The 243,949-nt window shown below is 51.7% G+C and overlaps 7 protein-coding genes and 1 long non-coding RNA gene across 27 annotated transcripts in view; 4 read left to right on the top strand and 4 right to left on the bottom strand.

Moving 5' to 3' along the window:
- The window catches only part of LOC123788052 (uncharacterized), an 11,182-nt gene extending 7,314 nt beyond the window's left edge, over positions 1-3,868 (top strand). Inside the window, exons 4-5 of the long non-coding RNA XR_006778405.2 lie at positions 1-2,079; positions 2,267-3,868. The exon at positions 1-2,079 is cut by the window's left edge and continues 2,470 nt beyond it. This is a non-coding gene — a long non-coding RNA (uncharacterized LOC123788052). The remainder of the gene's footprint in view (positions 2,080-2,266) is intronic.
- Positions 1,036-18,191, bottom strand: WDR31 (WD repeat domain 31). Of its 2 annotated transcripts, none has more exons than XM_045791132.2 (10): positions 18,108-18,191; positions 11,525-11,668; positions 10,956-11,085; positions 9,421-9,495; positions 8,519-8,663; positions 8,082-8,182; positions 6,797-6,864; positions 5,647-5,788; positions 3,862-4,024; positions 1,036-2,154 (listed from the first exon to the last, which is right to left on the bottom strand). In XM_045791132.2, exons 2-10 carry the CDS (start codon positions 11,635-11,637, stop codon positions 1,994-1,996), a joined length of 1,098 nt encoding a protein of 365 aa, XP_045647088.2. In that variant the 5' UTR covers positions 11,638-11,668; positions 18,108-18,191; the 3' UTR covers positions 1,036-1,993. The 2 variants fall into 2 exon arrangements, with proteins under 2 accessions (XP_045647088.2, XP_045647087.2); XM_045791131.2 differs by having other exon boundaries at positions 11,525-11,665.
- A 7,725-nt stretch (positions 18,192-25,916) lies between these two features.
- BSPRY (B-box and SPRY domain containing) lies at positions 25,917-39,651 on the top strand. Of its 2 annotated transcripts, none has more exons than XM_087869460.1 (6): positions 25,917-26,126; positions 29,457-29,555; positions 32,302-32,532; positions 33,214-33,236; positions 36,872-36,996; positions 38,204-39,651. In XM_087869460.1, exons 1-6 carry the CDS (start codon positions 25,950-25,952, stop codon positions 38,728-38,730), a joined length of 1,182 nt encoding a protein of 393 aa, XP_087725586.1. In that variant the 5' UTR covers positions 25,917-25,949; the 3' UTR covers positions 38,731-39,651. The 2 variants fall into 2 exon arrangements, with proteins under 2 accessions (XP_087725586.1, XP_045647086.2); XM_045791130.2 differs by having other exon boundaries at positions 33,211-33,236; positions 38,204-39,647.
- Positions 39,652-40,508: 857 nt separating this feature from the next.
- Positions 40,509-44,165, bottom strand: HDHD3 (haloacid dehalogenase like hydrolase domain containing 3). The gene is made up of 2 exons (XM_045791129.2): positions 43,916-44,165; positions 40,509-42,552 (listed from the first exon to the last, which is right to left on the bottom strand). Exon 2 carries the CDS (start codon positions 42,402-42,404, stop codon positions 41,649-41,651), a length of 756 nt encoding a protein of 251 aa, XP_045647085.1. The 5' UTR covers positions 42,405-42,552; positions 43,916-44,165; the 3' UTR covers positions 40,509-41,648.
- A 9,591-nt stretch (positions 44,166-53,756) lies between these two features.
- Positions 53,757-64,224, bottom strand: ALAD (aminolevulinate dehydratase). 3 transcript variants are annotated; one of them, XM_045791125.2, is made up of 12 exons: positions 64,070-64,224; positions 58,569-58,756; positions 57,316-57,366; positions 56,734-56,830; positions 56,260-56,395; positions 56,064-56,147; positions 55,875-55,963; positions 55,534-55,589; positions 55,360-55,447; positions 55,187-55,273; positions 54,553-54,682; positions 53,757-53,913 (listed from the first exon to the last, which is right to left on the bottom strand). In XM_045791125.2, exons 2-12 carry the CDS (start codon positions 58,679-58,681, stop codon positions 53,852-53,854), a joined length of 993 nt encoding a protein of 330 aa, XP_045647081.1. In that variant the 5' UTR covers positions 58,682-58,756; positions 64,070-64,224; the 3' UTR covers positions 53,757-53,851. The 3 variants fall into 3 exon arrangements, with proteins under 3 accessions (XP_045647081.1, XP_045647082.1, XP_045647083.1); XM_045791126.2 differs by lacking the exon at positions 64,070-64,224 and adding an exon at positions 59,712-59,734; XM_045791127.2 differs by lacking the exon at positions 64,070-64,224 and adding an exon at positions 59,639-59,659.
- Positions 64,225-68,784: 4,560 nt separating this feature from the next.
- POLE3 (DNA polymerase epsilon 3, accessory subunit) lies at positions 68,785-71,444 on the bottom strand. The gene is made up of 4 exons (XM_045791124.2): positions 71,239-71,444; positions 71,043-71,128; positions 70,583-70,701; positions 68,785-70,309 (listed from the first exon to the last, which is right to left on the bottom strand). The coding sequence occupies exons 1-4, from the start codon at positions 71,302-71,304 to the stop codon at positions 70,137-70,139; spliced, it is 444 nt and encodes a 147-aa protein (XP_045647080.1). The 5' UTR covers positions 71,305-71,444; the 3' UTR covers positions 68,785-70,136.
- A 212-nt stretch (positions 71,445-71,656) lies between these two features.
- On the top strand, positions 71,657-90,792 carry C18H9orf43 (chromosome 18 C9orf43 homolog). Of its 4 annotated transcripts, none has more exons than XM_045791122.2 (14): positions 71,657-71,920; positions 74,590-74,742; positions 74,845-74,995; positions 77,656-77,734; positions 79,809-79,909; positions 81,825-81,891; positions 83,062-83,225; positions 84,168-84,318; positions 84,695-84,755; positions 85,045-85,115; positions 85,342-85,429; positions 88,095-88,174; positions 88,856-88,922; positions 89,131-90,792. In XM_045791122.2, exons 2-14 carry the CDS (start codon positions 74,592-74,594, stop codon positions 89,451-89,453), a joined length of 1,554 nt encoding a protein of 517 aa, XP_045647078.2. In that variant the 5' UTR covers positions 71,657-71,920; positions 74,590-74,591; the 3' UTR covers positions 89,454-90,792. The 4 variants fall into 4 exon arrangements, with proteins under 4 accessions (XP_045647078.2, XP_087725585.1, XP_087725584.1 ...); XM_087869459.1 differs by having other exon boundaries at positions 74,543-74,742; XM_087869458.1 differs by having other exon boundaries at positions 73,208-74,742.
- RGS3 (regulator of G protein signaling 3) lies at positions 88,907-219,554 on the top strand. 13 transcript variants are annotated; one of them, XM_087869455.1, is made up of 24 exons: positions 88,907-88,922; positions 104,040-104,220; positions 118,794-118,844; positions 120,697-120,755; positions 121,794-121,888; positions 122,827-122,895; positions 131,041-131,101; positions 132,249-132,339; positions 132,954-133,009; positions 139,746-139,827; positions 140,642-140,747; positions 141,550-141,901; positions 142,731-142,770; positions 147,538-147,734; positions 149,963-150,046; positions 155,161-155,272; positions 161,029-161,072; positions 167,151-167,273; positions 204,271-205,203; positions 213,056-213,120; positions 216,412-216,513; positions 216,905-216,966; positions 217,607-217,773; positions 218,591-219,554. In XM_087869455.1, the coding sequence occupies exons 2-24, from the start codon at positions 104,118-104,120 to the stop codon at positions 218,774-218,776; spliced, it is 3,240 nt and encodes a 1,079-aa protein (XP_087725581.1). In that variant the 5' UTR covers positions 88,907-88,922; positions 104,040-104,117; the 3' UTR covers positions 218,777-219,554. The 13 variants fall into 13 exon arrangements, with proteins under 13 accessions (XP_087725581.1, XP_045647064.2, XP_045647066.2 ...); XM_045791108.2 differs by lacking the exon at positions 88,907-88,922 and adding an exon at positions 92,497-92,615; XM_045791110.2 differs by lacking the exon at positions 88,907-88,922 and having other exon boundaries at positions 141,550-141,742.
- The last annotated feature ends 24,395 nt before the right edge of the window (positions 219,555-243,949 follow it).

The following is a 243,949-nucleotide window of genomic DNA, read 5'->3' as shown; positions in this document are numbered from 1 at the left end:
TCTGTGTACTGTTTCTGGGCACCTGGCCAGGAGGATCTCCTTGGAACCAAAAAGTTAATAATGGTCTAGAAAATATACAAACAGGGTCACGGTATATGAATTTCTAAAATGAACTTTGTGACATCATGCAAAGACAAAGGAGTGGAAAGGAAAGTATTCTGGCTTTGAGCTGGGCAGACCCCGGTTCAAATCTCAGTTCTTCCTCCTCATTAGTACGGTGGTATCCCTGCCTGTCAAATCTCAGTTCTTCCCCTTCCTACCTCCGTATGTAACCTTGGGCAAAGGACTGAATGTCCCTGGGCCTCAGCCCCCTCTGTGACACGGGAATAACGAGGACTGTAGTGAGAATAAGCGTATCCAGCCGGCTGCAGGTGCTCAGGGCAGTAGCTACACTCCCCCTACCCCCTTGTCCTTCCAGAGCTCAAAATCCGTAACTAAAGCTTTACAAGTAAGACCTAAGGAGAACGGGCGACGGAGTGTGTTTAGTGAGGAAAGAAGTGTTTAGTCCAGCCAGAGAGCAATAAATAACTGTGGTCACCCTTTGTAAGCACCCACCACCTTGCCTGGCATTTAATACAGTTCTACTTGGTCCTCGGGACAGCACCGCAAGGAACGTATGATTTAATTAGTGAGGAAACAGATTTTATAACACCCGAGATCATTCAACTGAATGCAGAAGTGGAGGTTCAAACTCGGATCCTCCCACGGGGAAGCCAGCCCTATGCGGAGCAAGAGGGACACAAGGACCACGGCCGTCAGCTACTGGTATCGGGGACAGGCAGGGGCTGGAGAAGACAAGTGCGAAGTCTTTCTTTGGCTGGGACTCATGGGAAAGGGAACCTCCAGGCCTCTGCTGCTTTATGTGTGGGCTCTCCTGAAGGCAGGAGGGACTCTACCTTTCCGGAAGGAAAATGGGCTTGTGAGCACCATGCTGGGGACAGGTGTCCTGGGGGCCACAGAGGCCGGCCTGAGCACCGAGTCCCTCCTCGCCAAAGGAGACTCAGTGGCTGGCCTACAGTTGAGTCCATCCCTCTGTTCTATGTTCTTTTTTTTTTTTTTTTAAGATTTTATTTATTTATTTTAGCGAATCTCCAGTGGACTCCCTGCTGAGCATGGAGCCCGACGTGGGGCTCGATCCCATCACCCCAAGATCATGAATCAAGCCGAAATCGAGAGTTGGGCACTCCACTGCCAGAGCCACCCAGGCGCCCCTCTGTGGTCTGCTGCTGTTGTAGGCTCCCTTTCGCCTCACACTGGCCATCCCCAAGAAGGAGTTTATATAAAATGAAATGAAAATATTAAAATGTACAAATGAAATTTTTTTAGCCTTAATTTCTGGAACCTCTCCATTTTTTTTGTGCACAGAACAGGTCTGACAGCTAGGATTCGGGGCCAGGCCCTGCGGTCGTCAGCCCCTTCAAGCCACCTGGCGTCTAATCTTCACGCCGCCTGAGCACTGGTCTAGGACAAGCCACTTGCACTCCGCCGCTCCTCCGAGTAGAAGCCCTGACGTCTTTACCTTGCTGAGGAGCAGTGACTCGAGCTGAATGTCATGTCTACAACCCAAGCCCTCACCGGAGCTGCGCTCCCCTCTCCCGTCTGGGTAACTGTGAGGCCACCTGAGCAGTGTCTCTCCCCCCTGCAGCTTTTTCTTCTGTGGACACATGGCATAGGTCCGTCCGATACACTCCACCCCATGTTCAGACTCACACTCATACCTACAGGTCATCATTTGGAGCCTTAAACTTTGTTTTTGAAGAACAGTCCCGACGCTGAACACTGCAGGTGGATTTCCCTTAGCTGGAGAACCTCCTGTTTAGTCCATGTGTCTAAACTGCACCTGGGCTTATACTGGCTTCTGACCCTGATATACCTTCTGAGTGAACCTAAGCAGAGAATCCCACATCGCCCTCCCCGCAAGATCCCAGGGAAACACAAAGCCGCACTGAGAAAGGATGGGCCACGGTTTGATATCGTCTGGTGTCTCCTGGCCTCAGAACGCCGCCACTTCCCGCAGCTCCGGCCCTCGGCTGTGCTCCACTCTGAGCAGGTGGATTCCTCTGCCGAAACTTGTACACAGTAAGGAGACGGGGTCGCCAACAGCCAGGGAAGTCAAAGGTCCTGACCCATCCAGGGACAAGGTGAACAGGCAGGCTGGGGAGAAAGAGGGAACCAGCAGCTCAGGCCAAGGGCGCAGTGTCATGGAACACGAGGTCTCGGTGAGAAACGCGTGTAAATGAGTCGTGTGCCCTCCTGTCTAACCCAGGTAAGAGCCGCATCCCCTGCTCCAGAGGACCGTGTACCCACGGGGAGGCCAGACTCGGGTCGGCGGCGAGGCTTCAACGCCAGAGAATGGCAGGCGGACCAAACAAGGTAGGTTTCACTTAGAAGCCCCTTCAGACAGTCGGGGCCTTGCCAGCAAGGACGTGGGGACACATCGCCCTCAGTTCCCACCCGCCCAGAGAGCAGAGCAGGGCCAGGGCAGAGGAAACCAGACACGATGCTGGTCTTCAGCTGCTGGCCCCTGGGGTCTTGCTCCTTCAAGACAGAGGAAGTTTGGACCTGAAGGGGAGTCTGGGGGCCTCCGCTGACCCGGTCTCCCTCCACCCCCATCTCAGAGGCCACTCTTCTGAGAACCACAGGCGCGCCTGGTGGGTAGGTCAGCACGTTCAGACCTTGCTCTCCCTCGTGTCAGGCTTCTGAGCATTGACCTTGACACCAGCTGCTCTTCCGGCCTCCCACAGCTGCTACACAGGGCAGCTGGAGAGGGCACGACTTGCTGGGGGACGGCAGGGCTGTCCTCCCTACTGAGGTTTGGCTAGACATGATCTCACATCTTTTCTCTGGGGGGGGGCTACCCTATCCTCCCCTGCTGGGAGCTGACTTTCTGGAACATTACTGTAGGGGGATTTGTTATGAAATTCTCTAAGTTAACACTATTCCTGTGTCTGACAGAACCCCGGGTCTAGCACAAAACAGCATGGAGCCAGTGGGGTGCTGGTAAGGCAGCTTTCTGGAAGAAAAAAACAGCCACCTTTACTCGCAGCGTTTGCCACATTTTGTGGTGTAAATACTCCCACTATGACCAAATATTCCGGAATATTTAACAATCAGTCAGTAGCAGTGGGCTCTGGCATACTTCATTAAGGATTCTGGGGTGCTGTGTTCCCTAAAACATCTTTTTCTCTGGTGCTTTGAAGTGTCATGACCCAACTGTGATCTCGACCCTTAACTGCAGCATCAAAACAGGGCCATCTTGCTGTCTCTCCTTACTCTACCTCGCCCCCACTACGCGCTGAGACTCTCATTTTAGTCCTTAAAAAAATCAATTTGAAAATGACAATCCTTGTTCTCTTTGCCAGACATTTTGAGCACCACACGTTAAAACCTAATGGCGCCTGGGTGGCACAGCGGTTAAGCGTCTGCCTTCGGCTCAGGGCGTGATCCCCGCGTTCTGGGGTCGAGCCCCACATCGGGCTCCTCCGCTATGAGCCTGCTTCTTCCTCTCCCACTCCCCCTGCTTGTGTTCCCTCTCTCTCTGGCTGTCTCTATCTCTGTCGAATAAATAAATAAATAAAAATAATGAAGAACTTCAGGTAGAAAGAATACTAAGAGCCAAATATATCTGAGCTCTCAGGAACAAGTCCGTACAACGTGGTACCATGGCTCATGCAGTGATGGCTTCTAGCCAGAGGTTCAACAGAATCCTGGTATCTCAGTGTCATCTCTTAACCACTAGGGTCCTGGAGAGTGGCAGAACATGGCTGTCTTTGTATTTGCTGAGCAATGGAAAGAAAGAGTTTCGAGGAAGCTTTTAGGACTCCGTGCGTCTTTGAGAAACACCACCAGCAGGCTCCTTACCTCCAGTATCTTGGTTCCAGATCTTCACTTTGCAGTCGTGTGATGAGGTAGCAATTATAGGCATCGAGGCCGGTGCTCTTGGTAGAAAGACACAGGATGCAACAGTCTGGAGATGCCCCTTATATTCACATATTCTGTTCCGCGTCTGCCTTAGGTCCCACAGCTGCGGAGTGATGACACAGGCTAGCTCATGCACACACATTTCTCTAGCTTCATGCACGCTACCCTCACTGATTGCCACCTCCCCACCTTCTCGTGACCCTCCTATTCCCCCCACTTACCTACTCATGTCTCTACCCCTCGTCTTCTCCATCCCATCCACACACCCAGTCACCCAGCCGTCCAGTGATTGTTTTAAACACCAACGATCTCAAACAACCCTGGCTAAGGGTGTGGCAGGAGGGCTGCTGCCTTCCTCATTAACGTCCTGGTTAGGGAAGTGAAAGCTCCAGCGTCTACAGCATGATGGGACAGTATGGGGTTGCCTACTTCTTTTTTTTTTTTTAAGTTTTTTATTTGTTTTAGTCATCTCTACACCCCATGTGGGGCTCAAACTCATGACCCCAAGATCAAGAGTCTCATGCTCTTCTGACTGAGCCAGCCAGGCGCTCTGGGGTTACCTACTTTCTATGACAGCTCGAGAGCTGCCTGACATCAGCCTCTTGGCCTCTGTGGGTTCCGTGGAGACCCCACAGTTGGGAGCACCTTCTCAGGAGTACACAGAGGTACAGACCTTTTGATTTATTGCCTGCATGCTGAACCTTGGTATATGAAGACGAGACTCTCCAACAAAGGAGGTGACGGTCCTGCCAATCCCACTCTTGTTGACACGATCAGACCACAGCTAGAGATCAAAGTTCACGGAAGAGAGCAAACTGAACTGTGTCCAAAAAATAATGAAGTCACTGGACACCATGTCATTCAGGAAAACAACATTCAGAGAAGAGAGCGATCTGAATCGTGTCCGAAAAATAATGACATCAGAGGACACCTCGTCAGTTGTAGGAACTGGAAATGCTTAGCTTGGTGAAGACATACTACATCAACAGCCTGGGATTCAACCCCTCAACCTCCACTTACTAGAGGTGCGCTCTTGTGCAAGAGATTTCAACCTGCCGTGCCTCGATTTGCTCATCTGTAAAATGGGAGTGATAATGAACCTAACTCACGAGGTTGTTGTAAGGATTAAATGAGATGATGCATGTAATGTGCTCAGGCCAGTGCCTAGCATGTTTGGTACAATGGGAGCTGTAACTGGTCTAGTTGGACTAGATGCCCCTTTAACTTGTATTCTACAACGAGGAATCCGAGGTACTTTGGAGGAGCCAATGCAATCTAATCCACAAGTACTTGCGAGGAAAGGTATATGGATAAGGGTTGGGGTGGGCCGTTGACCAACACCGGAGCCTCGGACTCCCTGAGGAGCTTGAGCCTTCTTCACTGTGACCACAAGTACAACAGGAATACACTTGGCTCTTCGAATAGTCCCACCCCTTTCTAAGCTCTGCTGGGAGCAGGGACGTTCACAAGCTGGTTCTGTGTTTAGCACCTTCCTAACTTGACTCCCATCCCATCCCTCTGTCTACTACCAATTCAGAGCCCAAGGCTAATGGAGATGTCTTGAGAGATGCATCTGGAACGCAAAGGCTCACTTACAGTATGCACTTGGAATAGGCCTGAGCCAATAGTAGAGCTGGCCTGTGGAGCCCTATATAGACAGAGGTCAGAGGAAGTACTTTGCTCATCAGCAGCCAGACCCCAGACACCCGCCCCCCAGTTTCTTACCGTGGCTTCGCAGCCTTCCCCTCCAAAGCCATTGCTGCAGGAGATACACTTGTGTCCGTCCTCACTGACCTCGCAGTAGGTCTGAATATGCTGCTTTGCGGGAAACATATGAGCTACCTGCAGCCCCCGGCTGTCCCATAATCTGCAAGAAATGACCGCAGGAAAGGAGTCTGTGGTAAATGTGTCTGAAATACCCACTAACACAAGCCTCGGCCCTTTGCTGCTTCGGCCGGTCAGGGGGAATGTCACGATTTACCTAAAACCAGGAGTGTGAACCAGATCAACCTTGGAGACTCCAAAGCTGCCAGGAAATAACCGAACTGAATGACATCTGACTTCTTTCTATTTTAAGATCCAGTTAATAGGAATTTAGACCACACACCTTAACTCTACAAGTTAATTTGTTAATTTGGCCCTTTTGGGATACTGCTTTCAAGGGACAAGAGGATATTTCTGTGCCTGTGACTTAATTTTTTTTTAAAGATAGTTACTATGATCCAGAGGAGCAGTCACCATTCCAGAATCAGATACAAAAGACCTGCAGGCCTTGGCCCACCTGGGCCGTGGGGTGCATAGGGGAGTGTTTTATTCGGCCTCTCGTCTCATTTTCACCACTTTACCTCCTTCTTCCTATTTTCTAAGTAGAACGAATCTCTTCTGTGATTCAGAGTGTCTCGTTGTGCTTTCTACTCAAGAACAACTGACTTCATTTGACTCCCCTGACAGGGATTTGGACCCATTGCCCCAGACAAGGCTTCCCCGAGGGCTGGGTGACTGAGAACATCTGGTGTCAAGCAGGGCTGGCAAGTGGAGCCAGGCAGCTCGAAGGGTGGGACAAGCCAGTGCCGGGGCCTGAGGTCAATCTGAGTATGTTCACACAGGGGGCGAGGGTGGGGCCAGACGGAGTCAGCTGCTTCAGAACCATCCAGGACAGGGCCCTTTTCCTGGCCCGACCTCCTGCCATTCAGCCTCTACCCAGATGGTCCAGGGGCCCAGGTCAGAGAGACCCCAGCCCCAGCAAGGGGCAAAGCGACAGAAGGCCCTGGGAAGGCACAGCAGTGTGGAGAAGCAGAGGGGGAAGGGAGTCAGATAAGCATGGGAACCACAAACCTTCACCAGAAACACCTTCACGGCTGCTCAGTAAGCCCACCTGATGGTTTTATCTTCAGAAGTCTGTAGTACGTATGGTTCTTGGGGGACCCAGCACAGGTGAGTGACCTAGAAAAAGCAAAATTTTCAAAACTTCTCCATACCAAGTCATTCCTCTACGGCAATTCCTGTAAACTGTGCTAAATAGCGTCTCTCCGCCACTTCTCCAGGACGCTGACGCGTACCTTTGACTTGGAGGGAGTCTGTGCTTTGCAGATGCCCAGCAGTCACACCCTACTGCCATGCCCCGGATCAGCAGCAGCAGTGGTGGCAGCCGGGCCAGTTGTGAATTCCCGAATGCACGCAGGCGCCCACACATGTGGTGGGGCACGGCTGGTGCGTGGCAGCTAAGGAGAGCAGCCCCCGTTCTATGGTGGGACCGCTGCAACCCTGGTCTTAGGCCTCACAGGGTTCAAGAAGTGTTCTTTCTTTTCATCCCTGTAGCCCCCTGCTGGACAGGCGTGAAACAGTTTTCAAAACAGCCCAAGATGACAGGATTTTCTTCCAGCAACCTCCATAGGTATGGAGGGCATAGGGCGAGCGTACCTTGCCACAGACAGTTGTATTCAAAATTGGAAAAGATGACCATGAGTGTTATTTAATGACCACTAAAGGAACATCTATCGTGTCAGGTCATAGGATTCTCTCCATTTGATAAATGAAGACACCGACATTCTAAGTGACTTCCTTGGAGTAACACAGCTAAAATGTGATGGCTCTTGGGGCGCCTGGCTGGTTCAGTTGGTAGAGTATGTGACTCTTGACCTCAGGGTTGTGAGTTCAAGCCCCATGTTGGGTACAGAGATTACTTTTAAAAAAAGTGATGGATCCATAACTTGAACCCAGGTCTGACTGACCTCAAAGGCTGTGGAGTTTATATGCCAGTCTGCTACCAGAAAACACTGGTCTTCATAAACAGCAAATTAAACATAAAGCAAAGGGTCATGCTTGTTTCTCTGCGCATAAGCTGTGAGATCCTGGAGGAGAGGGACTGTGTCCTTGGCCACTAACCCTGGTCCAAGCACAGCAGATAAGGAATAACTACACTTTGAGGGAATAAAGGAGGACACTATGAACAAGTGGAGGTGTTCTTTGGAGCAGAAGACTTTAAAGAGATCATCCAGCCTGATAACCCCGAGAGGCCAGGGTCTGACAGTTCAGGGTGAGCAAGAATGAGGCCCCAAGCCTCTACTGCCTGGTGTGTCTCCTGATCTCTCTTCCAGGCTCTTTGCCTCATCCCATGCCCCCTTCTGCTGTCCTACTCTCTACCGACTTTGAGTTTCTACCAGGTTCCTGGAGATGGAAGCTCTCTCCACGCACTGTCCGGTCCCAATGTCCCACAGAAGCAGGGTGTTGTCCCGGGAGCCAGTGCACAGCTGTGAGGAGTCTGGGGGAACAAGGGAAAGATGGTCCATGAGATGGACCTGGCACAGGGCTTTTCAGAAAATACAATGGCGGTGGGGTGGGGCGGGGCGGGGTGGGGGGCACCTGGGTGGCTCAGTAGGTTGAGCGTCTGACTCTTGGTTTTGGCTCAGGTCTTGAACTCATGGTCGTGAGATCGAGCCCCAAGTCAGGCTCTGTGCTCAGCGGGGACTCTGCTTCTCCTCTCCCTCTCCCACTGCCCTTCCTCCCACTCATGCACTCTCTCTCTCTCAAAATAATTAAGTCTTAAAAACAATTTAAAAAGTACGACGGTGTTGGGTAGAGGTCTGTCTGACTTTACCTGGACTCAGAGCCAATCCAGTGACCACCATGGCGTGGCCAGAGAACTGCTGCCTTGGCTGGGAGGGGCCACGCAAGTCCCACATCATAACCGTCCTGTCTCGAGAGGCGCTGAAGAAGCGGCTGGACCCGTGAATACAGGCTATCTGTCCAAGACAGAAAAGGCTCCGGTGTGCTTGTTTGATTGGACTTGGAAGTGGGCAACGGGCCCGGGCTGTGGGCGTCAGAGCCCATCGGGCTGGGAAGGCACTGCATGCGGGCGTCAGCACCCTGCTCCGCGCTGTGAGTGTGGCTGCTGCCTGGCTTCCTTACGATGGAGTCTGTGTCTCCACTCCGATTTTCAGTTCATTGAGGGGGGATTTCAGGGAAGGGAGTTGTAGAGACTGGCATTCTCTATCATCTTTGCTGGAAGCTCACTCTGCCCTGTAACGCTCTTTTAACAAATTAATTTTTATTTAACCGTTGTTGGCTTTTTAAACATTTCCCCAACTAGACTCGAAGGTTCCCGAGTAGAGAGATTTTATCATTTATTTATTTATAAATTTATTTATAATAAATAAAATTTACCACTTATTATTTATTTATTTTTCTAGCTACAGTCAGCACACAGGCAGCCTTCAGTACCTGTCCCTGTTGAGTTAGGATAGGCAGGGGGAATTCTCTGTTTATCACCTCAGCTTTAAGCGCTTAGTGACAAAATAAAAATCATGTCTAATATGCCTGTAACAATAGCTAAGGGAATGGTTTGCTCTGCTTTTCCTTGAGGAGGGCTTCATGGCATCAAATGAAGCCTTTGCATTTTGTTAAGACGGAATATCCAGTCACTCTTACTATCTAGAGCTCTTGGATACTCCTTTATTCAACTCCAAATTCCCTCCACGATAATGATCATTTGATAATTACCTTAGTGATCTCTCGTTCGTGTCCTTTGAGCCTTCTCACGGCATTTCCGGTTTTCCAATTATAGGCCACCACTGTCTGAGGAGAGTCATTGGAGTCATTAGAATCTCTGTAATATTTTAAGTAAATTTTTATTCAACTGAAACAAGCCTTTACTTCATTATCTTCCTAATTTCTCCCTCTCTGTCAAGGGTCTTGCATTTGGGTTTTATTGTTGTAACCCTCATCCTGTCCCCCTACATTGATTTTCTTTTCTTTCCTCCTGACAGGTGCTCTGTCTTTTTCCAAGGCAATGGGCCACTGCTCTGAGCCTTACTGACGGGTTCAGGAGGACAGTCCCCAAGGGGAACGGGCTCGACCTGAGGTTCTGGTCAGAGATGCTGAAGTAGAATTCTACATGGGATTAGAGTTTTTTCCCCTAATTGGGTTGTACTTTTAGTGTATTTTTTAAATGTTGCCATTTAAAAAAAAAAAAATTTACTGGGTGCCTGGGTGGCTCAGTCAGTTGAGCATCTGACTCTTGATTTTGGCTCAGGTCATGATCTCATGGCTCATGGGATCAAGCCCCACAATGGGCTCTGCGCTCAGCAGGGAGTCTGCTTCTCCCTCAGCCTCTCCTCCTCCCCCCCTCCCGCTCTCTCTCTCTCTAAAATAAATAAAATAAATCTTTAAAAAAAAAAAGAATCCATGAAATACAGTATGAAATGAGAGGAATTAAAAGAATCAACATTTTTGCTACTAATGTCCTAGCTGTGAGTCCTGTGATAGACGCAAATATGGGGGGAGAAGCAACCAGATTCAGTGACAGTGGGAGGAAGGACAGAAACACAGAATTATAATACTCGCCAGTGTAAAGATTTTGAGAAAAGAGCAGCATTAAAGAGACTGGAAATCTCATTTTCTTTTAAATGATTATTTATTTATTTATTTATTTATTTATTTATTTATTTATTTATAGAGGGGGAGAAAAAGAGAGAGAGCACACAAGCAGGGGTGGGGGGCAAAAGGAGAGGGGGAGAGAATCTCAAGCAGGCTCCAACTCCCCACTGAGCATGAAGCCTGATGCGGGGCTCCATCTCACCACCCTGAGATCATGAACTGAGCCGAAATCAAGAGTTGGCTGCTTATTGACTGAGTCACCTGGAGACCCCAAGAAAGTCTCCTTTTGATGACAAATAGCTCCTGTGTCTTGTGTGGGTATGAAAATGGATTGGTCAGAATAATACTTGCCATTTATGAAAAACATGGTGGACGGTCTGGCACATCGCTTAAGATCTTACCACCTAATCCTCACAACTGTGCTGAGAGGCTGGCATTATCATCCCCGTTCCGTGGATGTGGAGACCGAAGCCCACGAACAGTAGGTGACTGGCCCAGAGGAACAGGAAGGGGCAGAGCAGGGACTCAGAGCCAGTCTTCCTTAGTCTAAAGCCTGTGGTTTTACACCACTCAACGCTAAGCTGAGTAATATCTTCCTTCCCAAATATCTTCCCTTCTCCACAGTAAGCTGGTTCCCTGGGAAGCACTGCAAACCCCACCTTATCTTTTCCTCCAGAGACACACAGGTCTGAGTTCAAAGCAGCCACGACAGAGACACTATCCACGTGAGCTGGGCTATACTCCGGACAAGCTTTAGTTTGAATTCTCTCTTCTGTAATTCCGTCGGGCCTGCCAAAGAGAGGATGGCAAATGAGAGGCCCACGGGTATGGAGTGCAGGGGGGCAGGGGAAGATGAGGTAGGAGGGGCCAAGCTGAGGAGAAATCTGGAAAAGGAGTACAGAAGGAAGACCCACGGCCATTGCCAGAAATGGGATCATTAATGCTGAGCACGCTGAGAACATCTGAAGGACCAGAATCCGATAAAGGGGAATCCTTAAGTCAAGAAGCCAGGAGTCTCTGCCCACCCCAGAGCGTATTCCCAAAGACGCCAGGCCCCTCTGAGTGGCTGCAGGCACCAGCCCACCAGCTGCTTCTCATCCAAAAGAAAACAGACCAAACTGACTGTCAGGGAAGGTCATCAATAATCGCTCTGGGCCTTCTCTTTCTTTAGTAGAGACTTCTAATGCGCCATGATAAAACGTGGGATCCCAAGGTAGGATGGCCGTACCTGTATTTGTAAGTGCTGTGTTTGAGTTTGCTTTGCAGTTTCCCCATCCCTGCACAGAACCTCCACGAATTGCGAGAAGGAGCTCGTTGCAGATGGCAGCCGAGCGGCAGCATCCCCTGCGGCTGCTGGAAGTTCTCGTCCCTGCTTAGTAAAAAGAATACATACTGTTCATGTTAGGCATGATAATGGCCGTCTGGGGACGTAAAAATAAAGCCTTATTTATTTATTTATTTATTTATTTATTTCTTTATTTATTTGGCAGAGAGCGAGAGAGCACAAGCAGGGGAAGCGGCAGGCAGAGGGAGAAGCAGGCTCCCCGCTGAGCCGGCAGCCCGATGCAGGACTGGATCCCAGGACCCTGGGATCATGACCTGAGCCGAAGGCAGATGCTCAACCGACCGAGTCACCCAGGCCCCCCAAGCCTTCTTTTTTTTAAAGACTAATTCATTGTACTCGATTGCTTTTCCTCTTTTCCTTGCCTCTTCTTATGGCCCTCGGAATGCACCCTCCCATAAAGCATTCGCAGATCAGCAAAAACAAAAACAAAACTAATTTTAAAAATACAAAGTGGTTTCTTGGGGCACCTGGGTGGATCAGTAGGTTAAGCAGCTGCCTTTGGCTCAGGTCATGATCCCAGGGTCTGGGATTGAGACCCGCGTCGGGCTCCCTGCTCGGCGGGGAGTCTGCTCTCTCTCCCTCTGCCTGCTGCTCCCCCTGCTTGTGCTGCTCACTCTCTCAGTCACGTAAATAAATAAAATCGTTTTAAAAAACACAAAGAGGTTTGTTTTTTTTTTAAAGATTTTATTTATTTATGTGACAGAGATAGAGACAGCCAGCGAGAGAGGGAACACAAGCAGGGGGAGTGGGAGAGGAAGAAGCAGGCTCATAGCGGAGGAGCCTGACGTGGGGCTCGATCCCATAACGCCGGGATCACGCCCTGAGCCCAAGGCAGACGCTTAACCGCTGTGCCACCCAGGCGCCCCCAAAGAGGTTTTCTCAACAAGTTAAATGTAGAATTACCATATGACCCAATAATTCTGCTCCTGGGAAGATAGCCAAAAGAATTGAAAGCAAGCGTCCGAACAAAAACGTACACATGAATGTTCACGGCAGCACCGTTTACAACAGCCAAGAGGGGAAAACGACCCAAATGTCCATCAATGGATGAATGAACAAACAAAATGTGGTATAGCCATACAATGAGTATTATTCAGCCATAAAAAGGAATAATGTACTGAAACATACTATAACATGGATGAACCTTGAAAACATCATGTTAAACACAAGAAGCTAGACACAAAAGGCCACATATTGTATATGCCATTTAAAGGAAATATCCCTGGTGGGAATCTATATAGGGAGAAAGCAGGTTACTGGTTGCCAAGGGCTGGAACGATGGGGGAATGGGATGGCTACTCTAATAGGTACAGAGTTTCCTTTTTGGATAACAAAAACGGGCTGGAACTAGACAGTCGTGATGGCTCCATGACATTGTCTGTGTACTAGATAAGAATAAATGTTATGTTACACGTATTCTACCACAAAAAATACTAGGAATGTGTATTTGAAACTAAGAAATAATTTTTACCAGTAAAGCTTCTGGAAAGAGCCTTAGTTATTCTAAAAGTTCATAACCTTCCTAGCTTGCCGGTTTGTTTTTAAATAATTTCATGTGACACTTCTCTAAATCGGTGTGCCACATTATGAGGTTATCTGTAGTAAGAATGAGATATAAGGGGCACCTGGCTGGCTCAGTCGGTAGAGCATGCAACTCTTGATCTCAGGGCTGTGAGTTCAAACCCCATGTTGGGCATGGAGCCTACTTTAAAAAAAAAAAATGAGATGTGAGAGCTGATGACACTAAATGAGACAATACAGGTAATGACCTAGACCAGTAGTTCTTAGTGTGATCTGAGGACCGATGGGGATTCCTGAGACCCTTTCAAGGAGTATGCCTCTCCCTCTGCCCTTCCTCCCTGCCCCCCCAACTCGTGCTCTATCGTGTGTGTGTGTGTGTGTGTGTGTGTGTGCGCTCTCTTTCTCTCAGATAAATAAATAAAATCTTAAAAAAATAAAATAATTATTATTTTGGGGGGTGGAAGGGGCAGAGGGAGAGGGAGGGAGAGAATCTTTTTTAAAAAAAATTGTTTATCTGAGAGAGAATGCAAGAGAGAGCATGGCAGGGGTGGGGGGAGGGAGAGGGAGAGGGAGAAGCAGACTCCCCGCTGAGCGTGGATCCCAATGCAGGACTCGATCCCAGGTCCCTGAGATCATGACCTAAGCCAAAGGCAGAGACTTAACCAACTGACCCAAGAGAGAACCCTAAGCAGGCTCCAAATCCAGCACGGAGCCGGACACGGGCTCAATCTCACGACCCTGATATCATGACTGAGCTGAAGTCAAGAGTTGGACGCTTGACAGACTGAGCCACCCAGGTACCGCTAGGAAATGAGTTTCATACAGGCATGACCAGCCCAGCTCCAGGAAGACTGGTCTACAGGAAGAACAGCAGCTAAAATTCACCGAATATTCTCAATGACACCATTAAAAAACAGTTTTCCAGAAGAATTTCAGCTTACATTTTGAAAAGCTGCCAGAATTGACCTCCGGACAAGATAGGTAACCATACAGCAGCACAGTGCGGTGACAAGAATGTTGTGTGTGGCTCCAAGAGCCCTGGGCTTCAGCCCCAACTCTGTCTCACCCCACTGTGTGTCCCTGGGTTCCTCCATTCCCTGCTCTGCACCTCAGCTTCCCCATCTGTCAATGAGGACACCAGATCAAATGATTTTTAGGAGACTGTGTGTTCCATGAGAGGAAGGACTTGCTCATACTCATCTCTGTACCTCAAGTGGCTTGCACAGTAGGGCAAAAACACGTCTTGTTAAGTAGTGTGAATCTAAGGTCCCTTCTCGTTCAGACATTCTCTGTAGTAAGTATCCAGGATAATTTTCAAAAATCTTGGGATGTTGTATTGCTTATAGACAGAGGTTGCAAAGCTTCCTAACTGCCAGCACAGCCCATTTTTCAACATTATCATCAACCTAAGGACAGATGCCATCCATAGATCTAGGTCACCAAAAACAGCAGATGCTAAAATTGGATTGGCTTTGCTTAACCCTGATTGGATTCTCAGCTGATATCTTCAGAGAGCCGTATTTCCCATCTGAAGAGCTCTCACAGGCCGTTCTAAGCAAAAGATAACTTTTAGAATTACTTACCCCCAAACCAATAGGATTTTCTTGGTGAGCTGCCATATTCAATACTTTGTAATGTTTATCCTTTGGAAAATAGTTCAGGCAGCAACTTCCTAATCTCTGTAATTACTGAAAAGACGCTTAAATTAATCTCTTTTCTAAGCATATGTTTGCACCGAAAGGAGATTCACAAGGTAAATAAAGACCTTGTTTAATGAAAGAGAATGCCGTGTAGTTTTCCCTCACAAAGAAAGAAATATCTTACAAAATTCCAAGATCATATAACTGGCACATTTCCAACAATTAATAATATGTCCGTTTTTATTTTCATTTATTTAAGTAGTTCTACACCCAACGCGAGGCTTGAACTTACAACCCCGAGATCAAGACTCGCACACTCTACAGACTGAGCCAGCAAGGTGCCCGGATATATCTATTTTTAAATATACAAAGTAAGGGGGCACCTGGCTGGCTCGATCATTAGCGCATGTGACTCCTGATGTTGGGGTTGTGAGTTCGAGCCCCATGTTGGGTGTAGAGATTATTAAAAGAAAATCTTAAATATATATATATATATATATATATATATATATCTCCTACTCTATTTTTTTAGATTTTTTAAAAAATTTGTGAGCCAGAGAGCAGAGCTAGAGAGAGAGAGGGAGAGAGCGCGCACAAGCTGGGGGTAGAGGCAGAGAGAGAGAAACAGACTCCCCGCTGAGCAGGACCCTGGGATCATGACCCCAGCCAAAGGCAAACACTTCACCCACTGAGTCACCCAGGCGCCCTATTATTATTATTTTTAAAGATTTTATTTTAAGTAATCTCTACACCCAATGTGGGACTCAAACCTACAACTCCAAGATCAAGAGTCACATGCTCCACCGACTGAGCCCGCCAGATGCCCCCAAAGTAGGATATATTTAAATCCTTAAATACATCATTAAACGTTTTTATTTTACTCATAGGACTTCTGTTCAAAAATTTTCAGAGCTGACCGCTACTGTTTCTGCGAGAAAGGCAATTTCTCCTGTTTAAAATAATACTTCAATAAGTATGAATCAGAATTTGAGATGGAAGAGCTTTTCAAAATCATCACATATAAACCCTTTATTTAAAGATCCGAAGAATCAGGGCAGAAACATTATCAGCTCAAAATTCTAATTCTAATCTGCAGTTCACTGCGGTCTTGGGCAAATCGCTGAGCCTCTTGGCGTCTGTTTCATATACGTAAAATGGAATAATATCTCTCACTGGGTTTCTGTAAAGATTAAAGGTAGCACTCACGATGTGCTACCATTTTTCTAAATGCTTTATATTTATTAACTCTTGATTAATTCCACAAGCCTCTGAGCTAGATGCCGTTACTATCTTCATTTTGCAGATGAGAAAAGTGAGGTGCAGAGATGTTATAGAACTTGCCCAAATTTACAAATGAGCTGCAAATCAGTGGCAGAGCTGAAACTTGAATGCAGGCAGCAGTCTCCGAGGCCTTGCTCTTGATGGGCATCGTGTAATGCATTTCCATAAAAGCTAGCGCGTGGACAGCCCTCAGCTGGCCTGGCTACCGGCATGATTGCTAGATTAACAGTGATAGCAACTGAAAGGAGCAATTTCTGCCAACTTCACCCTTAATACCACGGTTAACACACACATATTAAACATACGTAACAAATATACACGGAGAATATATGCAAATGGGTATATAAGTCTGAAGAATATTAAATTGAAGCCAATTATGTCTCCTGGCCAGAGTGATTGATCACATAAGGCTAAGAACTCATTAAGTTATATATTATATACCAAGGCAATTTAAAATCTCAACAACCAAGTGTACGTACTTGGATAATGTCCATGTAGTTGTGATCTATTATGACTCATCTAAGCAGTGAAATTCTATTCAGTTATCCTCTACTGTTTATACTGTGAACATGCAATATACTTGAGAGGAGGGACAGTGTCTTGTTCATTTTTGTATCTGACCTCTAAGCGTAGGCTGGGAGAATGGATGAAAGGCAAATATCTGTGGAATGAATGAATGGACAGCATGCTAAGGTGAAGTCTGTTTGGAAAGAAGCTTTTTTTTTTTTTTTTTTTTTTTTTTTTTTAAGTAGGCTCCAGGGTCGCCTGGGTGGCTCAGTCGGTTAACCACTGGACTCTTGGTTTTGGCTCAGGGTTGTGAGATCTGGCCCAAGTGGGACCCCTGCGGTCTGGCTCTGTGCCCAGCATGGAGTCTGCTTGTCCCTCTCCCTCTGCTCCTCACACCCCTCCTCTCCCTGCTCATGTTCTCTCTCTCCAACAAATAAATAAATCTTTAAAAAATAAAAAGAAGGTAGGCTCCATGCCCAACGCAGGGCTTGAATTCAAGCTACCCCGAGGTCAGGAGTCACATGCTCTGCTGACTGAGCCAGCCAGGCGCCCTGCAAGCTTTTTAAGGACCCAACAACATAAGGTTCCTTCAAAATTGCCCAACAACAAATCATTCAGGGAACAGTTACCTGGGCTCTGTCCCAGATTTCAGGTCAGGAAAGGCTGGAGAGGACTTGGAAAAGCCATAAACGCAGTTATGGCTTTGGAATATCCTCGTTGGTTCCAGAAGACACCAGGCCTAAATCTGAATCCCAGGGCCCATTTCTGCCCCAATTTGCTTTCCATAGACCTTAAGATACCCAGTGGTCACTCTAAACATAACTCAGAGAATTCTCTTTTAACTCTCCTGTGCAGTATTCCTTGATATACTCCAGCATATGTCCAATTGTTATTTTCCATGAAGAAAGGGGGACTCAGAGGGTTGTGATTTCCTAAGAGTCACACGAGGCAGAGCTAGGGTACCAGACCTTATTTCCCTGGTCTCCTGGTCCAATCAATGTTCCCTTAAGTGTTGATTTCGTATCTCTCTCCCTCTCCCCAAATCTTCTGCGCACAAGGTATCAAACCGAAAGCTCAAATACAAGCAAAGCCGCAGTGGAAGCACTGGAATATGATCTGATTCGACACTCTAATGGTACAGATAGGGGAAACTGAGGCCCAGAGTCTCCCAGGGAGTCAGCACTCGGTCAGAATGTCCAAGGTTGCCCCAAGTTTGGGGGACAACCTATGTACAGTTTTTCCTTCCAGTCTCTTAGATCACAGATGTCCCCCACTCTATCCATGTGGACTACCAAAGCTTATCTTCTATGTGAGGGGATGGGTAGGGTGGGCTGGGTACTTCACCCAAGATGGGCGGGGGTAGCACCACCCAACCCAAGGCCGGCCCTCGAACTCCCCGCTTTGACCAGGTGGGCGGCTGCAGCCAGCGAAGCGCGAGGGCTCCCACCTCCCCGCCCGCCCCCCACCTCCGCTGCACCCCTTCCCCCCCCCCCCCCCACCTCGTGCTCCATACCCACCGGGCGGGCTGGCCGGGCCGGGAGCTGAGGCCGGCTGCGGCGCAGAGTGGAGGGCGTCCGCAGCCACCACGCTCCACAGCCTCCCGCGCCTCCGCCCCTAGCAACGACGCGCGCGTCGCTAGGGAGGGAGCCCCGGCGAAAAGCCTCCGGGCTCTCTCCCCGCCCCCGAACCCCAGTTCCGCTCGCCGGCCGTCTCCCGGAGGCCGGGCCCAGAGCGCCCAGCCCTGGTTTCTGACTGGAACAACGCGGTGGTGAGGTTCCAGAGAAGAGGACGGTGGTGCCCAAAGACCGCGCCACCAGGGAATCTATATAATGCAAGAAAAGCGGTACCACCTACCACAGTAATAGTCACCGAGGAAGTACTGAATAAATGTCATCTTTTATATAAGTATTCACCCGGATGGAGGTGGTGGTATCTTTCTTTGGAGTTTTCTGTGATTCCACCCCGTGATCCCTCTTTTGGACACTTCCCCAGGTTCTTCCCCCCCCCCACACACAGTCCTATTCCTTCCTTCCTTCCTTCCTTCCTTCCTTCCTTCCTTCCTTCCTCTCTCTCTTTTCTTTTCTTCTCTTCTCTTTCTTTTTTTCTTTTCTTTCTTTTCTCTTTTCTTTTCTTTTCTTTTCTTTTCTTTTCTTTTCTTTTCTTTTTTCTTTCATCAAACCGTTACAGCCCAGCACCACAGCAAAGAGACCCCTCAATACCTTCTTGAGATCCACTGGGAAGACAGTTCCAGAAACTAACAGCAGCTGCAGGTACATTGCTTCCAGACTAGAGTCTATTCATTTCTGTATTCCTAGTGCACGGGGTTTGGTGTAGAGTAAGGGTTTGTTGAATGTTGAATGAATGAATGAACGAATGAATGAATGAATGAATGAATGAATGGGATCCGAGCCAACATTTCTCTTGCACCCAGAAGGGACCTGCTGCAGTGCTGATCTCCCAGCAAAACTGCCTTCAATGAAGACTTGTGGAGTTTCTGAAAGTTGGTTGCCTGTGGGAACAGGAGTAGGGGTGGTAAGAGAAAATTACCTTCACAGAGTATTAGGGCTGGCCATTGGGTCTATCTTCCAATGCAAAGAGGCAATACCCTCCACAGCATTCCTGATGGGGGTTCCTTTAGCCCCTGTTGATCTCCCTCGGTGATGATGCATTCATTACTTTCTGAGTCTGTCCTGTTGTTCCTGACAGGAGCTGGGATCTACCCCCACACAACACAGATCTTAGTTCAGAGCTGAAAGCTCTCCCTACAAGCTTAATCCCTTTGCCCACAACAACCTGGCAACCTTCAACCAGGAGAGACTGATTGTTTTGCGCTGAGTCACTGGGCTAGGCTCAGTGCAGCTACAGAGTTGACTTGCCTGATCCCTGCTGTCAAGATTTTCCAGCTCTGAGGATGCAGCTCTTCTAGAAGATGCTTTAGGCTTGAGGCACCTGAGACTCCCAAACTGGTATCTCTAGCCACACTTCTCCTTACACCTGTATATCCACCTGCTTTCTGTCCATCTCCACCTGGCTGTGACTCATACTGAAAACATCATCTTCCCCCCAAACCTGTTCTTCCTCTTTTCCCTCTGAGTGCTGGGCACTACCACTCACCAGTCAACCACGCCAAGGATCTTGGAGTCATTTGTAACTTCACTCTCTCTTCCTTGTGCCAGAATAAATCCCCAGACTTCTTAATTTTGCCCCTGAAATAGCCTTAAAAAAAAAATCTGTCCACTTCTCTCTACCCACCACCTTGGTTCAAGCCAAGATCATGCCAGAGTGTGAAAATTCTTTGTAGCTTCTGTTATCGGGGCTGGTCTTGTAACTTATATTGACCAATAAAATGTGGTGGAAGTGACATTGGCTACTTCCGGGTTTAAGCCTCAAAGAGCTTTGTAGTCTCTGCTCTCATCTTCTTGGACACACTGCCACCATGGGAAGAAGTCCAGTCTAGTCTGTTTAAGACACATGGCCCATCCGATAGCTAACACCGCAGGGTCAACATGTGAGTGAGAATATCTTAGACCATCCAGTCCTAAATGAGCCATCAGATGACTGCAAAGACACTAGTAACCATCAGAAGAATAGCCCACCTGAACCCAGCCCAATTTGCCAACCCACAGAATGGTGATCAAATAGACAGTTGTCCTTTTAACCCACTAAGTTTTGGGGTGGTTTGTTACAGACAAGAAATAATATTCAAGATTAAGTCCAGGGACGCCTGGGTGGCATAGCGGTTGAGCGTCTGCCTTCGGCTCAGGGCGTGATCCCGGCGTTGTGGGATCGAGCCCCACATCAGGCTCCTCCGCTATGAGCCTGCTTCTTCCTCTCCCACTCCCCCTGCTTGTGTTCCCTCTCTCGCTGGCTGTCTCTATCTCTGTCGAATAAATAAATAAAATCTTTAAGTCCAAATTCCTTCCCTAGGTCAGTAAGGCTTGGTCTATATCTCTTTAGCCTCTCTCCCACCTCTGGTACCCACACTGTAGCTTTCAATGGGCTAAACTACTTACAGCTTCTTGGCTCACCTCGCTGTTGCCTTTGAATCCTTGCACATGGTGTGTCCTCTGCCCAGGGCATCTCCCCTACATCCCCTCACCTGTGTGTCTGCTAACTATGCATCCTCAGCTTAGAGGCCATCTCCCTCTCTACCCTCAGAGCTTCCCTAACCCTTCCCTCCAGGTTGAGTTAGCTGCCCTTCCTTTGTGCTTCCAAGGCCCCCACACTTGCCTCAACATAGTGTGATTTTCCATTTACTGGTTTCTCTCACTTGATTCTGAGCTCCAGAGGGCAGTGGCAGAGTCTTCTTTACACCTGTATTTATTGCTGGTGTCAAATACAAGGTCTAGCATAGCACTGCAAGAGAACTTTCTGCTATGATGGAAATGTTCTATGTCTGCATTGTCCGATATGCTGGCCCCAAGTCACATGTGGTTACTGAGCACCTGAACTGTGGCTAGAGTGCAACTGAGGAACTGAATTTTAAATTGTAACTTTTTAAAAAGACTTATTTATTTATTTATTTATTTATTTATTAGAGAGAGAGCGAGATAGAGAGCAAGCACCAAGCGGGGGGCAGGGATGGGAGAGGGAGAAGCAGACTCCCTGCTGAGCAGGGAGCCCCATGTGGGGCTCGATCCCAGAACCCTGAGATCATGACCTGAGCCGAAGGCAGACGCTTCACCAACTGAGCCACCCAGGTGCCCCTAAACTGTATTTAATTTTAATGTAATTTTGGTAGGCTAGCGACTGTGGTACTGGACAGTAGCACACAGTAGATGCTCATTGATTTATTTTTTTTAAGATTTTTTTTTTCAAAGTAATCTCTACACCCAATATGGGGCTCCGAATCATACCCCCAAGATCAAGAGTCGATTGCTCTACCGCCTGGGCCAGCCAGGTGTCCCACATTGAATATTTTTGAATGAACAGCAAGAAGGATGACCATCAGAGATGGCCAATTAAGATACAAGGTAGGATCTATCGATGTAAGCAGCGTAACTTGTCCCTCCTGTCAAATGGGCTGCTCCCACGAGCCTCTGGAGACGAATCTCATTCATTCGGTCCAGACTGGTCAGGCCCAGGCAGAGAGAGGACCCTCTCCTCAGGGGCCTGGGCTTAATCACGTGGGAACTGTGCGGTCTAAGTTTGTCTGCACTTAGGCTGCCAAGCCCCTCCTAAAGGTGACAGTTTCAGCTGTTTCTGTCACACAGAAAAGAAGCCACAGGGTTGGTAGTCTTCTTGCTACTCCATACAAGAAACCATACAAGCCCTGGTCAGATGACTTCCAGCCCTGACACCAGAGACTTTGGTGGCCTCAGGGTCTGAGGAGGAAGGAGGAGTGGGGACAGGGTGAGGTGGGATCAGTCATAGGCCAGGGCCTCTGGCCGGACAGACAGAGGAGGGCTGGGTCTGCGGTCGAAGAGCAGGCCTGACAGAGTGTAAAGGCCAGGGAGGTACAGTCCTTTCCAGTAGACTTTCCCAAATATTCACTACAAAAAAGTTAAAAAAAATAATAACCCAAACCAAACAGCATAAAAAGACAAGTCAGAAGGTAGGTTACAGGGCAGAATGTACAGACAGTCCCTATTTTATAAAAATAAATACATTCTGTGGGGCGACCTATCGGGTGGAGGCTGGTGGTGAAAGGATTCACCCAGGGCAGAACAAAGGAGATAGAAGTTTTAGAAGTTTTTCGAATATACTGCAAGGGGGCAGCAGGCAGGACAGCAAAGGAGGGACTGTCTGCCAGGAGGCAGTGGGGGGTAGGGGGGCTGCAGTTACATGGCGTGAGGAGGTATGGGAATGTATGGAATTTTCCTGCTTTGGTACCTGGGCCCAGTTGGAAGTAGCCCATTGGTTAGTTAGGGCCTATGGGTCTTCTGAGGTGGGGCGCTTAAGGAACCTGTTTGCTTTCCGCTGGTGGTCACTGTGGGCCCTTCTGCCTTACTCAGGTTTCCGTTGCTCAAGCCTGCTACGTAAAAGCTTCCTGGACACGTTCCCACCTGTGTCAGGCGGAAGGGGCTAAAGGATCGTCCACATGTCTGTGAGGATCTGTAAATATATTTGTAGCACCTTTTCAGAATGCAAATTGTGTATGGTCCCTTGGTGAGGGGGCGAGCAGAGTTCATGGCCCTTGCTCCTTGCCCTGCTTGGAAAACTCCTTCCCCAGATCTTCTCACGGTTTGCTGGCTGTCTCTATTCCGTTGTAGTGCTACTCCTCCCGGAGACCTCCTCCATGGTCCTTTCTGGATCAGCACCTCCCTCAAGCCCTCTACCTATATGCTTGAGTAGTTTTCATACAGCTCTTCTCACTTACCAACATTATATGACATGTCTGTTTATTTTGTTTCCTCAAGAGAGTAGACTTTGTTCTTGACGGTTGTATTCTCGGCGTCTTAAATATGGCCCGGCGCGTAGGTAGATGGTCAATAAATCTGTTGAATGACGAAAATGTAACAAAAGTGTCCATTCTTCTCTGTCCCCAGCTCAGGGCGTTCTAAGCAAGCCCCAAAGTTCAAGTACAGCCCTCACCTCCCACCAAGGCTCCAGAGGTCACTTTAGGGCAGCAGCTTTCAAACTCTTTGACCTTGACTCTCAATAGGAAATACAAGCCCAGTGCTCACGCGTGTCCATGTTTATGTAACTGAAACAAAAGCCTGTACTAGGAGCAATGTTTTCTATTTTTTCTTCTTTCTTTCCTTGTTTTGTTTTGTGTGCTGGTCTCCACGCCTTGAATAGACTTCACTCCCTGCGAAAGGGTCATCCCTGCCTTAAAGCGGTGTTTCTAGAAGTGGTCAGAGGGCTCATTTGCAGTCCAGCCTCAGGGCAACTGCTACACTGGCGGATTCCCAGCTCCACCCCAGATTTAGTGACTGAGAATCTTATCTGAAAGTGTGACTGCTTCGCAATTCCTCTTCCTAGCGGTGCTGGGTGATTCTGAAGCCTGTGAAGGCCTGAGAGCCGTCACTTGGGAGTTTCTGAATATCCAGAGGCCTCTGGTGGGGACTCGTGTCAGGCACATGCATGTTTAAGAGAAGGGGCTGATTCTTCAGTTCCAGCCCAGCTCAGCCCCTGAGTGCCAGAACAGATGATCCCCACTCTATTTATTTTTTTTAAAGATTTTATTTATTTATTTATTTATTTTTGAGAGAGTGAGCATGAGCGGGAGGTAGGGGAAGGGGACAGAGGGAGAAGCAGACTCCCCACCGAGCAGGGAGCCCAATGCAGGACTGGATCCCAGGACCCTGGGATCATGACCTGAGCAGAAGGCAGACGCTTCGCGGAGCTGGGCCACCCAGGTGCCCGATGATCCTCATTCTATAAAAGTAAATGCGTTCCCACCTAAGCCCCTTGCAATTCCTAGTCCTCGCCAGGAAGTCCTTCTGGTGATTTTGCTACTGCTTCCCTGACTCCAGCCCTCCGAGGGCCACTGACTGCTCCAGGGCCACACCCAGTGAAGGGGCCCCACTTTCCCCAAGGACCTTAACCCCTCCTTCCTCCCCCTGCCCTCCAGTCTCTTTTCCTTCACACAAAATCACTTCTGTTTTCTTTGCTCCTACCAGAAGGTTTGAGAGCCCTCCCCACCCCCAGCCCTTAGAACAAAAAAATTCTAACCACAATCTCTAGTTATGGTGGCCCATTTCCAGCCCCACCCCCAGAAGAGTGTAAATGCCATTATGAAGCCTTCACCCTCCCACCAGAAACGACTTTTGATGACTTTTTGATGCCAGGAACGCTGCACTCCCCTTGCCAAAGAACCTTACACAATTTACATTCTGAAAACCTGCTACAGATTTACAGATCCTCACGCAAACAATAAAACATTTCTTAGCCCCTACTGTATACCATACACCCAAGCTCAGCACTTGCAGACAACATCTTGTTTAATTCTTGAAACAGTCCTCAGAGGTAGACAGTATTCTCACCCCCATTTTAGAGATGAGGAGACTGAGGCCCAGAGGGACTAAATGATCTGACCCAGGTCCCATAGTTTTCAGTGGCAGAGCTCTGGGGCTGTCCTCACCCTCAGGGGCTGAAGCTAAAGGGGCTGACAGAAGGGAATCTTTCTCTTCCCTTTGTGCAGTTGTCACTTAGAGGGACCTCGGGGTACGGGTGCCTCAGCCCCTAAGTACTGCAGGATGTAGGGATGCTTCTCTTTAGGGTTTGGCTTTCACAAGTGTTCAGTCCCGATGAATTTAGAATACCCTCTGACCCCCAAGGCCTGGCCCCTTCTCCTTTTGGCTGAGTTCTCTCCTCAGGCCTCTGCCAAGACCTCCTAAGATGGAGTTTGGGGGCTGGGAAACATGCTCTCCTTGTATGCCCAGGCTGGCTGGACTGGCGCCCCAGTGGAGGGTTTAATCTGGGTTTAGACTGACTCATGAGATCCTAAGAAAAAAAGCCCCAAGGCGGCGCCAGCACATAGCACCAGCGGCTTTTTCTGGGGGTGGCTGTTCCATCCATGTGTTTACTTGCATATTCGCTTTTCTTCAATAAACATGCATTAGGTTTTTTCAATACCAGTATTAAAAAAAGTTTCAAATGAGGAAAATTTGGTCGTAAATACTTTGGGGAAATCAGCCTAATACAAATGTTCCTCGTTGGACCTTAATATGCAATGAAAAGCATTATTAACCATATGAGCCACAAATCAAACTTCCTGAATTCCAATCTCATTGCTACCAATTAGTAACTGTGACTCCTTGCAAGTTACTTAACCTCCATAAAAACGGGGACCATTAGTAGTACCTTCCTTGTACCATTAACAGACGCTTAGCAATTGCAGCCGCTGTCTGTGCTCCGGATCCTGTTTAATCATTTAAGCCCAAGTCCGTGGGGGCAGGTACCCACGCTATCCCCACTTTACAGCTGAGGCCACTGAGGGTGCTCTGCCTGTGAACAGATACATGGGATTTGAACCCAGGCAACCTAACGCCAGAACCTATCTTCAAGCTACTTGTCTAGAGCTGCCTCTCCAAAAGGGCTGTTGTAGTATATGAGAAAACGCTTTAAGGCGCTTAGCAGAAGTCTGGCACTTAGTAAGTGCTCAATTAAGTTTCCTACGGTCACATTAATACTTGGTGTTTTATGTTTGTCATAAAATTAACACGCATACAGGGCGACTTAATTCAGCAGAAAATCACAAAGACAGCCGAAGCCGGCGGACCCTGCGCGGAGGTCGCGGCGGGGACCGGGGGCGCCAGAGCGAGGGACGCCCACCCTGCGGCGGAGGCAGGCGGGCAGGAAGCTGGGGTGGCGGGCGCGCGGGGCCGCGGGTCGGGGCCCGGGGGCGGGGTCGGGGAGGCCCCGCCCAGCAGTCACCTGCGACAGGTGGAGCGCGCGGCGCCGGGCGCTCGGCCATGTCTGCGGAGAGCGCGGGGCCGGGGTCGGGGCCGCTGTGCCCCGAGCACGGCCAGGCTCTGAGCTGGTTCTGCTGCTCCGAGCGACGGCCCGTGTGCGCCGCCTGCGCGGGGCTGGGCGGCCGCTGCCGGGGGCACCGCATCCGCCGGGCCGAGGAGCGCGCGGAAGAGCTGCGGGTGAGCGGGCGGGGGCCCCGGAAGGCGGGAGGGGGGGGTCTCCGGAGGGAGGGGACGCCGGGGTGGCGCGCCGAGAGGGACCGGCCGGGGACCCGGCGGCCGGTCCCGGAGCCCAGGCTTCGCGGTGGCACTGGCTGTGGAACTAGGCGGTTAAGGGTGTGGCCTCTGGAGTCGTGGGGACGTGAGTTCGAATCCCGCCGCCTCCCCACCTCCCTCGGAGTCTCGTAAGTCTCTGAGCTCAGCGCCCTCATCTGTAGTTGGAGGGCAGTAATAGCGCGCGTTTATTGGGGTTGTTGTGCGACAGACAGAAGATAATGGGTGAAATGCTCTTTAGTCTACCACATAGGGGCGGATCCAGCTGCCCCCTCTTCCTCCGTTGCTTTGTTGGCGGGGGGCGGGGGTGTTGAGAGCCGGGCCTGACCTTGGACTATATGCGGCTCCACTGCTCCAGTTGCCCGGGACGACGTGTGTCCCACGTCCCGCCTGGTGGAAGCTGACCAGAGAGAAAAGCCGGCCTTCCTCCCTCCTCAGCCCCTGGGCTCAAAGCCCCTCCCCTCGTGCACCCTTCAGGCTTCCTGGTAAGGTGATTTCTTTTCCCTTTCGGGCTTGGCCTTGACTGTACTCCAAACTGGTTCCACCTGGGTAAACGGAGGGGGCGGGTTGGATCTCAAGAGGTTCCTGCTGGATCTCTTGGCCTAGAGTTCCTCCCCGCCTCCACTCCGGCTTAGCTCCAAGCAGCTCACCTTCATCACCAGGCGCCCCTGGTCCGAAACTGGGGAGTCGAAGTTACCCTGGGCCTTCCTCCCTCCTTCCACCCTAATTGTGGTCCCTGGGGATTTCCTTGCAATTTGATTAAGCCGCTTGATTTCCCCAACCTCACCTGCGTGCTCTGCCCACCTGTGAGGCCTGAGGGCTCTCCCTGGGGACTCAGGCTGCAGGGTAGTAAACACACCTGACTGGCCAGGAGGGATTCACTTACTCAGTGACACCTGAAAGCTCCTGGTTGGCCCCACGTGTCACCACTATCCATCATCAATAGTGTCGATGAAAATGAACTTGGATAATGTGGCGTAATAAACTTGAATAATGGATGGAAACTTTGCGAGCTCCAGAGCACTTCAGTATCCATCATCTCCCTCCATCCAAACCAAACTTTTGAAGTGATAGCCTACCTCCATTTTACGGATGAGGAAACTGAGGCCCAGAACCGGGCGGTAACTCCTCTGAGGTTTCTCATATTCAGGAGCTGGACCAAGGGAGTCATTGACTTGGCCCGAGAAAACCACCTCTTAGCTTCAGTGGAGAGAGGAAGTGGTGCTAATGGGTGTGAGAATTCAATAAAAACCTTAAAAAAAAAAAAGTTGCCATCAGAGCTGAATCTGAGTGGTGGAAGGGGGTGAAGGCGGGGGCAGGGTGGCAGGCCTGGTGCTTGATTCGGAATGCAGTCTGCCCAGGGCGACTTCCCTGAACCCTACTGATGCCCTAAGCACGGTCATCTCCTTTGCCTGGAGGGAGGGTGTTTTTTTTGCCCTTTTCTCCCTCTAATTTTGAGTATATTATGGCATTTCCACACTCCTTCTGCTATCCCTCTAGCCAGCAAAGGAATTTTGCCCCAGGGCAAGATGGTTACCATTCACCAACTCCTCTCTTACCTTCTGGGTTCCTGTCCTGTAGTTGGGCTCGGTTTCCTTAGTCCTCCGGCGTGTGGTGATCACAGCGTCCTCCCAGTCAGCTCAGTTCTTTCACTTAGTATTTGGACCAGTGAAGTGTCAGACGAATTCCCGACTGTGGGGCGGGAAGGATTTGCAGGGGCCTCCTAGAAGAGGAGCCCAGTTGCCTTTTGGCAGATGGCACCCAGGCAAAGCTCTGAGGGGAAGCAGTGGAGAAGCTGTCGGCTAGGAAGGAGTCCAAGTACCTGGAGAAATGGAGTGGAAAAGCAGGGGCCTGGCAAGTCACTTCTCCGTGGGCTTTGGCGTCTTCAATTCTAAAAGTCTCCCCTGCTCTCCGGGGGTCCGCTCACAGCTCTGGCAGATGTGAACCGCGGAACCTCTTGTGGTCCCAGAAGTGGATGTTCATTCAACAAATATTTATCCAGGGCCTCTATGTGTGGGAGACACTTTCCTCTAGGTAGTGGCCCACAGCCGACAAGTCAAAGTCATGGTGCTCGTGTTCCAGCGGTGGGGGAAAGATACAAAACAAGTAAACACACCCGTCATGTAAGGCCGAGGAGTGATACCTGCAAGGGAGAAAAATAAGCAAAGTTAGGGAATGGGGTGTGGGAGTAGTCAGGGAGGGCTTCCGAGGAGGTGACCCTGAATGGAGTGGGGGAGAAGACTTGTATATACGTGGATATACCTGTTTGTATATCCAGAAGACTGCTGGACGCAGAGGAAGCAACAGGTGCAAAGACGCTGTTGTCAGGACAAGTTTGGTGTGTTTATGGGACAGAAAGAAGGTCAGTGAGGAGAGTGCTAGGAGGCGACATTGGAGCCACAGGCAGAGTCTCTTCAGACAGGGCCTTGTTGGCTAAAGTGGGAAGCTTGATCTCACTATGAGTGTGCTGGAAAGCCACTGGAGGGTTTTGAGGAGGGACATGACCTGACCTCCTTTCCTGACACAAGGTGGCCGTGGCTAACTGTGGGGGCCAAGCCCAGTTAGGAGGCTCTCATAGCGGCTCCTGTGAGAGATATTGACCATCAGGGGAGAATAGCAAGAGTGGAAGAGACCAGAAGTGGCCAGAGGAGAGAGAGAGAGACTGTGGAGTCAGAGCTGATAGGACTCACTGAGGGATTAGATACATGCAAGTTTGGAGAGTAACCCCGGGGGTTTGGGTTGGGGTAATGAGCTTGATGATTGCTGGTGCTGTTTAAAGGGCTAACTTAGGGAAGGGCAGTTGGAGAAGCCATGTTCTTCCGCTCAGGTGTGGAGAACCAGGGGGCTGGGTCGGAAGGAACACTCAGAGTGTATGCAGGAAAGTGATTATCACGGGGGCCACGGATTTCAGGAGAAGGAGGGAACTGAGGCCACAAGGTGGGTGATAGACACTGAAACGTGGTAAGACTAATGTATTGGTGACTTCAACTAAGCTGAAGAATGGTTGGACTGGAGAATCTAGAGTTAGTAATTTGGAAGGATGGGAGTGGTGGTCAGGGTGTGTGTGCCTTGAAATGAAGATTTTGGAGGTGCCATAGTTTTCAGTAATAACAAGGTCTGGGATGTGACCGTCGATGAGAGTGGCTGAGGTGGGATAAAAGGGGGGGGGGGAATCATTGGAATGGAATGAATGGACCAACGTGGATCACGACGCCATGGGTGTCCTTTGTCTTGCAGAACAAGATCGTGGACCAGTGTGAGAGGCTGCAGTTTCAGAGTGCCAGCATCACCAAGTATGTGGCTGAGGTCCTCCCAGGGAAGAACCAGAGAGCAGTGGTAGGTAGTTCTCCTTCCTCTCCACTCAGGACCTCTCCTAGGAGAAGACTCCAGCCTTAGGAGCATGGGCCAGTCTGGGATCCCTTCCCAACCTCCCAGACTCACGGTGCTCCTAGCAAAGCCGGATGCCCAGGAAAGTCGGTTTCCCATCGCTCTGAGCCGTGGTTTTACCGTCTGGGCAGAGAGGACCATTCCCGGTACCACACTGGGGCAAATACTGCTGGAAAATGACTTTCTTGGGATAAAGGATCAGGAAGGGTAGGCTTCCTCCACCATCTACGTATTTCATGGTCAGCCCCTGACTTATAAAATAACCTCTGGACTTTGACGTGGAGTATTCTTTATGACAATCTTACACAGTAGGGGGCAGTCACATCCCTGTTTCCAGATGGGGAAATGGGTCGCCTAGAGGTTAATTGACTTGCCCAATATCCACAACCTCCTGCCAGGAGGGCAGATTTTATTTATTTATTCGACAGGATAGAGACAGGCAGCGAGAGAGGGAACACAAGCAGGGGGAGTGGGAGAGGAAGAAGCAGGCTCATAGCGGAGGGGCCTGATGTGGGGCTCGATCCCATAACGCCGGGATCATGCCCTGAGCCAAAGGCAGACGCTTAACCGCTGTGCCACCCAGGCGCCCCTATTTTTTTCTAGTAATTTCTAACTTAACTTCATTATAGTCTGTATATCAGTTGTTTGAAATTTGTTGAGACTTGCTCTGTGCCCTAAAACACAGTCGCTTTAGGTAAATGTTTCACATTCAAAGCTTCTCTATCCTTACTAATTTTTTATCTGCCATATTCGCTGATATTCCCTTGCCAGCAAGGGGCATTTATAGTTTCATATCATGCTGTGGATTTGTCTGTTTTTCCATAGAATTCTGTCTTTACTGGGCTCTTAAGTTTAGAAGAGTGTAAAATTCTAAAAGAAATCTCAAGCCGCATTCAGGGCAATAGAGTCTCAGCTCTCGATTACACCGGGTTTCAGTTTCCTTTCTACGTTTGGACTCCAGGGGCTTTCCTTTATGTAGCTGCCAGAGCAGCTCGACTTTTCAAAGGATGCTGTGGGCTATTTTTCCACCATTTCTGTGCTTTGTTTTAGGACAGTATTTAGTTTATTCTGGTATATCTTTGGAAAGGGAGATTTTTTTTTTCCTCTGCTACGCTTTTCTGGGAATGAGTCAAGAAATGTGTTGAAATTGATTACAGTCTTCTAGTGAGAGAGTATCTGCTGCATCTTGGGACAGGGTCTGTTCTCGGTCCTGATCACAGACATAGTACAAACGTGGCTACAGACACCCACCCGGCTGGGCAAAACAGCAAGGTGGGATAGAGAGAACAGTAGCTAACGTTGTTGAACACTTCTGTGCTGGGCTTTGCTCTGTTTACTGTGTACGTAATAACTCGTTTAATCTTGCACAATAACCTCATGAGGTAGGTAATAGAGAAGATCAATAATGTATTCAACGCCCTGCAGAGAGCAAGTGGGTCAGCTAAGGTTTTACATCCAGGCACCGTCTGTCTCTAATGCCTAACTTCCTGGGGCGCCTGGGTGGCTTGGTTAGTTAAGCATCTGCCTTTGGCTCAGGTCATGATCTGGGTCCTGGGACCAAGTCCCCTCATCGGGCTCCCTCCTGAGCAGGGAGCCTGCTTCTCCCTCTCCCTCTGCCCCTTTCCCCGCTCATGCTCTGTCTCTGTCTCTTTCTCAAATAAATAAGTAAAATATTAAAAAATAAAATAAAATAAATAAAGCCTAACTTCCTAACTAGTGTGTTATGTTGGCTCAGGGAGCACTGAAGTTGGAGTCAGAACTAATTCCTGGGTTCACTTAGGCCATTCAGTCTCTTCCTCTCCCCTGGGCAAATTGTGGGTCTCAGTTTCTTCTGTAAAGCAGGGGTCATTACCCCCTTCACTGTACAGAGCAGGTCTGCACGGGCAGGGCACAGAGAAAGCTGCTGGCTGTCCCCGACGTTCCGGCACGAAGGACAATGTTCTACTCTACCTTCTCTGGCAAGAGTGCAGGTGTTTCCTGCAGCCTTCGGGGAGGATTGATTGTCAGATGGCATTGGGGGAAACAGAATCGTGTTGGACTGAGAGTCAAAAGAACTGGGTTCTAGTCTCAGCTCTCACTGACGTGGCCTGTGTGCGCTATGAAGAGATTTTTGACTTAGTCAGAAGAAACTTTCACCTTAGTCATTCAGTAAATATTTGAGTCAGACCCTGTGCTAATTACTAGGAGACCCACATTAGCTTCATTAGGAGTGGATGGCATGCCCCTTGAAACGAATAAGAATTCTACCATGGAAGCCATTGGAATGGACAGATTTAGGAAAGACATAGTCAATATCAGCTGGACTACTGTTGGCACAGATCCTATTGATGGGGATGAATTTGTAGGCTCTTTCACTCTGCAATTCTCTAATTCTCTGACCTTGGTCCCTTGGCCTTGGTATTCTTGACTATGAAATAATTGATTCTAGTTGATCTCTAGACTATGCCCAGCTCTTCCATTCTGTGATCCTGGCTCTACGAGATATGACCTGGATGTCTGAATCTCACATTTCTTTACCCTAAACCATATTTGGGAACTCTTAAGGCCTGGATGGCATAAGCACTGTTCCTTCCATTACTGTGCCTGTGGCAGACATGGCCAATCAATCCCAGCACTCCTTTCCACTGAGACCAAATCCCCTTAATCTTGACTGGGGCTTCGCTGGGACCCGATTCCCTGTGTTATCCCTCATCAGAGCACGGCCAGCGCGGCGCGGGAACTGGTCATCCAGAGGCTAGGTGTGGTGAGGAGTCTGTGTGAGAGCGAGGAGCAGCGCTTGCTGGAACAGGTGCATGGCGAAGAGGAGCGGGCCCACCAGAGCATCCTGACGCAGCGAGTCCACTGGACTGAGGCGCTGCAGAAGCTCGACACCATCCGGACCAGCCTGGTGGGCATGCTCACCCACCTGGATGACCTCCAGCTGATTGTAAGTCAGGCAGGGGTGAGGACGCAGCCAGTGCACCAGGCTTGCGGGTGGCAGGGGTCAGGGTGGGCTTCCTGGATGAAGTAACGGGGACGCCGGTGCCTGAAAAGATAAAGGGGAGCGGCAACGTTAAAGGAAGTGAGCTAGAGATCGGGTTCAGAAGCGTGCAGAGGGAGGGAACTGACCGGGGCTCCTTACTCTTACCACCCAGAAACTACTGTGGGTAATATTTTGGTCCGTATTCCTGCAAAGTACTTCATACAGAGATGCAGATACTTGTGGTTTTTAACGGGACGGTCTGATGTCCGTGGACGAGTAACTACGCTCAGCAGAGAATCCGAATGTGGGACAGCCGAGCCGCGTTGGCGTTCAAGTGAGGCGGTCTGCATCGCTGCCCTAGATCGTGCATTCCCCGAGTCCCACGGTTTCCACGGACAGCACATTCCGTCCTGAACCCGGGCCCGGCCGCGGGCCGTGGGAGGCAGTGACCCATTCCGAGTGCGGGTGAGGAGGTGTGCGAAGAAGGACCCAGAGAGCTTTGTTTCGGCTCTTAAAGCAGGAACAGAACGCTTTATTCTAGAGTCCGTCCACGTGGCCCCCTCCATGCCAGCTGAATACATTCGTCCTGACTACCTGCTGAGTTCCTGGTACTAAGCCTGACCCTGTTTTCTTTTCTCACAGCAGAAGGACCAGGAGATTTTTGAAAGGTGAGTGTGGCCCGTCGTTTGCCTGGGCAGCCGTGGAGACCATGGCCCGCGGGCCTGTCGCTAGTCCACCACCTTCAGGCCCTGCTGCTTCCGGCAGAGAGCCCAAGGCCGAGAGCCCAAGACGTGCCATGCTACCCGGACCTGCCCCGCAGCCACGCTCCCCGCACTGGGGTCTTCTGAGCCTAACTGGGAGAACAGCTTGGCGAACCCTGCGGAAGGGTAGCGAAAGAAACACTTAGCAATCAGAGGCTTGCCAAGGGCTTTCTGAAATGTTATCTTGCTGCAAAATAACCAGTCCCCATCCCACCCACCCCCATCTACGGATGAAAATACCAAGGCTTAAAGAGGGACGTGGACTTGCCAAGGCCCCAGCCCACACCTGACACCTGCCCTACCACTGTCTTCTCTGCCTCAGTCCCCCTTGCTCTGGGAAAGACTCTTGGAAACCTAAGTCTGCATTACCACCCCCCAAAATTTGCATTTTAATGAAGGAATAATAAAAGTGCTTCACCAGGCTCTCCCTGGCTCCTGAGAGGCTGAGAGCCAAGAGCCTGAGCAGTGGCCAAGAGCATGTAATTGGCCAGGCAAAGAAATTAAATTCTGGAGAAATAAACATCTTCTGTGAGAGATTTCGGAGCTGTATCTGGGGAGCACAGTCCATTCTTCTTGGCTATTTTTATATTTAAATTTCAACAGTAATACATGTGCATGAGAGAAAGAGAGAAAATGCCACTAATATAAAACCATTGAAAATTTAAAATGTCTCTGGGCGCCTGGCTGGCTCATTTGGTAGACCGAGTGACTCTTGATCTTAGGGTTGTGAGTTTGAACCCCACTTTGGGCATAGAGACTACTTAAAAAAAAAAAAATTTTTTTTTTTTAATGTCTCCACCACCCCTTCCCAATCCTATTCCCTGGAGGTGATCAGCTTTAAAAGTCAGATATGTATCTTATGGACTTTCCTATGTCAATAGAGTCCTAGGAGAGTATGTCTGGGCTTGTTTACCTCTAAAAAAATATTTTTTTAAAAACACAGTTGGGATTGTCTTAACACTTGCTGTTCTATAACTTGGCAGGCTCTCTGGGAATCTCTCTGACTCAGGATGTATAGATTTGCCTCACTCTTTGGAGAGTCTGTGAGGGCTCCCCCAGTATGGACGCCTCGAACTTGATTTTATAGTCTCCTGTAAATGCTTGGCTTGTTCCTCCTTTTCCCTCTTCTAATCTTTCCACACTTCCGCTAGTCTTCTCTTTCTCCTTTACCTTCACGTTCCTCTAAAGCCATCCTGTCTTCAACTTCGAGCTGTTCTGATTTTTGAAAAAAATTTGATCTTTAATTTTTTTTTCTTATTTTAAAATATTTCATATGCAGAGAAAAGTTGCAAAAAGAGTATAAGGAGCTTCACCTAGAAATCCTGATTGTTAGTATTTTGCCATATCTGCTCTCTCTCTCGGTCTGTTTGTCTCTTCCTCTCTATTTAACAAGTGAATATATGGCACTTATTTTATTTGAGAGTAAGTTGCAGAAAGCAAGACCTTTTATGCCTAAATACTTCAGCATCTTTCTCTCAAGAACAAAGACAATCTCTTATACAACTACAGTGTCGCTATTAAGCTCAGGAAATTTAGTGTTGATATAATACTATTATCTAAAATATAGTCCATATTCAAATGCTGCCAGTTGTGCCCACAAAGTTCTTAATGGTGTTTGGTGTGTTTTTTGTGTTGTGGGTTTTGTTTCCTGATCCATCTGGAATTCCTGATTTAATTTGGAATTTATTCCTTAGCCTTTTAAAACAACAATAACAACAAAATACTTTTTTTTTTTTAAGAATTTATTTATTTGTCAGAGAGAGAGAGAGAGCACAAGTAGGGGAGCAGCGGGCAGAGGGAGCAGCAGGCTCCCCGCTGAGCAGGGAGCCCGATGTGGGACTCGATCCCAGGACCCTGGGATCATGACCTGAGTGGAAAGCTGCCGCCTATCCAACTGAGCCCAGGCGTCCCCGTGAGTTTTCCCTTCTGAACCATGAGGTGCTGGACCAGCTGGTTGTCTGGACTGTAGTGTCTGCAATTGGCCTGGGTTGGCCCAGCGCTGCTGACATGGGTTCCTCTTTCCTCCCTGCCTGATGGCTGGGGCTCCTCCAGCCCCAGCTTCAGTGCTTTGGGAAGATAGCAACAGACCCTCTCTTGTCCTGACCACAAAGAGCCTTTGTTACCAGAGCCTGCTCTCAGCTTTTCTAGGGCTCTGGTCACCTTGCTCTTCCCAAGCCAGGACAATCAATGACAGTCTTGCAAAGAGCTTGCATCCATGAGATGTGCCCCACCCTCTCTCCCTGCTCCTTCATTATGGGCAGAACCAGGAGGTTTGGGGATGAGAGTGTGCTCTCAGAACTGCTACCTGATCTCAGCCATCTCAGGGTAGAGGGGCTGGGAAAGCGCTTTCTCAGAACCCAGTTCAGAGGTCTGCAAAGCTCCCTCATGAACGCTTACTTTGCCCTACACCCCTTTGATTCTTTTCATTTTAGACCAAGAGGAGATTATGTTGAACAGTGCCTGGACTCCAGACTGGATTTGTTCGATTTTTGCATGGAGGCAGGACTTGAACCCAGCTCCCCTTTTTAGCTGAGTGCTTTCTCTGAATCTCTGTTCTTTCCTGTCAGATGGGATAACAGCTATCTTCCAGGTTATAGCAAAGATTACATAAGATTCTATAGAAGAACCTGGATACTTTAATAAATGGTAATTCTCCCCTCCGAGGCATCTTCTGTTCCCATATTCCCTGCAGCCGCACCCAGTAACCCGTGAGCTAAGGAGAGGTAGCTAGTGGGAGCAAAGCGCTAGGACTAATTTATGGTTGGGGTGATAACTGATAGTCCTTTCTTGTCTTGTGGGATCCCTCAAGGGTATTTGCATTTCTTTTCTTTTCTTTTCTTTTCTTTTCTTTTCTTTTCTTTTTTTTTTTTTTTTTTACAGATTTTATTTATTTGTCAGAGAGAGAGAGAGCACAAGCAGGGGGAGAGGCGGGCAGAGGGAGAAGCAGACTCCCTGCCGAGAGGAGAGCCCAATGCGGGGCTCCATCCCAGGACCCTGGGATCATGACCTGAGCCGAAGGCAGATGCTTAACCAACTGAGCCACCCAGGCATCCCGGGTACTTGCATTTTAAGAGCAGAAGAGTGGCCGTACCTTCTTACTGAACCAATAGGCTTTGCTGCAATAGGTTTTGGAAGAAGGCGAGATTTTCTCCACACAGGATGGGGGAGTGGAAAGACTGGCGCATAAGAGGCTTAGGTCCTGTCCCTGCTCTGCTGTTAACTTAGAGACCCCGCAGGTTGTTTCTCCTACAGAGCAGACCAACTCCATGTTCTAATACTGGCACCAAGTATTTACCTCTCTGAAAACTGTCTGCCTTGCTGGAATTAAGTCCCCTGGGGGGCACAAGGGGAAAGTCCAGCTCTCTGTTTGGCTCAGACCTCCTTTTAGGGGGCTCCTGTGTGGGGCCTGGCTGCCAATCTTGGTGTCACCCTCATGGGAAGAGGATTTTACTTCTGTCCCTTTCCCATCACCCTATATGGATTCAGATCCATTTCCAGAACCTTCCTGAATCCTGTTTTTCTTTTTTTCTCCCTTCCACAAGGACCGAGGAAGCAGAGGGCATTTTGGATCCCCAGGAGTCGGACAAGTTAAACTTTAATGAGAAGTGCATTCGGAGCCCACTACTTACCCAACTCTGGGTGACAGCGGTTCTCGGGTCCCTCTCAGGTTAGGAGCTGTTAGAGCCCAGCACCAGTGGGAACAACTGGGCGGCTGGCTGACTGGCTGGGGGGTGCTGCCGGGTCACACTGGGGAATAGAACATCTGGCACCGTGGCTAAAACAAACAGTGATGCCAGATGCAGGCTTGTCAGTGAAGCCAAGGTTCTGGACAGGCCCGGGGTGGCTGGCCAGGTCCTTCCCGTTTCCAGACCAATCTGCTCTGTTGGCTCTGAGAAAAATCTTGTTTCGGTAAGTCACAGCTCTGTCCTGCCCGAGTGGGACAGCTTAGTAGTATTTCCTGGAAACCGAGTTTCTCCTTAAGATACAAGTGCTGGCCAACTGGAGAGCATCTGGAGCGAGAATTGAGCTGCCTGGTTTCGCCTCACTTACTTACCAAACAGTGACTCAGACAGACTGTGGCCTGGCCTCATGCGGTGAATGTGACACGGTCTTCTCCCTGCAGGAAGTCCCACTTAGTGCAGTTCTCCAAGCAGAACCCCCCAAGCTAGGTGGGAGCTTCTGCTCCTGGTTGTAGTGTTTGCACAATTCAGAGAGGTTAGGGTAATGGACTGAACTTTTCCTCAATTTTAACCCTCCTCCCTTGCGTGTTAGCCTTAATTTTTAAATACAAGCTCTAGCTTGTCTGCTCTGGATTCTGTTATCAGAGAGTGCCTGATTTGCCAGCAGTCCCATTTAGTGAGCTGGTGGAAAGTATGGATCTGATGCTTCCTAGCTCCCGGGCCCATGCCCGTAGGACAGATATGATCTGGAGGCCGCAGATAGGCCCCAACTGGAATGTGCTCTGATCGGTGCTGGATGCTAGACCTGGGAACAAAATGCTGGGTCTTCATTTTGCCCTGCCACCAACTAGGTGTGTGACTTTGGGCAACTTGCTTCTCCTCTCTGGGCCTTCCTCCTAGTTTACAGGTGAGGGTCTTGGACGAATAATCACTCTTGTTACCATGGCCACCACTTCCTGAGCACGACTAATGCAGGCACTTTAGATGCACCATCCCGTTCGGTCCTCACGTCCACCCTGTGATAAGTCCGATTGATCCCCACTTTACAGATGAGGGTACTGGGGCTCAGAGAGAGTAAATGGTTCGTGTGAGGTAACACTGCTGGTGAGTGGCGAGGAAGCCCCTTGCTGCCGGACAGGACCAGGTTAGGGCTGACGGTGGGCCTTGGGCAACTCTGAGAATTCTTCCTGGCAGGCACGGAGGACGTGCGTATCGACGAGAGGACCGTCAGCCCCTTCCTGCAACTGTCAGATGATCGAAGGACCCTGACCTTCAGTGCCAAGAAGTCCAAGGCCTGTGAAGATGCCCCCGAGCGCTTTGACCACTGGCCCAATGCCCTCGCGGCCACCCCCTTCCAGGCGGGGCTGCACACCTGGATGGTGAATGTCCAGAACAGTTGTGCCTACAAGGTGGGTGTGGCCCTGGGCCAGCTGCCCCGCAAGGGCTCGGGCAATGACTCTCGCCTGGGCCACAACACCTTCTCCTGGGTCTTCTCCCGCTACGACCAGGAGTTCCGTTTCTCCCACGCCGGGCAGCACGAGCCCCTGCGGCTGCTGCGCTGCCCCACGCAGCTGGGTGTGCTTCTAGACTTGCAGGCGCACGAACTGCTCTTCTATGAGCCGGCCTCGGGCACGGTGCTCCACACCCACCACGCGCCCTTTTCAGGGCCCCTCTTCCCAGTCTTCGCGGTGGCCGACCAGACCATTTCCATCATCCGCTGACCCGTGGCCACCGGGCGTCCTGGTCTACTCCCCACCATGCCTCCAGGCCGCGTTCCTACCCAGTGTCTTTTCCCCCCGATGTTGCCTCTGCCCGATGGGCAGCTTTGGGAGGGGTAGGGATCCGTTTCTGGTCTGGGTTCAGCTGTGACATGCTGGGTGTCTGTGGGGAGCTTAGTCTCCCAAACCCACTGGGCATCTGCCCCTCTGAGGCCGTCTTGTCCACCACGTCACGTCTGGCAACCAGCGCTGTGCCTGGTGCCTACAGATTATGCAATAAATATTTGGCAAGCGAACGGACGGATGGAAAGGAGCCTGTGTGTGTGTGGTAGACTCTTCTGGAGAAGCACTGCCTTCCAGCCCTCTGCCCCCTCCCCCGGCTTCAAGCAGGTCGAAGTGGCTCTGGCAGAAAAGCCTGGAAGCTTTCATCTCCTCAGTTCCATGCTTCTCAGTCCTTTTCCTGACACGGCACAGAGAGAACATCTCTTTCTAGCACACAAGAACCACCTGAAAGGGATTCAGAACTCCTGTGAGGCTGCTCTTGGCCAGAGGACTCTGGGCTGGGTGCGGGGTGCTGTGTCCCCCCAGCAGGTCCAGCCTGGCGGCTCAGAAGACAGAGGAACGTGTCTGGAGGTTACCTGACTGCAACGCCCCCATTGGCAGCTCTGCCTCGAGCTTGACAGTGGAGCTCAGCTGTGCCCACCCGTGGTCACAGGGACAAACCGCCCCCGCCCCCGGCCTGCAGCTCGTGCCCCCCTCTCCTGACATAATGTGGAGACCTGGAGTGAGGGCTTCCAACCCCAGAGAGCTGAGGGAGTATGAGGGCCAGACTTAGGGAACATGTATGTTATTAAAGGTTTTAAAAGATTGGAAAGTTTCTTCCATGTTCTTTGTGGGAAATTGGGCAAATCCCCCAAATGCCAGCTCACATTTAAGAGGTGTGCTTGCTGGGAAAGAGAGATCTTCCTCACCCTCCTCCGCATTTCCAGCTCAGCATACACAGCCGAACGAGCACCGAGACGGTTCTGGGCCCTGCATTGCTGGAACCGGGGGCAAATCCCTTCCTGTTCTCTGAGGTCACAGTAGAACAGTGGTCCTCACATTTCTCTTTTATTTAGGAACACAGTTCAAAGCCAATCTTACCTACAACTTCAGGCCCCTGGGCTCAAAGATGGGGGCCAGAGCCCTCCCCACTCTTAAGTTTGCTCAGTAATTTACTCCAAACACTGGGTAGATCAAATCCAGTCCACAGATCGAATGGCAACTTTTTTGGTTGAGATGACTTCTGAGGCCCTTGCAGCTCTGAGAACACAGCTCACAACCCACATTATCACGGCCTGATACCTGGGAATTAATGTCCGAGGCAGACAGACCTGGAAGAAGTCTGGCCATCTGAGAAGGGCCTCTCTCCCCTCACAGGGACACAGTCTCTGCCCAGAATCCTGGGCCAAAGCCCACCTTTTCCACTCTGCACCTGAAGCTCCCCCCCAACAATGCTCCCCAAACTGCCAATCTAACTCCCCACGGTAGCCCTCAGTCCACAGTTCATGGGCCTCCTGACAGGAATGCGTGTCTTATTCTCTCTGCCCACCTAAATGTCACCACAGTTCGGGGCCACTCTGGAACCCTCCCTGGCGGTTGGCACCGGAACAAAACACCATGTTATGTGCCTGGCAGTAGGCAAGGAATAGAAGAGTCTGGTAAATACCAAGCAGGTGTGAGAGGATAGGAGTGTGAAGAGGGGAGAGGCAGGAAGAGACATGGAATTTATTTTTTTTTAAGATTTTTGTTTATTTATTTGACAGAGATAGAGACAGCCAGCGAGAGAGGGAACACAAGCAGGGGGAGTGGGAGAGGAAGAAGCAGGCTCATAGCGGAGGAGCCTGATGTGGGGCTCGATCCCACAACGCCGGGATCACGCCCTGAGCCGAAGGCAGACGCCCAACCGCTGTGCCACCCAGGCGCCCCGAGATATGGAATTTTTAAAACTCAGCCTACTTCTTCAGTCTCGTCATTCCCCCCATGTGTCCTACATTCCTGCCACCTCAAGCTCCGGTCCCTGTTCCCTGTGCTCTCCTACCTCCGTGCTAACACCTATGACTGGGGTGCCCTTCAAAACTGACCTGTAGAACACCTTCCCTGTTCTCCCGGGATCTCCACTGCACTGTCTTAAGGGACACAGCCCTCTCCTGGCAACTTAGTGGTCAAGCCAAGGGCTTTGGACTCAGGCAGTCCTAAACTGGAACCCTGGCTCTCTCACATACTAGCTGTGACCTCTGGCAGCCTCCTTCTGAATCTCTCATTTGTAAAGTGCCGGTCCCACTACCTCTGTCCGTCACGTAGCTCTGAGGGTTATATATGCACATAAAGGACCGACACCTGGCAAGCATGAGTGAGCATCTTCTTGTGACGTAATTATGGCACTCATCTGAAATCCTGTTCACACTATATAGTCGTAGAGGACATGTCCCCACAGCACAGCTTAGCACCCCCATTTCCAAACTAAGGTCCTCTGATCTCCTGCTACCCACAGGGAGTTGTAAAGGCTTCAGGGCCCGACTGAGGGGCTCTACAACCTGTCTCAACCCTAGCAGTTTCTTGCTTTTGCTGCTTGGCATCCTGGGGTTCCAGTCAGCTCTCCCACGACAAAAGCGCCCTCCTGCTAAAACAAAGTTCGACCGCGCCTGATTTTGAAGCTACCTGGGCCCCAGTGACTCTTGTAGGTGGGGGGTGGGAGGGCTGGGAGGGACACAGGTGTGGCAAATAAACCACCGCGGAGGCGTGGAGCGGGGATCAAACCCCGCATTCTCGGCTTTATAGTCAGATCCCATTTGGACGCCGCCGGGAGACGGGCAGAGGCCAGTTCTCAGGAAGGAAGCAGCTATCTCCAGAGTTTGCTGGAGCCACTTCCCCCATCAGACTCAAAGTCCCAGAGGTGAGCCCTCCAGGCGGTCAAGGGCAGGCAGGAGATGGGACAGTGAGGGGAGGAGGCATTCTTGGGGTACAGAACCCTCGACTGCAGGGTCCAAAGGCTCTGGGCCAAGCACCAGGAAGCTGCGCATACCTACAGCCCGTGCCCCCTTGTAATCACAGTGGTAACTGTCCCCAACGTGGGCCGCTACTGCCGGGTCCACTTGAGCAAGCCGCAAGGCCTCGTGGAAAATACGGGGGTCAGGCTTGGGCCAGCCGGCAGCCTCAGAGGTCAGCACAAAGTCAAAGTGTTCCCGCAGGCCCAGCCCCCTCAGGATAGCCTCCAGTCGCCGGTCGAAGTTGGAGACCACGGCCAGCCTCAGACCCCGTTTTCGGCACCCTCTCAGGGTGGCCTCGGCCCCCTCCAACACCTGCCAGCTGCAGGGCTTACAGAAGTCCTCATACAGTTGGTCAGCGATGGGGGCCACAGCCTGGGCATCTCGAACCCCCGCTAGGCGGAAGGTCTGCAAGACCACATCCAGCCACCACTGGCGGGAGGTGAGGCCCTGGCTCAGGCCGTAGTTGGGGAAGCTGTGGCTCTGAGTCCTGTAGGCCTGCCTGAAGGCGTGTCCCAGACGGGCGGCCTCCACCTCTAGCCCGTGGGCCCGGGCCTTGGTGGCATATTCCTCTCCCACGGGGTGGCGGAGCCTGAGCAGTGTGTCCTTCACGTCCCACGTCAGCAGTCGTATCTGCAGCCGATGCGCCATGGGCCTGTCGGAGGGGGGCAAGTCCACCCCAGGTCTGCCAGGGCCTAAAGAGAAACTGAGCCAGACAATACCCCCTCCACAACCTAAAGGTCTTCTCTTTCCAGGCCTTGTGGGTCAGAGTTGTGGCACTTCCTCACAGCAGAAGATCCTGGAATGAGACAGCAGTGAGGTGGCAATTCAAGCCTTACAGACTGGGTTCAAATTCTGACACTTCCCACTAACTGTGTGACCCAAGGAGTGTCACTCTCTGCATCTCTGTCTCCTAAGTGAAGAGCACAACATGCCAACCTCACAAGATTGCTGCAGTAAATGAGATCATCCATTCATTCCACCAATTTCTGGCACGTACTATGTGCTAGATGCTAGGGAACAGGATAGATTTCCAGCCCTCCTGGCATTTACAGGCATTAAAGAACAGCAGACACAGATATGAGACAAAGAACTATACAAACACTGAAGTATAACAAGGTCAGCATGTGCCATAAGGATATAAACCCAGGGATACCATCTCATTTGTGTTGAACTTCCTAAGTGAGTCAAGCTTCGATGGAGATCTGAACGGCGATGCAGGAAATGGCGGTGGTTAAGTGTTCCTGGCACTGGAAACAGCAAGTGCAAAGGCCCTGAGGTAGGTCAATGTCACGTCTGCCGCTTTGGGTAGACAGGGCCGCTGTGGCAGGGCCTTGTAGATCAAGGTAAGGAAACAATTATGCTTACTATTATACTATTGTTAATAATGCCAAAGACCTTGCAGACCATGTGACAGACCCCTTGTTTATCAGGGAAGACTGAGCCAGAGAGGGGCAGACACTTGCCTAAGGTGAATCAGTGGCACAGCCAGCACCAGAACCCAAACTTCCAGACTCTGGCCAGTGCTCCCTTCCACTGCATCATGCTTACACAAATTTGGATTTGAAAACAATCTGATTTGGGCGAATCAGCACAGCACAGGGCCAAAGGTAGACAGAGCAGCCTGGTCCTGTCTCTAAGCCTCTCTGAGCCCCAGCTTCATCTTTACTGGAGGTAAAAAGGTCTGCCTAGGTGGAGAGCCAATGAAAGCATTACTGAGTCAATGCACAAGAAACAAGTCCTCAGCCTGTTGCCCAGAGGCTGGGTGCAGCTTCTTGCCCCACACAGTTGATTCTAGGCAATCTCAGGCTCTCTAGCTGAAACCCGAGGGTCGAGAGTTCAGAGTACAGCCAAGCTGTCCTTGAGGAAGGGAAGTGGCTGGTGAAGCTGGGGACAAAGCCATAGGGGAAGTCTGTCAAGGACATGAATTTAAGTCCATCTGGAAATTAGGGAGAGCCATCCAAAGGCCCTGTCACTTTACTGATGGGTAGATGGAGGCCCAGCGAGGGGCGGGAACTCGCCCAAAGCCACGCAGGGAGTCACTAGCAGCTAAAACTAGAACAAAGAGCTCTGGCTCCCGACCCACAGCCTTTTCCGTTTCTGGAAGCCGGGGCTGAGGCCTCTGGGCTTGCAAGCCCGAATTTCTCGGCGTTCCTCCTCACCTCCAGGGCTTGACGGCAGCAAAGTCCAGGTAGCCCGCTGTTAGAGCTAAATCTCTACAGCTGCCGTTTGCAGCGTGACCTCCGGCGTGACGTGGCTGCGGCCGGCCTCCCTCTGGCCCCTTCCCGGCTCCGGCGCGCTCCGACCGCTCGGCGCCGACCCCGGACCCCCAATCCCCAACCTCCCGGACTCAGGACCCAGCTGACCCGCAGGCAAAACCCGCGGGAAGGAAGCCGCAGCCCCAGGCAGGCTCGGGAATGCCGCGCAGGCGCTCGGCCACGCCCACGAGGCCGGAGGCCCGCCCCTCCTGGCCCCGCCCCTCCTAGCCCCGTCCCTGGCCCTCCGCCTTCCCGGTGCCTCCTCCCGCGGTTCTCCCCGCCTCTCCCCCGCCACAGTCCTCTCCGCTCCCTCACCGCCTCCCCTCCCCCGGCGCCCTCGGTCACCCGCCTTCCTGGTCCTTTCCGTCCCCCTCTCTGCCCGAGCGTGAGACCCCACACCCTCTCACTGCCCGTCCCGCTCCCCCCGCCCCGCACCCCGTATCTCTGGTCACCTTGCCCACTCTTCTCTCTCTGCCTGCCCCGCCCTCGCCCTCGCCCTCGCCCTCTTTGCCTCTCCCCCCAGGCTGACTTGGGAAGAGGGGCAATCTGGCTCCCGGCCTGGCTTGCTGAATGCTGTGTGGACTTGGGCAAGGCGCTGCCTCTTTCTGGTTCGAGTCTCCAGTCGGTACTAGGAAGGAATTGCTTTCATGGAAACTTGTCTTACCCAAGACATTTTGCTGAGGGTAGAGTCCTCTGCAGTAACCTAGCTGGTTTTTTTCTTTTGATATAAAAATAATCATCTTCAAAAATGTTTTAAAATACAAAGTGTACAAAGTAAAAAGCGAAAGCCCAATCTTACTTCTCATTGGGCATCTGTCTGCTCTATGCCTGACGGTGGGAAAAAAGACAGGATTCCTGCCTTCATGGAACCCGAGAGGGGCACAGACCAAGTAAATACACAAGAGTTCAGATAGTGATGAGAGCTATGAAGGCCATAAATCAGGATGGCGCCACGAGCAGTGCCGGGGCCTCTCTGGGTGAGGTTAGGGGAGGGGCAAAGATCTGAATGGCAGCCAGGTGAAGATGAAGGGTCGGTGCCGCAGGTGAGCAGCGGGCAAGAGCAAAGGTGCTGGGGCCCCAGCCTGCTTACTGAGCAAGGGCAGTGGCCCCGGGAGGTGGGGAGACCAGGAGGATGGACCTCGGGGCCCCACTCCCCAGGGGTTGCTGCGGTGGCACTTTGGGTCATTGTGCTATTTTCCTAGGAGCACACGAACCTGCATATATTCTTTCTTCCTTCTTGCCCTCCCCTCTCCCTTCTTTTTAAACAAAACTTCCTCCTATATTGTAAGACTGGCCTGTTCATTTCATTCAGAACCACATCCTCCTCATTGGGCCCAGGCCTGGGAGAAAATACAAAGTGCAGAGTCACAGACCTCAGGCCAGCAAGGGAGAGCTTGACTCCAAAACTCATCCCAAGCAGGATTCCTACAAGTGGGAGTGGAAAGGGCGAGTGGGAGGTCCGAGGTCCAGCTGCGTTTCACCGAAGTCCAGAAAGTTTGAGATGGTTCAGGTTCCAGGGTCACCTAAAACCCAACTCCTTAGGTTCTGGTCCCAGCTCTGCCACCTGACTTTCTGTGAACCCTTCATTGAATTTTTTTTCCTCTCTGGGCCTCAGTCTCCAATCTGCAAAATGGGGGGATTGAACAAAATAAGTTCCAGCTGGAGTCCAGGCCACTTCTAAGTTAATTTCCGAGGTAACTGACTTTGTCCATGGAAGCTCAGTTCCTCCATCTATAAGTAGAGCATGCTTACATCAAGTGAGAGCACATGAAAAAGCTCTTTGAGAAGTAGATGATTCTTTTTTTTTTTTAAGATTTTATTTATTTACTTGAGAGAGAGAGAGAGCACACAGAAGGAGAGGGAGAAACAGATCCCTGCTGAGCAGGGAACCCGCTGTGGGGCTGGATTCCAGGACCCTGGGATCCGGACCTGAGCTGAAGGCAGACGCTTAACCGACTGAGCCACCCAGGTGCCCCCGATGATTATTTAAAAAAAAAAAAACATTTTTTTTTTTTTTTTAGGGGCATCTGGCTGGCTCAGTCGGTAGAGCATGGGACTCTTGATCTCGGGCTGTGAATTTGAGCCCCACATTGGGCATAGAGATTACTTAAAAAATAGTAATAAAAAAATTTTGTATTTGAGTATAGTTGACGCACAGTCTTACATTAGTTTCAGGGGTACAACATAGTGATTCAACCTCTGTATACACTGCTCACAAGTGTAGCTACTGCCTGTCACCATACAACAGTATTATGATTGCATTGACTGTATTCCCTGTGCTGTGACTTTCATCCCTTGTGACTTTCTCACTCCTTACCTGGAAGCCCGCATCTCCCGCTCCCCTGCACCTGTGTTGCCCACCTGTCCACCCCCTGGAAGATGATTCTTTTCAGGTAGTTGAGTCTCCTGCGAGGTTAAGGGTTTTGTTTGGTCACGTAACTATTTCAGCCCCGGGTAGCTGTTGCACACGGTGGACGAGTCCATTATTTTCCATGTGAGTGTGCCCTCTGGAGTTGTGGCTCTCATTGGACTGTTTGCCTTTTAGGTTCTGTCTTTCTTTCTCTGGAAAACCTTTCAGTAGAGATAAAGAAGCCTTGCGCATCACAGAAAAGCCAATGACAGGTCCCCACTATTCTGAAAACAAGCTTCGTTTTGATTTGCCAGTTCAAAAACGGGTACGCTTGGGGCACCTGCCTGGCTCAGTCCGTGGAGCGTGTAACTTTTGATCTCAAGGTCATGAGTTCAAGCCGCACACGGCGTGCAGAGCTTACTTAAAAAAGATGGGTACACTTAATGGATATAGTTTCCTCCCTAAGTGAGAGGACAGAAATCCTCCTTGGAGGTTTTCATCCCTTGATCTATCCTGTGTGGACTCTGAACTCGTGACTGGAGACACCTGGCAAGTCGATATACTGAGCACTACCTGTGGTCCATTTCTCTTGGAGGAAGCCCAAGTTTTTTATATGAGGCCTTCGTCCTTGAGAATCTCATACTCTCATACATAAGTAAACCCAGGCTGGGGCCGTCAGACACATCTCTCTTTACTTTAAAATTTTCATTTACTTACTTAACACGTTAAAATATTTCTAGAGAAAAGTACAAACAAGTGTACATGTCCTTGAATTTTTACAAGGTGAACATACTCATACAGCCAGAACTCAGACCAAGAAAAAGGATTTCCAGAACCCTAGAGACCTGGTCGTCTTCTGCTTGCTTACCCCACAAAGGGTAGCCATCGTCCTGACTTCTAATTACATAGTTGAACTTGTTTTCGAACTGGATTAGAAATGGAATAATACAGCATACACTCTTTTGTCTTGCTTCTTTTTTTAAAAAAAGATTTTATTTATTTTTCGATTAGAGAGAGAGCAAGAGAGAGCACGAGCTGGGGGTGGGGGATGGGGCAGAGGGAGAGGGAGAAGCAGGCTGAGGAGGGAACCTGACACAGGGCTCGATCCCAAGACCCCAGGATCATAACCTGAGCCAAAGGCAGGCACTTTACCAACTGAGCCACCCAAGCATCCCTGTCTTGCTTCTTTTGCTCAAATTTTATTTGTGAGATTTATCCTTGTTGCTACGTGTACTTGTAGGCCATTCATTCTCCTACTTGTAGCATTTCATTATATAAGCATAGCACATTTTATTGTGTGTTTTTTAGAATTTGCTTTTTTAAAAAATTTATTTCAGAGAGAGAGAGAGGGAGAGGGAGAATGAGTGGCGGGAGGGGCAAAGGGAGAGAGAGGGAGAATCCTTAAGTCAACTCCCCGCTGCTCAGGGAGCTCCACACAGGCCCGATCTCAGAGATCATGACCCAAGCAGAAATCAAGAGCCAGACGCTTAACAGACTAAGCCACCCAGGTGCCCTATATTGTGTGACTGGGTTTTTAAAGGATTTATTTACTTATTTGAGAGAGAGAAACATGAGTAGGAGAGGGAGAGAGAATCCCAAGCAGATTCCACGTCGAGCACGAAGCCTATGCAGGGCTCAATCCCATGACCCTGAGACAAAACCAGGTTCCTCGTGTGTGTGTGTGTGTGTGTGTGTGTGTGTGTGTGTGTGTGTGTGTTTAAGTAAGCTCTACACCCAACATGGGACTTGAACTCATGACCCTGAAATCAAGAGTTGCATGCTCTGCTGACTTAGCCAGCCAGGCACCCGACATTTTACTGTTGATGGGTGTTTGGGTTATGTGGTTTTAGTTTCCTGCAAATATTAGAAAGCACTGATAGGAACGTTCTTGAGTATGTGTGTCTTTGGGTGAACGTAGGCACACATTTCTATTAGGTGAATACCTGCATGTGGAATCACTGGGTCATGAACTATACGTACGTTCAGCTTTAGCGGATAGGGCCAATTTTCTGGGTGGTTGTGCCAGTAATGTCTGAGAGTTCCCGAAGCTGCACATTCTCAACCATTGGCCTTGTCTCTTTTTAAAACTTTAGGCACTCTGATGGATGTATGGTGGTATCTCACTGTGTGTGTGTTTTTTAAAAATATTTACTTATTTTGGGGGGGCGAGTGGGAGGGGCAGAGGGAGAGGGAGAGAGAGAATCTCAAGCACACACCCTGATGAGCGTGGAACCCAACCCAGGGCTCAATCTCATGACCCTGAGATCACAACCTGAGCCGAAACCAAGTCGGACGCTCAACTGACTGTGCCACCCAGGTGCCCCTCATTGTGCTTTTATTATTTTTTTTAAAAAGATTTTATTTATTTATTGGACAGAGAGAGACACAGTGAGAGAGGGAACACCAGCAGGGCGGGTGGGAGAGGGAGAAGCAGGCTTCCTGCTGAGCAGCGAGCCCGATGCAGGGCTTGATCCCAGGATCCCGGGATTGTGACCTGAGCCAAAGGCAGACGTTTAACGACTGAGTCACCCAGGCGCCCCCTTCATTGTGGTTTTAATTTGAATTTCTCTGTTGACTAATGGAGAGAATGCCTTTTCATATATGCATTGGTCATGTTTTTATTTTTATTTACACAAATAACATGAATATATCTTTGTTAGCTATAATACAGGAGTACAAAAATGCATCCGAAGCTAAGATAACACATAGAAAGCTGAAGTCCCCCTAAAACCAATCCCTTCCCCAGGTTCGAGCACTGGGCGTGGAGTTTGGAGACCTGAATCCCAGCCTTGGTCTGCCATTGGCTTGTGTGAATTTGAACAAGTTCCCTTTCTGGGTCTGTCTCTCATCTGTATAATCAGCGTTGAACTAGATGGTCTCTAAAGACCTCTTTGATGTCCTGACCATCGTTTCTGTGATTACAAAACTTCATGTGGTGGGGTGGCCATTTGGCCTTATCTCTACCCTACCCTTTTCCCTTAGTAACTAAACCCCTGAGTTTTAGCCGAGCGCATGGCTGCCCCACTAGACTCTATCTCCCAATGTCCCTCACACAACTAGGTGTGGCCATGTGACTAAGTTCAGACAAGGGCACATGGACAGAAGCGTTATGTGCAACTTTTGAGTTGCACTGTTATAAAGAAGCGTCATGCCCTCCACTTGCCATTCTCCTCTTTTTGCTGACTGAAGAGGGGAGCTAATGGTGGAAACTGGACTCGCCATCTTTGACCATGAGATGGAAGCCGAGGTGTGTGGAAGAGGACAGAACAAGGCAGGAGCCAGGCCCCAGCACACCATGTAGCTGACATGGTCTGGACCGCTTGGAGAGAAACATTTCCCTCTCAACTATCATTACTTTGGCTTGTTATGACCACAGAGCTTGAATCCTGACTAATACAGAGTAACTGGGGAGTAACTTTAAATCGGGTGTCAGGGTAGGTTTTTTGAGGAAGCAATGAGGAAGCCAAGATCTTAGCAATAAAAAGGAGACTGCCACACAGATTTGGGGGAAAAGCATTCCAGGCAAAGGGGACCACTGCTGCAAAGCTCTGAGACTCCACCAGACTTCTGTGTAATGTAATGAGGCAGATCTGGTCAATCGTGGTGCCACATCGCACATGCCATGGGTTACAGTGACTGAAGAGGCTGGTCATGTGACCTGAACAGGGCCAATCAGAGACCTCCAGAGATTTGTCACGAATGATGGGAAAAGATTTTTCTTTGGGATTCTAAGTCATAAGGGTCATGTAAGGATCGTGTGGCTGTCAAGTGGCAAAAGTCCATCTTGGAATAATTATAGCCAAGCTGAGGCAAACATGTAAGAACCAGGAACGACACAGCCTTCACGACAGCCTTTAACCCTAGACCCCTCCACACCTGACCTTACTGAAGTCCAGTTACGAAAGCCAATCATTTCCTTTTTTGCTACTGACCTGGATTTCTGCAACTTGCAAAATATGTGGAACAACAGAATATGGGGTGCTGTAAGTCACGGGCCCTAATTCATGGCACCCGCAGAGTCCATGTGGGGTACGGGGCAGGGGGCAGCTCAGGATTCCTCCTTTCCTAGTTGGGCAATTGGTAGCAAAGTGGCTGGTTAAAATGCCTGTTTGTTGGACCAACCGTATGCCCCACTGAGGTTGTAGTTTTAGGGATCGTAGTAAAAAAGTGAGATCGGTGGAAAGTATTGGCTATTTGTTGCGGCCTTCAGGAAGGTCCTACAAGAAACAGACAAGCTACCATCCAAGCAGGCACATCAGAGGGAAACAAAGTCAAGTTTCATTGAGAGGCCCTGAATGCTCACCAACCGACGGTAATGCTCGGCAATCTGAGCACAGGCCTCGCCAGTGGTGGAAGCTGCGTTCTCTCTGCACAAGGATAGAATCTCCACCAGCGAGAGGAGGGCACGCAGCAGGAGACTGGGACCGTGGAGGAACTAGGTCACCCAGGACCACGCAAACCCTTCCAGCTTGCCTGCCTGGCCGCTGTCTCGGTGCACAAAACATGGCCGGGCGTGAGCAGACGCTAAGCTGGCACCTCCGGTGACAAATCCTGACTCCAGGGGGCGCCACTTCACATAGACCATGATGCCTGAGGCAACTCTGCCCTTGGTGGACCCCATTAAATAACAGCATCCTGTTAGATCCCTAAGTTGGCTACTGTTTGTTGGGAGATGGTGTGGCACAGTGGTTAAGGGTAGAGGCCTTGGAGTTGAACTATGTGGATTCGAATTCTGGCTCTGATGGCTCAGAATTCTGCCACAAACCAGTTGAGTGGCCTTAGGTGTCATAAGCTCTCAAGTTACAGCTCCCGTCATTGCAAACCCAGAGCCAAATTCAGGCCTCCCGCTCTACCCTCTCTTCCAAGCTTTCCCATCTTAGTAAATGTCCCACCAGCCACCAGAGCTCAAGCCAAGTTCATCCTTCTCATCTAATCTAACTCCTTCGTCCCCACTGTCACCACTCCAGTCCAGGTTACACATTTTCCCATCTGCAGTTCGCCAGTGCGGTCAAGTGTGTTCATAAAACACAACATCAGAGCGAGTCGTTCCACTGCCTAAAATTCTTCAAATGGCTTTCCCTTCTCTTGAAATAAAGTCTGGAAAGGCTCGCCATCTTCTGTAAACATGGCTTTTGAGCCCTGCACGGTTTGGGCCTGGTCTCTCTCCCTTTCCAGTTCAGGCGTCTCTTCCTTCGTCCTCCATGTGCTCCAGCCACACCCACTTTGTGTTCTAGCTCATTCTAGATGCAGAGTTCCCTCTCCCGGGAATGCTCTTAGCTCGGTTGCTCATCCTTCAGGTCGAGGCTTAAATGTCAGCCTCTCAGGGAAGCATTTTCTGATCCTTCGAACCCAATCAGGTCCTGGTGACCTCCTTCACAGCGCCTGTCACCGCGTCACTGGGGACACATCTGCCCCCTGGTCTCAGTCCACTTAGCGATTACTTCTAGCGTTTACGCAGGCGTTTGCCTCCTAGTTTGTACCGAAAGAGCAATGTCAGTCTCCTGTCCCTCTATCCCTACAAGAAGCTTGGTGATGATGGGTCTGGGATGGCCCTGAAGAACCTTCCCTTCCACACTAACCAGAAATGAGCTCAGGGACTGGGGGCTAAGGGGCCAGGAGACATGAAGCCAAGAAGCTCACATGGCCAAAGGTTCTGGTCTGGTCAGAGCCCTGAGGCCCATCCGTGGCTCATCTCCAGTTAGTCCTCTGGGCCTCCAGGTGGGAGTTCCAGGCTCAGGCTCCTTGGAAAGTGAAGCTTTATGCCTCTTCAAGCCCTGATTTTGGCTGGCTACCGCCCAAAATGCCGAGGACAGAGTGAGATCAGGTCTTCAGGTCCGCTGCAGCTCTGCCGAAGACGCCTGGGAGTCGGAGGGGACTGGTCTGACTCCAGAAGCGGCTGGGAGTTTGTAATTCTACATTTTAAAATGGATTGTATTGTTTTAAGGTTTGAATTGAGCTTGCTTTGGCCCTAGATTTGGGATTTGTCACTTTGCGGATGGCAGGTAGACTTGCAAAGGCCCTTAGCTGGGGCCTTGACTTTTTACTAGGGGAGACACAACGTGAGTCTTGGAAGAAAGCACTCTTCCAAGGGCTCAAGCTAGAAACCTATGAGGGCATTCTCGTTTCCTCCCATTCCCTGGACTTCCGGCTTAGGCAAAACCTGCTCATTCTGTCTCCAGAACGTATCCTGAATACACCTACTTCCTCCTCTCTCCACTGCCACCACCTGGGTCCAGGCCACTGTCAGTGCTCTGCAGGGTCCGTAAGAGCCTCCTGGCCAGCCTTTCTCACTCACCCTTCCTTTTTCGCCCAGAAGCAGAGTGTGGGAACGCAGAACACACATAACTTCTAGTTAAGATCCTTCAGATCGCTTTCTACCCAATGCAAAGTAAGACTGAGCTTCCTACAAGGTGCAGAGCCTACCTTTCCAACCTCCGGTCCCATCACCCCCTCCTCTTCCTCACCCCCTTCCCAGCAGCCCCGCCAAGCTCCTCCCACTGCAGGACCTTTGCACACTTTGTGTCATTCTTGTGGCTTCTGATGCACTTCCGTCTGCTCTCTGGAGGGATCCTTTCTTGTCCCTCAATCTCAGGGAGGCCTTCTGGACCACCCACTCAAGAGACACCCTTGGTCGGTTATTCTGACTCAGACCCTTTCTTTCCTTTAAAGCACTAATTATGATTTGTAATTGCTTTGTTTTCTTATTGTCGTCTGTCTTCCCACTCTCCTTGCATGGATTCCACACAGAGAGAGACAAGCTGCGATCTGTCCTGCTATGCCCCAGAACTCAGCACCATGTCTGGGCACCGAGCAGATGTTCTCAAAACTTCTCTCTTCGACAGAAAAGCCTTTTTGGTGGTGGCATCTCCAGCAGTCAGGAACTCTTATTTGCTTCTGAATTTTGATCCTCAGGCAGCATTTCTGCTCATTAACAAGTTCACTCTTCTCTGGGTAAATGGCTGAGAGCAGAACAGATCTCAGCAGCCTGGCAACGTGGGCCTGTGTGGGAATCACCTCCAGTGGAATTGAGGCAAATCTCAACTCTAAACCTGAAGATGTCATTCTAGGTCTAGGCCCCAGCTCTGCTGCCAGAGGCCTCGGGCTTCCCAGAGCTTCTCATGATACAAGATGCAACTTGCCTTCTTCCTCTACCCCTCCTGCCCCAAGCCCCTCTCTGAGGCCCCGCCACCTGTGCCCTTACCTCCTGGTGGCTTTCAAGCTGGGGCCACGCCAGAAGAAGGAGCTGGGGTGGTGGAGGTGAGCCTCAGGGCTGAGCCCGGGGAGGAATGGGGAAGCCTGGGGGAGCCCAAGAGGCTCGGGTGGTAAGATGGGTGGCAGAAACACCCGGGGCTGCTGGGCGCCTGCCGGCATGTGAGTAGGAAGAGGGCATGAGGGCACAGTTCTAAAGCAGCATTTACTTTGGTTTTCATTTCTCCAAGGCCCGGGGACCTTTTAAAAGTTCTAGCTCTTGGTCTTGTGCACGGTCCCCGTCACTCCTCCTTCAGCCACTGCAACAGCTGAGGCGTGTAGTAGGTGATGATGACGTCGGCACCTGCGGGGGGACAGAAGCGGGAAGCGGGGAGGGGCCGGGCATCAGCTCGGGGCACACACTGCCAAGGAGGGGGCAGGCGGCTACCACGAAGAGCCACAGCCCGTGGGCGTCACGACAGAAGACCGAGCCCAGCTCCGGTCAGGTATAGCTCTGTGCGCTGTGTGACCCTGGGCAGGTCATTTTCTCTTGCTGGGCCTCAGTCTGCCAATGTATAAACCGCACAGCGCGAGAAATGAGTACGTCGTCAGGGCCCTTCCCATGCTGTGTGCACACTAACACCACCAGCTCCCACTTGTGGAGCGGTGAGCACAGGCCAATGACACGTATCATCTCATGCAATTCTCCAGACAACTGCGCCTCGGGTGTTTTATGCCCGGTTTGCAGACGAGGACGCTGAGGTTCACAGAGGTGGTTTGGCTAAGGTCTCGACACCAAAAAATGACAGAAAGCTCTGCTGTCTTCACCGCTGCACGTTTTGTTCTGCAGCTCCACCCCCCCTCCTCACCCTGGGTCTCTTTAGATCACCGGTATTCCCAGGTGTAAGACTCCAGGCTGTCTCCTGACTTTATTTCCCTTTCTGGGCAAAGTGCCCATCAGCCCCATGGCACAGGTCGGAAAACCCCAACCCTGCCTGTTTACCTGCACGGCGGAAGGCGGTCATGACCTCCAGAACAGCAGCCTTGAGATCAAACGCCCCGGCCCGGGCTCCGTGCCACAGCATGGCAAACTCTCCAGAAACATGGTACACAGCAAGAGGGAGCTCAGGGTGCTGTGGAAAAGCAGTGGCGGGTGGACAGGTGGAAGCGTGGAACCTCTGGGAGCATCTTGAGCCCCGTGCCCTGTGTCACTAACTGCTGGCAGCTGGGCCCGGGTCTTTTTTTTTTTTTTTTTTAAAGATTTATGTATTTTAGAGAGGGGTGGGCAGGAGCAGAGGAAAGGGGAGAGAGAGAATCCCAAGCAGACTCCCCGCTGAGCGTGGAGCCCAACGCTCAATCCCATGACCCCTAGACCATGACCTGAGCCAAAACCAAGAGTCGGACGCTCCACCGACTGAGCCCCCCAGGCGCCCCAGCCCGGCCCACTCTTGAACTGTGAAAGCACAGTGGCTCAAAGGCTCCGGCCAGCCCGGGGGCAGAGACACGGGGCAGGATTCCTGCTCAGGGGCAGGTCGCTCTGAACTCAGAGTCTGCAGTCTCTGAGTCTGAGATCCCAGAGTCTGCGGACAAACTCTCACCTCCCTGGCTCCCTGCTTGTCTCTGCTCTGCCTGCTCACCTTGTCCTTCACCTCCCGCACGATGTCCAGGTAGGGCATTCCTGGCTTCACCATGAGCATGTCGGCTCCTTCCCGTACGTCCCGGGCCTAAGCGATGAAATACTGTGTGGGGAGTGCCCAGGAGGCAAGCTGGGAGGGGGACTGGCCGGTGGCCTTGAGCTCCGGTCACTCACCACGGCTCGCAGGGCCAGGCCTCGTGCTCCGGGCGGCAGCTGGTAGCAGCGGCGGTCTCCGAAAGCTGGGCTGGACTGAGCCGCATCCCTGGGAAGCAGAGGCATCAGGGGGGCTCCAGCTTTGGGCCAATGGGTCAGGGGTTTGAAAGTAGACTCCTGCCAATCCCCACTCACCGGAAAGGTCCGTAGAAACAGGATGCGAATTTGGCGCTATAGCTCATCACTGATACCTACAGGGAGACAACAGGGGTCAAGGTTCGGGCAGCCCTTTTCACATGTCCTGGGGTAAAGTGACAGGGAGAGGAAGGATGTAGGCTGGGAAGCAGAATGCCTGCGGTCTAGTCCCATTAAAGCTCTGGGCCTTGATTTCCCCATGTGAGGTGCGGAGGTGGAGGCGGATCTGTCAGGGCTGTTTTCACTTCCGTGATTCTCAGCAGATAGGGGGCAGGGCTGGTCCAGGCTTTCTCCTTACCTTCCCACACCCCACCCCCTCCCCGCCACACTCCACCCCCTACCCTGTTGCCAAGTCCATGGGCCATCAGAGCCTCCTTGATGGCTTCCACACGTCCATCCATCATGTCCGATGGGGCTACCACCTGACATCCTGAGGGGCAGAGGGTGGCCTTCAGAACTCTGGGACCCTCCTAGCCACTCTGCCACCTCCCTGACCCGGAGCTGCTCACCCCTGCCGGTGGCTCACTCACCTGCCTTGGCATAGGCCAGGGCCACTTCTGCCAGCCGCTGGCGGCTCTCCTCAGCCTGGAATGCCCCATTCTTGCTCAGGAGCCCTGCAGGACAGACAGTTGGGTTTGGGGGAGCACCTTGGTCCCTGGCCCATCCCACCTGAAGGAGAACTAGGAGTGCAGGCAGCAGCAGGGCTGGCGGAGGGAGGGAGCTCACCACAGTGACCATGAGAGGTGTAGGGGCACAAGCAGACATCACAGGCCACCAGGAGGCTGGGGAAGGTCTTGCGCAGCAGGCGGATGGCCTCGATAGCCGGGGAGTCCTCGGAGTCGGCTGCAGAACCCCGCTCATCCTAGTGGCAGGGGGAGGACAAAGAGGTACGTCTGCTACGTGAGGCCCTCGAGAGGCAGGATGGCCAGACCTCACAGAGCATAGCTCCCTACATGAGGTAGCAGTAGGGACTGTCCCCATTTTGCATAGGGCACTTGACCTGCCCAGTCAGGGGGTCATGGCCCTACTTAGCTTCCTGTCCCTATGCAGGTGCTGTCATCAGGCGGGGGCCATGTCCCCTCGCCCATGCCCCAGGGCCAGCTCAAGGCCGTAATGAGGGCACAGTCCGTGTGGGAGCTCAGCTCACCCTCTCCCGACCCTCCCTTGTCCTCCCCTCGAACTCTGCTTCCGATTCTCCACCTTGGGGACTCTGCTGGGGACTCCAAAGACCAGGACACAGCGCAGGCCCTCTTCCACCAGGGGCTTCAACATCTCTTCCAGCCGGTTCACGCCATACCTGCATTGGCCGGGGCGGGGGCGGGGGGGCGCAGAGGGGCTGAAATGAGGCAGGTGGCAGGCAAGGGTCCCTTCCACCCCTCTGTTAAGAGCCAAGTTGCACACGGCACCAGGAGGGCTCAAGCCCCACAGTACAAGGAGGGGTGGGAATGCACCCACCAAACAGATGGGAAAACCGAGGCCCCCAGAAGCAGAGCTATGGAACTTGGCTGCAGAAGGCCCCTCCAAGGTTCTTACTGAACTCCCATTTGCAGTTCAGCTCTCCTTTGCAACAGACTCTGCTATGATGTCTCCGGTGATGAATGGGTAGCTTATTCCTTTCTGAGGCTGCCTCTTCTATTCTGGAACAACTTTGGCCCTGAGAAAACCTACTGAGCTAAAGTGGGTTTCTCCAGATCTTCTACCTCCGGGGTCTGCTTCCTGGCCCCTCCAGCTGGGAAGTCTCTCCCTCCATCCTCCTCTGGCCCTCCCCACCACATCTCCTACCTGGCCACTCCTGGGAGGCTGTCGATGGGCTGTACGTCATCAGGAACGTCCCTGCAAGAGTGGAGGTGGGGGTGGGTGGGCTATGGACTGGTAGCTGTGGGAAGGGCCAGTGGTGAGGGAGTGACTGGGAGGGACGGTTGGGGAGATGGGAAGGAGTATGGAAGTGGGGATGGAGGGAGGAGGTTGGGGTTCTGTCTGGTTCCCTGCCTGGCCAAGCCCAGGGCCTGAAATAATAGGAACAACAAGACTGACAGTGACAACCGAAGGAACAGGACTAGAAGAACACTAATCATACAAAGGAGTCAAGTGGCTACGAACTTGGGATTCTTTTTTTTTTTTTTTTTTAAGATTTTATTTATTTATTTGACAGAGATAGAGACAGCCAGCGAGAGAGGGAACACAAGCAGGGGGAGCGGGAGAGGAAGAAGCAGGCTCATAGCTGAAGAGCCTGATGTGGGGCTTGATCCCAGAATGCCGGGATCATGCCCTGAGCCGAAGGCAGGTGCTTAACCGCTGTGCCACCCAGGCGCCCCGGGATTATTTTTTTTTATAATAATTTTTTATGATGTAATGTTAGTCACCATACAGTATATCCTTAGTTTTTGATGTAATGTTCCCTGATTCATTATTTGCGAACTTGGGATTCTGAAGTCAGAAGGCCCTTGCCTGCAATCCCAGCCACTTCCGGGCTGGGTGACCTTGGCCAAGTTGTACCATGTCTTTGAGCCTCATGCCCTTCATCCGTATATGGGTGGCCTCGTTCATTCATTCAACGAATGTTGAGCGCTTATAACGTGCCAGGTACTATTTACTCTCTGGAGATACAAAGTGAACAAAACAGACACAAATCCCTGCCCCCGTTGAGAGGACACTCTAGGGGACACTATCCATTCTTTCCTCATAATGCATGTGCGCTGCTTAGCATAGTACCCGGTACACAGTAAGTGCTCAATAAATGTCAGCCCCTGCTAATATGAATAATCATGACTGCCACCTCTTACATGTACATAGCTCTTGACAATCTACAGAACAAACGCCTTCTCAGCTTCTGTCTTATCACAAAAGCTCAGGATGGCGGGCCAGGGTTATTATTCTTATTTTCCAAATGGGAAGACTGAGTTCTTTTCAAGGTTTGTTTGGATCCTAAGACTGTTGTCCTGAACCCACTCTCTCTTTCACACACACACACACACACTCACACACATACCCCGCCCCCAGCAGATCAGAGGCCTGGACCATTCCTGGGGACTCACGTGACGAAGATGGGGTAGATGAGGTTGGAGGCACTGAGGGGCGTGGCGGCTGCCTGCCAGGCGCGAAGCAGCGGGTGGAAGTAGCCGCTGTGCAGAACCGACTGGGGCTGCATGGTGGGCACGGCGGCAACGTGGCAGCCAGCTGGTGGGGACCGCAGGCTCGTGGGGCTTCGGCTGCGCGCTCAGCTCTGGTGGGGGGCGGTTAGCAATAGGAGGCAGTGAGACACGGTCCCTGTCCCCAAGGGATGGTCCCGTACCCCCATGCTCTTTCCGATTCCTGCCTCCCCTGCTCTCTGGCCAGTGCTCCCCCATAGCGCGGCTCACCAATCCCTGCTGGTCTAAGACAAGGTTAAGTAGAGGAAGGGAAGTAGGTCCCCTGGGAACTTTCCTAGCTATCGGAATAGAATAATCTAAGATTTCGGCTTGTATTTTCTATGGTCTCTCTCTTTTTCTAAAATGACATTTCTCCAGCAATTCGTTACAATTTAATTTTTTTTTGTATTTTATCAAAAAAATCAATCTGTGATGGATTGGAAATTCGTATGAGAAGCACTGACCTAGACAACATTTTTAAGATTTTATTTATTTGACAGAGAAAGAAAGAGAGACAGCGAAGGAGGGAACATAAGCTGGGGGAGTGGGAGAGGGAGAAGCAGGCTCCCCGCTGGGCAGAGCGCCCGATGTGGGGCTCGATCCCAGGACCCTGGGATCATGACCTGAGCCGAAGGCAGACGCTTCACTGACTGAGCCACCCAGGCGCCCCTCTAGCCAACATTTAAACTTTGTTTATTCCATGAAAAATGTGCACGTGCTTGGCAGAAATTTTAGATAAGCAGAAAGAGAAAAATCGCCTGTAATTCCACCTCTAGAGAAAAGCACTGTTAAGGCCTTGGTACACACGCTAAGAGAATTAAATGGCACGTGCCTGACAGAGAGACTGACAGACCCCTGCAGGGGGGGCCTCCGAAGCTCTTTTCCAGCCGAGCCCCTCCCGCTGCTCCCCAAGCACCAGCCACACTTGGCCGCTTTCTGATTTGCTCATCCTGCTTCCTTTACCTTTACCTCCTTACCCCCAATCCTACCCGCGGCCCAGCTTCCCTCTCCCGCTGAAGCTTCTCTTGCCCAGATCATAATCTCTCTTACATAACAGCTCTTTGTGGATCTATTTCATTTCATTCCGGGAGACGGAGCTTCTGCAGGGCAGGGTCCACAGTGAGCTCATTTCTGCACCCGCCCCCCACCCCCAGTTTTCTGCCACAGGGTAAATATTTAACTACATGAAGTACAAGACAACATGCCCTAAATGCCAAATAAGTGATGTCAGACAGAAGGAGGCTGGGACGTGCACACGTTTCTTGAGCACCTACTGCGTGCCAGGCCCTGCCGGGCACCCACACCCGGGATTTCTCCCCGAGGTGACACTGCGGTCTGCGCGGGTAGGGCTGATGGAGTGCGTCTCCAACAGGAGCTGCCTGAAGGGAACCATGAGCTCCAAGGCGAATCTGGAGGTGGGAAGAAGCTTGCTGGAAGAAGATGTGGGCTTCAGCTGGGTTTTCCGGGATGAGTGGGTTCAGCTTGGCAGAGGGAAAGGGGAGAATGTTCCCTCAGGAAGGGAAGCAAGGGGCAAAGGTGGGGAAGGAGGAATGGCCGTGGGCTGTCATGAGGACTGGGGAGGCAACGGAGGATGTGTGTACCAGGGAGGGGACAAGAGGAGGCCAGACTGAGGACAGGGAAGATGAGGAGGGGGCGGAGGATTGGCCGGCTCAGAGCCTGGCTTCAGGAAGATAATTCTTGCAGGCAGAGCAGAGCTGACCAAGCAGAGGAGCACAGGCACCCCAGGGGGGAGTGGGGAGGGGAGGAAAGGGAAGGGCCATTGTAGGCAGCCAAGAGGCAGTCTCTTGGGGCGGATGCTCTGAGCTTGTGTGACCCAGAGGGCAATGGAGACAGGGACAAGGCAGGAAGAGGGTTGGTTGGGAGCTGAGCTTCTGGAGGTGCCTGGGGATACCCAGCAGCTAAGTAGGGGGGAGAAAGGAGCCACCGATGTCTGCTGGTATGAATGGGACCTCAAGGCAAGGACTTATTCAAGGTTACACTTAGTTAAGAGGCTAAACAGCAGGCCTATAAGCCTAACATGTCGCCTCCCAGGATGGGAATGGGGAATGGGGGTCCCCTAGCACACTGATAATGCCTTTCTCTCCAGTCTCTCGGGTTCCTTTAGCTCCCTCCCAACCAGCTCAGGGGCCCATGTTTATCCATTCCTCTTCCTTGGCAGGGTTGGGGTTATCAGGAGCCACACAGGGACCCACCCTACTATCACATCCCCAGGCTGGCCACATCATCTGACACAGAGGCAAGTCAGGCCTCCCCAAAGATGTCCCAACCCCCAGATGAGCAATCAGTCATTCGGCAGATAGAAAGTCCTGAGTGCCCATTTTGTGCAAGATTGGCTGTCAGGTCTGCTAGGGGTTAGCTCAGCTCAGAGAGGTTAAGTCCTTTGCCCAAGACCACACAGTTGGTTAGTAAATGAGCCAGAATTTGAGTCTGTTGTAGACAATGAGTATAGGGTTTTATCCACCATACCCCACAGTCCTGCTGAACAAAAGATTCAGCAAGCATCTCGCTGCCTATACTATCTGCTTGTGGCTGGGAGAGATGGCGGACAGACAAGAGAAAAATAGACTGAGCGTATGTTATTTGCTGGGTACGGGACTAGGTACTTTTATATACAACTCATTTCACTGCAGGGACTGTTCCAACTTTCAGTGATAAGGAAACGGAGGCTCTGAGAGGTTAAGTGACTTGCTCAATGTCGTTCTGGAGAGTCAAGTCGGATTTTGAACACGCTTCTGATTCACCTCCCAGAGAACAACCTTTGTAGCAGGACCCTGGCTTCTGGAATCCAAAGCTGCATTCTACTGGCCTCAACTCCCCATCTGTTATAGAAGTCTGGGCGAGCACATGCTTCTGCTTATCAGAAGCAGCAGAGCAGGGCTGCCTAGGAGCTCTGCAGCCTGAATTTTACCATGGGGGGTAGGGGGGCAGGGTGGGGGAGGGGCAAGGGAGAGGGTGAAAGTGTGAAAAGGAGGCTTGACTAGGGCACGTCTACTTGCATCTGTTTAATTTTAGGGTTAGGGAGAGATCTGCCTTGAGATACAAGTGTCAATGCTGAGAAAAATTTTAAAATGTTGAAAATCACCAATTCTGTTCACCTCTTACATTCTGAAGTGGAAAAGGAGGTGCAGAGAGATGACAGGACTTGTCTGACATTGAGCAGTGAGTCAGGTGCAGAGCTGGCCTTGACCACGAGTCCCCTGCCTTCTAGCCCAGTGCCCTGTCACCTCAACCACACATGGTCATTCTGTTACAACAGAAACTTCACAGATATCTGTGGAAAAGAAAAATGGCCCCCGAGCCAGAGTCGCCTGTTTGCAGAGCCAAATCCAGGCCAAGGTTTTGCTTTGCAAAAAGTCCCTCAAGACTGGGAGATTTCCACACACTTGGGAGGGCACTTCTTCCGAATCAAGGGAGCTTCCAAGCCACAGCTTAAATCCTGTGACACCTCACTGAAGACAGCAGCCAGTCACCACGGGACCCAGCACCTACGCTCACCCACATGAGAACAGGTTAGCTTAGCTGGAAGGCAGGACGGGGTGGTGCGGAAAGAACCTTGTTTCAGGGTCACACAGTCCCACGTCTGCTCTGTGTGTGACTTTGGGCAAGGCTGCTGGCCTTTCAGTCTTTATTTCATAATCTGTAAAATGGGAGTGATACTATCAATCTGGCAAAGCTGCAGAGACGAGATTAGAGACAGTCAGGAGGTACGTGCCTGGCACCAGGTAGCAGCCCAGTGAACGTGTAGCTACTTTTATCACCATTAGGAGAAGTGAGCTCGAAGTAGCCCCCCCACCCCCACCCCAGTCCACACAGCTGTGCCTTCCGCACCACACCCAGAAGGGAGAACTTTCACTCAAACCTGCGTGGCCGCAGGGTCTTCCAAGATATCTCAGGTGGGGTCCCTGCCTTCCAGCAGCTTCTGTGGTGAGGAGAAGTGATCACCACACAGATGCTGCAGCAGAAGGGGGGGGGGGCGCTAGATGCTACCTATGGGAGGGGACTGCGTCTCCAGGAGTCAAGCATGGCTTCATGGAAGACGCAGTTTTGCAGACTGATTATGAAGGTATCTTCTTCCTTAGAAGGCAACTTCCCTAATCTGGGAGTAACTAAGTTGGGCCCTAAGAGCTGCCATCGTGGGGAGGAGGGTTAGAAGGAACTGCAAGGCCTGAGCCACCCCCCACCCCCACCCCCACCTTCAACCATGTTGTGCTCTGCTGAGGATTTCAGAGGCTGTGCTCTTGGCACAGATGGTTGGGAGCTGCTGCCAGCTCTGGCAGGTCCCTGCTGCTAGCTGGGGAGGAGGCAGTCAGGAGCGCCAGCTAAGGTAGAAGGTGGCCAGGGCTGAGAAATCCAAAGCCCCAGAAAAGCCCAGGATAGCAACTGTCAGGCAGTTCTGAAAAGGGACCAACTAACTGCCTGTTTATTCAACCAGCATTTCCTGAATATCTACCCTGAGCCTGCCCCAGTGCTAGATACAGGGATTAAAGAGAAGCATGAGAGCCAGGCCTTGACCTAGGGTTTTGAAGAGCCCAACCTCTTCTGGGTTTAGCCATCTGGAGCTATAGGGAGTATCTGCCAGTTCCACAGACTCCTAGAACATCTTGGCTAAGAGGATCCTTAAGGCTTGTTGATTATGTCACTGAAGTGATGGTGAAACTGAGCTCAGAGACAGACACTGGCCCGAGATCAGGCAAGGGGTCCGCGGTAGATCTGGGGCTAGAATCCAGGTCTTCAGCAGTCCAGTTCTCAGTGCCCACCTTGATACTTTAAGTAAAGATTTCAAAGCTGCACTTAACAGCAGGGGTGGGCTTGCGGAGAAGTCTGGGTGGAGGGAGTCGGGGGTAAGGAGATAGAACGTTGACTCTGGACTCGGCAGCAGTTGGCAGCCTGATGGTTAAACGCATAGGTTTTGGAGTCTGCAGACGTGAGTTCAAATCCTCATTCTGTCACTTTCCAGCTGCGTGATCTCAGTTTCTGCACCTGGTAAATGGCGACCTGAACCGACCTCAAGGGGCTATTGTAGACTTAATGGGCAAATGGATGTGACTTTTGTCTAAGTCTAGCACAAATCAACTGTTACTGCCTCCACTTCCCTCCCTCACCCTTCGAGGCACTTTGGGCTCTGTACTAATGGAGAATGCCCTAGGCGTCTCCAAAGGAGTGGACCCCAGAGAGTAGAGGCAGAGCCCGGGGCCGACCCCGCAAGGGTACAGCCACGCGGGGACCCCAACCCCGGCTGCAGCAGGGCAACCTGAGTCCAAACAAGGGCTCCACAAGGACTCTGTGCCCGGTTGCACCGCCAGCCCTTCAGGCGTACGGCACACTGGGGCCTGGGGACAGCCCCCACCTCCAAGTCCGCCATCTCCCCGAGTCCGGCCCCCACTCACCTGCTTCCTCAAGGGCTCCCAGCTGCCGCTCCCGCCACCGCCGTAGCGCGTTCTAGTCTCTCGGGACCCACGTGGGGGCGGGGCGGCTCACCCGGAAGCAGCTCCCCCCTTGCAGCCCGCCCCCATCAGCGTGCAGGCCACGCCCCCTGCAGGGCACTTTGCCTGCGGGCTGGTCAACTCCGGCCGCGGCTCCGCCCACTCACCTCGAGGCCTGGCCAATCGGGTGTGCGGAAGGGCTGGCGGGTCCGCGCCCCGCCCCCTTAGGGGGCCAGAGCTCGGGTGGCGGAAGGCGCACCCTAGCCCACGTAGGGGCGTAGGGGCGGTGCGGGCGGGGTCCCTGCAAGTAGGGATCAGAGGCGGTTACAGCCCTGAGGTTCTCTCTACTGTCCTCCTCTTCCCAGCCTAGCGCATACTTGGCGCTGGTTAATTGTTAAAGAATAATTGGCTGTCAAGGACATTAAAACAACACCTTAAGCCTAACACAACAGCTAAGTCCATTTTTGCAGACTGAATATTTTAAAGCTGTTGAGTTCAGCACCAGGCTGCCTTCCAGGTTTTCAGAGAAAATTAATTCCAGAGTAATTACTCAGGGCCTGCTCTGTGGCGTGGATTGAGAGATGTGATGTGAAAGACGCGGGCACTCCGGAAAAGCTCTAAGTCTGACAGGGGCAGGAACACTGCGAGATTTGACTAGGTACACCTAGGATGGGTACAGTGTGAGATTTGCCTGAGGGTCTGTGCGGGGTTTGGGCAGAGTACGTGCAGGGACGGGAGGGAACTGGTGAGGCTTACGGGGCTTGGGTGAGCTAGTAGAATTGGGTGGGTGAAGTAGGGGTGGAGATCAGTACCCTAGCAAAGGAATGCCTTTATAAAGATGCATCAGGGATTAGGGAAGAGCTGACTTTGACTTGCTGAAGAGGCCAGTGGGCTGGCCTCTTTATATCTCGAGGTCGGTACTCCAAACCTGTTTTATACCTCTTTATGTTCCAAGTTAAAGAGGCAGAGAGGCTTAATGCTAGGGAAATACGACCTGCGTAATTTCCAGCTACTAGAGTTCTGATCTGTGGAATAAGGGAGATGGTGGAAATGAAGTCATTTTTTGTGCATTTAAGAGTCAGGGACAGTACCATGCATTTTGCCTTCACTTATCTAATTTTGTTGACAGCTATGTTACTATCCTCATTTTACAGACTGCGTGAAGACAATCTCCAGGGAGATTAAATAATTTGCCCCATATCACACTGGACTTTTCTGCAATGCCTGCTAGTCAGGTTCCTTCAACTCATAGTTTAGATTCCCTGCTCATTTCTTCCATGACACCTCTGAGTTTATTGGTAACTAAGCATAATTAGGACCATCTACCTCAAAGAGCCCAAAAAGAGTGAAAAATTTAAGAATGCTGCTGTTTGGTGTAATCTATTTTTCACATGTCTCTCTTATTCTTGGCGGAAAGATCTGTTTCCATTCTCTACCCTACCCTAAGTTTTTGAAAATAATTTTACCTTAATCTTTCAGTCTTATTCACAAAAAGTATTGTGAATGCAACAATATGAAAAAATCTTAAACATTATGTTGAGCAAAAGGAGCCAGACAGTAGAATACATATTGTATGATTTCATTTATATGAAATACAAAGCAGGCAAAATTCACTTGTGTTGTTGGAAATTAGGATAGAGGTTACCATTGGGGAAGATAGGAAGTGCCTGGAAGGGAGACCATAGGGGCTTATTAGGAGGTTGGTCCTGCTGTTTACTGATCTGAGTGTGAGTTACATGGATGTTTGTGCAAGTTCATCAAGCTCTACATTTATCTGCACCATTTAGTATGTTATACTTTATTATTTTTATTTTTTATTTTTAAAGATTTTATTTATTTATTTGCCAGAGAGAGAGAGACAAGCACCAAGAGAGGGAACACAAGCAGGGGGAGTGGGAGAGGAAGAAGCAGGCTCCCAGCGGAGGAGACTGATGCAGGGCTCGATCCCAGAATGCCGGGATCACACCCTGAGCCGAAGGCAGACACTTAATGACTGAGCCACCCAGGCGCCTCTATGTTATTCTTTAATAAAAAGTTAAAAAAAAAAACAAAACACAAAAAAACCAAACCAACCAACCCGCAAAACCCCCAAAACCTACTGAACTATTGTGAGTGCTTCCCAGGTAGTATATGGCATTATGCTAAATGCTGTGAAGTGCATAAAAATAGAGAGGAGTGGTTGCCAGGGGCTGGAGGGAGGGAAGCATGGGGAATAAGTGCTTGACAGGCACAGGGTTTTATTTTGGGGTGATGAAAACATTTTGGAACTAGATAGAAGTAGTGGTTGTACAACATTGTGAATGTGCTAAATGCCCTGAATTGGTCATTTAAAGATGGTTAATTTTATGTTCTGTGAATTTCGTCTCAATTAAAAGATAAAATTGGGGGTGCTTGGGTGACTCAGTCGGTTGGGCAGCTGCCTCTTGGTTTCAGCTCAGGTCATGATCTCAGGGTTGGCATCAGGCTCCACATTCAGCAGGGAGTCTGCTGAAGAATCTCTCTTTTCCTCTCCCTCTGCCCCTCCCCCTGCTCGCTTGCTCGCACCCTCAAATAAATAAAATCTTTTTTTTTTTGTAAGATTTTATTTATTTATTCGACAGAGATAGAGACAGCCAGCGAGAGAGGGAACACAAGCAGGGGGAGTGAGAGAGGAAGAAGCAGGCTCATAGCAGAGGAGCCTGATGTGGGGCTCGATCCCACAACGCCGGGATCACGCCCTGAGCCGAAGGCAGACGCTTAACCACTGTGCCACCCAGGCGCCCCTCAAATAAATAAAATCTTAAAACACACACACACACACACACACAAAACCACTGATTTTAAAATAAAAAAGATAAAATTGGTGCACTGAGTGCAATGCAGTATTTTGGAATGGCTACTGGAACAAAAAAAGAGCATTAGCAGAAAAACTGGTGAAATACAAATAGTTTGGTATTTGGTACTTTTTTCCCTCAGTTTTGAGGACTGTACCATGGTTACGTAAGACGTCAACATGAGGGAAAGCTGGGGGATTACATGGGAACTCTCTGCACTCTGCAACTTTTCTGAAAACTAAAACTGTTCCAAAGTAAAAAGTTCATTAAAGAAAAAAAAATAAGAAATAGAAGCAAGGCCATGGGCCACTAGAATAGGATCCTAGCTTTCATAAGTTAGTGGGAAGATCTTGAGCAAGTCACTTCTCTCTGATGAGCCTCAATCTCTCATCAGCAAAAATAGGATTAGGCTGTGAAAGTAATTTTCTAAAAAAGATTTTATTTGAGAGACAGAGTGCATGTGCACAAGCGGGGGAGGGGCAGAGGGAGAAGCAGACTCCCCACTGAGTGGGGAACCCCACACAGGGCTGGATCCCAGGACACTGTGATCATGACCTGAGCCGAAGTCGGCTGCTTCACCAACTGAACCACCCAGGTGCCCCAGTAATTTTTTTTGTTGCTGTTAAGTAATCTCTACACCCAATGTGGGACTCAAAACTTATAACCCCGAGATCAAGAGTTGCACGCTTTGCGGACTGAACCAGCCAGATGCTCCTGAAAATGTAATTTTGCATGGGTTAAAATGGTAACCTTCCCACCCTCCAAATCCAGATCAGAATCTCTAGGCTTGAAGGGCTGTGGCTTACATGAGATTCTTGCCTTGACCTAGTAAGCAATCTTCAAACTTCAGATACCATTACAGGAATGGTAAAGGTGCTTAGAAAAAACTGGTTGGTAACTTCAGATTCTTCCCAGGTTTTTTTTTTTTTTTTTTTTAAAGTAGTCTCTACACCCAGCATGGGGCTCAAACTTACCACCTTGAGGCAAGACTCACAGGTTCTACCAACTGAACCAGCCAGGCACCTCTTAAATTCTGTAGTTTTAAGTCATACTTCCCACTCTCAGGAAACATGGTTTTCTTAGGTAGTCAAAGTTTGGGAAGACCTAGCGCCATATGGAGGGAGTTCTTTGGGGATTCACTGACTGGGGACTTACAATGAAGTAGAAACAGACTGGAGTAGGTAAGGCAAGCCCTTCTCAAGCACGTTTTGCATACCAAGTTAAGTACAGATTTCATGGGAAGCAGTGAGGGACTAGAACATAGCAATGTTCCAGGAATATCTACTTGGCAAGCAGTACACAGGGGAAGCTGGGGCAAGCAGAGATGTGGCAGGAAACAGCTCAAAGGAAGCCACAGGAGTCCAGATGGGACTTGAGAGCTTAGCTGAGTGGTGCTCGTGGGAATTAAGAATGGATGTTTCTGATGTGGAGAAGGAAAAAGCCACCAGATCTAATGATTACTGGGGTTGCAACTTTATGAAATGTTATTTACAAATTCATGATTTGAAAAAGTTATGTGGATTAGAGGTAATAGAGCATTGTGGTCGACATGATGGAGGTAAAGGTTGTTCTCCCTGATAGGATTCCAGAGTTCATACTTGCAAGTATTTAGAACAGTATCAGACACAGCAGGGACTCAAAAAATGTTGAGCCACTGAGCAACTAGTAACACAGAGGGTGCCCGGCAGCCATGGAAAGCTCTCGCTGTGGCTGAAGAGCAGCATCTGCTGGTCATCCAAGGCAACGCAGGATCCCATATTTACAAAGATCTGGCCCAGTCCACATTCCAAAAACTAAATATACAGGGACGGTCAGTGAGTCCTCCCCAAAAGCCTACTATAAACAAGCAGGATGAAACAGGAGTCATCACTTTTAACAAGAATGTTCTTTATTTGTACAAAGCATAATTTTTCTCAACATTCTTCACTCATTTGTCAACAAACTTTTGACTGCATTCATTTAACAAATTAACAGTGTCAAACTACAAACATTTGACTACCTGTCAACCTCCAAGCGCTCAACTTAGAGACAAACAAAAAAGTGCTTGGAGCACCAAATATCAAGAGAAAAAAAAAAAAAAACTAAGAAGAACGGTCAACAGAGTTACTTCAGAAGCAGTTAAAGGGGATGGTTTTTTGCGGTGGGTATTAGATTCCTGAGCACCATCAGATTTCTGCACTTTGGGACATGAAGCACGTTATCAAAGTTCCTAGGTTGGCAGATGTGAGAAAAGGATGGAGAGAGAAAGTGGGAATCCGGAATAGAGGAGAGGCAGAAGAGAGACAGGAAAGGAGAAACACAAAGGGAGAAAGTTGTGCCTAGAAGAAATAAAGTTTGGAACTTGTCATGAATTGGGAGAATGAAAAACGAAAGTCACAAGCCTGGGAAATGGACTACAGGAAGCGAAAGCCTGGAATTTTATACCTCCCAGGAGGTGACCAAAAATCCTAAAGCCATACAGTGGTAGGCAGTGAGGTGCATCTAAGACTAAACCATCTTTATTTTTCCCCAGTAAGAGTGAGATATTGGTACACTCGCTTGACTAATTCCATTCTACACTGCTGATTTAAAAGCATATGTGCCCAGAGCGCAGCCACCCCAATGCCTACCAGGCAAGATAGAGGAGCTCCAAGCCAAGTGGGTCTGGAGGAATCAAAATTCAATTAATGTTACTGTCAAGTGAAGAGACAAGAGATTTCATTCCTTTCCCGTAAGCTTTTAGTAGTTTCCTAAAGCTAAACACATTCTGACCACTTTAATAAGCTAGTATTGCCAAATCCTGTACAATCAAAACAGGCTGACCATGCTCAAAGCCCCAATTTTTCCTGAGCTTTGACTACCTCTGTGATCTGGAACACAGCAGGCAGCATGGAAGTCATTATTACTTTTTTGGAGGGATGGGTGGGAAGGGAACTGGCGATTAAAAACCGCCTAAGCATACATATAAGTAAACAAAAGAGATCAAATTGACTAATCAAATTAGCCACTCAGAATCCCGCTTGCCAAAAGTCATTACCTTCAGACTGATCTGGCAAAATGGGATTCTGCTACTCTGACGCTCTGACGGAAGCGCTGATTTTGATAATTTCGTCAGTTTTTATTTTGATCTTCTCAGGCTCTTCTGGCTAAGACTACTCTCCCCAGCAGAGAAAAGCCTCTCACAAACGTACCACATTTCAGGGTGGTACCTTCCAAGGTGCCACAGTCTTCCCATCCCATTAGTTGTCCACTTCCTCCTCTTCATTCTGTTCTTCTTCTTCCAGCCTTTCCTCATCTTCATCGTTGTCCTCATCCCTGCTCTTGTCTTGCTCTTCTGCATCTGTTTTTTTGTCTTTGTCCTTCTTCTTTTGCTCGGAAGCTTCCTTTTTGCCTTTCTGCTCTCTCCTATATGCTGTAAGGAGGAAGGAGGGGGTTAGGAGGCAGAGCTGAACCAAACAGACCACAGCAGCTAACTCCCCTAAAGGCTGGGGCAGAGAAGGAAAAATAACCTGCTCAGCATCACAAATCAGATCTGAGATGGTGCCAACCGAACCGATTCTGAGTCAAATCCAATACTTACTTCCTGTTCTTACAGGGACCCAAGCTGAGAAGACTCAGGGCCAGGTGAGCAGGTCACAAAGGACGAACATCTTCTACTTGGCTGAACAAAAGAAAGGGTCATTACCTTCCAGAGCTTCTTTCAACGGGGTAACGAACCGCTGGAACTCCATCTCTTCCATGGCCGAGAGCACATCACTGGCATTCAGGGTCTTGCGTTTCCCTTTCATTGCGAAGTTGTTGGCACTGAAAGAAAAAGATTAAAGGCCGTCAGGAGGCTTTCAGACTCCCTCTTGCCAAGTAAGGGGTGAAAAGGGGCACCAGCGGTGCTATGGAAAAGCCTAGGTCATAGATGCATGGATTTTTGTGACATGTTGAGTCCCTCCCTTCCCTGTACGAAAGGGTAGTTTTGTTGTTTTATTTTGCTTCAGACTTTGCAAGAACTGGATGAGGGCTGTGAACCTTCCCCGCACTGAGATAGAGCACAATTGTTGGGGTTTGTGGACTCCAGGTCAAGGGGTTTCTTTGCGGCTGGCTCCCTGACGCCCCCGCCCCAGCCAAGCTCTGGCTAGCTCAGTCCGCCTCACCAGGAAGTGGCGTACAGCACGAAGACGCTAGCGGCGCGGGAGATGGCGCTGCGAGCCTCCTTGGAGATGTTGACACCGTCCGGGAGCTGTGAAAAAAGCGTGGGTGAGTAAACCTGCTGGCCCAAGACCTGCTTCTCCCGCTGCCCGCGCGTCCGCCCGTCCGCCCCTGGCCCATCCGCCGGCCAGAGCTGCTCACCGCCTCCTTGATGATCCTGGTGATGACAGCATTAGGCAGGTTTAGGTCCTCGGGCCTCTCCGCCATTGCCGCCGGCGCCGCGGCCCGCGCCTCCGTCTCAAGCCTCTCCTTCAGGCCGCTAAGGCGTCCGGACTTCCCGCGTCGGCACAGTCTGACCCAAAGAGGCTTCCGTCCCGCCCCACGTTGCCCACACTGCGTCCCACAGTGCCCCGCGCGCCATAGCCTCCCTCTTCACCCAGCCCCGCCTCCGTCTCGAGTCGCCCAAGCACCCGAACTTTACATGTCGCTACGGTTTTGGCCCTCCCGGGCTTCCGTCCCACCCCATCAGGACCCGGCGTCCCTTCCCAGGCTCGTTTCCCTGCTTCTTGCCGCCACCACGTCTGGAGACTTCTCATCGGATCAAGTGTGGCTCACTGGAGCTTCCGTCCCTTCCCCACAGTGCTCTGCGCCGCTGCCTGGCAACGGCTCTGCCTGGCTGCTAGCGGGGGAGACGGAGGCGTGGACTGAGCGGACGGGGCGGGGCTCTGTCCGACGTGGGGCGGGGCCCCGCCACCTCTCTCGCACGGCCCGAGGGGTCTCGTTTTCCGAGTGGGTTTCGGCTTTCCGGTAGTTTGGCGTGGCCTTTGCTAGCGGGGCCGTCCGAGCCCGAACTCTTCCACTTCCCTCTTCTGGAACGAAGCGGGTATCTTTTTTCAATTCTGTGGGACTTGACGTCCATCTTTAATCTTTTCAGCCCTCCCAACTTTGTAATAATTGCATTAAGGATAATTGTCGCCTAGAATTGTTGAACACAAACTCCTTTGCTAGTACAGCGCTAACGCTGGGGACATAGAAATGGGCATGACTAGACCTCGGGCCTCAATTCGGGCTGGTCAGGTAACGGAAGGGCAGCAAGCAGCCGGTTGTAAGGATAATGCGACATTGCATTCCATTAAAAAACAAACCCTGTTAAAATTGTATTTGTTTTTTAGTTCATTGACTTATGCATTATACGTCTTTTTCAGTCAAAAGAATTAGCATAGTTTTGCAGTGGCTTTTAAGTTGTATCATTTTCATGTTATATAGATAGAAATTGTCCTCAATCCCACGAGTCCTCAATCCCATGAGCACGAATGCTTTTTTTCTTGAAACATGTTTTCTCACGTCACCCTTAATCTTCCTGCTTTAAAAAAAAATTGTTTAGAGTAATTTCTACAGGCAACATAGGGCTGGAGCTCATGACCAGAGATCAAGGCTCATGCTTTACTCACTGAGCCAACCAAGCATCCCAATTTTCCAGCTTTTGACAGACATGAGTACAGAGAAATTCTTCCCTGTTAGGAGAAAAACTGCAAACACGATGATCAACGGCACCTGAAACTGTATTAGTTAGAGATTATAGGGTTTGGTGGGGGAACTCTCCGTTTGGAGAGAACAGGTCTGGTTTAAAGATACCAGGAGACACTCTTCTCCATCCAATTGCTGTGTAGTTGGAATTGGGACCCCTGTGTTGTCATATATATTGATCTTTAAGAGGAACCAGAAATCTGAACACTGTGGACTATTTCCACTTTAAAAAAATGGCTCAAAGTGCAGGCCAAACAAAACAAGTCATAGGGCAGGCGGATGCCTTACCAATAATTCGTTGTCTTTGGTCTAATTTATAAGGTCTTTAGAACAGGGACTTATTTTGTTCATTACTGTTCTCTATGCCTGCTCTGCTCTAGGCCAGGTCCTGTCACATATTTGGTAGTCAATGTGTTGAATAAAAAGAAGGAGAAATGGATACTGTCCTTAAAAAGGGGACCTGATGTCTGTCTTTAATCTTTTCACCCCTCCCAACTTTGTAATAATCGCATTAAGGACCAGGTGGTAGTGATTGCCTAAGATATTTCTAGAGAGAGAAAGATGATACTATTTATTGAGCCCCTATTATATATCATATGTAAAAGTACATTATTTCTCTTAATGCTTTTACAATCCTACTTAGGGATTTCCTGTCCTCTCTTTAAATGAGGAAATAAGCTGAGAGAGGTGAAATCACTTACCTACAACCATACAGCCAGTAAATGAAAAGCCAGAGACCTCTGATGTGATTGTACGTCTACTGATTTGCTGTTTGAGCAAACCCATTCATTGCTGGTGGGTATTTTAGCTGCATGTATGAGAATTGGAGCATATTGAAAAATGAAGGCCGTTTGCTAAAGGTGTGAGCCATCTAAAGCCATCTCAAGTAATTCTGTGTTTATATTAGTTCTGATTTGATAAGGCTTTTTGGAGATGGTGGTGTCTTCTCCCTAACGATTAATGAAGGGGAAAAGGAAAGGATGCTAATACTTATTTTGAACTATATGTCAGACCTTTTGATATCTATTAACTAATCTTTGTAATGATCCTGTGAGACAGGCTTACCCTCATTTTGCAGATGAGGAACCTATAGCTCAGATTGCTTAAGACCCAGGTCACTCAGCTACTAAATGGCCAAGTAGGAGACTTTCTGAAGTCAGTCTGCTCCCAAAACTCTTGCCACTGTACTTCCTGCTGAGATGTTTTCATACTTGCTTGCTATCCAGTCTTTAAAAAATTTTAATTATAGTATAGTCAACATACAGTGTTACAGTAGTGTCAGGTGTACAATAGAGTGATTCAGCAATTCTGTATCTTTCTCAGTGATCACTACAATAAACACACTCTTCATCCCCATCTCCTATTTCACTCTTCCCTCCACCCACCTCCCCTCTGGTAACCATGAGTTTGTTCTCTACAGTTGAGAGTCTGTTTTCTGGCTTGTATCTTTTTTTCCTTTGCTTTGTTTCTTAAATTCCACATGAGAGTTTTTGTTTTTTTTTAAAGATTTTATTTATTTATTTGACAGAGAGAGAGGCAGCCAGAGAGGGAACACAAGCAGGGGGAGTGGGAGAGGGAGAAGCAGGTTTCCCGCTGAGCAGGGAGCCCGATGCGGGGCTCGATCCCAGAACGCTGGGATCGTGACCTGAGCCAAAGGCAGACGCTTCATGACTGAGCCACCCAGGTACCCCCGAGCGTTTTGTTTTTTAAACTCCATATGGTATTTGTCTTTCCTCTGACTGACTTATTTCACTGAACATTATACCCTCTAGCTCCATCCATGTTGTCACAAATGGCAAGATTTCATTCTTTTTAATGGCTGAGTAGCTTGTTACCCAATTCTTAATTATCCTGTGACCATCATGTGTGTATATGGATGGGTTCAATAGAAATATTTTATACTTTGAGTCCAAATTAAGATCTGGACTGCATGGCTAATGTATAATGCGCTCTAATTGTGCGGTTGTTGTTACTTTAGAGGGCTAGAAAGCTGCAAGATTGGCTTTTGTCCTAAACCATTTGTAGCTATGGACTTGCCAGACGAGAGCCAGTGGGATGAAACAACCTGCAAATTGGCTATTTGTCAGCATCCACAATGCTGGGCCACGATCCGCAGGATTGAGAGGGGCCATCCTCGAATCCTGGCTCCCCCGTGCAAAACAACGCTGAATGATGAAGGTGAATTAGTTAGCCTTGCTTCTTCCTTACAAGATCCTTGAACTATTTCTGTTTGGCTCCCTTTTGACGGATTACATGTTTTCTTCTGGTGTGTTTTCTCAGACAAACTCCCAGTGCTCACCATTGTAAACATGACAGATTCCTGCATCCAGGCCAAGGGACTTGCTCACCGTCATTTATCAGGATTCACCTTTACCAAACCTTCCTCTTCACTGTGTCCAGGTTCAAAGTTTGACTCCAAATTCCAAGGCAGGTAAATTACCATGGGATCTTCCTTTATGAGCCTACTATCTCAGAATTCTGGGTTGACTTCCTTTATCCATATAGCAGACTTTGAGAAAGCTGGATTAAAAATAAAACACCAGTTCAGTTAGAGAAATGGTGACTAGGCAGTGGGAAACAAAAGGAAAGGATTATTTATGTTGTAGGAGTTGTTAACATAGGGGGCTAGGGTCACTGTAACAAAGTACCCTTGACTGTGTGGTTTAAACAACACAAATGTATTTTTTTCACAGTCTAGGGGCTAGAAGTCCAAGATTAAGGTGTTGATAGAGTTGTTTTCTTCTGAATCCTTTCTCCTTGGCTTGTAGGTGGCCGTTTTCTTCCTATGTCTTAACATGGTTTTCCTTCTGTGCGTCTTTGCCTTAATTTTCTCTTTTTTCTTTTTGTTTTTAAGATTATATTTATTTATTTGAGAGAGAGAGAAGCAGGAGTGAGGGGAGGGTCAGAGGGAGAAGCAGACTCCCCACCGAGCAGGGAGTTCAGTGAATGTGGGGTTCCATCCCAGGACCCCGAGATCATGACCTGAGCCGAAGGCAGATGCTCAACCGACTGAGCCACCCAGGCGTCCCATCCTCTTCTTCTTTTTTTTTTTAGTTAAGTTTTTAATTTTAATTCCAGTATAGTAAACACACAGCGTTATATTGGTTTCAGGTATATGATAGAGTGATTCAATGATCCTGTATATTACTCACTGCTCATTATGATAAGTGTACTCTTATTCCCTTAATTTCCTCTTTTAAATAAGAACACCAGTCATATTAGATTAGGGCTTGTCTGTATGACATCATTTTACCTTAATTACCTCTTTAAAGACCCTATCTCCAAATACTGAGGGACTCAAATTCTGAGTATTGAGGGTTAGGATTCAATGTAAGAATTTGGGGGGCACAATTCAGCCCACCATGGGGGGTATCTCATCAGCCCCTGCAGGTCATCAGAATACTGTGTCCACACACACTATCTTTCTTATCCTTTATTTTTAGGTATGAAACTATTTGTAAGCTCCCGAAGGCAGAAGTAATGGTTTCCTTTTGAATCTCCTGCAAAGCCTAGGCCTCCAGTTAGTGCTCGTTGATGTGGGAATCTAAGGGACAGAGATCTGCGGAAAGCTTAGACTTGTAACATTTGGAACTCCTGTGGTTTGCAACCAAAGCATGCCTAGTGGCCCTTGTACCTTTTCCTTTTCTCCCACTTGATATAAGCAGCCTTTGGTGGTTTCCGTTAGGCTAAAGACAGTATGGGAAAGGGTAGGACTACTTTCTGCTTCTCTAGGACTTGAACCTTGGGAAGAAGGTGGCCTCTCCCAGGCAGGGCCTATGAAGGGAAAGACCATGACCTCACTCGTGTAGTCACTCATTGAATTCACAAATATATTTTAGTGGGGGCCTCTTTGCTGGGCTCTGGGGATTCAGTGGTAAACAAGTTACAGTCTTTATCCCCAAAGGGCTTTCAGCCTAGCTGGGGAGGCCGAGAATTTTCCGCTTGATGGGTGTGGAGAGAAGGGCACTCCCGGGTGTGTGGAAGCACACAGGAAGGGTTCCTCACCCAGGGCATTGTCCCCTGTGCAGGTGGCACTTGTACCTGTATATGGAAGTGTGAGCAGTCTGGTGAACGTGGGAGGTTGCAGCCGGGAGGTGGCCATGAGGAGAGTTCTAGACTACGGAAATAGCATATGCAAAGGCCCGGAGGCAAGAGGAAGTCTTTAGGTATCAGGAGAAAGGCTCAGAGACAAGGCTAGGGAGCTGGCCTATAGTACATAAATCAGACTAGGGAGATGGGTCTTTATCTTCTACTTCTTTGCCATATTTATTCATTCCTACACTTAACATGGTTTTTAAAAAATAAGTATAATAGCAAGTGATATGAAAATGTAAGGGGACAGTGTTCTTTTTGGGGTAAATATGCATAATGTAAAATTTACCATTTTAATTGTTTTTAAGTGTACAATTCCATGGCATTAAATACATTCACAGTGTTGTGCAGCCATCACCACCATCCACTTCCAGAACTTTTTCATCATCTCAAACTGGAACTCCATACCCATTGCACAGTAACTCCCCATTTCCCCCTCCCTCCAGCTCCTGTTAATGTCTATTCTACTTTCTGTCTGTATGAATTTGCCTATTCTAGGTACCTCCTATGAGTGGAATCATAGAATACTTGTCCTCTTGTATCTAGCTAGCTTATTTCACTTAGCATATGGCTTCAAGATCCCCCTCTGTTGGAGCATTCATCAGAATGGCATTCCTTATTAAGGCTGAAAAATATTCCGTTGTACATAAATACTACATTTGGCTTATTTAACATGCTTTGAACACCTACGTCAAAGGTACTCAGCTTTTATTGATGGTGACGTAACTGCCTGTGGTTGGAGAGAGAGAGGCGTAGGCTCTGAGCTCAGTTTGCGGCAGCAGCTGGTTGTGAAGTGTGTGCGGTGTGCGGTGTCTGTTTGGGACTCATTCCAGAATAAACACACACACCTTAAGGAATTGGGGAGACCCTACATCCGTTCGGTAAGTATTAAGCCCCAGGTTTTCTGTGGTTAAACAGAAGCCTTTTCCTCACGTCACTACCTGTCATCCCCATAGCTCTTTTGTGTCTCTGTGTCATGTTTGGAAACTCATTTTTTAGGCCTCGGAAGGATTTACCTGACAAAGATTTAATCGACCGTACTGATAGATCTCCTAAAGTAAATCACAGATTAGAAAAGGTACTTCCGCAACATTTTCTCTTTACTAGTGGGATAAAATATTTGCCTCTGTTTAATGTTAAAATTCAGGATGACTGTAATCTGAATAATGACAATGGTAACGATCTAATATTGGGCCCTTAAGTATATGCTAGGCTCTGTACTAATGCCTTTACATGCTATACTGTTTCCAGAAATCCCAGACACCAGTGGGATTGATTTGTGGCTGTTTGGCATAGGTAGCACTGTGCTGTCTCTGTCCTGCGTACAGCATGTTCAGCTATTATATAAATCCTGTCATCTCATAATATGGGGAAATTAGAATGTCACACCTCAACTGGGCCTTCGGGTCATCTACTCTTTTAACTATGACCTACAGTAAGAAATACATTTTGCAACAAAATAGCATAAAACAATCCTTACCCTAATTACGAATGATGTACTCTGATATTTTCTTTTCTTTTCTTCCTTTCCTCCTTCCTTCCTTCCTTCCTTCCTTCCTTCCTTCCTTCCTTCCTTCCTTTCTTTCTTGACAGAGAGAGAGAACTCGAGCGGGGGAGGCACAGAGGGAGAGGGAGAAAGAATCCTAAGCAGGCTCCACACTCAGCACTCAGCGTGGAGCCCCATGTGGGGCTCGATCTCACAACCCTGAGATCATGACCTGAACCAGAATCAAGAGTTGGATGCTTAACTGCCTGAGCCGCCCAGATGACCCTCTATTCTACTTTTAAGCAGTGTAGACTACAGTTCACAAAATTTGATTCTATGACCTATGACCTAGTTGCAGTTGCAATTGAAGAACACTTCTGTGGTCTATCTCATATGTCTTGCAGTTGAGAAAACTGAGGCCCGCCCAGAGAAGGAAGTGATTTGCTAAAGCACATAGCTAGTTAGAGGCAGAGCTAAATTAGAGTTTAGGAAGAAAAACCCTTCTACTTATCTACAGTAAAGAGAGATTTACTCTTCTTTGCAATCTTACGGATGCCTTTTATTTTTTTCAAGAGACACTTCATCTTGCACTGTGACCTGGTGGAGGTGTAATGGACAGAGAGAGGGTAGATGTGTTTGAATGGACGAATGAACAAATAATTCTCTTCTTTGACCTCTTTAGAACAAGGGGTTAGATTAAATTCGTTTTAAGATGATTATTTGAATACTTAGTACATGCATGTGGTTCAAAATTCAAAAAGCATAAAAGGGTTTACAGTGCAAAGAAATCTCCCCTGTTTCCCCAAGCCGATCAGTTCCTTTTCATAGGACAACACTATTTTTTAAAAATTTATTTATCTATTTGAGAGAGAGAGAGAGAAAGCGAGCATGCAAGCAGAAGGTAGGGCAGAGGGAGAGAGAGAGAGAATCTCAAGCCAACTTCCCACTGAGCTTGGGAACTCAGAGCCCAAAGCAGGGCTCAATCCCAGGACCCTGAGATTATGACCTGAGCCAAAATCAAGATTTGGCCACTTAAGTGACTGAGCCACCCAGGGCCCCCCACCACCCTATTTATAATAGTTTTTTCCCCCTCCTTCCCTGTATGCTACCAGGGGTAGGGACTAGATAATTTATAAGGTTTTCTTGAGGACCACTGTTCTAATATCTTAAATGGCTGAACATGAAAAGTGTGACCTTAACTTTTATGTAGATGCCTATAATTGTAGACAGGCTGTAAAAGCAGAAAACTTGCTTCTGTCCCTACTAATTCCCTCCCTGTTTCCAAATTGTATTGTGTTATCCGAAGGGGATCTAAGTGTTTGGAGTAGAGTAGGCAGAATGAGTAGCGTTCCCTTAGGTAAACCCCAAGTTTCCCTCTAGGGGATATGGGGTAGGGAGTTGCTAAATGCCACCTTAATGTTACAGGGAGGCAGGGGGGACCATTTGCTTAAAATGCTCACTCTTGCAGAGTACCTCTTGGTGTCTGGTTTCTTGGGGGAATTGTTATGAAGACAGTCTGGGGATGAGAAATGTCTTTTTGTCATCTTCTGCACCAGCATACCCTTTTCATTAGCAAGATGATTCAGTTCTTAGGCCCATTCTGAATACTGTCAGGAGCTGGTACCTTCAAGCCATACATAGGCTTTATTTTATATCTTTCTCTTAGCTTTCGGTGCTGAATTTGAATGAGACACAACTTCCCAGCCCTCAAGATGTTAGAAATATGGTTGTAATCTGGATCCCAGAACAATCAGAGACACATGTGAGGTGAGTATTGTGTCCAGAACTTGGGGACCTTCCACCCTTGCATTCTGCAAGTCCCTCGTGCCCTGTGCAGGTCTCCTCTTTGTGATCTCCTGTTTAGCCGCCTCATTGCAAGTAACAGAAGGCCAGCTAGAGAAGAAGGTCGTGGTCTCTTGTATTGCCTCCTGCTCCACTGGGGTTCGATTTAATGCACTTTATGCTTCCTGTGGTGGGGGTTTTTCTACATCAAATCCTGCAGGCCAGTAAATAGCATGTAAGGTAGCACCTGTGTATTTGTGAGGTCTAAGAAGCAGATGCTTCCTATTAGTCTTTCTTCCTTTCTTTCTTTCTTTCTTTCTTTCTTTCTTTCTTTCTTTCTTTCTTTCTTTCTTTCTTTCTTTCTCTCTCTCTCTCTCTCTCTCTCTCTTTTTTAAAGATTTTATTTATTTATTTGAAAGAGAGAGAGAGATATAGAGAGAAAGCACAAGCAGGAGGGAGGGACAGAGGCAGAGGGAGAAGCAGACTCTGCTGAGCAGGGAGCCCCATGCGGGCCTTGATCCCAGGATCCTGAGATCATGACCTGAGCTGAAGGCAGATGCGTAACAGACTGAGCCACCCAGGCGCCCCTCTCAGTTTTTCTTCTTTTTTCCTTTTTTTTTTTTTTTTAAAGATTTTATTTATTTATGTGACAGAGAGACAGCCAGCGAGAGAGGGAATACAGCAGGGGAGTGGGAGAGGAAGAAGCAGGCTCCCAGCGGAGGAGCCCGATGTGGGACTCGATCCCGGAACGCCAGGATCATGCCCTGAGCCAAAGGCAGACGCTTAATGACTGCGCTACCCAGGCGCCCCCCCTCTCAGTTTTTCTTATTAGCCGTCCCCAGCTAGTGCAAATATTTTCAGTGAAGCACGTGACTCTCTGGTCTCAGCCCCAAGGCCCAGCTCAGTGGCACAAGATGAATGGCCTGTAGAACTTGTGTACAAAGCAGAAGGATCATTTGGTGAAGGCCCAAAGTCGTGCTAATACTGAGAACCATTGGAAGAAAGTGGTTTTCCTTTTGTGAGGCCTGAGGCTTTCAGATTCTTGTTAAGTGGCTATGTAGAAATGATGTGATTTAAGAATTTCTTAATTTATCTTTTAATGATCCAATGCATATTTTTTAATATTTAAAAATATTTAACTTTTTTAATATTTAAAAATATTTAATATTTTTAATATCCAAATGCACATATGCGTTTGTGTGTGTGTGTGTGTGTGTGTGTGTGTGTGTGTGTGTGTGTATGATAGAAACAAAAAACCCTTAAGGATTTACTTCCTTTCATTTAAAAAAAGCCCAGATGCGGGTGGGTCAGGGCTAGTATCTCAGCTCCACGAGGTCATCAGAAACCAGAACTCCTTCTGTTTCTCTGGTCATCCTCCTCAGGCCATGGCTTTCATTTTCTAAGTTGTCTCATGGGAGCTTTGAAGGTCTAAGTTGACAGCTAGAGCTCCAGCCATCATATCCGTGTTCCAGGCAAGGAGGTGGAAGATGACAGGGCAAAAAACACTTGAGCACGTCCTCTGTGCTAAGCAGTGAGAATCCAGTGAAGAACCAAACAGATTTGCTCCCTGTCCTCCTAGAATCTTGTGATGGTTGGGGGGGTGGGTAGCAGTCAGGCCTTACAAGCATCACCACACCAAAGTGTATCATTACTAATTTGGATTAATGCTGTGAAAGCAAATAACTGGATTGTAGGAGAGAATGGCAGGGAACCTAGTGTAGATGTGAGGTTAAGGTCTTGTTTTTCCCAGCTTCTGGGCAGTTGGTTCGTCCAGGCCTCCAACTGGCCATCTTGGAGTACTGAAGAGAGGATAGACATCTCCATGGTCATTATTCACAGATATCCTTGGTGCTTCTTTTTGAGATGTCTGGGAATAAATTGTGGTTGTTCTTATTTCAAGTCCAGCTGAGAAGAAACATATTCTTCCCAGCCAGGACTGGATGAAGAGAAGAATGAAATCTACAGTGGTAAGTTTGATGTTTTGGTCAAACCTTTATGAGATAACTCTGTAGAATTTTGTTTTGTTTTTCCTTTCAGGCACCTTCCCCCTTCCCCCATTTTTTTTTAAATGAATAAAATTTACGAAAGAAAACCCCTTTTAAGGAATAATTACCAAAGCATTTTTTGAAATTCAATTTTCCCTTTTATTATTTTTTGTTTTGTTTTTTATTATTAAGGTATAATATATTATCTGTTTCAGGGGTACAGGTCTGTGATTCATCAGTCTTACACAATACACAGCACCCACCACAACACATACCCTCCCCAATGTCCATCAGCCACCACATCCCTCCCCGAAAAGCATTTTCTTTTCTTTTCTTTTTTTTTTTTTTTTAGAAGATTTTATTTATTTGACAGAGAGAGACACAGCGAGAGAGGGAAGACAAGCAGGGGGAGTGGGAGAGGGAGAAGCAGGCTTCCCGCTGAGCAGGGAGCCCGATGTGGAGCTCGATCCCGGGACACTGGGATCATGACCTGAGCCGAAATCAGACACTTAACGACTGAGCCACTCAGGCGCCCCCACAGGCATTTTCTATTCAGAGACTCTCTTCCCTACCTCCTCCTTGTAGGAAGGTGAAGAGCATCTTGAAGAAAAGTTAGGAGGAAACCTTGGATATTCAGGGGGAGTTTTTGACAAATTAAAGACAAATTCCCAGTGTGATAGAGAGAGCGCTTCAGTGGACTGGGGGTTTTAATGGAGTTGGGTTTGTTATCCTCATGCCACCACTTATGGGTAAATGTAACCTTGGGTAAGTCACAGAGCTGGAAGGTTGCTACCTCTGTGAGAATAATGTCTTGGTCCACCTTGTTCATTGCTGAATCCCCAGAGCTAGCCCTGTGCCTGGCACACAGTTAGCAATAAATATTTGTTCAGTTTTGCTCAGTAAATGAATTCTTAACCTTTTTGGGAAAACAAAACAAAACAGTGAATCCCTGTGTGATCTGAATTCACCAATGGGATGGGGAGCCAGAGAGGGGAAACATCATGGCCTTCACAGTGCAGAGGAGGGGTTGCTGCTGGAGGGGGTCTGGAAACAGGGAGTTTGGCCTGCCAGGGTTATGTTTGGGAGGCTGGGATGTTGATGGGAAGCAACGGCACTGAGGAGAGCGCTTCATTTCTATCATTGCTTTTCTAGAAAGACCGTTTTCTCTATGGAAAGCAGAAAACAGAAACACTGCTGGGACCTCCAGGGGTGGTTGTGCCTCCCCCCTCACCAGCACACTTTATTGAGCAACTAAATGCGGAGTCCATACCTTTCTGGAACCAATTGGATAGGTTACCTCAGGATCTACTGAAGGAGTAAGTATCACGGAAGCCTGTGGGAGAGCCAGGGTACCTGCTCTTCTGTGAAGCAGAGAAGGCACTAAGTAGCATGTTCTTTCTGAGTAAGGAGGGGAGAAAAACTGACCCTCCGGCTTGTTCAGTGTGTTCTTAGACTTACCAATGTCCGGTGATGACAGCAATCACCGCCCTTTACCAAGTACTTACCACATGCCAGGCCCTGCGCTATAGAAGCACATGACGTCTGTGCTCTTATTTGAACCTCTGCTAGCCACTATTACTCTCTTCTTCTCCTCCTTCTCCTTCTTTTTGAAGTAGGCTCCATGCTCAACATGGGGCTCAAACTCACGACTCCGAGATCAAGAGTTGCACACTCCACTGACTGAGTCAGCCAGGTGCCTCCACTCTCTTCTTCTTATAAATGAATTATGGATAAATGGGAGGCAGAGGGGAAATGTGGCTTGGGGGGCGCCTGGGTGGCTCAATCGGTTGAGCATCTGCCTTAGACTCAGGTCATGATCCCGGGATCCTGGGATCGAGCCCCGATCAGGCTCTCTGCTCGGCGGGGAGCCTGCTTCTCCCTCTCCCTTCTGCTCCTCCCCCTACTTGTGCTCTCTCTCTCCCTCTCTGTCAAATAAATAAATAAAATCTTGAAAAAAGAAAAAAGAAATATGGCTTGGAGTGAGATAGCCTTTGGATTTTGCATTGAAACTTCCTGGCTTTGTGCATTTCGGTAATTTATCAAGCATCTTTATACTTCGTTCCCTCGTTTGCAAAATGGGATAAGAGCACCTGTCCTCAGTGAATTGAAAGCTATTACCTGATGAGCACCTGTCAGCATAAGCCTTTTCAGGCCCACAGTGGAAATTTATTCAAATTTGGAGCCCTTTTCATCCCCTTTTCCTCAGCCATGCTTTCCAAGAAGAACTGTTGCTGACTGACTATCTCTGTCCCCTTCAGCCTCTTGCCTGGTGAAGGGAAAACCATGCCTTCCCTGGAGATGAAGACACAATTGGCCATGATGAAGAAGAAGGCTCCCCTGGAAAGGAGCCGACCCGACAGTGCCATTTCTGCTTGGATGTTCTTGTCCGTACAGCGCCTCGCCCTGCAGGTGAGAGCTGGGGAGCCTCGGAGAAAGAGGTCTAGAGGCAAATCCAAACTCATTTCTCTTCAAGGCTGGAGGAATTGACTTCCCTTCTTTTTTCTCTCTACCTTTCCACTCTGGACCCAAGCCCCACAAAAGGGTTGGGCTCTCTGTAGGTGAAAGCAAATGCATGGGGAGGGGTTTGAAGAACGTTCTCTGTTTCCCCTGTGCTTTGTTCCCCGCTCCGTTTCCTCTCTGCAAAACCCCTGTTACAACGCTGCGCACACCCGGTTCTCAAACACTGCTCGTTGGCTACTTAGCTACCTGCATTTGAGGGATATGTTTTGGGAAAAGGAAGCACCTTCAGTAGAGCTTTCTTTCTTCTTCCTTTTTTTCCCTCCAGAGACCAGCATTGAGATATCCTAAACATTTGAAGAAATTCTATTACAACCCGAACACAGAAGGTAGGTTTTCTGGTGCTGCCACATCCTTAGGTACTGTCCTCCATCAGCCCACAGTTCTCATACTTGGTCTGGGTCCCGGTTTGTTCTGTTTGTGGCCACAGTCATACAGGATCCCATGCAGAACTCAGGAAACCGCGGTTTCAGGAGGCGGCCCCCCTCCCCCACCACAAATGGCTTGGTTCTGACAGAGGGGGTGTCACGGTGGTGGAACAGGGCCCAGCAAGCAGCCCCCCGCGGAAGGTGGGCGCTGTCAGGGAGAAGAGGATTGAGTCAGTGCTCCGGTCACCAGGTCACAAGAAGCAGCAGCAGTGGCAGCAGAAGGAGCAGCAGAGGAAGGTGAAAACCCCACCAAAGAAACAGGTAGGGTGGTCATGAGGGAAGCCATAGGACTGGCTGGGACTAGGCCATGGGGTGCAGCCTGGAATGGGAAGGGGTGGATGAGGCACGAGTCTCCCTGTTCTGTCTGGTTCTAGATACAGAGTTCCTGTCTACTTGCAGGCACTAACTTCCTGCTTTTAGACTCTTGTTGAAACGTTCTCTTCACTTCCAAAGATCTTAATTCAGTTCCTCCTCATGTGGTTTTCAGGAGGCTAAAAAGAAATCCAAGAGTGATCTGGGGAGCCAGGACATTTTGCATAAACGTTCGGGTGCCGTGGTGTATGGCCCACGCTATGGTAAGGAGAATATGGGCTTGGGAGGGACGGGATCTCAGGAAGTAGCTGAGGACTTGAAAAGCTGTCATTTTGGGACCTGCCTTCGTCAGGCATTCAGAATTCTCCTCGGAATGTTCTGGCTGGGCTGGGCTGCTGTGCCTCATCTTTCCATCAAATATTTACTAAGGAAGCAAGCTGGGCCAGATGTCCGCTTCATGTGGGCGTTCGAGAGATGACCATGAGCATGAGTCAGAGTCATTTTTCCTCAGGTCTTACTTTAGGAAAGGCAGAGTGGTTTGAGAATGAAGAGCAAGCAATGAGGCAGAAAAGAGCCAGGGCCCCTGTGTAGCCCCAAGAGGGGTCTAAGGAAGCAGAGTCCAGGGTCCCTGGCTTCCCAGCCACGAGTTAGACCCTGGAGGCTTAGGTTGAGATCAGCACATTATCTAGACCCCTCCAGGAGGCAGGTGGCCAGTTCTTGACAGGTGATCCTTTTCCTCTGGTGTTCATGCTGAAGATCAGAACAGGTAGCTCCCTTTTTGGAATCCTGATCACGTGCTGAGCGGAAGGATATCCTTACCCTGGTACCTCTGATGTTGATCAGTTTGAGTGCAAAAAGAAAGAAAGGGAGGGAGAAAGAATCCTCCTAAACCTTAGGACTGGACCTTGTTGACTGTTCCTCGTCAGAATTCATTCCCCCCCCACCCCAGGGCAGGGGAGGGCGCAGGTGAGATGTTTCCTCAGAAGAATGCTCCTTTCTCGGTTTATTTCCCATCCCACTGAGCTGTTGGATGCCAACAGTGGCTCCTGCCCTGCAGATCTAAGAAGCTTCCTGCAGATCTACGACCTTCACATGGGAGGTGGACAAAACCAGGGCAGTGGCCCAGGGTGGGGCTGATAGGTCCAAGATTAGTGCCCCTTCCAGGGTGATCAGCACCCCCTGAATTCATTCAGGTGCCTGTCATTCCTCTTCCTATGTCTCCAATAGGAGCATAGGGTGACCGGGTGCCTTTTCGAATTATGTACTTGGAGCAGTGGCCTGTCCTCATGGGGTGGAGAAAGGCCTTATGGAAGAGTTGATTTTTGCATGGGATATTGAATGTGTGAGAGTCTTCTGATACGGAAGAGAATTCCAGAAGTGGGAATAGCCTGTGCAGATGCATCTTGGAGGACTGTGGCTGTGCAGGGAAACGTTGGTTCTTTGCGGCTGTGGTTATGTAAGAGACAGCGGTAGAAGGTCAGGCTGAAGAGGTAGGTGGGAGCTTGTATAGCCTGCTAAGGTGTTTGACCACGGTCATGGCGCTCCATCCCCTGACTGCACACTGAAACCCCCGGGGAGCTTTTTTTTTTTTTCCCCTAAGAGAGAGCGTGAGAGTGTGAGCAGGTGCCAGAGGGAGAGGGAGAGAGAGAATCCTAAGCAGGTTCCACGCTCCCAGTGCAGAGCCCGACGTGGGGCTCGATCTCACGACCCTGAGATCATGACCCTGAAATTATGACCTGAGCCGAAGTTGAGTCACCCACCTATGTGGTGCCCGAACTTTAAAAGGAGCTTTTAAAACCCATATACCCAGGATGCACCCCAGACCTATTAAATTCAAGTTCTGGGTTGGGACATAGGCCTCAGTGTTTTCTAGAACTCCCAGTACTTTGAGTGTGCAGCTAAGGTAAGAACCAGTGCTGGTAGGGAGCCAACAGAAGTGTTCAGCCAGGGGGTTCCTCATTTGGCTTTGCTTTTTAGCGTAACACCTCTGATGGTAGCTTGGAAGATTTTTTTTTTTTTTTAAGATTTATGTATTTATTTATTTGACAGCAAGAGAGCAAGCATGAGCAGGGGGAGTGGCAGGCAGAGGGAGAGGGAGAAGCAGGCTCCCCGCAGAGCAGGGAGCCTGATGCGGGGCTCGATCCCAGGGTCCCAGGATCATGACCTGAGCCAAAGGCAGACCCTTAACCGACCGAACCATCCAAGAGTCCCAGAAGGTGTTCATTTAGAGAAAAGGAATTGAGAAAGGAGAGGATGAATGCATTTAGGGACTAGTTGGGGAAACAGCTGATGCAGAAGAATCCAAGAACTAGAGCTTTATTCAGAAGCCAGTATGGGGATGTTAAGGTTGGTGCGAGAAGGTAAGAGGAGTCTTCATACACTGAAAACATAGGGTCAGGGTTTCTTTCGCTGCCGTGATGTGCAGATCCCTGCCCCTTGGGTTTCTTGAAGGAGCCCTAAGTCTTTTTTATTTTTTCCTAAGTCTTTTCTTTTTTTTAAATAAGATTTTATTTATTTATTTATTTATTTGAGAGAGAGCGAGTGAGTACAAGCAGGTCGAGCAGCAGAGGGAGAGGGAGAAACAGACTCCACACTGAATAGGGAGCCTGATGTGGGGCTGGATCCCAGGACCCTGGTATCATGACCTGAGCCGAAGGCAGACGCTTAACTGACTGAGCCACCCAGGCGCTCCTTCCCTGTCTTTTAACATACACTTGACCTTAATCTCTAATTCTGTGAGAGATGGGGTCACAGTCCCAGGTGAACAGAGTCACAAATAAAGCTCAGAGGCCCATCTCCCTTTCACCTCCTCTAACCTGTCTTGTCCTAAATGAGGCGTCACTTGTAGGCTGGGGGTCAACCAGAAGCCCAGCAGTGGGATAGGAAATACCAATGAGAAGAGAATTGAATTGACTTTGTGGTCACTAGGTCAAAGAACTCTACTAAGTCGGAAAAGTGACAAAAAGCAGCCACAGCGGGCGAAGCCAGAAGGACCCACCTCGAAAAAGGTAAGAGTACCGGAGCCATTCTGCTAGGGCCCTGTTTCCGTTGCCTGTTACTGTATAACACCCCGCCTCAAAGCTGAAGCCGCAGTGGTTGGTCGTTCCTCAGGATTCTGAGGGGTGAGTGGACAGTTTTTCTGGTGTTGCTTGATGTCACGCATGCAGCTGCCTTCAGCTGGCAGCTGGGGTGGGGCTGTTAGCCATATTGCCTTAGTTCTCTTCCGTGAGGTCTCTTCATTGTGCCTCTTTTGGGCTTCTTGACAGTGTGGTAACCTTGTGGAAGTACTTCCTTGAGCGATGGGGCTGGAACTGGAGCAATGTCACTTCTGCCACATTTTATTGGTCCAAAAATCACAAGCCCAGCCCAGACTCAAGAGGAGGGAAAATGGACTCCATCTCTTTGTGGGAGAAGCAGCATGTGCTTTCAGGGCTGAGACTTGTTGGCAGCCATGTTTCGAGGCCGTCTGCCCTCAGTTGATAGCTGGGAATGGGGGAAAGTGGGTTCTGGCTTTATGCGGTCAGCCTGGAGGGCAAAGAATTTGTGATACAGGCTTCTCTCTTTAGTCTCAGGAGGTGGCATTTTGTCCTGTCCTTGGATGTTCATTTTTCCCAGAAATGCATCTCTTAGAAAAATCTTTCTAAAAGTCTTGATTCAAGTTTCCTTACACTTACTCTAATAAATTTCAGTGTTCCACAAGGAGGCCACAGATGGAATACTCTGAGAATTATCTGGATTCCTTCCCCGATAAGGATGGTAAGTTACTAGGGTGGAGGAACCTTAGTAAGTCTCTCAGGCCAGGGGGAGCTGAACCTGTGTTGACAGGGATGGCTACCTCCCTGGAGGCCATAGTCCTCATCCCTCAGAAGGGTCCTAAAGACACCCAGCCCTTCCTTTTCTGTCCTTCATTTGTCACAGTTGGGAGAGGGCTGCAGGTGCAGTTAATGGCTGGGTGTTCTTTTAGATCCTGAGTTATCCAAGACAGAACCCTCTAACAAGGACATCGGCGCTCAGGAATCCCAAGACAGGAGCTTAGAGGACCTTTCAGACGATTCATCTGAAAGAAGGTGGAACCCTGAGCTCAAACTCCTGAGGATTCTTCAGGCCACTGATGATGAGGATGAGGAGAACCAACTCTCTGGGTCAGAGAATGAAGAGTCTTTCAAAACTTCACAGGACAGCCTTATGCGAGAGCGGGATGCTTGGAATCCTGAGGACAGCGACCTTGGACATAGGGACAGAAAGGAGAGGGGACTTCTGCTCCCTGGAGCCTTTACCAGGACCTGACTGTAGGGATTCTGCTTTCTTCATTCACTTCTCCTTACCTCTAAAATCAGTGAGGGAGAAAAAGCCTCCCCCTTTTTAAAATGAGATTGTTTCTCTTTCATTAGGGACAGAATAATTTTAGTGATTAAACACAACTGCTTAAGGAAAAGACTCATTCTGTTTCTGGGAGGAGGGGAGAGATGTTTTCGCAGATGTGTTTTCTGGGTTACTTTGATCTCTCCTCTGAAGCTCTGAAAGGTTTCCAGTTACAGGAAGATGAGTTTTGGGGCACCTGGCTGGCTCATTCGGTAGAGTGTGCAACTCTTGATCTCGAGGTTGTGAGTTCAAGTGTCACGTTCGGCATAGAGATGACTGAAAAAAAAAAAAAAGGGAAGACTGTGTTCCTGGCTCTTCCTCTCATTCTCTGGAAATCGTTTCTTTTGGGGTTGGCACCCAGTAATCATTATCAAATAGCATTTGTATTGACCCGAAAGAGTCTAAAGCTCCAGCTTGTAAATGACCGAGTCTGTGGGAATGTTTCACAATGCTCATGAAGACTCAGAATTTCACAGTCTCAGGGGACCTTGAATTTGGTTTTTGGAAGGATTTTCTTTTTTTCATGTTTTTGTCCTTAAAAGTTTTTTTTTTTTTTTAAGATTTTATTTATTTATTCGACAGAGATAGAGACAACCAGCGGCAGAGGGAACACAAGCAGGGGGAGTGGGAGAGGAAGAAGCAGGCTCATAGCAGAGGAGCCTGATGTGGGGCTCGATCCCACAACGCCAGGATCATGCACTGAGCCGAAGGCAGACGCTCAACCGCTGTGCCACCCAGGTGCCCCTGTCCTTAAAAGTTTTTAATATAGAAAATTTTCAAAATTACCTTTAAGTCAAGAGAATAATATAATGGAACTCTCTTGTACCCAATAGGTTAGACACGGGCAATGAAGGCCCTTGACCTGGGCCCCTGGCCCATGAGCTGCGTTAAGACAGCTGGAGCCCATTATTCTCACCAGTTCTGCACCCAGGGTCAAGTCTCCTTCCCAGAAGTGAGCGCTGGGTGGAAGAAGAGAGCCCTAACCATTGGTACTCACGAGCACTTAGCCTCTGCCACCAATAGCCGGGGGTGGGATAAGAAATGGTGATATCCCGTCCCTCCCGAGGAGAGCAGCCCTCGGCCTTGGAGCTGGGGGAGGGAGCCCTGTGTTTTTGGGCAGCAGCGGTCTGGAGTAGTTTCTGTCTCCTTGAAACTGGGGTGGGGACGGGGAGAGCATGGCTTGAGGGTCATATAGCATAGACTCAGTTCCTACCAAGCTTTTGTAGATTTTCTTAAACAATTTGCTGTATGCTCTTAGGGCCATATTCAGAGACATAAACATATTTTTAAAAATAATTTTCATCAGTTTCACTGGACAGCAGTCTGCGAACGTCTCACACTCTTATGCCAGAAGTAGAACTCAGGCCTGGGCCTGACTTTTTTTTTTTTTTTTTTTTTTTTAAGATTTCTCTCCTCATTTTAGAGAGAGAGCACACAAGCAGGGGGAGCAGCAGAAGGAGAGGGAGAGAATCCGAAGCCGACTCACTGCTGAGCTCTGAGCACGGGGCTCCATCTCACGACCCTGAGATCATGACCTGAGCCAAAATCAAGGGTCAGCCGCTCAACAGACTGAGCCACCCAGGTGCCCCCCCCGGACATCTTTTTATAAGAGAAAGTTATCCCTCATCAATTATTTGGTTCCACTAAGTAGAGTTTGTACAAGAAAGGCAGATTAAATGTTAACTGTTTTTTAACATTGTCTCAAAACAGATCAAATTAGAAAGCTGAAACTGCTGCCTACTCGTTCTCTCTCCCAAGCCAAATCACAATTATGTGACATCTTTTGTGTTACTACACCGAACTATACTTAGCTGAATCTTGGTAGTGAGAAGAATCTGAGAGGTGTCATGTGGGCTGTTTTTCTGCAAATAATTATTTCCCGAATGTACATTACATTGTAGAATGACTTGTGTGGGTTAACTTAAACATTACACCTTTTTTCAACTCCTTGGTCTTCCCTCAGACCTGTCCACTCAGGCAAACCCGATTTCCAGTGGTCGGTAGTGAGGCTGAGGAGGGGGCAGGGCTGCACTTTCATTTGCTCATTTTATCTGAAGATTCAGAGAAGAGAAATTCTAACTATTACCGATTCAACTATGCACTTAGTTAAGCAACTCTCAGAAACTGGCACATTCTTCTCAGTTTTGTTGATAAGTACAAAGTTACCTTTTGAATCATGACATGTTTTGAATGAGAAGATGTTTGCTATTTGAACACTGGCCTTTGCTTCTGTTTTCAAAGGGAGGAAAACCATTTGTGGGCTGAAACCTGTTTCTCCTTTGTTATACTGATCCCTCAAGTCACAAATAGAATTTAGGGCAATATAATCTGCAGGCCACGTTACAGTCCTCAAGGCAGTTAATACCCACTATTTTGGTTGGTTCTCTGGCCAACTCTATAGATAGATGTGGACTGTCCCATTTTATTTATTTATTTATTTATTTATTTTTAAAGATTTTATTTATTTATTTGATATAGATAGAGGCAGCCAGCGAGAGAGGGAACACAAGCAGGGGGAGTGAGAGAGGAAGAAGCAGGCTCATAGCGGAGGAGCCTGATGTGGGGCTCGATCCCGTAATGCCGGGATTACGCCCTGAGCTAAAGGCAGACGCTTAACCGCTGTGCCACCCAGGCGCCCCTGGACTGTCCCATTTTATAGATTAGAAAACTGAGGCTCAGCATCCAGGACTGATGATCACTCATTTGGGGCCTTAGTGAATTAAGAAAAAAAAAAAAAGGCATCCTTTATACAAATCTACAATGATTACAATATGAGTGACACGCCTAGAGTTGGTCCACAACCTTCACCACAGGACCTGGTGGCCTTGCTGGAGAGGTTAAGTCATTTGCCAGGAATCAAAGGCCAGCAAGGGAAGGGGGCTGGGCTTAGAACCTGGGTCCTTGGTCCTGTCATCCACTGAACTCTGATGCCTCTCTGATTCCCTCTCTTTAATGCATGGCGGAGTCTGGGACAGTCTTCATCAGAAAGGAAGGATGAGATCACGTAGGAAAGAACTGACTGAAGGGAAGGAGCCCTCATGGACACTTTGCGTTAGCTTCCCAATGTTCTGAGAGAAGAGGTGCCAGGTAACTGTTGCTAACTGCCATTTCCCCACCATCTGTGCCATGGGCATCAGGAGGACTAAGGCCCAACGGCCAGGGGGCTCTAGCTAGGGTTGCTTGGAGAGCTGCTTTACGCATTTAAGCAGACAAGAGGTCTTAAGACTTAGCTAGTTGGAAGATTGTCCTAGGATCCTTATAAAAGGCTCTGGCTTCTTTTCTTCTTTTTCTCTCGTTCTTTGTGATCCCTGCTAGTGGTAGGCCACCGTGTTTGGGTCACCGTGTTTTCTGAGCACACTTCCCGAAGACACCTGACCCAGTTTGACCTGTGTGTGAAAGCAGAGTCAATGACAGAGTCCTCAGTCTATGTCCAGTCTCCTCCCTGCGGGGCCAGCGATTCCTCTGTTTTGGTATTAATCCTGACATCTGGGGCAACAGACTCTGTTCTTCGTTGTTTCTGGGAGGGAGTCAGGGTTTCAGCTGGAATGGCAGTGACCCTTAAAAAAAAAATCCATTTAGTCAAATGTGCCTAAAGGAATTGTTTGCTAAATTAAAGACAAAAATACCTCTGGCTGTTAGATAAGAATGATTAGAGGCCCTTGGGAATCCAGGGGAATCTGGGAAAGACTTTCTAAATTGTCTTTTTCAGTTGCCAGAAGGTACCAGGGAATGAAATTATTTTGTCCTTCTGTTTATACATTAGTTTAACAAACACCGAATACCTATTACGTGTTAGACAGTCGACCCCTAGATTATCTTGATAGAGAAAACAAAAAGTTCTGGGGAGATGAAGAGTCATTCCCAGGAAGATAGCTAGAAATTTTTCTGGCTCACTTGGCAAAGTTGTTTGGGACCACTAGGTGGTGATATTCCATTGTGAAAATGATACTCTTCCACGACTGGAGGCCTCTGGTTCTTTACTGAGGCCAGGGTTGGCACAGCCAAAGAGATTTCCTTGCTGAGTACATAGAGAAAAAACCCACATTTCACCAATGAGATACAGGATCCAATTTAAGCGCCCTGATGAATGAATTAGTCCTTGAACAATTTAGAATATCATTGGAAGAACTATTTCAAGAGTGTGACAAATTCTGGAACATACCCAGAGGCCTAGGATTTGGGGAAATTGGGAGCTATCGATGATCCTGACAGTCATCAGTTGGGCAGAGACTGGGGGAGGCAGCCTTTGATAGGTAGAAAAATGAAAAATTATCTGAGGGTCTTATGCTGTTTTGCATCTCCTAAATTTATCTTGATCAAATTTTGCCTGTTTAAAAATTCAGGGAGGGTGAAATCAAGAAAATCAGATTTTTTTTTTTTTTTTTGAGTCTATATTACTTCTAAGGATGGCCCTGTTTTGGAAGGGATCTCCGCAAATAATTAAAACTCTCTCTTGGCCTCCGGATCAAACCCAACCCCTTTTGCCTGTCTTACAAGCCTTGAGAGGTAGGTTTGTGGCCTGGCTGGGCCCTGCTTGTCTCCCCAGTCCCAGTCCTCCCCACTTCTCCCTGGTGATGTGCTCTAGCCATGATTTTTTTCTTTTGGTTCTAATGAGTCATGTCCTCTCTTCAGGCTTTAAAAAGAAAAAAAATTTTTTTTCTGTACTTTTCTTTCAACCTGTACAATTCTTTTCTTCCCCCTCTGCCTGACTATTTTCTACTCATTCTGTAGATCTCAGCTCACATGTTACTTATTTGGGGAAGCTTTCTCTGACCACTGGCAGGGTGAGGCTCTCCTCTTTCACTTTTCCTCTCCGGGCCTCTGTGGAGCTCACGGCTTGTCCGTCACCACCTTCCACAGCCAGACTGTTAGTTCTGTGAGTGGCATCTGTCTTCACTGTGTATCTTCAGCACCTAGTCGAGTGCCTGGCACATTATAAATGCTCACTAATGTATGCTGAATGAGCAGATGAATAAAAATCGTATGTGACTCATCTCTTTTCTCTAGGGTACATATAACGTAGTAGTGAGAGCTAGTGGTACACAGAAGGAACTATGGTGACAAGAAGAGAAAGGGGCACTTTGGATGCTACCGTCTGAAACTATTAGGTTTTGGCAAGTGGAGATGTTTGTGGGGGTAAGTGGAGGGAAGTGATGAGTGATGCAGGTGAGAGAAGGTGGGGGGATAAGCAAGGAGTGTCGGGTTCCGGTCTGGAACGAGGGGAAGGCAGGGCTGGAGACAGCTTGTTGTTCAGGGCCTTGCACGCTGGGCTGGGGAGAGTGGGCTCTCTATGAGAGCCATCGGTGGCTCTTGTCTAAGGGGGTGATAGGACTAAAGCAGTGCTTTAGAAATTGTTCATCTGGGGGCCTGTGGTGCAGTTGGTTGGACGTCCGACTCTTGGTTTCGGCTCAGGTCGTGATCTCGTGGTCACTGAGCCCCGTGTCAGGCTCCACACTCAGCACAGAGTCTGCTTCAGATTCTCTCTCCCTCTCCCTCTGCCCCTCTGGTTTGTGCCGTGCTCTCTCCTTTTCTCAAACAAATAAATCTTTAAAAAAAAGAAATTGTTAATCTGATGGCAGCCAAACACGAATTGGAGAGAGACCAGCAAGCCCAGCGAGATCAGTTAGGCTATCACAGAAGTCAAGATGGGAGGTGACCAGGGCCTGGAGTCTGTGGGCGGCGACAGAACGGAGACAAAGGGGCCTGGTGCAAAGGAAAAACTAACAAGAACCTGGAAACTAGAAAGCAGGAGTGGGGGAGGGGGAGGAGCCAAGGAATTTTCAGCCCGATTCAGTGAGGTGCTGTCAGTATCAGAAACGGGGAGGCCAAGAGGAAAAACCAGTTCAAGGAGAGAGAAAAGAATTCCTCCATCAAACCTTTACAATGGAGTTATGGCTTTGTATGCTTCTCGTTTATGGAAGTTCAATCAACGGACCGGGCCAAAAAATGAAGCACAAGTGGGAAGGAGTGACAGGGGAGTACAATGCAACGGGTGGGGGCTGTTCCAGCTCTGCCACTCAGTGAAAAGACAGCCCAGAGGGAGTGCGAGATGGGGAAGGCAAATTGGCCATTCCCCTTCTGATTTACAATACCCTGTGTATTTTATGGGTGACGAAGGGCTTATTTGAAGGTAATTTGGTTATTCACAATTTATGCCTTGTTTGTTGATTTTAGATCTGAATTTCCTGGCAAGATTTGACTTTTTAAAATGTGTGCCAGATGCTAGGGTGGGTAGTGGGCAGTTACCAAGAAGACCCATCTCGGTCCCTGCATTAGAGCTGTGCACCATCTAGTCGGGTAGAAAGATGTGGAAGCATGAGGGCTAGTTGAGGTGAGCAGTCAGGGAGGGAATGGGTGCAGAGAGGAAGAAGAGCGTTGGTTAGTGTGGCAGAGCAGAGGTGGCCGTGGGCCTGGGGTTGGAGAGAGATCGGAGTCCTCATCAGAACAGCACAGAGTAGCCGCAGGAGAGGAGATCTCGGAGGGAGGGAATCTAGAGGCGGGAAGGGGATTAAAGGGCATGGCTGGGGAACACGCCTCACCAGATGGCAGGAAGAGCCATAGAATAGAGGAATTATCAGAGAAGATGGACGACAACTATGGTGAGGCGAATGAAGACTGAGAATAGGCACTTGATTTTCATAATTAGGAAGTCAGTGGTGACCTCTGAGTGAACAGTTTCAGTAGAGTGGTGGGGGCAGAGGAAGGGGTCCAAGAGTGATCGGTGAGGATCTGGAAGCAACGGGAATACATGCTTCTTATCCTAGTTACAGCTCCAGTCAAACCCACCTAGATATCTCCCCCAGCTCCCCGTGAAATTTCCCTGGAGAACCTTTGGGACCTCTGTCCCTGGAATTCTTCCCAGCATGCTCTGCTACTGTCCACTGGAAGGGGCTCCCCATCATAGGACTCTGATCCAGAGGTAGGCTTTGCTCTGCATAAGCCTCCCGGTCCAGCCTGCCTGCAGTTCAGCTGACACACAGCCCTCAGCTCTGCTTGCTGCATTTTATACAAAACATATCTAAACTGCTCTCTGCCCTAAGTAGGATCCACAATCCCACGTGGTTGCAAATGCTAACTTGCTAATCGCTCCCCTGGAGTTTGCTGCTTGCAATTACTTTGTCAGAATTTAGACAAGGCAACATACAACAATTTATTCCAGGATGCAGGGAGCTCTGGATGCTTTTTGGTCAATGGTTCCTTACCCTAGTTAGAGTGTTCTTTCCAAGAGATTAAAATAGGAGGAAATGTATGTACCCATGTAGTTTACCATTTCTAGTGTTCTCTGCATTCCTTTGTGCAGATCAAGACTTCCAGATGGTATCATTTTCCTGCTGCCTGGAAGATTTTTTTAACATTTCTTGTGGTACGGGTTTGGTCAATGATCAATTCATTCAGCTTTTGGAAGTCTGAGAAGATCTTTATTTTCACCTTCATTTTTGAAAGGTATTTTTGCTGGGTAGAATAGGTTGGTGTGTGTTTTTTTTCCCTTTCAATAAAGATGCTGCTGCTTCACTGTCTTCTGGTGTGTGTTTCTGATGAGAAAGCTAATGTCATCTTTGTTCTTCTGCATGTAATCTGTTTTTTTTTTTTTTTTTTCTGGCTGCTTTCAAGACTGACTTTATTACTGATTTTAGGCAATTTGATCATGATGTGCTTTGGTGTAGGTTTCTTCATATTTCTTTCACTTGGGATTCATTGAGCTTCATGGATTTGTGGGTTTGAAATTTTCATCAGATTTGGAAAATTTTTACCCATGATTTCCTCAAATATATTTCTGGCCCCTATCTCCTTCAGGGGCCCGATTCCAATTACATATGTATTAGGGTGTTGGAAGTTATCCTGCGGCTCGCTAATGCTCTTTTTGTTTATGTTTTGTATGTTTTATTTTGGATGGTTTCTATTGCCAAATTTTCAAGTTCACTAATCTTTCTTTTTCCTGTAGTGTCTAATGTGCTTTTAACCCCATCCTGTGTATTTTTACATCTCAGATATTATATATTTTCACCTCTAGATGTTCGATTTGGTCTTTTTTATATTTTCCATGCCTCAACATGATTTTAAAGTGCTCCTTGAACATAAAAATACAGTTGTAATAACCATTATTATGTATTTGTCTACTAATTCTATCACCTGTGTCATTCCGGGATTAGTTTCTATTGCTTGATTTTTCTCCTTACTATGGGTCACATTTTCCTGCTTCTTTGCATGCCTCATAGCTTTTTATTGGATACCAGACATTGTAAATTTTACCTTGTTGGTTGTTGGGTATTTTTGCATTCCTCTAAATATTCTTGAGCTTACTTAGAAACATTTTGATCCTTTGGGGTCTTACTTTTAAGCTATTATTGGATAGGACCAGAGTGTTATTTAGTCAGGGCTAATTACTCCCCACAACTGAAGCAAAACCCTTCTGAGTCCCTACTCAGTGCCCCATGAATTAGGAGGTCTTTCCAGTCTGGCTAATGAGCATAAGAACTATTTCTGGCCCTGTGTGAGCCTCAAAGACTATTCCCTCTAATCCTTTTGAATGGTTCTTTCCCCAGCTTTGGGGTACTTTTCTCACACCCATGAGCTTATGAGCACTTATCTGAGAACTCGAGGGGACACTGTCTACAGATCTCTGGGGCTCTCTCTTTGTGCAGCTCTCGCTCTCTGACACTCTGTCCTGTGAACTCTAGCTGCCTTGGCCTCTTGAACTCCTCAACTCAGGGATCTGGAGTTGGCCTAGGTTCCCTCTCCCTTTTCGCAAGTCTCTCTGGGCAATAAGCTGGGGCAATCATCGGGTCACCTTGTTGGTTTTCTGTTTTTCAGAGATCCCTGACCTCGTTGTTTGAGGCCTAATATCTTGAAAATCGTTGTTTCATATTTTTTGTCCAGTCTTTTAGTTGTTTCAGGTGAGAGGGAAAATCCGGTCCCTTTATTGGATCCATCCCAAGATGTTACTCCATCTTGGCTGGAGACAGAGGTTTATATTATTTAAGTTCAGAAGACTTTTTGAGGCCCTACAGACCTCTTGACTGTGCCAGGCCAAGTTGCTTATTGTCAGGCCAGGAAAAGGACTGCCTCTTGAAAAGGGCTTTCAACATAACTACAAGGACACCGAGCCGTTCTAGGAGAGACTGGGGACTCTGCTTTTCTTCTCTGGCCTTTAAGTCTCTGGCTTTTATCTTTGGATTCGACGTACTATTTCACAATTCTCTGGTGGTGAGGGCTTTGGTCTCTTGTACTTTGAGAGCTTGTTTGGAGGTTCTAGCAGGGAAGTACAGCTGCTCATATACCCCTGACCGAATCACGGTCCTCCTCTATCAAAGACAGTGGTCCACTTTGACCAAGCTTGCAATTTTGGGGGGATGCACCTGGTACACAGAGCAGTGACAGAGGAGGGGGACACCTGCCTGGCCAGCCAGACCAACGGAATCAACCCTAGTGATCAGTGACAGAAGTCACAGCAAGATTGCCTTCACATCCTGGTCTCTTCTACTTTGCAACAGCACCTCTTGGCTCGCTTGGAATCTTGAATTTTTTACTTGGTTCCCACTTAGACTCTGTTTGTGTATTTAGGTCACCAAAAGCTGCTCCATCTGAGGCAAATTACGGTTTCTCAGTGGTACTTAAAGCAACCAGCATCTGCTCTTGCAGAGAACCACTAATCCAAAGATACCGTGTTCTACCTTAAAGACGAATTGCAGACATACATTTAAAAAGCAAATCCTGCATTTCAAGGGTGAATAAAATACCACTTTACAAAGCATTCCAGCTGGTTAAATTTAGGACGAGAAGAAAACATGACCCAAGAATATTCTCTGGCTTTGAGCCCAGGGTATTTTTCCTTTTAGAGTGAATTTGGTACATTTTCATTCATGTGGAGCTGTTGCCTCCCAGCATTTTATTCTGGGATGGAAGGTCAACAATGACTGCCTTGTTGCTAAATCCAATGGACACTTCTCAGTTATTAACCTACTTGACCTCTCAACAGTATTTGACGTGGTTGACAATTATTTCCTTCTTAATACACTCCCTGGCCTGCCTTCCCCCTCTCGTGCCTTTCTTCCCCTGCCTGTCTTTTCAGTTGGTACTCTCCTTGGTTCTTTCCTGAGCCTTCTTCTCTCATTAAACATGCTCCTTGGACTCTCCTATCCATGCCCATGGCTGTCCTGGGAATTTCTACATCCATGTGTCTAGCCTAAATATTTTCCCTGAGCTTCTTGTCAAGTATCTTCAGCTGCTCACTTGACATCTCCACTTGGGCAGCCCATGGGTCACTCAGTCTCACGTCAGCTCCTCCTCCCACATTCTCCATCTCTGTAAAGGGCACTTTTTTTTCTTAAAGTATATTTATTTATTTATTTAGTAATCTGTACATCCAGTGTGGGACTCAAACTCAATCCTGAGATCAAGAGCTGCATGCTCTCCCAATTGAACTAGGCAGGCACCCCTGTAAAGGGTACTTCTAAACATCGAATTTCTCGAGCCAGGATTCCGTTTTGCATTTTATCTACCAATCAGTCCCCAAGTCCTATTGATTCTACCTCTTTCCATGCCTTCCAGCCACTATCATCTTCTGCCTGGACTCCTGGAAAAGACTTCACCTAACAAGACTTTCTGTCTGTTCCTTTTTTTTTTTTTTTTTTTTTTTTTAGTACATTCTGTTTCCATATTTCCAACCCTCAGGCCACTGCTTTCCCCCATCCATTTTTTTTCTCACTCTGGCCAGAGTGATCTTTCTAAAACATGAATTAAAGCCTTTTTTGGAATCTTGCTTAAAATCTTTCGATGACTGCTCTGTGCTCTTAGGACAAAGCCCTGGCTCCCCCCCCTTTTTTTTTTTTTTGGTTAAAATATACAAAAACTCTTTGTTGTAAATTCCATATAGTGAATTGATTCTCACGGGATGCCTCCACTGATTTTTTCCTAACTCTTGCATCCATAGTCAACCTATAGTTTTAATTAAATGGTGTTTTGACAAGTAGAGTTGCATCCTAATCTAAACAACAAATCAAAACCAAACGAAGCCCTGATTTGTAGTACTTGCCGATTTCTTTAGTGCAAATACTCCCACCATGGTTGGTTTCCAGGTACCAGTGTGACATCACCGCACATGGAGTTGGGGAGAATTGCACAGTAGTGTATGGATGATAATAAAAAATGGTAGCATAATTAGGAAATCATGAGTTTTGAGAGTTTATTTTGAGTTTAATTGTTAGTTTACATAATTACTTTTAAGAATGACTGTGTTTAACAATCGGCTTGCAAAATCTTGAAAATGTGAATTGTCTCCAGCACATCACTGAGCACATCACGGCATTCACATTATAAATACGTATTTCCTAATATGGGTTGAAGTTAAAAAGATGAAAACTGCTCTGGAGACCTATAATTTTTTTAGGCCCGGGTTTAACCCAGTTTTTAAAAGTCTCCAGGGATGAAGTTGCATCGTCCCACATGGGACAAACCCATTTCCTTTCTACAGAAATACAAATTCTGAAACTTTCAAGAGGTATATTTTTGATAGTTCCTCTGGGTGACGTCTAGAGTTTCTGCTCACCCAGCACCCTTTCTGCTTGGGGTGAAGGATCAGTGTCTGATTTTCATCTGGGGAACCACCTTCCAAGCCCCGTTTAATAATACACGAAGCTCGTATGATGTTTACCTTCTTGCATATTACTTCCACCCCCACACTCTTAAGTTCCCTGCCACCCTGCTTTCCATCATTGAGTTCCTCAAACGAACAATGCTTCGCTCTCCTTTGCTGGCCTTTGTGTGTTTTGTTCTTTCTGCCTGTAACCCTTCCTTCACTTCCTTTGCTTGGCTAAATCATCCTTCAGGTTGCTTTCTTTGAAAAGTCCTCTCCGACTTCCTTTACCATCTCAGCCTGCCCAGCTCCCCAGACTGAATGAGATGTTAATCTGTCTTGCCACAGGTCAATATGGTGGTTCCTCTATTGTAATATCCATCCTATCTCTCATTAGATCATACGCTCTATCTTGTTCACTTCTAGAACCCCAGCAACAAGTGTAAGGTTCAGCACAAAATAGTGTTTAGCTTCATAAACATTGGTTGAATTTTATTTTATTTTATTTTATTTTATTTATTCATTTGACAGAGACAGAGCACAAGCAAGGGCAGCAGCAGGCAGAGGGAGAGGGAGAAGCAGGCTCTCCACCGAGCAAGGAGCCTGATGCTGGGGCTTGATCCCAGGACCCTGGTCCATGACCTGAGCTGAAGGCAGATGCTTAACTGACTTAGCCATGCAGGTGCCCCCCTTGAGTTGAATTTTAATGCATCAGGAGCCACAGAGGTCTCAGTCCCCTTTGTTTGTAACCTAGAGATTCTGAGCAGGAGGACTAGTAGGAAAGACATTCTATAGTGATTCTTTGGCTCGATTCTGATTTCTCCACTGTTTACTTAACTGCTTTGGCAACCTGATCCAGTTAACAACTCTGACCCTTAGTTGCCTCATTAATAGAAATGCTTGAACTTCCTGGAGGCAGATGATTTTTTTCTTTCTTGGGTTTACCAGTATTTTATGCATTATTAGTCAATTATACTGCCTCTCTTGTGTGATAATTATTCATGTTTTTGGGTACATTTTTATTTTTCTTACTGATTGGTCAAACTTCTTGATTCATATATACATATTTGCCATGTTTTATAAATATTTTGAATTCATTTTTTAATTTAAAATTTAAACTTTTTTTATGGCCATAGAAAAGCTTTTAATTTTTTTCAACCATTTTAAAATGTAAAATGCATTCTTAGTCCACTTGTACAAAAATAGGTGATGGGCCAGATTTGGCTTGCAGTCCTAGTTTGCCAGCCTCTACACTAATATGCTTATTAAATTTGAATGATCTTGCATTCCTAGAATAAATACCACTTGATCATGAATATACTGCCAGTGGTTTTTTTTTTGTTTTTTTTAAAGATTTTATTTATTTATTTGACAGAGAGCGCAGGAGAACACAAGCGGGGGGAACAGCAGAGGGAGAGGGAGAAGGCACCCCACTGAGCAGGCAGCCCCATGGTGCTGATGCTGGGCTCAATCCCAGGCCCCTGGGATCATGACCTGAGCCAAAGGCAGTTGCTTAACCAACTGAGCCACCCAAGCGCCCCATATTGCCAGCTTTGATTTGCTAATGTTTTAGTTAGGAATTTTGTGTCTATATTCATAAATCGGATTGGTCTAGCAGAGATTTCAAACTAGTTATAGGACAGAGATATATTTTACTTGGCCTCCAAAATATTTTACAATTTTTTGAATGAATTGCCTGTATTAAAAAATTGGGAGATATTAAGTGAAAAATTCGAGATTTCTGGCTTTTCTTTAAAAAAAGGAATGTGGCAAAACTGGGAGAATGTGGACCCAATTTTGTCACATTTTTAATAGAGCTGCTGTATGAATGTTTTGTATTTCATTAATTTCTACTCTTCTTTTTTAAAAGATTTTATTTATTTACTTGAGAGAGAGAGAGAGAGTGAGAGAGAAAGAAAATGAGCAGGGGGAGGGGGAGGGGCAGAGGGAGAGGGGGAGGCAGACTTCCCGCTGAGCAGGGATCCCGTCACGGGGCTCCATCCCAGGACCCTGGGATCACCACCCGAGTGGAAGGCAGGTGCTTAACAGATACCCCTGTCTATGGGGTATTTGCGCATGTACGTACATGGGAAGTTATGGTATGTATGTGTGTGTGTGTAGAGGGTGTGCGACGTGTGTTTGTGCTGTGTCTGTAGTACACTACGTACATGTGGAGTGTGAGTGAGGTGTGAGGGAGACATTGAGGCCCACAGCCCGGGGGTGCTAGAGTGCTCAGGGCCTGTCAGAAAGACAGGCTTGGTCAGCAGACTCATCTGCCTTCTTGGGGAAAGCAGGGCCATCACCGTGACCCTTTCTGGATGTCCCCTTTGGACAGTAGTGTGGGTGAACAGGCCATTTTTCCTGCAGCGCCTCTGCCCAGGTTCCCACTCACTTCTGCCCTCCCTCTTCTGAGAAAAGAGTGACCTCCCTCTTTAAGAGAAGGAAGGGTCCAGTGTTCTAAGTAAAGGGGCCTTACTGTTGATGGTGAAGGTGGTGGAGACGGTGCCACCAGAGGGGTCAGCTCGGGATCGGAATGGCATTGGGTTCTCCCAACTGAATAGGTTAGCTGCTGAGGGGGCCTTTATCCTGAGTGGGGGGGAGGTGCCGGTGTGGGCTTCAGTCTTTCCCTCCAGGCCACATTCAGATCCGCAGCTCTGTCCTGCTCTTCTGGGTCCCACCCTCCTGAGGGTGTGTCTGCACTTTGCTCACAGCTTCCTGAGCCCAGATTGTCTTCCCCAGTACAGGCTCCACAGTGGTCCCTGGCAGAGCTGGGAAGGGGCCACTGCCATCTTGGGCACATCACTCTCCCTTTCCCTGTGGACCTTCCTTTGCCTTGGCTCCAGAATGCTATGCTTTCTAACTCCTAGTGGGAATAAACACCCCTCTCGGGGGGTGTCCTCGGGTCATGCCTAACTCATGCTCCCATCTTGTTCCTGCAGGTCTAGAGCACCTCCAGCCTCAGTGTCTTTTCTGCATCCTGTGGTTTGAGCCTGAGGTTGCCCATTATCCCTGGATGGATGGAGTGGCAGGGCCAGCATACCTCCCCACCCAGAAAGGACGCCTGGACGCAGACTCCCCCAGCCAGGAGGAGAATCAGGCACGCTCAAGTCCAGGGTGCAGGTATGTCCACCTGTCATTGGTTGGGGCCAGGGGAGTAGGCTCGCTCCTGCTATGGGCAGTGTTCACGGTATGAGCTTTGGGGGAAGGGCAAAGCAGGGCTTCATAAAGTGCCAGGTTTCAAACAATCCACAGGCCTTTATGTGACTCATTTGCACTTGACCACTAGTTTGCTGATTTCAGGTCTCCTTCTCTAGCTTCTCTCCCTGCTGGTAGCCAGCTGGCCCTGTGGCTTCAGGTTTCCTTTCCTGCTTCAAGAAGGCAAGTCTGCAAGCTGCACTTGCTGTTGGCCGTGGGGCAGGATGGAGGGCAAAGAAGAACGGACGGAGGCTGGCCTTTGGGGCAGACGGGCCTGGGTTCAAATTTCAGCTTTGCCAACCTTGGACAAGTCACCTACCTTCTCTGCCTGAGGTTCAGATTTATCTCTGGTAAACTGGGGCTAATACTTCCTAGGATCACCATGAAGATTAAATGAGATGATGCGTGTAAATTGCCCAGCTCAGCCCCTGGTACTCAGTACATATAACTTGTCTCCCCACTTTCTCTCTTGCACCCTCCAACCTCGTCTTGAGTGGATCCCTGAGCCAGATATCCATCTGGCAACTTCCAACACCTCCCATTTTTAGATTTACATAAGACCAGCAGCTTTCCCTCCCACAGCAGCAACAGTCAGAGATTTGCAGAGCAGATGTCTTGGTGTGAAACTGTTCCCAGGAGGTGTCCCATGAATGTTTGCTGACAAAGCAGTGCAGGGACTGACCTCCCTTCCAGCTCTGCCTCCTGACACCTGGCTCTGGAGACTGAAAGCGCCTACCCTCCCTGCATCCCATGTGTTTCTGTCCCCTCAGATGCTGAGGGCCTGCGCTCCGCTTCACCACGCCAGGCTGCAGATGGGGGGCTGTGAGGTTGGCTGGAGCAAGCTGCTTTGGCCTGGACCTGTGCCAGGCTGCTCCCATCCAAGAGGAGGCTCAAGAGGCGGATGGAGAGAACAGAGTTTGGGAAGGGGCTGCAGCCAGTCCGAGCATGAACACTTTTCCAAACCCCACTGCACTGGGCCAGGGGAATGCTCCTTTGCGCTTGCTTGGGTACGGTGATTACAGGTCTGAGCTTCAAAGCATGTTACAAACCTGGCTAATTGCTGGCTGGGGGAGCTAGGCGAGCAGGCCAAGTCCGCCTGCATGCACGCCAGCGGCCGCGGGCCTCACCTGGGGCTGGCACTTCCAGCCGGGAGCCAGGAGCCCTGCTGTGGCCGCCCGGTCCTTCTGGCTCCTCAGCGAGGACTACCTTCGGAGCTCGGAGGAGGGGCCACCCGGGCTGCAGTTGCGGCCGCCGCCGTCGCGGTTGCGGCGCGGGCACCTCCTCCCCCCGGGCCGGCTTCGGATCGGTCAGGTGGAAACCTCCCCATTCAAACGGGCGCGGGCCAATCAGGGCCCGGCGCGCCGGCCCATTCAAACGCGCGCAGCAGCCGGCCTGGCGCTCCCGCCTCCGGGACACTGGCACGGGGCGGGGGCGGGTGAACCTGCTGCCTCGGTTACGGGGGAGCAACACAGACGCCTCGGGTTACTGGCGGTCCTGGCCGGCCGCAGCGGGGCCGCCATGGAGCGCTCCCTGCACCGCGTCTCCCTCGGGAGCCGGCGCGCCCACCCGGACTTGTCCTTCTACCTCACCACCTTTGGTAAGTGCCCGCGACGGCTGGCTGCCAGGGCGGCTTCACCCTCCTCCCAGCGCCCCGGAAAGGGCCGCCCCCACCCACCCCACCGTGATAGGTGCGGCTGGCAGCAGCGGGTGCCCAGGGGGCGCTCAGGGCCCGGGGGCTCAGGCTGAGCAAGCCGCGGGCACCACCTGCTGCCTGGCCAGGGGGGCCAAGTGCAGCTGCTTTTGCCTCACTTGGCTGGAATAATCACAACCTGGTTCATCTTTCAGAGACCTGGTTTGCACCGCTAGGGTTTCCCCTGAGCAAGCAGCTCAGGGTTGAATCACGGCCTTGTTACTACATCTGGAGATTTCCTCCATCCTCTTTCCTTTGGTTCAGGGACAGGACAGGTGCGGAAGGAGCCCGGGTGGCCTTGGCTCCTTGTGGGCTCACCTTGGAAGCTGCAATGTGACTGCTCCAGTGGATATCTGACCCACAGCAGATGTGGGAAAATTCTCTTCTCCAGGAGTGACCAGGCTCTCAGGAGGGTCGCGGGCCTGCTTGGGGGCTTGAAGTAGAAAGAAACAGGCAGTAGGCCCCTGCTCCCAAACCCCTTCCTAGCTCGCCTGGGTTCCCCCAAATAACAGCAGGGCCGCAGCTGCCCCAAGGGTCTGGGCCAATCCAGCCTTTCAAGTAGCCATAATAGCGATGAGAGCCCTGTCCGAGAGCACAGCCCTTCACGGCTCTGTTTCCTCACTGGTTCTGCAACTCCCTGTGGAGAGCCGGTAATATTTCCTCTGTGGAGGCTTGAGATCCAGAGAGAGGAAGGTCTCCCAGCGAGCCAGTGCCAGACTTGGTACCCGAGCTCAAGCCTTCTGAGACAACGTGTCCCGTACCTTTTTCTTTTTTTAAAGTTTATATACAACTTTCTTTATAAAGGTTGGGTAGTCCTGCAACATACAGGACTTTGCCCAGATTTCAACTACAGAACAGCCCAGGAGTTAGGCCCTCCCCGGCGTTCTGGCTCTCCTGTGCTCAGCCTTACCTCCATCAGCACACTTGCCTCCTCAGAAACTGCCTTTTTCTCTAGGAGCAGAGGAAGCAATAGGAAAGCAGTGGCTTGGCCACTAGCAGTGGCCTGTGATCTAGCATCCTGGACTTCACTGGTCTAGTTGGTGGAGCGTAACCATGGGAGTCAGGAGGTAGCCACCATTTCTTGAGCACTTACCATGGCCATGCCTTGTGTCAAGTGCTTTATCTCATTGAATCCCCCCAACCCTTAGAAGCAGTTCTTGTTAACCCCACTGGGATGTGGGAGTCTACCAGACAAGGAAGGTTTCCAGAGTGACCTGAATTGGTGGGGTTGGGGTGGTCAGGAAAGAGTGTGAAGGAGCCATGAGGCCCTATTACCTTAGCTGTGTCCTGGTTTAAAAGTAAAAATACAGCTCATTGTCTTTTCCTCCTTGTTATCTCCGTAAGATGGCTTCATTGTTGAAAACTTAGTGAAAAGAAGAAAGCGAAAAATCACCTGTACTCTGACTCCTCAGAAAAGACTGTTGTCAAGTTATATTTTGTTTATATCCTTCCAGACGTATTTCTGTGTATGTAGGGGTATGTGATGATTTGAAAAGAATCGAGACCGTATTGTATGTACAGTTTTAGAATCCATTTCTTTTCCTTACTGGTATAGTGTGACTGTTTCCTAGTGTCAGTCCATATTCTTCTACTGAATTAATCATCCTGCCAGATCTGGGAAGTCGGGGAGTGTCCAGACCAGCAGGAACTGGATCCTTCGCCCCGCCGTGGCCTCAGGGCTGGGTCGGATGGTTATCGGGGAGGGTTGCTGCTGGAACCAGTGACTGTGACCTGAGTGTGCCGCGGGCAGGCAGGAACCTGGTGGGGTGGGGAGCCTCCTGCTCTCACACAGTCTCCTCTCAGGTCTCTCCGAGGACACAGATCGACACTGGAAAGTTCTGCCCTGTTTCCTGCTTCAATTTTATTGCCTTGACAAATGCTGTCCCTCTTTCAGGCTGCTGATTTTCTTCATGCAGAGCGGTCTTTGCTTGTCTGCTCACGAATGAAGATTTGTATCAGTGGTTACCAGACCCGGTCTCTTGGCAGAAGCGCCTGACAAGTCTATTAAAAACACAGATTCCTGGGCTGCGTGGGTGGCGCAGTTGGTTAGGTGTCCGGCTCTTGGTTTTGGCTCAGGTCTCGATCTCGGGGTTATGAGATCGAGCCCTGTGTGGGGCTCTGTGCTCAGCATGGAGTCTGCTTAAGACTCCCTCTCCCTCTGCCTCTCACCCTTGCTCTCTCTATCTCTCTCTCCCTCAAAATAAATAAATAAATCTTAAAAAGAAAACAACCCATAGATTCCTAGGATCTTGATAAGTCTGGGGAGGAGCCTGAGAGTCTGTCATTGTAAGAAGCCACGGAAGTATGTTGATGATCAGCCAGGTTTGGAAGCTGTGGATTCAGTCAGCTTCGGTAGCCAGTGTGAACTCGCTTCACATGAAGGTCTTTGCTAAGTTTACCTCAGTTCATTGCCTTTTCCCCAAGCCTGGCAAGTAGCCCTTGGCCTTCAGGAGGGCGCTTTGCCCTGATAGAACCAGCCGAAAGTGGTGCCTAGCTGCTGGCTTACTGAGCACAAGCATTTAAAGGGAGCGAAATTTCCAGAATCTCTGGAATTCTGAGGAGACAAAATTGTTTTCCGTCCAGGGGGAGTGCTGTAGGTATACTTCGAGGTTTATGTATTGTGTGTGTGTGTGTGTGTGTGTACACGGGAACAACGCCTTGTCCCCCAGTAAGAGGCACATTCAAGTAACATTATTAGTTGTCACACGCTGCCTTCTAAGGAAGTGTTCTGGCTTCAGGAGAGCGGAGTATGTAAACCGGGCCTAGAACCCAACTCTTCCAGAGATGACAAATGCGTTTTCTGTAGAACGGATGCCAGGCCGCTGCTTGGCGTGTGGGGCAGCGAGAAGCCAGGCCCTGAACTGGAGGCTGGGATCTGGCCCCGCCAGCTGCCCCTGGCTGGCCGTGCGGCTCAGAGCCTGGGCCAGGCCCTGGGCTTGGCCGGGAAGCCCCTCCAACAACTTCTCAGGGGCTCATCATTTGCTGGTCGGGTCCTCAGCATTTACTGGCTTTCCTGTCATTTGGGGTCTGTTTGCTTGGGAGCATTTAGAAATTCTCAGTTTCTGGCCTGTCAAGAGTCCTTTTGCCTTGTTTCCAATTCCGCTCAATTTTTTATTTTTGTTTTTTTTTTATTGTTTTATTTTTTTAAAAAGATTTTATTTTTTTATTTGACAGAGCAAGAGAGTGCAAGCAGGGGGAGCAGCAGAGGGAGAGGGAGAAGCAGGCTTCCCGCTGAGCAAGGAGCCCGATGTGGGACTTGATCCCAGGACCCTGAGCTGAAGGCAAATGCTTAACTGACTAAGCGGCCCAGGCGCCGCTCCGCTCTATTTTTTTAAAACCCTTTTTATTATGAAATATAACACACAGAAAAGTGTCCCCCCAAATGACATGCGGTTGAGTGACTCATCACAAAGCATTATACCTGTGTAACTTTCATGGGGTGGAGGTGGGGGGCGGTCAAGATTGCCAATATCCAGAAACCTCATGTTCGACATGCAGATTTTTTCTTTATCATTCAGTTCAAAATAGTTTCTGATTTTCATAGTCCTATTTTCTCAAGTCTTTAGGTGATTTGGACGTGTGTTTCTTAATTTCCAGATAGTGGGGGTTTTCTGGTAATATTTTTATTCTTTGTTTCATATTTTGGTCAGGGAATATACTCTGCATCCTTTCGGTCCTCTGATGGCCCAGGATACAGTCAGTTTTTATAAATGTTCTGTGTGTACTTGAAAAGCTCCGCAGTAGTTGGGCGTAGCGTCCTTTGTGTCAGGTTTTGGTCGAATTTGCTAATTATGTTGTTCCAATGTTCCATATCCTTGCTGATCTCCCCCCACCCCGCACCCCCAAATTGTTCTATGAGTTACCAAGAGAGGTGTGTTAAAATTCCTCCTGTGGTTGTACATTTGTCTCTTTGTCATTAGAGTTGTCTTACTTTTATATATTTTGAAGCAATAGTAAGAGCATACAAGTTTAGAACTATTATCTTAGTAGTGAATTGAAACTTTTATTATTATGAAGCTTTCTCTTTATTTCTAGTGCAGAGAAAGTCTACTTTTCCTGATGTTAACGTAGCTACCCAGCCTTCTTTTGGTTAACAATGCATTGCCTGGCGTATCTTTTTCCATCTTATTTCCGTCAGTCTTTCTGTTTCTTTATGTTCCAGGTGTGCTGCGTCTCTTACAAACGGCAGGCACAGAGTTGTTATTTTGCTTCTTGGTGCAGACCTAGGATGATCTCTTCCTTCAAAAAGACATTTGCTTTGGGTGCCTGGGTGGCTCAGTCGGATAAGCGTCTGCCTTTGGCTCAGGTCGTGATTCCGGGGTCCTGGGATCGAGCCCCACATTGTCAGGCTCCTTGGTCAGTGGGAAGCCTGCTTCTCCTTCTCCCCCCCCCCCACGCTCCTTCTCTCTCTTCTCTCAAATAGATAAATAAATAAAATCTTTTTTTAAAAAAGCTATTTGCTTCTGTCAGGTGCTTGAGGTCACCAACGATCTGGGATAATTCTGATGTTGGGGATTGGGATTATCTGAGGTTGAGCTGCGGTCCCTTGAACTGCATCTCATCACGGCTCACGTATTCCTGAGGAGCAACCCTTTAGGGTTCTGACCCAAAAGGTCAGGGCTCAGAAGGATCCCACTCTTGACGGGCCCTGGTCTCCCACTCCTGCTCCTCTTGCCCTGTGAGGCAGACAGAAACTCTGCTCAGCCTCTCAGCTTCTCCGTCATCTCTCTGGAATTTGAAAACACCCCAAGGAGAGAATTAGCCCAGGAAAACATTAAACTTCATTCCACGGACCTCCCTCCCCCCAGAGCCTGCTCCGTAGTTCCTCTCTGTCTTGTATCTCCAAAAAGCTGCTTTTAATATTTTGTCCAGCTCTTCTAGATTTCTTCTGTGGGCCTGTCATCCCAGAAATAGAAGTCCCCTACCTGTGTTTTCTAATTTTTCTGAGTCATTTTTACTCTTTTCATCTCCTCTCCTTTCCTCCCTCCCTCCCTTCCTTCTGCCCTTCCATCCTTCCTTCCCTTTTCTTTCCCTCCATCCTTCCTTTCGTCCTGTCAGTGGGAGTGCCTATTCTTTGCCAGGCCCTCCACGTACGTACGTTAGTTCTCAGTTTTACAAGAACCCTCCCAGAACTGTATGAGTCTTCTTTCCATTGTACAGATGAGGAGACGAAGATGTAGTGATTCAGTATTATCAGTGGCAGACCCAGGGTCCAAGCCAGGTCTTACGGACTCCAAAACCCACGCTTTGCTCATAGTTCTTTCTGGGCTTCCTCCCTCGTGTTTTCTGTATTAGACTTGTTCTGCTGGAAAACTGTGATAGTGAAAAAAATGACACACTGTAAGACATAATGAAAATAAATCACTGACTTCATGGTGTGGCTTAAAGCCATCAGCAAGGATGTAACAGGTGCTCATTATTACAACATAGCATATTTAACTATGAAGAAGAAGTCTGTAATATGAATTAGGTAAGCGTGGAGAATCATTTATAAAATGTGGTGAAACTGACAATTTTGGAATTAAAGTCATAATAAAATCTAAAGGAACATCATGAAAGGGAAGGATAGGGTGAATTTTCTATATATTGTGGTATTGTACACAAATGTGTGTAAAAGAAAACCATTTGCTCTGCGGGGGAAGCATTTTCATGAACGTGCTGGGCTGTCTGTGGGTTACTGTGAGACAATTCCAGATTTTACAGTTGAATTGGTAATGAGTACGGTTTGAATGTATCGCAATTCTTTAGGGAGAACAATCAAGGACCTCACAAATGGAAGGCCTTTTCTTTCCTTAGTCATAATACAGTGATTTATCTTAGAACTGTGTTTTCTTAACAATTTTAAAAATTGAAAAATTGTCCCAGCATTGAGCTCAGGTTTATGTCACCTGGCTTTGGAGGGCAATAGGGGTCTATATTAATTATATATTGCTTCATAACAAAGTACCCCAATACCTATTGGCTTAAAAACCCCCCGAACATTCAGTATCTCCTGGTTTCTGTGAGTCAGGAATTTGGGAATGGCTTTGCTGGGTGGTTTTTGCTCAGGGTCTCTGCGGCCAAGAGGTTAGCCGACGTATGCTGGCGAGAGCAATCTATTCCTGGAAGGAAAAACAGCTTGGGGAGCCACATTTAATATCAGGTTGCACAGGAAGTGGAGAGTCAGAAGAGAGGAGTCGTAACGACCCGTCATCGTCTCTATTTCACCACTGCAGCCCCCTGCCCCCTGGGCTCTGCATGCCTCCTTCCACCAGCAGGCACCAGCATAAGCCAGGCTGTTTCTCCAAATGGAACTCAACATTCTCCGTCTTCGAAAGAACAGTCTCTTGAAAGGCTCCACAGGGCTGCATCCCCAGAGCTGGATGGCTCCCATTTCTCCAACACCCCTGCAGCCTGCCATTTCTCCTTTAGAGGGCAGAAAGTGAGATCGGTAAACATGCATACCCCTCTCTGAGCCTTGGTCAGGCTGCCCTGTGGGTCAGGCAGCCCAGGATCACAGAGACAGGGGTGCCTGGTAGCTGCTTGGCTCCCTCCCACTCTCCTGCACACACAGCTTGGGGTACAGACTCGTCCCCACAAATGGAGGGGAAATCTGTGAGTGTTGGTGGCTGGCCAGGCTCCAGGGAGACCCAGCCTCCGTTGTACATTTGTCCTGACATCATCCCCCTTCCTGTGGCTTTCAACACATGATAGCTCTAAATGGGGAGTTGCTTTTGAGGCGAACTGGGTTTTGAGATGACTGCTGCTTCATGCCAGCCGGGCAATTCCCTTGTAGATGTATTCTCTGCATACCCCAGGGCTCCACGAGGTCCCTCAAGGACATGTTCCTGCTGATCCCTGAGCCCAGCTATGGTGTGCAGCCCCCATCTTCTTGCTTTGAGTTCTGAGTACGCCCCTCCCTGGCCGTGTCCTGAGAGTCATCGTTCACCTTCCTGTGGTCCTCTCCAGGGTAAGGTCTGCCAGACTGAGTTTCTTGAGCTGGCTTCCATGCCCTTTTTTTCTACGGGGCCTGGTGAGTGTGAATCCCCCTAAGTACTGTGCGAGCAGAATCTGGGTTCAGTGCCTTCTCTGTGCCTTCTGAAGCTCACTCTTACCCAGTATGTTTCCTGTCACATGTGGCCCTATCTCTCCTCCCTTTGTCTCTGGGCCCTGACTCCCACATACTTCTGCAGCCTCTCTGGGTCCCCATCACCACCTCCCTTCGCAGACGGAGTGCCCAAATGCAGCTGCATGGGAATTGAGGGCTGTGCCCTCTCCAGGGCTCCTGAATAACCCAATGAGAATGGCTCCAGGCCCTTGAGCCTGGACGTTCCTGGGCACTCTCATAGACCACTCCCTGGCCCTGGGCAGAACGTGGGGATAATGACAAGATCGGAGATTCAAGGGGCAGGTGAGGGGCTTGGTTACTTAGATCAGCTGAAGGCCCCAGGTTGACTTCCTCTTTACCCAGTGGTTTCTTTCTTTAGACTTGGAGACATTTCTTTGAGCCTGCCCTCTTTGTGGCTTCCCTTGGCTTCTGAGCAAAGCTGTGGCTCCTGGTGCTGTGCCTGACGGCTCTCTCTGCTCCTGAGCCCCAGGGTTGCACTGGCAGATGCAGTGGTGCACAGGCGTGGCTCTGGAAGACCGGCTCGGTGTATAGGCCAGAGTGCTGGCGTTGGGGCAGCATTCGGGTCTCTCATTTGGGGATGCCTTACCCGGGTTGCTCGGCCTAGGGCAAGTCCCCTTCCATATCTGGGCATGACTGTTCTGGCTTCCAGTTGAGGAGTTTGGGCAAGATGACTTCAGGGCCCTTGAGACACATTCATTCGATGGAATGGGCCAAGGGGGGGAGGCAGAAGGGACAGCCGTGGCCAAGCAGGGTAGGGGTAGGGTCTCATTCTTCATTTTGCCCTTACCTGTGAGCCCACAGATGGGCTGGGGGAGGGTGTGTCCCTCACTGGGCCTGAGTCTGGTCTGCTGGGCTTGGTTTCTCTGCTGTACCTGGGTAGAGGGCACGATGGTTCTCCCCGAGGAGGCCTGCATGGCAAGGCCTGCAAGGGGAGCCGGCAGACTCCTCTGATTTCCGAGTCAGTCTTTGCTCCAGGCCCATCCTGTGCTCCAGCTCCACTTTTTGGCCTTGCCTATGCTCCTGCCCTAGTCATTGGGCTGTGGGTTTCCTGCGGGTGGGCACCTGGCCATTCAGATCTGTCCTTCCAGACTCAGGGCCCCATGCAGGTGCCTGGCTAATGTTTGTCGAGTAGAACTAACAACCATTTGTGCTAGGAGATGCCTCCCTCCTGATTTCTTTTTTCTTTTTTCTTTTCAAATTAACATATAATGTGTTATTGGTTTCAGAGGTAGAGGTCACTGATTCATCAGTCTTATATAATACCCAGTGCTCATTACACCACACGCCCTCCTTAATGTCCAGCACCCAGTTACTCCATCCCCCACCCCCTCCCTTCCAACAACCCTGTTTGTTTCCTACGATTAAGAGTCTCTTATAGTTTGTCTCCCTCTCTGATTTCATCTTGTTTTATTTTTTCCTCTCTTCCCCAACGATCCTCTGTTTTGTTTCTTAAATTCCACATATCAGTGAGATCATAGGATAATTGTCTTTCTCTGATTGACTTTTTTCACTTAGCCTAACACCCTCTAGTTCCACCCACGTTGTTACAAATGGCAAAATTTCATATTTTTTGATGGCTGAGTAGTATTCCATTCTATGTATATATACCACATCTTCTTTATCCATTCATCTGTTGATGGACGTCTGGGCTCTTTCCATAGTTTGGCTATTGTGGACATTGCTGCTATAAACATTGGGGTGCAGGTACCCCTTCGGATCACTACATTTATATTTTTGGGGTCAATACCCAGTAGTGCAGTTGCTGGATCGTAAGGTAGCTCTATTTTTAACTTTTTGAGGAAACTCCATACTGTTTTCCAGAGGGCTGCATGAGTTTGCATTCCCAACAGTGTGGGAGGGTTCCCCTTTCTCCGCATCCTCGCCAACATCTGTCGTTTCCTGACTTGTTACTTTCAGCCATTCTGACTGGTGGGAGGTGGTATCTCATCGTGGTTTTGATTTGTATTTCCCTGTCCATCCTGATTTCTGTGAATGGGCCGTCGGGTAGGTGATGGTGTTGTGCAGCTCAGGGGTTCCCACAGCTTTGGAAAGCCAAATATGTTCTGGCCAAAGCTGCCTTTGCACTGGTAATAGTTTCAGAAAAAATGTTTTGGGGTTAAACACAATCGCCTTTGGGTTCATGAGATTGAATCTGTGACTGCTGGCCATTTCTGTCTGTTTCAAACCCTTCTCCTAGCCCACACTGGATCTGGCACAGTTTTTGTAGATTTCTCATCTCTAGAGGGCCCCAAAGTGGTAATGGCTCAGATCTTGAGCTAATAATGCCACAGATTGTCTTGGCGCCTTTCCTGCAAGGACCTCCTCACCCTCCAGCATTATCTGATCCACACACAGCTTGGCAAGTGCAGTAGCCTCTGTTATTAGCCCCCCTCGCGGCTGGGGGGACAATCTGGCTCTGAGAGCAAGGACGGTAGTTGGGGCTGGAACTGGTACAGGCCTCCGGGCTTCTGAGATCTATGCCCTGGGCGGGAGAGCAGCAGGAATTTCTGCTGGGTGAAGAGCTGGACAAGGGTTTTCTGGAGTCTGAATTGCCTGGGTTTGCAGTTTAAACACCCCCAAAGTGCGAGGAGCAAGTGGTTTCCAGGTCCCAGGAGTTGGGGGGACTGCTCAGAATTTCCCTCCTTTCTATTCTCTGAACCTGCCTGGCCTCCCTCCAGCCAGCAGCAAAGCACAAGCCCAGCCACAGTCCCAGTTTCACTGGGAATGTCCAGAGATAAATAGTTGGGATGATGAGAGGACATCTCACTGTGCCATGGGGAGCAGTGGAAGGACTTCAGGCTTGAGATCTAGAGGAGAGAACCTGTAGACTGACAGCAGAACCATTTCTGGGTAATAAAAGGTACTGAGAGGCCACTTCTGGCTCAATATATGATGGAGCATTGAATAGTCAGAGTTATTGCAAAAGAAAAAGGGCCCCCATTGCAGGAAGTGAGCTCCCCATCACCAGAGGTGATCAAGCAGAGGCTGATGACTGTAAGATAGGGTTGTCATGGATGCAAGGGCTTTCTGGTTGCTGTGTGGGGTTGCTTCAGCTTGGAAGGCCCTCCCCCATCCTCCTTGCCTCCCCAGTACATGTCTACCAGGTGGATTGAGTTCACTGGTTTCTTGAGTTCCAGAAAGAGTCCACTGGACTGAGGAAAAATTTTCAACATGTCATTGAGGAAGAAGAGTATGATCCTTCTCTCTTCTGTCCATGCTGAAGGGCCACTGGGCATCTGTGAGGATGACTTGATGTTTTGTTTTGTTTTATATCACCTTTAAAAAAATTAGAAAAGCCAGGGGAAAAACTAACTCCTCATTCTTCACCTGCTTTCCAGCCCTGGCCCTTCCGTTATGTTCACATCCCCCCCCCCCCGCTTCCCTTTTTTTTTCATTTCCTCTTCATATTTTTAATTTAATTTTAATTTTTAATTTTTTAAAAAGATTTTACTTATTTATTGGACAGAGAGACAGCAAAAGAGGGAACACAAGCAGGGGGAGTGGGAGAGGGAGAAGCAGACTCTCCCCTGAGCAGGTTGAGGGGCTGGATCCCAGGACCCCGGGATCACGACCCAAGCCGAAGGCAGACGCTTAACAACTGAGCGAACCAGGCGCCTCTAATTTTTACTTTTTAAAAGATTTTATTTATAAATAAAGTGAGAGTGAGGGTGGGGAGGGGCAGAGGGAGAGGGAGAGAGAATCTCAAGCAGACTCCCCACTGAGCGTGGAGCCCTACTTGGGGCTTCATCTCGTGACCACAAGATCATGACCTGAACGGAAATCTAGAGTCCGTTGCTTAACTGACTGAGCCACCAGGCACCCCACTTCTTATTTTTAATTATAGCAGCGCTATAGTTCATTTAATTTGTATTGTTGAAACAACAATAGTGATAGATTTAAATTCCTCTTGACTTCCCTCTCTCCAATTCTAGAGGCTATCCCTGGTTTTTCATTTGGCATCCTTTCAGAACACACACACACACACACACACACACACACACACACGCAGAAATGTATGTCATCTGCATTGTTCTGCAGTTTGTTTGTTTCCCTTAAAAACTTATCACAACAATGTTCCCCCTGCCAGGACATACAGAGTTCCCTCATTTTTTTGGTAACAGCTTCTACTATTCCAAGCACAGCTAGAGATGGCTTATTTCACCATTTTCATACTGATGGCCCGTTCAGGTGTTTCCAGTTTGTCCTTATTTTAAACAGTGCTGGAGCGCCCTTTTTGTGGTGTGCGTTTTTTGTCTGTGATAGTGACCTGGAAGTCGAATCGCCAGGTTGAAGGACATGCACAACTGAATTTTAATAGATATTGCCAGAAATTACCCTCCATTCCACTTCCTCCCACAGGGTAAGAGAGTACCTGTTTTCTCACATTTTTAACCAACATTTGACATTATCCATCTCTCTTTTTAAAGATTTTATTTTATTATTATTGTTTTTTAAGTGGTGTGGAGCCCAAAGCATGGCTGGAACTCAGTGGCCCTGGGGGTCAAGACCTGAGCTGAGATCAAGAATCAGATGTCCCATCCAGGCTCCCCCTAAAGATTTTACTTTTAAGTAATGGCTACATCCAACATGGGGCTTGAACTTACAACCCTGAGATCAGGAGTTGCGCGCTCAACCGACTGAGCCAGCCAGGTGCCCCAACATTATCTGTCTTTTAAACGATCTGCCAAGCAGATTGATGGAAAATGGCATTTTATGGTTAATTTGCATGTCCCAGATCTCTGTGAGGTCGAGCGTCTTCTCGTACATTTATTGGCTGTTTCGTCTTCTCTGAATTTCCAGTTTATGACCTTTGTCTATTTTTCTTTTGTGTTGTCTCATAACCTTGTTTATGATCTCTTTAACTGTAATGGACATTTAAGTCAGAGTTGTCTATCTTTTCCCTTGGTGCCTCTGTATTTTGTGTCTTGCTAAGAAGGCCTTTTCCAAGCTTATACACATGCTCAGAGGCCCTTCAACACGCTCAAGTCCGGGCCTCCTCGGCCTTTAATGCTCCTGTGCCTCCCTGGGGATCTGCTTAAAGTGGAGATTCTGATTCAGTATGCCTGGGGTGGGCCTGCGATTCTGTATGCCCGCGGTCGGGTTTTCTTCAGGGAGGTCAGCATTCCTGCAACGGTGGAGGGTGGTAGGATCTGGTGGTAGGATTTGAAGGATCTCTCTGCCCACACCTGATCTCTTTTCTTTTGCTTTCCCCCCAAATCATTTGTTCCTGGTCCTTGTGTTGTTATTGCCTTTCCAGAACACAGCTAGCTGTCTGTCATAGTGGAGGGGCTGCCCTGACCTCCCCCTCGACCCCCTGACCCCCATGGACTCCTGACCAAGGCCCAGGATCCTTCACTCTTCAATCTGGGCTCATCTTGATGTGGATGCAACAACTTTTCCAGATGTCCAACAGAGAGAGCTCTCCAGCGTTAACCTGGGCTGCCTTGTAGAGTAGTGAGCTCCCCATTAGCAGGGGGGTGTAAGCCCAGGGTGGAGAGCCACTGCTGGCGGTATCGCAGAAGGGACTCTCGATATTGTGAGAAGGCTGAACTAAGTGGCTTCTGAGCTCCCTTTCAACCCAGAGACTGTATGGATCTTTGAATCCCTTCACATGAACAAAAGAGCATTCTCATCACTGCTACCCCATCTTTCACCCAACAAGGAGATGAGGTGAAGTTGCTTCTGTTGTTGTTTCCTTAGGTCAGCTGAAGCTGTCGATCGATGCCCAGGACCGGGTTCTGCTGCTCCACAGTGAGTATGGGGCCAGGCGATGAAGGTCCTATGTGCCACCCAGAGGATTTTACACTTAACTGTCCATTTATCCATTTGTTTGTCCTTCCACCCAGCACACACGTAGTTACTGAGCTTCTGCCGTGGCTTTTGCTGCCCTGCCTGTCTCTCCAGCCTGCGTGGCTCTTGCTGTTAAACTCTCCCTGCATCCCTTTTTCTGTCCAGTTACGTGTTCCCCCTTGAGGCCATCATGCTTGCTCATGCCTCTGAGCCTCTGCCCCCACTGTTTCTTGTGCCTGGAGTCGCCTGCCTTCTTTTTGAATTCCTTTTGAAAAATAACCCTTCCTCTGATTTTGCAAGAAACAGGCCTGCCTTCATCATCACGAAGACTCAGGAAGGAAGGCTCATTTTGCTTCATTTTTTCCCCTCCAGGAATCACCCCCCTGACCTACCTGAGTATGTTGTTTCCCCTTCTGTGTCCTTATCACAGCCCTGAGAACACTGCATCACTCTGGGCTGTCCGGGGGGTGCAGTGAGGCCGCAGCCATGTCTGCTGCACCTGCGTGGGGGGGGGGGTAGGGACAGGGAGACCCAGGGTTTCCTCAGGCCGGCAGCCTGCCCCCTGTGACCACACCCTCGAGAGGAAGGATGCACACAGGAATGGTAGCTAGGACACCAGGCAGCGTAGACCAGCAGGCGCCTGGGGTCCTCCGGTCCTGGCCTTGGGGGGCCCAAGGTGACGTTCCCAAGGACCATTAGAGGGGGGTTCTTTGTGGGCCAGAGCCTGACTCCAGCTGTGCAAACAGAGTTTGCAAAAGGCATCTTGGCCTCCACCACTTCATTTGTCCAGCACAGTTTGCTTTGGCTTCCCCCCAGTCTTAGGGCTCTTCATCCCTTCCAGCCTGTTCTCTCCCTCTCCTTTGGCTTCACAGGCTTCAGGCCTCAGCCTACGGGAGCCCCGTCCAAGCCAAACCCTAGGGCTCAATCCACACTGAACAGAAAAGAAAATAGCAAAGAGGCTCTGCTTCTGTCTTATTTCTGCAGACCTCAGGCAAACGGGCGGTGTGTACGTTCAGGACCTGGCCTGTGCCTCACCAGCCACCTATCCCTTGCCTTTGTTTATTATTATTTTTTCTCTAGCAAACCTTCCTTGAGCAGTTACTTGCTTGCCAGGCCTTCTACTCAGCACTTTAGACACATTATCTCATTTACCCAGCACACCTACCATGTGAAGTGGATGTTGTGATCCCTAACCCATTATTATCACTCCTCCATTGAAAAATTGCAAATTCAGTTGCAGAGAGACAAAGCCGCTTGCTCAAGCTCTTGTCTAGTAAGTGGGGAGCTGGCATTTGTGCTGGTCTGCGGACCCAGGGCCCTGGGCCCGTCTCTGGACCCAGGCTTTTGCCTCCTGTACTGTCCCATCCAGCAGCCCCAGCACAACCGATGGGGCAGGGTAAGTTCTCTAGCCTGGCCCCTCCGTCCCAGGAGGCAGTCTTGTGTGGAGGAAGGAGCACTGGACTGGGAGTCAGGAGATACGGATCCAAACCCTGCTCTGATGGCATTCGCATCGCTCTGATTGCTCTGTGACTTTGGGCAGGTTTCTTACTATCTCTGGGTCCCCCTATAGTCTCATCTTTCCCGTTAAGTAAGGGGTTAAACTCGATAAATTTGATGTTCTTTTGCAGCTGTAAGATTCAAAGCATCGATGACTACTGCAGGGTCTCAGTGAGGGTCCCGCCTGCGTGTGGGAGATGGTGGGGATGGACTAGACCAGAGGGGGTTCATAGCCAATGGCTGTTACACACATTAGGGGCTAGTGATAATCCTTCCCATGCATGCACCCACCCCAACATTTTCATTCTCTCTTTAGTTATAGAAGGCAAAGCCCTGATGAGCAGAGAGCCTGGCATCTGTGACCCTTACGTGAAGGTATATGATGAGCTGGACGGAGCGGGGGGTGTGGGTGGGGTGGGGGGCAGTGAGGAGTCGTGTCACTAGACCGTGTCCCCAGGTCTCAGCACATCTGTGGGCCTGGGGCCATTCGAGGTGGCAGGGACCACCTCATTATTTGGCCAGTAGGCATTTATTAGGTCCGGTGATGAGGTGCTGCGCTAGGATAGGCCCTCCCCTTAGCCCAGGTTGGTTCCTAAGTCTTCCTGCAAGAGCTGGAATCTTAGGGCTGACCTTGGTCATCTGTACAGGTGAGCACCGTGAACGTGTGGGTGATGGAAGTCCACAGATAACCCCAAGTCCTCTAATGAAAAGCAAAATTTTCACCCCTCTCCCTGACAAAACCAGAAGCAACACGGCCAGGTTTGGGTGGTGGATGCAAGGGAGTGTCTCTGAGGCCTAGAAGATCCATCTGAGTTGGGCCCTTGCAGTGAAGACAGAGGCCCCAAAGGGCGGAGGGCCTACTTCCAGCCAGAACCAAAGGCCAGGCACCTCCCAGAGTGTGGCAGCTGGGACACACCCCTCCCTACTCTCCCCAAAGCCTCCAGGCTGGGCAGACAGCCTGTGGGCAAGGACTTGGTCAGGAGCAGGGCAGGAGCAGAGACAGGGAAAGAACAGCTCGAGGGCGAGAACACGGATTTGGGGCCTTAGCAGAGGCTGACCCAGAGCTTCTGGTGAAGGGAGCACCGAGCAGCTGTGGGGACCTTAGGAGAGAGGCCGGTGCTGAGAGGAAGAGCAGAGATGGCTGAAGTACACCCCATCGACGGCTGGGCCTGTGGCTGCCTTGGCGATGTCACTCGCTGCGGGGCCCTGTCCAGGCTCCCTATCCCCGCATCTGACTCCAGCGCCTCGGCGGGGCTTCTGTCTGACTGAGGACTGCAGTCTGCCCTCTGCGGAGGCCGGTGTGAAGGACACGCCGGAAGCCTTTCACCTGGGGGTGGGCAGAGTCAGCTGCTGGGCTTCAGTGATTCCGTAGCCACGAGCCATCATCTCATGCTTACTTTTCTCCAATTCCAGATTTCTTTGATCCCTGAAGATAATCGACTGCGTCGCCAGAAGACGCAGACCGTCCCAGACTGCAGAGAGCCCGTCTTCCGTGAGCACTTCTTCTTGTAAGAGTCCGGGGCAACCGGGCACTTGAGGGGCGAGGGAAGGAGTGTTTATCTGGAAACTGCTCCGTTTGCCAAATCTAGAAGTAGATCTAAGCTGAAAAACAGTGACTTCTAAAGGATGTCTGTGTTTTCTCGTTCGCTTGTGTCCTTGCATCCCTGGCACCGGGCCCGGCAGCGAGGTCCATGGTGATAAGGTATCACTCGGCTGGTTGTCACAACCCAAGTGCCCAGCCTGGGGCTGGCAGGCCCTGACAAGTCGGTGGTTTTCCCACCATGCCTCGGGCCAGGCCTTCTCTTTTAGTAGAAGAATTTTTCAAGCTGAGGGATCCCTCTGCCCTGTAAAACTTGCTACCCTCCCCGGGCCTCAGCTTCCATAGTTGTAAAATGGGCTCATGAGAGTACCAACCTCAGAGAGCTGACCTGTGAAAGAGACCGTGTAATGCAATGTCAGCTGATTATTATTATTATTATTATCATCATCATTATTTCTTCCGCCCTCCCTGAACTCTGGGGCCAATGGGAAGGAAATGGCCATTTGGTATTCTGTTAGTGAAAATTAAGAATTCTTTGTTTTTTTTCAAACTGATTTTGCTTATTGTAGAAAAATAGATCAGCAAAGAGAAGAAAGAGACATGCCTCAGCTTATTTCTTTTCAGGTCTTTCATTTGTGTGGGTGTGTAGATGTCTTGGGGTGTGTAGGTGTTTACAAAAATGGAATTGTTCTATAATATTATGCGGTAACCTCCCTTTTGTCCTGAGCAAGGTAAACTCTTTCACGTATGTGAATACTCACCCCCCGCTTTTGGCGCTTGAGTTTCTTTAATCAGCTCCTTATGGGCTTTCAGGTTATTTCTAAATTTTGCAACTGTGATGGACTCTGTGGGTCCAGCCTGGAGCTCGGCCCTGCTAACACCCTGACCGTCTGGTTTGCTTTGCAGTCCCGTCCAAGAGGAAGATGAACAGAAGCGCCTTCTGGTCACTGTGTGGAATAGGGCGGGGGACTCCAGGTGAGGGGAAGCGCTGAGCTGGACGGGACAGCCTGCTCTTGGCCCCCAGGTGGCAGCCAGGCGGCCAGCAGGCAGCAGGGACGCAGTTAATGCTCTTTGGATGAATGAGTAGTAGTAGCAACGCTAAATCTGAGAGGCTGCAGCTCCCCCGAGTCCCCGTCGCTCCAGATGACGACGCGATGCCGAGGACCATGTTATTGAGCATTGGCTGCGCCCTGGGTGTCAACAAAGCACTGTGTTGGCCCCAGGGGACGCCAGGCAGCCTGCCTGTGGATTCTGCTCTCAAGGTGCCTGCTTGCAGGAGGGGACACCACTTGCTGCGTAGACACAGATTATAGTAACAATATACACAGGCTCAGTTCCACAGGAGTAGAAGCTTCTAGAAAAATAGGCCCATTTCTTTCTTAGTCATCACTGTACCCAATGCCTAACACACAGATGTTCTGTAAATATTGTTTGAATGAATAAAAGACTGAATGAGTAATAAGGACAGGAAGTATGGGAAGAGGGAAGTTCCTCGTGGGCTGAGGTGATCAAGGAAGGCTTCAGGGAAGAAATGATTTGTGAACTTGGGGCAGAGATCAGGAATAGGACAAGGAGAGAAGGTTTTGCGTGAGCCAAGGCCGGAGGCAGGACTGTGGATGCTGGGCTCAGGCTACCGCGAGGCCAGTGCAGAGATTTTCTGGGCGAGACGCCGAACAGACCACTCTTGCATGCTGCCTGGGACACGGGAGGCTGGGTGATCCTTAGCATGGGGTTTAGTACAGCCCAGGGGAGGAGTGCTGGGTGAGGGGGAAAATCGGCTGCCCAGCAGAGGGGGAAAGAGCAACTAGACTGAGTGCCATGGCCTGCAGTGAGCAGCAGGGGCTCACACACCTGGTGCAGCCGAAGGAACCTGGGGGACCCTATGGCTATGCATTTGTTGAGCCATCATAGAACCAGGTGGTAACTGCTCACCAGCTTAGACTGGGAAAATATTTTGGGGTTAATGCTTTTTAGTATCTTAAATGCTATAGCTGGTATGCTTTTTAAAATTGAGCCTTATTTAGCCTTCATAAGGAAGGATATTTCTTTTAATAGAGCATTTACTTTTTCTCATGGAACGGGGCTTATGGTGCTGTCGGCCTCATTCATTCAGCTGCCATTTCCTGGGTAGCAACGGCACAACATTGTTCTGGAGGCTGGGGACACATGGGGTCAATCAGAGACTCTCCTGCTCTCGAGAGGATCACTGATGGGGACTTGGAGGTATAGATGAGGAGAAAGACATCATACTGGTAACAGGAGCGACTATTTACTGGGTGTTGACTACAAGCTAGGGGTTGACAGTGTGTTATCTCAATTAAATCTTAACTCTTAAGGGGAGTATGTTTTTGCCTTAAGTTTTCAGAGGAGGAAATGGAAGGTAAGAAAGGGAATCACTTGCCCAAGGTCACATGGCCAGTAGGCAGTAGAGCTGGGGTGGGGACCCAGGCAATTAGACCCCAGAGTCTCACTCGCAACACTGTACTGCTTCCTGGAGTACAAGCAAAAGGACAGAAGAAAGAAGTATAGAGGGCAGAGCAGGGCAGGAGTGGGGAGGGGTCTCCAAACTCCCAGTGTTGCAGGGCGGTCAAGTACAAAGTAGGGACTAGCTAGAGATAAGATCAAGAGGTTGGTGTAAGTCAAATCAGTCAATTCTGTAGGTGTTCTTTGGAGTGTGGGCTTCCTCCTAAGGCCAGTGGATCTCAGTCCTGGATTTGCATCAGAATCCCCTGGGATGCTTGCAAAGAACACACGTTCCCAGGAGCCATGTCAGATGGATTCAGTCTGATCTTCGCGGGCAGAGCTGAGGGATCTCCATTTGTACAAGTTCTCGGGGGAACCTCGTGCCGCCAGCTTGGTGTTTGGGAAGCTGGTGGTGGAGAGATACTGAGGGGTGTTGAGCAGAAGAGAGGCAGATGCGTGTTCTAGAGCTTGGTAGGGCTTTGGAAGCCTGGGGAGGAGCTAGGAGATCCTTGCGGTGATCTGTGAGAGAGATGCTTTAGGGACGGAGAGGAGGGAGACAGACTTAGGGCAGATTTAGGAGATTAGATTAGTGGTACTTAGTGGTGGATTGGCTATGAGAGCAGCAGGTGAAGTCAGGGGTCATTCCTGAGTATCAGGCGGTGTCCCCAGCCAAACCAGCATGCCCTGGAAGGGAAGGGAACCATCTTTGGGTCCCCTGAGATGGAGGGGCTGGAGAGCAGCCAGATGGGGGATGTGTAGGGGGAGCCTTGCTGACACAGAGCCCAGAGGGAGAGAGAGGTCCGTGCCAAGGTATGGATGTGGGAGCCATGACCACTAAGGTGATGGGTTAAGTGGTGAGTAGGGGCGACTGCCTGGGATGACAGTGAGGGACAAGGCTCAAGGGACAGAATCCCGTCTTGAGCAGAAAGCCTGAAGAAGACAGAAGAGGAGTGTCAGAGAGATGGAGGGCGTCTGGGGAGCCCACGGGATAGAGGCAAGGAGGGGAACAGGTGCCGGAGGTGGGCGCCACGCTGGGATCGCCATGGGGGTCTGCCCTCCTGTGAGACTAGGACGAGCCAGGCAGAGGGCATCCCGGTTTTTGGAAAGGCAAGTGAGGCCAGGGGGAAAGTGAGTCAGCGCCCAGCGGGGCAGTGTGACACAGGCCGTGTCTCCACTTGTTGCCTATTTTGGGAAAGTGAGATTCCTTATTAAACCAAACACAGTGGAACTCATGGTCATGGTCCCAACCCAAAGCTCGAGAGGGACAGAGCAGGCGCGGGCAGGCCCGCTCTGGAACAGAGGGCCCCTCTGAAGCTGCCAGCGCCACGGAGGCCCACCCGGCCACCGGGAGGCATAGTGCTGCTCATCTCGGAGACAGAAGGCCTCTGAGCCGGGGGAGGCAGACAGACAGAGCAATTGCAGGAAGCTTCTGCCCTGCGGAATGCTCTCAAATCTCATTGTGCTTCTCCAAAGGACGGACACGCAACTTAGCAACATCAAAGACCATTACAGAAGCAAGGAAACAAACATTTACTGAACTCTTCTCTGTGCCAGGCACTTTACATACTTTATCTCATTTAATCCTCATAGCAACCCTGGGAGGTAGGCATTATTACTGCATTACTTCTCCTCCCTTCGGAGAAGAAGAAACCGAGGCTTATAAAGGTGAAGGGACTTGTGTGAGGTTATTAAACACTGAATGTCCACTGTGTGTGGACATTGCATAGCACGTTCCATGCATCATCTAGTTTAATCCTCACAACGCTGTATGAATAGGTAATAGTATTGTCACTCTCTGACAGGTGAGGACACAGGGGCACAGAGAGGTTAAGTAACTTGCCCGAGCTCATGCAGCTAGGAGGTGGTGGAAACAGGATTCAAATCCAGGCAGCGTGGCGCCAAACCTGTGTAGTCGTAACCACATTATAGCGCAGTTGACCGTCCGCACGCAGGTGATAAATGACTCCAAAGCTATTATCTTTCTGTGACACACTGTGTCAGTACACTTGCTCCTTGTGGCCTGGGCTGTTTCCCACGGCCTTTATAATGTGGTTTTACATAAATCATCCAGCTGAATGTGTGGCGGCTACATTTTGCAACTGATAGGAGATAAAAGGGAAGCCTCTGTTTCGTGACTTCTCGCGATCCTTCCAGCGATGGCTGTAAACTCACCTTAGGGGGATGAGATGGTCTACAAAGACGTTCTGGGGGAAATGCTGGGTGATGTCACCTCGTCATGGTGACAGAGTGGGTGCTGAGGGGAACCAGGCCTCAGGGCAGGAGATTTGACTTAACGCCAGCATCGCTGCGAGACCTTAGGTAGGTCCCTTCCCCACTCTGGGCCTCAGTTTTAACCGTGAAATGCAGTGAAAGACACTAAAATTTCTTTCAGCTTTCGGGTTCTGTGAATTTTCAAGAAATTATAGACATTTTCAAACATACGCCAAGATAGAGAATGTCATATAACAAGCCTTCATATATTCATTGTCTGGCTTCATCAATCAGCACTGTATGGCCAATCTTAGTCCATCCATGCCCCCTGTGCATTCTCCCCTCCCTCCTCCAGTGGATTATTTTAAAGCCAATCCCAGACATCATCGCATCTCCTCTATATCTCTTTCTCTAAAAGATGGCTTAAAAAGACAACCTCAATGCCATTATCATTCTTTTTTTTTTTTTTTAAAGATTTTATTTATTTATTTGACAGAGATAGAGACAGCCAGCGAGAGAGGGAACACAAGCAGGGGGAGTGGGAGAGGAAGAAGCAGGCTCATAGCAGAGGAGCCTGATGTGGGACTCGATCCCATAATGCCGGGATCACGCCCTGAGCCAAAGGCAGATGCTTAACCGCCATGCCACCCAGGCGCCCCCCGCCATTATCATTCTTGACAATGAACGGTAACTCCTTAATATCGTTGGCTGTGGAACTCGGCTATTTAAGTTTTGTTTGAGGCTATGGTGAAGGCCACACTGAAGCTTCTAGTATCAATCATAGCACTTTGTGGCCAGAGAACAGTCTTAGCATTGTAATGTCACACACCACGCTAAAGGAAGAACAAAACACATATACGCTTGAAACACATCATCTTTCATGCGAAGAGTAGGAACATTTATGCAGAGTGTGCTTGCTGTGTGTCATACCCTGTCCTGGGCATTCTAAGTGTTCTGTCTCCTTTAATCTACTTCCCAAACAGGACCTCAGTGCCAAGCACAGTGCCATCATGTTAGAAAGCTTGTGACCAGACATGGGGAAAGACAAAAAAATGAATGGAAAAATATGTGTTCGATTTAAGCCATCAAAGTAAAAATAAATTGAGATTACATGCTGTAACCTTGCAACAGAAATAGTTTAAGGCCCCTGAGAGAGAATGAAAATGCATTCCCTGAAAATAATGCATTTTTGTTTTGTAGTGGGTCTCTTACCCTCTGCTCAAAAGGTAACTGAGCCAAGTACTATTCCCCATGAGTGTGCCATGAAGCCTTACTTCTGAGCCTTTGGTACTGGCTGTTCCCTCTGCCCAAAGTGCTCTTCCTCTTCCTCTGTCTGGCTTAGCTCTTCAGGCCTTCTTCCAGCATCTCAGCCCTCGAAGAGATTTCAGCATTTGTTGCCTGCACTGTTCATCCGTCTGTCAATCTCAGCCTGTCAGTGATATCCCTTGTATTGCTGTCTTGAATTGCTATTTAAATTCCTGTTTGTCTTCTTTCCTTAATGCTGCGGCTCCTTGCCCAGTGCCTGCCAGCCAGCCACGGGCATGATGGATTCATCCATTTGTCAAGCCTTCACTGAGTGCACGGAGCCCTGAGCTCAGGGTTTAGCATTCAGAAGTCACCAAGGCTTGGCCCCTGAGACTTTGTGCTCGTGCAATTTTCAGGCAGTCTCTCGTGTGAGGACTAGTTCCCAAGTTTATAAGCTGACCCACCAGTACATTGCCGTACTCAGATTACGTGTAAAAGAAGTCTTTCTTCCTCCAAAGATTTTTCAAAAGCAGGCTTAAGGAGTAGCTAATTGAAGAACACTTAGACAGAGTTTCCTGCTTATGGACATTAATTGTGACAATTTACTTGGCCTGAATTAGCATGAAATCATTGGCAGCCCCTTAGCAGGAAGCAAAGCTCATGGGAGTCTATTAACCATTTAGCATTCTCTAAGCCCCAGGGAATGAAAATTCCACTTATTGAAGAGCAGGGGAGAGAGGCAGCCTTTATTACAGCTAAAGCATCATGCTTGGAGATTTAGAAAGTTACAGCCATACCCAGTGTGATAGGAAAGCTTGCAACAAGGAAGTGTGAGCACCTGGATACCAGCTGGGTTGCCCTTGAATGCATTGACAAACAAAATTAAATTGGTGGTGAGGACTTTGGTGAAGTCTTGACAAGGCTTTGCTGGAATGGCAACTCAGATCAGCATCTCGTGATGGTCAGTGTGGCTGGTAGTGCTGACTTGGCCATTTCCCAGGAGGGAGGAGTGCTTGTTTCTGGGGGTGGGCTGGAGAGATGGATGTAGAAAGGTCGCTTTACTGGGGGTGAGCACACTGTCCTCTTCAGGTAGATTATTAGTACGGCCTTGTCTGATGGGAGGGGGCAAGGAAGAGGGGGAGCTGCGGTGCCCAGGCTGCAGGAAATGAGGGCAGGGAGAGGGAGCAGGGGCGGTAGCCAAGGGACAGGAGGTGGGCAGACATGCCCAGGTGCAGAGTGTGCCTCTGAAGGGCAGGTGCGCCAGTTCCCAGGATCAGTCCCCAGCATTCGGCCACCCCACCCCGCACTTGACTTGGCTGCCTGTGAGAAGCCAGTTTTGTTTTGCTTGGAACCGTCAGGTGGTAAGCTGCCACCCTTTCCGGAGAATGCAAACAATATGTATTTATAGTGACCTGGTCCACTGGTCCTTGACTGGGGCAGCACGGCGGGTGCCCTGCAGGAGTGCCAGGATAGCTTTCTCTGGACTTGTAGGTCTGGATCCCACCTTAGACTTACTGTGTCTGGTCCTTGGGAGCAGGCTCTGGGGCACAGGACTTGGGTGGGCTATTCAGGGGGTTCTGTGGTGCCCCCTCAGCTAGAGCCCCTGAACCTCACTCAGGCTGCCCCAGACCAGGTTCTGGGGAGGAACATCTTCGGGGAGTTCACTACCCGTCTGGGCAGCTCAGTCCATCTTTGGCTTTGTTCTTGTGTCTTCTACAGTTTTTGCTCAATCCCTCCTCTATGTGGGTCCCTCAGATGTTGAAGGATTATGCTTCCATCTAAATACTCATGTTGTATCTCGATTAACAGCTATTAAACCAGTCTCTGGGACAGTCTGAGTTGGGGATGTGCTAAGAAAAAGGAGAACAGAAAAATGGAAAAAGCAGCTTTAGTGCTAGGATAGAGAAAGCTATGGTAGAATAGAAGTATTTTCAAATACTTTTATACTGTTTTTCTTTTCTGATTACAAAAGTAGTACTTGTTCCCTGTGAAAATTTGGGAACACTGAAAACCCAAAGAAGAAAACAAAAACTCCTCTAATCCCATCTACTGGAGACAACCATTGTTAATATTTTTTGTGGGCATCTTTCTCATGAAACTACAGATTTGTAAACTGCTTCCTTTTCTCTCCCAGTGACAAGATTATTTTTTGAATTCCATTAACATTAGCCTATGCCATCATTCCTGAAAGCTGCCTTGTATCAGTCAGTCCCTGATTGGATGTTGGGACTCAATGGTGATCAGTCTTCTGGAACTTTGAATTACTCTTAGCTACGGAGGATCTGACTGAACTCAGCCTCTTGCTGCAGTGTGACCCCCCACAAGGTCTGACCCTGACTCATGTCTACTTGTCCAGGTCAAGTTAGTCTCAGCAATTTTTGTGTTGATTGGGACCTTGATCTGAATGTCTTCAGGAACTGCAAAGGTCCTGCCTGTACCTGAGAAAAGCTTCCTGAACTTGAGGTCCCATAACTTTTCTGTAGAGCGTCAACCCGCTGAAATGCATGCTGAAATTCTCTGTGGGGCCTGGCTCTCCAGATCGCCCCAGTACCAGAACAGTTAATGCTGAGAGAAATAAGTCAGGCAGAGAAAGGCAAATACCCTGTGATTTCACTCCTATGTGGAATTAAGAGACAATACAAATGAGCAATAAAGGGGGGAAAAAAAAAGACAAAAAACCCAGACTCTTAAACACAGAGAACAAACTGGTTGCCAGAGGAGAGGTGGGGGAAGGGGAGGGGAGACAGTACCCTATCTTGATGAGCCCTAAAAAATGTAGAGTTGTTGAATCATTATACTGTATACCTGAAACTAATATAACACTGTATGTTAATTATACTAAAATAAAAAAAAATAAAAATCCCCAAAGCCTATGGGTAGCTCTGAGCCCCTGTGGTTGGTGGAGGGAGTACTGCTTTCCAATCTAGGGTGCATGGCTTTCCCACAGAACCTTACTACTAACTCGTTTTGTGACCTTGGGAAGGGGACCCACTCTGAGCCTCAGCCTTTTCCTCCGTGAAACGGAGAGACTCAGCCCTCTCCAGCCTGACTCACAAAGTTGAAAGGCTCAAATGAGATGATGCGGGTCCAGGTGCTTTGTAAACCGCGGTGAATCAGGCAAACCTATGTGGTACTCAGTAGTTGGCCTCTCGACAGAGCCTGGCGAAAAGGTGCTGACTCAAGCCTCTGTTGTTCTCCCAGACAGAATGGACTCATTGGCTGCATGAGCTTTGGGGTGAAGTCCCTCCTGACTCCGGACAAGGTGGGTCCCAGAGAAGCTTCTGGCAGGATCATCCCACCAAGGCCAGGCCTAGCACCGGCAGAGGCCTTTGTCTGGAAGCCCTTGGGTGGTGCTTCTGTCTCATTGGCTCCGTGGCCTTAATAACAACTCTGTTTATCGTCTGAGTGACCAAGGCTTTGGGTCCTCTTCTTGGTCCGTGCTCGTCAGAGATCAGTTGTCAGGCAGCCCCAAGGCCTTCCAGGGGCCTCTGGGCCTGGTGTCTGCCAGGCCAGGACACTGGCAGATCCCTCGGAGTTCCAAGCACTCCTGGGCTTGCCCCAGAGGAGAAGGAGGGCTAGGTTGTTCTCTCCTCTTGACATTACCCCAGGTCTCATGTTTTGGGGTCTAGCAAAGGCTCAGGGATGGAGTGAGCAGCACCATCTTCTATGGAGCTTTTGCTTAGGCTGAGTGAGGACTCTCGGGGATCCAGAGACCCATCCCTCTGGGTAGCCAGTCCCTTCTCCACCTCTGCACTGCCCCCTCCCCGGCTCCCCTGGAGGCTTCTGAGCAGGAGAGACAGAGACCTGTGCTCCTTTCCCACACACCCCAGGGGATGTCCTGGTGGCCTCTGCATGGAGTTGCCAGGTGGCCCTGCCACTTTGTGTCCTGGAAGTGAAGTCTGGGGTAGATGGCTGAGGACCTTTTATCCTGCATGTACATCCCAGATATCTTCTCTTGACTGCAGGGCTGGCTTCATTCCCTCTTGGGAGCAGCTCCCCACCAATGGGGACCACTCAGGAGCCTCAGGATGCCTACGTTCTGGCCTCCCCATCCCTCTTTCATTCCCTCCCTTCTGTTCTGTCAGCATTCATTGGGCTCCTACTGTATACCAGGGACAGTGCTAGGCACATTGGAGAGCCTAGGCACAGCCAAGTGGGGAGGCAAGCATGCAAGTAGACCGTTATTCTCCAGGCACAACAGGCTGTGGGAATTCGGCAGAGAGGAAGACCAACTCTGCCTGGAGCATCAGGGGAAGCTTCAGGCGATGTAGGCACAGCAGCTCCCGCTGGGGCAGGGCGGCTGGAGTGTCTGTCTCTGCAGAGACGATGCTCCTGAGGGGGTTGGTGGCTGCCTGACCTGTGTCCTTCGCCTCCTCTGTCTGAGCATGTCATGCCTTCCCTTGTGACAGGAAGTCAGCGGCTGGTACTACCTCCTGGGGGAAGACCTGGGCCGGACCAAGCACCTGAAGGTGGCCAGGCGGCGGCTGCGGCCCCTGAGAGGTGCGTGCGCACCACCTGCAGCTGCGGCCCAGACACGCTGCTCCACCCGCCCCCTTGGCTTCTCCTCCCCTCCCTTCCTGAGTGGTAGCACTGCCCCTGTGTTTTGTGGCATCTGACCTGCGGCTGCAGTCAAGTCAGCAGTCCAGGGGCTTCAGGCAGCATTTGTCCACAACACCTTGTTTTTGTGGTTGGACTTTCCTAGCAGAGGGTTCTAGGCCTGATCCTATGTGCTTCGGCTCCATCCACTCCAGCTCATGGAGAGCTGGGTTTCAGCAGCTCCTCGCCAGGCTCTGTGGTGTCGGGATCCGCCCCAGGTGGCCTTGCTGGCCTTGGGGTGTCCGCCTTAGTAGGCAGGGCAAGTGGGCCCCGCCATGAGTCCTGGGGCTCAGGACTCGGATTCTGTGTTCCCTTCTGTTCTGTGCTTCTCACACGCAAACCTGGCTCCTGATTCGCTGCTGAGCCTGAGCACGGGCACCCCCACATCCTGGAGACCGGCAGTGATCTGGACAGCCCCCTGGGCCCGGCACCCTGGCCTCATCCTCTGGGTGGTCTCTGGAATGGACTCTTACGGAATGCCAACAGACACTTTCTGACTCCGCTCTGTCATCTTCCAGACCCGCTGCTGAGAACGCCAGGAGGTGGGGACACTGAGAACGGGGAGAAGCTCAAGGTAGGTGGGGACAGGCCTGGGTAGGACTGACAGGGCCTGGACCCTGCCCCGGGCTCTAACTTGCTCCTGGTCCATCCCTTGGCCCAGGAGACCCCTAAACAGGACTGCATTTATGCCCGAGACTCGGGCTCACTTGGAGCTTGGAAACTCAGCAAGTCATGCATTTTTAAGGGATTATTTCTTGTGCTTTTCTCAGGTTACTCATGGTTAGGGCAGCAGTGGGGAGAGACCAGGCCCTGGCTCCTGGAGATGGATGCGTCTGGATCTTACTGACTTTCGATCTCTTGAATCCAAGTCTCCCCTTTTCCCCAGGCCCCCTTGGACCGCTTGCTTCCCCTGGTTCTGTGGCCGAATCACCTCAGCTTAGGCCTACTTCATGTCAGGGAGCAGCCGGGAGTCTGAACCTGAGACCCACGGTTCTTACTCCACTAGGGCTTTGAATCAAGAGAGGAACCTTCGCATAGGGATTGGGGAGGGGCATTCCCCCAAGTTCATGCCATCTCTCTGCGGGACCTGGTCTTCTCTAACAACTCAGAGAGGGAGAAAAACTCCCCAAGACTGAGATGCCTGTCTGTGCCAAGTGCTGCTGTTCCCCATTTAACCCTCACTGCCACCTCTGTGGCGGTCGTTGCTCACAGAGGTTGGGTTCAGAGAGGTTAGGTCCCTCCCCGTGGCCACAGCCAGGGAGCGAGGGACACAGGACCCCAGGCAAGGTCTGGCTGCCCCCTGAGGACCCTGAGCCACACTGCCTCCTGCACGTGGCCCACTTGGGAAGATACAGTGGTGCTGTTTCCCCTGATAACATCTTCCATAGAGGTGTATTATAACCTACAAAACGTTTCCCTTTCATTTACTCCGTTCATTCACTCACTCGCTCATTGTTTATTGAACATTCTCATGGGCCAGACCCTGTGCTGGGTGCTGGGGTAGAGCTGTGAGCAAGTCAGCGCCGCCCGCCCTGTGTAGTGGGGTAGCCACTAGCCACCCGTGGCTACTGAGCACTTGCAATGTGGTTAGTGTGACCGAGGACCTGACTTTTTCCCTTTATTTCACTGGAATTTACCTTGTATCTTGTCACTACCCTACTGGACAGCACAGTTATTAATCTATCAAAATAACTTGCTGTTACTGTATTCCGTGGCTTCCGTAGGAGCTTAAAACCTTCTAGCTTCAGGGGCACCTGGGTGGCTCAGTCGGTTAAGCATCGAACTGTTGACTTCAGCTCAGGTCATGATCTTGGGGTCGTGGGATCAGGCCCTGCATGGGGCTCCACCCTCAGTGTGGAGCCTGGTTGAGATTCTCTCCTCTCTGCCCCTCCCCCTGCTTGCACACACATGCACTCCCTCTCTCCCTCTCAAATAAAGAAATAAATCCTTAAACAAACCTTCTAGCTTCACTAGAGGAGCTGCAAAGACCTTCCTCCCTCTCTTTGTACTTGCTGAGCACAGGGAAGACAGTGACAGAGAGCCTTACTGGTGATTTGCAGGAATGACATGACCTGGACATCAACACCGAAGTTTCCAGGCGGCTTCATTCTGGATCTGCACACAGGCCCTGACCCGTGGGCACATTGTTCTGAGGCCCATTTGATTTTCCTGGGCTTGCACACTCAGTGATGTCCATAGGACCCAGCACAGTGGGGCTGGTTTTCAGAGGCTTGGTCGGGCTGGGGGAGAGCCCCCAGAGGTCACTTGCTGAACTCCCCCTTTGTGCACATGGGGGAGATGGAGGCCCAGAAGCCTGCATGACCTGCCCACCGTCACGGCAGCCAAAGCTGGGCTGTACCGAGGGACACTCTCTGGCCTCAAGGACACGAGTGGCTGGGTGGGGTCCTCAGGGATGGCGAGGTGGGTATAAGGGGCGCTGGGCTCACCAGGTACTGCTCTACAAGGCAGGGAACGTGACTGGGGTTCTGGTCCCAGTTCCACCGTACCGTACTATGTGACCTTAACCACTGTGGTCCCCAGTTTCTTGATGGGTAGAAAGAGGAGGCCGGGTCATTTGGTGATTGGCGTTCCCTCCCTGATGTGCCTTTGTGGGTCTACATGTCATCAGACGCTTAACGCCGCTCATGGCCAAGGAAAATGACTGTTAAGTAGCTTGTGAATGGCAGGCTGTTCACCAGTCTCCACATGTTTCACGTTCTCAGTTTTGAAATGGGATGTCTGAGTGCAACCCCCTAAGGCGTCCGTGGATCCTTTAGATGGTGTTAGTCCTCTGGATTTGCTACTGGGGCCGCTGGGATTTGCAGGGGGAGGTGGCGTTGTTAGAGAGGGGGCCGTGTTTTCTGCCTGGGTTCTCTTCCAGCCAGGGGTGTTTGTGGGAACATTGGAATCACAAAGTGGCCCATGGCGGAGAATGCAGCCAGAACAAAGGCGCCCTCTCCCCGCCGGGGCCCAGGGAATACTAACGAGTTGACAGGAATTTTAATATAAAACTCTCCCTCTTCCTTGTCATTCTGAGGTTTCAGGAAGCCTTCGGGCTTATCGTGCAGAGGCACACAGCACAGACAGGGCTTGGGGAGGTGAGAGGTGATTTCCTGCCATTCTTCTGCGGGGCGGGCTTCCCAGGGCGGTCATGCCAGGCTGACGGGGCGCAGTGCGGGCTCCCACTGCTGGGGGGAGAGCTGGGATTTCATGGGGCGGCAGCCGAGACAGGACCCGCAGCCATGAACCGCTTCAATGGGCTCTGCAAAGTGTGCTCGGAGCGCCGCTACCGCCAGGTGGGTGCTTGGCCCCTTGGGGGTGCCCCGGGGTGTCAGTGGCGGGGGGGGGGGGCTCACCTGAGCAGGACTTCTCTCCCCACGAGGCCTTCCTTGCTTCTTCCTGCTCCTTGTAGGTTAATCTCCATCTGGGGGGAGGATAGAGGCCGGAGCTGGCCCCAAGGTCCACCCTTTACCCACGGCCCCTCTCTAGGGGCAGACCAGGCCCAGCTCTGCAGCATCCTAGCCACGGACATGGTGCTGTCCTTGGGGAGATTATCTAGTTGATTTTCTGTGGTTTTTATCTGGGGGCAGTGTGGGTTTAAAAAAAGCATCTCAAGTCTGAGATGGGAAATGGCTGAGTAGCTGGGTTTTGTGTTTTTCCTAACTTTATACTTTCATGAACTTTCCCTGCTTCTAATGGGACAGGAATGCCCTGTCGTGTGCTGTCTGTGTGTGATTATGTGTTTTCACATGTTTTGGTGCGCACTTATACGTGCGATGGGATGTTCCCGTGTGTATGTATGTACACATGATTTCCTCCCTGGTAGCTGGGATGCCTTAGAGGTGTCCCCAGAGCCCCCCAGCTCCGGAGCCCGCCCTCCCAGAGAGGGCTCAGCCTCTCAGCCTCCAGTTCTGGGGTGTGGGGCAGAGTGGGAGGGATGATCCCTTGGCCTCAAGGCTTTTCTGGAACTGTGTTGGGCACTTCTTCTTATAAACAAGGAAGGGGGTCAGGGAGGGTGAAGGCAAGGGATGTCCAGATTTTGGGGCTGTCCAAGCTGATGGGAGCTCAGGAATGGTTCTGATTTTAAAAGAATAGAAAAGCCCCTCTGTGTGTTGTGATGGCCGGAGGAATGTGTGTCCTGACTCCTGCAGACAGCAGCCTTTGGTCCCAGGGAGATGCCCAGAGGAGCCTCCTGCACCGCGACTTGCCGCCACTGGACCCTGGCACCCTGGGACCCACCTGTTCTCCCTGGCATCCTCCCCAGCTCTCAGGGCCCCAGCCTGTTCTCCCGGCCTTCCTGGAGCCCTGCAGAACCCCTCCCATGACACCAGCAGCTGGGTGCAGGGTGGTGGGGTGGAGGGCACTGTTTGGGAGGTGGAGAAGTATTTGGTCACCTTGGGCCTGTGGGCCAGAAGAGAGGCACGCTGGCTGTCAGAGCAGAGCGAGGCACGAGTACGGGCAGGGCCTGGGGCTCTGGGGCTGAAGTTCAAGACGGATCCTATGCTAGGAACCAGCCCAGGGTTATGAGCACCAGCTTTTCGCCCTTCTTCAGCTGTGGCTCTTGGGCACATCACTAGACCTCTCTGAGCCTCAGTATCCTCGTCAGTGGAGTAGGGATGGTAGTGTCCAGTGAGGGACACCGGTGCTGTGAGGGACATGGAATACTGTGTACAAAGTGCCTGGTGCAGGGCCTGGGATGCACAGACAGGACATGGTCAATACACGGTGGCAGTTAGGGATGGGGAGGGAAGGCTAGCCGTGACAGAGGAGCAGAAAGCAGGCAGAAGGGCAGAGGTGAGGTGCTGGCCTGGGTGAGATCTGGGAGCAGTGACAGTCCCTGCCCTGGACAGGAAAGAGCAGGGACCACCCCCAGGAAGGAGCTGCCAAGGTCCCAGTGTTGGGGCCGGGCTGCTCCCCTCCCCTCCTGACCCTGACGCCCCGGGTCACGGAGGAGGGCTGAGAGCTGGGGGCTGCCACTTCCTCTCTTCAGGCCTCAGCTTCCTTCTCTGTGAAATGGGCATACTAAAACTGGTCCTGCATTCCCCTCAGGGCTGCAGCGATGATCCAGTTCTTTGGGCACTGTCCTCTCAATGCGGCGAGTGCTCGTGATGGACACAACTCTGCTTGCTTTATGCGGTCCCACCCCTCACACCCAGCCCGGAGGGGCGGGCGCTTGCTTTCTGGCACCTTCTCCTCTTCCCTTCCTTCCCAGCCCCCAGCTGGCTTGGACTGTTGTCTGGGCTGGTCCTTCTTACTTAGGCTGGTGCCTTGGAAGACAGATGGGGCTTGGGCCCACAGTCCCACCTGGACGAGGGGACCAGGGTATGGGAGGGGGAGGCTGTTTTGCGGGAGTCCACTTCTTCTCTCCGGATTCGACTCTGGGGCTAGTCCCCGGACTGCTAGCACTGAGCCTGTGGGCACGAGGGCCTGTTTGCAGAGCCCGCACCGCAGGCAGGGGGGCTGTGGCCCTTGCTGGGGTGGGACGGGGGAAGGTCTAGAAAGCCTCTGGAATCCCAGCTTCTGCCTGGGCTGAGGGTGGGTTGAGAGGCCCCGTGAAGTCCTTGCTGGTTGCACGGAGTGGACCGGGCTCCTGACAACTTCCCTCAGCCTCAGCCTGGGCTTTCCACACTCTGCAGTTTGTTTTTCTTTCTTTCTTTCCATTTTTTTCTCTTCCTGTCTTAGCTGCGTGTTTTCCCAGAATTCTTATGGGAACAGGGTATTTTCCTGCCCCCTCCCCCTTCCCCTTGTCTGTCAGATTTCCTGTTTTACAAACTCGCTTTGAATCCAGGCCCAGGGCTGGTGGGAAGCAGAGCCTCAGGGGCCTCCCCAACAGCCTCCAAGGGCCTTGGTCGCCCTGGGTCCCCCGGCCCTCCCCTTCCTCATGCCCGGCCTCTGGGACAGCTGGTAGGTGAGTGCCAGGCGCCCAGCCTTGAAGTGACAACCCCTTAAAGGAAGGAGACATGAGTCTCCTGACAAGGCCGCTGGCCCTTGACCTTTTCCAGCTTGCTGAGCTGGCTTCTTCCTCAACCAGCCTAGGACACCCTCCCTCGTGCCTCGCCAGGGCCCCCTCCGTGTCCATTTCTAGGGAGTCTCTTGGGACCCCAGTGAACCCCTCTTCTGACATTTCCTCCCTTAGGCCTATCACTTTCACACACCTGCTCTGAGCAGCCTGGAATCACTCTTTGGGCAGGCCGGGTCTTGGCCTCCTGTACCCCACGCACAGCCGAATGGGCAGTGCGCAGAGGGGGAGCGCAGCAGGGCTGAGCTGAACCCAGCCAGCAGATGGCATCGTGCCCTGCCAGTTTCCTGCTGCCGTGGGACGGTGCTGGGCTGTCCTCACGAAGCACTCGCTCAGTTCCTGTTGTGCACCAAGCTTGTCATCCAAAGTCGAACATGAAGAACTGTTTCCAGCTCAGTTCTTGCCCTTCGCTCCAGTGCACGTTGTGTCCTTTGCCTTGGAGACATCTGCAGATTCTCGTGGCCCTCTAGGAGCCAGGGATCAAGACAATGCCTCCATACCTCAGCAGAACCCGCATGCACGCAGTAGGAGCTCGATAATTGTGTGTTGCTTTGAAAAGAGATCCAGGTGGCAGGGCCCTTTCAGGGGACTTCTGGAAGTAGGGTTGTGAATCTGCATGCAGCAGGCACTGCGAGGGCACTGGCTAGTTCAGGCTTCGCCACGAGGCCTGTCTGCCCTTACCTGCCCCCTCCCCTGGGAGTCCTCCCTCACTGGATGACTTGAGGCCCCAGGAATGGACTGGCCTGAGAACCTAGCACTTGCTCCCTGACCCTTGTCCTGAGATTGTATGTGCATCCCTGTCTTCCCCCACCTGCCCTGTGCTCTGGGAGGGCAGCACCTAGGTGGGCTTTGTCCCTGGGCCCCCAGCGCAGGGCCAGCCCTGGGCAAAGCTCTGTGAACCCCTGGGGGAAAGAAGGAAGGGACTGAGGAGGCCGTGGGTCACAGGCAAGGTCGAGGTGGGCAGGTCCAGTGGGCTCTTTGGGCTGGACCATGTGTCTGTGGGGTCTGAGGAAGGCAAGGTTTGCTCTTCCCAGGCTCTGTCCGTCCTGGGCCCTTCTGCATCAGCCTGGATTACCTCCTGAGCTCCCAGCCTTCCTGCTTGGCCCATAACCCAGAGCTTAAGATGCCTGGGCCAAGATAGGGACAGCAAGGGCTGGCCAGCCTTCTTCTTGGCTCCAGCTCCCTCGGAGAGGAGGGTGGCTCTGGGGCAGGGCCTGTGGGCTTCCCAACCTTGGAGCAGAGGCAGCAGCCTTGTGGCTTCTGGGAGTAACCGCGCAGGGCTGTGTCCTAGATCACCATCCCGAGGGGGAAGGACGGCTTTGGCTTCACCATCTGCTGTGACTCTCCAGTTCGAGTCCAGGCTGTGGATTCTGGTAAGTGAGCATCTTGGTGGATGCCAGCCCCGCTGGCCTGCCATGCGCCAGCTTCGTGTGGGATCTGGAAGGGGAGCCCTGAACTGGAGCAGTGTCCTGGTTTTTCAAAACAAAAGAATAATATTTTAAAATGACCACAGATGAAACAGAGGTTTATGAAAATATATCCACAATTTTTCTTTGTTTTTATCAAAATGAAAATAGATTTTTCTATTTTGTTTCCCATTCACATTAAACAGGTACTAAACCTATATTTTCAGTAAGGGCTGCATGGGAAAATGAGAGTCATTTATGGACTTAATTGGGAATGGGTATTTTATTTTATTCCAAGCCTGATTAGCACTTAAAAATAGGCATTCCCTCCCTATTTTTCACAAAGACTTCTCCTTATCATGGAGGAGAAGTCAGGGCTTGGTGATCTGGGTGTTTCCTGCCCCGCCGTGCCTACATGGGGACGGGCGCAGGACTGGCGCTCAGTGAACGGTGTTGAAGGAATGAATGAAGTGTGTGAGCCTGGGAACAAGGAAGGGCTCTCCCGGGGGTGGGAGGCCCTGGGGAGAGCGAGGTGGGACCTGGCTGGGAAGGACAGACAGCTGAAGAGTGAGTGGGCAGAGGAGATGAGGGCGAAGGGATGCCTCTCTTCAAGGCCCTTGAGAGCCACCAAGGTCGGCCCCCCTGCATTTCACAGATGAGCAAACAGAGAGGGGGCAGTCTGCCCCTTGTTGATGTCACTGTGGCAGCCATGACTCTAGGCCTTTGGACAGTGTCATGAGCTCCACGGGAGACCTGGAGTGGCTTTTCTCTGTCCCTGCAGGAGGTCCAGCGGAGCGGGCAGGGCTGCAGCAGCTGGACACCGTGCTGCAGCTGAACGAGAGGCCTGTGGAGCACTGGAAATGCGTGGAGCTGGCCCATGAGATCCGGTGACAGGGGCAGCGGGTGGCTCTGGGCCTCAGGCTAATGGCACACCTCCCCCAGCCCCCAGCCCCTGGCACAAGGCCTCACCCTCCCCTCTGCACGCAGCTGTGAGCAATTCACTTTGCTCCTCAGGGAATCAGTGTCTCGGCCTGCAAATGGAAGGTTCAGGCTCAGAGCAATTTTGGATCCCAGGGCAAACAGCAGGCAAGAAGCTCTCAAACAGACCCTGCGGTTCCTGTCGCAGCTCCGGGGCGGCCTTTTCTCCTCCAGCTCATTATTTCTGTGACTTCAGAGCTAAGCCAGTTGTTTTTAAAGGATGTGTAGATGTTGCAAATGTTTCAAGTGCATACTTGAAAAATTATTCTTTAGAATGTTTGGGTCCCCTCAGTTTGGACCCACTGGGGTGAAACTCTCATGACCATTTTAGGTATACTTCCAGAATGACTGGGTGCAGGGTTGCACGCTCCTGGGTGCAGGCTTGCTTGCTCCTCCTTGCTTAGACTCGGCCGTGACCGATGTCACTAGTTGAGTTTGGTACCCTTGTTTAACCTGGCCTTGGCCTCAGGGTCCTTCTCTGCCACTGCCAGTCAGCTAGGGTTGACTGATCTAAGGGACACTTTTGCTGTCGCAGCTTGGGACGGCCCCTTACCTCCCTTCCTGCCCAACCGGTGGGGGCTTCTCTCCCCTCCCCCACCCCTCTTCTCTGCCCTGTAGGCCCCCCTCCACCTACCCCCCCCACACTGGCTGACTTTCTCCAAACTCAACTTCTTTGTGTCACCCCCGCCCCCTCCCCCCAACCAACTGTAGGAGCTGCCCCAGTGAGATCATCCTGCTTGTGTGGCGTATGGTCCCCCAGGTCAAGCCGGGGCCAGACGGCGGGGTCCTGCGGCGGGCCTCCTGCAAGTCGACGCACGACCTCCAGTCACCCCCCAATAAGCGGGAGAAGAACTGTACCCACGGGGCCCAGGCACGGCCTGAGCAGCGCCACAGCTGCCACCTGGTGTGTGACAGCTCCGACGGGCTACTCCTCGGGGGCTGGGAACGCTACACAGAGGTGGCCAAGCGCGGGGGCCAGCACACCCTGCCCGCGCTGTCCCGCCCCACCACCTCCACTGACCCCAACTACATCATCCTGGCCCCACTGAACCCTGGGAGCCAGGTATGGATAGCTGGTTGGGGGAAGGGGAAGGGTATGGGTCCCTGGCCTCGCACAAAACTGTGTAGGGAGCAGCCTGCAAGTGTTCAGGGAGGAGGCAGGGTGTGGTGTTAGCTTTGGCGGCCGGGCTGTTCTGGGGACGGAGAGCAGATGGGTCTCTGCAGCCCAGGGCACAGATCCAGGCCCACGGGTTGTCACAGGGAGGAAGATTTCAGCTCAAAAGAAGGAAGTGCTTTCTGCCAGTCTGTGCTTTTTCTACAGTGGGGAGTGGGCTGTGGTGAGAAGGGTGCGCCCCTGTCATGGGTGGGCATGCAGACACCGGATGGCACGGTGGGACGAGGAGTACGGGCACCGAAACGTTAGTCCCATGGGACACTCTGGGGAAACAGTGTCTTGAGGTCAAATAAGTTTGAGAAATACCCCAAACTCTCCTCTTGTGGGAGATTCCCAGTGCATAGTAGCCTACTCGAGGCTCTGAGGGTGTCTTGCGGGAGAGGGTGGTTTAACCCAGCGTTTCCCCAATTCCCCTGATGGCACACCCTTTGTGGCAGGGCTGGTAGTGTCCTACAGTGCCACCGTTCCCTGGAACGCACTTTGGAACAAACCGCCATCTAGAAAGCTGGGGACATGGCCAAGGGGTTACACTGGATGAACATTAGCGCTTTGTTCAACTCTAACATTCTAGAGGATTCTGGATTCTGTAATCCCTCCAAGCACTGCCCTCTGCTGCTTAGCGGGGGCTGCTGGGTTTGGTGCCCTGTGGGTGAGCAGCCTGCCTGGTTGTCCCTCCCCGTTCCCGGGGCTGAGGTGATTCTTCTGTCTTCTTTTGCAGCTGCTGCGGCCTGTGTACCAGGAGGATGCCATCCCCGAAGGTGGGTCTGTCCTCTGCTGCTGTGCCCTCCAAGCCCCGGAGGGATGTGGGGTCAGCTGTGTGGATCCCCAGCACATTGACATAGCTTCTCTTTCCCCTCCATACCTGTGCTCCCTCCCTGAGCCAGTGTCTTTCCTCCTTGGAGCCTGAACTGAGGAGGGAGAAGAGATCTTCCCAAGGCAGTCTAAGAGATGGTGTTCAGGATTTTAGCATTCGATTGCGACTCATTCCATTTTACTGAACAACCAATATATGTTTTAGGTGCCATAGGCCACCCGGACGGGCCTGCCCAGAAAGGGGGGCACAGAAGGCTCAAATAGGAGTTGCGTGACTGTGAACAATCCGTATCCCCTCACTGAGTCTCAGGGAGTTCAGTTTCTTCATCTGTAAAATGGGGCTGACAGTTCCCACTTCAGAGAGTTGTCAGGAGGGGTGAAGGAGAGACTGGTTGTGAGGAGGAGTGTGCCCACTGAGCGAGGCTACACAGAAGACAGCTGTCTTTCAACTGCAAGGGTGTCTTGGTACCGATTCTTCTCCTTTGGCGTTTGAATCCTGGCCCTGCGTTTTAAGAGCCAGGGAGAGAAGCTGAGCTCAAAACCAGGGCCTTCTCCCGGGACGCCTGAGATTCCAGTCTTGGTGCTGGAGCTGGTGGGACATTCCGGAAGGCCCTCCACATGCCTGCCGGGGTCCAGCCAACTCAAGTCCAGCTGGTATCTGGAAGGTGGCGACCAGCCTTGCCTGATGGTCCTATGCTTGAGCCCTTTCTCTAGTGCCTCCAGAACGCTTGCTGACTTCCTTCCTTGAGAGAGGCCTTTGCCCAGCTGCTTGCAGACTCACTTCCTTGCCGCCCTCCCCATCCGTAGTGTGGAGTCGATGCTGGCTTAGAGCGGGTACTTGGAAGAGCGCCTGTGCCTTTGGGGGGAAGAGGGCTCCCGTCAGGCTCAGAGCTGCTGATGGAAGGCATCTTCGTTCTCTCCAGGGTAGGCCATTTGGGTGGAGGAGCCTGGTCTGTTGGAAATACATCTTGTGTTCCTTCCAGAGAGGAGTCCGATAGTTATTCAACCCTGAGTTCTTAAAAAGCTTTTAGTCAGTGCATTAGGATAGAGTGGGGTGTCACTGCTAAATGGTGACTTCATTAAGGCAGGGCCTGGGCCGGCTCGTCTCTGCGGACCCGGTGCTGGACCCGGGGTGTGGCAGACAGCAGGTACTCAGTAGAATTTCAGCCGAGTGACCGAGTGAGGGAGGATGGCCCTGGCTGGTTGCTGCTAGGGTTTGAAGGCTGGTCACGGAGCACAGGAGCTGGAGAGGGCGCTGCCTGCGATGGGCTAGTGGTGTGGGACTGAATCCTTCTTGGCCTGAAGATGCCTCTCGGAGCCCTCCCATCCTGGATCCACATTTGGATTCCCCTCTGAGAATATAGTTTTGAGTGAACCAAGGACACAGTCATCTAAGCTGTGGAGAAAGAGGGACAAGTAAGGAGATGGTGACGGTATTAATAACAGTGGTAGCTTTTTGAAGGCATTGTATTAAGAACTTGACCTTCCTTCATTCGTTCTTCACGGTAATGGCTTTTTTTGGTATGCAAGGACATTTTGGTTCTTCATCAGTGATGCAGTCTTCGCAGCTCTTAGTCCTGGAGTTCAGAGGAAGGGGTGGAACTGAACCTTCCCTTAAACACAGTTGGGGTTCTCCAGAGGCCGGGGCTGTCACCAGGGTGCCGACTTCTGCCTTCTCCTCTGGCTGGGCCGCCTGGCCTCCTTTTGGGGGGACGGCTTGAGCCATCCAAAGTTGAATGGGGTCTGCTGCCCTTCTGAGGCCTAGGGCACTTGCTGCTTGTAGTTGACATGTTCCCTGGGGCCGCTGGTGCCCTCAGCATTGTCCCCTGCCCTGCGAAGGGGTCCGGCCTCAGATTCTCCACTGCCAGGGTGGGAGGGCTGCCAGGGCCCGCCTCGGAAGCCAGAGCAAAGCTGAGTAATAACTGTTTGGTCAGTGGAGCAGGCGTCGAAGCAAAATGGGTGACGTGGGGAGTTTGGACCAGCGGATGTTAAGAGGTAGCAGGTGGGAAGTCAAGGAGTTTGACTTCACAGAGCTCAGTGGCTGGGTTGCAACCTGGGCTGGTTTTAAAAAAAAGATGCTTCAGGAAATCTGTTTGGAGAGCCACACTCACGTGCCACAAGTTATCCAGGGTGTGTGGAGATGGGGCTCTCGGGCATGACCGCTGCATTGGTTGGGTCAGTCTTGCTTCAGACCCTCTACCGGTCGAATGTCCTCGGGCAGATCACCCAGCCACTCTAGGCCTCAGTTGCCTGGTCTATAAAATGGGGCTAAGCATACCTTTTCCACCTGAAGGCAGAGGTATGGCACATGGCTTATTTATGGTTCTGTAGGCCCAAGGCAAAGATGCTGTGACAGCCCTGTGCAGCTGGGCTAGGGAAAGGGAAGACCCGGATACGTTTACAAGTCTGAGACTGGACGCACAGGGCCCAGATTTTGGCGTCAGCAAATAGTACCCTTTAATTTTGGTCTATTTTGCCTCAGTCTCCCACTTGTCAGTCCTGTGTGGTTTTTGCCTTCTCTGGTCTAGGCTTGGTCATGTTCAGTTAGACTGTCTAGTTTCAGATTGACCCTGTGACCTCATTCACAGTATGGTTTGAGGCGCGGCAGCCCTGTCCTAACACCAGCCCTGGTGGGTGGATTGTCTGTCGGCTGGCACCCGTGCTCTCCACTCCTCTACCATTCACTAAGCCCTTTCCCTTCAGGCCTGTTGTGAGAGCCCCCCCCCCCCCCCCCCGCCCACCAGCCCCAGGGCAGGCAAGGCAGTACTCTGTATTGTCTCCACTTAGCAGTGGAGAAAACTCTGGCTCAGAGGGGGAAGGGACTTGTTCAGGTTACACAGCCAGAGTCTGGGGGAGCCAGGGCTCAAGTTCAAGTGTCTTGTCTGGCTCAAATCCAGGGCAGGTCTTGAAACCCAGAATGGGTTCTTTCAGCAGAAGCGAGAGGGCCTGGCAGCACACACCCCTCTGGGGCTGGGGGCTGGGGCCAGATCAGAGGAGGAGCTGTGGAACTGCTTCCAGGCATCCGTCCCCCAGCCCCCAGTCCCTCCCCCAGCCCCTGGGCTCACATTCTTTCTACTCTTCTCTAAGCCACTCCTTGAAGAGGCAGGAAGTGGTTTAAGTTATTATGGTTTGAGTCCTGCCCCAAGATATGGCTGTGATCGGTGGTCACTTGCGATGGGGATCTGACTTGTTTTTCTCACCCGGCTCGGTGAGAAGGGGCATGCAGTGGGCGGAGGAAGTAAGTGTGAGATCTTCTGAGCTGAGTTTTTCCTCTGAGGCCGGGGACCTCGCGTTGGCGGGGAGCTTCCCCGCGGTGTAGCTAGGCTCGGACCACCTGTTCAGCCCCTGGCTGCCGGGACCTGGGGGTGGTAGAAGGATGCCTAGGTCCTGGGACGTGGGCCAGGCATCTGGGTCAGTTGCTCACCAGGCAGCAGGAGCCCCCCCAGAGGCGGCCCAGGTATTTGCTGAGCCTGAATGCGATGCACTTGGCCTCCTACCGGCTTGCACCGAAGAATCCCTGACTTTTCAGCTACTCTGTGTTTTGCTCCTTTGCCCAGGAGCAAAGGACCGGACCCAATAGAGACCTGCGTGCTACCTCTTGTTCAGTGTGGGGGTGCATGTCCAGTCCAGCAGTGTCCCCTTAAAGAGGAACCCCTGCTGTGCAGCCGGCTGCTCTCTTTCCTGAAGTGTTTCTCTTTCTCTCCTCTTTCTGATTAGAATAATGTGAGTGAAGCCTAGGATTTTCAGAGTCTACGGGGCACCTAATTAACTTGCTGTTCCAAGTAGAGGAACCACAACAACAAGAGGCACGATACGTTAGCAGCTAACCTTTGTTGTGCACGTACCAGGTCCCAGGCATTGTTCTAGGGCTTTCCTTGGAGCATCCCATTGAATCCTCACAGCAACCCACTCAACTCAGTACTGTTCCTGCCGTTGAGGAAACCAGGGCTCTAAGGGGGGGAGGTGAGTGGCTGAAGGTCACCAAGCTAGTAAGCAGATGAGTAGGATCTGGGCACAGCCATCCGGCCTCAGAGCTGGTGTTCTTTCCCGAGAACTGGGCCAGCAGGGCCACTCCTTACTTTAGACTGACGGAGGTGAGCCAGGCCACCCCAGCTCCCATGGTTAATGGAGGGCAGGCTCCGGTACAGCCTAGAAAAGCCCACTGTCTCTGCTACCACCAGACCTCCAGTCCCTCTGTCCATGGGACGTGGGAGGTGAGGGAACAGGTGAGCTGTGCTGGGCATGCAGAGGGAGCCATGGGGCTGGTGCAGCATGTCCGACACCCAGGGCTGTCCAGCTGACCGGTGGTTCTATGTGGGAGTGCAGGTCCGGTGAGGTCAGATCTTCTGATTTCTCAAATATGAGAGACTTCCTGATTTTGAAAAGGATGAGGCCAGACTGATAGGTGTGACTCGGGCTCTGGGCACGAGAGGGGGTCTGCTGCCTCTGTCCTAGCTGGTGGTTCCCGGCTCCCTCTGAGTCCCAGAGTTGCTTCTGTATGGGTCAGTAACTCGCATGAGAGTATGAGGGATTTCCCTGTGGCCTGAGACCCTTCGGAGGCCTCCCTCTGTGTTCAGTACCTTTCACAGGGTCCGGCATGTAGCATATACTCAGTACGTGGTGACTGACTGGCCACGTCTGTGTTCTCCATCTCTGCAGACGGGATGCCTTTGCATGGAAATGCCTCATGGTCCCCCATTTCTGTTCCACAGAATCAGGTAGTCCCAGTAAAGGGAAGTCCTACACAGGCCTGGGGAAGAAGTCCCGGCTGATGAAGACAGTGCAGACCATGAAAGGCCATGGCAACTACCAGAACTGCCCGGTCATGAGGCCGCACACCCCACACTCAAGCTATGGCACCTACGTCACCCTGGCCCCCAAGGTCCTGGTGTTCCCGGTCTTTGTTCAGGTGAGCTAGTGGCTGGCCCCAAAGGCTCCCTTGGGAGATGAGAAAGAGGAGGGGCCCTCACCGCAGGGTCAGGGAGGGTGCCTCGTTCCAGAAGGGTCCCCTTTGGGGAAAGAAATGGCTTCAGGGGCTCAGGCTTCTGGGGCTTATACTGAAGGAGCTGAGGTTTCCAGGGGGAGGACCAGGAGAGTGGGGACAGGGAAGCCCAGCAACGAGGGGCCTTCTCCCCGCCCCCTTTCCCAGTTTTCCCTTTCTCTGGGGACAGGGCAGGCACACTACAGCCCCTTGTTGGCCTTGCCACACGCCTGCTCGCTGAGGCTTCTGTTTCCTGGCTCACCCACTGGTTTGTTGTTTGGAAATGACCGAAGGAGAGCCTTGAAGTCTGGCATCTCCTTGGTCTTAGCAAACGTGTCTGGCCAGTTTTAGCTGGTGGCCCGAGACTCATTTCCATCCCCCTCTCCTACTTCTTCCTCTGCTTCTTCCTTTTCTTCCTCCTCATTTCCAAACCTCTATGTCTTCCACGCCCCAGACGCCCTCGGTGTGAACGTATAGGTGTCTCTTCTGTGTGCATGTACACGCTTCAGAAGGAAAACCAAACAGCTCCTCCCGTACGTTTTCTATCCTTCTGCCTTTTTAAAATAAAAGTTGCAGCAGGAGAGTTCCCTACGACACGAAATACTCTTTGAGCCTTTGATTTGTAGCGGCCGCACGCTGCTCTAGCTCACGGACATGTATTTATTTAACTAGCTCTCTGTTCAGATACACTTCTGTCTCCTTCCTTTGCTATTGCAAACAACTCTGTGATGAAAATCCTTGTGCATGAATTGCCCCTTTGATTGTTTTCCTTGGAAGAGAGCCCTGCAAGTGACACGACAAGGTCATGGGTCATAAACATGTCAAAGGCTCTCTCTATATATTGACAAATGGCTTTCCAGAAAGACTGTGTTAGTTGGTCCTGTCATCAGCAACATAGAGGAGACACGGTCCCAGGGGCTTCATTTCTGACCACGCCTTCCCTCTCCATGCACTCCTGGCGGGTGACATTCGTCTCGCTGGACAACTCCTGCGTTTCTTTTGGTCTCTTCTCTTTCTCAGGACGGGACCACGAAACTCTTGGCATCCATCAGGGTTATTTTTCATTTTCCTTTTAAAATCTTTACAGAAAACGAAAGTTTGTTTTCAGAAAGTTATAACAACATTTAAATTGCAAAGTACATAAACCCAAAACGGCCTAACAAATGTACAGTTGAACCAATGGTCATAAAGCGGGTGTCCCCTGAGATAAAGCCGTAGGCCGTGGCTGCCACTCCAGAGGGCGCATGTTTCCTCCTGATCCCAGAGCCCTCCTCCTCCTCCCCACCCCTCTCCCCACCCCGGGGCCTACCCACGAGCCCGACACCCTGATGGTCTTTTCCTTGCTTCCCTTTACTTTGACCACCTCTGTGTGCTTTCCTGGAGAACATGTTTTGTTTGGCCCCTTCTGGGGCCTTGCTTCTTTGGCCTCACGTTCTTCCTGAGATCCATCCAGGTGGTTGTGTGTAGTGGACATTTGCTCCATTATCTTTCTTCCAGCTCCTTGCTTGGTGTTGGGTGCCTAGAAGCCACGTTCTAAATATGCATTCACCCAGCATAAGATCTTAGGGAGCTTTCTCTGGGCTGGGTTGGGGGCAGGGACTCCTGAGCAGGGGCAAGGCAGGATGATGGGGTGGGTGAGAATCGGTCCTTGGGGACTGCTCGCTGGGAAGGAGTCCTTTTACTCAAGCATGTTATGCACGTAGAGCAGGGACCGGCCTGGCTCTGAAGGGACCAAAGTGACCAAATCTGGCATGAGGCTCTCAGGATCTAGGACCTGGCAGCAGGGACTTTCCCCGTGAGGTCTGAACGGGACAGATGGAGGAGAGTCAGGGCTGGGAGGGCCCCCGGAGCCCAGCAGAGCTGGGGAGCTCGGGGGAGGACCGTGAGCACCTAAATGTGTGGTTGGACTTCCTGCCGGAGCATGGCTCTTACAGTGGGGCTTGGTGGGGAAGGTGGCAGCAACAGTTCCGCCCAGGACAAGAGCATCTGTCTTTCTGTTTCCACCTGTGTGTGAGGGGGCGTGTGGGCTCCGCGGGGGGAGGTGGCTGGAGGCTTCTCTCAGCCGGTCGAGAGGGTTCTCTGTGGCTGGCTCTGGCAGCTGCCTGCCCCCACAGCCCATCTCCACCGGGCCTCTCTGAACTGCCCGCTGTTTTCAGCCTTTAGATCTCTGTAACCCTGCCCGGACTCTCCTGTTGTCTGAGGAGCTGCTGCTGTACGAGGGGAGGAACAAGTCTGTCGAGGTAAGGCTTACACATGTGGCTTCACCAGCATCCTCCAGGCTCCTAACTTTTCTCTTCCTCATGGTCTTAGAATTGTACGGTCTCAGGGTTGAAAAATCCTGAAGTCTTCCACCTCTTTCCTCTTCCATCCCCCTCCTTACCAAATGGCTTCCCAGCTTCTTCTTGTGCATTTCCAGTGATGGGGAACTCACCACCTTTCAAAGCTGGTTAGTCCATCTTCGATGGTTAGAAAGTATTCCCAGCCCTGCAAGACATCCCATGGTTTATCCCAACTTCCTCTAAGGAGGAGGAGAGGTGGCAATTCACCCCGGCTGTGTTGAATGACTTTGTAGGTAAGGAGATTGGAGCTATTAGCCAAAGAGAATTTTTGAAGTAGCATCAGTTACTCAGGTTTTCTGGGTCTGTATTAACCCAAATCCCCAAATCCTCTTCTGAGGGCTAAGTCTGTGATTTCTTCTGGGCTCCCGCTCTGCTGCTCTGCCGACGGAGGCCTGGGTGTGGAGATCACGCCGTTCTGCCTGGGAGCTGGCCTCTGCTTATCTCCAACTGGGGGAATTTCCCTCGCCCACACAATCCCCAGAGCTGGCTCAGGCCTGTGAAATCTACTTGGCACAGAAGTCGGAGCCCTGGGATCTGACTGGCCTATCTGGGGGCTTGCTGCTGATCAGGCCCGCCGTGGGGCTTGGCTGAGCTGAGTGGCAGCTTGGGAGCAGTGGAATGATCAGGAAACCTGGCGGCAGGAAGCAGAGAGCCCGCTCTCACTCCGCCGCGGGCTCACTCGTGACTTCCCCGTCGTTCCTCGGCGTTCTCATCTGAGCCAGTGGTGGTGTGTGTATTTGAGGCCGCTGAGGGTAGCTGATCCCCAGGGCGCGTTCAGCCTCAGCATTCTGGGACCTTATGTGTGACTGTGGCTAAGCAGGAGGCTGCTTTTGTTTTTTCTCAACGAGGGGACCAGAACTCGTATGTTCCAAATGAACGTCCTCTCTTTCTCCCTGGGGAGACCGTGTGCTTATTTCTATCACCCTGGTATTGCTCACTGTATTTCTGGACTTCCTCTCGAGGAGCTTTCTTAGGAACCTTGGCGTATCTTCTGAGTTGCCTCTGAGAGAGTAAAACTTCATCTTGGTGAGCGGGGTTTGCGTTTTAGGAACAAGAAGTCGCTCGGAGCCCTGCTTGGTGAGCAAGTGTGTGGCGGAGCTAAGACAGGTAGCCAAGGGTCAGAAAGTGAGGTGTGGCTACAAATTCGCAAGACCCAGAAGAAGGCAGAAATGGCAGCCATCCTGAAATACACACGTCTGTCTCAATTTACCCTTTTGCTTGTCCTCTCACCATGAGGTGCCCAAACACTGAGCACTTACAGCGTGTTCTCATGGTGCATGCATTTTACATAGTAAATCTTAAATTAGCTCCTGCGGCATCCTCGTGAGAGGCCGGGTTGTCCCCATTCTACAGATGAGGAAGCTGAGGCTCCAGTGAGATTAACTGGAACCCAAGGGTCTCAAGGCTCATTAGGGACGGAGCCGGGATCAACAGTTGGGTCTCTGGTTCAGCGCTGCTTTCACAATCCCATGCTGCCCCTGGCATGTTTGCTGAGAAATAGACTGGCAAGCACGGACTGGAGCAGTAGCCTGGTTATATTTACAATCTGACCAAAAAATCTTTGTCTGGTAGATCTTTGGAGACTTAGAACTAAGAGATCCCTTTTGAAGACTGCAAGAAGTGATTTGGAGATGAAGTAAATATATTTCTTTTTCATGAAATATGTTAGGAAACCAATACATGGATCTTGGTACCTTCAGGTCAAAAATACGAACCAATGCAGCAGGGCCTTGGATAGGTCTGTAGAATCACAGTATTGGTCGGGCCTTCCGAAGCTGTCCGTCTGACTGCTTCTCTATAACTTCCCAGCTGATGGTTTTCCAGCCAGTTTTTGATCTGTACAGGCAGCCCCTCCAGGCACAGGTTTTGTTACTGGAGAGTGCTAAATTGTCGAAAGTTCTCCCTTACCTGTAACAGAAATCTTTATTCCTGGAACGTTCCCTCCTTGTTCTTCCCATTGGTTCTCCAAGCATGCTGCGGTTGGCTACTGTCTGTGAGCTGATGCAGTCTCACGCTGGGCTGCCCCCCATCATACTCCCTCCCAGAAGTCCCACACTTGAGTAACGTGCCCCGAGATCGACTCAGCATTATGGCGTAGCCTCACTTACGCGTTCAAACAATAGCTGTCGAGTATCTACCATGTAGCCAGGCCCTGCACTCAAGGTCACAGGGGAACTATGGGGCACAAGATCGGCACACCCTTACTTTATGCACTGACTCACTGAGTTTACCATTAACTAAGGCACCAAGGTCTTTTCTGGAAACTCTGCCTTCAGGCAAGATCTTCAGAGAAAGCTGGGTTAGGGCTACTTGGGAGAAGTGAACGTCCAAGTTGTAAGGATTTCCTAACCAAGCAATCTCTCAACCCTTGACTCTTTGGGAAAGCAGATGTGCCCTTGGAGCTGGTGTGGGGAAGACACCTGGTGGCTCCCATGGCCTGTTGTGGAAGGCGGCAGGTAACTGGGCCATGGAGATGGGCATCACTCCACTGTGGGCTGCTACGGCTCCTTCTGGAGGAAGGCCAGCAGGACACTGGTGACATGGGAGAGGGGCCCACCTGCCCTCCGCTGGCACACTTGCCCCTCTGGCCTGCCTCCAGCTGTGTGCCAGCTCTGTCCTTTCCCTGACCAGACCCTTGGGGAAATTCTTCATTCATGCCTTAATCACTTCCTGTCTAGACTACATTCTCAGCTCTGGCAATTGGGGCCAGAATGGTGTCCTGGAGCTTTTCTCACCTTGCCCATGGTTCTCCCCCAGTTGCTGTTCACCTAGCTCTCTTTGAGCCTGGGACATTTTTTGACATTTTAGGTTCCTGACAGACTGCCTTCCTCTGACCCTTCCCCTGCCAGCTTCCCTGTGGGTCTGGAGGTGACTGCCAGATTTCTTTTGGGTGGGAAAGCCTGCAGGTTTGCTTAGAGAATCAACCCCTGAGATCCTTCTCAACTCTTCAATTATTTTCTTCCCTTCCCTTAGTTTCACTATGGGTGTCCTTTGCTTTTCTGTTTTGGCTCCTGCTTGGATTCTTTCACATTCAAGGGCAGGACGGCTGTAGGCATCTTGCTCCCTCTCCATATGAGAGCTTTAGGATCAGCCAGATCTGGGTGGTGGTCCCTGGCTGTGTGGCCTTGGACAGGTCACTTAACCTCTCTGAGATGCAGGGTCCCCATCTATAAATGAAGGCAGTGATGTTATTTACGAGTAAGAATCCATTGAGCAGAAAGAAAGAACTTAACAGATGGGGGCTTCTTTTAGGTGGTGTTGGGTCAGGTGTTTTGGAAGGGGTCTGGAGAGAGTCACTGCCTGGATGCCTCCCAGCCCATGGTTCTAGAGCTTTCGTGTTTGGTTCCCATGGGAGAGCTAGAGCCCCTGAGAGCCTCCTGCTCAAGGACACCCCTATTGTCTCTGTGGCCCAGCTTCCCTCAGACCTCTCTGTTTGCTCTGTGCTCAAGAAGCCGGGGGAGGGGGGCTTTGAAAACTGTTTATATATTTTTAAATCACAAAAGTAATAGACTCTCTTGTCATACAATGCAAATTAAACAGAAATGTAGGAATTCTACTCCCCGGCATGAAGAGTGTGGTATCTTAGACATTTCAAAAATGTATACATTTACAGTTTTATTTTACAAAACTGGATTCAGCCGTAGGCATTTTTGCACGTTGCACTCTTTGGCTTACCTAGTGTAACGTGGACACTACATGGGTGGATTTCTGCCCGCGTTTCTGTCCACAAAGCTTTACTTTATTCTTTTAATAGTTGCATAAAATTCTACCCTATGAAGATAGAATAATGTATTTATCCATCCTCTCTTGATGGACATCTGTGTTCTTTTCTTTTTTTATCACGACGGTGCTGTTGAGAGCATCCTTATAGCTTCTTATTAATATATCCTTGTACGTAGAGCATTAGCGGTGAAGTTGTTGGGTCGTCTTTCACAGCCGGAGAGCTAAATGTCACCATGTTCCCTTTGGAAACTTCAGCACCCACCCCGCACGCACTCGCTGTGGCCTTCGGGGGTGCACACTGAGCCCTCTGGCTGACTCTTCTTACCTCAGAAGAGGTGAAGTGTCAGGTTTGGACACCTCCAAGGGAAGGTCACAGAATTAATAGCATTTTGCTTTCTTTGGAGAATCTAAAGTTGGCTTTTATTGCTTTTAACTAAAGGCCACTGCAGGGTTTACAAAACAGAGAACAGTGTAATCTTTGGTGGCGTTATGGGATCAAGTGGAGTTTTTTTAGCGTGAAGCTATGCTGAGCATGCCTGTTGGTTTACCTATAATGTCTAAAAATAGAGTTCTCCTTTTATTTTTGGAGCAGCTAGTGCATAAAAGAGATAAAAGGTACATACATGTCTGTTCTGGAGCGTTAAGTAACTGGCTTTTTCTCGGACCGATTATGCGTTAACGCAGTTAAAATTATCCTACCCAATGCTTCAATTCACAGTCTACACAGGGCTTGTGAAAGAAGCCTGCGAGGGACCTGGGCAGGGACGCTCCCCCGTCCGTACAGACGAGAAAAGTGAAGCTGAGGGTTCGGGGACCCCAACCAAATATTCATGGCTCCTTGGTGGGGAGTCTCATGGCTTCTGACTCCAAGGGCAGTGCTCTTTCTGCCAGATGCTTAGAGGAGAATACAAGCAAATGTGCCAGCATCCTGCAGCTCGGGGGTGGCGCCAAGCCAGCGGCGCTCGGTTGAAGATTCCAGGGGCGTGTAGTCAGAAAGATGGCCTGGTGGGGGATGGGCTGTGGCAAGGCCTGCAGGCCATCTGCCATGGAAGGTGAGGGTCGGATTTTGTCCTATCCACCCGCCTTCCGCCCTCTGTGATAAAGAGTAGAGGTGTAGAAAACTCTAGAGCAAAGGGGGAAGTGCTGATTGCAGATCGTGTCTCTGTCCTTGGCAGAGGCCACACTGAGAGTCTGATCCTCGTTCGAGATGACGAGGACCCCCCAGGGAGGTGGTGGCTCCCGGGCCCTGGGACAGCAGAGCAGCCAGTTCAGTGTGCCCTGTCGTGGTGCAGGTGACACTCTTTGCCTACTCGGACCTGCTGCTCTTCACCAAGGAAGATGAGCCGGGCCGCTGTAATGTCCTGAGGAACCCCCTCTACCTCCAGAGTGTGAAGCTACAGGAAGGTAAGTGTGCGCTCCAGAGGTGCCCTGGACTCCCGCCTCCTTGCCCTGAGTCCCCCTACTCCGGGCAGCATGGACGCCCAGTTTGGATTCTGCCCCTCCAGCGGCCGGGCTGCCAGCCATCGGTGGGGCACCTGAGCATGTGCGGTCGGGTCAAGTCCTGCCCCGGGGCCGCGAGGCTCTTGGACACTGGCATCCCATTCTAGGCTGTACGCCCTGAGCTTTGCTGGGAGGTTTCTATTCCAGACACATTTCAGGGAGGTGGTGGAGTGGAGCAGGAAGAGCTTTGGGCTCAGACAGACCTGTGTTTCAGTCTTGGCCCTGCCCCTCACGGCCTGTGATCTTGGGCACGTTCTACTCAACCTCTTTGAGCCTGTTTGCTCACGTGTAAGTGGGGCTCCCGGTAGGTGGTTGTGCAGAATTAGTAAGGTCCGATGCCGGGGGCCGGCCCACGCCAGGTGCCCAGCGCCCGCCAGCTGCCACCCCACTCACCATGCATATCCTGGACATGAGAGCGCTGCTCCTTCTCCTCCCAGCTGCGTGGCCCAGGCCAGAGCCCAAGGAGCAGGGGCACGGGGGAGCCTGAAGCGAATGTCTCCCGCAAACTTTCCACCGTGCCTCCTCCACTCGGGAACGGAAAGCCAGCTGGGAGTATCTGTTGAGCGGTTTGGTTTGGCGCCTGGAGTCTCTGCTGGAAGGGGCTCGATTTCCTCTCCCAGATTATGAAAACAACAACAGACCTGTTTGAGCGCGGGCGACAGGGGCAGAGAGGAAAATATTACCCAGCGAAAGAATTCTGTTTTGACGGGTTTTGCTCCAGGAAAACTTCCTGCCTGTTTGCGGACCCGTCCCATGTTCCTGTGTGTTGGGCGCCCCTGCTGTTCTTCCTCCTTAGAAACCCAGGGAGTGTGAGAACCCCCGTTCCAGCTGCCCCACAGGAAGTCACTTACAACTTCTCCTTCTCCGCCTCGAACTTTCTCCTGCCCACTGACCAGGGCGGCCCCGAGGGGAAAAAGCAAGTCACCTTTCTTGGGGCCAGCCCCTCCCTCGGGGTGGCGGGGAGCAGCCCTCCAAGCAGGTTCGGCTCTGACCCTGGCTCCCCAGTACCCATGGGAGGGGGCAGACTCTGCCCTGGGCTTCCCTGCCCCTCCTGGTTTCCCTCAGATGCAGCTTCCCCCGCAGCCCCATTCTCCCGTCCCTGCCACCCCTCTGCACGCACACTCACACACGTACTCCCACTGGGTAGCCGCTTGCTCTGTGGGCCTGCCCACCCCAGCTCAGGCAGTCAGGACCAGGCAGGGGCGGGGTGATCGGCAATATGCGCTCACTGATTCTAAGAACCAAGCCCTCACTCCGTTGTGCTCACCGTGCTCCATCACTCAGGTCAGGGGCCACATGCCCAGGTCCCTCAACTGCTCAGCCCCCTGCTAGAAGGACGGAGGGGAAAGAAGAGAGGCTCAAACTGGCTGTGCTTTGCCGGGGGAGGTTGGCGTGGGAGAGAAGAGGTCAGTGGAAGAGCTGAGGGTAGTAGCTGGGAGTTTGGGTTCTGGGCTCGGCTTTGCTGCCAACGTGCAGTGTGACTTCAGCTGGCCCTCTTCCTTTTCTGGGCTCTGGTGTCTTGGGCTGTGAAAGATGGGTTGGGCCAGCCCTCTATGTTCTTTCCCAGCCCTGGCATCCCCACACGGACCCTGAGGTTGCTGTGAGGTGCTGGACAGTGCCCAAATGTCCTACCTCCACCCCTTGGGGTGTGGTCAGGGGCTCGGCTGGGAATTGGTTGGCTCTTCCCCTCCTGGAGCCCTCAGACCCAAGCCTTGAAGTGAGAGTGTGCGTGAGCTCCGTCTTCCATTGGGTGGCAGCTGGTCAGAGTGGGTGGTGTGGGGCCTGAGGTGTTGCAGAGAAACCTTCCAGATGCTGAGCTCATATGAGCAACAGCTTTGTGCAGGTATGGCTTCCTTGAGCTGGAGACCACATCCTCTCCCTGCAGATGGTGGGCTGAGGGTGGCCAAGGCCAGTGCTCCTCAGGAGAGATGACCACAGCCATCTGAGCCTACTGGCTTGGATTGAATGTGGGGGTCACTGGCTTGGATTGAGTGTGGGGGTGTGTGATGCGAGTGTGCATGTGTCCTGGACTTGCTGGGACAGTTTGGTGCCAATGGTTTGTTGCAGACGTGTCATCTTGCCCTTCCCCAGCAGTGTCAGCCAGCAAGAGCAAACATGGCTCCCCAATGACATGGCTCAGTGACACTGAGCACACAGGTGCATGTCCTATCCCTTAGATTTTTCTCTAGGCTTCAGTAGAGCCCTTGCCTCCTCCCCTGCCTCCATTCCCCTGAGACAGCCTTGTGGGTCCTGTGTCCCCTTCTCCTGCAATCAGAGTTGGAGCTGACCCAGTGTCCCGAGTCCTGGTGCCCGACTTCTGGCCCGTCTCTCTGGTACCCACAGACACCTTGCCACAGCAGCGAGGGCCTGAGTGAGGCTTTTAAGAGATCCATGTGGGGCCTCCGCTGGAGCTTCTGTTGGCACAATGGTCTCTGATGAATGTTGCTCGTGCCTCCCAGGTGTGTCCCTTTCAAGTCAGCATGTGTGGAAAGTTCAGTTTGGGGCAAAGAAAATGGGGATGAGGAGCACACCCAACATTTCCTGCAGGCTGGGGCTGGCAAGGGCTTTTCTCTGGCCCGGGAGAATCTACCCCACCCAGGGACCGATGACTCCCATGTGTGACTTGCCTGAATGGAGCTTAGCTCTGCCGGCCAAGCATCCTCCCAGGGCCTAGCTTGAGGCACAGAACATCGTGGGTGCCCAGTGAATGTTCGTTGGCTGAATGAATGCAAGACTGACTAGAAGGAGACTAGAAGCACTGCCCAGCTTGGGGGCTGGAAGCACCCCTCTCCACGGCTCCCAGCGGGTGGTGGCCACTTAAACCTTGCTGGCTCCCCTCCTGCCCAGCATCCCCCCAGCTTCAGTGGGTCTGAACAGCAGCGTAATGGGAACGGGCGGAGAGCTCGCGCTAACAATTGGGACATCTCCGGTCGTCCGGGGCCCATTGTGGCCTCTTCCTGTCTCTGCCGCCCACTGGCTTTGCTGGTCTTTGTGTTTCTCCCTCCCAGGCGGCCGGCATCCCGCCCACAGGGTGTCTTCCTGGCTTGCTCTGGTCTCTCAGGATGGCATGGAAATGTCCAGCTGATTCTTGGGCTCTCCATCCACCCCAGGGAGCCAGGTGCCTAGTCTTGGAAACTCAGTGCCTTAGGTCCCCGCTGATGGAATGCTTGGACTTAAATTGAGTCAGTTGACATTTACTGAGCACATCCTCAGAGCCCACCTGAGTGCTGGCTGCCAGGGTGATAGCAGAGGGAGAGACACGTTCCCGCCTCTGGAGTGGGAGTGCGAAGTCTGGCGGCATGCAGACGAGTAAGCCAGTGTGGGGCAGTGGGTGGGGAGCAAAAGTGTGACACAGTGGTCAGAACACGGGCTTTAGAGGCAGCTGTCCTGGGTTCAAATCTCAGCTCTGCCCCTCACTCACTGCATGCCTTTACAAGTTGTTTTTTCTCCCTGGGTCTCAGTTTCTGCAACTGGAAAATGGAAACAACACGCCTCCTGGCTTGTCACCCAACATAGGGAAGCCTTGGCCAATGGTTCAGTTTGGGACCTCAGACCAGGCTGGAGAGAGCAGGCTCTGGGAAGATGACAGAGGCTCAGGCTTGGAGTGGGGAAGCCACTTCTGGGCCTCGGGGACTCTCTGTGCACGGCCCACAGTCCTTGGTAGGAAGCAGGATTCACCCAGGAGCCAGTGACTTCCTGTGGAATTTCAAAATGGTGAAGGCAGTTAGAGTGTCGGATGGAAAACCCAAATGTGTGCTGCCTCCATGTCCCTTTATACTCACCCCCCATTTCCACGCTCTGGAAAGCCCAGAGCCCCGTCTGATGCCCTGGAAGGTTTTCTGATGGGGAGAGGTTGCTCGCCTGTGTCAGACACCTTGCAGCCTGCTTTTCCGCAGCTGTGGCTCCTTCCTGGCACCCAGGGCTCCCGACGCTTGCTGTCTCTTCATGAGGCTCTGAGCCATGCTGAGCACTGCCCCCATTCTGTCCTTCTCTCACAATGCTACCAGCACAAGGCCGTGATGTGGAGCAGATTTCAGGGGAGGTTTGGGGTAATGCGGGTGAATGGTGGCAGGGGGTGTCACAGCCCAGGAAAGCTGTCAAGCAATCGTCAACCACCCCTCGCCATTGGGAATATGTCGTAGGCTGAGTTTCCCCCAACCTCGGCTTCCTGTCTCCCTGAGGCTCCCCTCTCCTTGGCTTTCCCCTCCCTTCTAGAGCCTTCTTTTCTCTCACTGCCAGCTTCTAAAACCCCCACTGCTGTTATTTTCTTGCATAGATCTTTTTGTTTCTCCCTTGGCACTAAGATCTGCTTCTGGAAAGTCAAGGAGACATCCAGTATGTCTTCTTAAACAAAGAAACCACCTCCCCTTGCGAGGCAAGGAGTTGGCAGAAGCTTCCAGAAGAGTAGTTTCTCAAACATGATGGACTTTGTAGGTGGGGCCCTCTCCCTCCCAACCCTCCTGTAGGTGGGAAGAAGTAGAAGGATTTCTTCTAAGTCCACAGAGAAGGCCCCACTATGGGCTTATTTTTCTCTGGCTCTTGCTGGCACCCCTGGCCCTCGTTTTGCCCAGGCATCTGCCCCCATGCTTGCTTCAGGGGAGGCCTGACCTTCACCCACAAGAGTGCCTTCACTCCCGACTTTTCTTAGGAATTGGCTTGACCCACTGTCTGTGTTACTTTGTCACCTTTACTTTGCAACAACATTTTGGTTTATTGGACAATTTCTTTGATTCCAATATGTGTAGAGTCCCAGTTTCCTCACCTGAATCATGGACGATAATAGCCCCTGCGTCCCAGGGTTTGTTGCAAGGGTTGAGCTTATGTACAGACGGCATGTGGCACAGTAAGTGTGTGTGGTTTTCTACAGGTGGTGTGGTTGTTTCTCTCGAAAAGGACTACCTGCCCCGTGAGGTCAACTGCTTGAAATTCAGGAAATTACTAACCATCCCTGCTCTGTGCCCAGAAGAATGAAGCCCAGTGGGGAGGGATGTTGGAGGAGCGGGGAGCCTGCTGCTCCCTCCCAGTCGCCTCCCAGGTGGAGAGGTGGAGAATGGGTGAATTTGGGATTCGAGACCAGGGCTCTAGGGAGACACACCAAGGGGTGTCTTGGTGTGGTCTGGGCTGGAAAGCCATCTGTGGGCGACATCCAGCCCATGACTGGGGAATCTTGCTGCACAGCCCACACATTTCCTAGGTCTGTCCAGCAAGTAGGTGGCTCCTTGTTGAACTTCAAAATGGCAAAGGCAGTTGGGAGCATTTAAAGGAAAACCCAAATGCGTGCTGCCTCCATGTCCCTCTGTGTCCTTCATGGCAGGGAGCATGGAAGGATGGAGGCCTCTTGAGATGGATGACAGCTCCCTACCCCTGGCTGTTCAATGCCCAGAGGTGCCCCTGGCTACCTGCCCTGGGGGTGGGACCACAGCGTTCCTTGAGTGACGCTGACCCACAGGCCAACGCCTTACTGCTGGGTCTCCATCTGCTTAGCTACTATGTGGGCTTTCCTCCAGAGATTTCCCTGTCACCTGCGCCTGCCCCTTTCTTCTCTTTTTCCAGGAGGTACCGCATACAGGCTCCTGGGCCAGGCGGCTGGCGGTGCTGGGCCAGCTGCTCAGACTCTGGAGCCAACTCTAACACAAGTCTTACTTTTTCTTCCCTCCAAGGTTCTTCAGACGACCTGAAATTCTGTGTGCTGTATCTGGCAGAGGTGAGTCCTTGCCTCTGGATCTGAGGAGAGAGCTCTGTGGCCTGGTGCTAGTGGGAAGACATTGGTCTGGGTCTAGTCCAGGGCTCTCGGGCCAGGCTCCCCAGCACCTTATACCGTGGTCCTGGGCAGGGTTCTTGCCCTGTAGGATGGGGACAGCAGTCCCTGCCTCAGTGCCTCTCACCTCTGTGTGGAGGGGCGGTGGGCACAGAAGTGCCTAGAATGGGGGTGCCTGGGTGGTTCAGTTGGTGAAGTGTCTGCCTTTGGCTCAGGTCATGATCCTGGGGTCCTGGGATAGAGCCCTGCGTCGGACTCCCTGCTCAGCAGGGAGGCTGCTTCTCCCTCTGCCTGCCGCTCCCCTTGCTTGTGCGCACTCGCTCTCTCTCTCTCTCTCTTTCTATCAAATAAATAAATACAATCTTAAAAAAAAAAAAAGCAGTGCCTAGAGAGGACAGAAGGACGGGACCCCCTGGTCTCCAGCACCTGCAGGGATCATAGTGAGAGTGTGGCCTGAAAGCCGTGCATCACCTCATTTACTTGGTCGGTAGCCTTTCTTCCTGAGATTGCTCTGATTCTTGTGCCTGCCTCCTTCTTCCTCTTTTTCCAGGAAGTACGACCCACGACCCCTCCTACAGAATGTTGTCAGAGTTTTAAAGGGCCTGCAGGTAATTGCACCTTTACCTGGTCCAGCAAACACAGGCTGAAGAAAACATGAAGTGTGTTTGGGGCTAGAGTGATGCAACTCAGTGTGACTGGTATCCCTGGTTATCTCGGTCGATCAGAAGCACATATGGGCAGTGCTATGCCTTTGCCAAGCAAAATCAGGCAGACAACTTACTGCTTGATACAGTTTGGGAGAGTCGGTATCATCAGACCAGGGGTTTGATCACAGAAGTCTGTGGCGATGAAAAAGTTGAGAGCCACTGAGCTTAAATTTTCAGCAGATTCTCTGTTTCCAGTCTCGTGTCTCTGCTCATAGGAGCAGGGGCAGTATGTATTCTAAGCAAGGATTCATTAGACCCGTTCCTGTCCTCTGCTTCTGCTTAATGTGCCCCTCCTAATAGGCGTGGGAACCAGCCAGTCTTCTGGGACAAGACGCTCTGGGTAGGGCATGGTCTTCACTAGCCAGCTAAGAGGAATATACCCTTTTGAGAAGGAGCATGTATGTCGCTTGTAATTGAAAATCATTCCTTTGGTTGCTGGCTATGAAAAGAAGTGCAGGCCTTCGAGAGAGTCCCCTTGGGGGAACAGTCACCAGGGGGAGAAGACAGAGTTGACCAGTTAGCTTCATGGGAAGGCAGAAGGTTCCAAAGGGCAGCAGACATTGTCGGAGCTGAGCTGGGGACCTTGACTGCCTAGAATGGCGACCTGAGGGCTGGGAAGGCATTGGATGTCTTCCCCCGTGTCGGCACACCTCCACCAGGCCCAGAAAGCAGCCTACGGAGGCCCTTCTGAGCCAGTGGGGATTCAATTCCACAGAGCCCTGCAAACAGCCTAGCACCTGTGAATGAGGCTGGGGAAAGCCAGAGCATTGGCCCCTCGGCCTTGCTCCTCCAGCTTCTAGTTCTCTCTGGCAGGGCCTGAGATGAAGCTCCAGATTCTTTAATGCCAAGAGAGCTTCCTGCCAGGCTGGTTTGTTTGGCCCAGAGAAAAGCACTTCTGCTTATCGGCTTCCAGGGAGCTGTGACCTCCCAGCTCTCCAAAGATTGCTGAAGGGATATTGATCCAGGCCTTTTATTTCAGTTAAAGTGCCAGGAGTTCTGACCCAGAGGAGCTGGGAGATGGGAGCTCACAGGCAGCCAGAGGCCTCTCTTTTCTCCTAAGAGGCTGTGGGGAGAGCCACATCTGTAACGGGAAGCCAGGGTGCCTAGCGTGCCCTGTAGCCCTGCGGAGGCTCGACATGATGGTCTTGGATCCCACGGGGAACCCCAAACTCACATCTTCACAGGACTTTCTGACAAGTGGCACGTCTTCATTGTCTATCATGCAGGTGGCACCCAGAAAAGAAACTGGGGCAAGAGAGTCAGGAGTTTGAGGGATTTTTCCACTGCATTCAGAAAGCCTCAGTTGCGTGGGCAGCCCCAGCTTTGGGTGTTCCCCAGCCGTAGGTCCTGGGTGGGATTGTCCTAAGTCGTCCTCGGCCCTGGAGTTTCTGTTCTCCTGGACAGGTATCCCTCAGCTGCTGCAAATCCAGGGAACAGAGGCAGCTTTCTCCTGGCTCGAGAGCACCGGGGTCACTGGGACAAAGGGCATGTTGGTAAAGGAGCATTGTCTTAGAATCTGATCGTGCACTCCATTCATTGAAGAGTCTGCGCTTTGGGGTTAGGAAGACCTAGACATGAATCTCTGCTCTGCCATTTCCAAACTGAGTGATCTGGGCAAGTCACATTCTCCTCTCTGAAACAAGGCTGATGGGGCCTACCTGGCAGGGCTGCCGTAATGATTAAATGAGATTCAATAAGATACCCTGACCAAAGCACTTAGCACAGAGCCTGGCACACGGCGAGTGCTCCATAAATGGGAATTATTATTATTGTCAGCTTCATCACGGGGGGAGAGCTTTTCATATTCATTTATTCTCCATTAGAGACATCACCAATGATTTATTGACCTTTTAAAAAGAAAGCTAAGAGGAATATCTCATGTTCCTTGTAATGTACATACAGAGTTATACAAATGTGGTAAGATTATAGGCTCTGGAGGAGGCAGAAGACAGACTTTGACTCTCCTTTCCTGAGGTCTCCTGGGGCCGCTGACTTGGCCTCTCTAAGCCCCAGTGTTCTCGTCTGAAAAATAGTTAGTGGCTGTGCTTTTCCTTCCTACCTGTAGCATCAGGTCATTAGAATGGAAGGAGAGGTTTGTCAAGGCAAGTGAACAAAGAGTAGCAGAGGGGGTTTTAGTTCCTACGAAGATAATACTAATTCGAGAACAAGGAGGCAAGGCAAGATGGGGATTTTCAAGAAGCCAGGAGGACCCGGGTTTCTGGTTGGATATGAGGATGCTTATGTTTGAATGCAGAGGTCCAGGCCCAGTGCTGCCCCACCAGGAGGCCCTGTCTCTGGGTGAGTTACGTGAGGATGCCTTCAAGGCTGCTTATAGCCTTGACCCTGGATCCTGGTATGTGAGGGCACAGTGTGCAATGGCATTGAAACCAGTGAGTTAGATCACGTAGGGGATTAAGGGAGACCGTTCATATGCAGGGCAGCCAGGCAGGTAATGGGGTCCCTGATTTGGACAGATGTATGCAGATAAGAGTCCACCTTCCCTGGAGGGAGTGGGTTCTGTGCTCTCTGTCTTTGCCAGACCAGCCTCCAAAGCTCCTGGAAAGGAGCCTGGGGAGCAAGGACCTCCCCAAAATGTTTGCCCATCTAAGACAGCCAACCACTGACCCTGTGCCTGGCCGGGTTTAAGTCTTTGGTAGCTCAGAGGCTTCTGGATTCCCTAGCATTATGGGGCTTTCAGCTTCAAACTCTCAGAGCCAGAGACTCAGCCCTGAATCCTACTGTTGAGACAGGTCATACAGTCACCGTCCCAGGCAGAGAGGAATATGATTTTCTAAAAAGAGATTATCCACAGGGCAGGGGAGAGGAAGTGGTTCATGTGGGTGTCAGTAATATGGAGATAATCGCAGCTTCTACCTTGCGAGGTTGTTGGAAGAAGTACCGAGACCCCACTGGTAAAGTGCTTAGCACTGTGTGGGGTATGATATGTTGGGGGGGGGAGGTCTCAAGATGAGGACGTGGGCAGCCCTCTCACTGTGAGGAGAGGCTTTCCTGTACTTCTGTGGGAAGGGGCCACCATCCTAGAGCTCAGAGCAGTGTAGAGTGGTACAGAAGGTTCGAGTGAGCTCCGCAGCTGCTCAGAGAGCCGCTGGCTGACAGAGCTCTTCCAAAGCTTTCGTGCTCTGGTTGCTTAGGGCGCAGTCTGCAAGGGGGAGCATTCCCGTTAGCCAGCAACGGTGGCCCAGCAGCCTCCGAGGGGGCCTCCCGGGTTTGGGGGATGAAATCTCAACAGGTGTTTCTGCAAGGCCTTGAGTCTTCTTTACACTGCTCACTGGCAGTAAGAGCTGGAGGAGGCCCTTACCCACTCGGAGCCTCGGTTTCCCCCCTCCTTGCATTGGGAGTAACCATCTAAGCCCTCCCTACCTCTTCATGGAATTGTTAACATCAAAACAAGAGCACGGATGGGAAAGTGCTCTTTAAAATGGATAATTAGATAAAATGAATCGTTACTAAGGCCGAATTCCTGCTTCAGCACAGAAAGAGAAGAGGAGGTTTGGCTCTGGGAGATTAGGGATTTGCTGAAGCCTAAAGAGCTCGGTAGAGGCAGGGCCAGCTTTGTGGAGAAATGGCCTTTCCAAGCTGGAAGGGGTCATGGTCCTTGCCTCTCCCTCACCTGGCAAGGGTACATGATGAGACAGGGAGCATAGGGCCCTCTGCTCAGCTCCTTGCCCTAGCTGGCTTCCCTCCGGGGAATCTGGGGTCTTTTTTGCCAAGACTGTCCTTCCCCTGCAGCGGGCTGGGGGTTCTGAGAAGTGGAGGGAATCTGTTGTTAAGTGGGAGGATTGCCTCCACCCATCCGCCCAGTTCCCTGAAGCCAAGGGGAGGCAATTTCTTCCTTCTCTCCTCTGATGCTTTTAGGAAATTGGCTTCTGAGCACTTTGGGGCAGGAGAGGAGTGGCTGGCGCCCTGGGAACACTTAGCATGGGAGCTGGCCCTGCCCTGAAGGGTGGCATCCCTGAAGGCTGGAGGGGATGGCAGAATAGAGAATGTCCCCACATGCTAGTCGATGATGCTGGTGGCCATCCCAGCGCAGAGCCCTCGCATGTGCTCTTCCTTCTGCCTGGAACAGTTTCTCCCAAACACTTGCCTTGCTGGCCTTTATCGTTCAGGCCTTTGCCCACATGCTGCTGGGATTCAAGCCAGGCCTGTCCAACTGCAAAACGAGGAAGGACCGCATAGAAACACTGTCTTTTTCTCTGTTCCAAGCCATCCAGCTCATGCTCTCAGCTCCCTGGCTGAGCTCATGTAATCGTAGCCCTGTGAGGTTATAATCAAATTCCAGCGGAGTCGGAAAGAGCCTGCAGTCCCCTGACCAGAGTGTTCTAGAGTGGATGATAGCCCTGGGCATGCTCTACCTCCCCCCTCCATCTCCGCCCCTCCTCCCAGCACGTTCCAACTCCCCGGGGCCGCCTCTCTGGGTCTCAGCAGCGCCCTGATATTATGCCAAAGCTGGCCTGGCTTTGACCTCATCCCGGAAGTCCCTCCGGGAGCCAGAGCTTACCGAGGCCATTACTTGCCAAGTACTGTGCTGGGCCGAGATGGGGAAAAGGCCTTCCTGGAAGGATTTTCTAGTCTAGTTGGGGAGACGAGACTGCACTTGACAAGGTTGGGTGGCAAAGTGGGATGGAAATGACAGCAGTGCTAGTGCTGTCTAGAGTCTGTCCTTGCACTCTGCTGAGCTGAGCAGCCCCGGGTCGGACCCAGCTCCTGTGCCACGCACTAGTGTGGCTGTAGGGGGCCACGTGCCTATGCCCGCCAAAGACTTTCTGAAGGGACCTGAGTTTCTGTTTGAGTTCTCTTGGTATGTCTGTCCAATTGCCCATCTAACCTTGGCCTTGTGATCAGATCCTGTGCCAAGGTCGGGGGAAGGGGGTTCTGTGAGTGGGAGGAGGGGTCCTGGCTCCACAGAGCATCAGAGGGCTGGAGACCTTGGCCCTCTGGGTTCCCCATGTGCTCCCCCAGCTGCCGCCTTGTGCTGCCTGTCCCCGGGGGTGACCTCACCATTTCTGTCCTATGGCTCTCCACAGGCCTCCACTGTGTTGGGAACTAACGCCTCCCACCCTTCCCCCCAACCCGCGGGCACGCCACTCGCTCGCCAGCTGGCCCCCAAACCAGCTTCCCTGCTCCTCTGGCTGCCTCGATGTCACTGGGGATTAGTGTGCATTTGTGGCTTTTAGCGGGCCCTCCCCTCCCTGCTACAGCCTCACCCTCTGGAGCCCAGGGATGGGCTTGGGTCTGGGAGCCCCCTGAACCAGGGAGCAGCCCTGACCATCCTTTCCTCTGTTTTCCCTGACGTCAGAAGGCAGAGTGCTTATTCACTTTGGAAGCGCACTCACAGGAGCAGAAGAAGAGAGTGTGCTGGTGCCTGTCGGAGAACATCGCTAAGCAGCAACAGCTGGCGGCTTCACCCCCGGAGAGCAAGGTAAGGGCCTCGCTGCGGCCGCAGCCCTGGATGCCTGGCTTCCTCTCCGCCAGCCCGGACCCTCAAGCCTCCGAACTGAGTTTGGGGCCAGCTCCAGCTTAGGACTTGGATCTGAGCAACAAGTCTTGGCAGGGAGGCCCGTGCTTGAGTGTCTCTCCCCCTTGGCATCTCATGGGGTTTACTGCGTGGGTTTTGTGTGGCTCAGTAGAGTGATGGAGCCTAAGGGAGCATGGCCAGCACTTCTCGGCTCTGCTCGGTGCTTTGCCTCTGGCCAGGTCCAGTTCGGGTTGGCCGGCTGCTGCTGCCTGGCAGGTAGCCCCCCTCTGCCTTGGGATAGGTCGTGCCCAGGGTAGCACACTGGTGTTTAACATCGTCCGAGGGCCGGCACTGTTGGGAGGAGATGTCCGCGGCGGAAGCTGTTCTAGTGAGAGGCAGGCCACAGCAGAGGGGAGCCAAGCGGAGTTTGCTGGGGACTGGGGGCCAGCCAGCTGGAGCGTCAGGGAAGATTAGAGCCTCCCAGCTGAGGCTGACCTGGGATGGGCGCCCCTAAGCTGGGCCAGTGTCTGTGGAGGGGACGGGTTGGGAGTCAGATCACGGCCTTCCCCTTTGTCAGCCGGATGCCAGCCCCCGGGCACAGTTGTATTTCCCATTTGTGAGTCACGCCGGTAGCTTCTCTTTGGTGAAAGTGTTGGCCGTTTGGGGATTTGGTCTGGTTGGCTGCAGAAGGATCGGAGTGGTTGGTCTGCTGGCTCAGGGGGAGAGGATGAATGGAAGCCAGTGGCAGCCAGTAAACTTGCCGGCCCGTTTCTTCTTCCCCGTGCGTTCGGCAGGCATGCGGTGGGGGTTGGTGAGGGCTGCGGGGACAGGCCTGCTGGGGGCAGGAGGTCTCTGCGCAGCCTCACCTGGAGCAGCTCCGCAGCTATTCCCTAAGGAAGGGAGTAACAGTCCGAGGACCCTGTCATCTCAGACTTGAAAGTTACTTTGCTTTATACTAGCCGGAGACAAGAGTAACTTTGATGAGGGGGGCAATAGTGGGAAGAGCTCCGACTTCCACTCACACTCTACCGCTGACTGGCGGTGTGACCCTGGGCACGGCACTCTACTACTCGGCTTTGGCATCCCTGTCCGGGAGCAACAGCTCCTCCTCCAAAGGGTTGGTGGGAGAGTTAGAGATGGTGCACACACCGTTTATGGCACAGCTCCTGGGATGCCATAGACACTAGCTGGAACACAGCGGCCGGGATGCGCTGCCCCCCTCTGCCCCAGCTCCTCGCTGCTACCCTCCCATAGTCAGGTTCTTCTACGGAACCTCTCCTGTCGCCGAGGCTGTAGGCTGCCCTTGATCCCGGCTTGGTCACAGTCAGACACCAGGCCATTCTCTTCACTGGAGCGGTCCCTGGGATGATCCATGGCTGAACTCGTGACCCCCAGCTTTCTTATATTTGGGGCTTAGCTCCTTCTGGTGTGTGGGCAGGGGAAGAATTCTTTCTGCTTCAGCTTCAGTTTGCAGGCTCTGGAGTGTGTTGGCAACTGTCTTCTCAGTGCCTTGCGTGGTCTCTCCATCTTCGGCTGGGAAGACAGTTTGAGCGACTGAAGGTAGTCTGAGTTTCTGAGATAGGCTTTGGGCCCTGCAGCCTGTGGATCTGGCTGGCTGACACTGGAAGGGCCCCAGAGTTTGGGGCCTGGCTTCAGGGCCATGCTGAGACCTATGGGCGCCCTGGGCTGGGAAACAGTTAGACACCTTTTCAAATCAAAACTCTTCAAATGTGTGTTTAATGGAGCAGCTGTGTGTGGGGTGGGAGAAGGGTAGAGAAGGAGGGCCTGAGCACTGGGACAACCTCAGAATTGCCTCCTTACCTGAGAACTGAACCTTGCCGCAGCCCTGCATGACCCCACTGGCCCACCATTCTTAGAAGGTAGTTACGTAACCATCTTTAGTTAGACGGGGAGGCCCTTTGGGGTCTCAAGCCCAACCTCCTACCCCCATCATACATACTTCAAGAGTCTTAGCAACTAATTCCTTCTGGTCCTTTACAAAAAGCTCCCTGAGAGAAGTCCTGGTAAATATGATTTTCTCCAGGCCCATGGAGTTCCAGAAAGGCTTTAGCAACCTTAGCCACTTGGCCTGGTGGCCATCTAGCCGGCCCACCGTTCATCCACCTGTGCTTAGCTCCACCAGGTCCCGGCAGCCTCGGAGGTGACCATGACTGTCTTTGCCAAGGGCTGGGCCACAGCCTTTCTGCTAAGGTTGCTGACCTCCAAGGAGAGGGAAGAGGGAAGGCCAGGCAGAGCTCAGGTCCTTGCTTTTCAGGCAGAAAGAGTCCTGCTTGATTAATTTGTCCTGACTGAGTACCATGCCCTTTTTTTTTTTAATGCCTTTTTTTGTTCTTTCTGAGAATGCTCCGCCTTCTGCAGCGTAAGGGAAACCTTTGCCCAGGCTGCTCCCTGCCCTAACTCAGATGCCTCTCAGAGGAAAGAGGGGTTTGTGAGGGAAATCCCCAAAGTCCCATGCCTCCCCTTCTCAACCCTGTTCAACAGTGTTTGCTGATACCTTGGAATGGGGGACCCTTCACACATCTCAAGGAACGCAGTGTTCTTCCCAAATTTGCAATAAATGGGAAGCCCCGAACATGAAATGCTTGTTGGGAAAGGCAGAGGGAGGTGGAAGAAGATGGATTCCAAGAACAACAGAGAGGCAGATGGGCCACTACCTGTGTGACCTCTGGCAGCTGCTTCCTCAGTGGTCCCACTCAGGCATCGGTCAGGTGGCTCTTTCTAGCTCTTTGAACTTTGGGATTATTCTGAAAGTTTCCCATGGAAGATTATCATGGAGGGGTCATGCGGTCTCCATGAGGGAACCCTACCCTGCAGATTTCCACATGAATGGATTGCCTGTGAACTCTGCTGCCTGTAGGGGCCAGGTCTGTTGGGGCAGTCACAGGTTTTCCGTGCTGTCTCTGGGGTACCTGCAGGTGGCAGTCGGGGGGGGGGGGCTCCAGCTGGGGCAGTGTGGACACAACGAGGCAGGCAGTGTCCAGCCTGCACCCCTTCTCTGGGGGCTCCGTTGCCTTTCTCCAGCTCCCTTTGAGCTGCCCACGGTTAAGGAGGAGTCTGCCCTGGTCAGCCCATGTGAGCTCTCCTTCTCTCTGTGGAAGTAAGACCCGGCTTCCTTTCACTCACCACACCCTTCTTTCTCATCAGAACTCTGCCTGCTTGCTTCAGTGTCTATTCCTGGAGGGAACCTACCTTTCTTCTGCCTCGGATACCTTTACTGGACTCCCTGCCACGGGGAGTGCTGGGATGCTTCCAGTCTAGACTAACTCACAGGTAGTCCCGCCTGGGGCCACTGAGGTTCTAAGCCAGTAGGGACAAACAGTTCCTTATTATTTTGGTTATTCAATCAAATACCCATAACAGATGCCTCCTGTGTGCCACACACTAGGGTTAGGTCCTCTGGGTCACAGAGATGGGTGAGAGCTGTCCTATGGAACTCTCCTTTCATTGGGCAGATGTGACTAGGAATGGCAATCCGGGCTTTAAAGGCTGTGCCTGTTGGGTCCCAAGAGCAGTCTGATGGGGTCCGGGCCGCACATTCATCGTCCACTCTGTGAACCTCCACTGAGCTCCCACCACATGCAAGGCGCTGGCCTGGGCCATGGGAAGCCTCTGAGGGGAGTAGGCTTGCGACCGCCATCAGATAGGAGAGGGGAGCAGGGCAGCAGCTCTGTTCTCGGGGTGTCCCCGGGCCTCCATGGTGGGAATACACGGATGGATCTGCCACGCTCTTTCCTTGCGGGATCGCAGTCCAGGGGCGGAGACAGATATGCCAACAGATTGCTCAAAAATGATACGACAAGTAATACGGGAGGTGTAAACTCTTACAACTCTGTGACCTCAGGTGGGGCACGGAGCCTTGCTGAAACTCAGTGTTTTCATCAGTAAAGTGGATGGAGGAACAGGGTTCTCGTGATGGTTAAGCTCATGTCATGTACGCACAAGAAGAACTCTGTGAACTAGCTGCTCTCGTTACCACTTTAAAGCTATGTTTATATAGGAAGATTCATCTAGCGGCCTTGCTTATTGAAGCTGAATGCTGCTGCTCTGAGCACATGGGATGACCGCTCCGTGTCACTGCCTGGTAACCACCTGCTGTATTCCAGGGCCCAGGCAGGGAAACTGAGGCCTCCTGGGTCTGCTCTGGCTCTGAGACTTCTCCCAGATGGGACGCCTTGTCATCTCCACTGGTCAGCTAGAGGCGGGGCCCCGGAGATGCCAGGGTCTGTCTGAGCACCCTAGGAAGGAACAGGGGCAGGTCCTGGAGACAGGCAGCCCTGGCCTGAGTACACAGCGAGCTAATTCCAGTTCTGTCTGGTTCCACAGAAACTCCACCCTTATGGCTCTCTCCAGCAGGAGATGGGGCCGGCCAACTCAACCAATGCTACCCAGGATAGAAGCTTTACCTCATCAGGACAGACTCTGATTGGCTGAGCCAACCCAAGGGCGGGACTCTGCTTCTGGCAACTTAACCCTTTCTTGGGCATCCCCTACCACACAGTAACCTCACCTCAACTGGACCCAAAATGGAGGACCAAGATGGTGGGCCTAGGGTCATCTGAAGGGAGTGACCCCACGGTTGTGTGTGGACTGGCATCAGAAGGACCACAGTGGTATGAAGGCCTTGTGGGCATGTGCCGACTGGCACTGAAAAGTCCCAAATGGAGAAGACTCAAACTTTTTCCCTACAAGGAAGAAGGAGAAGAAATAGCATCTGGGCTTCCCGTGGTTCCAGTGCCCACCTGGGGGGCACAGGAGAGGTTGGCAGAGGTCAGCCCTGATGGAGACCAGTGTCATCAGCCTCCGCTGCCAGAAGACGTCTCCACGAAATCACTTCTTCATCTGTTCTCATTCATTCATTCCTTCGTTCAGCAGATACCTGGGGGGCAACCACATTATGCCAGGCTCTAGGCTAGAAGCTGGGCATTCTGTGGAGGTTGAGGTGAATACGGTCTCTGCTCTTATCCAGATATCAGTCCTAGTAGGGGCGTGACCCTTAAATAGATCGACACCGACACACACGTGCACAACACGATTACACACTGATCATCCATGAAGAGAAGGATTCCTGTAAGAGAGAATATATTATTTAGATTCTGGGGGGGGGGGTGGGCAGGGACTATCATAACTTCTACGTTGAAACCTGCAGGCCAGAAAGGAGTTAGCCAGTCAAGGACTTTGGAAGGCGTGTTCCAGGCAAATAGAACAGCCTGTGGAGAGTGCCTGAGATGAGAAGGAGCTTGGCATACTGGGGCCAGCAAAGGCTGGTGTGGCTGGAGCTGAGTGAGGAGACCAGGTGGGTGGGTGGGGGCCAGATCATGCAGGGCCCTGGTGGCTCATGTTTTGCTGATGTCATTCTAGATACAGTGGGAAACCGTTGAAGGCTTTTGAGAAAGGGAGTCAGTCAGTCTCAGGTACATTTCTAGAAGAGCAGAGAGCCCAAGGAGGCACCCAAGTGGGTGTGCAGAGATCAGTTAAGGGGCCCCTTCAGTCTTCCAAGTGAAGGGCAGTGATGGCCTGTCCTGGATAGTGGTCGGGGAGATAGTTACGTGACTTTCCAGACCCAGGAATGTGGTGGAAGCTCTGGGATGAGAAGAGAGAATTCCCTGCCCCCCATCCCCCCTTGTTCTCCTCCACTGTGTCTTGTTTCTCAGTGATGCAAGTGAACACTGGAGCCTTCCTCCCAGAGCCTCCTCCTGGCTGGGCCTGGGTGGGCACCAGTGCTGAGTTCTAGGAATGGCCCTGGAAGTTGGGAGCAGTGGGGGGCTTCACCTGGCCCAGGTGGGAAAGTTCCCAGCCCCCAGGCCTCAGCAGGGGTTGCGTGTGCTGTCCCTCCGTCCTGTGTTGAATGGCCCAACAGGATGTTGGGACACAGCCCTCTGGAAGCAGATTTGGTTTGCTTTCTACAGAGCTCCCAAGGTTCAGGGATTGGGGTCAGGCGTGGCTCAGCTAAAGGAAGACCTACTGGGGAACAGTGATTAGAGCCCAGTCTGCTCACAGCCTGGAGCCCAGGGTTGGACAGCTCTCTGACCTTTCTCTAACTGCCAAGACCGAGAGGGAGGGAAGTCAGAGGTCACAGGTCCGAGGAATATAGCTTGAACACAAAAGATATATATATATATATATATATATATATATATATATATATATATATATATATATATATATATATATATATATATATATATATGTAGGACCATGGTCACTTGCATAGAAAAAAAGGGTCAAAGAGGCTGGAGAGATGTCTCAGACCAGAGAAGCCCCTGGACCTTGGAAGGTCTCTGCATCGTGTCCTGTAAGACCTTCTCAGTGTCTTTAGAGAGGGCTCTTATGCCTGGTGAGGTTGCTCAGCCGCTGTGGCCACTTGAACTCCACAAAGGATGGCCCAGAAGAGAACACGTCCCTGACCTCCCATGTAGGCAAGATCAGACATCCCCTGAATGGGGATGGGATGTACCTGCCAGTGACCGGCCTGATGCCGCAGCCCAGCCGGGGACCAGGCTCGGCCCGCAGCCACTGCTGTGCGGTATCTGTAGGCCAGGACTCAGCCCGCAGGGTTAATGCCGAGAGGCGGAGCAGCTGCATCCGCACAGACAGCAAGCTGCCCTTGGACTTCATTTGATTCCCTTACAAAATGACATTAAGGGGAATGCGAGGCCCAGGAGAATTGCCTGTCTGGGAAGACAGCGAGCTTGACTCTCTGGGACCTGGTGACCTACCTCCATCCGCCAGACTGGTGAGGAGGACATGAGCTCTGGCCACAGAGAAATGGAGAATCAGAGCGCAACACCGAGCCCCGGGGCCAGGGCTTTCCTCCCAGCTTGTCCCCGACAAGCTGGCGACTCGAGTGGGGCTCCCGTTGGGGTCCAAGGCCCAGCCGGCTGCCGGGAGAGTGGACATCAGCTCCCGGAGGCCTGGGGCCCGTCTTGCTGGGGACTGTGGTGAGCCACAGCGCCATTGCTACTCTGCCTCTCAAATTGATGGAACAATTCATTTGGCTCCAAGGGCTTGAGAAGATGAAATACGACCGGGTGGCCGCTGCTCTTCTTCGTCCCAGTCTGTCCCAGCCGTCCCGGATGATGGACGTGCTATGGAAACTGCATCTGAGAGTCATAATCACGGGAAACATGGCTGGGCCCAGCCCTCCACATAAATCATGCTAAGAAGCCTACACAATGGTCTCTTTCCTGATGGTCCAATTGTCTTGCTTTGGTGTCTGGGGCCTGGGAGCCGGGAGGATGGGAGCACACCATTTATTGTTGTAAAGGCCATCTGTGCGATTTGAATACAAAGTGATCCTTTAAGTTCCCCTCACACCCTCAGATCCTGTGTTTTCTTAGTTCTCGGGTGCTGGGTCTTTTGAAACTCTGTGTCTCTCCTGTAAGTCGCCATGCTCGGTCTCTGCTGGCCTGGCCTTTTGACCCTTTGGGAGCTGGGACCTGTTGGAAATAATGATGACATTTCTTTATGTATGTCTTGTTTGTTTGTTTTTCTAATCCTTTATTTAAAATTTTTTCATCAGTTCTGCACCAAAGCCCTTATTTCTCTCTCTCTCTCTCTCTCTCTCTCTCTCTCACACACACACACACACACACACACACACACACACACACGGCACCAAGCGGGGGGGGGGGGGTGTCTGCAGAGCGAGGGGGGAGGCTGTCTGTGGGAGGGTTCCTCTCAGGGACGGCAGGGCCTTCCGGGATGGCAGCCGGGGCCCCCAGGCATTATCTGCCCGGGCCTCCAGCAGCTCACTGTATGGATGAAAGGGACAGAAACCCAGAGAAGTTAAATAGTTTATCCAAGGTCACACAGCTGGAAAGAGGATGAGCTAGTCTTCAAAGCCAAAGCCTTTCAACCTGACCCACTGCTCTTCCCAGATGCAAAGGTTTGTGTTTTGGGGATGGAAGCAGAGAAATCAATCATCGCCTTCTGGAAGAGGTAGGAGGAGGATGCCATGCGTGGAGAAGACATGGCCCTTTGAGCTTTGGAGGAGATGCTTTAGGACAAATGATAAGTGGTCTTATTCTGCACTCAGAGTTCGTATGTCTGACGGGTGGCCCAGAAAAGCTCAAGAGCTGCACACCAGATTTGATATGAAGGGCAAGGGAGAGTCCTGAAGACAGGCTTTCCGAGGGCACTGGGATAGTCGCTGATGCCCCTTCCCTCTTTGAGTCTGGCGTTCAAGAGGATTAGCAGACACAGTATTGGTATCCAGCAGCAATGGAACTGTGGCCAAAGGCGGAAAGGGACAGTGACAGGTTTAGGACCTGAGTCCTGGGGGCAGGCCTTGACCTGAGCCCTGTCAAGGGTGGGGAGAGAGTCTGCTCTGCATTCTGGGCCCAGATTTTGCTAATTGACTAGCTCCAAATCTCAACCCCAAGTAACTGGGAATCAGCTGTACTGGATTTCGGGTACCCCCCCCCCCAGAAAGCAGGCTCTTTCCCAGTCTCTCCAGCCTTCTCCTCTGCCCTGCTTGCTGCCCATCTGGCTCCGGACACACTGTCCGCTTTGCCGTCTTGCTCCTCACCTCCGCCTGGGTGCTATCCTTGCTTTAGCTCTTAACGAAGACAGCACAACCTGACCCTCCATCCTGTCTTGACCTTATCTTCCCTCAGGCCTTTCTCCGAACAGGGCCACCACCCTGCAGTTGTTCCCAGATCCTTGCTTTAAGGGTAGAATAGTAACATGAGGTGGTCCGGTGAGTGCGTATCCTGTGACCTCTGCCATCTCGTTAATCCTCACTCTGGCCCTCATGCGGTGCGTTATCCCCACGGCACATCTACTCTCTTTACACCCAACCAGTAGACAAAGACGCTGAGTCTTAGAGAAATTATGAAACTTGCCCAAGGTCACACAGCTGGGGTGGCGAGGATTGGACCCTGGTGGCCCAGCTCCGGCAATCACAGACCATCCAAGCTGCATCAGATCTTGTTGGGAGGCTGTCGTCAGAATGAAGCCCAGGTCTCCGCATGGCTCTGCAGGCTCTCCAGGCTCTCCCTGGGTGTGCTATACCCCCGGTGTGTGGCTGCAGCCCGGCCGCACTGGATTATTTCAACCCTTCTCCAAACTCCCTGTGCACGTTCATGCTCAGCTCTTCTGCCTGTGGTTGCCTGCCCTCTTTTGCTGTCCCTGCAATCCTCAACCTTTGAGGCTTAGCCCCTCTCCTGAGACACCGTTCTTGGGCGTGCATCAGAAGTGCATCAGAACTCATTGCCTCCTTCTCTATGTTCCCTTGGTATTTTGTTCATCCTTAGCGCAGTGTGTTAAGCAGATAGGTCTCATCTGCAAGACTGTGAGCTCCTTGGGAGACAGTGGCAGTCATATCGTATCTATTTCTTATTCTGTTACTGCCCCGTCCTTAGTATGCACTCAGGAGATGTTGCAGAATTGAATTGGGTCTTATGGTTCAAGCCTCTCGTGTTCTAAAATTGAAATGAGGAAACTGAGGCTCATACAAGGGAAGTGACCTGGCCACAGTCATGGGACAGGTTAGTGGCCGAGTCAAATCTCCTGACTGTCTTGGCTGAGAGCTTTCTCTGTTGCGCCTCCATTTGGTGAGACCAGAGCCTGGATCCCCATCTGGTTTATTAAACAATCTGGCCAGGTTCATTTCAGGGTCATGGATACTCCTCTAGTCTGTGCTGACTCCTGGCATCCTCAGAGGCAAAGGAGAAACTGACCAGAGCTGCTCCCCTGCTTCTCTTCCCCAGGTTTGTGGGGCTCCCCTCTCATGGAACTCCTTTTCCTCAGAGAAAACCAGAGTAGGATTCTGAAGATCTTGGATCGAATCCTGAAGTTGCTGGTAGCTCATTGCGTGACTTTGGGCAAATTACTTAATCTCTCTGATCCTCTGTTTCTTTACCAAGAAAAATGAGGCGGTTGAATCTAGATGAACTCTAGGAGTCATCTTCAAAGCCTCAGGACTCTAATGGCAGGTTAAAGGAAGAAAGAAAACAGACGTTTTGGTCTTCGTATTGGAACAAGAGTGTATGTGCGGTGGATATATGCAAATGCTGTGTGGTTAATAGTCACCATGTACTAGCGACACATAAGGTGTACTTACCGATCTCGTACGGGAAGGGGGTCCCCGTCAGAAGTACACAAATTATAAGCACACTCCTGGCTCCTCCCCACCCCAAGGTGTCTCCTTCCAGGCTGGCCCCCGGGAAGCCAGTGCAAAGAGCTTTCCAACCCCAAATCCTCCCCTCTTCCTTCTTCCTCTCTACTCACCACACTCTTTTGTTTGAACTTCACATATATATGTTCTTTAACCTTTCCAAGAACTGGGTCTATGGCCCACGGCTAACTTTCAAGTGGAATTTGTGGTAATCGATATGCAGTGCCTTTCGTTTCTTGTGCGGTCAGAAATCTCCTTCAGACTCTTCCCCAGAAGTCACCACTGACTTTTTTTTTTATTGCCTTTAATGTATATCTTCTTTCACTCAAACACTACTCCAGGTAAATTTCCTTAAGACAGTGTCTTTCAAATGTGAGTGGCTTCCTGTGATCGCTTTCGGCTGTTGCTCCTCATGGAAGAACATTAAGGGTTAAGTGGGCTAGCCTAAGAAGCTGACCACCATTTATAACAGAGTTTCCAGTGGGAGAATGTATTCTGGGACCCATAATCAACTCTCAGATGGACTTTGGGAACACAACTCAACACGTACCCAAAGGCCGATAAATACAGTGTTTATTTTATGAATGACTAGAATTTTGATGGAACCACTGAACGTTTGAATGTGGAACTGAAAATCCTCCCTCCTCCCACACCAAGATCGGTTGATGAACAAGCTCATTTATAGAAACCAAGACCAAGAAAGGGGCAAGAACCTGGCCAAGGACCAAGCAGTTGGTGTTAGAACCGGAACTAGGACCCAGACCTCTAGCTTCTAGGTCAGCGTTCCTCTTCAGTGACTTTTGAAGAGTCAGCCAGGTTGGGGGTGGGGGAGGGGCACAGATGTCCTAGAGATGCCCTCCTTGTCTCACTCAGTTGCTGTGTTGTCATTAGGAAAAGTAAGTCACCACTTTGGGCTGTAATGGAAATAGTGAAACATGGCCTGGCTAATGGCGCGGGGAGAGGTTGTCTAGTCGGCTGGCTGGGCTATAAATTCCTGGTGTGTTCCTGCTAGAGTGGAATGAATGGGGCTGCTGTTTTACCTGGGGCTCTGAGTGTGGCTGGGCTGGTGGAGATGCTCCCTGCGCTCTGTTCTAAAAATAGTGGTGGGAATGGAGCTGAGGGGAAGAGGAGGGGGATCCTTTGGGAGCTGGGTGGGGTGCCTCACCCCCTTCCTCTTCCTGCCAGGCCCTATGTGAGGAAGGGCCATGGGTTCAGAGGGTTTAGATCTGGGAGGGTTCTGGAACCATCAGCCCTCACACCTTGTCTGCACACAGAAGAGGAGGCCCCGCACGCCCTGAGAGGGGAAAGGACTGGCCAGCAGTGGCGGAGCCCCGGGAGAAGGTCCCAGCTGGCAGACTCGTTTCCTCCTGCTGTCTCAGCAGGGCAGCTGCAGGCCTTGGGGGCCTTTCTCTCACTGCCTCTGGGCGTGCACAGGGCCTGGGAACTCCTGGGGCCGGATGTGGTTGGGCTTCCTGAGAGTCGCCCAGCAGGCGAGGAGTACCGGCTAGTCTGCCCCAAGCCCTGACCTCTGCCAGCGGGCCTTCCAGAGCCACGCCTTCCCTTTGCTGTTGTCCCCACCCCTTGCTAACTTGCTCTTCTGTCGCCTCCTGGACTGTCTGCAGGGACAGTGGACAAGGGCCTACAGGACAGAGGGCCTACTAGCTCAGGACCTTTCTCTACCCTTCCTCAGGAACAAGGAGACCTAGCTAAGATAGAGGCAGGGGCCTGGGTTCAAACCCCAGCTCTGCTTCTCACTAGCTGTGCGATTAGTGGTGGGTCACCTAGGATCTGTCAAATGAGATGGGGACCCCTATCTCACTGGATTCTTGGGAGCATTAGAGGGGATGGGCCATGCGAAGTCCCTGGCATATAGAAGGTACTCAGTAATGGTAGCTGTCATCGCTAGATCAAGCATGAGCACAGGCTTGACTTTCTGCCACCCCCCTTCTTGGGGCTTCTACCAACGGAGGCATGGCAGGTGTTGGTTTGTTTTTTAAAGCCAGTTGACCTTTGTTGTATTGTTACAAAAATGATTTGTGTTTATTATGAAGAAGACATTTAATACAGTTGAACCAGAAGAAGGAAATGAAGTTCGCCTTTAATCCCAATACCCAGAGATAACCACTGTTAACATTTTGGGGTGTATCCTGTCAGGCATTTGTTTTTATACACATATATCTACTTTGCAAATTGGGGTTACAGGTGCACACAACTTTCTAACTTGTTTTTCTTCCATTTGGCAATGTAGTGTATCCATGTTTCCATGTCAATAAATATTCTCCTGCAGCGTCCTTTTTAACACCTGGGGAGTATTTCATTGTGTAGGTGAAATAGTTTTATCTAAATAATCTCCAGTATTTCAACATTTAGGTTGTTTCCAATTTTTCTTTTTTTTTCTTTTCTCTTTTTGTTGGTTTATTTATTTGAGAGCGAGCACGAGTAGGAAGAGGGGTAGAGGGAGAGAATCTCAAGCAGACTCCACACTGAGTGGGGAGCCCGACAGAGGCTCAGTCTCATGACCCATGAGATCATGACCTGAGCTGAAACCAAGAGCCAGGTGCTCAACCAACTGAGCCACCCAGGTGCCCCTCCAATTTTTCACTGGTGCAAAACCCTGAGATGAAAATCCTTATAGGCCTATCTTGGTATCCCCAGCATCATCCAGTGTCCATGTTTGACCCTCCACAAATATTTGTTGAATGAATTTTGTTAGAATAAATTCCAGGTAGTAGAATTTCTGAGCCAGAAGGTATGTATTTATAAAGATAAGGTTCTTGATACCTATTGCTAAATGACTTCCTGGAATGGTTGTACTGATTTACGATCAGTACTTTAAATATTTTATTTATTTACTTTATTTTAAGGGGAGAGAGAGTGTGTGTGTGTGTGCAGGAGCAGGGGAGAGGGGCAAAGGGAGAGGGAGAAAGAGAGAATCTTAAGCAGACTCCCGCTGAGTGTGGAGCCTGATGCAGGGCTTGATCTCAAGACCCTGAGATCATGACCTGAGCTGAAACCGAGTTGGACACTTAACTGACTGAGCCACCCAGGCGCCCCAGGACTTTCCCTTTTTAGCACAGAAAGTTCTGCTTGCTGAGAAACCCCTTTGTCCCCAGCAAACCGAGAGTCTGGGTGAGAGATTGCCCATTTCCCCACCCCTCACCAATGCTGCATTTTTACATTTTGATGGGGGTTAATTTCTTTGATTACTAGAGATGTTGAATATTTATTTATATGCCTTTAGTCATTATGTTGCCTGTTTTGTGAGTCCTTTCACACATTTTTTTTTTAATTGGGCTGCTTATAGTGTAATCATTAGTTCACAAGAGCTCTTTATATAATAAGGGTATTTGTGTTTTATTTTTTGTTATTCTTTAAAACTATGGATATTCCGGATTGATCGGTAGTTAGTCATGTCTGTAAATTGTTTTGGTAGCAGCTTTTTGAGAGATTACTCATATGTCATAGAATTCATTCATTCAATGTGTTTTCTTGGTGTATTTCACAGACTTGTGCAACAATCACCACAGTTCATAGTAGAGTCCCCAAAAGAAACCATACCCTGTAGCTCTCATCCCCCCTCTCCTCCAACCCAAGACAACCACTGAGACACTTTCTTTTGTCTATAGATTTGCTTATTCTGGACAGTTCGTATGAATGGAAGCCTATAATATTTGGTCTTTGGTAGCTGTCTTCTTTCACTTTGCGTCACGTTTTCAGGGTCCATCCACACGGTAGCACGTGACAATACTTCATTTCTCTCTGTGGCTGAATAAGATTTCATGGATGAATGGATTCATGGATATACCGCATTTTATTTATCCGGTCATCCATCAATGAACATTTGAGTTGTTTCTACCTTTCAGCTACTACGAATAATGCTGCCATAAATGCTCGTGTACGGGTTTTGTGTGGACATATGTATTCACTTCTCTTGAATACATACCTTGCCGTGGAATCCCCAGATCAAATGGCAACTCTATGTGTAACTTTTGGAGGACCCGCCAGACTGTATTCCAGAGGGTTTCACATACTCACTGTCAGTGTATGAGGGTTCCACTTTCTCCACGTCCTCTCGAATAACACTTGTTATTTTCCCATTTTAAAAACGACAGCCATCCTAGTGGGTTTGAAGTAGTATCTCACTGTGGTTTTGAATTACATTTTTTTAAGGTTTTATTTATTTATTTGACAGAGATAGAGACAGCCAGCGAGAGAGGGAACACAAGCAGGGGGAGTGGGAGAGGAAGAAGCAGACTCATAGCAGAGGAGCCTAATGTGGGGCTCGATCCCAGAACGCCGGGATCACGCCCTGAGCCGAAGGCAGACGCTTAACGGCTGCGCCACCCAGGCGCCCCCTGAATTACATTTTTCTGATGACTAATATATCTATAAATTTTTAAAGGTCCTTTTTTTTTTTTTTTTTGGCCTCTGGGGTTGTGGTATTCACCATAGGATTATATAATATTCACCCCCCTCGAATAGTTTGGTTTATTCTTCAAGTTTTACCCCCCCCCCCATTAATGTGTCTATTCCTACAGCAGGTTGAGACTTAATTACTATAGGTTTAAGGTAAGTAGCAGTCGTTGTATACATCCCAAGGCTGCTGTCCCATTATTCTGTAAAATTTCCTCTGAAATTCTATACCCTAATTCTAGTCTGCCAGGGTTTTACCCTTACCTTTTCCATAAACATATTTCCATATTGGGCATGACACCCGATCTAGAGTAGTTTGTCCTCACCTCCTACTACCCATAGTGACTGCATCAGCTAGCCTATACTTCTCTTTGCTTTCCTTCGAGCCTCCCAGGGATGGTTGAAATCATCTGGAATTTTAGTTTCTGATTATTATCATTTTTAGATATTCGTCCTGTTGTGTTTTAAGAGTCATTTATTTAAATTGCATTTAACTCCTCAATTATGTTATCAGTAGTTAGGTATATACATGTTTCTGGCTTCATTGCTCGCCCATCTCTTGGATACCACACCATCTCATTCTTGACTCCTTGACTTGGATTCATTTTTTTCTGGAGACCTCTCTTGAGTAACTTTTCCAGAAAGGGTCTGTGGGTGGCATAGTTTCTCAGTCTTTCTAAGTCTGAAAATATTTGCCTTCACGTTTGAGTCCTCCTTTTCCGAAGTAGAGAATTCTAGGCTAGCAGTCCTTCTTCTCCAGGTACTTGAGAGCCATGTTCTGTCATCCCAGCATTTATGCTGTAAGAAGCGCCATAACTGAGTTGATTCCTCAAAGTTTCTTTATGGAAACAAGCAGGATTTCTCTTTCCAGTCTTTGGAATTTAGAAACATCACCAGACCATTTCTAGCTGTTTGTTCTCCATTGGTGGTGTTTCCTGGTACCAACCGGGTAAGATCTTTCAGCTTCTATTGGTTCAGGCAGACAGGTGAATGGTGGTGCCCATTCTCTAAGGCAGGAACAGTAAAGAGGGAACAGTGTGGGTGACAGGTGCATGAATCCCACGGCAGCTTTAGGTACTGTGATGGAGGACTAGTTGGTAGGTTCTCACAGAAACAAGAACATTTAGACCAGGGCTTCTTAAACTACCTGTGGTGAAAGGCCTTATACTTTAATAAAACTCACACTACATGTGGGGCGCCTGGGTGGCACAGCGATTAAGCGTCTGCCTTCAGCTCAGGGCGTGATCCCGGCGTTACGGGATCGAGCCCCATGTCAGGCTCCTCCACTATGAGTCTGCTTCTTCCTCTCCCACTCCCCCTGCTTGTGTTCCCTCTCTCGCTGGCTGTCTCTATCTCTGTCAAATAAATAAATAAAATCTTAAAAAAAAAAAAAACAACTCACACTACATGTGATTTCCCATGCTGGTTTGCTAACACCTGAACCAGCCTTGTACCCAGTTCATATTCAGTAAGACCGGTCCGCTGGTCTTGGGCTTGGGTATCATGGCAATGTCAAATGGCTACAAAAGTGTCCAAACACTTGATTTTGCTGCTCATGGCATTGCAAAGCAGTAACAAGAAGTTCACGGATCAGTAGGGTTCTGCAGACCATGCTGAGTAACACTGACCTCGTCAAACCCCGGTGCCCGTTTTAGAAACAGGGAAGCTGAGGCCCAGAGAGGAGACTGGCCTTGCCCTAGATCTCACAGAAGACAGCAGCAAAGTTAGCATGTCAGTCCACTGACCCTGTCTTGTGGTGGCCTGGGCCCAAGCCCAGCAGGCCGAGCAGCGAGGAGACTCCAGAGGCACTGTATCTAGCAGCCAAGGTCACAGGGCCGGCCTCCACTTATCTGAGTTAGTGCTCTGTGCCGAATGCTGGCCAGGAACTCGGGAAGTGAGGACCCAGCCTGACCCTGGAGCTGGCACAAGCACTGTGGGTTGGGGATTGCTCCCCAAAGCCTGAAATCCTGGGCCAGCGTGTGGCTGGTTGGCTGAGCCAGGAAGGGAGATCGTCTCCGTCCTTGGCCACCCTCTGCAGCCACCTCAGGTCAGGCCGATGCCACCGAGGCAACAGTGGTGTGCGAGCAGGCTGGAGGCAGAAGCCAGCCAGTGACAGATCGCAGGGACAGCTCTGCAGGTGGACATGTGGTCTCTTGGCTTCCATTGCATGCGGGCTTCTCCTTGTTGTGGTTGGGAGATCTAGTTCCGGGGAGCAGACTGGGACTCGGCCTTGCGGCCTGAAGTTGCTGAAGAAGGGGAAGATGCACAAGGAGAAGCGCTTCGGGAACAGGACTTGGGGGCAGAGTGTACAGGGGAAGAGAGAGCCTTGGGGCCATTGTTTCTGCCACGTGACCTTTCTGTACCTTAGTTTCCCCCTCTGTAAGACGGACCTGTTGCTCAATAAATGTGAACGGCTATCAGCTATGAGGACATGCCAGGCACCATGGTAGGCCCTGCCTGTCTGTTAGACCCTCGGCCGATATGTTCACATTTGACTCTTCACATCAGACGTCCCCAGGTGAATTCCATCCTTTTCAGAGGAGAGCCACAATGACAACACAACAACGATGCTGCTACTTACCTTGTTACACACTCACCGTGTGCTGGCACTCTGCACGCACCACCTCATTTGGTCCTCCACAGGGCCCAGTGAGGCACATGGTAATAGCCCCATTTTACAGATGAGGCAACTGAGACTCAGACACATTAAAATGACTTGCCCAAGATAACTCACACTCAGATTTTTTTTTTTTTTGGACTCCAAAGCCTGTGTTCTTTCTAAATTCCACTGACTGAACTCATTCCTTTAGTGAGAGAGCCTGGAGGGGCCTGGGACTGGCCACTGAGCGCAGGGGAGCAAGGCTGGGCCCACTGGACACCCCTCTGTGGCCTCATGTTAGGGATGGAAGAGAGGCCAGTGAGGGGGAAGGGACTCACCTGGGTTCTGCAGACTATAGGCCAGAACCTCCCATGGGTGTGAGCTTGAGGATACCTGCTGTGTCCTGTCCCACGTCACCACCTGGAGCTCGTGACCCAAGAACAAAGCTAGTGCCACCAGGAAGAGCCAGGTGCATGCCCTTAGCAAGCAGTGGGAGAGCAGGTCCCCTACCCTGGCGTTGGGGTCGCGGAGGCCAGAACACGGCAGGACAGTCCCTGCCTGTAGCGTCCACTCCAGGGTCAACTATGCTCACCCCCCTGGGTCAGATCTCGGGAGCAGACTACTTCCGTCTGCCTGTGTCCGTAGTTCCGAGCACAGACTCCAGCACACGTAGAGATTCAGTGTTTTTTGAAATAACAAATAAATGTGTCTTGGCTGACTCTTCTGTGGGGAGGGCCTTTCTGAATGGAGTCTGTAGACCTCTAAACCAGGGACGTGAGACCCAATGAGTAAAGGCCTGGAAATTCCTAAGTGGGTTAGCAGATTTAAAGCTTGGGCTGGGGTGGGTGTGTATAGATCATTCTACAGTCTCCTAAGGCAGCCCTGGCCCATCATAGTCTTCTGTAGCAGTTTGGGGCAGGGGCAGGGCTCTGGAGGAGGTCTGGCCAGCATGCCCTGGCCCAGGCTTTCACTCCCCTGACACCCTGGCACAGACCTGGCTCTTTCATTCTCTGGAGAGAATGTTCCGGGGAGAACGAGAGCCCAAGCAGCTGCTGGTGGGGACTGCGGTGGTTTTAGTCTGTGGCTTGCTCTGGAATTCCTGGGACCACACCTCTCCCTGGCTTGGGCCCAGTTTCTGCCCTAGCAGCATCACCCTCCTCCCCAACCCGGAACAAAATCCCAGTGGACTTTGGCTCAGAGGGCAGGATGGGGAAACTTATTAAGTAGCCTTCGGCAAGTATCCTCCTTTCCTTGAGGAGGGCGTTGCCAGCACACAGCCTCCCTCAGGTAGAGTCTGGGGGGAGGAAGGAAGGTGGGTGGGTTTCCGTGTGTGCAGGGCTCGGGATGGGGGCTCGGGAGCACAAGCCGGGGCACGGCAGGCTTCATGCGGTGGAGGCAGGCTCGTCTGTTGCATTATTGTCCCGCGCAGCGGTGTAGGGCACAGTGGAGAGTGGACTGGGCTTGGCCCCCACAGCTCTGCCCTTACTAGTATGGGACCTTGAGGATGTTTCCTCATTTCTCTGCCTGTCTTTACTCATTTGTAAAGTGGGGACATTAGACATCGTATCTGATAGGGCCGTGAAGGTTTAATGAGTCAATAATCGGGAAGTGCTCAGACCAGTGCTGACACATAGGAAGTGTCAAATGTTTGTTGAGTGAATTATGTGGATCTGTAAATGCACCCCAGGCCTTGAATGCCCAGGTGCCAATCCCTGTGGCTGGCAGGCCACCTAGATCTCACGGTTCTCTGGATCCCAGTTCCTCCTGTGCTGAACAGCACCGTCATCTATGTAGGTCTGAAGAGCATTAATGTGTATTGGGAGGAGCACTGGACTGGGAGTGAGCAATCCTTGGTCTCAGCCCTGCCATTCAGTTGCTTTATTTCCTTGGGAAAGTCACTTTCCCTCTCTGGGCCTCAGTTTCACTGTCTGTCAATGGGAAACAGCAGTGAAAGATCTCCAGGGGCCCTTCTGGCCCTTTGACTCCTCCTCCTGCCCCAGGCTATACACTGGGAGGCCCACCTGCTTTGCTGATTTGTATCTGGAGCTATGGAGAGGCAGAGGGCCGTGGCTGCGTGGGCTCCCCCAGGCACGCAGTGCTCTCCTGACCTGGTCTGGCAGGCTCCTGGGCCTCAGGGCACTGAACTGCTGGTCCCGTTCCTCATTATCCTTTTGGTCCAGAACACTGAAGAGTGCATTCTGGGTTCTGGACCCCGCCCCCTGGATTGGCAGAGCTGCTCTGCCCATCGTGGCACGATGTCTAATTACAGACTCACTAGTCTGGCTGTGTGGCTGATGTCTGTCTCCCTCAGGAACTTTGTGAGTACAGGGCCCGGTCTGTCTGTTCTCTACCACAGCCTGAGGGCCCAGCACAGAGCCTGGCATGAAGCTGGTGCTCCAGAACTGTTTGTTGATAGAGAAGTGAAGACCCTGCTGAAACTCGAGGACTCCTCTCATGTCAACTCAGGCTCCCCATCCTAAGCAATCTTATCCCAAGCACCAGAAATTCCATCCTGGGAACCAGTCAGCCCTACTGGAAATCGGTCAGCCCCATTAGATCTGGACTCTCTCGAGACTCACCTTCTTAGTTTCCCAGGATGAGGTGGACCCTGCTTCCCAGGAGCCTGCAGGATGACAGTCTTCTAATCTGGAAGGTTCTTGGGCCCTGCAAGGACTGCCTTGGCTCTGCCCCCAGGGACAAGACAAAGTATTGATTGGAGTTTGTAAGTGACTGCTCAGATGAGGGCCCTTCCAAGTTGATCCCGATATAGGATGTTTTCTTCTACCTGCATGTGTGCGTGTGCTTGTATGTGTGAATAAGACAGGAATAGATCAGAGACAGGGGCAGGGAGACGGGCAGCGATAGCATTCAGAGACAGTGAGACCAACACAGGGAGAGTAAGAGGCAGAGGACAACACTTCAGCCCAGGGTGGCCAAGGTGGGGTGAGGTGGGAAGGGGGCACAGGGTCTCCTTCTGCCCATCGTTTTTCCTGTGTGACATCCCAGGGTGCCCGCCACTCCAATAATCAGTTTCGGGTTGGAGCTGCTGTTGGATGGGCACCCCTAGCTTGGGCCCCAGACATCAGACATCAGACAACAAGACAGCTTGTTGACATCAGACAGCCAACTGCAAGGGCCATAGCCACAATGTCAGACAGCTTGGCACTGGCAAAGCAGCTTCCTGGGTGGGGGGGCTATGCAGGGGTGAGGAGCAGGCACCCCAGAGTTGGCCCGACTGGTCTTCAGTCCTGGCTTTACAGCCAACTAGCTGTGTGACTTTGGGCAACTTCACGACCATTCTGTGCCTGAGATTCTCTGTGAGGAGGGTAGGAGTAGCCCTGGCCTCTCAAGGTGCTGGTGAGGATTAAGTGAGTTTATGAAGGCCAGATTCTGGGAATAATGCCTGGCATAGGATCACTGAATTCTCTCTGAATCCCACCGGTGGGGCTGGTCAAGAGTTGTCAGCCCCATTTTACAGATGAGGAAACCAAGGCTCAGAGGTGGGCAGGACTCGATCAGGGATACCCAGCCAACCAGTGCTGGAGCTGGAACCCGAACTGGGGGCTCTTGCCTCGAAGCCCAGGGCTCCTGCCTCTGCACCCCATGGTCCCTCTGTTAGGGATGTCTCCTTCACTTGTGGCCCTAACTCTTGAGCTGCTGTCATGTGCTCCTCCCAGCCATCGTATAGTGGGGGAGGAAGCCCCGTGCTCTCCGTCCATCTGATTCCCCGAAAAGTGCTGAGCTCCCGCTACACTGGATGGTGCTGCTGTACGGCACCCACTGAAGCCGCTGCTCCCCCATCCCGAGGCGGTGACATTCTTAGAGTCCGCAGCACGTTGGCTGCAGGACCCCGGGTTAAATGGCAGCCGCCCACAGGGATGTGAGCCGCGTGGGGGTGGGGGTGTGCCGGGAAGCCCGGGTGATTGGCTCCATCCTGCCGGAGCAGCAGCCAGTGGCTTTGCACTGCCCCAGCCGGGGGAGCCCTCAACGTGCCTGTGGGGTGCACCCGGCTCGGGGATCCCGGGGCCAGGGGCTGGCACCGTCAGCGATGGCTGCCTCTCCCTCCAGAGCGGCACTTGGGGGGCCAGCCCAGGCCCCGGGGACGGAGATAGGGGAGCCAGGGCCCGTGCGTGCATGCGTGTGAGTGTGAGCATGAAACCGAGGAGCCGGGGCTCCTTGCAGGCTGAAGGACTGGCTGCCGGAGGACGGGGACGCTTCCTGAGACAGCCCGCTCTCCTCCTCCTCGGATGAAAGTGACTTGGGAAATCAGAGTTTTCTTTGATGGAAGAAAGAAATCCAGAGCAGCGGCAGCGGGCTGGACAGGGTGCGTGTTTGGAAAGGAGGAAGAGGAGGAGGAGGAAGAGGAGGAGGGCAAGGAGGAGGAGGAGGAGGAAGAGGAGGAGGGGCGAGTGATGCAAGGGTTTTGAAAACGCTACCTAGATGTGGGAGGTGGAACCTGGTCATTTGGTTCTGCTTTTCCCAGCAGGTATCGCTCCCCTGGGGAACTTGGGTAAGTCCATAAATAGCTCTGCTGACACAAAGAAGCTCTGTCTGGGGTAAGCGGCCGCTTGACACGGGCGGCCAGGCGGCCAGGAGCTGCCACAGCCACGGCCGCCCGCCCGCCTGCCCGCCCGCCCGCCTGCGGGAGGAGCCCGGCAGAGACCGGGCCGGCGGGCTGGCGGGCAGGAGCGGCAGCCGGGAGTCTCCTGGGTCCCTGCTGGAGTGTGCTGGGTAGGTGCCTTGGTGACAGGGTGGGTGTGCGGTAGGCGGGGTGGGGGCTCTTGTCCAGGTCACCCCGTGCCCCTGTTTCTATTGTTTCTTCCCCAGGGCAGCCATTGATAGGCATGTTGCAACTAAATCGCGTGTGTTAGGCTCTGAAATAGCTCTGTGTGTGTGTGTGTGTGTGTGTGTGTGTGTGTGTGTCTGTCTGTCTGTCTGTCTGTCTGTCTTTCTCAGGGTGGGGACCCACAGGGCCAGGGGCATGCTACCACTGTGTGCTGCTCCCCACTTCTAGGCTGGTCAGCTGGTTTTTGTTTCTGAGAGAAAGGAATGTTCGGTGACCACGAGTTGGGACACTGCTTGGGGAGCTAGCGTTCAGCCGTTCAGCCGGCCGTGTTGGTGATCATGTCAGGGATGCTAACTGTACTCCAGGCACCAGGGATGGCCGCTCTTGCCTAGTTCCATGTCAGGAAAGGAAGTGGTCTGGGTTGGGGGTGGGGGTGGAGGTGGGGTGGGGGGCGGGGAGACGGTCTCAGCCAGAGGGGCGGGGCGGGGGGGGGATTGCCTCTGATTCGAGAGACTTCTGGTGAAATGCCCCGCGGGAAGCACAAGCGGGGATGCTGTGCCTCCTGAGCCCCTTAAGAAAGGTCCTGCACCTGCTCCCTTGGCTCCAGTTGAGAACCGTAGGGAGGGGATAATCGTTATGGACCTGCCCACCCCCACAGAGCTAACCACAGTGAGGGGACAGAGGCCAATTCTTTTATCAACTTGGAACCCTACACCTCTACTCTGGACCTGAGGTGTCTGGGAAGAACCTCTGTGCCGTGGGACCTCAGGGTTGTAGAAGAGCCAGGGTCCAGACTGGGAAGGAGCTGTGTCCACACAGCAGGTCTCTGGCCAGGACCCGGATGGAAGGACACTGCTTCCTGGAGCAGTGAGGACAGGATACACGGGTGCCCTTATCCTACCTGAGCTATGTAGTTCAGCTCTGAAGCTAGTACTCCTGACTTGAGATGCCTAGTTAAGGACGGAGCCACGAGGCCCCTGGCTGAAAACTTTCCACATCCTCCTGCCCTCAGGCCTATGGCTAGGGGCTGTCTGGCTCCTCTCTCGAGGTGGCTGGACTGCGTATATCTCTTGGAAGGAAGGAGCCACAGCGCCTGCCCACCAGTGCCTGTGGATCCCAGCCGGGGCACCGATGCCAGAGTCAAAGTTTCCACCAGGGCCCCTTGAGTCCTCCGTGCCCAGCCAAGGGGCACCTCCCTTCTTCCCCAGCCCTAGCATGTGGCATGGCTTAGCCCAGGGCGGGCCCTTCAGGGAGCCAAGTTCCACAACGGGGCTTGCTTCAGGCCTAGCCTGGCATCTGAGGCAGCCAGGGGGATGGTGAAGAAGGAGGCCGCTGAGGCGAGGGACCCCCTGTTGGGAAGTCTCCAGGGCCTTGAACCAGAAATCCGTGATGGGCTGCTGACTCCAGTACTTGGTATCAGTGCAAGCACTCCACCCCCAGCGTACTTGCCTTTGCATATGTTCCCATTGCCTGGAAAGCCCAGTTCTTCTCTCCAGGCCTTAATCCTGGAGAACCTAAACTTCGACAGCTAGAGCAAATACTCTGTGGGAGCCTGTCTGTCCATTGGTGGTGGTACCCAGAGTGGTTACTTCACGGCTTATTTAGGTGGGCTCTGGGCCTTACTCATCTCTGGGTCCCAAGGGCCTAGCCTGAGACCCAGGGCATGGTGGGAAAGGGCTAGGATGGGCTTTCCTTGGGGATAAGCCCTGATGTCCAAGTCAGCTCTTCCTGCCCATCTCCTGGCTCTGCGTGGCAGAGAGCATCTCTACCAACTCGAGGACCTAGTGAGGAGTCCCTTTGCAGGAGCCCTAGTTTCTGTGTGGGGCCGAGGGGCTATTTTGCTACCATAGGGCCAAGGGGTTGGGGGGTGGGATTTGACAGGAGGTGAAGCAGGGAGAATATTATCTTCAACCTGTCTGAGGTCATGGGGGAGGCTACTCAGGGGTCATGCTGGGCTGGGTGGTGTTCACATCATGGCCTGGGCCATCGAGGATGGAAGGGGCAGCCCCGGCTGCTTTGAATACAATGTCCATGGTCCTTTGCACAGACTACAGGGGCTTGGGGCCCAGCTGGGGCCCCCTTGGGAAACCGCCAACCATGGAGGTGGATTTGGGGTTTTGTGTGGGGGTGGTTCTCAGCCAGTTGGCTGCCTGGCTTCCCCAGAAGAGGAGGGAGTACCTATGCCCAGCTGGGTTCCTGGAGGCCCTTAGAGCTTCTTCCCATTTACTTCCCCAAGACCCTGGAGATGGCTGAGTCCATTTGCCTTCTGGACAGAGAGGGGACTAAGGCAAGAGAAGAAGGGCTTGCCTGAGGGTACATTCAACTCATCAGCCAAGTGGGGATGAGAACCCAGGTCTCTGGTCTCCCAGCCCAAAGCTCTCTCTATCACACTAACTGGATGACTCAGAGTACCTGGCTTTCATCTTGATGTTCCCCTTTTTTGGACTCCCCAGTGACACATTCCTTTCTAGAACCCCCTGGCTTACCAGCTAGAGCCTGGCTCTCCTCTGAAAAACTGGTGCAATAGAGAAAGCCCTTGCTTGGCCAACAGGCCAGAGACTGAGGCACCTTCTGGCTCCTACTCAACTGGATATCTCAGGCAAATATGCTTTTTCCCCCCTCTGGCTCAGTTTCCCCTTTGGAGCAACCAGGAACTGGACCAGATCCCTTGTAGGGATCCAGTTCTTTGATTCTCTGTAGACTCTCTTCTCTTCCTGGGTCCTGTGAGTCACTTGTCAGGGCCAGGGTCTGGCTCAGCAGGGAAGCAGCCCCTAACCTGTTCCTCAGGCACTGTTGGTCAGAGGCCTTCTCCTGTAAGCTGGAGCCCAGGCCAGGGCTGGGAGGTTTGCTGTTGTTTGTGGAGCCAGGCCGTTTCCAAGATGTCATTGCTCAGGGAAAACCGTCATTCCTCCCAGGGATAAACAAGGCTGCTTATGGCTCAGCCCGCTAAGCCCAGAGAGGCTGGAGCCACTCACAGCAGGCCAGCCAGGCTCAGCCCCGGGGAGCTGCCACCTTCCCCTGCACAGCCAGCTGCACCCAGGCATCTGGGATTGGGGTGGGGTTGGGGCAGGATTAGGGACAGGGGTGCTGGGGCCATGACCCGCTGGGGAGATCAGAGCCTCTAGGCACAGTGGAGAGGGCGGGGTGTGGGGTCCCAGGATTCCTTCTTTCTCTGGCAGTGGACCTCCGTCATCGTTCCAGATGTATGGATAGCTGCCAGGTGTGTTCTCTGTTCCAGATGGCCCAGGGCTTGTCCCCTCTCCCTGCCTGCCGTGGGCCAGCCTGCTTGCACCTGGCACCGTAGATCAGGCTGCTGCCGGAGAACTGTCAGCGGCTCCCAACTTAGAAAGGCAGGGGGTGTAGTAAGTTATTTGGAACTGGGCATGCTTTTGCCCATGTAGCCAGGGCTTTCTGTGGTGTCCTCAGTTACCTCTCGGTGGAGTTAGCCTCGGGCTACTAGCAGAACCCAGGCACTCAGGGCAGGGTGGCAGAGGGTGGGGGGAGAGAAGGAGCTGGGCAGAGCAAGTGGCTGGCCACAACCTTGGACAAAGGCTAGGGGCAGCTGCAGGGAGGGCCGTGGAATGGAAGGGGTGTGGCTGTGCAGCTCCTTCGGTCAGCGGTTGCGAGCGGTGCCCATCTTGGACGCGGAAACCTTCACTGCTCAGACCTTGACTGACGGAGTCCTCCGTTGATCTCAATAGTGGCTCTGAACTTGCCCTCTGTGCCTGTCTCCCTCCCTCCTTTCCTTCCACAGGCATGAAATACCGGGTGTGTACCACGCACTGGCCGGGTACTGGAGGTATAGACATAAAGGGCCCAATCTTTAATCCAGGGCTAAAGATGGGCATCTGATGCATGGTAACAGCACAGCTCTGATGGGAAGACTCAGGGAGGGGGAACCCTGGGAAAGCTTCTAACTCAGCCTGGGAGCCTCAGCAAAGCTTCCTGCAGGAGGTGAGGCGGAGTCTGGATGCCTAGGTGCTCGTCCATCCAAGGAGCGAGTCTCTATCCCGGTCTGCCCTTCCTTCTGTGCTTCCTGCCTGGCCATAGAAATCACCTGTGTGTGTCCAGACGCTGTTCTTTCTGATCCCAGGGGAGGCTGCCTAGTGTGATTCGTGTCGGGTTGTGGGCTCTGGACTGGAGCGTTACAGCTGTGCGCCCTTGGGCAAGACACTGAAGGTCCCTTTGCGTCCATCTCTTGCGGTGATGGCCCGGCCTCGTCGGGTTAGATGCGGGGTGTGCGCATGCAGGGCTTCCTGGGCACCGATGCCGAGTCGAGGCAGCAGCTGAGCTCCGCTAGCACCTGACCTCACAGCGGCTGTTACTGAACGAGGTGATGTGGGCGAAGCGAGGCGCTTGGCATGGGGTCTGACACAGAGTTGGCGTTCCGGAAACAGGAGGCGGTGCAGTGGCTTTGTGGGGGGGGGGGGGTGTTGGCATGTGATTCAGAGATGTGTACCAAGGAGGGGGGCTCATGGTGGAAGGAGGGAAGGGGGGGTGGACGCTGGGATGAAGGCTTTTGTTTGCCTTTTCAATAACCTTCTCAATTGAAATGGAACACACTTAGAGAAAGATTAGAACTGTATAGCTGATGAATTTTCACAAAGTGAACAAACTCTCCAGCTCAAGAAAGAGAACATTCTAATACCCCGGAAATACCCCCCTCCACCGCCTTAAAAGGAACCCCTGTCCTGACTTCTCTCATTGATCAGCGTTGCCTGATCTTGAACTTGGTATACCTGGACTCACTGAGCATGTGCTCCTTCACGCTGACTTCTCTGGTCCGCAGTTTGAGGATGAGGTTTGTGAACATTCTTGTACGTTTTATTTTGTTGGTTCTCACTGTCGTATTTCGTTGTGTGAATATCCTGCAATTTAGCCATTCTGCTGCTGAACCTTTGGGTTGTTGCCAGTTGGGGGTTATCATGAAGAGCACTGCTATGAATAGTCCCAGACGTCTTTTGATGCACCGTACATACTCCTCTGTTGGGTAAATACGTAAGGTTGACAATCGCTGAGTCATAAAGTGGTATGTAATTAGCTTTAGTAGATACTATCGTATAATTGTCCCAGGTGTGACACCAGTGCGCTCTGTGCGAGCTGTGTACGAGCGTTTCTGTCACTCCACATCCTCACCAACGTTATTGGCATTAGATGTTGTGATAACTAAATGTGGCTTTAATTTGCATTTCCTCGGTGACTAATGAGGTTCGGGACCTTTCCCTATGTCAACTGGCTACCTCGTAGTGAAGCGCCTCTTCAGGCTTCTCCCCTCCCAGCTTTCTCCTGGGTTGTCTTGTCTTTTTTTTTTTTACTGGTTTGCGGGAGCTTAAAAAATATTCCGGATGTGTTTTCACTGTGGGATATACACATTACAAATATCTCCTCCCACTCTGTGTCTTGCCTTTTCACTCTGAAGCATACAAGTTCTTAATGCAGTCCGACCTGTCAGTCCTTTTCTTTCCGGAGAACGCTCATTGAATCCTGTTTTCTTGCCCATTACAAAGTTGTGGATGTGTTCTGTGTTACCTTCCAGAAGTTCCATTGTTTTATGTTTCCTATTTCGGTCTAAAATCCACTTGAAATAGATTCTTATGTATGGTGGATGTAGAGGTCAAGACTCATTTTCTCGGGGTGGTTATCCAATTAATTAAAAAAGAAAATCCTTTCTCACTGTAAGGGATCATCGTCTTTGTCAGAAATCACAGGCAATACACGTGGGGGTGATCTGAATTTGGAAGGATGAGTAGGATTTCGCCCCATGGACAAGAGAGGGGAGGGTATTCTAGGTAGGACGTACAGTGAGCAGAGAGGTTTAGAGGTGCCTGAGAGTAGAGTGTGTTTGGGGAACTACAAATAATTTAGTCCAGTCAGAGGGAAGGGAAGAGAAATGGCGTTGTAGGGAGGTCAGTTGGCAGGGGCAGAACGCACAGGGGAGGGAGGTGGGATTATCCCAGAGGGAAAGAACGGTTTTCAGCAGGAGAGGAATATAATCAGGTTCTTGAGAAAGTTCCATGACAGGAGGAAGCAGGAGGATGGTTTCGGAGCAGACTACAAACCCAGATGACCCAGCCTCAACATCACCCCTTAGCAGAGAGCACATCTGCTTCAGGGAGGCAGTGGTGGACGTAGCAGCGTGCCTGGGGCCTTGGAGGTGACCTTGGCCACAGGATGGTGGCTGAGTCCAATGGCCAGATATCCATTCTAGTGTCCTGGAATGGAAAAGCCTCCCCCCTCGACTCCCCACCCAGTGCCTCACAGCGCCTGGCCCAGGTGGGTGCTGGGTGAGGGAGGGGGATGAGGAGAGGCTGTGAAGGAGCCGGAAAGGAGGCCATGGGGTAGTAGAAAGAGCAGGGCTTTGGAGCCAGGCTGACCGTGGTTTCCATGCGACTCCTCTACTTACCTGCTTGGTGACCCTGCACGTCACTGAAACTCTCTGAGCCCCAGTCCCAGTTTCCTGATTTGCCAAATGGGGCCAGTGGAACCGACCGTACAGGGCTGCTGGGGGTGAGAGAGTACATGGAGAGCAATTATGACAGTGCCTGGTATCTGGGAGGCACTCAGTTCATGGTTTCTCTCTTCCTCTCCCCCCATCATTATCGTTGCTTTCTGTTTCCATCATCTGGCTTCACCTTCCCTATCTCTACAGCATCACGCAGACATGGCTCTCGGGGTGAAGTCCAAATTCCTGAACATACCCATGCTTCTGCTCATGGAACCACCTGCTCTTCCTGGAATGTTCCGTGCTGTCTCTGGCTTTGGCCTGGGTATCCTCTCCCATCTCTGTCCCCATTACCTCCTCCAAGAGCCATCCCCATCTTTCCTGCGGCCTCTGTGCTTCCATAACCCCCTGGGGGGGGGAGTGTGGTGGGTGGGTGGGTGAGTGACATGGGCTGCTCACCTGGTTCTCTGCCCCATAGACCAGCACCTTCATGGAAGGGACGGTGTCTTGCCACTGTTTGCCTTGCACAAGCCCTGGCACATGGCTGGGGCTCTGTTGGTATTTGCTGAGTACTCTGGGGGTTGGTGGGGGGAGTAAGTGAGCCAGGGACACAATCCTGATGAGCCAAAGCAGGGCCTGCACGGGCCACAGACGCTGGCAGGAGAGCAGAGAGCCATCTAGCCAAGGCATCCCAGGGAGTGTTTAACTGGGCTCTGGGGGATGGGCAGGAGACAGACCTGAGGAGGTGGAGACAATAGGGAAGTGAGACATGGTGTGGCTCAGACAGAGAAAGGGGGTGCCAGGTGGGAAGGGGAATGGTGGTGGAGCCCACAGGGGGCTGGTTCTGAGCAGAGAGCCCAGAGGTGGGGCAGGAGAGCCCCCTGGGGTCTGGTGTTCTTCTGACTGAGGCTCCAGTCCCTGTGGGGACAGGAAGCAGCTGGGACAGCCCTGCTCTCCACTTCCATGCCTTTCAGAAGAGAAGAGAGCTGAGGTATGGAAAGGGTCTTTTGGTTGTGGGGACTCCCAGTCCAGGCCCCCACACACATTGAAGCAGTGGCGTCTGGGTCCCGAGAGGAGGGGGAGCTTGGTCCGGGAAAGTCACCTGTTGGGAACTGCTTTCCCTACCCAGTGAGAAGCTGGGCATCCAGGATGGTGTTGGGGTATCCCAGTAAGCTCCAAAGGCCAGGCCCGAGGACACGTTGTTCTGGCTTATCCAGGTGGTGGTGCCAAGAGTAGGGAAGCTTCTAAGAGGGGTCTCCTCACTTCTCATTCCTGAGGATTCTTCTTCCCTGCGTGTTGGCTTTGTCCTGACAGTTTCTGAGCTGGGAAAGCTGTTTGACTGCGCCTCAGTAGTGCTTTCAGGCAATGGGTATGGTATGCTCCCTGTCGTGGTGCGTTGCCCTCCTGAGTCCCCGACAGACCCGTGAGGAGTTATGGGATCTTAGGAATGGAGAATTTTCGGTCTGCATTCAAACTCCTCCTTCCCTTCTCTCCTGCAGTTGGGCCTCTGTGAATAGGACGCATGAATGGGTAGCTATCTCCAGTGAGCCTGCTGTCTCCTTATCTGGGGACAAGGGGCTGCTGAGGTCCTGTCTCTTCTGCATGGGCTTCCCATGTGTGTTGGAATCGGTCCTGCACTAGGCTCTGGTCTGCATGCCTGTCCTGACTCCGTCGTATGATGGAGGGTACATCACTTCCCTTCTCTGGGCCTCACTTACCCTATCTGTTAAGTGGGCAGAATTATCTGGGGAGTCAGAGAAAAGTCAAGATGCCAGCCCTACTCTTAGGGAAACTTATCCAGTAAGGTCTGGAATTGGGCCCAGATATAGGTATTTTTTAAATGTCCCACCAGTGATTCTAAAGTGTACCTCTCTTTTGAGAACCAATAGTCTGGATCAATGCTATTTTTAATGTGTAAATTACGCTTGGAATCTTGGTAAAACACAGCTTCTGATCCAGCAGCTGTTGTTTAAAGGCTAAGATTCTATATTTCATGTGGGCTTCCAGGTGCTGCTGCCGCTGCTGCTGGGTTAGGGGCCCCACTTTAGGTACTAAGGGTCTAGACGGTCCTGTGAAGTTCACTGGATTGCTCATTCATTCATTCCTTCATTCATTCCTCGTCAAACACTTGAGATGGGGAATGGTGGGAGGTGAAGCCAAAGGGAGAGAGAGCCCAGACTCTCTCAGGGCTTCAGAAGTTGGACTTCATCTGGACGGCACTAGGGAGCCTTGTCAGGGCTTTAGGCAGAGGAGTGACAGGGTCAGATGTGCATAAAAGGTTCCTCTGGCATGGCGACCGAAGGGGGCTGGGCTGCCGCTGGGAGGTCCTCATCAATTCCGGTGGGAGATGACAGTGTCTGGAGGGAGGTGGTGGTAGTGGAGATGGAAGGAATGGAGAGATATTTTTTTTTCTAAGTTAATCAACTTTGTTTTTAGAGCAGTTTTAGGATTGAGAGGAAGGTATACAGAGTTCCCATATACTCTCTGTTCCCACACTTGCATTTCCTACCCTAGTGGAATGATTCTGAAGATTTTCCAAGGGACAATCAAGAGGTTTTGGTGACTGGCCAGAGTTGGGGGGGGAGGGTGGTCATGAAGGGACAGTGAGAGAGGATGATACCCGGGTCGCTGGTCTGGGCAGCTGGCAGTGGCATCCTTAATGGAATGGACCCGCATTCAGCTTGGGGCACGTTGAGCTGGGGGCACTGGCAGGATGTGCAGAGGGCGGTCTCTGTCTCTGTGCCTGGGCTCTAGCCACACAGGTGTCCTCCGATCTGCCAGGGTGCTGGCCCGCCTGCCCACCGCGCAGGTCTGGGGCTCAGTGCCGTTGCAGAGCGGCCTTCCCCACCTGCCACTGCATTCTCTCCCGCTGCACCTTACGGTTTTCCTGTCCATCACCGACCACGCTTTGTATCCGTTACGTGCTTCTGCGGGCAACATCGTGGCTCGTGTCAGTCCTTCCTCTCTGGCCTCAAAGCTCCGCCAGGACAGGGATCGTGTCTTTCTCATTTCCTGTCATACCCACAGAGCCTAGGACAGTATTTGGGAAGAGCTCTGTTTCACGAGTGCTTGGTGAACACTCGCCTCTGGGATCTAGATTCAGGAGACAGGTTGGGGCTGGCAGTGTGGGCTGGGCGGTGGCCAGGTGGCGCAGATGGCGACTATAGCCCAGGGAGGGGATGGGTGCACAAAGGAGGGTGCAGGACTGAGACGGGCAGGGGCCGGAGACGGGTTCCCATGGATGGGCCAAGAGGCCCAGGACCTGGTGGAAGAGGGATCGTCAGACGGGTGGGGGGAGATCCAGGGAAGGAGATGTCAAAGTTGGGCTATCCCGCGATGGTCAGGGGCTGCACATGCCCACTTGGTGCCCGGCTCTGGGCGCACGTCGGCTCAGCACTCCTCCCACTGCGCTGAGGAGCTGGTAGCAATGGCTGATGGAACTGAGGCTCCGAGAAGCTCTGCCTGAGGTCACCTGGCGGGTGAGTGAGGAGGGGGTCAGTCTCCAGAGCTCTCTCTGCTGTAAGGTGCTGTTCCCAGGGCCCAGGTTTGTGTCAGACCTGTCCTTTGGGGACGGGGGAGGAGGAGAATAGCCTGGAGGCTCTGAGCTGGCGGGCAGAGGCAGGGTGGGGGCTCCGGCCTCTGGGTGTCAAGAAATCAGGCTGAAGAGCTGGACCAAGGCTGGGCTGGGGGAGCGAAGTGTTGGCCAGGCAGCTGAGCTTTCTGGAAGCCAGCCTCACGCCAGGGACCCGGAAGCCAGGGAGCTGCTCAGGAACCCAGAACGTGCCAAACTTGAAGGAGCAACCCCGTCTCAAAAGTCAGGCCTGGAGGTCAGGCGCTGGTCAGGAATTCTAATAGCCTCTCCCTTTCTCCAACCACGTTCCAGTACGCAGAGCACTTTCCTGTCCTTTCTCAGACTTGGTCCCCTTAGCCCTCTGGAAGGGGGGTGGTGGTGGTGGCAGGAAGTGTCCTCACTTCACGTCCCATTTCACGGCAGAGGAAACCAGAAGTGACAGCCCGTCACACAGCTAGCAGATGCTGGAGTGAGGATCCAGTGGAGGGCTTCTGGCTTTCTGTCCGCAGGGCTTCTGGCTTTTTCTGTCCCGGTGCTCTATCTGTAAAATCTTAGCTGGGTAAGGGCCACCCAGAGACAAAGGCAAACCCCAGTTCACACCCCCTGCCCCCCCCCCCCATTGCAGGAAGTGGTTTTTGAGGGCAGATGCAGAGCCTAGCATCTGTGGTGGCCGTGATGAGTCATCTCAGGGTGAGAGCTGCAGGTTGACTCTGGGGTCAGCAGACCTGGCTCCACATTTGGTAGCTATGTGACATTGGGCAAGTCACTTCCAGCAGCTCACTGCCACCCCCAACCCCAGCAGCAGGGCGGGGGTGTGTGTGTCTGGGGCTCAGGAGATGTTCTGGGAGCCCCACCTGCCACCCTTCCCGGCCTCTTCTGAGCCCTAGATTGGACTGGGGGCAGAATTTGATTAGATCCGAAACAGCGGCTTCATTTAGAGGGCCTGGCTCATTTCCTGTGTGCTAGCCGGCAACACTGGGAGAGAATTAACACTGGTCCAGCCAAGCCAGCGAAGTGATGGATGGGCAGGAGCGAGGCAGACTCCCCACAGGAAGGGAACAGCTGCACGGAGCACTCTGGACCCAAAGCCCTGGGCCGGCAGGCGGATCTCTCTGGGGCTCTGGGGCTGGATTCTTATCACCCCAACCTGTTGCAGAGCTGTCTAACTGGGTGTTGCCTGTCAGCTGCGGGACCTCCTCCGTCAGAGCGTTCACCACAGGCCTCAAGACCAATTGTCCAGCTTCTGTTTTTTTTCTGCTCAACGGAGGGCAGGGATTGTGTCTGACTCGTCCCCTTCTGTCCCTCCAGGGTGTCCCTCGGTGCCTGGCGACTGAACGAATGCACGTGTGTTAGGACGCATGCCTGTCCCCGCAGTCCTTCCCCCACCCCCGCATCCTGCTCACACTGCCCGGAGCAGTTTTGACGTAGCAGGGCCCTGCGTGTGTCATTCTGTCCTTCATAGGACAATCCCACGCCTGGCATCCCTTGTGACGTACTCTCATCTCTTATCTCTTTTCCTGTCCTAATTCCCTCACGGACACCCCTCCCCCCAGATTTCTGAGGTTTCCTGGATTTACTCCAGAAGCCCCCTCCCCCCAAGGCACTCCCCACTCCAGCTCGCCCAGGAACACTGGGCTGACCAAACCCATCGAGGCGCTCACATGAGCCCGATCCTGGAGTGCAGGGAAGAACCAAAGAGCTTGGCTGGTCCTTCTTTGCCGGTGTCTGCCCTGTGTGTAGGGGGCCCGGGTGAGGGCCTCAGGTAGTACTCAGCCTGCCTGCTTCCCACTAGACTCCTGGGTCCACCATACTTGTGTGGAAGGGCCCAACAAAGCCAGGAGACACCGTTGGCTAGAGACATGAGTGCTGGTACTAAATCAGCCTCCAATTTCGTAGGTAACTCCCTTAGCTTCTGGGACCTCAGTTTCCCCATCTGTAAAGTAAGACTGCACTAACGATAGCCACCATGTTATCAAACGCTTCGCCTGGGCCAGGCCCTGTGGGGAGCACCGAGGATGGGTCCCATGAGTCCCGGGTAGTATCATGGCCCTGTTCCAGGTGAGGGGACAGGGACTGAGAGGTTGGGAGGCTGGCCAGAGTCACACAGCTGGAAAGTGACCCCGCTGACATCTGAACGCTGATCCCTGGGCACTCTCAGAGCCCTTCGCTCCTGGGTGGTTTCTCTGCTGCCCCGGGGGCGGGGCCCTCTGGGGACAGAGGCACTTCCCCTGCTGGCTTTGTTTGGTTTGGCCTCAGTTTGAGGCAGGATTGGCAGAGGCAGGCTGACTTGCATTTCTGGTTTTGGGTCTGTGGCTGCACTTTCCCGAGGGAGGGGTAGGCGGGCTCAGGCTCAGTCAGTTCTGGGACAGGCCTGGCCCCACCCCCACCCCCCAGGAAAGGGGAAATGCGGCTTGCTCCCCTCTCAGGGCCACTCCGTGCCAGGCCCCGAGGGTACCGGCTGCTGCTTCCTTCCGTCTGTCCTTCCAGGTTGGGGGTCTGGCCAAGGCGGGGGTGATTGAATGTGGGGCACGGGAGCTGGCTGTTTGTTTTCCTAGAGGAGAACGCTCCCTGGTGGGTGGGGTGAGGGACAGAGAACTGGGCTGCTCTGGAATGAGATCAGAAGCAGGCCTGGGAAGAAAGAGCCAGAGGCCCTGCTCTAACCCCAGCCGAGTCCCGATTGGTGCGGCTGCTTTGGGACATGTCTCTAGGTCACTGTCCAGGCTGGGCCTCAGTCTTGCTGTCTGTCCGTCAGCAGGGGAGCTGTCTCTGTCCCTGGGAACAGTCTGATGGGGCTAAGGCACAGATCTTGGTTTCTAGATGAGATTTTGGGATTGAGAGGCCCGCCATCATAATCACCAACTTTGAATCTGGGTATTTGGCTGCATTTGCTTCCAGGGGTCCATCCAAAGATGGGCTGCTGTTTGAGGTTTGTGACTTCAGCTCTTCCCTCTAGACCCATTGTTCCAGTCACCACCACTGCCACCACCACCAGCATCCCGTTCGAGAGCTTTATACTTTCAGGGTGCCTGGCTGGCTCAGTCGGTAGAACGTACACCTCTTGATCTTGGGATCGTGAGTTCAAGCCCCACATTGGGTGTAGAGCCTACTTAAAAGAAAAAAAAAAGAGCTTTATACTTTTCCATGTTTATTCTCCTGGTTTGTCACTTGTGCGTGTTGGTTATCTCATTTAATGGGTGGGGACCTTGAGATCAGAGGTTTTAGTGACTGGCTTTCCCTGGCCCCGCTGTGTGATTTGCCCTTGGCTCCTGTCCCTCCCTGGGCCTCAGGCTCCCCCTCGTGCTCTGGGGACTTGGGATCATGGATGTGTCAGGGGCTGAGGCTGTGAGGTGTGAGGTGTCCTTGGGTGGAATCATCTCCCACCTGCGGGTACGATTTACAGGGCAGGGAGTCCCTGTGGGTGGACGTGTGTCTTCGGCTGTGCCTGAGAACCAAACCCTGGCCAGATCATCCCAGAGTCCTCTAAGGCCCTGTCTGCTGTCTTGCCCCTCCATCTTCTCCATTGGGTGGGGGGAGCTCCCCTTTCACTTTCATGCTCCCAGCCCATGGCTGTTACCCACACCGTGCTTTCATATCTGCTCTGGTGCTCCAAGATGCCAGTGGGACCCCTGCCATGTGTGGGCAGCAGTCTACGGTTGCCTTGAGCCACGGCTGGGCCACTGACTCCCAGACAGGAGCCTGGCTGGGGGTTCGCCGTCACAGGCCTGAGCAGGCTTCTCAGCTTTGGGCACAGCGCGTCAGTCCTGGGCGGCTGGGCAGTAGGGGCAGAGTCACTGTTCATAGTGTACAGCACGGCCGTCCATCGAATGGACGTTAACGGTCTACGACGAGGGCTCTTAACCTCTGTTTGGGGAGTACTTACCTCTCAGGTTCTCAGCCAGCGTCCGTGTGTGCGTGCGCATGTCGACACGCACATTCCCACATATCTGTAAGTCCCCAGGGATGTGTGGCTACTTTCCCCTTCGTTTGTTCTAGGTGGCCATGGCCTCTTGATGGGTGAAGCCCAGACTCCAGATAGTGCTCGCTCCAGCATTCCGAGTCCGTGGGTGTGATGCGCGGCCCGGCCCAGGCTCGAGACCTGCTTCCCCCCTCATGTGGTGGCGGCCCCGTGGATATTCCTGCCCCTTCTCTGAGCCCCAGCCTTCCTGCGAGCCAGCTGCCTTTCAGACTTCATCAAGGGCACTATTTTTCCCTTTGCAAATGAAATCTGTAGGAGTCCAGCAAAAACGCTGAGGGTTCCGAGGGTTGTGTGTCGGGCCGGAAATGCTTTCTTTCTCTATGTGGAGCTCCTGAGCTGCCTCCAAACACAGTTTAAAAACCACTAGGTGGATGATCCCTCAGTGAGGTCCCCATGTGTCTGTGACATCTGTGTCATCCAAGGGTGGGCAATATTGTGAAGTTCTGGTTTCATTCCAGTTTGCTAGTTTCAAAGAGATACTTAAATATTCAGAGCAAGTTCTTGTTTGAATGGGATTTTTTAAAACTTGGGTTCAGGTAGAAGATACCCTTTGGCCAGGTCCAAGGTTCTATCACTTTGTGATTGCTCTGGCTTGGGGCTTGGTTTGGTTCTGGTCCATGAAGGCGGAGACTGCCTGGCTCCTCCTCTCCTCACAGAGGCGCCATGACACTTCCCTCAGAGGGCCGTTGGGAAGATCGTGTAAGAGGAGTGTTTAATTTGGCACGGCCCCGGCAGGCGATAGGATCCAGATAATAGTGGTTACTCCTCCTTCTTCCCCTAAATGACCAACCATGCTTTTGGTAGAGCAGACAGAAGATTTAGGCAAGATGACAAGGGTGGGAACCCATGTGCAGCGAAGTCAAAGGGGCTTTCTGTTTCCATCTGGCACTAAAGCTTTTAGACTGTGGGGTGTCAGGTGTGGGGTTCGGGGCATTGCCTGATTTATTTCAGCCTCTGTGATGTTGGCTCATGCACTGTGCCTGGCATCTCATAGCCTGCTGTTCTGAACCTTTCTTGTTTGCTTTTTATTTCCCAGATGTTGGAGCCAGAGGCAGATGAGAAGCGAGAGATGCCCTTGGAGGAAGGGAAGGGGCTGGGTGCCGAGGACCCTCCACCCAGCAAGGACCCCTCTCCGGGCCAGGAGCCTCCTTCAGGACAAGACTTGTCACCCAACAAGGACCCGTCTCCTGGCCAGGAACCTTCTCCTGGCCAAGAGTCACCGTCCAGCAGAGACTCACCTTCCTGCAAGGAACCTCCTCCAGGCCAGGAGCCCGAGCCAAGCAAGGACTCCCCACCATGCCAGGAACCCCCTGCAGCCCTGGCCGTCCCTCCCTGCCAGGACCTTCCTCCTGGGCAAGAGCCCCCTCCCAGCCAAGACCTCCCTGTTGTCCAGGACGCCCCTGCTCAGGAGCTTGTGCCTTGTCAAGACCCGGCTCCCGGCCAGGTCCCCCAGCCGGCTGAGGAGACTGCAAGCTCTGGGGACCCTCCAGCAGCCACCAGGGACCCGCCTGTGGCCTCCAGGCCAACCTTCGTGATCCCCGAGGTCCGGCTGGACAGTGCCTATAGCCATAAGGCCGGGGCGGAGGGGGGCAGCCTGGCCGATGAGGAGGATGCCGACGAGGCTGAGGACGGGGAGGAGGGGGAAGAGGAGGAGGAGGACACGAGCGATGACAACTATGGAGAGCGCCGTGAGGCCAAGCGTAGCAGCATGATCGAGGCGGGCCAGGCCGAGGGCGGCCTCTCCCTGCGGGTGCAGAACTCCCTGCGGCGGCGGACGCACAGCGAGGGCAGTCTGCTGCAGGAAGCCCGCGGGCCCTGCTTCGCCTCTGACACCACCTTGCACTGCTCGGACGGGGAGGGCGCCACATCCGCCTGGGCCATGCCTTCGCCCCGCACCCTCAAGAAGGAACTGGGCCGCAATGGTGGCTCCATGCACCACCTCTCCCTCTTTTTCACGGGACACAGGAAGGTAAGAAGGCCGAGGGTAGGCGATAGTGGGTCAAAAATGAGGTGTTGGGGGCAGGGAAGAGGATCCAGAAGCTACAGGAGATGAGCGTTGCCGTCCCTCATGGCGCTCTCCATAGAATAAAATTAAAAACAACAAAAAATAAATTGTATAGCATAATGCCAGCACAGGGCAAATGTGTGCTCTCCCTCCACATGGCACCTCTCTAAGCCTTCCAGGAAGCCTTGTACCCATTAGACAGAGGATACAGCTGAGGCACGGAGGGACCGACAAGGCCACACCTGCACTTAAGCCCCTGACTCTGACTCCAGGTGCTGTGCTCTTACAGCTCCTTTGGGCTGCGGGTCCCCACCGAAGTAGAGCAGCTGTGGCCTCGCCCAGGACATCGTGCGTTTGCAACCCAAAGGTCTGAGACATTTGCTGGAGGACTGTCTCCTGTAGTAGAACAATTTAGACTAAGTCCAGGCCTAGTCAGCCTAGAAATCCATCAGCCAACAATGACAGCACACATTTACCCTGTGCTGCCGTTATGCTACACAATTTATTTTTTTGTTGTTTTTTATTTTTTGAGAGAGAGAGAGACAGTGAGTGCATGACTGGAGGGGAGGGGCAGATGGAGAGGGAGAGAGAGAATCTTAAGCAGGCTCCACGCCCAGCACAGAGCCCGATGCGGGGCTGGATCTCACAACCCTGAGATCATGACCTGAGCCGAAATCAAGTGGCGGACACTTAACCAACTGAGCCACCCAGGCGCCCCAATTCTAAGCAGTTTAGCTGACCTCACTGATGCTCACAGCAGCCCTGTGAAGGAGATACTGTTGCGGCTGCCTACAGATGAGGAGACTGAGGCACTTGGGTTGTCTCACTTACACCAGACCACACGGTTTATAAATGTCTGCACCAGAATTAGATTCCGGCTCCAGGGCTGGGCCTCATCCCCACCGTGCTCTCTGCCTCTCGCAAATATTTATAAATAGATGAAAAAGTGTTTATTGATTTCCTGCCGTGTGCCGGGCCCTGTGCTCCGTGCCACTGCGGTGCCGCAGGAATGTGTGAGGCTGATCTCAGCCTGGGAGGAAGGAATTATCTGTGTGGGTTGGGAAGCTGGCCCCGCAGTGAAAAGATTGCATCATGGCCCCGAAGCCCACCAGCCAGCTTGAGCCTGGGCTGTGTCTCTCACTTACCGTGTGGCCCTGGGTGAGTCACTGGGCTCCTCTGTGAAAAGCAGAGACTAATTACACTCCTGTCCCAGGGAGGCCGAGGATGACCCGGAAGAGTCTTAGTGCCGGTGACCTTAGTGCCGGCGCTGGTACATGGTTTTGAGGTGCCGGCAGCCAGCGCGGTGCAGGGTGTTGTTCCGACAACATCGTGAGGCTGGGGGTGGGGGGATAGGCAGGGACCTGGGGGTTCATGGAGGGAAAGACCTCAGGGAGTTAGGCCACCAGGGAGAGCTTCTGGAGCAAGATGCCCCTTGGCTCGGGCTCGATGGCTGAGCAGGTTTAGAATAAAGAGAAGATGAGACAGGTGTTCTGGGAAAGTGGACACGACCCGGGCACACTGTTCGTAGAAGCCAGTCTGGCTAGAGCAGGAGATTGCTACAATGCAGGCATGGCAGACGCGTGGCACTCACGCTGCCCTTCCTGCCTCCACACCCGGGGCAGACATGACTAATGGATTCCAGCGCGTTTCCCCACTGAACTGGGCCATGGCTTCGGAAGCCTTCTTCCCCTCAGGCACCAGTAATAAGAGTGACTTCACACTTGAGAGGACACTGCTGCAAGGTGGTTAGACTGGAAGGGGAGGCTGGGACCCCCAGAAAAGGGCACAGATTTTGGAACTAAATCCCAAAGGAACTGGGACTGGATCTTAGTTTCCTCGTCCACAAACATGTGTGGTTCTAACTTTGATGTGCTCCGTAATGACCAGGAGGACGTTATTAATACGTAGATTTCTAAGTCTCCAACCCCAGGCTCCTGGAATCAGAATTTTGAGCAGGTGGTGCCCAGACCCTGCATTTTAAACAAGCCCCCCTGGGACTGTGCTGGTCCCCATAGTTGGAATATTACCATCTTTGGCCATTTCTTGATGCAGCTGGAGAGAGTCTAGAACTCTGCCCTACCCAGGTGAGGCCTCGGGCTTGCTCAGACCAGGCCTGGCCACTCCTCTCCGGAGGGCACTGAGATCCCAGGGCTCACACCCGCCGGGCCTCCTGATTCTGATTGGACACCCCCTCCCCAAGACCCTTCCGAGTTCCGTTCTGTATGTAAATACAAATCTCTGTAGACAGATACATCCACACACCTTCATGCTTACCCTTCTAGTTCCCCCAGCCAGCTGATCTGAGATCCGATTGGGGGGCAGGGGCTCCTGCGCAGGAGTCCGGCAAGCCTGGACCAGCTCTGTCGTGTTTCAGCTTCCTCCTTTGGGAGCCCAAGGTTTTCACTGGCATCCCCCACCCTCTCTTGGCCTCTTGTTTCCTTTCTTGGGCTTGAGCGACAGAGTTGGCAGGGGCCTCAGAGGCTGTGCTCCCATGGTTTCTGCTGACCGAGCTGCCCGTCCTTCATCGTGTGTATGCGGCTCACTGCAGCCAGCCGGCTCCGCTAAGAGCCCTGCCCTGCAGCTCGAGGCTGGACAAGCCCCTGGTCCCGCGCCATCCCTCACTGCCAGTGGGCCTGTGGCAAGTCCCTGCCCTTTCTCTAAACCTCAGTTTCCTTCATCAGCGAAATGGGTATGGTAATCATACCTCCTTTGTAGGACTGTGGGGAAGATTAAGTAGCCCGATGTGGGTGGGGTGTTGGGGGCAGTGCTGGTACTAAGCACTCGGTGGGTGCTCCATAAATGGGAATCCTGTGATGACAACGAGGAGGAGAGCAGTAGCAAGCGGGGTAGCAGTTATGCCTACATGTACAAACACCAAGTGCCTCCAGCTCCCTTTCCTGGCCCGCACGATGCTGCTGCAGGGAGGGCCCCCTTGTCCTCGTCCTCCAGCAGGGACCCTGAGGCAGAGGGAGCAGTGTTTTGTCCCCGGCCACACAGCAGGTGCAGCTAGAGTGGGGCCGTGGCCTCACCCTGCCCAGTCCTCCCTGGCTCTACCGCAGACCCTGCACACCTCACCCCAGGCTGGTGAGGGACGGGGTGTGGGGGGCTGGTGGCGGGTTGGGGAGGCAATGGGTTCGCTCATGACTTCCATCTTCCTGGCTTGGGTCTGGCTTTCTTGGGAGGATCAGCTGCTGCCTACAGGCCACTGTTTCCAGGCTGTGCCAGGCAGGAGGTGAAGAGGAGAGGGGCGAAGTCTTTAGGAGGAGTCAGACAGACCTGAGTTCAGATCTCAGCTCTGCATCCTCCTTCCTGGTCCTGAGACCTTGGCCCAGTTATGTCTTTCTTTGAGCTTCCGTTTTTTCTTATAAAGTGGGAGTGCTAAGTCTTCCTGGAGTTGTCCCAGGGATTCGAGAAGATTGCAGTATGTGGAAAGCTCTGTGTCTGTGGCAGGGATCTTGTCAGGATGTGAAACTCAGGCAGGCCAGACAGAGCTGGTGTGGCCCTGGGCTGCTGTGTGGCTGCGCTGAGGCTGCCCGGAGGGCATGCAAGCTGCCTGTCACAGGGGCGACAGTCCCTGTGTTACTGCTCCCCCTACCTGTCAGCCTGCCGTCTTGTGTGCGGAGTGATGTCTTTCTACTAGGGGTAGGAGCACCTGAACCGGACAGACCTGAGAGATGGCCCACTTGCCGCGGTCATTTTACAAATGGGCTGCCTGAGGTGCAGAGAGGAGAAGACCTCCCCTGGGCCATCCCCTGGGCCCGGCTCCCTGTGCCAAGTTGAGCTGTCTCACAGTGCCCTCTGCTGCCGGACCCTTGCCTTGCTGGCTGCCCCCTGGTGGCCCCGCGGGCAGATCCACGGGCCTGCATCTGCCCTTTTCCTGGGAGCCAGGGAAGCCCTGAGCAAATCTGTGTCGGGCCCAGGTTGCTGCCCTTCAGTTCCGCCTCGGGCTGGCCTGGCGTGGCCCAGGGTCAGGGGTCGTTCTTTGACAGTGAGGAGACTTAGGCTGCAGCCCCTCCCTGGCCATGCTTCCTTCTCCCCTCCTCCTGTGGGGACTGGCTTGGGCAGAAGCCGGCTGCCACAGCAAGCTTCCCGCCTAGGCGGGAGGTCAGACCAGAGGGCCCCTAAGATGCCTTCCAGCTCCAAGACATCTGGCCTCCTATTTACAAAACGCTTAAAGAAGAACGATTCCCTACGTCTCAACGAATACGTGTAGCCTTTAGATCCAGTGCTTCCACAAGGTTCTATGGGTTCTACGATAAAGTACGGAAGCTGAGGTTACGGGGTCCCCCAGGCTGGGCCAGGTCAGAGGGGGACAGGGTGTGGGGGGCTGGCGCCAGCCACGGCCGGGCAGCCCCGGAAGTTGGGTCAAGGGCAGTGAGAGGAACCAGGTGAAGCCCCTGCTCACAAGAGCCCTCAGTCAGGGTCGGGCTCCGGCGCCAGGCCGTTGCCAGCTTGTGGAGCCCAGGGCTTCGGTTTCCTCCGCTGTGAGCTGGGGCAGAGGACAACAAATAGTTTTCAGCACGGCCGTGAAGATGAAACGAGAGAAATACATTAAAGCCCATCGTTGCAGCTCCTGGCACGTAGGGAGCGCTCAGTGAACGCTCGCCATGACCGCCAGAGCTGGCCTGTACCAGGTACCGAGCCAGGCTCTTCCTGTGTGTTCACTGAGTTGATCCGCACCACGCCCCGATGAGGTAGGTCTGGTTATTATCCCCATTTTACAGATACAGAGACCGAGGCACAGAGAGAGGTCGTAACTCGGCTAAAGTCAGTTAGCTCATAAGTCACTGAGGTAGGATTCCAATCCAGGCAGTTTAGAATCGGCACTCGTAACCACAACTATTATTATAGTTATAATTATAGTAAGAATTATAGTTATTATTCCAAGGGGCGGGGAGCGCCCAGGACCTGGAGTGGCCGGGTGGGGGCTGGGCGAGCCCCAGGGATTCCTGCCTGGAGTGAAGGGAGGGCTGGTGGCCCTGGGCTCCCCTCCATTTCCCTTTCAGCAGGGAGGGCCCTGTAGAGCGGCAAGGCAGTGGGGAGCAGATGGGAAGGAGAGGCCCTTTGTGTGCTGGGGACAGGGCAGACCTTGCCGTAGCTCCTGAAGAGGGGAGCCTTGGGGCCCACTGTGGGGCTGGGAATCAGAACCCTGACTTTCTGGCTCAGTTTCTTCTCTGTCTGGCCTGCAGACTACCCCCCTAGTGCCTGGGTTTCCCCAGCTGCTCTGGGGGTCAACGCCCAAGGCCTGGGCTATCAGGCAAGTTGGTGTGGTCCCTGCCGAAGATGACCCCCTCCCAGCAGTGGAAGGAAGAGCCCATTTCCCAGCAGTGCAGAGGCTGGGGGTGCGGGCGGGGCGGGAGTGGCCCCCAGGCCCATTGTGTGGGCTCGATAAAGTACGGAAGCTGAGGTTAGAATGGGAGGAAGCCCAGCGCCCGTGGCCCTTTCCCACGGGTGGGGGCTCCGGGCACTGCCTAGCCTGTCCAGTGTGACTGCAGCCTGTGTGTGCAATGGGACCACAGCGGGAAGACTCACTGAGCAATGACCCCGGGCAGCCCTGGTTAGAGGGGGCACCAGCATTGGGCCACAGGGGCCGAGACTTGATCATGTGACTCTTCCAACAGCCAGGGGGCTGTCACCCCTCCTATGCTGTAGCTATTGAAGCTGAAGCTGAGAGGCTAAGAAACTCCTCCAGAGTTGGTGGAAATAGGATCAGTACCTGCTTCCTGCAAACCCGAGCTCTGGAATCACACACCATAGATGGGTGTATGCCTGGGTGTGCACGTACACACACGTGTTTACAACCCTGGCGGGGCAGTCTTCTCAGGAAGGAGTTGGCACTTCCCCCGAGTCTTCTACTGAGAACATTCAAAATGTGCCTTTATCCTTACATTTGAGTAGCAGCCTCCTCTGGGGGAGAAACAGGGGCCTTAGATGCACACAGACCTAGATTCCAGCTGTCACTTCAATTCTGGGTGTCTTTGGACAAGGGACTTAACTTCTCTGAACCTCCATTTGCTTTATGGACTTACTCTGAAGATTAATGAGATAGGATCTGCAGAATGCCCATTCAGGGGTCTGGTCTATAGTATGAATTCATCCGTCCATCCGTCCATCCATCCATCCATCCATCCATCCATCCATCCATCCATCCAAGGGTGTATATTCCACTGAAGCTAGTAGCTCCCCCTGCTGGCTATATCTGGAATAAGGCCACTTTTCTTTCTAGAATTAATAACTCTTTGAGAATTAGCCCATCTTTATTTTACAAGTGAGGAAACCGAGGCCCAGGATGGGACTCATGAGTCAGAGCTGAGATCCATACCGGGTGGCACTCTGTCTCGTCTTGGGCCATAGTGTCCATGCCCAGCCTGCTCTGAGCTCTAGCTCCTCTCCCATCTGAGAACATTTCCTGGGCTTCTGCTCTAGGGTGGCGCTGTTGGGGCCTTGGGTTTCCACTGAAGGAAGATGGAAAAGTACCAGCAGGGCAGGGGACACAGAGGACAGCCCTGGTAGAGATGGTGGGAATCTGAAGGGGTCTGGAGAAGAGGAGTGGCAGACTGGGGGGAAGAAGAGAGAGGGCATTCCAGGACGGGGACCCAGCACAGGCAAAGGGGAAGGGAGAGGATGGGTGGGGGAGGTGCAGTCTGTGGGCCGCAGGGGAGCAATGGGGGATACAGCTGTAAGCTGGGATTCAGGCAATGAGGGCCTCAAGACTCATTGTTCCCAGTCTGCTTTCCCTCTCTCGATGCATTCATTCATCTGACAAATATTTGTTGAGCTCCTAATCTGTGCCAGGCCCCATGAGGGTGACCCAGGCAGACAGAGGCCTTGCTCGTGAGAACTCACAGTCAAGCAGAGGGGACAGATTGAGAAAAAAGCCCTTTCGAATGTGGTGGGGACCTCAAAAGCGGTGAAGGGGGCACAGCCGTGGTCTAGGGGCCTGGGAGTGCTCCCTAGGTGAGGAGGCATTTAAGTGGCTTACCCCAGAGGTCTAGGTCTTTCCTGAGGCTGGGTCTTGGGAGTAAAGGGAGATGGGAGGGTCACAAAAGCATCCCCGTGGAAGGTGTTGCACAGGTAGAAGGCTGAGGTGAGGGGCACGTCAGGCGAAGGCGTTCCGTTTGGCTGGAGGGCAAGGTCAAGGAGGGTGCTGGAGCAGGGTCAGGCCGAGAGCTAAATGAAGGACTTGTAACTGATCTTCAAATGCACCTTTCTGCCCAGACCCTAAGATGGCAGACCCTGTATATCGTGTCACAGAGTTTGGCTGTTTCCCTGGGGGCACTGGGGAGCCATGGAAAACTCGAAGGCAGGAGAGGTTCTCTCAGGCTTGTATGACAGTTCACTGTCCGCACTGCTGACCAATCCCAGGTCTCTGTCAAACTTCAGAAGCTTGAGTTAGTCATTAGGATCTCGATTTTGAAATTAAGAAATCGGGGCTCGCAGAGGGACAGTGACTGGCCGAGTCACACTGCAGAAGCCCTCCTGTAGCCCTGCTCTCCAGTCTGCCCTCATGCCTGCAACGAGTAAGTGCTGGGTCTCTGGCTTTGCCCTCAACGCTGTGTCTTCCGCTTCTCCGTCGCAAACCGGGCTTGTAGTTGCACCAGGATGAGACCCCTTTGGCTGGAGGGGGTGGGCCGGCCACACTACATGGACAGACTGTCCCCAGGAACGGGCCTCCCTCTCCCTCCCCTAAGGGGTAGGAGCTTTGCAGGAGTGGGGTGGGATGGTTTGCGGGCGCCGTTGGATCCCTGAGCCTCTCTCTGCTCAGGCAGCAGCCTTTGGACACCCAGACTATAACGTGTCTGTCTTTCTTCCACAGATGAGTGGGGCTGACACGGTCGGGGATGATGATGAAGCCTCTCGGAAGAGAAAGAGCAAAAACCTGTAAGTTGGAAAGATCCCTGGTCCTCAACCTTGCGGTCAGGGAGGCTCCCCAACCCCCTCTTCTTCCTCCGTCCTCGGGCTTGTCTCTCCTCCAGGGGTACAGGTGGGGAGAAGGGGCTGTGCCCAGTCCTGCCCTAGACAGACACCAGTGAACAAGATCTGAAGACTTGCCAGCGGCCCCAGGGTGGGCTCACTAGGGTCCCGAGCATCCTGCACTGCCCTCAGCATTCATGCAGTGAGGCAACATGCTGATTCAATACCTGGAAGCCCCAGGGAACCAAGCAGAGGCAACCAGCTAGGTTGTCCTGGCCCTGGCCCAGCCTCTGAGCCAAGCAGTGACTGAGTGACCTTGACAAGAGCTTTGCTGCCTCTGAGAAAGAACGCGGGATTCCCCCTTTCTCCTCTTGAGCTCTCGAAGGCTCCAGTCTTGGGCATTGCCAGGAGGTGGCGCTGCTGGTCCAGGTAGCGCATCCCACACTCCCCAGCCTTTCTGGCCAAGGTCTGGGGCCTTACACATCTGTTCTGGAGGTTTGTTAGAGGTGCCAATTAAATGAACAGAGTGTATGTGGGTTCTCCTTGGGTCTCCTTGTACACCGGGGCCCCAGGCCCTGGAGACTAGGGGGACGGATGGAGAGGAGGCAGTGGGGTACATGGTAGAGCCAAGAGGGAGCCCCCCTCCCCTCCAAGTCGTGTAGTGCCCACCATTATGTACCAGTTGGGCCTGGGGGAGGGGGACAGGAGTCTTCCCAGATGCCTCCTACAGCCATTTCCCTGGCCTCTACTTTGGCTGGCGTCCATGACTCTAGAAACTCTTTCTCCCCCAGCTCCTCTGCCCTTGTTTCTGGGACAACTACAGGCTTCTCTCACTCTGCAGCCAGGAGCAATCCCGCTTTCTAGGGAAGGTGACATGCACCAAAAATAGCCCTTTGCGCCAACCAGGTATCACCAAAGCTCCCAGGGGTGCAGCAGCAGAGGCCCACGAGGGGTGGGCATCTGGGGTGCTGGAGCCGTCCAGGGCCGGTCCTAACTCTAGCCTCCCTTCAGGGCAGGCGCTGCCTTTTGAATGGCCGAAGCTCACATTCTTAAAAGCTTCGTCAAGGACTCTTAGAATCTGGGATAACAGTAAAAATAACTAATATTTATTGGACCAGGCACTGTTCTATGCACATTCCATATGTTATCTAATTTAATCTTTACCATTATTTTTCTTTTACATTTCCTTTTTTTTCTTATGTGCCCTATTTGACCAATGAGTATAAACTGAAGCAAAAAGAAGTTACTTGTGTCAGGTCACACAGCAAGTATGTGGCAGAGTGGGGATCTGATACCTGGCATGCTGGCTCTAATACTATAAATATAAATATATTTTTTCCCTCAGAGCCTGTTCTATTGAAGCTCAGTGTAGAGCATTCTGGAGGAGGTTCACAGCAGCCCTGCTAGTAGCCTTTGGGCCCCTAGTGGTGAGAGTTCATTCTCCAGAGGGCACTCATTCCATCCCTTCATGGCTCTGATTGGAAGAAAGTGCTCCTAAGCTTCCTCTTGTGGGTCCCTGTTCTGCCTTCTGGACCCACGTGGGAACGCACGGGGCCCGTCTGAGCTCTGCCATCCTGTCAGACAGACCACTATGCCCCAGGAAGCCAAATGCGGCACCCCAGTCACCCCCAGGCATTCTGAAGGCCCCGGTCCTCACCCAGAGGACTGCCCATCCTTGGACTCCTTGGCCTTGGCTCGATGGCTTGGACCTTCTAGAGCAGGGTCCTCATCCCTGGGCAGCTGCCCCAGACCCTCTGGACACAGCGGGCCTCCTCTCTCTTCTCCCCCTCTCTCTCTCTCTCTCTCTCCTGTGCACTTTTGCCCTAGGCAGTGTGCTAAAACTTCATGCGCATTTTCCTCTTGCTTCTCACAACAGCCCCAGGAGAGGGTAGGTACTATTATCACCCCTGTTTGGTGGATGGGAACATTTGACATTCTGAGAGGTGAGGTAACTCGACCCACCCAGAGCGCACAGTTGTCAACTGCTGGGGATGGGATTTGCCCCCGACGCTGTGTGGCTCCAGGGCCTCCCACTCACCCTCCACGGGGAGGTGGGTACCGTCTCCCTCACCGACTCACCCAGGGGGTCCCGGAGGTCTTAATGCCGCTTTAAGCTCAAATAACCTCAGAAGCATAAGTACTACAAACTTAACAAACACCCATTTGAAAGTTGAATTATTTAAATTTCTTTTACACTTATTTAGCTTTGTGATTTTGCCAAGGCATTTTTTATTTTAACCTTTGGTTTCAGTCAGCGTTTTTTATCTTGAATCGGAAGAACAGAGACCAAAACTTAAAATTAAAAAAAAATGTATCATTAAAAAAATTCACAAAACTCAATGTGCATTAAGAAATTACATAATTAAAATTCCATATGACGTTCGGGAAAGTTTACGGGACTTGTACTGCTGAAGTTATTTGGGCTTGAAACCGTACTCAGACTTGTGGGACATCCTGCATGTTCCTGGATGCTTCTGTCCGAAGCCAATGACTGAGGCCGAGGCCAGCTGCCAGGAGCCATCTGGAGGTGCCCAGGGTAGGGGGTCTAGCGACAAGGGAGGCAGACGTGAGCATGGGGCATTGAACCCCTTTCCCGCCAGCAGCTTTGCCCAGTCCCGAAATCGGCTGCCCCTGGGGGAGTGGCAAGGCTAAAAATGCTTCCTAGCTAAAAATAGCCAGTCCTGCCACCCCGGTGGGCAGAGCCCTCCCCCCTCCCCTTCCAGCAATTTGCTGACTTGTTTTCTCCTCCTTCCCCTGGCGCTGCCATGGCAACGGGGAGGCCGGTCACAAATAACCGGGTCTGGCTTTTTGCCGCCGGGCCCCAGAGGCCGCCCCTCGCAGACACATGCCCCTTTCACGGGCTCCCCGTCAGGGTTGGCCAGGAGGGATATTCTTTTTTCCGCTCCCCGTCCTGGTCCCTCCCATTTCCTGGCTCCTCCTGTCTGAGTCCTGCCGGCCTGTGCCTGGGAGCCCCAGTCCTCCGGCCGGGATCCCGGCGAACGAACGCTCGGCTGAGCCCGCGCCGCTGCTGCCTGCCGCCGCCTGGGACGCAGGCTGGGGAGCAGACCCTCCCGGGCCCCAAGGTGGGGGGCCTACAGAGATGCTCCGGGGCATGTACCTCACGCGCAATGGGAACCTACAGAGGCGGCACACGATGAAGGAGTAGGTGCCCCCGCCGCAGCGCCTCCTCCCCGCCCTGGCTTCGCAGGGGCCGAGCGGGCCAGGCTGACCGACCCCCTTCTCTGCTTCTGCCCGCAGAGCCAAGGACATGAAGAACAAGCTGGGCATCTTCCGGCGAAGGAACGAGTCCCCTGGGGCCCAGCCAGCGGGCAAGGCAGACAAAATGGTCAAGTCATTCAAGTAGGTCCGCTCTGCACCCCTGGGACCCCTCAGGCACTCACTGGTCCCCAGGGGAGCAGGGCTGGTGGTGGGGTTAAATGAAAAGGGGATTTTTGGCTTGGTCCAGCCCTGGGTTGGATGGAGGCTGTCTTCGAGGGAGCCTGGTACCTAGCAAGCCGCAGCCTTCATGGGGAACAGCCGCTCGGGGAAGGCCGGCCAGCCGGGCAGGGGCAGAGGTGGGAGGCAGAAGGGATGCGGGCCCAAAGAGAGGGGCTGGGCCCCCTTCTGCGCTCCCCAGCTGGGCTCGGCCACTGCCCAGGCCGAGGGCCGCTAACAGAGACCCCCTAGCCCCAGCCTCCCCACTTCCCCGAACCTCCTGGTGCCTCACTGTGCCCCTTCCCTCGCCCCTCAGGCCCACCTCAGAGGAAGCCCTCAAGTGGGGTGAGTCCTTGGAGAAGCTGCTGCTTCACAAATGTAAGTGGGGGCCAGCCGGCCTGCTCCCCTCTCTGTGTGATCTCCCCCCCACCCCCGCCGCCCATTCCTCTCCTCCTCTCCCAGACCTAGAGAGTGTGTCTGGTCCCAGACAGGTCGCCTTTCCCCCTTTCCTGGGTGCCGTCAGGTATCCCCGCTGTTGGGAGAGGCCGAGGCCCTTGGGCTGGCCTTGGAGCCGGCTTCTGCCAGCCCCTCCCTGTCCATGGGAGCTGGCCCTGCCTGCGAGAGGCCACTGGGACCTGTGTGCTCAGGCCGATTCCTGGAATAACAATAAACATTTCCACGTACCGAGGGCTCCCACTGGGCCAGATGTGCCCCGTGTCCCTTGGGCAGGGTCCCCTCTGATCCTCACAGGGCTCCAGCACATAGACTCCTGACCCCCGCTTTACAGATGAGGGCTCTGAGGCACAGACAGGGGAGAGACATGGCCAAGGCCCACGAAGAGGCAGTGGCAGGGGTGGGTCCACCTCCCAGGGCTCCTGGCTCTTAGAAATGGTTATTTTACTAAGCTCCCAACATCTGCACCCTAAAAGGCCCCTAGAGGGGAGGTTGGGGGGGGTGTCCTGAGGGCAGAAGGGGCTGGTTCTGCCTCTCACCCCAGGGCTTGGGCTTCTCGTCACAGATGGGTTAGCGGTGTTCCAGGCTTTCCTTCGCACCGAGTTCAGTGAGGAGAACCTGGAATTCTGGCTGGCATGTGAGGACTTCAAGAAAGTCAAGTCACAGTCCAAGATGGCAGCCAAGGCCAAGAAGATCTTCGCTGAGTACATCGCGATCCAGGCGTGCAAGGAGGTAAGGCCTCAGGTGGGGCCCTCAGGCCCCCCAGCCCCAGCCCCATCCCCAGCGGCCTCTCAGTGGTCACAGGTACGTGGCAGCCTCAACAAGGAGCTCAGGAATGGGAGAGGCCAGAGCAACTCTTGGGGACTGTGTGTCCAGGGTGGAGAGGGAGCAAGCTGGGGCCCTGGGAAGAACAGAATTCCGTCGGTAACGGAAATGGCCACTGTCAAGGCGCCGTGTGCCAGGCATGCGCCAGGCCCTTTGTGGATGCGCTCTTTTATTTGATCCTCACGACAGCCTGTAAAACGGGTTTAATATTCTTTTCACTTGAAAAATGAGGAGACCGTCTCCGAGAGCCCGGGTCGGAGTCAATAACATCTAGTGAGCTTCTGGAGGGCCGGGCGCTGTGCGCAGAGTCGCGGGGGGTGATCTGTTGATCGGCTCCGTATCTGTTTACGTGGATGACCTTGCTTCGTCTTTGGCGCTCGTTGAGGAGTAGACCATCCTTTCTAGCCTACAGATAAGATAAGGGGGCCTCAGCACGTGGGCGACTCGCTTAGGGTCACAGGCCTAGGTATGGCACTGCTGGGATCCCAACCAGGCAGTCTGACCTTGGACGTGGTGATTTCAGGCCCTATAAACCACCCGCCCTACAGCGAGTGACCGAGCCAGGACTTGAATCGCTGCCCCGGGGGGCTCCACTCTGAGACTTCAGACGTGGAGCAGAGGGGTCTGGAGGCGAAGGGCTGGGGAGGTTCCATTCCTGGCCCCTTGCCCCCCAGGGTCAGCCCCCTGCAGGTGGACCTGACCCTACTGCCCTCTGCCCCCGCAGGTCAACTTGGACTCGTACACGCGGGAGCACACCAAGGACAACCTGCAGAGTGTCACCCGTGGCTGCTTCGATCTGGCGCAGAAGCGCATCTTCGGGCTCATGGAAAAGGACTCGTACCCACGCTTCCTCCGCTCTGACCTCTACCTGGACCTCATTAACCAGAAGAAGATGAGCCCCCCACTTTAGGGGCGGTAGGGTAGAGCTCCGTGTTCACACCAGGCGGGCTGGGCCCCCTTCCCACCTGCCTCTCTCCCTCTGTGACGGAGGGGGCAAGCAAGCCCCCAGAGGCTGCGTCTCCGGACGGACAGACGGACATTTGGATGAGAGGCCTGGACCAAGAGAGGCCCAGGCCACCGGAGGAGTAGAAGGACTGGCCCCGTTGGGTCCCCACTGCCCCGGTACGAGGGGGCCCAAGGGCCCTGGCAGGTCAGGGGCCCTGGCTGAGCCAGAGCGAGAGCTCAGCCTTGACCAAGTTCCTTAAAGAACTGGCTGCTGGGGCAGGGGGCCTAGCTGTGGGCTCCAGGGCTCTCCAGGGTTGGGGGGGGGCTGCTGGGGCTCGCAGCTCAGACTCCCTGCCTCAAGTTTTATTTATTTAAACAGTAGTCGGATGCTTGGCACGTCGTCCTGTAATAGGAAATTTTTGCCTCATCGGTTTTCCTAATTTACAAGTGCAATATTTTAACCAACGCCTTGTGAAAAGCCACCTGGCCGAGAGGGTGGGCACCACTTCCCAGTTTCAGGGGACTGGCTGGTCCCAGGAGCCAGTGGCAGGCAGCTGGGCCTTCCGGACTGATGAGGCCTGGAGGGGTGGGTGCTGCCGTGTGACCTCACATAGAAATCCCGACCCCCCCCCTCCCCCGAGAGAGGTATCCCTCGGAGGCTCTGGGAAAGCGTGGCACCCTGAGACCACACAGCAGCCGAGTTCTGGAGCAAATAAAAGGCCTGTGTTATTTCTTGTTCTTGACCCTTTCTGTGTGTTCCTGGGTTTGAGCTTTCCTAAGGTGGACTGGGGCAGGGTGGGGGTCAGTCGGCGGCTTCTTCTCTCTTGCCATCACCTGCCTCCCACCCCAGAGTCACACACACTCCGGGGCTCGCGCTCCCTGCCAAGCTGTTTCCCCGTGCTAAGCCCTCTGCCATGCTTGTTCCGTGTATCCTGTCGTCATCTTCACCTGGTGGGGGTTATGCCCATTTCCCAGATGGGCAGAGTGAAGCACCGACAGGGAGGGTGACTCGTCCAAGGTCATACGGCTGGCAAGTGGCAGAGACAGGGTTCTGCCTAAGCCCCACTGGCTACCAGGCCTGTGCCCTGGACTGCTGTCCCCTGCTTGCTACATGACAGGTGCTAGCTTGGCCACCAGCTGCCTACAGTCCTCCATTTTTCTGCCCACCACACCCTGAGATTCTAGCGGAACTTTCAGGTGGCGCAGGGCTGGTTGGTGGAGGTGGATGAGGCCAGCCTCTCGGGGGCAGATGGGCAGGCCCACGGATGCCGTTAGGACAGAAGAAGAGCTGGGCAGGTGACAAGGAGCAGGGCTTACAGAGAAGCCCTCTGTGTCCCGAGGGAAGGCTTCCCACTCTGTGCCTAACCAGAGATGCAAATTTAGGCAAGGGCTGGTCCAAAGCCACGTTTCACTGGAGGCCCCGGACCACTTGCCTGGAGGAGGTAGAAGAGAGCCTAGAACCCAGGCCAAGCTGATGCCAGAGTCTGGGGACAGGGGCCCAGGCGCCGCCTGGAGTGAGCCTGGCCCAGCTGGGCTGACTTCCACGAAGCTGGATGGAATTAGTGCAGGAGGGGCTGGGCCCCATCTCCCCGGATCTTGTTCCCTGCCTGGGATCCTGGGTTCAGGTCTGTAGGCTTGAAGAGTCTCACCTTCCCCTTTCTTTAGGTTCCAGGGATTCAGCCTTGGGCCAAGCCCTCCACCTACCCACCCCCAAGTTGCCATGGAAACCAAAGTCCCGCAGAACAAAGTCAGGCAGATGGAATTCCCATTTCGGAAGGCCCCACCGCCGGGTTTCCATTACTCACACTGGGTCCCTTGGCCCAGAGCGACTTTGGCTATGCTGAGCAGCTGGAGAGCAGGCTGGAGAGGTGCCTGGATCCGCCTGCCTGGGCCCTGCCTGGGCTCCCTGGGGACCTTGGCTAGCGCCCTCCTCCCTCCTGAGGCCTCAGTCCCGTCACCTATATAGTGTCTGGGCTGCTCCCCACCCCTTTTTTTAAACATGCAAGGAAGGAGCAGGCCCCTTGCTCTCTGGCAATCCCAGGCTGGTCAGTGTGGGATATGAGGGCCGTGAGGTCCTCATGTCCAGGTCCCTTCCCATTCTACAGACGGGAAGACTGAGGCGGAGGGAGGGAAGCAGCACTGCATAGAGGCGAAAGGCCTGAGCCCTGGCTCCATTGCTTGCTCCAAGCTCTAAATCTTTGAAAAAACCACCTCTCTTTGCCTCAGTTTTGTCATCTGTGAATTGTGCATATGGGCCCCTTTCCCAGAGCTTTGGTGACTAAGTGAGGTCGTGCCTGCAGCAAGTGTAGCCCAGCGCCCGGCAGGGGGTGTGCTCCTTCAGTGCCAGCTGCCGTTAGTGACATCATCACTCAGGGTCACAGGGAGGTGGGAGGCTCAAGCTCAAGGGTCCAGACCCTGATCAGAGTGGACAGGGAGCCTCCAGTCTCAGACCCCAGATCGCTGTCCTTCCAGGAACATTCAGCTGGAGGACAAAGCCAGCCTGTTCCAGGGAGTGTCAGAAACAGCTTGTCCCTGCGCCACTGGCCAGTCAGCCTGGCTGGGAGCAGTTGGGGTCAGCCTGCAAATAGGGTGTGAAGGGTGGAAAGGGGAGAGGGCACGGTTGGGGCACTCGGTTGGATGCCAGTGGGAGGGGACTCAGCATTGGCTTGCCTGTGCCAAACTTTGCCCGACTCCTTGTGGGCTGGTCAGGTCCCTCACACTCTTGGCCTCTTGGCCTGGCTTGGGGCAGACATGGTCTCTTAGACTCTCCAGCCTGGAAGAGACCACCTGATCTAAACTGCTGTCTCATGTTTGGGTCCCTTCTTGGGTTCCTGCTTGCATCTCTCCTGTGACAGGGAGCTCATTACCTCCCAAGGCAGCTCAGGAGGGTCTGGGAGCCTCTGGGGGTTCTAAAAGTCAGGATCCTGGAGTGGGGTGGGGTGAGGGGAGCAGGCCAGCAGTAGCCCCTACGGGTCTCCCACCCAGAAAGCCCCCTCTAGCCTCCCTGATTCTCTGCTTTCACGCCTCTCTGCTCCCCCCACCCTCACCGAACTCCTCTGTGCTCCCCACCCCCATGTCTCTGCCTGGCTCCTCTGCTCCCTTTGCCTACTGTCCCTTCCCCAGGTCCCTCTCACTGACAACCTACTCTAGAAAGTCTCCCTGATGCACCCCTCTGCCCCAGCCTCTCCCTCACTGCTCTCCAGCCCTCAGGCAACAGAGCCCAGGCTGCAGACAATTGCAGTTGTGCAACAGCTGTGAAACCTCTGGCTCTGCCTAGCCTCTCTCTGGCAGGGCCAGGCAGGAGGAAAGGGGGTACCCTGGGCCCCCTGCCACCAGGGTGCCCCTTCCTTGGGTCGGAGGAGACAGTGGGAGTGAGGAAGAGCTTCAGGGCCAGTCCAGGCCTGCTCTGCACGGATGAGAGTGGGGCTTGAGGGAGGCAGTGCCAGCTGCTAGGGCCAGACAAAGGCACACACCGAAGGGCATTCCAAGCCTTCTCTCCATCAGTCTGCACAGCAGGCCCGGAGAGGCGCAGAGTGTTGTTCTCTACCAACGAGAAAGTTCACGTTCAATGAGAACGTGGAAAAGTATGCTGGGGCTGAGCAGAGACCAGGAGCCCAATCCCTAACGTCCAGGCAGCCTCACCTCCAGCTGGACAGAGGGAAGTAGTGGAGAGCCCAGGTTCTCCTGGTCTCCGGGCCAGCTTTTCTAAGGAAGGTCCTGAGCTTCAGCGTGTGGGGAGGTCTGGTCCTGGGCTGGATCTCGGTTCTCAGTAGAGCTATTGATAAATTGCCTTACTTTCCGGAGCCTCAGTCATGTCACCTACAAAATGGGAATAATCATCCCACCTGGCGGGTCTCACGTGGACTCAGTGAGGTAAAGAATAGGTATAAGCCCTCAGCACGGCCAGCCACAGAGGGGGTGCCCCACGGAGGGGCAGACAGAGGGAGGTCTGGGGCTACCACTGAGCATCTAAGAGGTGAGTTCAGGCCAAGCAAGCAACCCCCCCACATCGGCTCCATGGCCAGTTTCTAAGACAAGGCCACCAGGGACTCAAGGACAAGGGTGGGGCCCCAAGGGGGTGGGATTGGGCCCGAGGCCTCAGTGGGCTCAGCAGAGTCCTGTTTGCTGCTTCAGGGGCCACTGCTGTCAGCCAGGTGCCTTGCCTTCAGATCTGTCCCACACCTGCATGTGATCTTCGATGAGGCCCCTCCCCTCTCTGGTTGGTTTCTTCTAGAAAACAAGGAGAACCAAGCTTGATTTCTGTCTGAGGACCTTCCGAAGGGGCAGATGATGTTTTGTGCTATGTGAGGGGCTGGGATCCAGGCCAGGTGTGTCGGCAGATGGTGAGTGTGTGTGTGTGTGTGTGTGTGTGTGTGTGTGTGTGTGTGTGTGTTGTTAGGACTAAAAACAGAGTTTTAGCTACTTCCCCAGATGACTGGAGGGGCCTCGGGACGCAGCCCTCCGTGTCTTCTAGCCAGGCTGAACCCAGGAACGATGTGCCGGTTATACACATACTCGTTCCTCTGACGTAAAGTCCATACCTCCCCTACGTCTGCTACGCACACACACCCCTTCCAGGCGCAAAGGCAAAGCCGACAGTCCCCAGACGTGCGGGAAGGAGACCCGCACCCACCGCCTGCTTCTGCTGCCCATTTGTGGTAAGGCTCGTTCCTCACTGGGTCTCACTTGGCCCATCTGAAAGATGGGTAGGGGGGCGTTCCAAGTTCTCTCGAGGGGCCATCTGACTCTGACACCTCAGGTTGCATTGGTTTCTGTCTCCAAAGTGCTCTTGCAGCAAGAACTGGCTTACTCCCCAGAATCCATCCATTGCACGGCCGCGGAGGAGGGTGACAAGGAGTGTGGGCTTCAGGCGGACTGACCTGGGCTTGAGTCCAGGCTCAGATGCTTACTCACGGTGTGACTGTGGACAAGTCACTTAACCTGTCTGAGCCACTGTGTCCTCATCCAGAAAGAAGGGGTACTAACAGTTCCCACTACTAGGGCTCTCATGGGGAATGAAAGCAGGCTGTGAGCTCCCTGCTTCCCGTCTTCCTGGGCCATGTTCAGGTCCTCCCATGCACCACGCTCCCTCCCTGCGCTCAGATCTGCTCTGGCCAGAAGGGTCAGCCTCTCCCCAGGGAGAGGTCTCACTGAAATGGAAGTGGTTTGGGTTTTCTGCTTCATTTTTAATTTTGAAATAATTATATGTTCACCGGAAACTGCAAACAAATGTCCCATGTCCCCTTCACCTAGCTGCCCCAGTAGCTATGTCTCCCACAGTTACAGTACGATCTCAAAACCAAAATCGGACATCGGTACAGTGTGTGTGTCTATGTTATTTTGTCGCATGCGTCGATTATGGAACTGCTATGGAAATGGAAACACAGAACCGTGTCACCACAAAGAGCTCCCTGGATACTCTTCCAGAGTCACACCCATCCCCCACCCTCACCCCTAATCCCTCGCAACCACTCATCTGTTCTCCAGCTCTATAATTTTGTTATTTTAAGAATGTTATATAAATGGAAGCATGCACTATGTGACCTTTCGAGATTGTCTGTCTTCACGCATCATAATTCCCCTTGAGATCCGTCCAAGTTGCTGTGTGTGCCAAAAGTTCGATCCCGTTTATTGCTGAGTAGTGTTCTGTGGGATGGGTGTACCGCAGCTGGTTTCACCATTCACTTATTTTTTTTAACGTTTATTTTTTTTTTTAGATTTTATTTATTTATTTATTTATTTATTTATTTATTTATCAGAGAGAGAGAGAGAGAGAGCACAAGCAGGGGGAGTGGCAGGCAGAGGGAGAAGCAGGCTCCCCGCCGAGCAAGGAGCACGATGTGGGACTCGATCCCAGGACCCTGGGATCACGACCCGAGCCGAAGGCAGACGCTTCACTGACTGAGCCCCCCAGGCGCCCCAACCATTCACTTATTAACGGACATTTTGGTTGTTTCCAGTTTCCATAGGAAGCTGCTACAGGCAGTGGTGTAGAGAGTTTTGTGCGGACACAAGTTTTCATTTCTCTGGGATACATGTCCAGGAGTGCAATTGCTGGGTCTTGCAGTAAGTATAGGTGTAATTTGTAAGACACTGCCACACTGTCTGCCCGAGGGGCGGCACGGTGGCAGATCCGGCTTCCCTGCCTCTTTGCCAGCATTTAATGTTGCCGCTGTGTTTTTACTGTAACTGTTCCAATAGGCGTGTGCAGCGGTCTCATCAGGTTTTCATTCGTGTTTCCCTGATGGCTAGTGGTATCGGACATCTCGTGTACTTATTCTCCACCTGTATATCCTCCTTGGTGAAATGTCTCTTCACGTCTCCGGCTCATTTTCTAGTGAGAGGGTTTGCTTTTTTACTGTTCTGAGTTTGAGAGCACTTTATACATGCTGGGAATGAATCCTTTGTCATGTATGTGGTTTGCAAATCATTTCTCTTCAACTTGTCTTTCCACGCTCCTAATGCATCTTTTGCAAAGCAAAAGTTTTTTAATGTTGGCCAGGTTCGATTTATCATTTTCTTTTTTTTAGTTTTTTTTTTTAAGTTTTTAATTTTAAAGTAATCTCTACGCTCATCGTGGGGCTCGAACTCACAACCCTGAGATCAATTCACACACTCCTCTGACTGAGCCAGTCAGGTGCCCCTTTTTTTCTTCTTTTCTTTTCTTTTCTTTTCTTTTCTTTTCTTTTCTTTTCTTTTTTCTTTTCTTTCCTTTCCTTTTTTCTCTTTCTTTATTTTGTTGTTGTGGTTATACTTTTCCTGTTTTTTTCTTTTAGATCATGCTTTGGGTTTTATGTCCCAGAACTTTTCACCAATCCCTAGGTCTAAAGATTTTTCTCCTACACATTTTATAGTTTTATATTTAATCTATAGTCCCCCATTAATTCTTGTGGAAGATGTGAAGTTGAAATTGAGATTCTTGGTTTGTTTTTTGTTTTGTTTGGGGTTTTGCAGGGGGGGGCACAAGAATGTCTTTGCTTTAGCACCATTTGTTGAAAAGACTATCCCTCATCTATTGAATTGTTCTTTATTTTTATTTTTTTAAAGATTTTATTTATTTATTTGACAGAGAGAGAGACAGCCAGCGAGAGAGGGAACACAAGCAGGGGGAGTGGGAGAGGAAGAAGCAGGCTCCCAGCGGAGGAGCCTGACATGGGGCTCGATCCCAGAACTCCGGGATCACGCCCTGAGCTGAAGGCAGACGCTTAACGACTGAGCCACCCAGGCGCCCCTATTGAATTGTTTTTTAAAAAACCACAGCTTTATCGAGATGTAACCACACATCATGTAATCAACCTATTTAAAGTGTGCAACTCAACGGTTTTTAGTATTTTCACAGAGCCGTACAACCATCACCACAATCAATTTTAGAACATTTTCATCACCCCCTAAAAAATCTCCATACCTATTAGTGGTCACTCCCTTCTCTATATCCCTACCTTCCCAGCTTTGGGCAACCACTAATCTACTTTCTGTCTCTACAATTTGCCTATTCTGGACATTTCATGTAAATGAAATCATACAATATGTGGTCTTTTCTGTCTGGCTTCTTTGACTTAGCATAACATTTTCAAGGTTCATCATGCGATAGCGGACCAGTCCTTCCTTTCTTTGTACTGCCTGGTAATGCTCCACTGTATCGATCCCATGCACCGTGTACCAGACCACGGTATTTATCCACTCACCAGCTGATGGGCCTTTGAGTCGTTTCTGCTCTTTGGTTATTATTATTATGTGCTGCTATGCACATCCACGCGCAAGTTGTTGGGTGGACATACGTTTTCAGTTCTTTCAGGTCTCTTGGGTCTATACGTAAGCGTAGAGTCATAAACAAATTGCCAAGTCATAAGCAAACCCTCTATGCTTCACCTTTGGACACTGCACTTCAAGCTGCACCGTGTACTTTCCCACCAGCAGGACGTGAGGCCTCCAATCTCCCCACATTTTTACCGAACACTTGTTACAACGTCTTTTTTATTTCAGCCATCCTCGTGGGTGTAAAGCGTTATCATTGAACTGCTTTTGCAAAAACCGGTTGATTCTACATCTAGGGGTCTATTTCACGCTTCTCTCTTCTGTTCCGTTGATCGGTGTTTCTGTCTTTCCATGGATGCTGAATGATCCTAAAGACTGTAACTATATAAGAAGTCTTGAAATAAGTAGACCAATTTTCCCATTTTATTCTTTTTATTTTTTCAAAATTGTTTTACCTCTTCTAGTTCCTTTGCCTTTCTATATAAATTTTAGGATAATCTTGCCTTGTCTACAAAAAGTCTTCCTGAGATCTTGATAGTAATTGTGTTAAACCTGCATTTCAATTTGTGGAGAACTGGTATCTTTATGATGTGGAATATTCCAATTCACGAGCCTGCCAGGTTTCTCCATTTATTTAGATCTGCTTTGATTTCTTTCATCAGCATACTGTTGTTCCCAGCATACGGGTCCCATTTTGTTAGATTTAAACCCGAGTATTTCATTCTTTTTTTAGTGATTGTAAAGAATATAAGTTTCAGTTTCCACGTTCATTGCTTGCACATTGGAATGCAGTGAATTTCTGTACGTTGACCTTGTAGCTTGTGACCTTGCTGAATTCAGTAGTTCTGGGAGGGGTTTTTTTGTAGATGCCTTGGAGGTTTCTGCACAATCATGTCATCTGCAAATAGGTACAATTTTATCTTTTCTTTTCTGATCCATATGTCATTTATTTGCCGTTCTAGTCTTGCTGGGTTTCAGTCTTTCGCCAGTCAGAACGCTATTAGCTGCCAGTGTTTTGTAAATGCTGTTCACTAAGCTATTTTATTCACGCAGCATGTTTATATATATATTTATCTTTACATATATTTATAGAGGAAGTTTATTTATATGCAAATTGTTCTCTCTATTCCTAATCTTCTGAAAAAATTTTCCCTGAGTGGGTGTTGAATCTTGTTAAAAACTTTTTTTTTTGCATCGATTGGTATGATCACATGACTTTTCTTGGTTAGCCTGTGAATATGGTGGATTACACTGACTGATTTTCAAGCATCAAACCAGTCTTGCATCCCTGAAATAAACTCCCTTTGGTAATGGTATTTGATTTTTCAATATGTTGCTGAATTTTCTTTGCCAATATTTTGTTAAGGATTTGTGTCTCATCTATAGGAGAACTATTGGTCTGTGGTTTTTCTTTTTTGTGCTGTCTTTGGTTTTGCTATCAAGGTAATACTGGTTAGGATGAATTGGGAAGTGCTCCCTCCTCTTCTGTTTTCTGGGACAGGTTGTATAGAATTGGTGTTTTTATTTCAGATGCAAGTGTATTTTAAGCCTCTGTTTGAATCTTGTCATCTATTGTCCCATTGGCCAAGTCACATGGCTGTGCCCCCCTTGGAGGGTGGGAAGGATGGTCTACTTCCAGGAGGCAGAGCTGGGAAGTCACATGGCAAACGGAGTGCATGCTGGGAGGGGTGAAGAACAGGACCAATGGGGGCAATCACAGAGGAGCTCACCTTTGGGGTATATTTCACCCAACGAAGCTCTTCACTCCAGGCTGTAAGCACCCCGTGGATTCCTGGAGTCCATGTCTGCCTGACCGGACCCTCCCAGCAGGGGCTTTTGGATGCCGTCTGTGTGGTATAGCTTCTCTCAACTGAAGCACAGCTTATAAGTCAAACGCCCAACGTGGAAATGACAGAAGACCTTCCTTACGGAATAATCCGTGATTAAATTCCCAGACTCTGTAAGTGAGCTCCAAAGACAGGATTTAATCTTCTCAATTTGGTTATTCCCATTTTTCTTTCTTTCTCTTTTTTTCTTTCTTTCCCTTTCTTTTTCTTTCTTTCTTTCTTTCTTTCCTTCCTTCCTTCCTTCCTTCTTTTTTATTAAGATTTTATTTATTTATTTGAGAGACAGAGAGAGAGAGAGAGCACAAGCAGGCAGAGGGGCAGAGGGAGAGGGAGAAGCAGAGTCCCTGTTGAGCAGGGAGCCTGGTGTGGGGCTCGATCCCAGGACCTGGGATCATGACCTGAGCCGAAGGCAGACTCTCAACTGAGTGAGCCAACTAGACACCCCATTCCCAGTTTCCCAACTGTTTATGGTTTCATTCACCAGCCTTTCTGTTGGTGAGTACTGTGTTTGTGTCCGTGGGGAATTCAGAGAAGAATGAAATCTGGTCCCCGTAGACCTCTGCAGCCTTGTTACCTGCTCACCTGTCTCTGGTTTGTGCACCCCTCACCCCCATCCCAGGTGCACCCCAGGACCTTTGTACATGTTTTTCTCACAGCTTTCTTGCCACCTCTTTACCTGGCCATCTCCTTCTTAGCCTTCAAAACTCAGTTCAGAGGGTATGTCCTCCAGGGACCCTTTGCCGATGTTCCAAGTCAGGAGGAGAACCCTTCTCTCAGCTGACCCAGCACAATGCTCAGGTGACTCAGTCCTGGAGTTGCCACTTGTCTGCTTCTTTTCTGAACTGTGAGACCCTCAAAGGCTGTTGCTGAGTGGCTGGCTGGGTCCCCAGCACCCGGCCCAGGGTTCAGCTCAGAGCAGGACCTTGAAGGCTGACAGCTGAAGGCCTGAATGTCTGGAGGCTGACTGTGGTGATCACAGCCCAGGCAGGGCCTCTGGGGTCCACCTCATGTGTCTCTGGTGGGCAGCTCCCTTCTCAGGCCTGGAGGGGGGTGCGAAGGGCACCTTTCTGTCCTCCTTAGCCCTGGGCTCCTCCCTCAGGACTGCTACTACTCTTCGGGAAGAGCTCAGAGGAAGCCCCGGAAGTGAGGGTGACCACAGACCTGCCCCAGCCAAGGCATGACCTGGAAGGTCAGGAGAGCCTTGCCTGGCATTCCGGACCCTGCTCTTCGGAGCCTGAGCTGCCCTTCCAGACTCCTTTCCCACAGCCTCCCATTGCTCTGCTCAGCCTCGTCCCTTCTCTCTCTGCTTCTGCTGTTCCCGCCACCTGGAATACCGTTCCCTGTTTCTCTTTGCTTTGCTAGTCATGGCCTGTTCTTCCAGGTTTTTCCTCTGAATCAGCTACGGGCTGAGTTGGAAAGTCTGCACCAAGGGCCTGCCCTCAGGGAATTAAAACTGGCCTCGAATTTTCCACTAAATATTTTGCGGGTGTGAGTTTGGACTCTCCCCTGAGGGTGATCTGGGAGCTGGCCAAGCTGGACTTGGCCCAGAGTAGTGGCCAGGAAGAGTGGGGCCGCTCCTGACCCCTGCAGTGAGATAAGCAGCTGGACCCCAACACGCCGGTGGAACTATTTTCAGCGGCGGTTCCCGGCAGGCCGCCCGCTCTGGGCCCGCAGGGAGAACAATGGGCCATTGAGCCTGATCCAGGCCTGTGCCCTGTGAGGCCTGCTGGAGGGCAAGTGACAGTGTGTGTGCTGGGGACGGGGGCAGTGCTGGGGGGGGGGAGGCCGGGAGGACAGAAGTTGCCTGCCCCCCATGCCGACCAGCTCACAGGCAGGAAGAGATTCTATTGAGAGCTCTTTGTCAGACTTCCTGTGGGGCCAGGTGCTGGGCCAGCTGAGCGGTTCCAGAAGACTGTTCTCAGCTGCCGCAGCACGAACACTTCATAAGCCCTGAGGACCAGAGCCCCGCTAAGCATCACACGTGCGGTCTCATCTTTATCAGCCTCATGTACAGATGTGGAAACCGAGGCCCCGGTTCATACAGCAAGCAAGAGGCATAGATGGGACGTAGACCCAGGTCCTCTCTGTCTCCTTCCAGTGGGCGGGACGCTGCAGAGCTCTCCTGCCCCTGCCTCCCCCTCTCAGGTCCTCCCTGGGACTTGTGGGCTTTGGTCTCTCCTCCCTCCTGGCTCTGACTCCATGAACCACCTTGCGCACATCACTTGCCTTCCCTGGGCCTCAGTTTACTCATCTGTACAACGGGGGCAGCCTTTCTCTCAGGGCTGATGAGGGTGGAACCAGAGGCAGAACGGTATGGTGCTCCACAGTTGGGGAGGGGTCGTGCATGGTGGGGACCCCCTCCTTCCCAGCGTTCGATGCTTTAAAGGGCCACGAACCAAAGTTCTGTTTATCCCGGATGCTGCTCACCCAGGAAACGCTCTCCGAAGTTCTCGGGGTGTGGCGGCTCGGCAGCTCCGAAGGATGGGAAGGTCAGCTCCGTCCCGCGCCTTCAGGGAATTCAGTCTGCAAGGGGCAGCAGGCCCACGAACCGGTGACGGCAGTGCAACGAGAGACATGCATGAGAGCCTCCTCGGGCCACCGGGCCACCGAGCACCACAGACCTGCTGGCCTAGACGACAGAAACGATGTCCTCACTGTTCTGGAGGCTGGAAGTCCCAGGTCAAGGTGTTAACAGAGTTGTTTCTCCTGAGCCCTCTCTCCTTGACTTGCAGATGGTCACCTTCTCCCTGGGTCTCCACATCATTGTCCCTCTGGGCGTGTCTCTGTCAAAAATCTCCTCTTCACCTAAGGACACCAGTCCCTTTGGATTAGGACCACCCTAGTGACTTCATTTTGACTCGATCACCTCTTCAAAGGCCCTGTCTTGCCTACAGTCACATTCTGGGGGCCTGGGGGTTAGGACCTCAATATAAGAACTTGGGGGTGGGGACACAATTCAGCCCAGAACAATGGCTCTTTAAAATAACAGATAGCAGCTGCTTTGTATAATGGCCAGTGGATCTGGCTCAGGTGAGGCCCCTCCAGGGGTCTCCAAGGAGCCAGCCAGAGGGAGGTCTCCACCAGAACAGAAGGGGGAGGGGCTCTGAGAGGGAGGCGTTTCCAGAACACTCTCAGGGGGCAGGTCCCTCCCCCATCCCAGCTGGTTAGAGATTCTCTGGGGTCAGGGATGACTGAGGAACTCGCAGGAGTTGCTCTTCCCTTGAAGAGCAATGTGTTTTGTGCCCTGGAGCCGGCCTCCGCCGTCTCTGTAACACCAGTAAACTCTGCTATCCAAAGTAACTGCATTGCAAGGCCTTTGGGATGAAGGGGTGGGGGTGTTTCCAGACTGGAGTCCCGTGGGCCACCGGGGCAGAGGGCAGCTGTAAGGGCAGAGAGCAAGGAGGACCCCTGAGGACATACGCCTGCCGAAATCCACGCGAACTCTGGGGAGGAGATGCCAGGCCGGAGGGTGGGGACTGGAGTTATCTTCCCACGTAGGACAGCAATAACAGGAGGATATGGGGACACCAGACAGTTCTCCTTGGGACGAAGGCACCTACACTGGCCTGGAGGGGTGGGCCTCAGGGAAGGCTTCCTGGAGGAGGTGAAGACTAAGGTGGGTCTTTTTTTTTTTTTTAAGATTTGTTTGTTTGTGAGAGCGAGAGAGCAAGAGCACGCATGCGTGCGCCGCTGCGCGAGCGTACGTGCGGTGGGAGGGGCGGAGAAAGGGGGGAGAGAATCCCAAGCGGTCTCCGCCATGAGTGTGGAGCTACACAGGCAGCTTGACCCCACGACCCTAAGAGCACGACCCCAGCCCAAACCAAGAGTCGGACGCGTAACCAGCTGCGCCACCCAGGCGCCCCAAGACTAAGGTGAGTCTTGAAATGTGCCTCCGAGGAGGGCCACGGCGTTCCAGGCGGGGGTCCCGAGCGGCCATAGGCCTGCGGGCTGCCGTCGCCGAATCCCACCTTGCCGAGCTGTCTCCCACGTGCCAGGCCCCCAGCTAGGTTCCTCCTGTAGGTCAGGAAAGCAGGTGGCCGGGAGGGACTGGCTGGTGTGCCGGGTTCAAGGTGAAGAGGTGCAGGAGAGAGCAGAGGGGGCGCTGGCCTGGCCGCGGGGGCCGGAATGTTGTGATGCGACTGGAGGCTTCGCTGCCGCGGGGAGGCAGGAGAGGCTTTGAGGCGGTCAAGTGACCTGACCCCACGGAGGGAAATGCCCGATGGCCCTTGACCAGTCCCGCGTGCCTGGGGTAGGGGTAGACGTGGACCGGTGAAGAGGGCCGCGGGGATGTCACGGAGGGCCGCTCCAGGCTCGGCAGCTGGTGTGGACCCTGGATGGCATCGTGTGAATGGCCTGCGTACTGCAAGGAGGGCTTGGTGGTGGTTTTCCAAGAACTGCTCTTCTCTCCCCTGCAGCCCCTGCTCGGGCCAGGAGGGGAGGGGCCCTTGAGCCGGTCAATCCCCTCTTGTAACTCACGCTGACCAGTACCAGTGCAGCGGGGGCCGGGAACAGGACACGCGTCCCTCCAGCGCCTCCCCTGCCCCTGCCCTGTGCCAAGTGCCTCACACACCCACACGTGGTCCCCCAACTATTCCAGGAGGCCGCTCTTGTGATCCCCACCTTACACACAAGGAAACCAGGCCTTAGGGAGGGAGAAGGATTTGCTCAAGGCACCTGGGCTCTATAGAAAGGCCTTGACTCTGGGTCTTTCTCCAGGAAGCCCATCTCCCAGGAAGATCCCTTTGGCCCCCCCCAGCCGGGATGCCTCAGTGTCAAGAAGTAGGGAGGAGCCTCTAGCCATCTGTGCCTGAGGACCAAAGGGACACATGGGTGAGGGGGTGCCTGGCCTGGCTGAGCCTCTGGGGTGGGGACGGATGGAGAGGTGGGCAGGAGGAAGGCCCACACCACTGCTGTGTCTAGCTCCTTCCACCGCTTGCCCGTCCAGGCTCCCGTCTGGGCAGGGTCTGTGTCTCTGCAAACAGGAAGGAGGAGCCAGCGCCCCTCATGGAGCTAAACCCTACAAACCTGCCACTGCCCCTGACTTCCCTGCCTGACCCCCAAAGCCAAGAGGCTGTCCTCCTGGCTCTAGAGACTTCTCCTCTCCTGGTGGCTGCCAAGGGCCTGCCTTCACCTTGGTCTCCCCTCTGAGCCTGTTTTCTCCTCTGATAAAATGGGGCAGTGATGCCCCCTGGCTGGGGGTGTGTGAGACAGAGGTGAGGCCATATTGTGGAGAGCCCGGGCCCCTGCGTGCCAGCTCTGAGCACCCTCCCCAAGATTGCTGCGTCTTTGCTTGTCGGCTCTTTGGCACTGAAGTCCAGTCCATTTTTGGGAGGGGCAGGGGGGCTAGGCTCTGGCTCCTGGTCTGTGGGTTACTGGGCCACATGCTTCTCTGAACTTCAGCTTTGTTTCCTGTGACCCTTAGGGCTGGGGATTTGAAGACTGGGTGTCCCCAGAGGCGAAGTCCCGTTCTGACATGAAGGGCACGGTCTGGTGGGGTACAACTCTGTCCAGCGGTGTCTTTCCCTTCAACTGCCTTCTCTACCTGTTGTGTTTCCCCCCGCAAATTGCTCTCGATTATCTTGAAAGGGTGTCACTTTGGATAGTGTCGGTGGGAGAAGCAGGGACCCTCTCCTCAGCATAGTCCCCCAGATATGCTGCTGGCCTTATGACAGCAGCTGCACACAGCATACATCAAATACCCACTATACACACAGTGTGTCAAACACACACAACGCCACACACACTGCAAATACGCACAATACACATAGGCATACAAACACACACACACAATATATATATATACACACACGCTCCACTACGCATGTCACACACACGGGCCATATTCACATGTCAGACACAGAACTCTAGTATATGTAGCCTCTATATTTTTTTTAAGATTTTATTTATTTATTTGTCAGAGAGCGCACAAGCAGGGGGAGCAGCAGAGGCAGAGGGAGAAGCAGGCTCCCCATTGAGCAGGGAGCCTGATGCGGGACTCGATCCCAGGACCCTGACATTACGACCTGAGCTGAAGGCAGACGCTTCACTGACTGAGCCCCCCAGGCAGGCCCATTTAGCATCTTTTGACTGAGAAATTCAGCTCCAGGGGTTCAGTGATGCTCAAAACGGTTTGGCATTTCATTCATCCCCACAGTATCTTTGGGCAAGTGGAAACCAGCCATTCAAAGCTACACCAAACACATTCTTTATTCTGGTCCGGGACAGTGCCCAGGTCGTACGGATCCAGGCACCCCAGTGGGGAAGCTGTACACGCCAGAGCTCTGGGGTGTCACGGTGGGGACCCCTGGTTCGAGCCCTCTATCCATCTCCTCCTTCTAGGGAGACTTTGAGCTCTCGAGTCTCTTGCTTCTCCACTGCCCTCATCCCATGCACAGCTTCTCTCTCTCCACATCACAGGCCCGAGGCCGTGTGTGTGTGTTTGTGTGTGTGTGTCAGGAGAGGGAGACGGGCATTATGCTGGGCAGCCTTCGCCCTGCCGTATCTCTGAGCTCAGGAACCGCTGTCCCCAGGATCCTCCGGCAGAGATATTTCCTGGTCAGCTCCACCCAGAAGGGAGAGCAGATGGAAAATTGGAGCAAGCCCTCCTCTTGGGTCAGGGAAGAAAATATTCTTTTTCCCCCTTCTCTCTAAAAATATGCTCAGACCTTTTTTGAGCCTTGATGCAATAAAAACCAGCTGTAGCTTAGAACGGCCCCCGCAGCTTTGGCCCAGGGAGAAGCAAAACAAAAACAGCCGTTGGAGGCGGGGTCACTGCCCGCGTCCGGGCGCCGGGCCCAGCCTCCAGCCTCCAGCCACCAGCCACCCCTGCCCTGGGCTTGTGTCCCAAGTGGGTACCAAATAGTGCCCATTCGTTTGTCCTGGTAAGGGCATGGGGCACCAGGGGTCACTTAGCCCTTCTTTCAATTCTTGGTGCGAGGGTGACAAGGTGACAAGAGGCGGGTGTCATCTGTAAATTGGGTTCTGCCCCCAAGTACTCTGCATCTCCTGGGAGACACAGATGGGCACTTGAGGTGCCCAGAGCCAAACTAAGGGAGTCCTCTGGTGGCCTAGAGGAGGGAGAGGCCATGCCCGACATGGGGAACTGGAAGGCTTCCTGCAAAATGGGACCACGAGGTTTGTGCCTTTCTCTGGAAGGTTCGTTCTGGGCTGGCTCATGAGGCCCTGACGACAGATGCAGAAGGGACAGCGCTCTGTCACCCAGCATGCCAACAGCCAGTAGGATGGGCACCCAGGCTCTGGAGAAGGGCTTCCTGGGGTGGATTTGTGGTTTGGAGAGCCCACTGGGTCTGGCCTCCCAAACTCTGTCCCCAGAAAGCTGCCGCCCCTCTCAGCCTTGCTGCCTGTGAGAAGCCGGTGAGACCCGTTCCTCCTGGGGATGGGGCTTCAAGTGATGCCTAACGGGGACACTCATGTCATCCTGTCTCATTCCCCCATGGAACCTGTGAGGATGGGTCTGTCACCCTTTCACAGAAGACAAAACTCACGCCCAAGAGGTGAATCGACTTTCCCCAAGACTTAGAGAAGTTACAGAGGATAGCTGGGATCTGAGCCCTGGCTGCGGCCTGGGGCCGCTCGGCCATGGCATCCTCTCCTTCCTGCCGGCCCCTGCTCTCTCTAACCATCATGGGATCCCAGGCCCTGCAGGCCACACAGTGGGGGTCCGGGAAATGTTTGTGGGATGGCTGGACGGCCTGGGGAGAAAATCCAGGTTGCGCCAGAGCCTCCTCAGCTGAAGTCCTTCCCTGGCCCGGAGAGGCGCCTCCTCTCCGGCAACCCCAATGCAAAGCCCTTCGGTCTTCTCCAGTTTCCATGCAGCCACCGAGGGAGGAGGCCTGGCTACCCGAAGGCCGCTCTCCCACCCCCACCATGCCCAGCCCGGCAAGGTGAGTGGACTCCAGGGCAGACACTTGGGGGTCAATGGAGGTGATGGTCAGTGGTTACCCCGGGGCTGTTGGGGCTACCAGGAGTGGTTGGGGACCCCTAAAAAATTAGAAGGGGCCCCAAAGGGGCAAATGAGCTAAAAGTTGTTATGGGGTGAGTGTGTGTGTGTGTGTGTGCGTGCGCGTGCGTACACGTGCACAGCAGGCCACGCTGCTTCCTGGGCCAAGTCTCCCATTGGCCCTAGCTGTCCCTCAGTGCTTTCTGGAGCCTCTGAGTGGTGCCAGCTGCTGGCAGCAGCAGCCCCTAGAGGCAGTTGCCTCCTGGCTTGGTGGCAAATCTGCCAGCTTCCTGACTGGGGGATCCTGGCAGTCTTGCCCGCAAACCTCTCAGCCACCCTGGAATCCCCACTTTTCTCTGCCTCAGCCTGGACCCCTCCTACCTGCCGAGAGCTTTCCTGTCCTCCTTGAGATTTTGTCCCGACACCCCCTCACTTCCTCTGGAGCTTCCCGGAGATCCATGGCGATCAGAGGAGTAATGACGATGATGTAAGAATAATATAATGATCGTAAAGCCAAGGATGTTTTTGGGGCATTCTATCAAGCAGTAAGTGCCAGTAGCTTCCCTAAATGCCTTGCGTTCATTCTTGCTTTCAGTCCTCACAATAAGCCTGAGAGGGAGTTAGCGATGCAGACTCCTGACAGGAAGCACAGGATGGATTCAGCGGGTGTCATAATTGAGTCACTAGGGGCATCAGAGCCCTGGTGCTCATGTCCTGCCCACCGGGGTTGTGATTTCATGGGTCTGGGCTGTTGGCCTGGGGTTTTGAAATTTTTAAAAAGATTCCAGAAGATTCTAGCGTACTGACAAGTTTGGGCACCACGGGTTTTCGTGAAAAGTGTAATAAAGGGATTAAAAAAAAGAGCTTTATTGCGGTATTACGAATATACAGTCAATTGCACTGACTTACACTACGTAATTGGATGAGGTTTTCTTTCTTTTTTTTTTTCCATCTTAATCATTTTTAAGTGTATGGTTCAGTAGTGTTAAGTCTATTCACATTGTTGTGCAATGGATCTCCAGAACTTTTTATCTTGCGAAATTGAAACAGTGTACCCATTAAGCAACGACTCCCCATCACCCCCCCTCCCCCAGCAACCATCCCTGTACCTTCTATTGCTGTGACTTTGCCTACCCTGGGTCCCTCATGTAAGTGGAACTCACACAGTAGTTGTCTTCTGTGACTGGCTTATTTCGCTTAGCAGGGTGTCCTCATGGTTCAACCGTGTTGTAGCAGGTATCTGAATATCCTTGCTTTTTAAGACTGGGTCATATTCCATTGTAGGTGTGAACCACGTCATGCTTATTCGTTCATCCACTTATGGATGCCTGGGTTGCTTCCCCGTCTTCCTGGCTTTTGTAAATAATGCTGCTGTGCACACGGGTGTACAGATATCTCTTTGATACCCTGCTTTCAAGACCCAGAGGTGGGATGGCTGGATCACAGGGTAGTCCAATTTTTAATTTTTGGAGGAACCTCCATACTGTTTTCCACAGTGGCTGCACCGTCTCACATTCCCACCCCCAGGGCACAAGGCTTCCAGCTTCTCTACATCCTCACGGGCACTTGGTATTTCCTGTTTTTTTTTTTTTTTTTTTTTGTTTTTTGGGCTTTTTAAAAAAAGAATGGCCTTCTATAGGAGGTGCTACCTAACTGTGGTTTCGATTTGCGTTCTCTAATGAGTAGTGACACGCCACGTCTTTTTGTGTGCTTGTTGGGATTTCTCTATCATATTGGAAGATTAATGAAAGGATTTTTCACTGAAGTGTGCTGAGAGGTTAAGGACGACCCAGAGACCAATGCCAGCAGGAAGCTGTAAACACTTGTCGGCATGAAGGGCAGGAGGTGGGCACAGCGCTGCCGGAACCCAGTCGAGCAGGAGGTGTGGAACAGGGGCTCCCGGACAGGAGTGGTGACCCCCAGAACTATGGCCACGCAGAGAGCGTGTGGAAACTCCGACTTCTCTCTCCTCCTGGCACCCTCTGACCTCCAGCCTGGGTGAAGTCAGTCTCCTGGGGAGCAGGGCAGGAAGAGGTGAATCTGAGGGGCAAGGGGTAGGGCAAACAGAATGACCCCTGAAAGTGGTGTTTGTCCCTAACTCCATTTTATAGTTGAGGAAACTGAGGCAAATTCCGCACAGCTTGGAGGTCATCAGACCAAGATTTGAACACTGGTCTAGGTGATGTCAGCCTGAATATTCTAGCCACAGGCCGCACGGTCTCCTGGCAGTGGGCAGTGCTCATGCAGCATGGGAGGGGCTCCTTCCAAACTCCAGACCGAGAAAAAAACCTGGGTTGGTGGGTGAGACGCGAGACTAGCCCTCCGGGAGGAGAGTCTGTTTCCAAGCTCTTCGGCGGCACCGGTGGTCTCTGTGTGGCTCCATTGCGCGGGGTGGCCGCTTTTCTCACCTTCCAGCCCCCAAACCTGCACTCCCTGTGCCTGGAGGGCCTCCCTTTGTGCCTGCAGCCCAGAGGCCCTCCGAGATTTAACCTGGAAGAGTCACAGGGTCTTGGGCTCTCCCCAGAGGAAGATGGCAGTCCCCAGGTCTAGCGCCTCCCCGCGGGGACGGGAGGGCTGCAGTGCAGAGAAGTCCAGTGACTTGCCCTGGGCTGTCCTGAGATGCACACAGGTGCTGGATGCTGGCGCTGTCTGGGCTTGGTAGCTCTGAGCCCTTTCTTCCCGCCCCTTCCCTGGAATTCTGCTCAGCAACCACCCGCTTGCATTTTTGCAAAGTGATGTCATCTGCAGATAATGGTTTTTCCGTTCCTGGTGGAGCAGGAGTTCCAGATACTGTGCTGTGGGGGAGGGGTTCACAAGAGCTGATTATCTACCCCCTAGACTTGGGGTGTGGCTGCGTAGACACCCCCACAAACCCTCTGACAGACACATCTAAGGGGCAGAAGGCCGAACTTCTAGAGCCGTGAATGACCCAAACCGCAAGGGCCCCCAGAGAGAAACCTCTCTACCTCTTCTTCATGCAGATGGGAGTCTGAGGCCCAGAGAGGGCAGGGCCCTACCCAAGCTCACACAAGATTTAGAGGGAAAACCCTGGACTCATACCCCAACTCCTAACACCCTGGGCCAATAGCCCATAGTTCAGGGTCTCCCAGCCTCAGCTCTACTGACATTTTGGGAAAGGGGGGCTTTGTTGTGGGGGCTGTCCTGTGCGATGTGGAATGTTTAATAGCACCCCTGGCCTCTACCCACTAGATGACAGTAGCACCTCCCCTGCGTTGTGACAACCAACAAACTACCCAGCTATTGCCATATGTCCCCTCCCACGCCAGGAGAGAGCAAAATCGTCCTCCCTTGAGAACCAGTGCCACGGTTGTGGAACCTGGCAGCAATCAAATATCCTACCACCCTCCATTTTTAGACTTTTTTGCAATAGGAGAGGCTGGGGAAAAATTCCTTTTGTCCTTCAGCCCTTTAGCCACCGCTCTGGGCAGGAAAGCGTTCTGGAATCCAAAGCCCAAAGGTGCTTTGTCTGAGGACGCGACTCAGAGTCGGACACCCGCAGGATGTGAAGGCAGCCCTGGAGGGGGCCACGAGGGGCTGGCCAGGGTCCAGGACCTCCTCCTGGCTAAGAACACTGCTTCCTCTGACCACTTTTCTTGGAGCAAAACTGCCGTTTTAGTTTCTTGGGGAAATAAAAATAAATGCTGGTTCTTGTAATCCCATCCCCAATCCCATCTGGAAAAACCAGGCTCACGGAGCTTAGGGGCTGTGTCTGGCGGAACCTGGAGTCATGATGGGAGCCTGAACATCGGAACAGGCACGGCTGACATTTCCTTTCCTGTTACAAGGTTCCTTGGAATGTTAGCAGCCCCAGGAGGCAGTCCGTGGGCAGGCGAAATTTGGTGGAAAGTAGCCCCGGACAGGCCAGAGGCCAACTCAGCTTCTGACTTGCTGTGTGACTTCGAGCCATTGCTCTAATCCTTTCTGGGTCTCAGTGTCCCCATCTGCGAAGTGGGAGGCTCAGGGTTTCTCAACATGTGGTCCTCGGATCACAGGATCAGAATGGCTTAAGGAATGTATTTAAAGTGCATATTCCTGATTCCTCCCTCAGATGTCCTACAGCTTTGAATGAGCTTCCAAGTGATTTCAGTGTGCTTAACTTTGGGGGCCTACTGCCTGAAGCACCCCCCACTTCCCCCTCCAGGTCTCAAGTTTGAATACACTCGAGTTCTGCAGGGTCTCCTTCCCTGCCCCCCCCCATCACCAAGTGTGAGGGTCTCAGCTGAGGGGAGGGGTACAATTGTGTGGTGGGTTGGGACTGGGCATTGCTCCTGAAATTATCTGCTTTCAAGCTCTTGGCAGGGTCCCCAAGGTTCTCCATCCAGCTGAAGTCACTGGTAAAGCACTTTATTCCTCCAACAATGAAACTCGAGCTGCTGGTTATAGAGTTTGGTTTCAAAATTGTGCCATTTATTATTTTTGTTGGATTGGCTTATAAACCCTTGTGTAGTCATACATCATTTATAACTGCATTATTCCACAAGAATGCATTTTCCAGATGAGGTCTATTCCTTCTGTGAAAAACTAAAAAAAAAAAAAACCTAAAAAAAAAATCTTTCTTTTTATATCAGATGGAAGTCTTTCACTATGTGTTACCTATTTATACCATCTGAAATGGAGGTCCGGGAACATAATTTTACTCCTGGATGCCCAAGGACTGTCATTGCGAGCTTCAACTCTTATCATGCCCAATGGTTTTAGGGACTCCTGAACTGTGTGGCCACTGTGCCCGGGCACTAAATGTCCCCCCCACCCCAAGATGCTAAATCCTGTGTTTGCTTTTGAAAGTTTCGTTTTGCTTTTATTTTATTTTGAAATATTTCTGCCTCACAGCACAAGGGCCTTTACTTCTTACCACTGTCGTGACGACGCCCTCTAGTGGAAAACCGGTAACCCGTGCGCGTTAGAATTATTTGTATCATAAGAATTAATAAACAACAGATGAGATGAGTCTCTGATGAGTTGAGGGCATCGACTTTTTACTTTTATTTTGGCAGCTAGGAATAAAGGGGTAGCTTTTGTCTTTCTGGTTTTAAGCCCAGTCCCAAAGGCCTCTGATCATTTGCTGGATACGTGAGAAATTAGTGCAGATACAATTTTCCACGTAAGTAATTTACATTCCAGGTGGATTTGTTTTGCTTCTGAATTAGAGATGCTTTCATTTCCTCCTCATCCACACCCTGTTCCTTGGAGAAACGGCTCCACCTCTAGCTCATGACGCAAGACCCAGCTCATTGGCCTGATCCCACGCGGGCCAATCAGATTCTCTGGACAGGAAATTTGCATTCGGGACTCAGAACTGGAGAAAGTCACCCCGTCGGGAGCTGAACTTGTAGGCCGCGTGACTCAGGGGATGAGACCGCCATGGGGAGCTGCCCTCATGGGTCATGGGCAAGGCTAGAGTGAGCCCTGAAGTGAGGCTGTGGAGCCCCTTGAGCAGAGATGCAGGGCAGGGGTGTGGCGGTGATGGGCAGGGGGGACACAAGTGTCCCAAGCCCCTGAAGGAGGGGTTTTCCCTAGTCAAGTCACTGAAAATTGGGGTCATGAAAGCCCTGAAAGAGCCCTGGCCTCTCTACATTTGGGAGACTGAGACCCTGGGAGGGGCAGAGACAGACCCAAGGTCACCCAGGGGGGATGTGGCTAAGCAGGACCTGAACTCCGCCATGTTTGTTCTGCGTCCTGTTCGGGCAACTGGCTGAGGGGCTGGCAGGCCACGTTTCCTCTCTCTTCGGCCACAGTCTCATCAGCTGGGAATGTGAGGACGAGGCAGGTGCCAGCATGGCATGATTTGCTCCAAATGTCTCCCCCAAAGCTGGTAACAGTGTTTACAGTTCCACCTTCTATTTCCAGAAGTAGCCCTGGGCAGGTGACTACTATGTGTCTTGCTCGCAGGAAAGATTGATTAATGGTTTGAAAAGCCCAAGATAAGGAAACCCACTCCTATTGACTCCCCAGTCAATTTGTACCTGCCGCACAGCCTTATGAAGATATCTCGTTCACTCCCATTTTATGGGAGGAAACGGGGGCTCAGAGAGGGGAGGTGACTTGCCCAAGGTCATACAGCAAGTCAGGAGCAAGGCTCAAATCTGTTTCCAGAGCCCAGGGCTCCTTGCTCTGAAGAGCCTAAGTGCTGAGTTCTGAAGCCAGGGATAGGCCGAGGAGGGGGCCAGTTATAAGATGTACAGGTCCCATGGAATCATTCAGAGAGAAGAATCCTGGCCTGAACATCAGAGCCAACTGGCTCCATAGCCTTGGACTCCTTTCCGGGCCTCCCATGTTCTCACTTCCAAAGGAAGATTGGACTGGATGTTCACTGCAGTCCCAGAGAACTCTGTGGGCTGAGAGTGGGGCCGGGCTCTGGAGCCTGGAGCAGGAGAACCTAGCGGCCGTAGCTGACTATCCACCCGTGGTCCAGATTCTAAGTGACCAGATAGTAAGGGCACGGACTCTGGAGCTGATTGCCCTGATCCACCTGCTGCTGCCTTGTGGGCTCAAGTATGTTACATGAAAGGCTCCAGCCTTGATCTTCTCATCTGTAAAATGGGAATGATAATGATGGGCATCTATCTCATAGCCAGGATTAAGTAAGTTAATACACATAAAGTCAGAACAGTGCCTGACACTAGCGAGTACTCACTGCGTGTTAATGATGGCTTCCAGCCCCCATGGCCTGGGGCACCCCGTGTGGGTGAGGTGTCAGCTTCCAGTCCTGCTGACCATCTACCTCTTCCCAGATGCGGTGGCAGCCCTGGGATCCAGCAGCTGGTCCCCGTGGGCCTGTTTCCTGGGCAGAGTGAGTCCATGATCACTCAGACATGACACACGGCCTGGCTGCCCCCACTGGGACAGCAGGAGGCCAGTCCTGAGCTAAAAATACCACTTTCATGAATGGAGCCAGGGAGGGCCATTCAGGGACCCACAATTAGTGTTTGTGTTAAAACCGAGCCTCTGGCTCTCCACCCCTGGGCCTCAGCACCGCCCCTTCTGTGCACTGCTGCTTGAGGGAAGACTCACTCAGGGTTGGGGGGATTAGGTGCCCGAAGGGGGGCCCGGGGGAGGGCTGGAGTGCACTAATGGGTCCTTTAACAAGCAAGGAGCTCAATTCCCCTACAACTTTGTGAGGTAAGATTTAAAATCCCCTTTTATGTGGAGAAAATGTTTCCAAAGTTCACAGCCAGGGGGTATATGATCAAATTTGGGCTCTGGATCTGTGTCCTCTCCCCAAATCTCTTCCCTTCACCTGCTGGTGCCATGCAGCAGCCCCTTGGGGAGGTCTGAACAGCTCTTCTTCTCTCCCCGAGACCTGGAGGTGTGTTCACGTCCTGCGGATCAGGGACAGAAATGAGGGTCCAGCTCAGGGAGCATCAGAATCAGAGCTGAAGTTGAGCTGGAGACGCCCCGATAGGGCATGAGGTAGAGGACTGGGCTTGGAGTGGGCAGACAGAGCGACAGGTCCAAGCCGGCAGGAAGCCGTGTTGGGCAACAGTCTTGGGGTGCCCCCCAGCCTACTGTCAACTAGACCCTCCAAGGATCTTCCTCCCGTGGCAGGAGCCGGGGA

Source organism: Ursus americanus, chromosome 18 (assembly GCF_024610735.1).
Source record: "Ursus americanus isolate L20-20 chromosome 18, mUrsAme1.1.p, whole genome shotgun sequence".
Lineage (NCBI taxonomy): Eukaryota > Metazoa > Chordata > Mammalia > Carnivora > Ursidae > Ursus > Ursus americanus.
This window is presented reverse-complemented; position numbering and strand designations above follow the sequence as displayed.

Excerpts from the sequence above, each read along its gene's own strand:
- HDHD3 (XM_045791129.2), bottom strand. The coding sequence starts at position 42,404 with ATGGCGCATCGGCTGCAGATACGACTGCTGACGTGGGACGTGAAGGAC.
- POLE3 (XM_045791124.2), bottom strand. The coding sequence starts at position 71,304 with ATGGCGGAGAGGCCCGAGGACCTAAACCTGCCTAATGCTGTCATCACC. Across the intron at positions 71,129-71,238 it reads CCAGGATCATCAAGGAGGCG|CTCCCGGACGGTGTCAACAT; the intron begins GTGAGCAGCTCT and ends CTTTTTTCACAG. Across the intron at positions 70,310-70,582 it reads GTTGAAAGAAGCTCTGGAAG|CATATAGGAGAGAGCAGAAA; the intron begins GTAATGACCCTT and ends TCCTCCTTACAG.
- RGS3 (XM_087869455.1), top strand. The coding sequence starts at position 104,118 with ATGGAGTGGCAGGGCCAGCATACCTCCCCACCCAGAAAGGACGCCTGG. Across the intron at positions 205,204-213,055 it reads TTTTCACGGGACACAGGAAG|ATGAGTGGGGCTGACACGGT; the intron begins GTAAGAAGGCCG and ends TTTCTTCCACAG. Across the intron at positions 216,967-217,606 it reads GAAGCTGCTGCTTCACAAAT|ATGGGTTAGCGGTGTTCCAG; the intron begins GTAAGTGGGGGC and ends TTCTCGTCACAG.
- C18H9orf43 (XM_045791122.2), top strand. The coding sequence starts at position 74,592 with ATGGACTTGCCAGACGAGAGCCAGTGGGATGAAACAACCTGCAAATTG. Across the intron at positions 88,175-88,855 it reads AAGGACCCACCTCGAAAAAG|TGTTCCACAAGGAGGCCACA; the intron begins GTAAGAGTACCG and ends AATAAATTTCAG. Across the intron at positions 88,923-89,130 it reads TTCCTTCCCCGATAAGGATG|ATCCTGAGTTATCCAAGACA; the intron begins GTAAGTTACTAG and ends GTGTTCTTTTAG.
- ALAD (XM_045791125.2), bottom strand. The coding sequence starts at position 58,681 with ATGCAGCCCCAGTCGGTTCTGCACAGCGGCTACTTCCACCCGCTGCTT. Across the intron at positions 57,367-58,568 it reads ATCTACCCCATCTTCGTCAC|GGACGTTCCTGATGACGTAC; the intron begins GTGAGTCCCCAG and ends CCACTCTTGCAG. Across the intron at positions 56,396-56,733 it reads TCCCCAGCAGAGTCCCCAAG|GATGAGCGGGGTTCTGCAGC; the intron begins GTGGAGAATCGG and ends CCCTGCCACTAG.
- BSPRY (XM_045791130.2), top strand. The coding sequence starts at position 25,950 with ATGTCTGCGGAGAGCGCGGGGCCGGGGTCGGGGCCGCTGTGCCCCGAG. Across the intron at positions 26,127-29,456 it reads AGCGCGCGGAAGAGCTGCGG|AACAAGATCGTGGACCAGTG; the intron begins GTGAGCGGGCGG and ends TTTGTCTTGCAG. Across the intron at positions 33,237-36,871 it reads GACCAGGAGATTTTTGAAAG|GACCGAGGAAGCAGAGGGCA; the intron begins GTGAGTGTGGCC and ends CCCTTCCACAAG.
- WDR31 (XM_045791132.2), bottom strand. The coding sequence starts at position 11,637 with ATGCTGCCGCTCGGCTGCCATCTGCAACGAGCTCCTTCTCGCAATTCG. Across the intron at positions 5,789-6,796 it reads TCTGAAGATAAAACCATCAG|ATTATGGGACAGCCGGGGGC; the intron begins GTGGGCTTACTG and ends CATTTCTTGCAG. Across the intron at positions 4,025-5,646 it reads GGGAAGGCTGCGAAGCCACG|CTGTGGGACCTAAGGCAGAC; the intron begins GTAAGAAACTGG and ends ATCACTCCGCAG.